The sequence below is a fragment of the Tauraco erythrolophus genome, chromosome 3, assembly GCF_009769465.1.
Source record: "Tauraco erythrolophus isolate bTauEry1 chromosome 3, bTauEry1.pri, whole genome shotgun sequence".
Taxonomy (NCBI): domain Eukaryota; kingdom Metazoa; phylum Chordata; class Aves; order Musophagiformes; family Musophagidae; genus Tauraco; species Tauraco erythrolophus.
In genome coordinates this window covers 95,555,254-95,843,611 of record NC_141467.1, presented here as the reverse complement: position 1 = coordinate 95,843,611, position 288,358 = coordinate 95,555,254, and the positions used below count along the sequence as shown (strand labels likewise).

Genomic DNA, 288,358 nt, shown 5'->3' with positions numbered 1-288,358 from the left:
GCCCGTGGCAGGAAGAACTGCCAACTATATTCAGAGTGGCACTGCGACTTCACTGATCTCAAAGCATCAGGTGCATACAAGCTCCTTGGCATGGTATGAGCTGAGAATCAGCTGTAGAAGACAGTGCTGCCATGAACTTAGTCAGACCAGCTGGTGTCAGCTGCAGTAGACCACTCTCCAGTGACCTATGGTACTTGCAGTGCAACAGAATGAAGCCTTTCTTCCTGTTGAGAAGGACCTCAGCTTGGATGGATGGGCAGAGAGTAGGCATACTGCCAGCTACATGGTGGGCAACCACATGCAAACAAAGCCTGTTTAGACTTTCTGTGTGCTCGCCATCCAGAGAAAGTATAGGCTAAAACTAGTATCTCTGAAATTCTGCAGACAGTCATCATCTCAGAGCCTTTAACTGGCACAACAGAGGGAGTTAGAGGTTACCAGATTTCAAATAATGAAAGCAATTCTCTTTCTATTCTCAGCTATTCTTTCATGTTGGTCATCTAACACATCATGTAACAGGTAAGCCAGCACAGACGTCCATTAATGTTACCTGTATCTTTCTTCACCATCAGACCTTCCTCATTTGTGGCACAAATCCAGCCATGAGATCATGTTCCGATATCTTCAAATCAAGTTTGGATGTCTTTTTGAAATAAATATTTTTGACAGACACAGGTTTCTGGACTTGATGCGGAGGTAGCTAAATGAAACACTATGACCTAAATAAAAAAGGATTACCTTACTCATACCTCTTAACCTTTTACAAAGTACACCTTTGAGTTTTATTGTAGACGATACAATATTTGATGTGTGCCTCTAAAATTGCAAAGAAAAAAATTAGAACCATGATTTGACTGCACTCAATATCGCAACCCTCCTGATGTACTAGTATATCCCAAACGCCAGTATTTTTAAGTAAAGCTCATATTCAGTTTAGTTTTTTTTTAATGACTGGCCTGGCAAAACAGGTCTGCCCAGGAGTGCACCCTGATGGAGCTGAGAAGTGACAAGGTAATGGTGCAGAGAAAACAAAACCGGTGGAAAAAAACCCAACAAGATCTTTTTAACAACCCATCCTATTAAGTTCATCAAGTAGGAAGCTGAACAGAGGAAACCAAGTAATGAGCAGTAGGAGTTTTATTGGAAGTACAAAATTAAGAAGCAACTTTGCACATACTTGAATTGCTCCTGCTGGCATCTCACCTTTTGACCAATACTACCTACACAGACACTTTCCTGGGAAAGGTGTCTGTCCTCTCATCCACATAGTAAACATCATGTTGCAGTGGGTAATGGGCACTGGAATTAGATGTAGTCCTATCTAAACAGTATCCATTTGCTTCAATATGCACACTGAGTACCTGTGGTTTCAGCCTTATATTTGTAATGTCCAACTTTCTTGGAAATCTTTCTGCACTTTCAGAGCCACAGGCATGACCTTGCAGAGCTTGTACTACTGATGAAACCATTAGTCTCGTCATAGCAGCTGATCCTTAACTTACAGACATTTCAGTTTCCTAAGTTCAGAGTCATCCATGCAAATGATAGCATGACACAGAAACGCAGTGGTTATTCATTCAAGAAAGCAAAAACCAGCCTTAATCTCAAAGAGAGGAAGAAAGTTCTCGTTCTGACACTGCTCCAAATACAAAGTCTTTTGATTTCTTCTTTTCTTTATTAAAGCAATAGATCATATCATTTAAATGACTGATGAAAGAATATATTTTACTTTTATTTTTTATTATTGCAGATTAAGGAGTGACAAACTTGGAGACACGTATACCAAACTCTCCTGTTCCTGTGAATAGCAGAGGCTGTCTCTGTGTGAACAAGCAAGGTGTCCTGCGCATTTTCTGAAGCAGATTTTTTTTTTTTTTTGTTATAAATTAACACGATTTGTGGGAAGGGTAAAAAGTTCTGAGAAAAGCAGATGAAACACAGGTACAACAAGGTGGTGGGAGGAAAATTTGGTGAACACTGAACGAGCAACTGATTTGTGCCCTGATCTGACTAGTTGTGGGAGGTGGACATTATCAGAGGGGCTCCTGATCAGATCTGTGTCCATGTTCCCTCACTTTAGAGAATCTGGCTCATCTGGATACACAGGCTCTTTTGATATCTAAAATGATTAGACGTATAAAATATATATTAAAAAGGTTTTATGTAACTGCCCGGCACCTCCTGACTTCTGAAAAAGTAATTCACCAACCTGGCTGTGTGGAAATGAACTTTAAAGTCCCAGCCTCTTCTGCAAAATATACACATTTAGAGACTTACATACAATTGAATTTGCAAATTCACTGTCTGAAGATCAAGGCTTATGCACAGACGAGGCAGCTGGATCCTGCTATCCGCAGAGAATCAGCGGTAAGCCTGGCTGCCTCCAGGATTTGCCGTGCATTTCTGTGGGCCTGTCTTTCTTATTAGGGCTGTGTGGTTATTTATAGAGCAGTGGTTGAGACTGGAGATGAGAAAAGGCAGAGCAAGGAGTGCTGGCTGAAAGTGTTGCATTTCAGCTGTTTGGTCGGAAGAGCTGATGGAAAATTGGATTTTCAACAGTCTTTTTTGAGGGGAGTTAGTATCTATTTCCCAATGAAACTGTAATATTGAAGAACAAAATTTGCCCAAAGATGCAATAATTGAATGTTCTATATTTGAAAATGTTGCCAGAGCACCTCATGATAACTATAATCCAGTTGCATCATTCCACCTTTCTCTGCCAAATCACATCTCCCATGATTCACTGCAGCTGAGAACACCCAGAACTCACAGTCTCTTTTTCTGATAAAGACCATGTGATCCACAAGTCAAGACATAAACTAGCCTGCTAATGTACAGAAGGAGATACGCATACATCAAAGCTATACTACCTGTGAAATACCCTGAAAGTTTTTCCAAACTGAAATATTTCAGAGCTCTCAAATTTTTTTGGTATTTTATTTTTTACAGTCAAAACAAACAAACAAACAAACAAGCAAATTAACTGCTGATGTTGTAACAGGTAAAAGGCCAGAAAGAAACCGAGTTATAGAAGGGTGAAAGGACCTGTCCCAGAGATTGAGTTTATTTTCAGGAACTCTTCATTGCTTAGCGTACTGTTGTGCTTCACAGGCTCTAAGACTGGAAGCAGAGTTGAGGGAGGCACCAAAGCAGCCTGTCGGGATGGAACATTAGTCATATCATCAGCCTATGCTTAAATAATTCCCATGTGTGCTGTTACACCAAGTTAAATACACTGGGTCTTATTTTCAGCTCTGTTATACTCGCATGAAACCGTTGAAATTAAGAAATTGCACTAATGTGCTTTAGAAGAGAATTAAGCCTATTTTCTTCATTAAAAAAAAAAATCCCTTGTGATTGGTAACTCTGAATCTTTAAACACATGGATTAACCTTTGTCTTTTCCTTGGGGAAAATAGAAACCAGTGTTTTCTTCTACGAGTCTGCAGTCATTTGGGAGAGAGGATGGGAGATCAGCTGTCATTGCAGAGAACGTCAGAGGAGTTTATGGCAGCAAGCCATAGTGAGGAGGCTAAAAAAACCCTCCATCATGCAACTATTTTGTTCACATTATTGGAGAGAGATTAATGTTAAAATTAGTGGGTCATTATGATTCTTGGGGGAAAGGTGTAAAGTTTACTTCTAAAAGTACCTCTTGCAGCATCGCATACATAGCCAAGCTGGCACAGAGAAGTACACGGACTGTAGAGGGGAAAGAGGACTCATGGCCCAGTCAGGGTTATTTCCTCCCCTCTCTCCTTTGCTGTACCACCCCTGCTTCCAGGATGAGAACAAGAATTTTGCGAGGAAGAGTATGATCTCCTAATGTCCCAGCCAAGTAAGCTGGGGAACGTAGAGGTCAATGTGATGAGCCAGCAGCAATAAGAGTGAAGGAATCCAGTGTCTCACCAGTGCCACCCTCACCTCATCTGTGGATGTTGCTTTCTGTCTGCCATCTGACTTTCTTCCCACTTAAGAGTAATGTTAAATTGCTTACCCTATGCCCTTTTCCTTCACTCAACCTTTAACATTCACAGTCACTTTTTTTTTTGTCCACTTACTCCTGCTCCAACAAAACCCTACCCTCAAATGTTAAAAATGACAGCCAAATGATAAAATAAAAGGTCACCTGTGATGCAAACAAGGTGTTTTGTCAAACTTCTCTCAGATCATAATGTTTATCTGTTGCATTACCTTTCTCAGTTCTGCTTCCATCTTGACCAGTCAGACAATAAATCCCCTGTAAAACGGACACTCTCTCCTGTTTGTACAGAAATCTAGATTTGGCTTGGAGCCTCAGATGCAGGTCTTTACATGAATAGAGTTGCTAAGCTACAAAGTTTAGCTGGTTCCTTAAATTTCAGTAGTCTTTATGAAAAATAGCGGCTTGGGATAGATACAACATGGAGTCATGCTCCCACTCACCTTTATTCGGGAACAACTACGGGCACAGGACACCCCACATAACAGCAAACCACAGCAATATCTGTTACTTTGTGAGAAAAGGTGACATTTTGGAAGTCAACAGGAGACTCTTGAATGTCTCCTTTTAAAGGTGGCAGGGGCAAAAGCCAAAATAATTATGTCCCTTATGTTCCTCCCTCACAATACACAATTTCAACTTGCAGCATGTTTCCACTGAAAGTGTTCAAGACCAAGATTGTAGCCAGAGATAAGAAAGGATGTATATTCTTATAAATAGTAAGACACAGAACAGCTAAGGTAAAGAAAACAGCTAAGATGAAAAAAGGTAGATGAATCCTCATGATACAAAGCTCAAGACAAGAAGTATCTATTAAGACTGCTTAATAGATAAGAGCATTACTCAGGCAGATTATCATATAGCTGTCTCTTGTGAGAGCTATTTCATCTTATTCTGAAGTATTTGGCACTGGCCCTAGTCCATAAGTGGATAAATGAGTTGACAAATGTTATTTCTGACATTGTGGTAAATCTTATGTTCCACAAGCAGGGCAGCTGGCAGGTTTTGAGACAGTCTGCTAGATTAGACTTTATTCACACAAATCACTGCAAAGAGGCTGTACTACAAAGTATTGCTGTATCACACCTCTACTGTTATGCCAAGCTTCTTGAACTGTTTTTCTTTTTTTTTCCATCAAAGGATAGAATGCTGAACTCCAGTGAATCTTGGTTAAATTGCGTGTGGGCATGGTCCAAGCTATAAGGCAATTTTCTCTACTGAAAACACGGTGGAACATTTCGCTCAAATCTTTAATCTCAGCATCCCATTCCTGCTGAGGCTAACTTTCAAAGACACAGGTGAGATGCATGAGAAAGAATAGTGTCTGCACTGAGCAATCTTGCAGTAAATTATGAGCATTTTTCTGGCCAAGGTAAAGTATCTTTTATTTTAAAATCTTAATTTAATTCAGCTACTTTCTATACCTGAACTTCTGCATGTCATTTTTCATAAATGAAACTCTTTCTCCTCTTTATTTTGTTTTCCAAACTTTTATTTTTTTCTTGTCTCTTTACCATTTTTCTGCTCTTCCCACATTCGATATTCTTCTGAAATCTCCTTTATAGTATGCCAACTTTCTTTACTCTTGCGTATTTTTAGATTTTCCTCATCGTCACAGAGTCCTTTCTAGTTTCCAATTTTCTCCTTGAAAAGACATTTGAGGACTCTTCTCTTCTTTTCCACACTTCATATAAAAGCTAAAAAGCACAGAGTCTGATCAGGAAGAAAGGTCAGTTGCTAATAGGAAAGGTTGCATTACAAATACACTTCTACACAGTGCCATCGCACCAATCGCAACAAAGGACATGCCAGCCGGTTGCGCACCTCTTCTGTTCTGAAGGAATGTGTCTTCCTGCTATGGAATCTTCCTGTGCAAATAAGATTTCTCAGATGGTACAAAATAATTTCAAACACAGCCAAGGGCTGATAAGGATTTAAAAAAATATATAATAAAAAAAACTTTAGAAAATAGCCAGAGGAGAAGTAAAAGTTTAAATGTCTTTTGCTGTGGAGTGCAGACATATGAGGGGAAATTTAAGGTGTGAGATCTTTCTCTAGTGGCTACAGCATGGGATGGGGAGACAAGCTCTAGACTTCTGTTTTGTTTGTTTGTTTTCACCCAGTCCCATGTGGCCTTGGGCTAGTTGGGTAACTTGCTTTGCCTTAGTTTCCCCTTCTTAATTACTGTTTCCAATAAATTACATAGAGCTTTGACTTTTCCAAAGTAAAGCGAAAGAATAGGAACTGACACTTTGAACTCAGCATGTGTTCTTAAAGCTCTATTAGTTACTCATAGCATCTGATTTACAGTTCAGGGTTGAAAGGATTTTAGAACAATTAAAGTAAAACTCAGTTGAACCGAAATATTTTTCGCCAGAAAATTTTTCTCCAACCAAAACTACACCCCTCTTTAACCTAAGTTCAAGCTAGTTGAACTTTCAGTACAGGACAACCTGGCAAAGAAATCTCTGAATTCAATACAAAAACTTTACTATTTACAATATTCCCAGGAGTGGGAATAGGAAGGGGAGGGCTAGAGTGGATGTAGTCCCATCTCACCTTCCATTGCTATAGTGTAATGTGCTCAGAGACATGATTTATGAGCAGTTAAGTTACTGTGCAGCCCTGCTACAATTTCATGCTTCGAAGTTCTCTCTGTTTTCTTCTTAGACTACAAGATGTTCTCATTACTGATATATCAGCAACCTCCTCATAAATTTTGTGGTACTTGATATTTACTGGGTGTTCTTCAAGAATATACAGTGGTAGACAAATGAGGGATGGATGGAAGGGAGGGAGGGACGGAGGGAGGGAGGCAGGGAGGGAAGAGTGGAAAGAAGGAAAGAAAGAAGGAAGGTAGGCAAGAAGGAAGGAAGGCAGGTGAGAAGGCAGTTAACTAAAAAATACTGGCAATCAAAACCAGCTTCCATGCCTAGTTTTGTGAAACACCTGAAGTTTATGTGTAAATTTTCTTTCATTCCAGCAGCACTAGGTACATGCTTAAGTCCCTCATGTACGTGGCCTTTTGCAGGACGACAGGGTAAGAGGTATGCAGAAATTCTCCAGCATTTATCTTCACTGTTTTACAATCTTTCTGACAGATTATATTAAAATGTAGCTGTTAACCCAAGTGCCTGAAATTACACGACAGTAGCGATCACTTCCACATCTGGAGCATTCCTGGCCATCCCCAGATGCACACGTTTAAATTTCAGCACACATGAACTAGCTCTGACAGCGGCAAAAGAGCATCGGTGAGAGCTGATGGCATGCAGAAGCGACTGCTCACGGAGAGGGCACACGGAGAGTTCATGCTGGTTTGGTTAAGTGAAAGGCTGGCTGATGCATATTTACTTCATTTGGCTTTAGATCACTCTCCTCCACTTCTTTGCTTAAATGTTGAAAAATTGCTATGGAAAAGGCATTCAGCAGGGACATTTGCAGCTATAGGAAAACACTAGGAGAAATAAACATCTTTGCTAATTTGTAGGCAATATTAAAACTGTCTTGTCAAATAGTAAGTGAAATATTATCGTTATGGATATTAGGCATTGTTTTTGAACGTATTACTGAAGGGCTGGAGAGAAAACTTGCAACTGTCCTGGATTGCTTAGATGTACAGGGATTTAATGTTTTTTTTATTTTATTATTTTGATTTCTCTTGAAATAATATCTGTACTATTTCTCTTTTAAAATGCATTTTAACCAAGAATGTGAGTTTCCCAAACATTAGATAAATAGGCCATGAAAAAGTAGTCTATTTGAAAATGCAAGTTTTATTTTTTGTTTTGCTTCTTTTCATTTTGAAATAAAACTTAATTCTTACTGCAATCTACACATGATGCTGATTCTATCACCTATCAAAAATACTGGCACAAGTGAAGTACCAGCAAAAGTGGAATACCTTTCACCAAGCAATTTCTTTTTTTTTTTTTTAATTAAACTCAGATTATAAAGACCTTCCTTATGTGCTTTTTAAAATCAGATGGAAATTAAACCTGGTGAAAATGAAATGTTGGAAAGATTAACACACACTTTCAAAAAAATATTTTTTTGTTATTATTATTTTCATAGTACTCATCTCAGGCTCTGGGATTAGCCCTCAACAAAAAACAGCAGGGTCTTGACTCACTCTGAAAGCAGCCCTGGAAGAGACATTTTTCTCATAATCGCAGATCCTAATTATGTTCCTCTTACGGGCACAAAGATATGCTATGGTTCCCTTTCAAAGATGCAACAGCTTCCCATTTTTGAGTCCGGTTGGCTGCGGACAGAGGTGTATGCAGAGCTACATCTTCCTGGTATCTTCCTACCCTCTTCCACACTCCTACTTAGCAAACCACACTGCACTTGCCTGTGATTTCTAAAGAGCAGGCCGTTTTTTTATTCTCAATTATAGGTGTTGGCGACCAGGAGGGCAGGATCTGTGCACTGCAGCAGGTAAAAAGGGTAAGTCTTATTGGATCAGAGACATAGGAAGGTCTCCCTCATTTCGGTTTCCTATCTGTTCTCCTGAGTAAGATAAAGATAAATATAATTTTTAATATAACAAGCAGCAGTTCACAAGGTGTGGGAGTAATAAATTCTGAAAGAATGTATATATATTGTACTCATATGCACAAATGCCTTTTATCTGTTTGTGTATTGAGGCATGGAAATGCTACCAGTCCCTTCTTTGCTCATTTAAAACACCATTCAATGATCTACCCTGAATATCTGCATAGTACAGACCATGGACTTTCACCCAGAGGCTCCTGCATTGAGTCTTAAGGTTCTGGATGAGCAAAGCAGCAGGAATAAAACCTATCCACCTCTCCTCATTGCATCCAACATCCTCACTGTTTTTTGAGGGCCACAACAGGAGCTGCACAAAGTGCACCATGGTGTGCTCACAACTCCATGGGTGGAGACCCCACGTCCTTGAGGCCTCGGAACCACTGTTCAGAGGGGCTGAGCTATCACATACTTGGCTATCTTTGCTACTCTATTTAAAAACATGAGACAAAACCGAACAAAACAACAAGATACCCTTATTTTAGACTTACCTTTAAGCTCTTCCTTGTTCTATCTCCAGTCTCTCCTAGGGTCACTTGTCTATCTACGTGTCAATACCAACATCATCTGTGGTACTGATTAGGAGTCTTGAGAATAGAGGCAGTGCTGAATGGCTACAAAAATCCTAGTAAAATGCCAAGTACATCAATAGCCTGTTATGTGGGTAGATATGAAATTATATGGGAAGGGCAGAGACTGTGAGGAAAGAGATGAGTCTGAAAGTAATGATAAAAAGCCTTTGGGTAATGTTTTAATTATACTTATGCTATGCATAATTTATAATAGCTTTTCTAATATACTGAATATATTCTGTCAGAACTATTGATGCTTCCTCATGGAAAGCATACAATTATAATCACGTTCGTATCTCATTATTAGAATTAGCATGCAATGAAATTGTTTCTGGTTGGGTTTTTTTGACCATCAGAAAAATTGTCATTTAAGACTAAAGAGCTAACGATGTGCGATATAAAAAATAATAACGTTAATGTCACTGAAAACATATTGAATTCACGCATTTCACAATTCCTTCTTCTCATTGTTCTTGTTCAGAAAAAAAATGGATTTTTAAGTATGTTATGAAGTTGTTAAGTTCATTATACATTGCCTGTATGCAGACAAAATATGTGAAACAGAACTGTTGTCTTTATAAAGAAAAAGAATTACTGTTTGCAGTACCTGAAAAATTGCATTTACATTCGGAAATTCTCCACGTAGTCTGTGCAAAAATAATAAGAAACCAAGGACTGAAAATTAATAACTTTTTAGATACATGTTGAGTTTATAGTAATAAAGTTCCATGCATGACTAACTTTTGTCTTCTGTTTTACATACGACATAATCAACTAAGAATATTTTCCACTTATGGTAATGAAACATACCTTTGTAGATAAATGATGTGAGAATGAAAAATAAAATTAAACTGAAAAGGAGGAGTAGATGAGTCAGGAAATTTGTAATAGTGAAATGAACCAATGTTCTGCACACACCGGGCAAAATTCCTGCATAAAGCAAATACACAGTGATGGAGGTGAGACTAGATATGTGCTCCTTCCATGCCTGGGTGGAAGCGGGTTGCTCCATTAGCTTCAGGTTAGCCTCGTCTGCAGCAGTTCACATCAGCTTTCTAAGGGCACAGGCAGATACACAGCTACTACACTCCAAAGCCTTCACCTTGTGTGACACTGGTTCACAACCGATTGACTACCTGTAAGTAATAACAGATAAGTTTGCAGGCAGCCCTCAGCATGGTTCCAAGAAATGTGAACTGTCTATTTATTTCAGCTGTCTAGGGAAATGTGTCAACACTGGGAATAATTTCATTTCCCGGAGAGAAAAGTGGATTTCCAATTTGCACAAATTACTGTAAGCAAATGTGTCATTCTGGATGACCATTAGGAGAATCTGTCACCACATATTTTCCTTTTTCAAAACAGAAGGGGAAAAGACCATTAACTTTTTCAATCCCAAGAAAGAAGAAATGTAGTTCTAAGAATTCAGTTGATGGAAACAGCAATGTCATCATATTTAGATTATCCATAAAGTTGTTGGTGAGCCATGTATTGCTTAAGTGACCCATGAGGTCAGAGCTTATTTTTTTACTTTGTCTTGGGAAATGGTGTCTTCTAGTTTCCACCATACCTAACTGTGGCTTGAAATGGAGAGACAGACTTACTCAGCAAAATGTACAGACTGTGTCAACACATTCTTGGTGTGTATGATGTCCACATTACAGTTACAAACTGTTAGAGCAGCAGGTAGAGAGTCTATTTGAAATGTGGCCTGAAAGAAGGGAATGTGGTACATGGAGACCTGTAAATAACATCCTCACTCTTCTAGGTTTTTGTCTTCGTCTGAGGTAGTATATAGAAAATAATTCAAGAAGTGTCAGTATGAGAGGACTTTGAGAGGACTCCAGTAATCTATTTAAAATGTTATCTCTTACCCACCTGCCTCATCTCTGTAGAACTATAATGCTTAATAAATCATTCCAGTTCGTAGTCCAGTAGCCAAAAGATGTGGCTTAAATCACTGAAGAAGGTGTATTTTTACTGAGACTTCAGACAGTGAACTGCAGTGGCTGGAACTTAGCATTCTCTCAGCTCCTCCAAATTTGGGGTTGGATGGTGTCCTTTCTCAGAAAGTCAGGCCATGTGGTTGAGGGGATTTATTTCGTTATGGGGGACACTGTCTTAGACAGCATGAGTCAGAGTCTTGAGTCTCTAAATTAACTGCCAACACGGTCCAATTCCTTTCCACTCAAGGGCACAGGAAGAGTCCCAAAAGGAGTAATATGGCACAAAACACCACAAGGAAAATTTTTTTAAAATATGGAAGATTAGATAAAATATTCCACAGTTAAAAATAAAGCAACTGGCAAAGTCAGTTATGAAAAAACAATTCTACAAATCAAGTCTGGAATGGAATTAGGAGGCACAAACAAAAGGGGAAAGGAGGAACAGAAGAGAGACCAGAAGTTATCTGACATGATCAGATGGCATCTTCCAAATAGCAAAATGAGTCAAACAAAAATCCTTTATTACCTGACCCTAATGAAGCCAATAAACAGAAGATAAACTAAGTAAACAGCTATCAAGGAAGAAGAAAATTAGGAAGTCCAAGATGGATTTCAAGGAATAAATAGCTAATGGTGTGAAAACAAATGAAAATCAGGAAGTCTGCAGAGAACAATAATTCCACTGAATCATCAGGGGCTAAAGGCATCTATGAAAGAATATAAGAACATTGATGAGAGACTTAGCAGCTTTCTTGTATAAGTTTCATGAAAGAGACTGCTGGGTAAATACTTACCTTGAACTTGTTCTTTCCTGGCATGGAAAAGGAAGTATTTTTGGATATTGAAATGTCATGAGAAAAAATAATGTCTTACAGAGTGATAAAATTCGTCAGACCTAAATGACACACCTGGGAGTTCTAAGGGAGCATAAGCACAGCCAAAAACAACGTCCAAAAATATGCAGTCTGTCTTCAAAATATCCACTCTTCCAAAGCAAGAGAAGGTAGTAAATGTCATATGTACACAACTGCAGACAGAATAACAAATGTCTGGAGGGTATCTCAAGAGAGAGAACAGCCAGCCTGACCCTTGCAGAAGAAAATTACATCACTCTATTCTCTTGGACTTTTCCATATGTTACTAGTGTACTAGATAAAGGAAATATCACTACGGGAGCACATATATGTAAAGACTTTACATTTTGAAAGATCTTTGATAAATAACTTGAGAGCAGGAACAGGCTGGAATACTAGGATCCATCAAGGAAGAAATGGGTTGGATGCTACTCATTGATATGGTTGTGATTGACTAATGTCAAAGTGAATATTTAGGATCCCCTCTTTTCTGTTGGTGAAATCTGCTGTAGAGTTCATGACTGGTGGGTCTGACACACTGAGGACAGGCTAGACCACACACACTCTGCACGAGTGTCACGCCTGCACTAGGACTACTCTAGGGACATTGTCAAGTGTGTCCAGAACACATTGCACTCTCTGGGCTTATTCAACATTTCTCTTCAAGAACCCAAATATCCCTGGGAACTAGCAAAGCCACTGCTCTGACTGGCAGATATTGAGACCTACAGAGTCTAGGTACTTTACTAAATGTTGCTAATGGAAAGGTTACAGCATCTTTAACCATGTCGGTTATATTCATCCTCTTAAGTGATGTTCATCAGATGAAGCATCATTGTTGAGAGTTGTGAGGGATCAAGAAATGGGTGATTGATAAACAGAAATAAAAGGATTAGTGTAAATGGAAAAATTGAAAACTAAACATTCATTTCCTGAAAAGTGGTAGGAGAGGTAATAATATCACATAACTATTTAAGTTTAACAGGTTCAAGAAGAACAAATTTTAAGAATTTTTTAAAATATTTACCTAAACTTGGTGATCAGGTAAAGTAATAACAGATTATTGCAAACACTAGCTCTGAGACTTCAAAAAAAAGTTCATAACCCAATATGCTTAGCACTGCACAGTGATTGAGTATTCTAAATGGGAGCTTGAGTCTTGAAAATCTTGGCTTATATCTTATACAGTTTCTGCGTTATTCACAGATACTTCATCTAAAAAGCATGATAAATATAGGCCTAGTCTTAGACTAAACTGTGTAAGTGGCTGTCTGAGCCATAGGAAACCAACACTTTTCAGTCTTTCAAAGTCTGCAGAAATTATCACAGGATGTGGGACTGAGATCTGCTTGAACAAGCACAAAAAGTGAGGTGCACAAGGAAACGTCATGGTCTCCAGTCGCTAGGCATGAGTTCATCATCTGACTTATTTTGGCAGGTTAATCATTAGTGACTGTAAGTCTGATTGTCAAGTTTGCTCTACTTTCTTCTTCTGCCTTCACACATAGTCCGCAGTCAAGTTTTGAGTTTTTTTGAAGCTAACAGGGTTCTGCTTGGATTTCCAGCTAGTGCACAACAGATTCAATTGCTAGGGAGAAGCACAAGTATTTGGGATGGTTTGTTGAACATTATCCCCTTCCTTCTTTTGAAATTGAATGGAAAAAAACCAAATCAAAACAAAAAAAACCCCACCACATTTGAATTATAGGCAAGGGCTGCAACTGAACTGTACGTCCAAGGAGCTGGTATAGGGACATCAATGGATTTTTATGCAGAAACTTTCACAGGTCCCTGAAACTCATCCAGCAATCTCCTTTAGCAGCAGAATCGTGATACTTCCAGCTAAGTCGTATGGAAGAAACACAGTCAGAGAACACAGAAGACTTTTCAGAATTTTATAATCTGAGTGCAATATCTAGCTCGTATAAGACTTTCTCCAGTTTCACTATGCGTTGAAGGACTTTTGTAGGGGAACACTGACCTGACTGATCTTTAGAAAGTAGAGTTGCTTCTGTACTATTAAATTAAAAGGACCAGGGCTGTTTTTTGGCGCTCATGCATCAGATACATTTTGGTTTGTATCCATACAGCTAAACTTACTGACCCTGAAGAAGGTTTTGCATCCAAACTGCTGACTGGGAATGGTCTCTGGCCTACACAAGCCTCCCAGACATTGTCTGAGAAAATGCAGGTTGGCATAGAACAACACTTTGCTGCAGACAATAGTGATAGTTTATCAATACGGGGGACTAATAACAATGTTGTAAATCTCTTCTGAAATGCAAACAAGGATGTCTGAGTAAGTCCTCTCAGTCCTACAAAGGGAATATTCATCTCATAGCAGCCTCTTTCATGAATAACTGTTTTCCAGAGTAGTACTGCTAAAGAGGCTGCTATAAAAGAGTCAAATTGAAGCTAAAGAAGAGAAATGGGAGTAAAGACACTGTGAAAACTGTGTTTGGCCACAAGAATGGTGAAAGAAAAGGGAGGATCCACTGGGACTGAGGGATGATGTTATCTAGTAACATGATGTACTTTCTGAAGACAAGAACTAGAGAAGGATGAAGAAAGAAGAAGAAACCTGAAGGTGTTGTAAGAAGTCAGGCAGAGAGAGAAGTAGATTGAAGGGAAACGATGAAATATCTGAGTAAACTCAAGAAATTAGGTAGATTTACTTCTATGTTGCCTGAAAATTGGATTACTTACTTTAATGCATGGTGCAAATCTCCATCAGGCATAAATCAAGTGATATGAAAAGTGATCTAAAGCTCCAGTGATATAAAAAGTGGTTACTGATGGATGGCTAACCAATGGTCCAGCTCTTTGTCATCTGTGGTTATTTATAATTCCTGTCACTACCTGACAACTAGTAACCACACAAATGACTACAAAGACAGTGTTTTCTTTGTAATTCCCAAGTCCGAACTATCTCATAATGTGATTGTGTACTGTGAAATTATTATTGCTCTATACTATTGTGATGGCAGAAGCACTATTTCCATATGGAATTTTCCCTTTTGGTAAAATGTCTCAAGATCATCCCTGTGTGGTGAGAGATAACACAAGTAAGTGAGATATTCCCGGTAGCAAAGTGCAGTGCGTTGCTCTACCTGCAGCCTTTTTCACCATTACCTCTAACGAACCGAAGCTGATCTCATTTGCTTGTGATGTGTGCTGTGTTTGTTCACTCTTTAGCCTCTTTATGCATAATTGCAATCCCACAGAGATTGGACGCTTTACTAAAGATATTAAATGTTACCAGCAATCTCCATTAGTATAAAGGACGACACGGAGCTCCAAAGTGCCTTACATTAAGGCATTAAGTGCATTACTCCAATAGCTGAGGTTAAATTTTTCTGACTTGGTTGCTTACAGAATGGCATCTACAGAGGTGGACATGATTTTCAGGTCCTATCTGAAAGTCCTCCTCTGTTCTGTTTTGCCTCCATTCGCTCAGGTCAGTTGCCCATCCTGGGACTCGAGGGATTGGTTTCCAGTGTCCAGCTGGGAGAGCAGGTTTTCTCATGGACTTTGTGGCGTATGAGCTGAGGTTATGCTGATGTCTTGATAGCATGTCTCAAGTAGTGCTACATGTCTGTGTTTTAGGCAGTTGGATCATGTTTCATTCAAATTTGAAAATCTGAGTTTGCTAAGCAGTTCAATAAGTCATTTAGGTATCTGAATATGGATGTTATACCTCCATTTAGGAATCCAAATTTGAAAATTTTACTTTAACAGAATCCGTGGATTCCTTCAGTCATTATTTAGCTTTATGTTTGGGGAGATCAATGAAGCTTTCATACAATTATTTTAGAAATTACCCTGGAATGTTTTCAGACTATATAAATGTATCTAACACAAGGCTAGTATATATTGATCACTGAGTTGTTAACGGATGTGCAATTTCTAAATCTTATTCTCACAGTGGAAGTAGAAAAGGTTAACTCATGTTGTTCAGCAAAGATATTGTTCAATATTGAAAAGATCACAAAAGATAAATACCTGTTTAGGGATCTATGTTTCTGACTAAACTAGAGCCTGTCTATAAACCAGGTAACAAGAGTTTGATAAGATTATGTGGGGATTTTAATGCCAGATATGTAGGATGGGCTTCATCTCATTTAAATTTAGCTGTGCACACCATAAAAAAAATATATCTCTGATTTTAAAATAACTTAATTTCCTGAATTAGTGAGTGGAGAGATAGATGGCTTTTGAAGCAAAATTTCTGTTTACTTTCAGACCTCCTCCTGTTTGGGTGAGGTGTGTGGTACCAAGTTTCTCTCACTGACTGTGTAAGCAGTAGAGATGACCAGGCCATGTGTAGATGTTTCCAGTACGTCAGATGGGCCCCATCCATACAAATAAATGTATTCACAACACCTCATATTAGACATCAAACTCAGTGGTCCACAATAGGAAGCAAATTTCCCTGCTTTCAGTGTGCATACACAAAGAGAGAAAAGTAATCTATTTCAACAAGTGATGCAGAGCTAAAGTCTAACACATATGTACTGACCAGCACCAAAGTTAGTTCATCTCCATAGAGCCATTCAGATCCAAGGAAAGATGTTTTATTTTGGTACCTAGACACAGATGTCTGCAGTCAGAGGGCGTCGACTACTTCCAGAGGTGGAAATTTAAAAGCAGGAATCATGTTTTCCTTGTTTTTCTTCTCGTTCTTCTTTACTTCTCTCCCCTTCGATGCCTCCTCATTTATTTTTTTTAACTACCAGCTGAAGTTTTCCTCAGATACTCGATTCAGATGTTTGCAAAATATTTCAAAATATTTGGTTTTAAGTATTATGAAATATTAAAAGAGGACTTCAAATAGTATATGCATGGAGGTTAATTTTAGTGGTGTTATCTCTGTTGTTGTGGTATTTTTTAAAACTTTTTTCTTTTTCTCTCTCTTTTCTAATGCGTGATCTGAAGGAATACAAAACTAACACTGGAAACACATCAAAATTTAGATTAGGAAAGAAATCTGCAGTACATGCACATTGCACTGATATTTTCTTGCCTGCAGCAGTAATTGTTCTCCAAAGTACATTTCCTGTCTTGGAATTTTCTTACCTGCAGTAGAAAATAAATAGTAATTTAGAAAAAAGTCAAAACCATTACAAATCTCATTTGTTTGGTTCTGACAATCTCATCTGCTTGGGTCCCACACTGCCACTGGCCATTGTTGTTCATGTCCTTGTTAAATCATTGGAACACAAGTCTGTATGCTGTGTAGCATTGCCTCTGCTGGAAAAACTCATTTAAAACATTGAAGCCGTGAGTTCCTCTATGCAGTAAAGGTGCAAGCAGCAGGTATAGATGTGAGAAGGTTCAGGGAACGAATGTGCATGACTTAAGCCCAAGATCTCATTTGATATAAAATAACAAGTTTTGAATGAAGTGAAATAAATGATCTCTGAACGGTTTCATTTTCTAAGGACTCTGCCACAGGTCAATGGTCTACTGAATTTACTTTGTCTCTCCAAAGACAGAGTTTATGAGTGCAATAAGCCACTATGTACATTGATTTACAATTTTTTATTGCTGTGTTTGTCATTGCTTAAATTCTCACTCTGCAAGTAGCATTTTGGTAGGAAAAAAACAGATACAGTTTGGCCACAAAGTTTACAAAGAACGCTGCCAACTTCATGTGCCCTTCACTGGAGAAGCATAACGAAAAGTAGTTAGAGATATTATATGGATTCTAGGTTTGTTGTGTACATATATAATCACATTTTCCTGCTTTTTTTTTCTTTCGTATTCAATTCTATTTTTAATATTTGCTGCCAGGATTAAAATGAGGCTGCTTTGTCCCAAATTGGAAATTTCATCCTTTTTGTACACTGCTATTAGATTTCACAGATTTCATTACAGTTTTCATTAAAGAATATGTAATAATGAAAATGTGAAGGATTCAGATGATCAGGTTGCTGCAGTCTCCAAGGGATGATTGAGACTTCAGAAATTTCACTTTGGGAAGTGCAATTTGTTCCCCTGAAGAGCAAACTTGGATGATCAGCGATGCCAGATAGTTAACCGTGGGAACTAACTGAGGGATGATCACTTCGGTAAAACTGGTAAGGTTTCTACAAACCTCTGGACACAAGTAGTGTTCCTCAGGGTTTGATACTGGAGCCAATATTGGTTTGCATCTCCTAAAAGAACTGAGCCAGGGAGTACGGCAACCAATCATTATTACCCAGCTGGACTGAGTTAAAGATAATGAAACTAATTAATTAACTCAAGGTACAGACCCTGTCTACAAGAGGCAGGCCATTGCCTCCTGGCTGTGGAAGATGTAACAGCGTCCTTGGTGCCGCAGCCCAGGCTGGTGAGCAACAACTGGTGACCCCGACGTGATACATCTGAGACCCTGGGAAGCCCCGACTCCCTCGCCGGAGCCGAGAGCCCGAGCCAAAAGAGCCGGAGCTGGGAGCCCGAGCGAGAGTCCTTCGGAGAAGAAGGTAAAGCCGCAAGCCCTGATGTGGTATTCGCAGGAGGGAAGCGTGCTGGAGTTGGATGAATGGGCCAGGTCTCTGCTCACCTTAAAGCCTTCGTGAAAACAAAAAATGGTAAAACAAAAAGGGGGAATTATGGCACCAATCATTCTTACCCAGCTGGACTGAGTTGAAGATAATGACTAATTAACTACTCAACTCAAGGTACCTATCCTGCCTACAAGAGGCAGGCCATTTCCTCCTGGCTGCGGAAGATGCAACAGCATCCTTGGTGCCACAGCCCAGGCTGGTGAGCAACAGAGGAGAAGCAATGCATTCCCTGCAAGCTGGTGGATGACACTAAATCAGAGGGAGCCTGGTTTGGGGTCCCCAGACATTGACAAAGTGCAGCAAGTTGAGCAGGCCATCAAGATGGTCAGAAGGCTGAAGTACCTGACATGTACCTGACCATCTTAAGAACCTGAAGGTGGACAAGTCCATGGGACCAGATGAGGTGCATCCACGGGTCCTGAGGGAACTGGCTGATGAAGTTGCTAAGCCACTATCCATCATATTTCAGAAGTCATGGCAACCTGGTGAAGTTCCCAATGACTGGAAAAGGGGAAACATAGCCCCCATCTTTAAAAAGGGGAAAAAAGAAGACCCAGGGAACTGACAGGCCAGTCAGTCTCACCTTTGTGCCCCGCAAGATCATGGAGCAGATCCTGCTGGCGACTATGCTAAGGCACATAGAAAACAGGGACATGATTGGTGACAGTCAGCATGGCTTCACTAAGGGCAAATCCTGCCTGACTAATTTGGTGGCCTTCTATGATGAGGTTACAGCATTGATGGATAGGGGAAGAGCAACTGACATCATCTACCTGGACTTATCCAAAGCATTTGACACTGTCCCACATGACATCCTTGTCTCTAAACTGGAAAGACATGGTCTTGATGGATGGACCACTCGGTGGATAAGGAATTGGTTGGATGGTCGCACTCAAAGAGTTGTGGTCAACAGTTCAATGTCCAAGTGGAGGCCTGTGATGAGTGGTGTTCCTCAGGGGTCAGTACTGGGACCAGTGCTATTTAACATCTTTGTTGGAGAGACATAGACAGGGGGATCAAGTGCACCCTCAGCAGGTTTGCAGATGACACCAAGTTGTATGGTGTTGTGGACATGCTGGAGGGAAAGGATGCCATCCAGAGGGACCTTGACAGGCTGGAGAGGTGGGCCTGTGAGAACCTCATGAAGTTCAACAAGGCCAAGTGCGAGCTCCTGCACGTGGGTCGGGGTAATCCCAAGCACAAGTACAGGCTGGGCGAAGAATGGGTTGAGAGCAGCCCTGAGGAAAAGGACTTGGGAGTGCTGGTGGATGAGAAGCTCAACATGAGCCAGCAATGTGCTCTGGCAGCCCAGAAAGCCAACCGTATCCTGGGCTGCATCAAAAGAAGTGTGGCCAGCAGGTTGAGGGAGGTGATTCTGCCCCTCTACTCAGCTCTCGTGAAACCCCACCTGGAATACTGTGTTCAGCTCTGGAGTCCCCAACATAAGAAGGACATGGAGCTGCTGGTGTGAGTCCAGAGGAGGCCACCAAGATGATTTGAGGGCTGGAACACCTCTGTTATGAAGACAGGCTGAGAGAGTTGGGGCTGTTCAGCCTGGAGAAGAGAAGGCTCCGGGGTGATCTTATAGCAGCTTTCCAGTACTTAAAGGGGGCCTACAGGAAAGCTGGAGAGGGACTTTTTACAAGGGCGTGTAGTGATAGGACAAGGGGCAATGGCTTTAAACTGAAAGAGGGGAAATTTCAATTAGATATGAGGAAGAAATTTTTTACATTGAGGGTGGTGAGGCAGTGGAACAGGTTGCCCAGAGAAGTTGTGGCTGCCCCATCCCTAGAAGTGTTCAAGGCCAGGCTTTGGGCAACCTGGTGTAGTGGAGGATTTCTCTGCCCATGGCAGGGGGTTTGGAACTAGATGATCTTTAAGGTGCCTGTCGTGGGTTATGTTGAACCGCCCCACACACAGCCGGTCACTCCCCCTCCCCCACCCCCAGGAATGAGGGAGAGAATTAAAGGATAAACGTGAAACCCGTGGGTTGAGATAAGAGTGATTTAATACAGATGATTTAATACAATGTAGGTGCTCACCACCCCTCGTATGCGAAGCCCGTCTCGTCCCGAAAACTGCAAATCCCGGACGAACGCGAGGCCCCGAAATAGAGAGGGGCAGAGAGGGAGAGAAAGAGAGAGAGAGAGAAAGAAAAAAAAAAAAACAGCAGAGCAACAGCGCAGCAAGCGCAAAAGAGCAAAAGTGCAAAAAGAGCAAAAGCGCAAAAGCCCCTCTTCCCGGCTGACCCTCGCTTTTATACTGGGCATGACGCTGCATGATATGGAATACTAATTGGCCAGTTTGGCCCTCAGTCTTAAGTTCCACACAAATGACAAGGGGAATCGTGTCCCCCTTGTCCCAGCTATACTCCCCCCTTATCCTGCCGTGTTTCTGTACTCCGCACACTGAAAAGTCCTTGGAGTTTCACTTCCAACCACAAACATCAGCTTGCTATCAACATTCTTCTCAGAGTGAGCCTCTGAGTGAAACCAAAACAGGGAGCTCTTCTGACTGTTAAAAAAAACTCTGTCCCAGCTAAAACTGGGACAGTGCCTTCCAACCCTAACCATTCTATGAGTCTATGTGAAGACAGACATACAGTCCTTTCCAACCTAAATTATTCTGTTATTCTACAATTCTAAGTAACTTGCAAATGTATGTCTCTTTCTGTTGCTGTAAATAACTGCTTGAGAAAGATTTGCTTTCATCATTTCTCTTCCTCAATGACGAAAAAGAAGGAAGTAAGTGGGAAAGACTGCATCCCATGTAAGAAGAAGAAACCTAAATCCCATGTAAGGAGATTGTTCTAATGAAGGAGGTATATAGTTCAACATGGTAAATATACCTGCCATGACCTCTTAATTTCTCATTCATGTTGTTGGCCATTAGTGTAGCAGAGCTGTGGGTGTTTGAATTCTTCCTCCTTCAGTATATTCAGGAACCTGGGCATGGACAGTCTCCTAATAGTGACCTGAGAATTTGCACTGTGCTATGGCACTGAAGGGCTGGAGCTGAGTCAGCCTGAGCAATGCTCTTGACATACGGCACAGTGCCTGGCTCTGTTAGCTACTCAGTGTCTTTGGCATCATGTCCATGGGATCAGAAAGACATCACTTACTTGTGTCTATCTTCAACCCAGAATGAAGAGTCACTTTCGTAGAGCTGCTGTATTATTTATTGGCATTTTCTACAGAAAGTAGTGCAGTTAAATGGCCTCTCTTAAACTTCCTGAAATTTAGCCCCACAGAAAGGTGAAACTGTGCTATTTTTAACCTGTCCTGTATTGAGTTGCATCCCTGTGATATTTTTAAGAGATCCATTTTCATACGGTAGCATCCTCTCAGAAGTCCGTAACATCGTGCATTAACAGCATCTCATGATATCGAGACAAGCAGACAGAAAAAGTTAAACTGGAAACCAGGCCCAAAGGCGTTTAGTAATTCATGCTTCTAAATTAAGAACGAAAACATAATAACTTCTTATGCATCTCAATGCAACCTTTTGCACAGCTGATGTTCATTTTGCTTGGGCATTAATGTCTATACACAATGTGTAGCATTGGAGCACTAAGCCCAAAAACTCTACGCCCTGAACTTTTTCCAGGCAGACACAAATTTTCCATGTATAGAGTTTATACTTCTCTGTCCTTAAGTATAACTTACTCCCTTCCTTGTCTGTACAGAAATAACTCCAATGCAGGCTGATGAATGCTTGAAGGTCAAAGTAAAGCACTCAGAAATGAGGAAACATCACAGTCAATATGGCCCTGAGAATGGTGATTTGTGTATAAGCACTATAATACCATATTTAAATATCCAATCATGTATTATTTTGCTTCCTTGTCCTGGGATTGAGACAAACTCATGCAGAAGAGGAATTTATTGGGTTTATTGCAAAAACCTTCTTTTCCTGTTGCAACTGAAAGGCAGTTTTAACAGCATGACAGGTTGAACTGAAGAGCAGGATCTTCCCCTTCCCTCCACTATACATTTCATGTGATGGTGGACAAGACCACCTCAGAAGACATTGTTTTCTAAGCTCCTCTTCTACAGGGAAGTTGCCAAACAGCAGACCACAGGGTCCGATTTATTCAAACGCTGAGTGCTTACAGCTGCTACCAAATTCGCTTCAAATTATGCTTTTAGTAGAGAAATAAACAAAATAACCTAAAAATCTCAGACAAATGAAGTATTAAATGTCTCCTTTAGGCTGATACTCAGAAGGCAGATGAGTCAAGACTGTGCTTCTTGCTTTTCCAGTCCCTTTGAACTATGAGCGTCTGTCCACAGCATAGTAGAGGGGTGTCTGGAATCTGGGCATCTGAGATGAGCTGTGATCTTCAGAAGAGCTTCGACAGAGTCAGCAAGAAGTCTTGTGTGGATCCCTCCTCTTCCCATAACATCTTTCTTTTAGATTATCCGTAATTGAGTCCTACTCATTACCTCTGCTCATATGAATGAACACTTGATATCAGACAGTACTGAGCTGGCCTTCGGATGTGCAGACTGATGCTCTTGCATCAGGATTAGGAAATAAATCTTCATGAGGCACACCAGATTGCTCTGCGGCCATCTGAGCTCCTCGGCACTGTGGTGTAGCCTCCAGAAACAGGAGTTTCTGCAGAGGCTACACCACCAGAGACTGCGGAGAGGTGCTTGAATACTCAGAGCTGCGAACCATTCTCCTGCAGCTGAGACGCTGGTCCTTATTGGGGGTAGATTTAAAAAAGAACGTGACCAAGAGAGTACTCAGGGTTAGAATAAAGGCATGAAAGCAGTAAAATCTTATTACTGTATTTTCTCTTTTCTCCCCACTTCCTGATATTCCATCAGATTGATGCACATTCAGTTTGAAATTTAACAGTCTCATCTGAGCATGTAATTATAAAATAACCATAAAAAGCTCAGCAAGCATTTCTGTATTTGTGTCCTTTCTGATCTGACGGGGGCTGTCAGACAATGGAGTTGTGGAATTTTTATCTTTATCTTCGGTGTTTCATATTTGCTTCTTCTTGGGATGGTTCCACCTCTCCTTCAAATGTAAAAATCAAGTTGATCTCTCCCGAAATTAGTGAGGCCATACTGCTATTAAAGCAACTTGCTTTTAGCTTTGCTATATGCATTGAACATTTGTGACACAATCCACTCTCTTGAGGTGCTCAGTCACATTTGTATAGCTTTGGGAATCCATGAATGCATAGTAGAAGGAATATATAAAGATGGCACTTTGCAGAAGGTTTTGATGATCGCATTCATTTGATGATCAACATAGTGCTATGAGAAAGCTTAAGGATTTGTCATCTAAGTTTTAGGAAGAAGTTTAATATTAAAGTGATCCAACTCTGTTACCTACACTGTGCCACCCCTTTCCCCCTGCGTCCCAGGTGTGAACACCCACAGTTCTTGTTGCTTTCAATCTGTTGATTGTGCCATCTCATTGATTCACAAGAAAAATAGTTAATTATTTTTAAAATTTTTAATTTTCCTTCAGGTCAACAAATCGATCAAGGTCACCCTGGAGACAAATATTAGATTTGATGCAGGAGAGGAGGTGAGAGATCTACTCTTCTGGTAGCAACTTGACTTAGGTCAGAGGAAGTAAAACATGAAATTGCACTTGTAAATTCAGTGCAACAGCCCAAAGAGAGAAATATTTCATCACCAAAGGAAGAGGGGTCGTAAAGGCTCTTTCTGTTTCAGTGAACAAATCCTGTAGCTGTCTATATGTGTGGATGAAGAAATAGCTACCAGAAAACAACAGGCCAGTGTCCCAGTTTTACCTGGGACCGGGTTAGCTCTTCTTTTTAACAGCTAGAAGAGCTCCATGTTTTGGTTTTACTCAGAGGCTCGCTCTGAGAAGAATGCTGATAGCAAGTTGATGTTTGTGGTTGGACATGAAACTCCAAGGACTTTTCAGTGTGCTGGAGTGCAGAAGCACGGCGGGATAAGGGGGGAGCATAGCCGGGACAAGGGGGACACGATTCCCCTTGTGATTTGTGGTGGAATTTAAGATTGAGGGCCAAACTGGCCAATTAGTATTCCATATCATGCAGCGTCATGCCCAGTATAAAAGTGAGGGTCAGCCGGGAAGAAGGGCTTTTGCGCTTTGGCTCTTTTGCCACTTCTGCTCTTTTGCACTTGCTGCGTTGTTGCTCTATTGTTTTTCTTTCTTTTTCCTCTCTCTCCCAGCACTCCCACTCTCGGAGTACTCTCTCTCTCTCTCTCTGCCCCTCTCTATTTCGGGGCCTCGCGTTCGTCCGGGATTTGCAGCTTCGGGACGAGACGGGCTTCGCATACGAGGGGGTGGTGAGCATCTACACTGTGTATTAAATCATCTGTATTAAATTGTTCTTATCTCAACCCACGGGTTTCCCGTTTATCCTTTAATTTTCTCCCTCATTCCTGGGGGTGGGGGAGGGAGAGTGACCGGTTGTGTGTGGGATTCGACCTAACCCACGACAGCCAGAAAGAGGAAAACAATGTACTTAGAAGACTTATATGAAAGTCTGTGATAGACTAATAGGCTCTGGACAGTAGGAGTGTCCTTTTCAATATGCAAGACCTGATGAACTCACAGCACCAAAAGTCTGCTGAATCTGTACAAGGCCATGAGCACACACTAATATACACTACGGGTTGTGTAACTCAGGCTGCATCCAAGAGGAGGGACAGCCATATGCACATGAAGACTACAGGAGTATGTATTTACTTGGTGAAGCAAAGGAGCTTCTGAGGGACTTGAACCCTTACCTAGAAGATAACTGTACTTTTGAGTGAGAAGCTGAGGCTTTTTTCCCAGCCATTGCTTCAATAAGTGTGAATGAGCTGAGTGAATGATTCATTGAATACACTGCATGAATAGCTACCTGCTACCAGTAATAACAGCTTAATGAACAGCAGATATTGTAAAAAATATTAACTGCAGTTCGTGCTTTGCCCATATACACATACAAACACACACTTGATTCCCTATTAGGAAAAAAAGAAGGAATTCACAAGAGACGTAAGCAATTACCTCATTTTGCATTATCTTACCTACCGTGCCAAAACTATCCCGGATCCAGGACCCAAGTATCCATGAATACAGAAATAACGAGCAGTTTGGAAAGGCAGGGTCTATTTCTAGGATAGGTAGGTAAGTCATAGAGGTAGGAACTGAATAACAGTTCATAGATCATGAACTGAATAACAGTTCATAGATCATGAACTGCTTAGGGATATGGTTTAATGGGAGATTAGGGACGGTTGCACTGGATGATCTCTCAGGTCTTTTCCAACCTAGAAATTCTATGAAATTCTATGCACAGAATTCAGAAATTCTGATTCAACATCTCCTGTTTAGCTCATCATAATGAGGAAATATGAAAAGCAAGGGAGTGGGTTAAATTTCATAAGGGAAAAGTATGTCCTGCCAACAGCTACCGTCAAAAAATTCTCATGGGAAAGTTTTGCTGTTTCTAATATCCCTTGCTGCATTCCTGAATTGCTAATGTATCAAACTGTTGTTGCTCACAGGGGGCATAAAAATTCCCATTTCATTTTGCTATCCTCCCTTTCTCCCCGCAAAGTAGAGTTCAAGGGTGGCAATTCTTACAGAAGTTTGACAAAGGATTCAGTGGCTGTGGTTCCCAGCAAGAGCATTCAAAAGTATAGATACATATAGTTAATAGATTTTCTAGGCTATGAGCTACAAATGAAGGAAACTCACGCGGATTTGCAAACCCAGAGAATCCTCTTAGGACAAAACAGGTTTCAGTAATTGGGAAATGCAGCTGAGACCCCAGCAATAAGAATTAATAAAAAGGAGGCAAGGAACCTTAGCACATCACTGTGCAGAGATCCATATCTGCTGCCACACATGGGATCATAGAGTGTGCCTGTGAACCCAACCGTGCAGACTTCTCCTGTGTTATGGACAGGAGACATCCTCTCTTCTACATGGCCCCACTGACAACTTCATCACACCCCAGCCTCCCCACCAAGATGTAGTGAGAAGAGCAGCTGATACTTCCCTGGCACATAGTTAGGACCATTTACAAAGCCTTTGTATGCTCCAATACGAATAACACATTTTCCTTACAGTCGAGGATGATTTTTACCTCCCTTTTTTTTGTATTTACTTTCCCAGGATCTTAAACACAATAGCACTTCCTTCAATTACTCACAGCTGCTTAATCAGCCTTGACATTAAAAGTTCTACTTTTCTCTTCTACCAAAGGAAAATGAGCAACCAGCCTCTCCCTGCATCGTAAGTCAAGCATCAGATTCTACAGCTTTACCTGATTTTTAGATAAGGTTTCTCTACTTCTCAGGTTCCCCACATCTCCCAGACAGCAGCAGAGCTCCCTAGCCCTGAGGATACAAGTATTTACAGCAAAAACAGTCATCATATTTGTTTCTGACTAGTACCTAATTCGTTCTAAAATCAGGTCAGGGAAAAGCCCAACCAAAGTACAGAAGCACAGTGGTCCTGAAAAAACTGTAGCAATGTCTTTTAACCCCCCACTTTTTCTCCACTACTCCCAAAAAGTTTGGCTACTTTAATGTAAAACTGAAATAGAAAATTGGAAATGGGACAAAGCAACATTGTTCTAGTGAGCACTCACAGAAGTTCACTCAGCTTGGTCCTCAGCTGTTTTTTTTATCAATTAACTGAGCTCATTTCAGCTGCACTCAACTGCTTTCTGCCTACTGAGGGCAGGACATAGTGCACATCTGCTCTGTTCTTTGATTCATAAATAAGTGAATAACTGTACAAACAAATGAAACTCATGTCTCTGGATCTGAGGAAGTTCACCCAGGATCAGTGACTGGATGCTAGGGAGGTGGCACCTCAGGATTTAAAAATTAATTAGGTATTGGTATTTAGTGACATTGTTAAAGAACAAACATGGGCGGATTTTATAAGTCCATGGTCAGATACATTTATACGTGAGCAAAGGCCTGCCTACAGGTCCCACTTTCCCATAGTGATACACCATGGTGGCACAAACAGAAGCTGTGAACTCCGTGCTGCACAGAGAGGGGAAAGACTGAAAGGAAAAGATCAAATTCAAACTATTTAAACAGAGGAGAAATAAGGACTAAGAAAATTACTACTATAAAGGGACACACAGCAGTGTTGCTGAGCACTTATGTATTACTTTTTAAAAGCAACTGCAAGTATCAAAGCACAACCTTCATGGTCAGCAGACCTCACTAAACCTTCCCTGTCCTTTAGCTCAGTACTGGGTTAAAGCTGCAATGGAGCTGGAAGGCAAACAGCTGGAGCATGTGGCCAGTAGAAAATGTCTACAAGCTGTCAAAGCTTGTGGCACACACAGCCACATGCCCCCAGCCACTGCAGCCAGGCTGTGATGTTGGCAGCACGGGCAGAGGACAGGCTCCTCGCCATGCTTCCCTTGCACTGCTCTGATCTGCAGTCTGCAGCATGGTGGTTTCCTCATGAAGGAGGAATCTGAAGGTGGGAACCTATGAGAAAGCACAAACCTGTGTGAGTGAGAGAAGTGCAGGTTTCAACTTCTTTCTGCTGTATAAGGACCTGAAACTATCTTGCCCAGATGAAGTGGTCATTCTCCCAACTTCAGAGATTCATAAAAGAAGGCTAAGCTAAAACTGATGGTCCAAATGTTCCCAGGTAAACACTGGTCACTGCTAGGATGTATGTCTGTCTCTCTTGCTGCGCCTTCCATGGTGGTTGCACAGGCTGCATGCGCTCATCCTGGAGGAGATGATGTCTTTCCTTGTGCTTCTGCTCCAAACCTCTGCTTCTGCCTTTGCAAAATGGACTGCTGCTTAGCCTGGTGGGTTGTAATGAAGCTATATTTATCAGAGTCTACCAAAGCACCTTTTGATTCTGAGAAGGCAAGTGTTAGAAAGATGCCCACGACAAAATAAAATCCACAAAGAAACCCAGGAAGACCTGGAGAAACAGTGCTGCATTGGCAGGAGCTGAGTGTTCTCTAAACCAGGAGCTTTCTCTTAAACCATGCCGGCTGAGAGCTCCTGTGTAGGGAGTTTTGGTCTTTGCACAGCATAAGCTTTACCTTTGGTGACAGATAAACAGGTTTCATGGGAGTGGAGGACATCTCAGCATCTGTTGTCTGTAGCCATGAATTAACTTCTCGATGGTGCTATTGATAGGCTTGGCACATTCACATACTAGGAACAAAGCGACGGCTACTGGTAACAGCATGTATGCTCAATTAGGGGAAGGAAGGGCTCTTTACATTAGTGTTGGGTGATAGAACAAGAGGAAATGGGTATAAGCTTAGTCAGGGCAGATTCAGGTTGGATGTTAGGAAGTATTTCCTCTCTGAAAGGGTTGTCAGCCACTGGAATAGGCTGCCCAGGGAGGTGGTTGAGTCCCCATCCCTGGATGTGTTTAAGAATAAGGTGGATGATCTACTTAGCGATATGGTTTAATGGGGATTAGGGACGGTTGGACTCGATGATCTCTAAGGTCTTTTCCAACCTAGAAATCTATGAATCTAGGAATTATCCTGGATTTTCCCAGCTGTAAATGGGCAACTAGTCATTGAGCCTGGGAGACTGATACCCCTGCTACTCTCTGTGTCATTAGATGCAGGAAACGAGCACACTTTCAGTCTTCTTGGACTGCTTGACCACCAAGCCTCAGGATGCTTTTTGCTATGGAGGTATCAAATTTGAGGACTGCTTTTGTGCTAAACCAGTACAAGGACAAGGCAAATGACAGTTTTATCTTCAAATACAAAAGGATGAGACAAATAGCAATTCAGAGAAGGCTGAGACAGTAAAGATGCACTCTATTTTTAGCTGCTGGTGAAGCACATTGCACCTAAGTCCCTGTATGGCTGTAAGCCTGTCAGACAAGATTTACTGTGGTCTCTAGACCTCTAAGATAAAGAGGTGTCAAGGTAGAGCAATTATAGCACTGGAATGAGTTTCCCCTTTACCTTCCATGAGATTTAATGTCTTAGCTGGATGGAGATTTTTTGCAAATCATCCAGACATCTTTAAGGCACTTAAACACTCCATAATCCTGCAGGAAGGTCCTATTTTAAAACCAGATGCAGTGCCCAGGCCCTGCGCACAGCAGCAGAGCACTTTTTTAGGGAGTGCTGATACCCATGGGGCATATTTCTGTGGATCCCTGTATGTAGCTGGCAGCTAACTCAGGGCTCTGAAAGTGCCCCTTGTAGGCACCTGTGTACTGACTATATGTAATATCTCACACTGGTCCCCTGCCTTGTATCTAAAATCATAGAATCATGGAATCATTTTTGCCTTGGTCATGTCTATACACCATAATATCTATACTATGAATTTAGAAAAGATAGATGGCTAAGAGCTGAACAAGAGCTTGTACAGAACAAGTCTCTTGTGTCCAATCACAGCTTCATGTTACAAGAGAGGGGCTACAACTGCCTTGGGTTGACCTTGACCAGCAGCCAGATGTCCACCCAGCTGCTCTGTCACTCCCTCTCCTCAGGAGGAGAAGGGAGAAAATAGTATTAAAAAGCTCATGGGTTGAGGTAAAGACAGGGAGATCTCTTAGCAGTTACCATCATGAGAAAATCAGGCTTGACTTGAGGAAAATTAATTTAATTCATTGCCATTTAAAAAAGATCCAGGTAGTGAGAAAAAAAAAGGCAAACAGTAAAATTACACCTTCCTACCACTCCGCCTTTCCCCATTCCCAATTTAACCCCTTCACTCCCAACTCCTCTCCCACCGAGGGACACAGGGATGGGGACGGGGCTGCGGTCGGTCCATCACAGCCCCTCTCGGCCGCTCCCCCCTCCTCACCCATCTCCCCGCTCCAGCACGGCCCTTCCCCGGGCTGCAGCCCTTCAGGGACACCCCGCTCCCCCCGGGCTCTCCACGGCCGCAGCTCCCGCAGGAAATTCCCCCCCCCCCCCGAGCTGCGGGTGGGTCCGTGCTCCAGCGGGGTCTCTCCGGGGCTCAGGGGCTCCCCGCTGCGGGCTGCAGCACCTCCTGCCCTCCTCCTGCGGCGGCCTCGGGCTCCCTCTGCTGCTGCGCCCTCCTCGGCTCCTCCTCCGCCGCCTCCGGCCCTTCCCCAAACCCGTTTTCCCCCCGGTGCGGCTGGAACCGGCTCTATCCAGCACGGGGCAGCCCCGGGCTCTCCCGATGCCCGTGCGGCAGCACAGCTGTGCTGAGACAGGACCAGGCTTCCACTCCTTGGGGCACCCGCTCAGTGCCCCTGGCCCAGCCACGGGGATACCGTAGGAAAGAGGAACAGCTCACCCACGTGCTGACACCTGGCATTCTGCACAGCCCTTCGCTCCAGCCCAGAGTGCCTCTGTTTGCAGAGGACAAACAATTCAGGCTGTCTCAGTGCCTGGAATGGCATCTCTCTCTGCAGCAGTGTCAGCAGGGATTTTCTTCCTCTGTTGTGTTAGAAACTCAACACAGACATTCCCAAACTTCACAGGAAACGTGGGATATTCCTTCCTCTTTGTACCTTGCACAAGGGCCACAGGCAAACCTAGTGGCACAGGCAGTGTTTAAAAAAAAAAAACAAACCCAGGTTCAAATAGACATTGAAGGCAGTTGTCCACACAGGCACCATGTCACTGAAGGGCCTGTATTACTCATGGACTTGTCAGCTCATGCAGTCACATGAGCCATGGAAGGTCCTTTCCCCCACCACCCCTTCCTCCAGGCTGGCCCTGGCATGACTCCTATTTATTAAGAAAGCAATTTACACGAATGCCTAATATTACTCAGGCTTTCCAGCATACATCCCACCTGAAGTCATTATGCTCTGCCTGAGCCTTCCTAATCACCATTCCACAGCAATCAATTAGGAGGTGACTAACAAGCAATTAGGACTTCAGGAGAGTGGATAAACACTCCAGACACTCGGATGTGGCTTTGTGTAAGTAGGCTTTGCAATCAAGAATAAAATCAAAGAACAAAATGTTCCGAAACCAGAATTAGTCCTCAAATAGAGCAGTGCAGGATAGATGAGCGTGGCCTTTTGCTGCCACATAGGAAGGTGTTGTCTCTGCCCAGAGGCTCTTTCCAGGGATGTCAGTAACATACTGAAACAGAAAAGCTGCTTATGGGCTCGTACTCCAGGTGGTTTTAAAACCAGGAGATTCTTAGCCCTGGAGCAACAGCAAGAGGGAAGCCAGCTTAACCTGGGTCCTGCACAGCTGAGGAGCTGAGCTAATACCATGGTGGCTGGTCAGCCTCCACTGCTATTTTAAAGGTGACCCAGGTGCATCTATGTAAACAAGCTGCATTTGGTACATCCTTGAGGCTGTAAGGTACAACTTTTTAGCTTTCGTGGGCTGTAGCAGGTCAACCCATCCATCTGCCCCTTGGTTGTATGATGGAGCTGAAGGTTATGCTCATCCTTCTGAGAGACAGGCAACAGGGCTTAGCTGGGTACTTTATTTGATAAAAAAAAAAAAAAAAGCGCAAAGTAGGACTGAAGTGAAGGAAAGTATTTGCAAGTTTAACCTAAATTCTGCCAAGTAAAATTAATTGGGGAAACCAGTGAAAAATAAAATTAAATTGTTGATGCTTCTGGGCAAGCTGATTTTTGACAGACAGCATTTGATGTTTTGCATGTGGCAGTGGCGTTTCAAGACACTATGGACCTACCTCTATCTAGGGGATGGTGGGGGAAAGGAAAAAATCATTACAGGCAATCTTTTTAATGATGATTATTATGTTGGTTTGATGAGTGAATCAAAGATGGACTCGCTTGCATATTGTTATAATTTTCATCTTTCCTTCTCTTATTTTCTTTAGGATAATGTGTATCCTTTGGGACTCCAGAAAAGGGACTGTCCTTGGGATAAAGCTCCCAGCTGTCTTAGTCCTTTGTGTGGGGTGCACTTTGGGTGGGACAAGTGGCCTCGGTGGGCATCTGAGTAAACACCAAACAATCTGACCCTTATTTCAGTGCAGTACACAATAAAGGATCAGTCCCAGGAGAAGTGAGGCCCCTAGGAACGAAAAGTTTCAAGTTTCATCAACTCTTTGTGGGAGGTGGCTCACTAAATATCTTTTGGGGATATGTCCTGTAGTGACCTCCTGAGGTTGTCAGGGCTGTAGAAGCATTAGTCTCTACAGGGACCTTTCTTCTCTCAGAGAGCTCGTCTCTTAAATTAACAGATGAGGACACAGAATGAAGCTGGGATAGAAGTTCAGCTATTTGTAAATCGTGAGTTTGTTTTTGTTTTGTTCTCTATTGTTTTCATTTGTTTTGTTTGCTATTTTACTGGGTAGCCCAGAACCCTGGTCCTTCTAGCAACAAATCATCTACCAAGAGCAAATAGCATGGGAAAGCTAGATGCAAAGCAAGTGGCAGAGAGGTTTAATGTAATGTGTCAGCCGGAGGAACGAAGAGTTTGTTTCCAGCATGAGAAAAGGTCTGGCACAGAGAAGGTCCCAGGTGGAAAAAAAGAGAAAGAAAGGCTGTAAGAAGAAGAAATTATTTTTTCCAAACTCTCTAAGGAGATAAAACAGGGACAATACTGGATTTGATAATGAAATTAAATTGAAATTATATCTACAGGCAATGTGTTTGGAAAGTACAGACAGTGCTGGATTCCCTCTAACAACAATTTTTCTTCTAACCAGTGGTAATAGTAATAGACTAAACCTTGTGTTTGTACCAATAATTTCACAGTAAACAGACTTGGTGCTTGGAGTTTTCATCTTGACTTATTATTAGAGGAAGAGATGTGCCAAAACCCCCACAGAAAATTACAAAAGGATACTGCCAATGAAGAATCTCTGTTTGGAGGGTTCAAAAGACCCAGAGACATGTCAGCAGGGCTTTATGGAGGGATATTCTCTTTGATTGCTCACTCAAGAAAGCCGAGGTCTGAAATCCTAGACGACTTTAAATTCAATAGGAGGATTAATTTGTACCAGAGGCTTCATCCCTAGATTTCACTGCAGAAGAACCAGGGTCTTAGCCTCCACAAATCAGGCTAGTGGTGTCTGGGTTTGTGTCTTATTTTTAGATTAAAAATGAATACTTTAAAATTGAGTCTGATAGTAGAAAAGTTGCATGTTGAATACTTGTATCTGTCTTAGTGGATGTGGCTGAACTGCGGATGTTTTTCCTCATACAGGATAAGTAACAAACCTGAAATGTGGGCGCAAGGTTAACAACTGCAGTGATTAAGTGCCAGTCTCACAACATCTTGTATTTCTGAAGCCTTAATTCCTAGAATTATTTTACTCTCATTTCTTTTTGTAATAAGAGACCTTCTGAACATAGAAGGGTGCTGTGTATTTCTAAGATTAAGTAAAATCTCAGTACTAGTATTTTTCCTTCAGTTTCGAAATACATTGCTGTTTAAAGCAGTCTTGTATTTTCCCACTTTCTGTCTCCTGACTCCTGGATGCCAGGCAGGAGGACAAGAAAGGGATGAACCATCATGCAGGGTGTCTACAGAGCACAAAAACAGGAGTAGGCTATTCCAGTGCTTGTCCCACTCGTTTTCCCCACTGCTGTCCTCCAAGGCAAAGTAGTTCTGCTTCTGCCTGATCTTCTCTAAACCAAAGTCTCTTTGAGAGCAGGGGACTGAAGAGATTTAATCTTCTTCACTCCTGGCTGCTAACTGGGGGCTCTGACAGTCCAGACACTTTTATCATTGGAAAAGGCACTTAGCCTTGCCCTGTTTCTCTGCACTCACCTAGAAGATGAAAACTGGACTCCATCTTGACCAGTGATTGTATTAGTATTATTATTATCAATATTTTCCTGTCAGACTATCAGACAGATGTTTCTTCTCTCCATCGCTTTTTGGTCCTAAAACTTATCAGCCATTGAACTAGAAGAACCAAAATGATTACTAAACGAAGGAAAAGTAAACCAAAAGTCAAAAGTTTATTATTAGCTTTGATTCAGCTTTGTGCTATTGGTCATGCTCTTTTTTGTTCATTCAAAGTACAAGACAAAACTTGTTTGCTCACATCAGAACTGTGGCATTAAGATATTCCTGGGTTAGTGAAGTGAAGGTATACAATATTGTGTTGCTGATGACAGGCGAAGAATAGCTAGGTATTTCTAATTGCACTAAACCACTGGGTTATCCACCTTAAAGTGGGTCAGCTGGAGGCTGACTTTGATACAAATCTGGAGACTTACTAGAAATCGTTAGCAAGAGTCATGAAAATGTAAATCTTACTTGGCTTTCAGCTTTTCCTATGTATTTCATGCAATGTTGATAACAAACTCCAGCTAGTAAGTCAGCAGTTTGCATGAACGCTCAATTTTCTTTGCTTGTCTGAAGCTAGATTGATCTTGCTGCCAGTCTGGATGGTGTCTGGGTTTGTGTCTTATTTTTAGATTAAAAATGAATACTTTAAAATTGAGTCTGATAGTAGAAAAGTTGCATGTTGAATACTTCCACTGAGCACACCTGCTTAAATTATTGTTGAACATTTGAAAGTTACTGGACCATGACTTCCTGAGCATCAGACTTCACTGAGTCTCTACATTTCCCAACTCCCACGAGAAAGAAAGGAGACACAGAGACCCAGGTTCATCCTGGCTAACTGCAGGCACCAGCCAGATGTGCTCACATCAGGCAGCTGTCAATCTAAATCTCCCACTTATTCTGGAGAGACAGGTATCTCCAAGAAAGCAGTGTTGCCTATCTACCTTGTATATGATGGACTCTATTTCTCTCCATGAGGGAAAATGAAGGAATCTCAGCTCCTGCCTTACATTAAATCACTCAGTTAAGTGCCTACGAGCTGCAATGAACCTGGACCAAGGAAAGTGGAGTTCGCTGGACACAGCAAGAAACACTCAAAGGCTATAGCTACTTTCCTAATAAATTAAACAGAATGGGTAACAGACCCAGACTGTATGTACTGCTGTATTCTTCAGAACGGCATAGTTTTGGTCCGGGACATCCAGCACCTCCTCTAGAACCTAGCAGAGGGCAGAAACTACTCTCAGTAACCAATCTGTATATAGTCACCCTTTAGAGAGCAAGAAAAGATAACAGTATGAGCATGGGCTGTTCTGAGCCCATGAGCCAGAGTACCAAAGGATGATTTTGGACACAGGTAGTTTACCCGGGTAGATGTAACTGGGACTTAGATCAGTACCAGCTGCCTCCAAACATCCCCTAACCAATGCCAGATGCAGATATTTTCAAGCTTCTCTTTTGTTAGAGTATCACTGCCCATAAATCAATACTATAAGAGCATCTCATTTGAAAAATGCGGGCAGCGCTTTGAGATATTTCCGTTGCCATGTCACCGGGTTATGATCCACTTGTGATTTAAATGTTCTCATTGTTTTTATTCAAACTAAACAATTTACGTCTCTCTCTGTAACCTTGCCAACGTAAACATGTCAGGGATGAGGAAGGGTCACAGCTTGACAGTCCTGCTTGCACAGGCAGAGGAACTGGCTTTCAACCAGACAAACCTGACCTAGAGATTCATTTGCTTTTAAATTGTTTGCTTTTAATCAAATGGAAGCCTGCACTGGAAGAACAGAGTTTGATGCTTAATAAAATGGCTGAAATAGAAAGGAAAATAATAAAGAATGCCCTGGGCTGTTCTTTAGGGAATAGTATCACAAATCCATCATCCCTGATGGAACACCAGGTGTTCCAAGGACCTCTGACGCTATCACAGAACGGAAAATGTAGACTGACTATGAATGACATCAAGTGTATTGGTTTTTTTTTGATATATGAATGTTCATTGTTCACAATGAGCATGTTTAGAGAAAGCAATCTTATTTGCCCAAACATTATAAAAATACAAATGAAATTCTACAATGTCTCTGAACCGTATACAAGTCAGTGTATGAATGTAAGTCAGACTGAGTATTGCCACTGGGGGTATGACTATGAGCATTCTGGATCTTTAAGAACATTAAGATCGTGGGTCAACCATTCAAAATGGTTTCTTTTTTTTTAATTATTTCTGATGCCAGTGTCTGTGTTCTACAGTTTAGACATGCAAGATCAAATTCCAAGACTGTCCAAGGACTCATATCAGGTAGGATCTTTAACTCTGAAAATTGTATTTTAATTAAGAAACACTTGAAACATATGCATCCAAATTTGCAGACAACTTTTTGAAATAACAACTTTACTTTGTCCTATTATCCCATGTAAAATAAGGATGAAAGTTAGAGAATTTCTGCTCTGTTACTCTCGGATATCTAGATCTTATCTCCTTCTCCACATCACATTTAGTTTATCTCTATCTCATACTCAGACCGCTGGATTTGTTTGTGCTTACTCTCAAGATTATTCAGTAATGTTCACTGGAGTCATCTCTTAAAAAACAAACAAACATAGAAAGTCTCCTCTAATTTCTGAAACTGTAAAAGTTTCTCTGACATGTCAAAAGAAAAATTTTTAAAAGTCACAATTGTAATTAGTTTTTTGATACTGAGAAATTCAGCCAGTTTTGTAGCTCATTCATTTATTTTTCCCTAAAATTGTCAGTTGGCCTTTTCAGGCTGTTACAATTAAAACCTCATTATTATTGTTTTATCATGAGTAATGTTCTTGTAGCCATAACTGTGTACAATTCTGCAGAAGGTTTGGTTTGCCTTAGAATGTGTTTATTTTTTCCAAGAGTATCAGTTGAAATAACAGAAGGATACTCCTTTTTTTTTCTGTAAACCTTGCTTTTTTGTTGTTTTTGTAATGAACTATCTCATCAGCAGCTCAAATTCAGAGAATTCCAAGCAGACCTCATTTCATATGTAAATTAATTTGTCCAGTCTTTTTTTTAATAAAAATATTGGGAAGAACTGAAGCAGAATCTTAATGTCTCATCTCTAGACTTCACATAGCTTTTAATTTATGCCTTTCAAGCAGCCTATGGACTAAGCAAAGTGTAGTCATGTAGTTTATTTTCATTCTGAATTGTATAATATTCTTACTACTCTAGTAGACTTTCCTGTATTTTACCTAACAGTTGTTAAAACACAAACATAAGTAATAAAACATAGATGTAGTTTTTGGAAATTAGGAGCAGAACCAAGTTTTTCTGCCCTCCCATTTGTATGCTGTAACCACAATACAATTTTTATGGGTTTTTTTGTCCTCATTTTTTGTGTTTTTTCTAGGCCCAGAGGCCTCTCTTTAGAGAACGCCCTTACTTAGCAAGGTTGTCTGGCTAGTAACTTCCAGACTTTTAAGGTGGAGGAGAAAATGGAAGCTGAACCTCCCTGGTTCTGTGCCAAATCCTCTAATCATTCATTTTCTACATAAAGGGAGCCAAAGAGGACCATGATGGGCACCACTGTTGGTTCACTAGGGAACAAAATCCGAGAAACTACGGAACAAAATCCGAGTCTCAGAATCTCTCTTCTGAGACTCCTAGTTGAGTTGAGGCATTTACTGATTAGAAAGGTGTCCACAGAGTTCAGGAACCTAAGGCTTTGATCCATGGACTTATGGACTTCATGACCTTAATTCCACAACTTTTTTACTATCTTTTAAACATGCTTAGAGATTTCCAAAGATACTAGGGAATATAATGGCTTCTATGCCTGGGCGCCACCACTTTTAGACAGGAAAGTCCCTCTTTTTACCTTGTTGATCAGTTTCATCTGATTCAACTGACTGACTTGCTGTTACCACAAGTGCATGCGTGCAAAACGTGACACAGCACTGCTCTTTGGTGACTCCTGAGGAAAGGAAAAGCTCTTTCCCTTTCCTAGCAGCATACAGTTGAATTTATGCTGTGCTGAGGCAGCATCAGCTCAGCTCATGTCCAAGAGCTGCATACACTTCTTGGTGATAAGGGTTTAAGATATGCCCCTATCTGGTTTGGCAATATTTTCTACCCACTTTATAAAAACTTTGTACATATGTACAGGGATGTAGGCCCTGAAAGATAAGCTCTAAATCTACAGAGGTGTTTGACGCCTGAATTTCTTCTTGGACTCAGTTCAGGACTTCCTAGCTTCCATAGCCAAAACTCTGCAAGGGTTACAATTAAATGACTGAATGACCTTTTCTGCATTTCAGTACTAAATGGAAAAAACACCCTAGGATAAGAACACAATAATAGAAAATCTTAGATTAGAAAGAAATCCTGGAAATGTCTAGTCCCACCGCCCTACTCAAAGCAAGGTTAGCTTCAAATTTGGGTGAGGCGGCTCAGAGTCTGATTTAGAGTTGAATCGAGGTCTGAACATCCCCAAGGATGGGAGTTCCACCATCTCTATGAGCCCTTCTTCTAGTGGTTAACTACTTCCATGGTGATTATTTTTTTCCCTTTATGTTCTTATGTTCCTTATATCCTAGCTGAAGGACATAGTTACCAATGATCAGGAAAACAAGTGAGGTTCATGAGGAGAGGCTGATTAGAGAAATCAGGTAAATGAGTGGCAGAGAGAAGGCTTGAAGTACTGCTTGCCAAGGGAAGCAGCCGTTCGTATCAGCACTCCGGGTCTCTAAAAGGACTGTCAAAAGAAGAATGAGAGCAGCAGAGGACTCAGGGAATAATCCTGCCCATCAGTAGGCCCCGACCCAAGTTTTTGAGATGAAAAGCTTGATCACAAGATGAGCTTTGCAAAGCTTTCATGCTTCTCACTCTTACACTAATGCTCCAACTATCAGAATCTTAATTACCAAAACAAGCTACAGGGAAAAAAAAGTATCCAGCACTCCATTTTTAGCTGCAGCCAGCGGCAGCTGGGCATGAATATAATAGCAATGATTAGTTGTCCATGGAAATTACAGTGATGTTTGTGAATAAACTTCTCCAAGTTTACATTGAGAGATTATTAAAAACAATATGGCCAGTTGCTTAGTAAGACCAAGCATTTAGAGGTTCCCTACAGGTGACTTCCCAGACTCTCAGCCATGTTTTTCAAAAAGCAATGATGTTATTGCTTCTCATCATCTGTCTGCTAATGCTGTGGGCTCACACGAGCTCTTCAGATATAGTAAAACGATCTTCACTTCTCTACTTATTCTCTTTATGGCACATGGATTTCATTTGCTATTTCAGAGAGAGTATTTCCAACAGACATCCAAACACAGCTGAAACGTTATTGAAATCTTTCCCTCCTGCAATACAGAGAATAACTATCAACCCAGCACATCAGTGTCATTTAGATGGCTGGTGAGACACTTCTAGCTGCTAGGTCTGTGGAGAAGCTCACATTAATCTGTAATGCAGAAGACTTCAGGGAGACTATTTTAATGTGGCACAACCAATTAATTAACAACAGAATGACCTTAACAATTCACATTACACCGGGATAATTGAGTGCATGAGATCACGCCTCTGAAGTGATATAAAAGCATAGCTTGGATGTACTGAGTGACAGCAGAAACAGCACCACAAACTGATTTACAGGTGAAAGTTGCATCAGTACCGCTGATAATGTGGAGTCACACCTGAATCATTAAAGTAATCCCAAAGGCTGTGTGAGTATATGTTTCAGCAGCAGAATTGCTTACTTTAGACTATTTTATGACTGGTTCTAAAAGGAATAAGCTGTTCGCCAGACCTATATTTGGAATAATTCTTACACTAAAGCTATCCCAAATTAAAAGTCTCCATCATGATACAAACTGAACTCTGCATCACAACTGTCCAATCCCTTTTAAACACTGTTGTCAGGCAATTAGCACTCTATCTTTTACTTTTGTCAAGGTACAGCTGCTTGGGAATTTGGTCTTGCTCTCTCAGCCACACTTACACCTCCTAGAAACTCCTCTGGGAAGCTTTTGACCAGCTACTGAGGAAAGTGGTGTAAAAGAGCTTTGTCAAAATGAAGGATTGCTTATTTACTCAAACAGCTGCCGGAGGAAAGGGTTAGCCCAAGAGCAAAGCTTCACCGAGTCTAACTAAAGTTCACAGTCTCTACACAAATTTAGGATGCTCCTGTTTAACTCGAATAGTCAGGCTCATTGCCTGGAGCTTCCTGGTCCTCCTCTCGCTCTCTTGGTCTCACTCTTGCAACAGATTTAAACAGCTTTTTTGCTGCCCCACTTACTCCTCTACACCAGCTCCTGCTTCCTGCTAAACTGTCTATAGAAATGGTTTGTAAGAGTTCACTTACTTTTTCATCTTAGACTTCAACATTGGGAAAAAAAACTGCCAGCATATTTGGCTGCAGGCGGATAAATAGACACTTCCCCTAAGCCTCCTCTGTTCTTTTAAGGCCTTCTGATATTTTCTTTGAAGATATTTTATCTCTGCATTTGTTTCATTTCTGACTGCTCTTACCAATAGCCCTTTGTCTGTAGTTCCTTGTAACAATACAAACACTACCAAGGAGGTAAACTGAAGGATGTACACAATAGTTAAAAATGAAACAGACACCTCTGTCATCTATGAACTCTTTTACAAGATACTATTCCAAAAGCTGGCTCTGGGATGAAATAATTATGGTACTTTGAAAACAAAGTAATTATTGCTAATTAAATCACTTTTATTGTGCAATGAGAGTGCCATATGGAAAGAGTTTTTGTCTTCAGAACAGCTAGAAGTCATCTGAAGGGCTATAAAGAGGCTGGTCCATTCCCCTTATGGAGGCAGCATGAAAGTTCCTTGGGAACAAGCCTAACTCACCTGCTCACTGACTTTTGCTGCCTCAGATAGCAGTTCAACTGTGATGAATTAAAATCTGGTTCAAATACACCAGCACTGCCTTTAAGTTCCTCTGGGAGAAGACACAGCTCCTTATTGCAATGTTTCCAACTTCCAGACTGCTTTAAGACATTAATGACAGAAAACAACCTGACATATACTTCTGACTGGTGAAAAGGTAGTAGGAGTCTGACAATTTTTTTCATTCTGCAGGTTAAGAATAGAAATCCTGAAAAGAGAGGAGCTGGCATGTACAAAACAAGTAAGCTCTTCTGTCCGTTTCTAAGAAAAATGGGAAAAAAAAACAGCACCAGTGTTGCCACAAATAGGTAAGAGTGAAGGCAAGAGAAATAATGAAAAAATCACCCCATCTGCACCCCTAGCTTAGCTAATTTCAGTGCTAACTGTTTCCAGGCTTGATGCTTTGCCACGGATGTTGGCTGTGCAGGGAGAGCAGAGCAGCAAGCTCTCATGCAGCAGTTCTGAGGGACTGCTGTGAACATTAGGGGCTGGTTGGTGATGGGACGGAGCTGTCTTGCATCAAAACATCTGTGTCCTGCCATGCAGCTGTTTCAGTCTAATTAGTCTGCTGTTTTTGTGTTTCCTAGGTAAATATCTGAGGTTCTTCTAGACTCATTTTCATCCTGCATGATCTTAGCTGAAGAGACCATTAAAACTAATGACCTAAAATCTGGACTACAGCTGCTTCTATATCTTATTAAATGTGTAGTGGAAGAAATTACAAAGAGTTTTCCCTGCCCTTTGGCAGACATTTGGGTGAAACCTTGTTGGCGCTGCCAGTGTACATCTTACAGATTGTATAGTGCAAATGCCATTTGTTTGTATTTGTCTATGTTAAGTACATGGCACCAGACATGACAAACTGGCAGTATAGCTTTATCAAAAGCAAGCTTCAAAATCTGTGATCAATTTTTATCACTTATCCAGTGCTGTAAACTGTTTATAACTGCTTTTTGACATTTTCTAGCCTTACTCTGCAAAAATCAACAAGCTATATTACATGTTTCCAATTCGTTATTGAAGACATTTTTTTTCATACATGTTCATCTTTCAAGATTTTTCAGGAAGAGATTCTAAAATTCCAGGCTTTGCTAACACAGTTATCTCCTCAACAGAACATCTTCTTGTGGCATGCTTTATAGTTCTTAACAAGACGTTGTTTTTTTCCCTGTGTCTCAAATAGGCTTTAACCAAAACCAGTCATTCTCAATAAAAACACTTATCAAGGAAAGACCAAATAAATCTTTATTTTTTTATAGTGTCTGATTTCTGCAGAACATTCTGGCTTTTTACTGAAAATGGAGCACAAGTCAAAATACTCCCATTGGTTCTAAAAAGCTGCTGTAGTGACTCATGATCATTATAGTTTAAGAGCACTGGTCCTCTTTCTGGACAAGTTTATCTGTCAGCGTCCCAGTTTCCATAGACAAGGACGTGCTGCCAATGTGACACAAGCTGGTTTTGATGATGAGTATTAGGGCTACAGCATGGAGGCAAGCATGGAGCTGGAGTGCATATAACTGAGGAGGAAGGGAGAGGACTAGATCAAAGACTTTGCAGAACAAACATTGTCTTCTTCCCCATCCACTGTCCATGTTCCTATAAAATCCCTGTCCTAGTTCCAGTTCAGTGGATGGTTAGTACGTGTGGTAAAAGGAGAGGGGAAAGGAAGAACATGAATCATCTACGAAAATAATTGTGAGATAAGAACTTCCAGAGCTGAGCACAAAAAGATAAGGCTATTATATTAGCCCGGAAAGTTCTTATCTCCATGTTGAGTTTGTCAGACAAGTCATCCCTAGTGTCTAAAATGAGCTTAGATACTGGCTATAGGCATTTGAGTTGAATGCTATGAAGTGTTCTGCTTAGTATATCTGCAACAGCCATTGACATGACTGCCTGACAGGGTTTCCTGAGGCCAGCTGAGTTGCCCCAGGGATTACCACCTGCCCTCCAGCACTTCAGAGATGCACGAGGTCTCCAGTCAGCTCCTGTAGATGTTTCAGATATGCTTGTGTGTGGACAATGACCTATGGCCTATGTTTAGGCAGATTTATTAAGCCGTAGGTGCATGTCAGCTCTAACAGAGTTTGGACAACTATCACATGTGCATGTGGACAAGAAGATTTAGCCGCCTTAATGTTCAATCATCATCCTCAGTAGATGAGTGTCAGAGCCCCAAGGGCACTGCTAATCCTAAATGTCACTGACCAGTCTTGGTTGGGGTCTCCATCTGTGCCTTCTGCCCATGGGCCCAGGATGCCCATTTCAGCTCAGCCCTGGACCTTCAGTCCCAGCTTGCTTTCTGTCATAGGGCTACCAGTCTCTAGCTTGTCTCTGGCCCTGACTCCTAGGTGGACCAAATCCTTCAGATGTATGCTATACCTTATCCCTAGACCTATTTTTAGTGCTGTCTGCTGAATGGACTCTGGAGCCCAGAATTGTAGCCCAGTCTCCAGTCCTGTCCCATGCTCCATCACCTTCTACTCATGACTGAAACCCCTGCATGGACCCTGGCTCTAGTTCATCATTTGCCATGTCTGGAGCTGTCAGTGGACACTGTCACCTGCACCCAACTCTGTCCACCATGTCAAGACCCTGAGGGACTCTGCCCGGTTAGAAGTGGCACTGTCTGCACAAGGACCACGCTTGGGTCTTGTCTCACTCTCCTTTAGACAACAGTCAGCCCTCACCACTCCCTGACAGCAAACTACATTTGATTGGTGGCTATTCCTCTCATGGACCTATGACAGATGCAGTATCTGGCTAAGTATTTATAAATTAGAGTACCTAGTGGGATCACAGACACCAATGAAGGTATCTTCCTCCCATAAAGTAGCATAAGCAAGATGTAAATAGTGTGTGAGAAGCTTTGTAATTGTTCTCCAAATTCTTGCTTTCTGAAAGGTTTCACTGAAAACATTCAAAACATCAGGCAGAACACACTCAATTTGTCTTAGACTACAGAAAACCAGGAACAATGTATCTGAAGGAAAAAAAGATTTAGCACCTGTGGGCCAGCATATCTTTACAACTACTCAGTGCCAACATGTGCTATTCTGCCGTTCACTTGACATGAGAGAGAAAAAACTTTTCATAACACAATAGCATATCAAGGTCAGCTTAAGTATTCCAATACAGGAAAACCAAAAAGCTTTAGAAGACTACCTGGCAGGAGGAGACATGGAAAGTTGAGCTGTTATTACCATACAACACAACTGTAGGGAGTCATCATGAGTTTTCCTGACATACATGAGCTGAGATTTCCAATATCGAGAAACTACTGCCCACTGGGAAGAAATAAAACCCCATGCTTTGTTCTAGCATCTGTTAAATCCTAAATTAGACAATAACAGAGCACATGTAGGAAAACTTTGGCACAACCACCTCCACACATGGTAGGAGGCTGAAAGAGTACTGAAGAAAGTACTGAGATAGTACTGTGAGAGTACTGAAGTATAGGTAGTAAAACTTTACTTTTTGGAAATACTCATTGCCTTAGCTACAACAGAAGGAGTTAATGGAGTTGTCTTGAAGAAGTGACCTGTCCTGGTCTGTTACTTCTGGACCTACTGTGACTTATTCTAATCAGAAAAACAAAGAAATAGAGCCACAACAATGGCATAAAGATATAGTACATCTTTGATAAAATACTTTCTTGAAGTATTGACTTCTCTTTCTAGATGCTGCCAATGCATCTGAGAGGCAACTTACAGTTCAAAACATCATAGATTCTAATCAGATGTACTCAACTTTCATCCTTATCCTTGGCAGTTATGTTAGAGATATAGTTATCCCAAGAAATCTCTGCTTTGGAAGCAAGAGAATTATAATGTTGTGTACACACAAGCTGTTCTTTTCCCAACCTTGAAGCTCCTTCCACCTGCTCTGCTGCATACTGAGGAGACTGTTGAAAAGGCAAAGAGTGTCTCAACTGGAGAATCTTCTTGGTAGCCCTGTTAGGGAAATAATGAAATATATCCCGTGTGTTTTAATACTCAAGGGATTTGCTCTTTAACACAGTTTTAAGATCTTGAAGAATGTGTGAGTCTTAAAGCCAGGAAATATGCCTACTGAAGCAAGTTAAAGAAACAAAAAGATGGTGATTTGTACTATTTAAAATAAACAAACAAACAATCAAACAAATAACAAAACTGAAGAGGTCGTGTTATTACTTGATCAAAGATATGTAAATACACAGGAGACAAAAATATTTGTTAATTTGTTCCCAAGATGGAAGAACAAGAGTTACTTTACAATGGAGGAAGAGAAATAGAAAGTATAGAATGACTCAGAGCAAAAGGACCTGTAGATTGACCTCTAAGAAATAGACTACTGGTAACATCTGCCAGCTATAGAGAAACATGCCCGTGGTAGGCAGCGCTTCATTTTAGTCATTGAAAATTGGGCAAAACGGAACAAGAAGTCAGTCTTGTATGAGCAGAGAGATGGAGGAGGTTACTGAATAGCAAAACTTTCCTTTCTATTTTGTCTCTGACTTGAAAATATGACAGGCAGTCAGGAATGAAGCTGTAGAACAATACATACTAAGTTTCATTGTCTTCAGGAGGATGCATGTGGGATTGATTTTGTATTTGGCAACTGGAAACAGAAACTCTTTTATTCAAAGAGAGGAAATAAAGAGCATGGATGATTTTTTGATTGCAGCTGAGTCAGAAAAGTCTCCAGATCTCAGTCAAAACAGACCTGTTAAAGGCACTGCAATAGCTGCTGCCAACGTTGGTAAAAGCCTGGAGACATATTCAGCCCATCCCTCTGCCAATCTGAGTTCCATCCTTAGGTATATTTGTAGGGCTGTGTTTCCCAGTTTAGTCGTGGAGACCGATAACGACTTCAGGACTTATTTCTGTGAGCTCACGCTGCACATCATTACTGGCTAAAGAAGAGAAACTTTCAATCTGCTGAGAAATGTTTGGATAGTTTGGGCTGAGGTTAAGTTTCTGCCAGTTGGAATTCAATCGTCATGGTATCCTTAATCCTTTACATTAATGAACTTTGTGATTGCTTAACTGCTCCTTGTTTTTTTCTGGGTTTCTCTGTCCCTACTCACTAGGTGGTCTGATAGGGATAGGTGAGAGAGATTGCTCTGGCCTTTCAAAGGGAGATGGAAGCTGTGCTGAGGGAGGCCCTGACGATGTTTCTGCCATGGTGGATGGCAGGCCAGCATGTCACCACACATCAGCTGCTGTCAGCAAGACACCCAGAAAGAGTGACAAGACACTTCCCACTCTTCTTCTGTGCTCCCAGACCTTTATAAGGTTAGGCAACCTTCCTCCTCTAATTGCTCCTCTTCACATAGAGGGGCCTCTTACCCTGTCGGCAGTCTCGTTCCTCTGAATAGAGAACCATCACCATTTTTTTCCTTAAAAGTATGAGACAGAAATGCAAGAAACTCACTCCATTCTCCTTGGACACTCCATTAATCCTCATAGCCCACTTCCCAGCACTTAAGTGTAGCTTTCACCTCCAGCTCATCAAGCTATGGAGGAGATGTATAAGTTCAGATCTCATTTAGTCAAAAGGTCTCTTGAGTGTGTCCTCTGCCTTGGCAGATGAGATCATAGCCATCAGCCCTCTTCAGATAAACAGGAGAATTTAACTGTGACATAGATAATCATAGAATCATAGAATCATAGAATGACATAGGCTGGAAGGGACCTTAGAGATCATCTAATCCAACCTCCCTGTCATGGGCAGGGACGCCTCTCAACTAGATCAGGCTACTCAGGGCTCTGTCCAACTTGGCCTTGAACACCTCCAGGGCATCCACAACTTCTCTGGGCAATTTATTCCAAAGTCTCACTACCTTTGTACTGAAGAATTTCTTCCTAAGATCTAATCTAAATCTGTTCTCCTTCAACTTAAACCCATTTCCCCTTGTCCTATCAGTGGACACTCTTGTAAAAAGAGTGTCCTTCAGGTATTGGAAGGCAGCTATTAGGTCCCCCCGAAGTCTTCTCTTTTCAAGGCTGAACAATAATGATCTTTTATTTTTCTAATGTGCTGACTTGAAACTCTGCCTGGTGTTTTTAGGATCCCACAGCTTTGTTGAAACCACCTGTTTTCAGCCTAGATCATTCTGCACGTTTACTGCTCATCCAACTAAAGTGATTATTACTCTGTGTTAGAAATATTCATTTGCATTTCACCCTCTTCATTGCAGTGGAATCAAAGGCCTAGTAGAATACAGCTCCAGCCTTCCAAATTGTTGTGGGACAGCAAACACCTCTGATGTGAAAGCATATATTTTAGGGAAGACATTGAAGGTATATATCATCCATGTTGTTTTTACCAATTTTAATGGAATGAACCATACAAATTGTACTATCTGCTGCCCAGGGAGGTGGTTGAGTCCCCATCCCTGGATGTGTTTGAGAATAGGGTGGATGATCTACTTGAGGTTATGGTTTAATGGGGATTAGGGATGGTTGGACTCGATGATCTCTAAGGTCTTTTCCAACCTAGAAATCTATGAATCTATGAATCTATGAATCTCCAGCCCATCCAGCACTCCTCTGGCTGCACTGTACTTTTAGGTGGAAAAAAACATAAAGGTCATTCTGTTTTTCTGAGGTATCTACTATAGTAAAAGTGTTAAATTTGTGAGAGTGCACAGCAGGTTTTCCTACATCCAAAGGATTCAGACTGAAGCAGTTTCAAATAAGACATAGAATCATAGAATTGTAGAATGATTTTGGGTTGGAAGGGACCTTAAAGATCATCTAGTTCCAAGCCCCCTGCCATGGGAGAGACATTTTCCACTAGATCAGGTTGCTTAAAACCTCATCCAACCTGACCTTGAACACTTCCAAGGATGGGGAATCCACAACTTCTCTGGGCAACCTGTTCCAGTGCCTCGCCACCCTCAGAGTGAAGAATTTCTTCCTTAGAACTGATAAAAATCTACCCTTCATTCTACATTACTAAAATCATCTTGGCAATCCTGGCTAAATGTATGACATGAATCAACAGCTTAGGTTAATGAAGCCTGCATGTCAAGGGGCAGTGAATGACATGGTGGTATCCCCCTACAACTCCTAGTGCTAACTGCTTCAACATGAGGCACAGTCACAGGCAGTTGAGAACGAGTGAGGTCACTCTGGGTGGGTCAGTTTCACACTCCTGTTCAAGCAGCTTCTCCTTTATGTAAATGGTTCCACACTCAGTGGTTCAGACAAAGATTATCTCATCACCTGTGTGACTAGGGGCCCACAAGACATCTGAAGATGCAGCTTCAAATCCTGCTCTGCAACAGACAGAACAGGAGTTGGAGGATTGATTTCCCTTATTTCAGATGGAAACCACTAGATCTGTGCTAGGCATATCTTTGAAAGCCTTTCTCGTTTTGACAAGAAATGCCAACAAACCTTTTCTCAGTCAAGTTTTGTGGGGAAAAAAAAATCTTTGGTCAAACATACTTGTTTATACCATGACTAGCACTGAGTAAAATCAGCACCGGTCCTTGCTGCTATCTCAGGCTCCTGCCTTGGACCATACTTGTCATATACTTCTCTGATATTTCTTCACTTAAAATTTACTTCTCCTTTCAGTAGTTCGAATCACACCTTCCTCAAATTCCTTTCCTAGAAAAAGGACAGCAGAGTCTGGAGTTTTAACTTTGGACTCTTTTCTTCTCTTCATGTTACGTAGCACAAGTATGTGCTGCTGACCTCCTTCTCTCAGGAGTCTTTTAACACTGACACTTCTAATGGGACAAAGATTTTCCCAAGCTGTCAGCACCTCCATCTTCCCAACCCTGTCACTGCTATTCTCTTTCTCTTCTTTTATAGACTCATGCTATAATCATTGTACTACTCGAGAGACCATAGCAGTGAGAATTTCCCTGTGTCATTTGGTCTCACCAGATCATCAACTTCTGAAAAGTCATGACAAAAGAAAGTAACATCCATCACATCATCCTGTGATGACCAAAGTTTACTGGGAATCCACCTCCTCAATATACCTTGTCTCTGGGAAACACAGAATTATAGAATCATAGAATAGTTTGGATTGGAAGGGACCATAAAGATCATCTAGTTCCAACCCCCCTGCCATGGGCCCGGACACCTTCCACTAGACCAGGTTGCTCAAAGGCTCATCCAGCCTGGTCTTGAACATTTCCAGGGATGGGATATGTTCTCTGGGCAACCTCTTCCAGTACCTCACCATCCTCAGAGGGAAGAATTCCTTCCTTACATCTCATCGAAATCTCCCCTCTTTCAGTTTAAATTAATTTCCCCTTGTCCTGTCACTACATGCCCTTGTAAAAAGTCACTCTTCAGCTTTCTTAGAAGCCCCCTTCAGATACTGGAAGACTGCTAGAAGATTTCCTCAGAGCCTTCTCTTCTCCAGGCTGAACGACCCCAATTCTCTCAGCCTGTCTTGAGAGGAGAGGTGTTCCAGCCCTCGGATCATGTTTGTGGCCCTCCTCTGAACTCATTCCAGAAGCTCCATGTCCTTCTTATGTTGGAGACTCCAGAGCTGAATGCAATATTCCAGGTGGGGTCTCATGAGAGTGGAGTAGAGGGGCAGAATCACCTCCCTCAACCTGCTGGCCACGCTTCTTTTGATGCAGCCCAAGACATGGTTGGCTTTCTGGACTGCCAGTGCACATTGTCGGCTCATATTGAGCTTCTCATCCACCAGCACTCCCAAGTCCTTTTCCTCAGGGCTGCTCTCAACCCATTCTCTTCCCAGCCTGTACTTGTGCTTGGAATTGCCCCGACCCACGTGCAGGACCTTGCACTTGGCCTTGTTGAACTTCATGAGGTTCTCACAGGCCCACCTCTCCAGCCTGTCAAGGTCCCTCTGGATGGCATCCCTTCCCTCCAGCGTGTCCACAACACCACACAACTTGGTGTCATCTGCAAACTATCCATGTCACTGACAAAGATGTTAAACAGCACTGGCCCCAGTACTGACTGCTGAGGAACACCACTTGTCACAGGATGTGGATCTACACTTGGACATCAAGCCAACAAGTCTTTGAGTGCGACCACCATCCAGTCAATTCCTTATCCACCGAGTGGTCCATCTGTCAAATCCATGTCTTTCCAGTTTAGCGACAAGGATGTCATGTGGGACAGTGTCAAATTCTTTGGACAAGTTCGGGTAGATGATGGCAGTTGTTCTTCCCTTATCCACCAATGCTGTAACTCCATCATAGAAGGCCACCAGATTTGTCAGGCACGATTTTCCCTTACTGAAGCCATGTTGGATGTCACCAATCACCTCCTCTTTTTCCATGGGCCTTAGCATAGTTGCCAGGAGGATCTGCTCCATGATCTTGCCAGGCACAGAGGTGAGACTGACTGGCCTGTAGCTCCCCGGCTCTTCCTTTTTTCCCTTTTTAAAGATGGGAGCTAGTTTGCCTTTTTCCAGTCGGTGGGAACTTCACCATACTGCCATGACTTCTCAAATATGATGGGTAGCGGCTTAGCAACTTCATCTGCCAGTTTCCTCAGAACCCGTGCATGCATCTCTTCAGATCTCATGGACTTGTGCACCTTCAGGTTCTTTAGATGGTCTCGAACCTGATCTTCTCCTTCAGTGGGCGGTTCTTCTCCCAGTCGCTGCCCTTTCCTTCTGCAACTTGGGCAGCACAGCTAGAGCACTTGCCAGTGAAGACTGAGGCAAAAAAAGTCATTGAGTTCCTCAGCCTTCTCCATATCCTGGGTGGCCAGGTCTCCTGTTTCCTTCTAGAGAGGGCCTACGTTTTCCCTAGTCCTCTTTTTGTCACTGACACATCTATAGAAGCTTTTCTTGTCACCCTTGATGTCCCTGGACAGATTTAACTCTATCAAGGCTTTCGCTTTCCTAACCTGATCCCTGGCTGCTTGGAATATTTCTTTGTATTCCTCCCAGGCTACCTGTCCTTGCTTCCACCCTCTCTAAGCCTTCCTTCTTGTACTTGATTTTTTCCAGTAGCTCCTTGTTCATTCATGCAGGCCTCCTGATGTTTTTGCCTGACTTCCTCTTTGTTAGGATGCACTGCTCCTGAACTTGGAGGAGGTGATCCTTGGATATTATCCAGCTTTCTTGGGCCCCTTGTCCCTTCAGGGCTTCATCCCATTGTACTCTAACAAGCAGATCCCTGAAGAGGCCAAAGTCCGCTCTCCTGAAATCCAGGGTAGTGAGCAACAGGTAGGTCCAACATAGCACCTCTCCTTGTTGGTTCCTCTACCACTTGGAGAAGGAAGTTATCATCCATGCATTCCAGGATCCTCCTGGATTGCTTACGCCCTGTTGTGTTGTCCCTCCAACAGTTATCGGGATGGTTGAAGTTCTCTATGAGGACCAGAGCTCATGAACATGAGGCTGCTCCTATCTGTCTGTAGAGGGCCTCATCCACTTGGTCTTTCTGGTCAGGTGGCCTGTAGAAGACCCTCACTATAATGCCTCCTGTCCCTCCCTCCCTCTCTCCCTCCCTTTAGTCCTGACCCATAAACTCTTTTTCAGCTCCTCATCCATCCCCAGATGGAGCTCCGTGCACTCCAGCCAGTCTTTGACATAGAGGGTGACATCTTCTCCTCGTCTACCCTAACTGTCCTTCCTAAAGAGCCTGTACCCCTCCATTCCAACACTCCAGTCATAGGATTTATCCCACCACATCTCCGTGATGCCAATAAGATCATAACCATGCAGGTGTGCACACATCTCTAATTCCTCTTGTTTATTCCCCATGCTACGTGCATTTGCACAGAGGCATTTAAGTTGGGCCTCCAAGGAAGCTGACATCATTCTATATTGAAAAGGAGAAGGCAAAATGAAAGTTCTACCCTCGATTAAGATTTACCCCAATGGGTCATTCCCTAAGTGCCCTCAGCTTGCGTATAACCAGGAGCCAGGCTGAAACAGATGCACAAGTTGCAGGATGCACAAGTTGCAGGATGCACAATTTGCAGGATGCACAGATGCACATTCTCTAATGTCACACTTTAGAATGTGTGGAAAAATTGACATCGCTTGTTACTTTACAATGGGGCAGCAAATGCTCTTCAATGGCCTATCTTTGAAGTGTCCTTTTGTTTGGTTACAGGCACTGCCTGCATGAAAGTCCCATTCCACAATGTCCAGGTAAATGAGAAACCAGGACACAGATTGTCAGTAGTGGCATCAATCATTCAATGATATCAATTTCGGAATTTTATAGCCTCAGGTGTCTGGAGTTCGGCACAGCACTGATAACCCGTGGCTCTATAAAAATAAATTGGGAGACAAGGTGGCAAGGTAGAATGGATTTATTCTTTGGGTGAAAATAGTGCTTCCTAGGAGAGTGCAGCAAAGCAAGATGCTTGTAAGCATTTCTGTACTGAGAAGACTGGGACATGTGTCAGTGGAGTTGCCTTGGGAATGCACGAGTTTGGAACAGCTAAAGGATACAGCTCTGCCATTCAGCAGCCTTTTTGTCTGCTGTTCCTGAGGAACCTTTACAGCAAATGAGAGGTAGTAAAGGGCGATCCAGCTGAATGGTCATTCATTCTGCTACACTGCTGCTGTAAGGTACAGTAAGAAATAAAATTGATACAGACACACACTGCACCCTGAAGGGTGAATATTGCCTTCTGGGGATTAGCCTTCTTCCAGGGATGGGTGACTATTTGGGTCTGGCCTTATGCCAAACACAGAACTGGAGAGAAGTAGTTGGACTTCTGCCAGCCTCTCTCTTTGCTGAGTCAAGAGAGTCTCAATGGAATGAGAATATGGCCTTGTATCTTCAGCTCACAGAAAACACTGAGGTCTGCAAAAATACAAAGCATCTATGACTCTGAGCTATTGAAATAATGAAAGATGAATAGCTACATTTCAACAGTTAATAGCCCATCAAGGATAAAAAAAGAATTCTTCCTTGCTGCAGAAATTGCTAAAATTGAGCTGCTAGAAGCTGAAGTTTCTTTAAAAGGAAAATCTTAACTTGTCCCTTTCCCATACTGCTGTATGTACAACTTAACACATATTAAATGAAGTTTTGAAATGCAAAGGTGAATATGAGTAGAGAATAAATTATATATAAAGTTTACATATGGTGACGACAAATGTCATCACATCCGAGTAACATTCACCACACTCTTCAGAAATTACTAATGTGGTTGGAATGCCTTGTTTCTTTAGTGAAAAGGTACCAGTGAGATACAAATATCTAAATAGCAATATCCTCTACAGTTACAAAACATGAATTTGTGCTGCTTTACTTCTTTAGAATTCTTACAATAGTGTTCTTTAATTTTTTTAGGAGACAACATCTGAAGGCAACACCTGAACGCAGTCAAACAAGTGATCCTTTCTAACTTTCCCACTGGCTTACTTTTCCTACCTCTCAGATCATGCTTTTCTTAACTGTTTCTGGAAGGTCCAGTATTTCTTGATGTGTAGTTCCCAAAACTGGTGTCTGGCCCTCAATGGCACAAACAGCTCTTTACTGGCCCTGATTCACCTCACCCAGAGCCACCCCCACTCCTGCCTATGGCCCAGGACCTCATCACAGCCCATCTCAGGGCCATCAGTCCCTGCTCCTGCCATGCCATAAGATGCCAGTCCCCAGTTCCCAGGCTGATGTCTCAGCCCCAGCCCATCTCTGGCCCCATAGAGGTGCCTGATGATGTGGGCTGGGGTTGCATGGCCCCACCAGGGAAGCGTCTCCTGAATCCATCCCCCAGAGAGTCTTCAGCCCATGCTGTACCCTTACTACTGGACAGGGTCTAGCTACGACCTTACCAGTATTGAACAGAGTGGAAGTATTATTTCACAAGCCTTAAAAGACTACCTTTCTGGTTATACACCACAACGTTTGTTTTTCCTGCAACAGCATGATATTGTTGGCTCAATTTCAATAACCTCCAGATCATTTCTTGCAGAACTGCTATTTAAGCAGCTGTTCCCCATCATGTGCTAATGTAACCGATTATTTCTGCCTATATGCAGTACCTTCCACTTGCCCCTAGTGAATTACATCTTCTGTTCTTTTCTTTCTTTTTCTAGACTATATATTAAATTAGCCAAAATTACTTTTAAATCTGGTTGTGTCCTTCAACTACTGGTGCTCCTGCTTGGCCTGGTACTTAGTAAGAACAGCACTTATTCCATCATCCAGGATTTTACCCCTGGTAGATATTTTAAAGTGTAAATAATGCAATGATACTGAAGTTAAAAACAGTCAGTGATCTATGATCACAGACAAAATGGTCCACCAGGATGTTTGTTAAGAGTTCTTTATTTTAGCTGGCAAAAAATACACAAGCTGAGTGATCAGGAGTATGTTTATTGCTGGAGTGGTTTTGGACAACTCTCAGTTTAAATATAGAAAAAGACTTCAACTTTCTGTCCTTAATTTGTGGCACTAAAGCTTCACCATTTCACCAGCTTTTTGCTAAGACTCTCAGCTTCTGTAAAAATGAGGAAAACTACCATCTTGCCCACTAAATATTGAAATCCTTACCCACTGTAATTCCTGCAGAAATCTCAAAAGAGATCAACTGCTATGTAAAGGCCATTGCTTACTGCTCTGACACGTACTTCTCTTGTTGTCTGTAATTCCATACAGTGCTTCACTATGTCTAAGGGCTGTGTCCCATCCTGGGCTGTAAATCCATTGGAACCAGAAATGTTTTGTTGCAACACATTTGTAGAGAGAGTTATGCAATGGGGTTCTAGTCACAAGTTGAGACCGTAATTCAAAGAAAAAAAAAAATATATGCAAAAGCTTAGAGCAATCAAAAACACACTGGGCTTTCATTTCTGAGGCATCTCTCAGTATATTATGATGTGAATCATATTGGGGTATGTGGTGGGTGGACTCTGGCTGGGCACCAGCTGCCCACCAAAGCCATGCTATCACTCCCCTCCTCAGCTGGACAGGGGAGAGAAAATATAAAATAAAGCTCACATATGTCAAGATAAGGACAGGGAGAGATCACTCACCAATTACCATCACAGGCAAAAGGCTTGACTTGGGGAACATTAATTTAATTTATTACTAATCAAATCACAGCAGGATATTGAAAAATAAAACCTAAATCTTAAAACACCTTCCCCCCTACCCCTCTCATCTTCCTGGGCTCAACGTTACTCCCAAACTCTCTACCTCCTCTCCGAGTGGCACAGAGGGAAGAGGAATGGAGGTTGTGGTCATTTCATCACACATCGTTTCTGCAGCTCCTTCCTCTTCAGAGGGAGGACTCCTCACACTTTCCCCCTATTCCAGTGTGGAGTCTTTCCTGTGAGAGACAGTCCTCCATGAACTTCTCCAACATGAGTCCTTCCCATGGGCTGCAGTTCTTCACGAACTGCTCCAGCGTGGGTCCCTTCCACGGGGTGCAGTCCCTCAGGAACTGACTGCTCCAGCATGGGTCCCTCATTGCTCTACAGGTCCTGCGAGGAGCCTGCTCCATCATGGACTTCCCATAAAGTCACAGACTTCTTGGAGCATTCAGCCGCTTTGGAGTGGAGTCCTCCATGGGCTGCAGGTGGATCTCTTGCTCTGCTGTGGACCTCCATGGGCTGCAGGGGTACAGCCTGCCTCACCATGCTCTTAATTAGGGGAGCCTCTGCTCTGGCACCTGGAGCACCTCCTCCTCCTCCTTCTTCACTGACCTTGGTGTCTGCAGGGTTGTTCCTCTCACATATTCTCCAGCTGCTGTTGCCACAGGTGCGTTTTCTCCCCTTCTTAAACATGTTATCTCAGAGGCCCTACCACCATCGCTGATGGGCTTGGCCTTGGCCAGTCGCTGGTCCATCTTGGAGCAGACTGGCACTGGCTCTATCATGCATAGGGGAAGCTTCTAGGAGCTTCTCACAGAAGACCCCCATGTAGACCCTCCATTACCAAGACCATGACGTACAAAGCCAATATGGAGTGACACTTGGGATCAAGAGGCAGTAGTACCATAGCATTCTTTTGCTGCTAAACCAAAACGTCAGAGCTGCTGCCTGCTGAAAACATCCACAGGAAATGTCTTGATTAGAGACATGCCAAAAAATTTACAGCAGAGTGGAGTGTAATGTGGAGCTTCCTCCTTACAAAGCACTAAAATTCAAGCTATTTTGTCTCCCATTATGATTTCAGAGCAAATAATTTTGTTTAATTCCCTGTACAACTGAGAGCAGCCACAACCATCCTCTGTGTAAATTATATTATTCGTGTTGCCATTATAAATAGTATTAATCAAAATAACAATACCCGTGGTTTGATTCTCATATGAAGCTATTTAACCTAGCTTTAAAGCCCTATAGGTGTCACAGGGATTCTCTATGCCTGTTTCCTGGAAAAAGCTTTTGGATGTTTTGTAGATCCCTGTGTTACCTGGCAATGAGATGATCTTCTCCTTGGCTCTTAGTAACCTTGCAATGTTGAAAACAGAGTAGATGCAGCCTTTAAGGCTGACATTGCCATTTCTAGTCATGTAAGAGAAGATCAAATTAATCTCACGTGTAGGTTAGACCACCTACAGGCCAGTTTTTCGTCTTCATCTGAAGCACCAACAACCTGCCATTGCTATCAAAAGGAGACCAGATTTAATCTGCTACAGCAAATCCTGCAACACTAGAAAATGACAGGTTTTGGTGATTTAGAGAAATGCAATATCAAATAGATTGCTCAAATATGAATCTGTTATCCTCCCCTATGCCAAGGAAGATGTTACTGAATGTAAAAACAAGATAATAGAAAGGAGAAACAAGCACTCTGCAGTTCCCATACACATTAATAGTATCATTTCAGAGAATGACTAAAGATTGCCATGAGTCAACGATTCCTCCTAAACATTTTGTCTAAGAACACCTACCATCCCCAGCTTGACTGGCAATGAGCAGATTAACATGTTTCAGTTATGATGGGAGCACAGTTTGAAATAAATCACTGTTAATATCAGCACAACAGGCATCAGTGCTCTCTCTGCAACACCGCAAGTCACTTAAAGGGTTATTTTAGATACTCTCCATTTTCTAATGCAAGAAACCTTCATATAGAAGATAAGGGAGTAGGGGACGAGTTTTGTTGCTGGGGAAAAGTACTGCCTAGGAACCCAGCTGAATTAAACATTGTGCTCATCTGCAGGCCAGCAAAACACAGAGTCCTACACATTCATATGTGCAAAGTATCTGATGAAGCAATGTTTCAGAAACACAAGTCGGGTTCTTTCAAAAACCTGCCTGGCATCCTGTCAGCTCTGTAAAGAGCTGCTTTAGAACTCAACTCGGGCTGTGCAGCTAAATTGACATAGTGCAAGTCGTTTTCAGCCCAGACTCCCAGCATTTATACAGCTTTTATCATCCTCGCAACCCCAGCATCCCTGGAAGCAGGGAAGTCCAGCCCAAGTTGCAGTCCTAAAGCTTCCAGATTTCCTGATTCGTGAAAGAAACAGGGCTGCAAAGAAAGGAGTTCCCAGCAGCTGAAAAGTTGGCTTCATGTTTTATTTAAAATTTCAACAGAATAATTTTCCCCTAGACAGAAGAAGAAGGAGAAGAAACAAAAAGGAGTTTCCTTTCCCTTGCAAACATGAACGTTTCTAGGTTTTGTTTCTGTTCCAAAGTTTAATACACGTGCATAAGCACATGAATACACAACCCTACCAGACTTTCCCCCCTTTGATCTGGCTGACAGGGGGATTTCCTCTTAGGATATGTCTTATACTGCAGTAACTGCAGGATACTGATCTGGATGGATTTAAAATCTCATACAGTATAACAGCTCCCTATTTGCAGCCTAATTAGATTTATTGTATACATCCACAGGAAACATCTCCATCCTGTAACAAGAAAAACACCTGGAGATCTGCTTGTGAAAACCTCTACATAGAGCTGAGAATTATTATTCCAAGTGAAAAAGTTATACAGAATAGCCTTACGTGTGCTTTTTGGGGTTTTTAGTTCCTTTTGAATGTCTCAAATTCAAGTCTCATTTCTAGTATTAATTTCAATTGTAGCTTCACCTATCAAGCTATCACTCCTACCACTTGCTGCTTCAGATAGCAAATCAAGAATTAAATGCTTGTGAATGGTCTATCTGCTGTAGATGATAAAGATTTCACTTGTAGTGCATTGAGAGATTAATTTAATAGTTCATTTCAACTTCTGTTGTAATTAATATACGAGTCAAAGGTCTTTTGTATTAAAAGGAAAAAAAAAAATCTCTTCTTCAAAAGAATCCCATAAAGCATCAAGAACTGTCTACTGCTTTGTAAAAAATATTATTAATTCAGCAATGCAGGTGACCCAGGGATTAACCAGTCTTAACAGCGTTATAGAAGAGTGGTGGTGTGTGTGGAGGACAGAGATGAGTGAATGATTCTATGATTCTATGAAGAAACAGCTACTCTTTGAATTCTAGTTAGAAAAGGGTGAAAGGGAAACTTCTGGGTGGCCCAGAGAACAATTAAAAGGCCAGCAGTTCTGTTTTGGGAAGGATTTTTTCAAATTACTGAAATTGCACTTGATTTTAAATTAGGATAAAGGCCCTCTTTTCCCAAAGAAGAATGGTCTTTTCTAATCAATCTTGTTTGCTTTAAGGACTCTATCACGTTTCATCTCTGATTATGAGAAAAACCTGTCATCCACAGTGAAAATCTGAAAGAATCATTTGAAAAATAAAAATTTAAATTCTTTTAAAAAACTAAACCATTTTTAAAATGTAGGGTTTTTTTTCCTAAGAGTTGAAAATTTTGATCATGTTTCTGAAGGTTTATTTTCAGGGAAACTGCAAAAATTGCAGGAATAAAAAGATCAATATTTTTCAATACAAAACAGACTGGCTAATATATTCCTGGTCAGCACCAGTGCCCACAAAGTCATAAGTAAAAGACGTGCAATGGTCACAGATGTTAATCCATTTTAAAAACTGGAGTAATAGCTGGGGGATGTGGAAGAAGACCTGGAAGAGAGAGGGGAACACACAGCTCCACCCATTGGTTAAAAGGTGAATTGCTCATTTCCAGTCCCTGGTCTCCCTCCACAAAATCCACGTTTAGACCTCCTTCTGACCCTTGTATGTGGGTATGTGTATCTGTGAAGGGAGTGAGAGAGAAAAGAAATTAATTTGCATATGAGGCAACTGTTGCTTCACAACGTGGAGAAGCTATAGCATGCACAGGAAAAAGAAAAAAAAAGTAAGAAAAAAAAGTAAAAAGAAAAAAGTGAAAACTTTATTTTTAAATATAGACATTAAAACTGACATTTCTTGCTACTTCTTCGTTCTATAACTGACCTAAAAAATATTTTTTCTTTCTTTTTTCTTCTATTTTTTTTTTTCCTTACTGTATGGTATCATTGAGATACGCAATAATTTAGTTTCATTGCCTGCAAATTTTAAAATATTTCATTATTTTCACTATACTGAGAAAAATAATCTGCAAGCCTCTGCAAATGTTGATTGTTTCCATCATTTGTCAAGCTATATGTCCTCGTCCTCTTTCTCTCTGATCTTTTAGTCCATGAAGCCTTGCTTTTCTTTTACCATGGTTTTTGTTAATCAGTTTGAGTGCTTGTACAATGTTACAGTATTTAATCCATTCCCTTATGCCCTTTGCCTGCTTTCATAAAGATGACATATTAAGATATGCATTCATTTTAAAAAAAATGATAGACGGGTTATAAAAAAGGAGACTCAATAGCTGAAGGTTTGGGGTTTTTTTCATTACTATTAGAATGTCTAAATTGTTGTCAAGGAGAAAAGAAAAAAAAAGGAGTTATAGGGAAAAACAAAACAAAACAAAACCAACCAAACAGGTAAGGAGGAACATTAAAGATAATTTACTATATTCTGTCATCATTACTTCCATCATTAAGTTTCACATTCATGTGTGTTTGAAGAGATATTTAGGCTATAGATTGATTGTTCACTTTTCCTTGTTTTAATTTTTCTGTGAAATCTTTCTTTAAATGAAGATGTATAATATAACACAAGTATTCCTTCATACTATGTCAGCTATTGAGGCTGCCTTTACTAGAGAACTCTGGAGTGCTTTGCAAAGCACAGTGCCAGGCTTGCAATCCAGAGAACATAAATAGTCCCACTAAAGTGAATGAGATCATGATTTGCATGATTAAATATCATAACATTAAACTGTACATAGATCTTAATAGATGTTACTGCTGTGGGTAGAGAGGGGGAAGGAGGAGAGGAGTGTGACATAAACTTTCAGGTGACAGAAGAGGAATGAATTCTGCCTGATTTCATCCTTCAAAATCCTTCTAGTGACAATATTATTTTTAAATGGCTTTTAGTGATTTTGTGACACTGCCAAGTCATTTAGCTCTATTTAAAAAAAAAAAAAAATCTACTAGCAACAATGACTGAATAATGCAAGCTGCTAATCTAGTGGCAACTGAGCCCTACAGGACTTACAGGACTCAGGAGGTATGTGTGAAATTACCTTGTTGGACTCCCAGCTCCTACACCCTTCAGTGGCAACTAGGGCTTCGACAGACTCATCCCTCTTTGGCTCCCCAGGATGGTCGGTCTCTCTCCTCGCTCTGCAGAGCCCAGAGCGTTGCTGCAGTGGGTCCCTATGCCCAGAAAGATCTTGTCCCCTCTTGGTAGCCTTGCACAAAGATGTCCAGTACTTCTGAGGCTGAGATTCAGAAATACATGCCAAAAATGTGCACTCTGACTGTTACCTAAATGCACTGCACTACTTTGCCATCACCACTGAAGATAGAGTAGGCTCACCAAACACACAGATGGCATAACGGCTGGGGAGGACTGCTGGCGTGGAGGAGGGCAGGTTTAGTATTCAACATGTTCTAAGCAAATTGGACGTACAGGATGGAAATGCTACAATGCAAGACACCCAATGTAGGCTGTTATGCACATATGGAGAAAATAACACCTGCCCAGACCTTGAGGACAACAAAGAAGTTTCAGTAGGTCATCAGTTGTGGATAAGCCTGTGATGGAAAGAAGGCAGACATCTCACAGGATGTATAAATAGTGCAGATCATAAGACATAGTTCTTAGACAAAAGACATCTTCCCACTGTAGAACCGAGTTGAGTGGTGGGCATCTCGCAGAGGGGAAAAGAAAATACAATCATGAAACAAGTGTACAGTATCCAGAACAAACCAAAAAGAATAATCAGAAACCTAGAAAATGTGATTCATGGGGGAAAAAAAATGACAGAATTAGGTTGTTTAGCCTAAGAAATGAAAAAAGAGGAAGGAACGGATGGAAGAGACATTCATTAAAAATGTATAGATTACTGCCAGGGTAATCTGTTCTCCCTGTCCGTGGTGGACAGGACATGAAGTGATGTGCCTAGTGAATGCTGCAAAGAAAATTCAGATTAGATATGAAAATGATAAGGATGGAGAAGCACAGAAATAAACCACCTGGGGAGGTACAGCGTCTCCATCGCAGGAACAATGGTGAGGCTGGAGCTCACTCTGCCATGGGGCCCAAGGACCCTTCTAGCACTCTGATTCAGTGATTACAGCAACATTAGAGAACTGAGAGCTCCCTATCTTGGCTTCATCTTATCTCTTTTGAATGGTGTTTCCTTCAGCTGCATTACATCTTTGTCTCCTTTTCCTTTCATTTAACATGATTTGTGTTGGGCAATCTGAATGAGCAAGATACTTTCTTTCTGTGCTCTGGAGTAATACCACTGATAATTATAATTTCTTTTATAAAAGAAGAAATATATGTCTTTATATAAGACTTCCCCACTTATAGTAATGTTTTCATCTTCAAGCAATGCTGTGATTTGCATGGGATTTATCTAGGAGTAAGGATATATGTCTCTATTATTACTGTGAAACGAGTATTAACCCTTTCCAGGTTAGCAGGGTCAGGCTGAACCACCGGAAAGACCCATCCCTGTTCACAAAAGCACCACTTGTTCCTTATATGGGCTCTTGAGAACAAGAATTTCCTCTGCTTATATCTGTTCAAAACCTGCCTCACACATGGGACGCAGACTTGGCTGGAGTCCCCGAATCCATTGTGGTGCAAATACAGAAACAACCAGTGAAATCCTTCCTAAATCTCCGTGCCTTCCTTACAATAATAATAAAAGGTGAATTAAAGGTGACAGTCAGGGGGGTGTTCATGGAGGCTCAGGCCCACTGAAAGTCAAGAATCACATGCCACGTTCAAGCACCCAGACTCTCGACAGAGGCCAGAGCTCCGAGCAGGGCAGCACAGCTCCCTTCCAGGCAGTGCCTCTGTCCACACACATCCTCACTGCTGACAGAAGGCAGCTGCACATTTGTCTCAAATAATTCAGCAGGAACTACTCGTGTCTTTTGAAACACAAAGAAAACACCTCTCCCTTAATTTGCAATGGTCTAACGTGTAGACTGTTTCTGTTTAGGCTGCTTCTAGCTGCAGGGTTTCAGCTCCAAAACTGCCTTTCCCCCACAACAGGGTTCAGCCACGAGGTTTAATCTGGGCAGAGGAGGGATGGAAGAGGTACAGACAGATGCCTCCTACCCCTCTTCTCCGGGCTGTGCCACTGTGCACAAAGCATTCGGGTTTGCTGGCACAGACAGAGCCCACAAGCAGACGAGCAGGGACCATTTCATCCGCCGACATGGGGGAGTGAGAAGTGACTCCAGTCTGTGCACGGGACAGTTTCTGTTGTTTATCCAGTGGCTTTAATGTAGATGCAGACAGCACAGAAGCCATCACACATACAAACACACCCACTTAACACATGGTGGTCAGAGGCGCAGTCCTGGCAGTGACACCACCTTTCTCAGAGGATCCGAGCTTGCCCAGGGAGAGGTGGAGTTGGTTCCCGAGGCTCCTCCATCCGGACCAAGATCGCGAACTCCCAAGCAAGGCCCGAGGCTGCTCTGCCTTGTGCCTAGGCAGAGGGAAGCCCGACTCAGCATCCCCTCTCACTTAGCGTAAGGAATTGACGGATCTGCGAGGCACTGCGGGACGGGCCGGGGCACCTACGGAAGTGCAGCTCGCTGAAATAAAAGTGACACACAGAGGAGCCTCCTGGGACCAAGGAACCTGCCCCGGCCCCCCCGCCTCACCCCCACCCCCGAGCCTCCGCTCGCGGTCCCCCCTCCCGGCGCCGCGGCTGCGGCTGCTTTAACCGGGCAGGGGGGGTGCGGGCGGCCCCGCCGACGTCGCGGGCATCAGCTGACCGCGCCGGGCTCTGCCTCCTCCCGGGCCGCCCGCCCGCAGTACCACTTCGGCGGCGGCGGCTGGCGGCTCCGCCGTGCCGGGCCCCGCGGCTCCCGGGGCAGCACCCGCTTCCGGCTCCCCGCAGCCCTGCAGACGCCGGGCTCCCTGCGCGCTTGCCTCTCGCTCCTTCCTCCTCCTCCTCCTCCTCCTCCTCCCTGCTGCCAGGGGAAGCCCCGAAGCCAGAGCCCTCCCTGCCCTGACCCGCGGAGAAGTTGGGATGCTCCCAGCGGTCTTCTCAGAGCTCTGAGTTTAGGGCGGGATTTTCGTTCCCCGCTCTTTCGCTTTTTTTAGGCTTGTTTTTCGGTGGGATTTTTTTTTCCTCCCTTCTTTCTTTCTTTCGCCTCTTTTTTTCTCGTTACCAAGCAAGCCAAGAGCCTGCGATGGATGGCAGTCCCGAGCTCCCCCCGGGCAGAGGCGCCCTGTGAGCCAGGGCGGCGCGCCCGGTGGGGCATGCCCCGCCGCCGGGGGGATGCGGGCGGGCAGCCCCCGGCCGGCGGCTCCGGCGCCGTGACCGAGGATGCCCGCGTCCCGGCCGCCTCTCCCCTCCCGCCGCAGCTCGCAGGGCTCCCGCTGACCGCAGCCGCGGGGATTACAGCAGCTCTTGGGGACCAGACCTCGGAGCGGAGCCCCGGGATCCTCGGAGAGAGGAGCCGCCCGCTGTGAAGGGCTCTCTGCAAGGCGGCCCCCCCACCCCTCCGCGCCCGTAGCCTCCGGATGGGGCCAAGGATCGCCCGCCGGGCAGCGGGGCTGCGCCCTTAGATGCTCCGCTCCTCCCTCGTCCTCTCCGGACCCGCGGCTCGGCTCCCTCCCTGCTCGCCGCCCCGAGGGGGACGCGCACCCAGCCCAGCGGAGCGCCGGGGCCGCGCCGCAGCCGGGCTCCGCGGGATGCGGCTCCGCGGGGCTCCGCGGGAGCGGGCGCGGGCGCGGGGCGAGGGCCGCCTGCGCTGAGCCGGTGCGGCCGCCCCGCCGGACCCCAGCGGCAAACCAGCCCCGCCGCCAGCCAAACCGCCGGACCCCGGGACCTACCTATAAATGTGATCCCCCCACCGCCACCCCGCCGCCGCCACCCGCCCTTCTCCACCCCCTCCCTCCTCTCCCGCGGCTCTATCCCTCCCCCTGCTCCCCTCCACAAAGACAGTGTGTCGTTCCCCCCCACCCCGCCCCGCCGGCGCTCTGCCCCCCGCCAGTCACCGCCATGGAGCTCTCGGAGGTGCGGTGCCTGAGCGACAGCGATGAACTTTACACCATCAACAGGACCCCCCCCGGCAGCGGCAGACCCCAGCGCCTGCTGTGGCAGACGGCCGTGCGCCACATCACCGAGCAGCGCTTCATCCAGGAGCACAGCAGCAGCAGCGGCGGCAGCAGCAGCGGTGGGGGCAAGGGCTTCAGCTCAGAGGAGACCTGCTGCCCCAACCACCACCCGCACCCGCCGCACCACCACCACCACCACCACCACCATCACCTCCGGAGACAGTCGGCCGGCCGGAGCTTAGGCGGCGAGCGCCACAACAACGGAGGCACCAAAGTCTTCCCAGAGGGCACGAGCAGCAGCGGGGACCTGGGCTTTCTGCCCCTGGACTGTGCCCCCAGCAACTCCGACTTCTTCCTCAACTGGGGCTATACTTACCGCGGGGTGATCTTCCCCACTCTCCGCAACTCCTTCAAGTCTCGGGACTTGGAGCGCCTTTACCAGCGCTACTTCTTGGGCCAGCGGCGCAAATCTGAGGTGGTCATGAACATCCTGGACGTACTGACCAAGCTGACCCTGCTGTTCCTCCACTTGACCCTGGCCTCTGCTCCCATGGACCCCATTAAGGGCATCCTCCTGGGCTTCTTCACTGGCATCGAGGTGGTGATCTGTGCCTTAGTGGTGGTCAGGAAGGACACAACCTCGTACACCTACCTGCAGTACAGTGGTGTGGTCACTTGGGTGGCCATGGCCACACAGATCCTGGCAGCTGGCTTGGGCTGTGGCCTCCTTGGGGACGGCATTGGCTATGTGCTCTTCACGCTTTTTGCAACCTACAGCATGCTCCCGCTGCCACTCACCTGGGCCATCCTGGCTGGGCTGGTCACCTCTGTCCTGCAGCTCGTCATGCAGCTGGTTATCCCCAGGTTGGCTGTGACTTCCCTCAACCAGGTACTGTGGTGAGGAAAGGGTGGGAACTCTCCTCTTTCTCCATCACTCTGGGGGAGAGGAGGTGTGGGGTGTCCCAAGAAGTCTTCTCCTTTTTATTCAGGTGCCCAGAGGTTCATTACCTGGAGGGGAGACCATAGGCAAAATGCAACTTTCTTCACTCCCCCTCCTCAGTCTCCCACTGCCTATGCCAAGGCTTTAGCTCAGGCTGAGGATGGGGACATTTTCTGACCGTTCTGTCCCTTCTCCTTGTGCATTCACTTCACTGTTATCCCTTGAAATAGCTTTGGGGAAGGGAGCTCCTGGAGCAAGTGGGGAGGATGGATCATTTATTGTTCCCCTCCCTTACTTCCAGCAGTGGCCCATGGCATAAGACGACTGTCTTGGCCAAACTCTCCTGCTGCTCATCTCTCATTTTACCTACTCCTGTTTTACAGTTGAACTTGATGATCTTAAAGGTCTTTTCCTACTTAAATGATTCCATCATTCTCTAATTCTATACCTTTTAACTCTGGATCTGCTGGGAAGACTGGTACTTTCACATGTGTGCAGCAGTTTGATGTGGGCTATGGGAAAACAGGAGCAAAGCATACCGCTCTTTTGCAAGGAGAGCAAAGTGACACCCCAGTGGAATTAGGGAAAAGATTCCCTTGGAGGCTTGGTGTGAGATCCTAGGCTGTCTTTGGATGGCACAAAGAAACCTTTTCTGCTGGTGGTCATGGGGCAAATGTTGTGCTGCACATCCTTGTAAGCGATGTCTGGGACAGAGAACTGGTTACATGGGGGAGTGGTGGCGCAGTGCAAACCACTGAGAGGCACTGGGCAAGACGTGGGTCTGAGGAGTCAAAACCAGGGCCAACCTGGCTTCACACTCACCTGGCTTCTTCCACACCAAAAACAGTGAGAAGGCACCAAACTGCCGATATCGCTGCAAGGCAAGAAAACACCGCCTTTCTAGGGAAACTTAATCCTGGAGATTCTTGCTGATCCCCCTCTTCCCCCGCCCCTTCCCTGACTGTCACAGCTCTGTGCTACCAATATTTCACAGTAGATTATCATCTCCACTTGGCTAGCTTGGGGGAGTTGGGGTGAAGGGGGTGGAGGTACTAGCAGATAATCCCCAAAGGAGGGAGGGTGCAGAGGAATGTGGTGTTGGTGGCATGTTGTTTAAATGAATTCCGGGGTGCACAGCTGGGAAGTGGCTGATCTTGCACCTACAAGTTTTGATGATGATGGTCATTGGGACATGTCTACATTCCTCAGACTTTGGCCCTCCTGAAACCCTTGCTCACCCTGTCCATCCCCTTCCTCCATGCACTTGTTAGCTGAGGGTTGCCTTGACCTCACTTCCCCGTGGCCAGGCTCATCCTGTTTTCGGGAAAAGCTGCCCAGTGTGTTGTGCCTGTGGACGTCAGACAATTAGGCTGTGCAGAGTTGTTCCCCAGCTCTTGGTAACGTGCTGATGAATGAACTGCAGCCGTGTGCCATGTCCCACTCCCAGACACTGCTGGTGCTGTTAGTGCTGGGTCAAAAGCTGTGTGAGTTATGCTGATTTCTTAATTTACTTCCATGTCCTATCCTGGAGCTATGAGTAATGCGCTGCTGTCTCATTATACGCAGGTATCACGGCTGTTTAGCCAGTACACACACCCACACCCCTCCCACATACACACATTTCCCACAGACATTCCTAACCAACACGTTTCTCGGGAGAGATACTAATATCTTCATTTTGCAGCCAGTACCTTGCCAGTTGTGTGAATGAGCCGCCTTTGAGCGGTGCACGATGAGAGATTACCAGCCCGATGATCGCCTTCGTGAACTATGTGTATAAATCTCCCTAACAGGATCCGCACAGCTTGCCACACGTCGGTGTTGATTTACACCGCCTTCCGCCAGCCCAGAGCCCGCTTAGCGTCGCCTAATTACTCGCTGCTTCGGCTCTTTGCCTCCAATTCCCACCGGGAGAGGCCGGATCCTTCCCCGCCCCGGGGTTTGCTCCCATCCCGACCCTAGGGCGAGCTCGGAGGGGTGCGGGTCCCGCTCCCCCCCTGACTCAAGAGCGGGCTCGGAGGGGTGCGGGTCCCGCTCCCCTCCGGCCCAAGGGCGGGCTCCGTGCGGGTCCCGCTCCCTCCCTACCCAAGGGCGGGCTCGCAGGGGTGCGGGTCCCGCTCCCCCCCGACCCAAGGGCGGGCTCCGTGCGGGTCCCGCTCCCCCCGCCCAGCCCCGGCGAACGCACCGGCCGGACGCGCGGGGCGCGGAGCGCGGCCGCCCGGGCGCTGTCCGCCGGCGCGGTGCTGAAACGGACGCGGCGCGGCGCGGGGGCGCCCTCCAGCGGCCCCGGCGGGACCCGCCCGCCGCCTCCCGCGCCCGACTGCGGCCCCCGCCCGCTGCGCGCCCGCGCACGGCGCCGCGCACCTTCCGCGCCTCCCGGCGCCGGGCGCTGTGTGTGTCGGCAGAGGGGCATTGGGGGAGCCGGATCTGGCGCCCTGTTACTTAGTAGTGTTGCACCAGTTTTTTTGTTTTTTTTTTTCACAGAATAGCAGAGTGCTTTCAAGTACTAGAGAATGAGGGCTTTTAGGGCTGATGAAGGGTATGTAACTGTCACTTTACAGGTGAACACAGATAATTTAAATGACTGCGTCATCAAGGTTATATAGGAAATCTTTCAGACAGCACAGGTTTCTTGATCTTGCAGGCAAAGCACTCTTTTATCACAGGGCTTATTTCCCCAGCTAAAATACTGCATTTTCCCTTCAGAGAAGCCTTACAGGGCTAAATGATATTTGATTATGTACCGTAATCTTGTGACCATCTTGCTGTGCCTCAGGATGCAGGCAGCTGGTCACACCGGACGAAACCCAGGAATTAAAGTATACAATGAAAGAAAAAGCAGAGGATAAAACTCTGATTGTGGTACAGATAGCGTGTTTTCCACTGATTTTTATGAGGCCAAGATTTCATGCAGAGAAAAAAGTGAATTCAATTCCAGACAGAAAGAATTGTCTACCCTGGAGTCAGTTTATTACTATACTCAATAGTATCAATGGGCACAATGGCTCTGATCCTCTCCTCAGTCACACAGGTATAAATCAGTTATAAGTCTATCTAAACTTATAAAGTTGCAACAGTTTATACAAGAGGAAAATCCAGTGTTGTGATGTTTTCCCTTAATCTTATAATTAATCTCGGTTTTTATTGATAAATATGTTCACAAGCAGTTTTTAGTAATGCTGAACACAAGCATGCAGTACTGCTGCCTGATTCAGCTGTTTGTTGAAGATGACAAAGTAGGCATTATCATCAATATAAATGATGCCCTTTTTCACCATTTTTTCTTGCAATAACATTTAAGAAGTTATCTGATTTTTCTTCCCTTGCATCTTAAAATTAATTTGCACTAGCATTCTAGGTAAAGGTGAACAAGAAAGACCTATTTCTGAAATCAGATATCTTTTTTTAAAAAAAAAAAAAACAACAAACAAACAGAGCAAAACGAACATAGACTGACTAGTTTCAATCCTGCCAAATGCTCAGTGCTTCTGGGGAGATATGACCACCCTTAACCCAAACTGACTCCAGCCTGAAATGCTGAGCAATGTGCTGCTGCCCAGTCAGGGGAGAGCCATGAAAAACGGGCCTGATATCATGTTTTTGGTAAAAATGACAGTGGTACTGACTTGACCAAAGCTTCTGTCAGGAAACAAATGAGAAATGCAAGATCTTACTGGTAAACAAGTAAAGTCCATTGATTTGTGAACTTGGTCAGATACTGTGCTGGAGATGATGTTTGCCTCTGACATTCCCAAAATGAAAATTTAATTTGTATTGCATTTGTTCTTACTCTTTTCTTGGTGATAATGTAGTATACAATCCAAAATTTCTAAGACCATTTATGTGTTTCAGGCATGTGGGGAAGAACAAACAACTCAGAGGTCCTTCGTGTTATGTAACAGATATAATATAGATATGAATTTTGAAAGGCTTGGAATTACGTAAGCTACAAATATACTCTGAATTTTAATCCTCTGCCTGTGCACTATTCACTCATGTGGGTAAATTCCACTGGAGTCAGTAAGCCTACTCTTGTGAGTAAGTCACCTGTATAAGGGATACCTTGAAGGACCAAGTCCTAAATTACACATATTTAAAAACACATTTACAAATAACCTTGAAGAGAGCAATACCAAGACTGGGGAAACTCATTCTTTTCCCTCTGTTAACATCTGTCTTTCCAAGTCTAGGCAGTTCTGTGAGTTAATACAGCAATTTTTGCTTGCTTGTTTTTTTCCCCAACCCTCTTTCAGGGTTATTAATAGAGGAAAAGACAGGATTCATGAAGTCACAAGGAGTCCTATAAAGATAAATCTGTATAATTGTACAATGGCAACTGACAGCTTTTATGTGCATATTTCAGCTACATGTTTTCCAAAATCTAATCACAGATATTAGTATATGAGCACGTAGAAAATACACTCATCTCTTCAAAATTTCTGCCAAATGTTTGTGGAGTATCTGTTACATCTATAAGATACAAGAGTATTTCAAATCTGAGGATCAGAATCAAAACACTCCACCTTTATCCCTATGGTTACTTTCATAGCATTATTTACTATTCGTTTTTCTGCCACAGTCTGTGTGGGTGACTTGTAACCTGAGTGTGCGATTTTAGACTGGATTATGATCTGGTTTCCTTTTATATCCTGTAATATCACCTGACCAGTATCAGTGGGTCACAGCATAATTATATTAGAATTGGATACATTTTTCTCTGAAGCAGCTGCATCATTTTTGTGCTAAGTAGGGCAAATGCATTAGTTATATTTACAATTTGATGATTAATTGCCTTCAGAGAGTTCCTTCAAAATGGAGGAATTCAGGCAGAAACATGAATGAAACCTGCTTTTATTAGTGAGTTTCAGCCTACAACAGTTAGTGCACTTGTTCTCAGTGAAAGTTGCTCTGCTAGATTTGATGTGACATTTTTTTCTGCTGTCAGGACAATTCTGAGTTGTTTTTAAGGTTTTGTTTATTGCTTGCTTGTTGTTTCTTATGGCCTAGAAAGAGGCATATGCTCTAAAATAGGAGTATCTAGTGCAAAATAATCACACACCATTCAGCAGATCATGCTGAAATGGTCCTTATTAGCCTGTACAGAAGACTGAAGGAGATAAACATCTCCAGTCCATCTTCTTACTGCACTTCTCAACCCCACCAATGATGTGATTTAAACAGGAAAGAGAAGAGGGCAGAACTAGAACTGTTTAATGGATTCTTCTCTTTCCAGAGGGCAGATAAGATGGGGAGAGGAAGGACTCCTTCTTCCATTTTCCTGATTTCCAGAATATCTGGCTAAGCACAAGAAAAAACAGAGTGTTTCACGTAAAAGGTGCAATTTGGTAAACAGAAAGGAATTAAGCTTTTAAAGTGATGCTTCGGCTGATGGAAGCTTGAAACCTGAAAATCCTTACTCGGCTCCTGCCTGGCACCCCATCCCTGCAGGCACCTTGTTAACATCACATTTCTTTAAGTGCAGTCTTCTTGCACTTTACTGCACTTCTGGTTCTGAGCATCCTGTGAAGTGCCTCAATGGCTCAATGTTAAAGTTACCATGCAGCCTAGCCAGAATCCAAACACTGTTCTGGTGGGAACAGGTTTTGCGGTTGTACTACACACAAAGTGCCTGTCTGATGTCAAAGCCAAACAAGACGTGGATTGTATTCTTCCTCTGTGTAACAAGGGTGGTGACGAACAAGTGTAGGATGTGGCAGACTGAGGTTTAAATCTCTTTTTTTCCCAGAGGGGATTGAAATCCACCTCTCTTACCTCACCAGAAAGTTTCCAAAGCAAACCTTTCCCCATTCCTAGCACAGCTGTTCTTCTGGGAAGATAAAAGGTTAAGATTCAGTGGGCCAAAACAAGAAAGAAAGAACAATCCTGACTCTAACCAACTGATTAAGAAACTCCTCTGTGGTGGTGTCCTTGCTGAACATTTTAGTGCTTTATGTAACGCTATTAGATCATTCCCTCAAGCACATGTCCCAACCAGCAGACTGTACAGTTTGGTCCCCGCTCTCTGACCCGGTGAATCTTGAATCTCTTTTTCAGTGTAGTGCAGCTTCACCAGAGAATTTATCTCCCTCCTTATCTGCTGCCCTTCTAGCTCCTCAAAAGCAAGCCCAACCTTCAAGGAGGGCATTTCATTTCCTAGGGAGGTAGGAGAAACTGAATGACGGGTGAGCCTCTAGTCATTCAGCTGCTGTATGGAAGATACAGCTATTTTAAAAGACAATGGTAGTCCCTGTTCAGCGTTTGAACAAAAAGATATAAACAATGCCCTTGGAAGTGGAGGGGAAGGGGCTTGGGGCTGAGAAGCCCAAATGTAGGGGGAAAACTTCACAGTAAGTCCCTATTTCCTGGGGAAAAATGAGGTTTAAGACATACTCCCTGCCTTTCATAGTTCCCTCCTAGTTAGCTCTCTCCCCATTCATCACACTGATTATTTTATATTCAATCAGGGACATTAGATTCTTTCTGCACATTGTATGAGGACCTGTAAGGGCATGGTGGCATTCAACATAGGTTTCTGGCTTAAACTCTGGTAGTCGTATGCCCGCAAATGAGGTGCACAAGGACCTTGCTTTGTGGCTTCTGAGCCTTTTTTTCTTTATCTAACCCTTCCTTCAGCAACAAACTGTTTCACTTGCTCTGTTCTCGGTGCAGTGCAGCTTGCACCCATCTCCAGTGCAGAAGGGCTTGTGGAGTTGCAATCTGGCCCAAGGAGGGAGATGAATGCAAATTGCTGAGTTAGTGGTGCAGTGAATCTTGAGCATTTTGGTACCAGCCTCACTTGTTTAAACCAGGGATAAAAGAGACCTGGCTGGTCAAAAGGGATCAAGCACAAAAAGTACTGGGTACTTAGAATTACTTGGAACTAAGGATTTGACTAAGGGATCTTACTAGGGCCTGACTGGCTCAGAGAATCTCAAGAGCTTGATTTAGAGACCTGATTTAAAGTCCATAGAGTGTAATACAAAGAATCCCACAGGCATTTTAGGCAAACTGAGAAGATCACTTCTCAGGATCCTCTTTAGGGAAAGCATTGCTCTGAATCCATATTTTTTCTGAAAGAAAACATAAACATGGACATCCAGCTCCTCCAGGGATCTCTCAAAGTAAGCTCTGTCACCCTTATCTTTCCAAACACCCAGCTCTGCAAACAGAGATACCACTGTGGAGCTGCCTAATCTAGAACGAAAAATATCAGGGAATATACACAGGGAGAGCTGCAAAGCCAGGCAGTCATTGGCTGACAGAGTAATATGTCATCATGTGAGTTTTCTTTATTAGCAACTATTTTAAGAATTGCTGCTCTTTCATTTGCCAGCTTCTTCTGCTGCAAGGTTTCACACAGTTAGCCCTAGAGGAGAGACGAAGGCTGCTGAGTTCATTAATTAACCATTGCTGCAGTCTGAGAAACAACTGAAGCATATCGGTGTTAAAAAAAAAAAAAAGCAAAATTAACCCAAGCCATTTTTTTTTTTTCCACAACCCCAACTGTAGTTCTCTCTAACAGTCTGATGTTGGTGTTATGATTTTATATGATGCTTTTAGTTTTAATCTTGAGAACAGTTGCTCCCGTATTTGAACAAGTTTAATGATTTAATTCTTTTACCTACTCAATTTGCTTGTTCAATTTTGATTTAATCATTACTTTATAGTTTTGGATTTGCCTATATCTTCCCTTTCCTTTGTTTTGACAGCACAATCCCTTAAAAATAAAATGCAGAAATTCCTCTTTACTGAAATTAATGGAAGTATTCAACAGTGGCAGAATCCTAATTAGGTAAATAAATTTATTTCTTTGGAGGGATCTGATCTCCAGGCACTTTATTATTTCTCCTTTGTTTAAGCTCTGCTGCTTTGTTTACCTGGGAACTACTCAGGGATGGAGCTATCTATTCTGTGCTGCTTGCTTTAGGTCTACCACTGCAGAAACCTCATCCATCAATCCAGAGGTCACAATGCAAATAAGAAATAATAATAACCAGGAAAATTAAACAGCACAGAAGAACTACATGATATTATACAGTATACCAGGTGTATAATATCATAGTATAACTCTGGAGTATATATCCAGTATAACTCTGGAGTAAGGATCTTAGGTAAAGAAATTACTTAGATCTCATGGCAGTTATTCAAATAACTGTACAAGATCTAGATATACACATTGTTTTATCCTATGATTTTATCATATGTGAAAATACCTCTAATGCTTATTAGTATTAATAGCCTTCATAAGCATACTAGAGTTATAACTGACATAGAAATCATCCCACACATGCTCAGTATGGATCCAATTTAATGTGCCAGATATGCACATTCTTTTAGATGAAGAAGTGATATTCACCACAGACTTCAGCTATGGACTGGGACTGGGAATCATTTCATCACTAAATTTATTGTTGGCCTGTGCTGACCCACACACATCATTTTATGTTTCTGTGCTTCATTTGATTTGAAAATTTGCCTCAGTTGCTGTAATGTGACTAATACATTCAATTGCTTTGAGATTTTTGCACAAAACATGCCCGTCACCTTCTACAATGCATTGAAAGAGAAATATTGCATTGACTTCTGTCAGCCACACTTTTTTTGTTATAAAATGAACACATTGAATGTAGTGGGAATGTTTGCATATAAATTTACTCTTTTTTAAAAGACCTGATTCTACATGATTCTCTTAAGGGCTTGAAGGAATGTCCCATGAGGAGCAACTAAGGACTCTGGGTTTGTCTAGTTTGGAGAAAAGGAGGCTGAGGGACTACCTCATTGCTCTCTATAGCTTCCTGAGGAGGGGATGGAGAGAGGGAGGTGCTCTTCTCCCTGTTGTCCAGCAACAAGATGCATGGGAATGATTTAAATCTGTGCCATGGGAGGTTCAGATGACATTAGGAAGCATTTCTTTACCAAGAGGAGAGACAAACACTGGAACAGGCTTCCTGTGAGTGGTGATTGATGCCCCATACTTGTCAGGGTTTAAGAAGTGTTTAGACAATCTCCTCAACAATATGCTTTAACTTTTGATCAGCTCTGAATTGGTCAGGCAGTTGGACTAGATGATGGTTGTAGGTCCCTTCCAAGTAAACCTATTCTATTCTTTTCTACTCTAGTCTATCCTATTCTATTCTACTTCAGCCTGACAATCAGTGACTCCAAGATCCCTTTACATTAATCCATCTGTGCTGAGGGAACTTTAAAGTAGATACCATACAGTTTATATAAGGCTGTGATCTCATTGCTGGGCTACAGAGCCAGCCTCCTCCTCAGCTAGCCTCTTTGTGATCCCGTGCTTCTTGCTTTCACATCTGTCGAGTGGACCAGTTTTAATGAAAGGAATTGAGAAGATTCTCACCTTGATTAATTTGTTGCTTTAGTAGGTCTATTTCCTGGGATTGTGATCCATAGATTCAAACTGCCTCATTCAGAACTGAGGGAAAACCAGGATCCAAGTCCTGATCCTTGTGTAAATGCTGTAAGCTGTTTGGCAGGAAAAAATTCCCTCCCTCCTTGACTCTGAGTGAAACTGGTTGAAGATTGTGCATCTCAGGTTGAGCTCTGTGCTGCCCAAAGTGTCACGCAAAGTTAGGATACATTTCAGGATTCAGGGATTCAGTCCACCCCTCTCTTCAAAGGCTATATTAATCCCTCTCAAACAGAGTGCCTGCATCTAACACATGAGGTGGGAAAAGCAGGTCTATGGTGACTCCTGAACGACACGTAGGAATTGCAGAGGGAGGAACAGTGCCTGGGACTGTTCTGGCTATTTAACAGCACAGGCGATTGTGTTCCAAAGACGTTCCTCGATGCTGTTTAGTGCACTGCAGGGATGCGACCACCCTGCCTGCCTGCCCTCCTCTGAACTGCTCTCTGCTCCCTCTGAGCGGGAGGTGTATACTTGGTTTGCCTGATAAAGGTGCTAAGCACATGTAGTAGCCTATGCTTGAAGCATTAAGGGATCAGTGTGTCTCAAATGGATGGAGAGATTTATAGCAGATTCCTCCAAGATCTGGAGGTCCTTGAGAATAGCCAGTGAAAATTGTTCTTTGAGACTTAGGCAGAACTTTAAATCGCATGAATCTTGCCCAAGGACGTTACAGTAAAATTTTGTTTGACGTTTCCAGAACACAGCTAAATGCCACTCTGACTGATGCGGTGATAATTCCCATGTTCTCCCCAGTCCCTGGAGTAATAGCAGCTTGTTGACAATAATGGGAAGAGAAGAAGAATTTATTATATGTATTTCATTTGTGCTAATGTAATTGCTTTTGTCTGCTATGCTTCATTAGCCATCTGAGAGGCTACAAGAAATGGTAGAGGAACCAAGAATGGAAGAAGTGCTACAATTTTCTATGTGATGGCACAGGATGATAGGGCCCCCAATAATCTTCTCATAATCTTAACAGCTCTTCATGTTTAGAAATGATTTTTCCAAAGACTTATCACTTCCTTTCCTGTAAAAATGTACTTGTGTCTACTTGTTCTTAAGGGACAGTTATGTACATTATCTGATGACAGCCACTCTTCTTTGCTATTCCTTCATAATAGAATATCTAATGTAAGCATCCAGTTACTCCAAATCCCATCAACAAGCAACATGATGAAATTTAAAAGCTTTAAAAAGGGGCTCTCAGAGGTAATGTGATTTTGGAGAAAAAATGTAAAAGAATCCATCTTAACCTTATGCCAATTATTTTAAAATCAAGAAAAGAACTCTTATGTTTAAAGATGGGTATAAATTTAAGTTATTTGATGGCCTGAGGCCATGAAAGTTAGTACAAAGATTTTTAAGGTACCTGTTCTTTCCTCTTCAAGCAGATAACAAAGCTTTTGCTGGCCAGATTGCTTTTCATCACCATAGAACATGCTAACTTCGTTAGTGGATTTACAAATAGTCTATCCAAGTGTCATTTATTAAAGAACTCTTCTGAGATGTGTAAGAAGGAGAGTATTTGAGACCACCTCTGGTTTTCTTCGGCAACACAATACTTCTGTAATTACATTTGACATAGTTGATTTTTTAAAATCCAAAATTTCTAAAGGTTAAAACCACTTTATATATTTACACTTATTTGTATTAGATATAAATACTCAGCAAAGGCAATGCTGTGGAATTTCATGCTTTATTCTTTTTTTTGTAACTTGCTTTCAAGTTAAGTAATTACATTTGCAATTCAAAATAATATTTACTATGTTTCTAACATTTGTGTGTATCTAAAGACAGTTTATAGGTGCAATTTAAAAATGGGAAATACACACGCCATTAATTAAGAGACATTTTTTCTAATTACTATCATTAAAAACTCAAACTATAATCTAGAAATCAAACTGTCTTCTGGCTAACAGCAATATGGATTCAGCAGTTGCAGCTTTGCAAAGAACATGGAAGGTGTTTAGTCAGACCTTAGTGGCCTTCACCATATAATGACAATTGAAGGAATCTCAGACAAAAATAAAAAAAAAGAAAATTCTGGAGCATCAAACAAATAAAGAACTGATTAAAAATCCGAGTGATAAACATACCAACCTTGTATGAGCCCTGTGGTCTACAAAACGAGGAAGGATAGCTGGTCATAGCAATTATTGCCTGGATAGTCATCTGGCCTTAAGCCCATTTATCAATGTGATCTAGGGACTTAAAAGTACAGAGAGGTAGCAAGTGAGATTTTCAATACTCCACAAGCTAAGAGACTCCTTAAATCAGTTAAGGTTATAAGAGTATCTCATGGGACTCCTAAAGTCTCACTAGCTCCTGCCAAACTCTATTGAGTTACGTAATCTTATACAGTGCAAATGATACAAAACTGGGAGGAGCGGCTGATACACTAGATGAGTGAGCTACCATTCAGAGAGACCTCGGTGGGCTGGAGAAATGGGCTGACAGGAACATCATGGAGTTCAACAGAAGGGAAACATAAAAGTCCTGCACCTGGGGAGGAATAACCCCATGCACCAGTATGGACTGGCAGCTGCCCAGCTGGAAAATAGGTCTGCAGAGAAGGCCTTGGGGATTCTGGTGGACACCAAATTGACCATGAACCAGCAATGTGAAGGCCAATGGCTTCCTGGGCTGAATTAGGCAGTACATTCCCAGCGAGTTGAGGAAGGTGATTCTCCTCCTCTGCTCTGCCGTAGTGAAACACATCTTGACTGCTGTGCCCAGTGCTGGGCTACCCAGTGCAGGAGAGACATGGGCATACTGGAGTGAGTCCAGAGAAGAGCTATGAAGGGCCAACTGACAAATGAGGAAAGGCTGAGAGAGCCAGGATTGTTCAGCCTGGAGATGAGAAGGTTCAGAGCGTGTGTGTATGTGGGTAATCTGATTAATATGTATAAATACGTTACTGGAGGTAGTAAAGCAGATAGAGTCAAACTCTTTTCAGTGATGCCCAGTGACAGGATGAGAGTCACTGGGTGCAAACTGAAACACAGGAGGTTCCACTTAAACATAAAAATACCTCTTTTACCATAAGGGTGATGGAATACTGTGACAGGTTGCCAGAGATTATGTGGAGTCATCACCCTTGGAAATATTCAAAATCTGACTGGACAAGACCCCAAGCAACTTGCTTTAGGTGTTCCTGCTTTGAGGAAGGAGGTTTGACTACACAGTCTCCAAGAAGTCCCTTCCAAACTCATTCTGTGATTCTGTGAGAACAGTACAGGTGTTGTTTCAAGTAGACAGATCTGAAAATCTACTGAGCATCTGGAGGGCAGAACTAACATTTCTGAATCCAGCCTGAAGCAAACACACAGCCAGCGCAGGGCACAGCTCCTGTGATCGTGGTGTGAGACTTGGCTTAATATATGTGCTGTGCTTTCTGCACTCACTTCAGTCCATTCCAGCCTTCAGTCCTGCTGTGGGATTTCACTGCAGGCCTGTATCATAGAATCATAGAATCACTTAGGTTGGAAAACACCCTTAAGATCATCGAATCCGACTGTAAACCTAGCACTACCAAGTCCACCACATGCCATCTCCTGACCTGGCACATCACTTCCTCAGGAGTGTTGTTCTATGGGTTTAACACCATCATACGATCCAAAGCTCAAAGCAACATCCTTGCTTTCCCCATGCCCATCTGGTGACATCAAGAGCACAAGCTTATAGCAAACATCAGGCACATGCACACTCCATGCTTCTTTTGGGGAACGATTCTGTCTTCACCCATTAGATCTCTGTGGTATGTGCAATATTACAGGTAGGAGAGTTTGAAGAATATCAGCAATACATATCCTTTCTTTCCATTAGAAAAGACATCCTCCACCAGTAGCAACCATTCAGTTTCTGATAGTCAGATTGCTACATAAGCGTTAGGAATATATCTGTGTGTGAGCTGTGGTCTCCCTATGGCTTTCTCAGCAGTTTTAGTCGTCAAAGAAAGCTAGAGGCAGGTTTACTCTTAGGCAGTCTACCAATGCTGGGACAATATTTTGAGTAATTGACACTATCCTTCTTTTAAAAGGCCAGAAACTAACCTTCTCTCAGCAAAGCACTGATGATCCTTAAACATGCTGTTTTCAGTTGCAGTGGATCCCACTCATTTTTGCTGCTTCTGTAGGACAGAGGATAGAGAAGAGGAAGCTGAAGGGACACTGTTATAGCCTTCAAATATGGAAGGAGTTGCTGCAGAGAGGAAGAATTCAATTGCACTTCTTTTCATCTATAGCTATCAAGAGGTGATGAACTTAAGTTATTATAAGGAATATTTACATTAGATAGTAGGAGAAACGTTGTAGCAATAATCCAATAACAATAACTTAAATAACCTCATTTTGCTTAGGAGGCTTTACCCTGAGGTATGATTAAGCAGTTTAGAGATGCATTTTTTTAGGAGTGATATAGATAATATTTGAGACCTGTAGCATGGGTTAAACGACTTGTCAAGGTCTTCTCGTGCTCTACTTTCTATAATTAAATGATACTGGCTCCTAATTCTGGCTATGATGCAAAGTGTTCTCAACCCCAGTTTCCAAAGAAGCAACCCATTTTGTACTTCTAATGATTGCTACACTGAGGCTGATGAATTAGTCTGAACTAGCTTCATTTACGTAGCCTGAAATGCCACAGCTTCAAGGATTTATATCTCTGGTTTTTAAGCACATGTTGGATCAATCATTAGCCGATAATGTTGCTGATGGTGTAAGAAAATGACAGAATCTAATCTTCTCTTCCAAGGTTAACAACTGGTGAAAGGACTGTAGTGTCAATAAAGTCCTGTTGAAGGCAAAGAAACAGCAAAGAGTGAATCTGCTGAATACAGAGGTGCCATTTTTACACGGTGAAAAATATTTTTCACGTCATCATCAGCTCATTTTAATTGACCTTTAATCGTCCTTGTCTTATGTCATAAACCTGTTCTAATTTGTTTTATTTTTATATAAATTTAAAAAATAGATAAATATATTCAGAGGATCATCATTACTGTAGCTTCTGTTCATTATATACATTCGTGGCGTATATGTTGGTTAATTACAAAGTATAAGTATTTTCCTGGTTGCTCCTACTCTAAGCAAAGTGTATAAGTATCCATGTACATTAAATATATGAATATTGTCTCCAAAATCTTTGGGACTACTGATGACTTTAGAACTATTCTTAGATATATGGTACACCTGAAAATGATGGAAACAATATAAGCATACACTGCCATAAGTAAATATAGAGATTAGTTTGTACTTGCTGAGTAGCTGGAGCATTGTTAAGAGGTGGAAGAGTCCTTGCTCTTCTTTTTTTTTATATCCATCCTACACACTGGGAAGCCTCACGGGATAGTTCATCTCTTGCAAAGTTTCTCCATGTGTAACGCCCACAATGGGTCCATTAGACCTGAGGCTGCTTTCTGCTGCTGAAGTAGCGTTACACTTTTCCTAGGGCTGAGCATCCCACCCTGCCAGAAAACAGGGAATTGGGCTTTTACTTTTGAACAGACACAAAATGTTCCCTTCCTTCTCCAATAAAGAAAAAGGCCTTAGCAGAACACGATTGTAATTCAGGGAACAGGGTGGCTAATGTTCTCTTCAAGGGCAATAAACTCTGACCTTGCCAGGATATTTTAATCTCGTTTTTCATGTTGTGAAGAGCAATTCAGTCTTTCAGCAAAATGCCTTTATTTCCAGACTACAAAATCAGCATTAGCAGCTCGGAGCAACTATAGAGAAACCTTTCATAAAAGATTTTTAGACAGCCATTTCCGCTCCCGTCGGATACAGGAATCTCTTTGTAATAATGAATATTTTGCAAATTTATGCTGGGGTTTCTATTCAGAGTAGAGGATGATATAAAACACATGTGTGGAATACAGGTGTTCTTGTTCTTCTTAGTGAAAGTAGAGTGGTAGGTAGAGGTGGGTCGTCCTGGGGTTTTTTAATCTTTATCATCAATTTGAAGATAGGCACACTGACAGTTTATGGATTAGGACACATTTTTCCAGAATGCTTGGATGATCGGTCCAAATTCAGTGGTACTGCTGCATTCCTGCAAGCCCTGGACAGGGCTAGCTCCTGAACTACCACCTCTCACAACTGCAAGTCCTGCAGATCAGCAATGTCTACTTTTGGGATTCAGTAAAGAGTTTTTATTGAACACTGAGGTCAGCAGGAGCCATCATCAATCAGAGGAGGGATTTTGCAACTCTGAGTGGCAATGACTCTTCCATTTCAGTTTCCAGTTGAACTCAGTGGAAACCAGGAGCCGAAAGTTACTATATGCTGCCCAAATACTGCAAGTGTCTTCTGAATATTAAATATCTCTAGGTAGCCACATTTTCCCTTCTGGGTGCCACCCGCGTTGTACCAGTCTAAGGCAGGCATTGGCACACTGATAAGGCTGAGCTGCCCAGAGATGCAGTAGTTGTACCTCTTTGCTACTAACTAGAGAAAGAGAAAAAAATATGAGGGTTGTTTTTTTTATATATATAATCTGTCATGAACTGAAAGTTTTAAAACAGACACATACACACACTTTTCGGTTTTCATGACAGAGATTTTTAAAAATAGCCCTTCATAAAACTTTTCTAGTTCTCCAAATTTGTTTTACCTGTCTCCAGACATCGTTCCCAAATTTATTTATTTCTTCATGTCATCTTGTGAGGTATTTAGTCTGACTGGTTCTTCTTTTTTATTAATATTTTTCTCCTTAAAAAAAATAAATTGACGTGACTTAGAAGTTTTCTCTTTTTTATAAACTCTGTGGAAGTAATACATAGGAACATATCAGAAGGCAAGAGAGAAGGCCAGAATGGGCGAAAAAGCCGTCAGAGCCAGTAGGCATATCTCCATCAAACAGAACAGGCTTTGGATCAAGCATTCAACACTAGAAAATGTCTCACTCTCTCATTAACTGTGTCCATTCTCCTTGAGCCCTTTCATAGATTTAACTATTAACGCTGTCTTGTTGCAAAAAATGTCAACCAATCAGGCAGCCCTGTTTCTAAAGCTAATTGTCTTCAGTTTTCTTTTTTGAGGCTCAGAAGTAATGTTCTCTCCACTGCCTGAAATTCCAGTAAGAAATCCACTTTGTCAGCTAATTCTTGACTTAAATTCTGGCATGTTTTTTGTGCCACGAAACACAACATTGTCAGCCTTGGTATTCATCCCCAGCATGTTCAAGGCCACACTCAATTTCTTTTCAAGCACTCATCTGCTGAGTGCTCCTACGAGAGCAATGTTTATGTATCATGACTGCTGCGACATTGATCTAAATAGTAGACACGTGACCTAAATTCTCACTAAGACCAAACACTGCTTTGCCAAAGCAAATTTCCCTTTGAAGCCAATGAGCTTCTGTGTGAGCGGGTTGAGACTGACCATGCTCCTGAGTGGGTGCCTTTAAAAAACCTGAACTGCAAAAATGTAGACAGCATTCATGATTGTGCATTGGATCAAACCCTGTATGAACTTCTACACAGCTATGCTGATGTAGAACATCTGGGGGGCTTCTCTTGTTAGTTTATGTCCATCAAGACTTAATATTCTCCAGCAGCTCTCACTGGTATCAGCAGGATTCATTATTCAACATCAGAGACAGCGGTTGTTTTGTCTTGTATCATTTATTTAATATTCCATGAACAGTCCAGTTTTTATTTCTCATGCTTACACAAGCAGCGAAAACAAAGGCATGGCTTGTATTTTCAGGCAAGGAGAACTCGTCCCATAGTAAACATCAGGGCTTCATGTTAATCCCATCCTTGTTTTACACCAGAATAAGCCAAAGCCTTCAAAGGAATTAGTCCTAGGTCACACCAGTGTCAATACAGGATGCATCCTGTGCTATACGTCTCCTCCGCTAGAGAAGTGGCAGAAGAAACCTAATCCTTCATTATTTGTCTGTGGCGTATGCTGCCAGCCAAAGGACTGAGTCAACTTTTTCTCACAGCACTCTCTGTACTTTTGATGTCAGTCTGACTTCTTCTAGCTCACCACACTGAAGCATTCACCATGACTAATAGCAAAACAACACCCACGGGTTTCACAAAGGAAAATGTTTGTCCTCGCCTAACTCTCTGAGATAAAGTTTTAATCCAGATGGTCTGGAATGCTGTAACCTCTCATGGCTTTTGTCCGGTACATTTCCATTTGTTCCCACGTCCCTTCCCTATTTTCTCTCCAGGATAGTTCCTAACTGAGAGTTGAAAAATTTGAGATAAAGCAGACTTAAAGAGAACAGTGAGCAACGTTAGATAGTTATCAAAGAAATTCGCACTTAACCTCGAGTGATTCATGTTTTCCACTGTGCCTGAGCTGTGTTCACATCAGCTTTGGAGGACAAAGGCTTCCGGGCCCTATTACCCCACCCCCAACCATCCTAAAGATTCCTTGCAGGTTCATCTATATCTTCGCAGACTCTCTATTTCCTGTGGTCTCCCAAGGTCATATCAGCACTGGTTCTCAGTGTGGTTAAGGATGCCTGAAATTCTGTGTACACTGAAGGCAGACCACAATCCACTAGCTTTATGCTATCCAAGATTTCTCCAAAGTAAGAGCAAGCCTCAGGTGCTATGATCTACTATGTTTACAGCCCAACGTTAGCATCACAGGTAGCTGAGAAAGGAAGTGTTTGGGGTTTTTGTTGACTTTTTTTTTAATGTTTTGCTAGGAAAGAACTCTAAAAATGGTATTGCTGAGTTCTGTCTTTTCTTGGTTTTCAGGGGATCATCATAGTCAACAACAACAGGAGATATTGAGGGAAAAAATAAACACAGTGAATATCAAATTTCTTTCATTGGGGTTTTCAGGTCACTTTTCCAAAAATAATGTAAAATGGAAGCAGAGCAGCCATAATGGGAAATTTGGAAATAGGAGATATTTTCCTTATTATTCCTGGGCTTGCAAACTTAGAGCCTGATCTGGGATCTTTAAGTCTACACTTGTCATCTCACACATCAATCAGTTGTAGATTCGGTAGGCGAACTCCGTCTCTAATGACACTTGTGCAAAATGATGTCCACTTGCAGGTGCAACTGTGGGAAAAATTTAGCCTTACCTTTGGCCTTTAGTTAAAAATTCTGATAATAAAGTGTAAAGAGCCTTTTTTCCCAACACTGTTTTATGTTGTTATTTTTTTTTGTTTTTTGGCAAATAGTTTAAAAAAAGAACAGCTGTGAGAGGTGGTTTATTTGCCAGCAGGTATAACTGATTAGCATAAACAGCTGATCAGCACAGCTTCCCATCAGAGTAGAAGCAGGATTTGAAGGACAAAGGTTGTTTGGAAAAGGACACTCAACACTATGATATCCCTCATCTATTTTTCATTACCACTATTTTCAGTCCTATTTCAGTTAAGCCAATTTACTTTTTTATAGGTATTAGTCTCACTCTCACCCAGACTGAAGTGGCTTTCATAAGACTGTCTTTATTTTTTGATAAAGAGTCCAAGAGTAATTTAAGATCATTACATTTTCCTATTACTTCCTTTTTTCCATTGCAATACCGAAGAGGAAAAAATGATTTGCAAATTCTTGCTTCTTTCCTCCACCTATGACCACAGCTTGATAATTCAGAGAAAAACACACGTGACCTGGCCTGACACGGCTAAGAAGGAAAACGGAAAGCTTCTCTTGTGCAGTCTGTTGTTGTAACTCTGCAGAATGCACCAAAGCAGGGTCACCTGTACACAAATCACAATTGCCAGTTCCGTTAGGAAGAGACATGGAGTACGTACTGCAGGTAATTGCTGGGATATGCATACATTTGATCAGATGAAAACAGCAATGAAGTGTGTCAGGAAAGATGAACTGCTGTCAGCCCTACAAACATAATTATTGCTTGCTCAGTTTTGACATCCTACTTCGGATAAGAGCCATTATCTGGAGTAACAAAAAGAGCTGTGCAGAACACCACCCCAAACTCACTTAGCAGAAATGCAGACTATGTAATTCTGTTTTCCTTAAAATGTAGTTAAACTCTTTCCAATGCTGCAAAGCAACTTTGATGATTTTTTTTTTTTTTTACTATTATTACTAATCAGTTGTATAATCTATTAAGGGAAGTACTGGGAGTTCTTCTGCCTTGGCTATCTTGCATCGACTTAGACAGAACTATTGAGGTAATTTGGGGAAAATTTCCAAAAGTGAATTTTGCTTTAGAGGTCCTAGTTTTGTGGTGTTCAGGCTCACTCTAAAACTCAGTGATGCTTTCAGACATTTTCAGACTGAGTGTCAGCTGGAATTTTTTGTCACTGGAAAGTTATGTATGATGTCTGATGCCTGGTCCCCAAATACTGGTACATCTGAACTGGAAGTGAATTATTAACAATTCCGATATCCATGTATGTAATGCAAGGGGAAAAATTAGCATTTGGTAAGGGTTGGTTCAAAAAAATCCAGGAATTATTTTTTATTCTGAATATCAAGGATGTTATAAGTGTGCTTCTCCGTTTCAGATTAACATATTATAAATCTTTGTTTAGATTCTGTGACTTTTATTAGGAGTAATTTATTTCTCTAGTGGCTTTAAATGGAGTGTGGCTTCTATTGAACATTGAACATTACTTTGGTATTTGTTTTGAACAGTAAACGTGCAGCTTGCAGAGGAGATCGACTTTCACATACAAAAAATGTGGGGAAAATTTAAGTGTCAGACTGACCTTCATGAGTTTGAAATATGGAAGTGCAGAAAGAGAAACTCCACAGCTGCTTTACACTCCCTTCTGAGCAGTGAGTAGGGGAATACCATCACTTCAGAAGCTTCCTCATGTACTATGGTTGCCATGGGCTGCATCCAGCGTGCTTTTCTGCTGTGCAGGCATTTGTGCTGTGCCTTGTTTTCTGCTGGTTTTAGTGTGTTGTTACAGGATCTACTCCTGGTTAGACAACACAGGTAATTTAAGGCAATTCTGTAGTACATGTACTATAGTTTCAAGGTTACATATATTTGGAGAAGAAAACAGAGATTCCTGTCTGAGCCTTTTACGTTTGCCTAAACACACCAAATGAGGTGAACTTTTTGGACAATAAAATAGTGACATCTGGAAGGTCTGGCTTTAGATTTCTCCTTGTAATTACCCTGCAATGCAGCTGTCTCAGAGTAGAGGCAGAAGGTGACCAACCAGCACACAGAAAACACTGAATAGAGAAGGTTATTTGTGTCAAAGGATATGATTGTCCATTCTAAATAGGAACATTTCAGGTATCCGCAATAGCATTCTGTGAGAAAAAAGATGACAAAAGAGTGCTGTGCTGCTGAGTAAACAGCAGACGTGATCACCAGATTTCATTGTGTAGTTCAGGGTTGGTTCCTAGATGAGGATCAGAGGTTTCAACAGAGTACCCTGTAGCCATGGAAAACTAAAAATTCAAGATCATTTATCTTCCTCTGTCCATTTGCCTGTATGCATGGGCTATGACCCTACTACTGACATTGTCTCAGACATGCTTAGTCACTAACATCTATAAAAAGAAAAGCATCAAAAAAGGTTATCCAAAGTCCCAGAATAGTTTTTTTTTTTTTTTTTAGTTAAGATTATGCCTTAATACTAAATTTTAGACAAACTCAAGGGGATTTAGAGGGGATGTGCTGAAAATTATTTATCATTTGGAGCTGCTTGTTGTCACTAGCAGGGCTATCATAGAATCACAGAATCGTAGAATGGTTTGGGTTAGAAAGGACTTTCAAGATCATCTAGTTCCAACCTCCCTGTCATGGGCAGGGACACCTTCCACTAGATCAGGTTGCTCAAAGCCTCATCCAACCTGGCCTTGAACACTTCCAGGGATGAGGCATCCACGGCTTCTCTGGGCAACCTGTTCCAGTGCCTCACCACCCTCATAGTATTCGTATACAGTATATATATAATTATGTACTTGCTTGACTGCCTCTGTGTATCACTTAAGTTATGTCAGCCCTTATGTCTCGATATGATATGATATGATATAATATGATATGATATGATATGATCTTCCTGAAAGATTTCTTGTACCACACCGTGTTGCAAACCTCTTGCCTTAGTTGATAGCTGACTTACCAAATTGTATGATTTGAGCTACCTATGAATAACTTAATCAGAAATTCCATTTTCTACATTTCTAATGGATTCAGTAAAAATAAGAGCAAGAAAGAAATAGCTATTTTTCTAACATCAAATTAAACTCTTGTTCTGAATATTTCTTAATTCTGTCCTGAACTAGAACAATTGATTTTATGTAAATATGTCATTGTTCAGAGGGAAAATGGTCTTTGTTTTCTAAATGATTAGCAGTTGCAGGAGCAATAGGCATGTTAGGGTATTCTGCAATAGGACGGAGAAAACAGTATCTGAGACCAGTTTCTCTCATTGAGGTTAAACTAATAATTCCTTGGGATACACCCTGTGTTTGGATAATGCCAACCTGCCTTGCAGGCTACAGATTTTATGTACATTAAAGGCCAGACTGTGTCCCTAAGTACATAGTAAAGTACTCCAATGCCTGCTCTGGAAGCAGCAAGACTAGCCTTCTTAAAAGATCTCAGCTCTCATAGAGGCATGAATAAGATCTGAGTTTTTGAAGGATCAGGCAATGTTCCCATGGGAGCTGTGCACAGCTGAGCCACACAACTGGGTTCTAAACACAAAATCAGGAGGTGACACTGATACAAATGGCTCCTTTCACATTTAGCAAAGCAGGAGTGGGTGAGGTAAAGCATTGCTCTTAACTGTTGTAGTCTGTGCTTGACTAAATTTACCATGAATAAAAAATATACCTTTCTCCATCCATGTCTTCTCAGGTGTATAGTGTATTCCTAACTTTCAGAAAAATATGTATATGTAGATCAAATAAAGGAGTTAGTGCTCACTTCAGCTGTGAGTAGGAGTTAAGCAGCTTTTGTACTTATGCATTGAACAATATAGAGGATGAGGGACAGATGAGCTTTCTGGAAAACCAAGGCAGCAGTTTGGGCACCTTTGTGGAACAGGTTGGTTTCTAATAAATGTTGATGAAGAAGCACCCACAATCGAAAACAAACAAAAAAACCTTCACCATGGCCATTGGCATTTAGCAGTTAGATCCAGAAGAAGTCAGGAGGAGTGAACCTGGGGAATAAAAAAACTCCTTACAAGGTGATTTAACAATAAGGCAGCAATGATTTCAGTTTAATGAGTTGGCAGCAGTGCCAACTATGAATGTTCATGTGCTTCCTCTCCCTATGGAGGCTGTGCTGTGAACTCAATCAGACAACTGCTCTAGCTAGGAAAATCACTGCCAATGCCAAATGCTTGAGGTTTTTTTTAAGTTGGCCAAGTTCCCTAATATAGTTCACAGTATGGTCCCACAAATAATTGATCTGGCACGACAAAGGGGAAGCTGTGCTGAGGGATCAAGGTGGGCAAGAGGCAGTACAGAGATACAGGTACTTACGAGTTTTGCTGCCAGGAGCTTTGATTCATAAAATCATGGTCTCAGCTGGAGATAGAGGCTTGCTGCAGCCCAGCAGGGAGAAAGTGGTAGAGTCTGTGCTGCCAGATGTTCCTAATCTATACTAAGTAAAGCATTTTGGTCTCAAATCCCACGCTTCCCATGAAACCCTCCGTTCATTCCTGGTGATCGGTTCCTACAAGAGCATAAGTTATTTTCCCTCAAAGTAATCTAAGGAAGGGAGTGATAGAGAAGGCAGAGAGGGCAAAGGGGTTTCTGAGGCATTTTAGTTACAAAAAACAACCTCGTGTTGAGCTGCTATTTTTAGTTAAACAACTAATGATGAATCAAAATGCTTCTCCAAACCTAATTAACCAATAATAATTACCATAGCAACCAGTTCTTTGTGCGGCACTTGCTGAAAACACTCTTAAAGAAGCACAACAGCTTTACTTTCCCAGTTTTCCCGAAACAGACAAGAACTACTCTAATCCGTTGTTGAAGCCAATCCAAAATTAGAAAGCAAAATAGGAAAAGAATTAAATAATTCCCCACAGGCTAATTTCAGGAATTAATGAAATTCCTACTCTTTAAGACTGATCTGCCTTGAGGATGTCCAACTGGAGATTAGATTGAAAACCATTTATTTACTTTTCAGATGTGTTTTGGAAAGATCAGCCCCAGCACGGCTTTATTTCTACGCAGCAGAACAAAATTACCTGCTGAAGAGGTTAACAGCAGGTTTATTTCTGCAGAGGACACTAGGGTTTCTTTCTGCAGTTGAGGTAGTAACACAGAAGTTCACTGTCCTCCTGGATTTCAGAATTGTTTCTAAACTTTTTCAGCTTTCTCTCTTCCACCTCCACTGTGCTTTCCATGTGAATGTATGCTAGCATTGGTTCAACTATTCATGATGAAGACTGTCTGTGACAGTTATTATCTTTTAGGGCTAGCTATCAATCAACCTATTTCCAATCTGTTGTGTTTGTTGAATTTCCTAAGGATGCACTATTCCTCAGGTTACTGGCTCTTTGGAAGAGCTGAACTCAATCACTACACACTCCATAAATGTCTATTACTGGCAGACCTTAGAAAGTACTGAATTTGGAGACTCTACAGATGGCCTTATGGCTTTGTATAATTGTCCCTGATGGATAATTGCACCTTTTCCAAGGGGAAACTTGTGGCAAGATTAAAACACACCTCAGTTATGGTTTTTGAAGTTTTAAAATTTCTGGCATTCGCAAACCCTACTCTAACTCCCTCCCAGTTGTTCGTATGCTCACAGGAATCTGTGTAAACTCCAAATCACGGCAAACTCGATTAGGTGCTCTTAATAGCAGAAGTGCCTACAAATCTCTGTTGTTATACTTAGCCCAGCTCTGCTCTCACTAACTCACCTGTATCCTTCTGAATTTCCTGTTTCCTGAGCTACATTCGGTTCTGTCTTCATAAGCTGCCTGCGGCTGTGGTTCACCTACCACTTTGCAGACAGACTTGAGAGCTACTTTGTTGTCTTTTCAATGAATTTTCTTTTTCCTTTTTTCTTACATTATTACACTGTACATATTTTGATCAATACTTCTTCCTGACCAGCTGTGTCCAGTGCCTTTTAATTGTTTCTTTGTCTGAGATCTGGTGGTTCTCAAATCCATGCAAAGTGTTATCTTGGTTTCAGCTGTCTTGGAAAAGCCCTTTTTATACAATGAGTGATAGATAAAAATGAAACTATTTGAATCAGTGTTTACTGATTACACTTAAACTTAGCTGTCTTGTCTGACCTGCATCCTCTCCTTTTCTTGCCTTTGTTTTTGGCATACAAATTTTTCAAAGGGCTCCAAGGTTCCTGTATAAAGGACACTTTATAAATATAAATTTATTTATAAAGTGATTTCTCTGGGAACTAAGCTCTTAATCATGTCCTATGAGAAACATGAGAAACAGAGTTTCAAAGTAAACATTTTAACAGCTGCTTCTAACTACCTGCATGATCTCATCAAGAAACTTTCTTTAGCTCTGTTCATCCTATTATGCAATTATGTGCAACTGCAGATTCAGTAGGGACAGTGCTCATCCCGTTACACAGATATTCCCAAGCAGCATGGTGATGGGTACCTTTTTGTTTGCATTTTTTAAATATTTGAGAAGCAGACCTCCCCAGAACCCTATTTAACATCAAAACATATCACTCATGGCTTTTCAAGTCACTTGCTGTCTCTGCTACAGTTGCTTCTTTGAGTGCTGTACAAGGTACTAATAGACTAAAGAGCTTATAAATGTTGTGAAAGATTTTCTTTTTTTCATGGTATACCTCAGATTTCCTACTGTGTGAGCATTGATCATCTTCAGGTCAGTCAAACAGATATGAAACTGTCTATGTCTTATAAAATCGGAGTCAGTCCTGGCTCGTGGCCCTGATAGGCGGTAGAAAATCCTGCTAAACTTCTGGAAATGGCCACAGTAAGCTGTAGGAAAAAGGAGAGGCAATGAAACACTCAAGTCTTACATGTCTTTTTTATTCTTTTATTAACAAGAGCCACAGATTAATATCCTTGCAAGGCATAGCACTTTACTCTTTAGATTGATTTCAATCAGGCTAATATGCGTAAGAAAAGCAGATTCTGCCTCTGAGTAAGTTGTTGTTTTACCTGTAACATGTTTTCCATAATTCCCTTTGTCCAAATGAAATTATGTGCTCATGAAATCTAATCGAAGGCCAAATTCTACTGCATTCACTCTAAGGAGATCTGCTGAAGTTGAGTGGCACTGGTCCTGAGTATTAGTGGAGACGGGTGACTGAACTGGGCTCATGAGGAGCTTGCAATTGAATTTGCAAGCAAATGAGAGCACCTGGCCACTGCTTTGACTGTTGAAATCCACATTTCAAATATTGTCAAAGGCTTTTCTTTTTTTCATCCTATAGCCTAGCTTTCTCAGTGTGTGAGCATTGATGATCTTCAAGTCAGTCAAAAAGCTATGAAATGTTGACTCCTCCAGCCACCCACAGCCAATTTCAGCTGTCCTGCTGAACATTGTAATTCTGACCTGGTCTTATCTCATGTCAGCTCATCATACGCTTCTTAGTAGCCCGCACCAGAACGGAGTTATCTCATGGGCTGAATTACTGCATTCTCTGTTTTATCTTGGAGCAAAGGTGGAAAGCATCTGGGGGAAGCTGCCTGGTCTGGGGCAACCTGTCTCCAGTGAAAGAGGATAAGGGAGATAACAGGGAAAAAGCAGTAAGCCCAGAGGCTGAATAGTGATAAATGCAGTGAGACGAAATAGTCTCAAATTCCTCCCTTTTAAAAAATAAAAGACTGAGAGGGGTAATGCTATAAGTCAGTAAAATCAGGAATAGTGAGAGCAAGATCAATTGAAAATTATTAGTTGCCATTTCTCATATTATAAGCATGATGCGGTGCTCAAAAAAATGCTAAGGCTGTGAATTAAAGCAAACAAAAGGAAATATTTTTATCGCAAAATGCCTAATTAAATTGTAAAAATCTCTGTCATTGAATGCCATAGGGGCCAAAGGTACTATTAACTTCAGAGAGGTATCAGAAAAAGTTAAGCAGGAGGATAGAGTCTGCCACCTCCAGCTTTGAGGTACTGTAAACCACAGGATCCTGGAAGCCAGGAAAATGCAAAGGTCATGCTAATCATGCCCTATTTCTCACAAGCTTTACCTAGATGTCTGTTACTGACAAAGGTTAAACAAAACTTCAGCTGGAGCCAGGATATGCCTTCTTATTTAATCATGGCATGCAAATTGTAAATGAACTCTCTGTACTATCATAGAACAATACTCCAGATTCAGAAATATGGGAACATACAAAGCTGAAGTTTCTGCCAGATGCATTTGGTTTGATATCAAATCTCACTTTCAAACCCACATGAATGAGAGGAGTGAGAGCTGCAGATCTGAGGCACAACATCACAAGGAGATCAGGGAGTTTTGTTAAATGTCTTATCTCTTCTTTCAGGACAAGCAACACTTTGATTTAAGGGAGACCGATTATCAGATAATACTACAAAAATGCAACCTCTGGCCCACAACATTCTGCAACCATAGATTGCTGGAGTGTTCGAGATTGTTTTATATCTCGTACTTGTATCTACTGTTTTATCCTTGTTCTCCCACTGGGGCACTCTATGTTGTCCGCTATCAGAGACAGGATCCAGAATGATGAACACTTGATCTCTCCTGGCATAGAATCATAGAATTATTTGGGTTGGAAGGGACCTTAAAGATCATCTAGTTCCAACCCCTCTGCCATGGGCAGAGAAATCCTTCCCCTACACCAGGTTGCTCAAAACCTCATCCAACCCGGAACACTTCCAGGAACACTTCCAGGGATGAGGCATCCACAACTTCTCTGGGTAACCTCTTCCAGTGCCTCACCACTCTCATAGTGAAGAATTTTTTCCTTAGATGTAATCTAAATCTGCCCTTTTTCAGTTTAAATCCATTGCCCCTTGTCCTATCACTACATGCCATTGCAAGAAGTCCTTCTATAGCTTTCTCGTAGGCCCGCTTCAGGTACTGGAAGGCTGCTAGAAGGTTTCCCCAGAGCCTTCTCTTCTCCAGGCCAAACAATCTGACTGTTCTGATGTTGTTATGATCCTGTAGGTATCACCCATAGCTTTATGGTCAATAACTGTCAGTTCTGCTGGTCAGGCAATGTGGCCACAGGGTAATGTACCCCTCTCCTGCTCCATGGCTAGTGTGCCACTGGGACAGAGGTGTGATCCCACAAGACAGGATGCACTCAAGTGGGACCTCATCACAACAGTGACTGTAACTGGAACACATTGGTAGGATGGGGAGCTGCAGTTTACAGACTTTCAGCTGGTTCACTGTGCCCTGATGGCTTCTCTAGTTAAGGTAGCAGTCAGAGCAGTTTGGCCCTACATGCTGCATTTCTGGAATTTTAATGACTTCTGGACTTATTTTTCACTCTTGACCCTGTCACAAATCAGAAAAAGGCAGGATGAAGTGGGAACTGGGAGGAGTTCACATGAATTTGACATGACATGACAATTCACATGAATTGAGGCTTTGAGAAACCTGATCTTGAGGCTTTGAGCAACCTGATCTAGTGGAAGATGTCCCTGCCCATGGCAAGGGTGGCAGGGAGGTTGGAACTAGATGATCTTTAAGATCCCTTCCAACTCAAACCGTTCTATGATTCTATGAATTTTCAACCTATAACAGGGATGAAGCGTTGGATAAAGCTGCTAAAAATGCAGGTCTGTGTTCTGTCTCTAGCGCATGCAAATATTATAAGCTGCTTTATTTCCCAAACAGTCCTTGCTTCAATGGCATTGATGTGCTCTGCCTTACAAACACACACAGCACAAAGAAATGTGTGTCGAAAAACAAATAAGCCACTGGAATGTACACTGCCCAGGGATTCACTCCCATTTGGCTCTTTTAAGCTCATATTGCAAAGGAAGAAGCTGTGACACATCTCCTACAAGGAAAAAGAGTGCAGCTCTTACGCAGGCCTCAGCAAAGAAAAGGTGTGTGTACACATCCAAGGGCTATGCAAGAATTTGGTTATCCTTTCAGCTTCCCCTGTGGAATAGTTCAGGATTCAGATTGTGCAAGCTTGTGCTTTGGCATCAGGTGAAAATGAATTTATTTAATTTGGTCAATAACAACAGAATAACTTATCACTGATAGCAATTCTTAGCTAACTGACACTGTTTTCCTTAGTATGGCTTTCCTCTTGAACTAAGCCATGAAACAAAGCACAAAGTTGCTTTTACAGAAGAGGCAGTGCAAAAACAAATTGTTAATTATGTTTGTAATTATTCCTGACTATAGCCCTGTGAGTCAGTTCTTGGAAACATGGTTTGTGGTTCAACTAGAGTTTAATGCCTACAAATACTGCATATTTCTTCCTCAAGGCAGAGAGAATTTACACGTTTGATGCCTCTAATTAAGATCCAAGAGATTCTTTTATGCAAACTTTCCTAACCATTTAGTTTTACAGCCTACCTGACTGCAGAACAGTTGTTTTCTCTCCCTCTGTCTCTCTTTCTCTAAGCATATGTTTTTGCTTCTCCTGTCTGATTCAATCCTATCTGTTGTTCATTGCAGATAGCGGCTCAGGCAGTGTTATTTATGTGTATGAACACTGCAGGAATCTTCATTAGCTACCTATCAGACAGAGCACAACGTCAAGCCTTCTTGGAGACCAGAAGATGTGTAGAAGCCAGACTGAGACTAGAGACAGAAAATCAGCGACAGGTATTGGAGAAACAATCCTATTTTTGTATTAACTGGAATTGATAATTGGACGAGACCAGGCTTTCGTAGCCTCGCTGACTCCAATGTGATGCCACCTGATTTGTCCAGGTTAAGTGAGTTTCATGCTGTTATTTTGCTGCTGTGTATCGATCTGATATGACATCTTAAAGATTTTTGCCAGGAAACAGGATGAATAGAGAATGGCTGTTCATTCTCCTTTCCCATGCAAGAAGAGGCCATCGAATGACACACCAACTGGCAGGTGCTTAAAAATGGTTCTTTACATAAGAGGGGTTAAGATGGGGAACTTCATGTTTCAGAGTGTTGTGAATACTAAAACTTGTATCAGTCAAATTAAAACTAAGCAAGTTCATGGAAGTGAACTCTATCTGAGCAGAGAAAATACCGAAACATTGCCTCTGGCTCTCAGATGAATTTTTGGAGCTTGGAGGCCACTGGAGGGAAGTATCACCATATGCTTTCTCTGTTCTTAAATTCTTCTCTAAAAATCTCCTTTTAGCCATTGTGTGCAATAGGATACTGGTTTAGGTGAACTTTTGATCCAAACAGGTACGGTTGTTCTTAGATACATCATCTTTTCCAATCCAGAATAAGAGGCATTGAATAAGAATGTTTACTGCTTATTATTTTGTACCAAGGGAGCAGAAACGAGATATAGCATGCTATACATATTTTACATTCTCACTGAAGTATCAGAAGGTTCACCTGCAGTTTAAAAACTTGCATTAAGATCAAAATACAACCTATGTGTATATATATATATGCATCTCTCTCTATATAAAAAATAGTGTTATTTCGTTCTCAAATGAACTTAGTAATTAATTTTGTCCTGTTGTATAAATAGGTGTATTGCTTCTCATTTTTATTTCAATGACTTCTAGAAAGCCATGCTCTTATACAGAGATCTAGGAAGATGTCATATTCGAGACTTTTCTGACTAATGACTCTGTATGAATGCGTGACCGTGCTGAGTAATGCAAGTTAACTATGCCAGAACATCTCTCCAGACATTGCTGACTGAAGAAGCTATCTAGAATGCTATCTAGAATGTTTTGTTCTCATTTTAACTGTAGGACCACATTTTTATGGCTTTTGGGGTTTTTTGTGCTTTGGGGGTATTTTTGCACTTCTCTTCTTGTGTAATCTTTTATAAACTAATATTCTGTCAACTTTACTTTGATCATTGTTTTGTAGAGTTCATTGTAAAAGTCTTTATAAAACAGTAGTAACAAAAGATTTCCCTGTTCCAGATGATTCTGAGGATTTTCTATTAGAACTATTTTATTTTCTCAAAGAAAATGAAATTTCTACAAAGACAACATTTTTTTTGAGAAACTCAATTTTGTTGAAATTTTATTTTCTATTAGGAAAATGAAGACAGAATGTTTCCATTTGGTTGGGTTTGAAAAATTCAGATCTTTTTTTCTGGTGAGGGGGGAAGTAGGGGTTGGAGCTGAAGTATTTGTTTTTAATCAATCAGTGTTGAACTGTGCATTTTGCCTTGGCCCAGTGCCTTGCAAGACTTCAGGGCTGTGCTGTCCCCAGAAGGCAGAACTTCCTGGAGAATTACCTCACTGCAATTGAGATTCGCCCATAACCAAACAAAGTAGTGTGTCATAGGCATCATATGGCTGGAAATGCATAATGGAAAATGTATTCAGGCCAAGGATAATGTCCACAAGAGAAAAATACAGATATCAGGACATCAAACGAAAGATCTCTTCTAAAACCAGATTTAAGGATAAGCTAACCCAAAATTTAGGAACAAAACATTTTGAAATAGTTCCAATTAATTCTGTAATAACTTTGAAACTGTGTTACAATGTACACTTACAAATATATACAGATAATACATGTAATATACTTTTCAGCTTTTCACTTTTATTTGGGACAACAACAACAACAAAATATTCCAATACTGGAATATCTTGAGGAATGGAGAACCTGTTTCCTCTCAGTCTTCTATTCTTTCCCTTTTCTTCTGAAGTAGTGGCTTATCTAAGCAATTTCTAAACATACCTTCTTGAAGAAGACTGGCAATGTCACATTTTAGGTGACTGTTTTTCTTCAGTAGCTTGTTCCTGTTCACTTGGTCAGTGTCTACAGGCAGTAATTCAGTGACTGCTAGCATTTTTCTGTCTTGAAGATGTATATTCCGTGATACAGGGGATCTGTAGTTCATATGAATGTAAAAATCTTATTACTTCTTAATGTTAAACTAAGAAATCAAGTTTCTGCACTCTCAAAATGACCCTTCCAATTTCTCAACATTCCTTAGATTTCTCATCTCTAATCATCCATTCTAATAAACATAAATGCTATTGTTATCATTATTCATTATTGCGCAATGCCTAAAAGAGCCAGTCATGGAAAGTCACCTAATTGTGAGCCAAACATTCTATAATCTATGTTTCAGAGACAAGTGAGAGGTACCATCAGACATGTGAGCTGTACAAGGAAATAGTACTAATAAGTAAGGACCTGTTTGGGTTTCAGAGATTTTTAGCAATCCTCTAACGAGAATTTGCAGATTTTCTGGAATAAAAATGTAAAGTTTCTACAGTATCAATTTCTGCCATGTGGTGGAAAGCAAAAGATAATTCTGTATTTCCTCATAAATTTCATATACATGAGCTGAATTTTTTTCAGTGAAAGCAATTTCATTGATTCATGTACCATCATGTTTTTTGTAGAGCGTGATAAAAATAGAAAGTGAACCTACCGAAATCCCACTAGGGGAAAAAAATCTCTTTTCTGTTGTTTTTTTGCTACTCTGAGTTGAAATTTGGATAGTTAGATGTCATAGTTTGTTTTACAGATGCCATTATGTTCCAGCAGTTTATGATCTCTTTCTTTTAAGCAGTTTTCAGGAAAGTTTTTTTTTAAGGAATCCTTGCTCTGTTTCAGCATCGCTGTGGAGTTTTCCAGTTTGACAGTTAAAGCCATTTTATGCTGTAGAAATATCTGTGTGCCATGTATGGTCTCTGTAAATTTGCATTAGTTCCCTCGGTTCGTTGTCCACAGAAAATATCCTCAGGTGCAAGTTCAGCTTCTGCAGTAACTGCAATCCATTACACTTACTGCACAGGAAGGAAGAGGGTGAAGTGCAGACCAGTATGATGGAAAAGACTTTAAGGAGCCTGGCCAAAGTTTTTCAAAGCTTTTAAGTGACTTAATTTTCAGTTTCCATGTTTCTAAAACTTTATACAATTAAGCTCCTACATCTTTTTTCATCCTTCCTCCCCCATCACTATTTACTCTCAACAAGACTTTTGACTAAAATTTTCCTAAGTATTTCAGAAAGTTAGGAGTTTTAGTTGTATTTTCAAAAGTGACTAATTCATTAAGGATCTGATTGTTTTTAAATTATTATTATTTTTTTTTATTTTTAAGCACCTGGAGTTGTTAAGAAGTACATATTAGCATTTTCATTTGCAATGAATTTTCTAACTCTAATCACTCTATTAATAAAGTGAACACATTGTATCAATAAAGTGATACAATGGAGAATCACTCCAGCAGTCACTGCTAATGATGTTTATGCACTTAACTCTAAGGCATTATCTGTGTGACACCATTTGGAAATCCCAGCACTCTGTGACACTGAGGGAACATCTGTGTCTACTTCTTTCCCAATTTTCCTTACAAAATTAGGATTTTGGTGAAGACCTAAAACATTTCAGTACTTGGCTTAGTTAAATAAGACTTGACTGCTGATGAGTAGTAGAAAAAATATAGCATAGAAAGCCAGAAATGTCTGAAGCAAGCTAGAGAAGGTAGCACAGACAAAATAGTGTGTTGCAAAAACAGTCTTAGTTTACCCATTATTGATCAAATAATTAATTTAAATATTTTCTAATGAAATTTGGTTAGCTCTTGTGCCTAAGATATGTAGTTATATTCACCAACCAAAAATGGCAGCCACAAAATGTCCTCTTTTCTTTTTCAACACATTGTAATTATGAATAAATAACAAAAATGAGGTTATCAGTTTCCTTAAGTCTATTTCGTTTCAATAATACCATCACTTTCCACTACCTGAAATTTTAGGTCAATATTTTGATCTGATATCTATGTGTTTCTAAAAGGTTGACACTCAGTGCTGTACTTTGTTAATAACCACTTCAAAAACATTGTCATCCTTTTTACCTTGATTTTATTGTAAGAACATAGCAGGTAATTCTGCTTTCATCATATCTGGGCAATGAAAATAGAAAGTATAACTTACTCTCTTAACTAGCTACTGCAAAACTTTTGAAAACAATGAACATGTTATTTCCCTCATTGTGAAAATGTTGTGAAAGTGCCCTGGTCTCCTCATCTGCTCTTTCATAGATTTCATAGATTTCACAGGTTTTCTAGGTTGGAAAAGACCTTAGAGATCATCCAGTCCAACTGTCCCTAATCCCCCATTAAACCATATCCCCAAGTAGATCATCCACCCTATTCTTAAACACATCCAGGGATGGGGACTCAACCACCTCCCTGGACAGCCTATTCCAGTGGCTGACAACCCTTTCAGAGAAGAAATTCTTTCTAACATCCAATCTGAATCTCCCCTGACTAAGCTTATAGCCATTTCCTCTTGTTCTATCACCCATCACTAATGTAAAGAGCCCTTCCCCCACCTCCCCACCATCCCTTCTCAAGTATTTGTAGGCCGTAATCAGGTCTCCCCTCAGCCTCCTCTTCTCCAGGCTAAACAGCCCCAACTCCCTCAGCCGCTCCCCATAAGTTTTATTTTCCAGCCCCTTGACCAGTTTAGTTGCCCTTCTTTGGACTCGCTCCAGGAGCTCAATATCTCTCTTAAAGCGAGGGGCCCAAAACTGGACACAATATTCCAGGTGCGGCCTCACCAGTGCCGAGTACAGGGGCAGGATCACTTCCCTGCTCCTGCTGGTCACACTATTCTTGATACACGCCAGTATCCCATTGGCCTTTTTGGCCACCTGGGCACACTGCTGGCTCATATCAAGCCGGTAGTCAACCAACACCCCCAGGTCCTTCTCCGCCAGGCAGCTCTCCAGCCACTCCTCCCCAAGCCTATAGCGATGCTTGGGGTTTTTATACCCAAGTGAAGGACTCTGCACTTGGCCTTATTAAAGCTCATGCCATTGGCCTCAGCCCAACGATCCAGTCTGTTCAAATCCCTCTGAAGGGCCTCCCTACCCTCGAGCAGATCGACACAGCCTCCCAGCTTGGTGTCGTCCGCAAATTTACTGAGGGTACATTCAATCCCCTCATCCAGGTCATTGATAAAGATGTTAAACAGAACCGGGCCCAGCTCTGAGCCCTGGGGAACCCCACTGGTGACCAGCAATTCATCTTTACTTGAAATTTGTCTAACATTTTAAACCCTCAAATATTACCATTTAACTATAAAGAGTCTCTCAGATAACTTTGTCACTCTGCCTCTTCCTCCACCACACACACATATGCTGTTATACGTATCTGAAAATAATTATTGTGCAAGGAGGTTAATATTTCTTAAAAAATTTCTTATGACTGAAGCTGGAAAAAGAGGCTTAAAGTAACTGGGAAGAGAACATCACAGAAGCTAAGCAGTTAAATAGCTTTAAAAATCAGTCCAACACTTACCTTTTATCTTGCAATAAGATTGCAACCTTGCAAGACTACTATTCAGAGAAAAGTCGTTTTACTCTTAATTAAGAGATCTCTCCTATGTGATGGCTGCACTTCTACTCTCCATCCAAGACCTCTCTAGACCTATGAGACTAATGAAGCCTTGATAAAACAATAGGGAAACATGGATGGAGGCTGCTTTCAAGCTAAACAAACTTATTAAACTGTATCCTACTATCATGAATAACCTGTGGATTGGACTAGTGTTCAAAAAAATGACATAAAGCCTGTCTGAAACATTTTATTTGCATATTTCTTGTAGATTTAGAGCACCTGATGGTATCTTATGAAACAGGGATCTTCTCTGCCATTGTTTGAGATGACAGATGAAATCAGTCCAGATTTGCGTGATGCTTATATTCACCCTCTGGTGAGATGTTTGTTCTTGTTCTCACTGCAGCAGATTCTGCATCATCCCTACCTGGTGTGCAGAGCTCACAGCAAAGCTGCACTCCCTTTGCTGGGTCCCGATAGACCCAACAGGGAAGGACTAAGGCTCAAACCAGAAAGAAATCCTCCAGTTTTTAAGCCCTGAGAAGCCAAACAGAGAAAATTATTCTACTTTAGTACTACATTTGTGCAGTTTCAGTAGAGTTATCTAGTGCTAGAAGGTACTAAAGCCACAATGAATTAACCTCTTCAGCTGTACTTTTTTACATCCCCTTCCAATATGGTCTTTAGCAAGCAGACCACTTTCTCTGCAGGCATCATCTCAAATTCCACCAAGAGAAGGTTCTCTTATATCGAAGTAAAACTCCTTCTCAACATCTTCCCTAAGCCTTATGAATCTTTTCTTGGGTGTTTAACACAGTGGCAGAGGAGACAGAGGTGATGGCTAGAAGAAGGAGCACCTAAGAGAGTTGGTGGGGAACAACCACTGTCTGCCTCTAGTCTTGCAAGGAGTACTCAGATGAGAAGGTCCAGGCTGGCATCATATCTGATCCACTGGGCTTCTGGGAATGCTTCCAATCAAGGTGGGGTGAAGACAGGCACCTGCAGGTATAATTATGGGTTTGGACATATCAGTGGGGAAAAAAACCCTTTTCTTCATTATACGATCTAATGAGAAGAGTCCTCTATGAGAACACTCCAGGAAACATTTCCTCCCTGCAAGTTCTGCCACTGACTTACTGGACACCTACTTTCCAGCTCATTTTTTTCTCATAGGGGATTCCACAAATTCAATTAAAGCTCATTTTGAAAGTTAAAACAGTTTGGATATTATTAATTTGATTTCCACAAAGAGTCTGAGTTCAACCACTCTAAAGAACCATTTATCCAAGTGAGAAAAGGGTTATTTTGTTTCCTGGGTATGAACACACATTCTATTTTTGCAGTGTGGGTATAAGTGCAGAAGAAGGTACCCCTTAGACGCTACAACAGTCTGCTGTTAATATATTTAGTCTCTCCTGCCTATGTTCTGTGGAAAGACTGTAATCCTGTTTTAATCTCTTTTTCCATTAGAAAACTGTTCTGTTTGACCATTTGTTTCCCTCTACCTCTACTTCCAGAGGATTTTTTCACACTTTCCTATGCAACAATCTCTATTTCCCACCGCTTTAAGAAGCTCTCTGCAGATTGAAGAACTCTGTTGGTTTTTTTTAAAAGAAAGAAGCTTACATGTTGTGTAGGTTTTATCAAGCTCTTACAGATCTAGATTTTAATCAACCATCAGTACTTTGCAACCTCTAAAGCAAGAGCAGATTGGACCGGGATTGGAAAGGGCACTTTAAGAGGGTTAAACACTATAAAGTCTTTTTTTTTTTTTTATATTGGTGCTAAGAATATGAAAATCCCTCTAAATTGTCATGAGGATAAAGTTCAGATTTGGTTTTAAAAAAAGAGTAATCTGAATTTTAGAGATCACATGGCCTTCCTTTTTCATTGTAAATGTATTTTAAAATGCTTCAAAAATAAAAATAATGATCACAATAATTTTCTTTTTAAAGGGCAAACAAAAACCTGCCAATTAAAAATTTTGCGTAAACCTCTGATTAGATACTGGATTTTAGCCAGCTTTCTTATGTATAGGAAACAGGCTGTTGAATGTGAGATTCTCAGAAAGGTTTCACAGTCATCCAGACTTCATTTCGTCTTGGTGTCTTTCTCTAAAGAACCATAATGCCAATAGAAATGTGTTTTTAGCGTTGCTCCTTTAATAATGGATCATACTCAAAGTGTAATATACTGGTTAATCCAACAAGTGAAGGAATATGCAAGCTTTATATTGTTCTTGGCGATCCATATCCATAGTGTGATTCAGTAGGTGACCTGTTTCCTAAGTCCATTGGCAGACTTTTCCTCCTTATTGGGGTGGGGGAAAACAATGTTTACATGCACTTATGCTTCTGTAGGTACCAAGGAACACATCATAGGACCAGTATGTACATTTTCTGTATCTTCTTGTCTCCAAAGACCCCACTTGCAGTAGAAAACACAACATTTTACATGTCAGATTTTAAATGCTGCCCCTTCACATTTGCTGCTGATGTTTGTTTCATATCATCAGAGCAAAACCCCCACATTTTGCTTGAAAGTAGAAATCTAAGTTAAAATCAAGATAAAAATCATTCTCTGACTTCCTTCCAATTCCTTGAAAATGTGAAGTAGTCATGTGGACTCAAACCAATGAGATTTACAGCCAATGATAAAGAAAAGGACCTGAACTGCAATTTATACAGGGGAAAAATAATCCCAAAGAGTGTCAGGACTTCAAGCATGGGGGCTTTCCCTAGAATTAATTGGTGAGAAGGAAACCTTTGCTTCTCCTCCCTAGTAGATGGCTTTTGGATTCACTAGTGATAAAACTACTTTCTGAAAATCTGTGTGGGTTTTCCTTGCATCTCTACACCAGGCTATTCAAATGCTGTGCTGGTCAATAGTGAATGGGACTGTTAGCTCATTGATCAGGTTTTGGTGGCCTGTGCCTCTTGTGTTCTCAGCTCCTTGCTAAAGAGAGATTAAAAAAAAAATTAATTATCAATTAAAAAAAAAAAATATCTAATTAAAAAAAAAAAAAAGCCATTATCACGGTTGCCACTGACTAGTGACTCTTGCTGATTGTCTCAGGGAAGTGGAGAAAGGTGAAATGAGTGAGGGGAATGAAACAGTTTCAGCCCCCTACAGCAATGACACACTTCTGCCACCTGGCCTGCAGTACAGTCATCTTTGTTTAAATAAAGAACGCCAGGTTCCAAATTCATCAGTCTAGTATCTTTCCTGAGCTCTGAATACACTTACCCCTTTTAAAGTAATTTTTATTTCTTGTTCAGGGTTAGAACTTTATACTAACTTTCCTTAGTACCCTGGAATGACTGCAGGAAGACTCTTTAAAAAAAAAGTCCTTACAAGCTTCACATTTAATAAAGACTCTATGGTTCAGAGAATGTTTTTAATGTAAGTCTTACATGTTCTTCATTTGGGAGGTAAAAGATCATGTGTCAGGATACAGAGCTTCAGGAATTATTAATCATTTCTCGTACTCAGTATGGGCACTTATGGGCGCTGAATTTGAGACCTGTAGTTCCTATTGCCCAAGTTGAAAGACAACGCAAATGTCGAAGCAGTGTCAGGTTTCATGATCTAGCCTAGCAGATCTAACAGCTGGCCACTGCTGTCAGGGAACACAGATCAGTCCCTGCAGCTCCTGTCCCCAGACACGTGCTCCTGCCCACTGCCGTGCAAGTTAGCGGTGCTCATGTAGCCCTACGGTGAGCTGATTCACTGTGCCAGTATCATACAGTGTAAGGATCGGCTGCACTTAGTTCCATGATTAATCATGGGTTTTCAAAAATCATTTTATAAATATTTTTGTAAGTATTTTATGGAGGAATTCAATTTTTCACCTAAAAGATACAAGCAGCAGCAACAACAGGTACCAAGCCAAAAAAATCATCATGTAGGGTTGTTCCACCACTTCCCAGCGTGCTACCGGATGAGCTAAGTGTTTGCGAAGCCAAAGTGATACTGAGAAGGCATTAAACTACAAACTGGCAGCCCTGGAATTAGCCTTCTGCTGCTCAGGGAGCACAGGGCAAGCAGGCACTAAGATTGCGACATTCTTACACAGCCAACTGGCTGATGAGAAAGGCACCTCCTCTGACACCTGACAATAGACTGTTAATCATCAAGCCCTGCCAAGATTTTGCAATATGGCTTCGAGTACTTGAATCTTCGAACCATTCATCATCCAAACAAAGCAAAGGACCAGCAGTATCTTGAAATCCTTCCCTTCAGCATGTGCTACATGTATTGTCTCATGCTGTTCTGGATAATAGTATTGAGGAAACTATTGGATAAAATGTCCTTCCTACAAGAAGTGTGTGGAATAAGCTTTTCCCTTCTTTCATTACCACAAACTTTATAACACTTCTCAGTTAACAGTTAACAACTAATTAGACAGCGTTATAAAAAGTCATGACTCTCAGAAACACTGGGTTATCAGTTTGCATGAGACTCTATTTGTGTTTCATAGCCAACAGCTAAACAAAAGGAGACTTCAAAACCTCCCGGGTGATCTGGCCTTGTTTCTCTTTGAGAACAGCAGATGCTTAAATGGAACACGCAGCCAAGGATGCGATGAGTGGGAATGGTAACTGCCTGAATTCAAATAAATGAATGTTGATACGGCTCATATTGCATATTGCAGCAGTAAGTATTAAAACCCAGCAGACAACTTCATAACCCCATAAGTCTGAACATATTAGATATTGCACTTCCTTCTGTATTTTTTAATTACTTGCCATTGTCATGATAACGCACAAGAAAAAACAGCTGCAAATAGACTGTCCATTGTGCACCAAGTAAGAATGAAGGAATTTCTCTTTAGAGCTGTTCATCATAATAACAGGTGCTAATTCCCATTTTCTAGAGTGGCATCTACAATAATCACATTTGTTCTCAACATTGTCAGTTTTTCAGTAGAAAAAAATACCATTTTTATCTACTTCCTTTAAACATAACAGAAGCTCATTTTCTCCTGAAAGGCTAAATCCACCGCTTCAAACGGTGGGCTTCAAAGCCCTTTTAAGTTCAGTGCTTAAGACATTAAATCCTGTATGATATTAACTGTAAATGTTGTTAAAGCTAAGCTTGATGGTTCTGTCAAAATGATTCTTAAAAATCAAGATGAAAAGTGTGGAGCAGTTTCTCTAGTCTCTGTCAAGTTTCTGGCGTATCTCCACTTCAGTTTTACAGAAATGTCTTGAGAAAAGCCATGAACAACTTGTTCCCCAATCCAAAGACTTCCTCCCACAAGATATATGCAGGTTCACTCATTTGAAAGTATGTGTAGAGAAGTAAGAACAAAACCTGAACTGAACTGTCAGTCAAGAGAGGCTTTCATTCCTTGACAAAGCCAACTCCAATAAAGATGTTGAGAAACAAAGGAAAATCCCAGGGCAATTATAGGCAGCATTTCATCATTTGCCCTGTACCATCTAAGGGGAATTGGTGCAGGGAGCTTATACAGACAGCAGACCCTGCAGGGCTGATGCCCTCGCATGACCCGCGGGGAAACCCTGGGGAGTCTGACCTTTCTCTTGGAAACCTCCTGCAGGTCCCAGATTGTTTGTTGATGTTTTGTGCTTGTTGGTACTTTGTTCTCTTTGATCAGCCCCGGTGGAAAGATCTCCAGTTCAGTTTTTATTCACAAGACTGAGACCTTGTGCACTTGTTGATTGACTCCTCAAAAACTCTTCCAAAGGTTGTTATTTACTCACCAGGGACATGTCCCACATTTCCATTAATGTGCCTAGCTACATTTGTGCAGTTGTAAGTGCTGTTGATGCCCCCTGATCTCAGTATGAGGAACACAAGGGATCAGGGTAAGCAGACCACACAGAAGCTGTTCAGCAAAGAATGACTATTACAGATGCATAAAACAAGAAGTGGACATTGAAGAAAGTATCAGTGTTACAGTCTTGGGACTTAAGCAGACATATATGACTCATTAAGTTCATTTGCTTTATCATTGTAGGATTTGTTTCACTGTTCCTAAACTTTCCTGAAGGACTAGATTGGGTAGGAATCAGCTCCATATTTAAACACCTCCCAAACTGCATGACTACATGCTCTTTACTCCTCTGAGCTTCCCCTACAGTCAGCTGAGGTCTAGTCAACACAGACAATGGAGCCCAGAGAGACCTGTAGTAACACCAAAGTAGTCGTTAGCATCTGATCTGTTGAGTATCTCTCCGGAGTCACTGGATAGAATGGAAGCTTAGGAATACCTACATTGCAGTCACCAAAATTCAGGTGTCTGAATCCAGACCTGAATTCTACTATTAGTTTGTTACACTTGGTGATTTCTACTGGTCTTTTTTCTTTTACTAAGTTATTTTTTGGGTTAAAAGTTCTTTTTTTTTATTTATTTACTCTAAACTCTGACGACTCCATCTTAAAGACTAGAGCTGATTCGTATCAGGAGTGGTTAATAGGAGAACAGAGCACCAGCTCTTTCATAACATGCCTTTGTTGCTGTCTTCTTCTGTGTATTTTCTCTTGAAAAAAATATGTCTCTGTTCCTTTTCAAACCACTTACCACTTGTGCTGCTCACCTTTCAATTGTCTGCACTTAGCCAATTGCTCAACTAGCAAGCTTTCAACAAAGCTGGATAATGTAGTTTCCTTCATCCTAGAGTTCATGACACTTCTTTATTAGGCCTTTCTCTGAAAAAAAAAAGATTTTTTTTCTCATGTCTTTCCCTCCCTCTCTGAAAATGCCTTCCGGGAGAGACTGACTAGAAGTGTGAAGACTCTTTAATCATGTAAATATTAAGGTGAAAAGACCGCAATTTTCTTCTCTGAGATTTGCTACTGCTCTTTGGCACATGACCCCCATGCATTTGTGCTGTTGTTCTGTGCCACAGTATCTAAATCTGTGAAATGGGAATAATGATATTATCTAGTGTAAAGGGGAGTTGTGGCAAGGGTCTTTATATGAAGGGGACAGTGACCTGACACTCATTCTTGGATAACTGAATATCTTTTTTAAGTGCTGGATCGAAGCAAAGTGATGGAAAAGACCTGTGAAGAGAGACACATCTTGGTCCATTGAACATTAACATCAGCTGTAGGAAAAGAAAGGATGGATGTGATCCACACTACAGTCCATCTCAGTGCCAAATTTGTGGAAGGGGCCTGGTTCAGCATCCTTACCACCTGTCAGACAGGGTGATGTGGTGTAAGAGCAGCTTGGAACTGCAAAGGACACCTGGTGCCCAGAGAGGGAAGAATTTTCTGTCCGTTGGATGTTTTAGTACCAGAGAATTGACTGGTGGCTGGAATGCCTCATAAAAATATAAACAGACAGGCACACACTCACACGCATACACTCTTATACGTTATTTTTCTTGCAATGTTCCTCCATAGCATGACATACATGATACATAATAGTGACATGAGCTGTATATGCATTTTCAGTTATGATCCTGACAAGAGCCCTTCAGATGCTGCAGTATTGATAGAGGAGGACTGCCACAAAGCCATACTAATTAACTTCTGTTTTTATGGGTCATTGGCACATCTTATGTGCAGCCAAGAACATTTCGCTTACCTTAATGAGTAGCATGAAGGTTAGGATATCAAATGTGCTGGGCACATTTCTTGGCTTAGTGAACATGTACCAAAGGAACCATCTTTTATTTTAAATAAATGTTCTAGAGCCATTGCTTGACACCTTCTTCAGTGAATGCAAACAAGGAATGTAAGATTTTCCTGTTGTGAAAAAAGTACATACTCCATTTTAGCCATATTTCTATGAAGAAATGGCCTTTTCTAATGTTCTTTTATCACAGATTTCATAAGCAGTTCAATAATAACCAGGATTTCTCTTCGCTTTCTTTTATCTTCTTTTCTTTTTGAATTTGTATTCCTATTTGTCTTCCTGTAAGGATAAGATAGGAAATAACATATTTCTTTTTACATTGAAAAGATTTTGTGCTATTGTGAAAATATTTTCACTGGAACTCATCAAACACTTTAATCATATGCCTCCCTGAAAGACTGATCTCATTTATTCAAAGAGTGGATTTATTATATGGTCATATTGAGAAATGTATCTTAACAGTGAAGGAATAAGAGAATATATAGCATAGGTGCCTTCTGTTATAGGAGGCTGAAGGACACAAAATATCAGAAATATTTTTGGTTCCTGGAATATCAATCAGCAGCTCTTCCCAAAGACGCCATCTTGAGATGCCATAGGACATGTGCTTGAGAGTGGAGCTACGTTAGGACTAGACATTCCTGTGAAAATCTGGGTTTGCAGGAGTGTTAAGGACCTCCTGAGGGGCTGATTTTTTTCTTCCTATCACAAGCACCACATCCAGTGTTTACACATCAGAAGAAGAGCAGAGGATAGCAGGCTTTTCAGGTGGAAAAGGTGGAAAAAATACAAGACAATGCAGATACGCTAAAATTAGTACCACCGTTTATGGGGAAACCTAAGGTCTGAGTTGGGCTTTTTCCCAGAATAAAGGATAAACTCACTGCCTGCTCTACATCAGCTATCACTGCCTTGCATCATTTTTTTTTTTTCTCTCCCTCCTGAAGTCAGTCTTTGATTTAGTAAAGTTTTGTAGAAGAGGTGGATTAAAGATTAGTAGAGTCTCTGATTTCTCATCTTCCATGTTTGTTGGCACGTGACGCAGGCAGGAGCCCGGGAGAAATCTGCCGTCTCAGAGTGGAATGTTACACACTTCCACTCCAGCAGAAGCTATTAGCAGCATGTGTTTTGCCTTCTTAAGTAAACATACAGTTCACCGCAGCTGGGGCTGCCATCTAGACAAATTAAGGTGTTTATCCACAATGTGTTTTCATCGTAGCTGAGGATTGTTTACTAACTACTGACTAAGACTGCTCAGAGTGGGAATTCTTCATGATCTTCGCTGTAAGAGTTGTAAGTTAGAAATGATATTGCCTCCTACAAATGCTAGGAAAGGGTTCCTTAATTTTTTTCAGATGTTTCATCTATGGATTCATTTCATCTACAACATCTAATCTTGCTGGCATCAAAACCAGCATTTTCATGATTGTTTTGTCTTTCACTCTCATTCCACCTATCAAGGTTTTTTGCTCTGTATTGTTCTCTCTGAACAACTTTTTCCCCTCAAGAAGAGACATACCTCACAGCCTAGATAATTCTAATTTAAATCATATCTTCCTAATATCAAGTTGCCTTATAAAAACCTCAACATCAATTTCCCTGACAGAAGACAGAAAGTGTATATAACATGTCTAATCTACCACAAGAAAACTGATCATACAATCATAGAATGGTTTGGGTTGGATGGGACCTTCAAGATCATCTAGTTCCAAACTCACTGCAATGGGCAGGGACATCGTTCACTACACCAGGTTGTTCAAAGCCTCATCCAACCTGGCCTTGAACACTTCCAGGGATGGGGCATCCACAGCTTCTCTGGGCAACCTCTTCCAGTGCCTCACCACCCTCAAAGGCAAGAAGGTCTTCCTTACATCTAATCCAAATCTACCCTCTTTCAGTTTAAAGCCATTACCCTTTGTCTATCACTACACGCCCTTGCAAGAAGTCCCTCTCCAGCTTTCTTGTAGGCCCCCTTTAGGTACTGGAAGGCTGCTAGAAGCTCTCCCTAGAGCCTTCTCTTCTCCAGGCTGAACAACCCCAACTCTCTCAGCCTGTCTTCATAGGAGAGGGGCTCCAGCCCTCAGACCATCTTCATGGCCCTCCTCTGAACTTGCTCCAACAGGTCATGTCCTTCTTATGTTAGGGACCTTAGAGCTGAACGCAGTATTATTTTATTCCACATTCACATTTTCAGTAAAGAGATTTTGAAACTTTTTGACATTTTCTTTTCTGAAACTTATTTCTTGATATCTTTTTGCTCCTACTTCATATCTGGGTTCAACACTGATCTCAATTCCCAAACTTTCAAAGGTCCTTTCTTAAAGTGTGATGGGTGAGGTAGGAGTGGGATGGAGACAGGCTTTATGGAAATAGTTGCCTTTCCAAGGTATGAAAGGGAAGAGCTGGTCTGGACACCACCTCTGCCCCCCATATGGCTTGGTAGTATGTAAGTGCTTTCTCCATAGCAGTATCACTAAACTGCTTTGAAAATACAAGAGATTCACGCTGCACTGTATTTCCTCTGTGGGCATTGCCAGGAAGACTTTCTTTCTCAATGTCTTCCACATCTTTACAGTCTTCATAATGTGCTTGATTTGGAAGTTCACATCTGGCTTTCCCTAGACCTATCCTATTCCTCAAAATATCAGCTGAAATTAAGTGATAAGTAGCTTACAGAACAGACATTCTCTTCTTTAATTCCATAAGATTTCACTCTTTTCAATCCTGTAAAGCAAAAGACGGTTAATAATTTGGAGCCAGTTCAGTGAAAAACTGATAGCTTTGCCTCAAAGTGATTTGGAGTGATATACTCCAATACTAGACAAATCTGGTTAATCTAGCAAAGAAAGACTAAGGGCAAGAGGACACAATAACATTATTTCAGTACAGAAAGATTGTTGCATGGAAGAAGGCAATCAATGATTATCCATAGCCACTTCGAAAGGATAAAAAGAAAGCTTAATTTGCAGAGAAGCAGATTTGGGTAGGATACTTGCAGAATCTGCCAGAGCTGTCAAACTGATGAGCTACTGAAACAGGGACATTGTAAAATCTCTCAGGGAATGTTCTAGGGCATTCATGAAAGAATTCAATAATCTTTCAAGGCTTTGCCTGGCCCTACTTAAATGTAATTAATCGTTATATTATGACAGGGACTGAAGAACAGTGCGTTTATATTTATGCTTATATATACTTATACACTAATATTACACAGATATGTGTACTAATATGCACTGATGTACTGTATATGCACACTAGCAACAAACTAATGTACAATGATACTCTACTAATACACATTCATAATATACATTGCTAATAAACATCTGCATACATATAATTATGTCACTTCAACTTGTCTCAAATTCCTGAGTGTCCCTAAGACTGACAAAGCTCAGTAGAAATGAATATGTTCTCCCATCTTCCCAGTAGAGAGGACTAGTTTGAATGGCTTTATTTAAATTCCTTCGCATTATTTAAATTCCTTCGCATTCTTCCTTACCTAAATCAGTCAGTCAAGAGACATGCTAGCTCTGATTCCTGGATGCGCAAACCGCAAATGCCAGCTCAGGGAGCTCGTGCACTTACCTCCAGGAGCAGAGGGTGGGCCTAAGCCGACTTCACGTGACTGGACCATGAGCAGTAGAGTCAGCCCTTCTCAAAAGAACTGTATAACAAATCTATGTGTGTGGAAAGAGCTGAGGAACTCAAATTACAAGTATAACTGAAGAACTGTTTTTCATAATTGTGGTTTAGCACCATAGACACGTATGGGTGCTCACACAGGTGACTCACATCACCAGTACGCTATGTGATCCAGCAGCTTTTTGGATAGACATTTGTATAGGTGAGATAACAGGACTGGCTGGACAAAACGGACTAACCTGAAACCATCCTGAAAGCTAGAGATTGCCTTAGCCTTCACAATTAAATATTGTCCGACTCTTAAAGGAGCTGGGAATTTTGAACAGTTCTAGAAACTCCCAGATGCAATTCCTGCTTTGTCTAGTCCCGTTTATATGTTTAAGTGTGTTAATAAATATTCCGTGTGACGTGTCCCATACAGGACCTTTTCTAGGTAATTCCTGCTGCTGAAATGATTAAATTGTGCATAGACAAGTCGTGCAAATACCCAATAGAAACTGTCCTTGCAGAAATGGTCTATGGAACTAGTCTTTTCTAGGTAGTTTAGATATTTAAGAAATGTTTAGCATGTGGTTAAAATATATCAATAGTAGTTACTTATGTAAGACTGGGGCTGTCACAGAGGATCATGGGCCAGCTAGGTTACAAGAACTGGGCAGAACAGTCATGTGAGGATTTTCTGCTGACCTAGCTGAAGACACTGCAATGAAGACCCTTGAAAGGCAGACTTCCACCACCACCATCAACCAACTGTCTGTTTTGGGAAATTTGAGGCTGTATGTGAGCATCACCCTATGCAAACATCACAATAAGTTAGTAAGCACAAGTAAAGACTGGGCGGAGAATGGATCAAGAGCAGCCCTGAGGAAAAGGTCTTGGGAGTGCTGGTGGATGAGAAGCTCAACATGAGCCGGCAATGTGCGCTGGCAGCCCAGAAAGCCAACCGTATCCTGGGCTGTATCAAAAGCAGCATGGCCAGCAGGTCGAGGGAAGTGATTCTGTCCCTCTACTCAGCTCTCGTGAGACCCCACCTAGAATACTGTGTTCAGCTCTGGAGTCCCCAACATAAGAAGGACATGGAGCTACTGGAACGAGTCCAGAGGAGGGCCCCGAAGATGATCCGAGGGCTGGAGCACCTCTGTTATGAAGACAGGCTGAGAGAGTTGGGGCTGTTCAGCCTGGAGAAGAGAAGGCTCGGGGATGATCTTATAGCAGCTTTCCAGTACTTAAAGGGGGCCTACAGGAAAGCTGGAGAAGGACTTTTTACAAGGGTGGGTAGTGATAGGACAAGGGGCAATGGCTTTAAACTGAAAGAGGGGAGATTTCGATTAGATATAAGGAAGAAATTTTTTACATTGAGGGTGGTGAGGCAGTGGAACAGGTTACCCAGAGAAGTTGTGGATGCCCCATCCCTGGAAGTGTTCAAGGCCAGGTTAGATGAGGCTTTGGGCAACCTGGTGTAGTGGAGGATTTCTCTGCCCATGGCAGGGGGGTTGGAACAGGATCATCTTTAAGGTCCCTTCCAACCTTAACCATTCCATGATTCTATGATTCTATGATTCTTCTTTCTCAACAGACGCTCTGCCATGCATGTCCATACGAGGAATGAGTGAAAGCCTATCTGCTCCCTTAGGGCCTAAAAGATGGCCAGGAGCTGGCTGTCATCTTCAGAACAACCCATTCTCCCCAATCTCATATGCCTTTGAACAAGGGAGAAGGCTATATATGCCATAAACTGTTTTGGTGGCTGCTGTTGTACTGACCTTGCTGTACAATGCGAAAAGATGTGCATCTATTATGGGATAGGGAGGTCGTACAAGGCCTTTCGCAAAACGATCGGTTATCTCTGGGTCAACAGAACAGCTCAGCCCCCAATCTGTCCTGGGGGGATCTTCAAAGAAGAGGTGAAGTGGCCAGAAGCTGAATAAATCATCCTGAAAACCTGCTTCACTGACACATATAAATGCTTATTTCTGAGATTACATATTGAGATTTCTAGGAATTTTGAAACCCAGTCCCATTTGTCAAAACGATGTAAGCACTTCAATGCCATAGACTGTTAAGAAGACTCTGAGATTCCCAAGTCACTTAAAAAATTTCAGAAGTGTACTTAGGATCCCAATTCTTGTTTTCAAAAATAACTGTGACACAAAAGAGTAAAAACCACATTCAAAATCAATGAATCTGAACTGCCGACGTTTATTTTGAAATTATATCTAGATTTCTAAACCACTCAAGGGTTCTTGAAAATTTTGAGTGTTTTTATTTGTAGTATTTGGCTGTCTCCAGTAGAGACTTCTGACTCTTGAAATAAGACAGAGCTTTGTTCGTGTGATAAAAGCTGAAAATGGAAATGTGAAGTTGTTCTCTTCAGAATAAGCCCAAGTTTACACTGGTCCCTCCATGTCCTTTTGTCTTTTCCTTCCAGTCTCATATGCTTTTCATACAGATCATGACATAAACCAGCAGTTCGCTCATGTCATCTTCATTTTGCAAGTGCATTGTCTGGCATGTTTTGAATAGCAAGAGTATAGATGTTCCATACAAATTCATATCTTCCAAACACTTTCTTCCATTTCCTTTTAACTTGAATTCAGACTGCTCTGGCAAAATGAATGGACACTGGAGATAAAGTCTGCTGATAACACTGGATGCTTTTATAGATATTCCAGCTACTAAATTATTTTCAGTCTGACTTGCACTGAATGCTATGTAGTTCAAGTTGAATGTTTAGTTCCTGTTAACTATTGTAACCTTGTTAACATACCACAGTCATAGTCTATAGCTAAATCTTTCCCATAAAACATTTCTTAGGTATTTCTTAAATAGAGCGGAGCTCAATCAGTTTCCTGTGAAGTACTAATTCGAGCTGATGCTGACATTCTCCTCTTTCTTTTAGGAACGGCTGGTACTCTCTGTCTTACCACGGTTTGTAGTCCTGGAAATGATAAATGATATGACCAATGTAGAAGATGAACATTTGCAACACCAGTTTCATAAGATCTACATTCATCGTTATGAGAATGTCAGGTGGGTGGAGGAGCCTCTTTTTAATGTTTAAGGTCTCAGATGCTGCTAAGTGTCTCTTATTTGAGAGTTTCCCCTCTGTTGCTTTATTCATTCATAATTTAAAAAATTAGTTTACCCTTGTTTAATCCCTGAGCAGACAAGCACTTTGGTGCCTTCTTTTACTCATCAAGATGGATGGATGCCTGTACCATGACAAGACTCATCTAAATTGAACACTGGAGGCTGGACCATTTATTATTTTTTTCTCTTTAATTAAGCGGTCAGGGTTGCACAGAAAGGAGAGCCCTGCCTGCATGTGGACACAGGTTATGCCGCAACCTTCTGGTTGACCTCATATGCTGATAAATGAGATGAAGAATTGTAAGATGGTCTCAAAGATCATAGAATCATAGAATGATTTGGGTTGGAAGGAATCTCAAATATTATATAGTTACAACTCCCCTGCCATGCGCAGGGACACCTTCCACTACACCAGGTTTCTCAAAACCTCATCCAACCTGGCCATGAACACTTCCAGGGATGGGGCATCCACAGCTTCTCTGGGCAACCTCTTCCAGTGCCTCACCACCTTCAGAGGCAAGAAGGTCTTCCTTACATCTAATCCAAATCTACCTTCTTTCAGCTTAAAGCCATTACCCCTTGTCCTATCAATACGTGCCTTTGTCAAAAATCTCTCTCCAGCTTTCTTGTAGGCCCCCTTTAGGTACTGGAAGGATGCTAGAAGGTCTCTCTGGAGCCTTCTCTTCTCTAGGCTGAACAGCCCCAACTCCCTCAGCCTGTCTTCAGAGCGGTGCTCCAGCCCTCAGATCATCTTCATGGCCTTCCTCTGGACCCTCTCCAACAAGTCATGTCCTTCTTATGTCGGAGGCCCCAGAGCTGAGTGTAGTATTACAGGCAGGGTCTCACAAGAGCAGAATAGAGGGACAGACTCTGCTGCATGCTGGCCACGCTTCTTTTGATGCCGCCCATGATACAGTTGGGTTTCTGGGTTACAAGTACATATTTCAGGCTCATGTTGAGCTTCTAATCAACCAAGACTCCCAAGACCTTCTCCTCAGGGCTGCTCTCAATTCATTCTCCACCCAGTCTGTATTTGTACTTGAGATTGGTTGCAAGATGTAAATATGTCATGTGACTCCTCTTTTTAGTAGCCATTTTCATTCAATCATTCTTATTATTTTTCTAATTCCATTTCCCTTTTTTATTCCCCTCTCTAAATTTTGTCTATCCCAAAGTTAGTTAGCAGGAAGGTGATACCTATCCCATGAGCTGCTACTCAGGGTAATAAGTCCGAATTGTACATTTACACTAGAATGATCACCTTCTGCTCCATGATGTTACAAAATTTCTGATTTTATTATGATTTCTGACCATCAGAACATTTAGCTAAGCCAGTAACATTTTCCATAAGTTTTCCCAAACCACAAGGGCAGATGATTGAGTGCCTGTCACTGAAAGAAGTGAAAAATAAGCATCCTTGGATATGATAGGAAACAGTTTGCTAGGAAAGCATGTGCTTTGCCTTTTGATGAAGCTCAAATAGAGCTTTGTCTGGACAAGATCAGTAAAAATAATTTGAACTTCTGCAAAAGAGTAAATTGATTATCTGCTTCTTCTGTTGACTTGCAGTATCTCAGACATATTATTTTATTAAATCCAGTGAAAAATATCAAGGTCTCTAAAAAAAGGTTTGAATTACACTAAATTAAAATATCTTCCATTACCCTTTTTCATTATCAGAGTAACTGTTGTTATAGAAGAATTAAAATAACGGAGAAGATGACCCTCTGTTTGAATGGAAAAGAGTTGTAGTCAGGGGTGAAATGTCAAAACATAATTTTAACTTGAAAGAGAGTTAAAATGAAGATTCTGTGTGCTTTAGAGTACAGATATTGTTTGGTTCCTATGCATGCTACCAGGAACTAGGTCTTTTCAAAACTGGTTTTTACCCTATTTTTCCCTAAATATTGAACACTGAACACTATTTAAACCGTTGGACAGAAATCCCTAAAATTAGTATCCAATTAGGGTTTTTTTGTTGTTTTACTAATGAAAACTGTAGAAATTACTCGTGTGAATTTTTTTTTTGTCAATTTTGGTTATTACTAATATTCATTTCTCTTTAGATTGTTTTGTACTTCAACTTTTAATTTCAATTTTCTCTCTGGTGAAAATGTTACCCAGTTTGTGAGCCACTTTCTTAATCCCCACACATACCTTTACCAGCCTGTGCATTTGAAGATCAGTTGAATTATCATTAGTCATATTTTATTGTCCACCTGGTCATTACTATATTTCTTATCGGTTATATTAATGATTCTCAGACTCTGTCAAATTGTGATCTCATTTCACACACACACAAAAGTTCTTCAGCTACTCAAATTGTAATACCAGCCATTAGTTGACTTTGAAGTGCGAATGAGGTTTATTTGGGCTTTTTCCAGTCTGTGCCAGCATGACAGGTGTCTTTTTTGAGTGTTAACTACTTTTAAAAGTAGATGATACTTTCCTTTCTTCAGCTGCTAAGTACTGAGGTGTTACATGCTTTGATTTGGGTGATACCTTACACACCACAGACTTTGTGTGTGTATGTGTATGCTTCTGTATATTCACATATATTCATTGTAGGCATGGTGAATAGCCAAAATTGCATGCCTAGAAAATTCACTGGCTCCTGAAATATAGGTTAGAGCTCTGATTGCAACTAGTTTATTGACCAAGATCCTACCGTAACTTCAGTCACCTAATTTGATGCACCAAAGTTTGAAATATGATCACATCAGGCTCCCTGTGAAGTCAATGGAAAGAACAAGGAATCATCCAAATAAAAATTCATACCTTAAATAGATGATACTGTGCTTCTAATTCAGGTGATTCTGTCAAATCTCTAAAATTAGATGCAATAAAGCTGGCCTGAGCCTGGTACATATCAAGACTGTCATGAATCTATCTGTTGTCTCAGGATTTGAGTCCTGTGTGACACATAGATAAGTAAAGCCTGAAAATCACACTAAAAATTTAAATCAATGAAGTCAAACCCACATTAAAAACCAGCCACAAATAAACCCACTCTCAAAGAACACTGTCAGTTACTAACAGATAGTCTTTCTGTTTATAGAGTCCTCTATGTTATGGTGCACTTTGCCTCAGTCTTCTCACTGATAAGTGGGACAACTGTGCTCATTAAGGCTTAAATATATCTTCCTGAATGACGTGAAAATCCAAAACTGGGTAACACATGGTTTTGGCAAAACGCTTTCTCATACTTGGTGGTATTTCTTTAGTCCATTCAATACTTACATTCATTACTCCAGAATCTCCAAAAGTCTAGAGCAAAAGTAGCATGACTTTAAAATGGTCCTTCACTAGTAAATTACTAGAAGGTAATTTAGCACATTCAGTTATCAAACGAAATAGTCTGCAATAATAATATCTTTTCTTTTTTTAGCATTCTTTTCGCAGATGTTAAAGGATTTACCAACCTCTCCACAACTCTGTCAGCCCAGGAACTGGTCCGAATGCTGAATGAACTCTTTGCCAGATTTGATCGACTAGCACATGTGAGTTAAACATAGTTTATTTGCAAACAATACAAAATCAACGCTGTATTTGAGAGTTTTGGGAAATACTCTATGATTACTTTGAATAATATTCATCCAGATTTTCCCGATGAGATTTTATACAACCATTGAGGTTGGAAGATACTGACAAGTTTTATCAAAAGTGATGGGTTCTGATAGCAAGTGAATGCTCAGGTAGTCATCAGAACTTTGTGCTTGTGTAGTCCTAGACCAAGAATGGTATGAAAGCATATCACCTATGGAAGTTTCTAAGAAAGTTTTATAGTTCTGATCCTTGCTGGAAAACAACATTTTTTTAAGACTCTATCTTTATTTTGACTTTCCTTCTAAGAACTGACGAAGGTTAAAGGACCTATCCGTTTAAAGAACATATAGATGGCCTCTATAGTCATTGTAAAGGTTAGTTACTAGCAGGTTTTACAATGTTTAGATTGGGCTCTATCTAACTCAACAATGAAATTAACTAAACACAGTAGCGGAATTATTACATTAGGCAAATTAGTGGCTATTTAATTAGTACTGATTAGAAACAAAGCAAAGCACAGAAATACAAGCAGAACATACACTCAATTTTGCTAGGCTTGCATTTTCTTTTCTTCTTTTTTTATGTTTCTTTGGTTAAAGTTTCATTTCATGTAATTATCTTTAGGTATCAACATCTGAGCTGGCTGATAAGGCTGCTAGTGTAGGCAGTAAAATACATTTAGTGGAATTTAGCTTGTAATTTATCCAACCAAATATATGCACCTACTATGGGAAAACAGAAATTACATTCTGAATATCATTACCGATGTTCTCTATTTACTATAAACAGAGCCTAGAGTGACTTACTCTGATGTACACATCTACATCCCTCATTGATTTTTACAGATTTCTGGTTCAGGGGCATGGGATATTTGTGCACATATTGCACAGGCATCAGTAAGACCTGTTGTTGCCTCTTAGCTTGCAAATTTAAAGCAAGAAAGTCAAGACTTCCATAATTATTCAAATCTCTTTTGAGTCAGTTATTTTTATCTCAAATAGCAATGTGTTTTCTCATGTACAGAGTGATGCCATAACCCATTGCCTGGACACTGTCAAATTGGTAAATGCAATTCACAATTTTTTTTTACAAACAAAAAATACTTCATCAACTCTGATCTACATTAAAAACCAAGCAGAGTGAAAGAATTTAACTCAGTCTTGTCTTTTAAAAAGCTTATTGGAGTAATGTTTGCTTCTGTATGGCTTGACAAAAATAGCTACCCTAACTGAAGAAACATATTTTAAAACAAATTAAATACATGTATGTCATAATTATTTTAGGAAAAATATGTACACAATATGATTTATTGCCTGTTTGACATTTCAATTTTGCCTAGCCTTCTTGGTAGAACAGACTCTTCTTTTATGATCATTAACCATGTTTTCTAATCATCCCATAAACTGTATTTAGCCAATAGATTTTGCATAAAAGGACTAGATCCAATAATGCAGTTAAGAACAAGGAAAGCATTTAAATCTAAAAGCGTAATACAGAATATCTTCCCTCACTAGCCAGTTAACCCTGAAGACACTTGACTGCTTGGTTTTAATATTTTATAGAAACCGCAAATTTTGCTTCTTTAAATGCCCAGAGGTTTCCCCGCTCTCTGTGATTTGTCATACATCTTGTACTCCAGCCCTCTAGAAATCTTCCTGTCGCAGTCCTAAACTGATAAATATTCATGGAGGACCCTGAATGTGTCCACACAGGAGTAGGTATCCCAAAAATGTAGCTGAGTTTATTTTAAAGAAACAGTAATAAATATACCAGTTTATCTAACATAGTCAATGAATTAATTTCTTACATAAAAATTTGTGGATTTGGAGATGACAAAGCTTCTCTGCCTGCAAAACTTCGTTATCAGGCCAGTCACCTCTCAGGTGAATGTCCCAGTCTCTAAATTCAAGACTTTAGCCTCCTTCATGCATTTTCTTTCCTGGTCTCTGAATTTGCTTTTCTCTTCTATGCATAATTGAATAGAGTAATCCAGTTGTCTAGGTCAATCCTCTGAAAGGCAGAAGATGAACTTGTACAAAACATTTGACACTGTCCCACACGACATCCTTGTCTCTAAACTGGAGAGACATGGATTTGACAGATGGACCACTTGGTGGATAAGAAATTGGCTGGATGGTCGCACTCAAAGAGTTGCGATCAACGACTAGATGTCCAAGAGGAGGCCAGTGACGAGTGGTGTTCCTCTGGGGTCAGTACTGGGGCCAGTGCTGTTTAAGATCTTTGTTGGTGACATGGACAGTGGGATTGAGTGCACCCTCAGCAAGTTTGCAGATGACACCAAGTTGTGTGGTGTTGTGGACACGCTGGAGGGAAGGGATGACATCCAGAGGGACCTTGACAGGCTGGAGAGGTGGGCCTGTGAGAACCTCATGAAGTTCAACAAGGTCAAGTGCAAGGTGCTGCACATGGGTCAAGGCAATCCCAAGCACAAGTACAGGCTGGGCGGAGAAGGGCTTGAGAGCAACCTTGAGGGAAAGGACTTGGGGGTGCTGGTTGATGAGAAGCTCAACATGAGCCGACAATGTGTGCTTGCAGCCCAGAAAGCCAACCATATCCTGGGCTGCATCCAAAGAAGCGTGGCCAGCAGGTCGAGGGAGGTGATTCTGCCCCTCTACTCTGCTCTTGTGAGACCCCACCTGGAATACTGTATTCAGCGCTGGGGTCCCTGTGAATACATTTGTGTGCTTTGATTAAGCCACTTCTCAGGTTTCCTTTAGATAGAAGAAAGAGACCAAGCTCATTGTAAGGCTGTTTTCTCTATGAGATTTATTCCTTCAAATAATTTTTGGGGCTAGTTTTCTAGACCACCTCCATTTTTTCAGAATTTCTTTTAAGGCACAGGTACTAGCACTGAAAGCATAATTCCTGGACTAACCTCCACTAGTGTGATGGAGGCAGATTATCTCCATTCCTCCTATTCTCTCCTTCCTGATCACTGTCCAAGATCATAGATTTCTGAACATACAGTGATGACATTATTGTACTGAAACATAGTATGTTGGTTTTATTATTGTCTTGTTGTCCGATTATGATAACCGTGCCTGCATGGTAATTGATCATTCTACCAGTCTTATTCCTTCTGTACATGTTATTAGCAATTGTTTTGTATTTGTCTGTAAATCCTTGACAGGCCTTTTGGAACGTGGTCCTTTCAAAATTTCCCTAGAAGAATCGTCCACTAATGAAGGTTACACATTCATATCTAGATTTCAGATCTATCACTTATCTAGTTCTTAATCAGCTTAACTACAGTCATCATAACTCTCTAAAATAGACATTGTTGCTCAAACTCTTGGGTTTTGCTAAGAATTATCATCAAAGTAAAGAGGTCAATAGCAGAAAGTTTGACGTAACTTCTTTAGATTTTAATGAAAATCCCTATAAATCTTTATTTATTTGTAAATAAAAGTAATATTTTATAATCACATGTAAAGAGTTGTTTGATCTGCTTTATCGTTTTATATAAATCATATAATACTAAATAAGACACTATTTCACAACATACTGAAAAATAAAATTTATCTTAGTTTCTTGTTTCTTTTATTCAGCCTTCCTGGTTTTGTGCAATGCAGAAACAATGAGAGCTCTGAGATTTTTTTTAATCTTCAGTAGATTACATCAAGCATTACAGTATATGTTGATGCATATAATTAATAACAATGAATTCCATAATATCTGTATCATTATCACAGAATACTTTGAATAAAAATTAGAACTCAGTTCAGTATTTCTTAATAGAAAGAAATGTAATATTATGTTAGATACAGCTACTTCCTCTTTCTAATCACTCTATGATATTTGTGAAAGATTTATGGTTATTAAAGATAGAAGTGACAATTTCAAGGAAAGAAAAAATAACAGCATAAAATAGAGATGAAGAAAAGATTTCCCTATATATCTGTCTATCTACTGAAAGGCCTAAACAGAAATTTAATGAATATTAGTATTTTCCTTAGGCAGAAATTTTGAGGAGAGAAGGGAAATAAGATGGCATTCGGTAAGATATTTAAGCCTAAAAAAGGCCCTGGTTTGATAAAATAATAGTTATTTTTGATGTTTTTTTTCCCTCTGCTTTCTCTGCAGTGCTAGATGTCAGCTGATGCTATGATTTAAATTGTCATGTTTCTAAACATATCTACACTGTGTGTAGATTCGGTTTCAGATACGACAAAGAGGAAAGAGTAAAACCCTAAATAGAGGAGCAAATATCTGTAGGCTTTGTCGCAACAGCAGCTGAGATGTAGTCCAACATCACTGAGACCTGAAGGTAAAATCAAGCCACAACATTTTAATTTAGACACACACACAAAGACAAACACACAGAGGATCTTAGGTTTGAATTTGGACCCATCTTTAATATGAAACTTTGATACTGAAACAGAAATCTTCCCCTGAAAGATTAAAATCCGTGGGTTTCATATAAGAATAAAATGACTGGCTTGTGAGACACTTCATCTCTTTACAGTGTCATCAGCTCTCATACGATAAACCAGAATACCAGTGCTTCTTACTCAGAAGAACTGTAGATGTTGAATGGAAAATTGTCACTTTTATATGAGCCTTTTTTCTCTTTGTGTCACTAGCCGAGTGCCAGTGGGAGAGTTATGCATGTAACGTGAATCACAAGTTGCTTTCACTTATTAAAGAATCGATGAATTTTTTTTTTCTTTTTTCCTAAGAGAGGTGGTCTCTTTCTGCAAGCTTTTAACTTCTGTTTTCGGAGATTGCAAACAAACTGCCAAAAATTCCTCCAAAGGTGTATTACCAGTCTTACTTGTGACTAGCATTGCCAGGGATGGAAACCAGCCTAACTAAGATGGGACAAGATCCCATCATCATATAGGCCCAGTACAATACCTGAACCAGCTGGTATCAAAGAATAAAGAATGGAGGGCATTAAAGGCTCTTGTCTCCTCCATAAAGACACTCCTGTTCCAGTGCTTTATTGTTCCCTGCCCCATTTAACCTCTGAGCTGGCAGTGCTTTGCTCTTTTGTGAAATGCTCTTCAAAAACATAACCCACAGGACTCCAGAGACTCCTTAAGAAAACCTGTCTAATTCAACATATATACCAGTAAATAAAAGTGTGAATTTCTTCATGCATATATGTTTGGGGTACTGTATTAAGAAGCAGAGTTAACTGGATTATGAGTGTACATATGTGATATTTAGTTAATTATAAGGACATTGTATGAATTTATAGTAATCGGATGGAGTGAGTGCTCTTTTTGCAGTGCTTAATTCTAGGGTATTTTCCCTCCTCATCAGAGTGAATAAACAATACTATCAAGCAATGTTCTTACTAAAGTTATAGTATTTCAGAGCCCACTAAATTATCAACAGACCTGAAGAGTCAAATAAAACAGCAGTCCAGAAAACACTTTCAGAAGTGATAGTCTACAGGCGTGTAATGATATATAGATATATAGATTAAATAAAATTTCAATTTCAAAATTTCTTGGTGATATATGAACTAAGTTATGTAAATTCAAACCTAAAAAAAAACCCAGCGCTTTTCTGACTAAATTGGGATTTGAATGAAATTCAAGCTTCACAAATATTTTCTTGAGAAAAGTCCACCTCACCCTTTATGTATCTGCAGTTCGAGAAATTGCTAAGGGGCAGAATTTCCGTGCAGAGTTGCTCCTGCCTTAGCAGGAAAGAAACACACCTTGAATCTTTCTAACAGGGATTTCTGTGCCTAAAAGTACTTATGCCATAATCTACTAATTAACACTAGCTGGCAAGAATCGTTGCATACCAGACACAACAGTCACAGCTGGTTTTGTTCCACAGCATGGCAAGGGACAGAAGCATTGAAAACACACAGGAACGTGCCTCAGTTCATTCTGCATCATGAGAGACACTAAACCCAGCCTGGAGAATTCCTAACCACCCTGCTATAGGCTATTCTAAAAAAAGAAAGCATTCCTTACGTGATCTGTTAAACTATGTAAAAAGAATTTAATATAGGGCTACATTTAACTATTCCCTGGTGAAAGACAGATGATGAAAGATTGCAGCATTTTTCCCTTTATGTGTACAAAAAGTAGAAACACTCCTTGCAGTTGTGACCCAAACCTGGTCCTCCTTTCTACCTACATCACTGGACTTCAGAACTTCCCTCCATCTGGCTCTGTCACGGTCCCAGCTCTATTTTCCAGAGCAACAGAGCTTCAATAGGAGGAATTTGGATGGACCTCTCTCTCCAGCCCACCCCAAAACAGCCTGCTGATTAAGAATTTTGGCCTAGACCCCATTCATGCTGAGAAAGGCCTTTTATCTAGGTTTCCTATACCTTTGGCAAATGTTCGGGAACTGAGCCATTGTACACAAAGGCCAAGTCCTGCCTCCTCCCACTCTGGCCACCTTTTAAAAGGAGATTTCTATGTATGATCTCTTTGTTCTACAGTTCAGCCTCAGTAATTTCTCATCCACTATGTTCTAAAATTTTACCTTGAAATTATAAAAATCACGAATGAGAACTCTTCTGTGGGCTGTTTGCTAGCCTACGGGATTCTCTTCAAAAGTAGCTGAAGTGATTAATTCACCACAGGCAGAATTGAAAAAGCAGCATAACTTATAAAACACATTCACTTTTTTCCCCTCGTCAGAAATTTAGCCCAAGGAAACAAGAAATATTAATGAGGTTTCTGACTGTGTCTTTCAGTAACTTGATATTTGAGCAACTCATTTCTTCAGCTCCACTTTATGCCAATTTGTTTTGCTTCCGTTCCAGTCACTAAGGATGTATTTAATAAGCTTAAACATAAATCATTCACATGAATGAGGTAATTATTTATGAAAAATCTGCATATTTTCTTTTGCTTTGGATTAAGGTGATTGGGAAAAAGATTTCTTATAGATTGCTACTGAATTCACCTAAAATTATTATTATTAACAGTTGAGTGTTTGAGTCTGCTCAATATCCCCAGGCAATATTTCTACTGATTTCAATTGATCTTGGCAGAATCAGGTCCCTCAATCTTTCACTTGTAGCAAATCAGAAGCTGCAAATAAGGGGAAAAGTAGCCCCTATTTGTGACATGCTGAGAAATTAATCGATACCTTCAGTAAATGGCATTAATGAGTGAGTATGGGGAGGGGTATGAGGCTGATAGATACTAATGTGAAAGTCTGTACAATATCAGCTGTCATTTACATGGCCAAGGACAACTTCTGGAATTGGTTATCGAAAGAGGAAGAGGAATAGAGTAAAATAAAGAGAAATTCGTAGCCGCCTGACAACGGTGTAAGGATTTAACACTGTCATGTAATATCTGTTGCATCAAAGCTCCTGTATGGCCATTTTCTTTTATTTAAATAATTTATTCATTTTACATTTTCTTCCTATATATTTATATTTTACATTCATTTTCTTTTAATATCAGCTTGCAACTCTTAGATACCATTGCAGTGAGATGGCGTTAGGAAGTCAGCTTGAGCTGTAGTGTGAGGAAAATCTTGAATGCTGTTAGTATCATTTTGTACTGCTGAAAAGTAGGTAGGCACTTCACTTACAAAACTCAGCCTCCTATCTCACAAAACTCAGTTTCCTATTTACAAATACAGCATGGCTACCCACATGAGCCATGAACCTAACCTTAATGTACTAATACAACCAGCCTGACAAAGCATCTAAACTCAACTGTAGATGTGATTAAACTACAGAGTCATCAGAGGGCATCTCAGGAGATCACGCAGCCCTCCTCTGCCAAAGGCAAATACCATTAGCCCTCCTTCCTGGCAGCTGTTGAATTATCTTCTTGCTGAAACATTTCCGGTGATAAAAAATCCATAATTTACTTTTGAAATAAGTATGATGGGAATAATAAGAGAAGAATAAAAACAGTAAGGGCAATATAGTTAGACTGTAACACAGTTGTTTAACAGTCATAATGATTTGACTAACAGGAAAAATAAGGAAGAGGAGGAGTCATTTAAGTGCTCTTTGTGGCTTCTTGTGCCAATAGAGAGACCCTGCCTGGCCCCTGCACTGCTCCAGTGGGACATAGGTCTTATGTCATGTCTGTTATTCCTGTGTGGGTGCCTCACATACCCAGGGGTCTTACTGATGCACCATAAGCTTATGTGTAGACAATTGAAATGAAGCCCAGCCAACTGCTGTAGCTGTGAGCTGGATCGGTCTCTAGGCTTCCCTGACTGCATTGCCTGGCTCTCCTTTGACTGTAATGACAGTTTTGACTGCTGGCTGACATACGGACACCTATATATAGTCATCTCCATTTGGATATCTCACTCCATAGATGACTTCCTGAGCTTTGGCAAACGAGCGTAGAGATGACGACGTATCATGACAAGAAAAAGCACACATTCATGTGCACCTGAACCGATCTCCTATGACACACACATGCACTCCTATTTGCATACATCAAACCCGCATTAGCAGGTCTTGTTAGGCATTAAGATTCTTGTCACTTATTCTTATAAAAATCATGTCTTTTTGAAGTGGTCTGCCTTGTTCTGATTTTCAGCGAAAGAGGAAACATGCAGCCAGGTGGCAGAGGTCTCATCTGTCTTCAATGGAATCAGCACTTCAGCCAGTTTAAATGAGTCATTAAGAACAGAGCAGCTGAGGTCTTTTTCTGTTGCAGACTGTGTTCTCTAACTGTGCTGAATTAGATGCTCACTTAACAAGGGATTCCCACATCATCAGATGGGCAGGTACCATAGGTGCAAAACTACATGATGAATGTTGCATGTAAAAATGTAATAATACTAAAATATGATACTACTTGAAACATTTCTTTCTTTTCTGGAAATTGTTTGGTTTTCCCTTTTTTTTTTTTTTCCTGTATTATACCATGAGGTTATCACTTGTAATGTAATGTGGGTTTGAATGGTCTTAAAGTGCTGTCTTTTGCTTTACTCCACATTAGCCGAACTCATACGATGTTATAAATGCTCCTTTTACTTTGTGGATATAAAAGCAAATGACAATTAGAATATAATCAACTTAATGGCACTATTACTAAAAGCAAAGTACTTTAGAATCTGTGTTTTATAATATCTTTATCTCTTTGCATTTCTTCTATCCAAGGAATACAGAGAGAAGCTTAAGGAAGCCCACTAACAGTTTAACATGCACTGATTTATTCTGATGAATCCTCACTACTTGTTAATGAGGTTTACTGTTGCCTAGTTTCATGCTATAGAAAAAAATTAGATGGAAAGTGTGGTAAAATCAAATCTCTCATTCTTGCCCTTGAGGAGGAAACGCGGAAAAAAAAATTTGATGGATTTTAAGATGTACGTTTTCAGTTGCAACCACATGAAAAATACCCAGTGCTCACTTGTGTGAGTCTGCAGAGAGACTGAAGAGAAGGGGATGAGGGAAGAGGAGAGTTACACATGAATGTTGACATTTCAGAAGTCTGACTTTAGTCTTGAATTTCCTTGAAAAACTTGGGCAGAGCTGGCACTCTGAGGGCCAGCAATAGTATTAGCTGGAGACTTAACCAAAGCTTCAAACACAGTCAGCTCCTACTGATGTTTAAGGAGATTCCAGGGTGAATCAGCCTACTTTGGCCCTGTGCCCAGAGCAGATTTTACCCTCTCTGGCATGCTTAAAGCTTCAGCTGACTTCTGCAAAAGCTTTGGGTACAAGTGTGTAGATTCTTTTGCCACTCAAAGATTTGTAAAGACTTGTCTGAGGTTGACTACAAAGCCTCATTCTTCCTAGGCAAAATCTTGAATAATAACCTGGAGTCCCATTCATTTGGCCAGTACTCAACTCCTGAGACACAGTCAGCATTCACATTTGCTCCTGTGTCCTACTTAAAGTTCTCTCTTCCCAAGTGGGTTTAGTGTATCCCCGCTCCTTTAATTAGAGCAGCTTCTACCACAGGTTGCCAGAGAGAAAGAGAAAAATGGAAATAAACACCACAGGCAAATTTTTACTGTCATCTAATGAACCGGTTTTGAAAATCATTATCCTGCTCCCCAGTACTGACTGGTCTTTATTTAAATGTCCCATCATCGCGTCTTTTACTGATTGAGTGCCACTACTGCACTTACTGTTTCAATGATTCTCCATCATAAAAATACTTTCCTGACTCAACATTTAATACTGTTCACCCTTAGACACCTGCAGCTCTGTCATCAAATTATCGTAGTCTCGGTTCCTGTGCATTGGTTGTCACCTGTGAGCGCCAAGTCAGCAGAATACATTGGGCAAGTTTGCAGCTAATCTTGAACTCGCTTGTTTTCTTTGCCTAGGAACTGAAAAACCTTTGGCAGCTCAGGTATTTCTGTTCCCTAAAATCATGGTCCGATCACTCAGTAATATGCTGTTTCAGTCTATAAAGATACTGTTAACATGTGTTTAAGTAAAGAAATTCAGTATTTGCTCCTAGGGTGGAGAATATCTCTAGGTGGATGTCAAATAAATAAATGTCCTTTCTCCACAGTACCAGACTAATGCAAAACGCCTTCTTTTTGGTATCTTTGACTTGTATATACTTGAGCAGTTCCTAGAGATGTTGGGAATACTTCAGTGTGACAGTGGAAACTTTAGGTAGGAAGGGATTATCAGTGGGAGGAAACAGGTTTTTCATTTATTTTTAGTGTAAAAAGGGGACAGAAATGATGCCCTGGAGAAATATAATCTAAAATGGGTTATTCATTATCTCAGCTGGCATTTCTGAATCTTTGGCCTAGCTTCCAGCCTAACTGATGAAACCTTTCTCACCATCAGCAAGGACAGCTTTGACTAGCATAACACAAAAATCACTGCATCCTTTTTTAATGAAAATGTAAAATCAAAATTGTACTGATCACAAGCAGGAAACGTGCAGCAACAAGTTTTAATTATTTTTTCAGTGTTTTTTTCATCTACTTTTGCATTCATCTTAAAATTATGGAAACATACCCACAAATCTTTGCTTTCTCTTTGATGCTTTTACACGTAGGAACATCATTGTCTCAGAATAAAGATCCTGGGGGACTGTTACTACTGCGTGTCGGGGCTTCCAGAACCTCGCCAGGACCATGCTCACTGCTGTGTTGAAATGGGGCTCAGCATGATCAAAACTATCAGGTAATGCTTTTTTTTTGCCTCCTTTTTCTTTGTTTCTGACAGTGTCCTGAACTTACCTGAGAATGGTATTACTAGACAGATAATTCCTATGGTGGTTCAGAGACCTCAGGATTATCACTGTGAAAAGAGCAGGAGTTTTTGGACCCAAGTAATGCGTGAGAACAGATACTACATGCGTTTTATTAACCTGTGCTGTTTCAGAGCATGTAGCATGATAGCTGTATGTGCAAGTGATAGATTTCATGGGTCTTAACAGTTCTCATTTTATACTGTTGTCATTTTTAAAAGGAGGTTGATGAGGAGAAGACTGAATAGCTTCCAATAATCCCTTTAATAAAATAAACAAACAGTATAAACACCAGACAGCTGTGGCAATACTTTAGTTTGGAAACTAGCTCATAGACAAACCCATAAGCAGTAAGATTTGCCAGATGAGCAAATTTTACTTGTTAAATTAGGTTGGTGACTAAATCCACAAGGGCTGGAAATGTTTTAATGAAGGGATGTGTTCCCATCACGTAAATATAGTTGTGTTGCTGATAGATTACTGTATTTTGATGCAATCAAGGTTAATAATAACAGCGTTTCAGCAGTGCATGTATAGAGCTTGTCTAGTGATTACTGAGACTGTGGTCAACATCTAATGCTCTAAAAGAGGTTTTCTCCATCTTTTTTATTCTCTATATCAATCTTGCTGAGGACCTCTTCTCCAAATCTTTCTTCTGTTACTGTCTTCCCTAAAATAGTACTGCCTAACCGGAGTACTCTCTTCTTTCCATGGATGTTTTGCTCTACAATTTCTTTGTCTGCTTCTTTTCCAGACTGCTTTTCTCCTTTAATCTGAGTGTATCTTGTTATGTACATTGGACAGTTAATGCGTACTGCAGCTACATTGCCGAGGTCTTAATAGAGAAAGAATTTGACAAAAATTAATTAATGGAAAATGTAACTGAATAATGATTATGAGACAATGATCTCTAAGAAGATTGAATTCAATTATCACAGACTAAATGTTGCACAAAGTAATCAATATTTTGCTTCTCGAATCCCCACAGTGAAAGTGAAATTCAAATTAGAGAACATTCACAGATGAAAAAAGCTACCAGCATTGTTAAAAATTGTTGGAGACACACATACAATCGTTCGCATTTGCTTGGTAATGCCATCTGCAGCAAACCCATTCTAAGCCATTTTTCTTCTAAGACAGCAAATTTCTCTGCATCTCCTTACACATGTGGGAGTTCCTAACACTTCGGTGTCCTTTTATGAACCAGGTCTCAAAGGCAGTAATCCAGAAGAAATGGTACTGTAGTTTTAGCATTTTACACAACAGTTATACTCAGTGGGAGCTAAGAAACCAAAGTCCATTAAGACTCTGGTCATCCCAGGCTAATTCAGTTCAGATTGCCTCCAATTTATCTGATAATCTCAAAATCTGAATTTCTGGCCGTTCAGTGAGCATGACTTTTTCCCCAGGCTTTTCTGTTCTGAGTATAGGAGCCTCATGTTACTTATCTTAATGTGTGCCCATATAGTTCCCAGGCAGGACCAATCCTTCCACGGGATATTTGAAATACCTCAGTCCACATTTCTGAGAGAATTCGGAGTTGTCTACAGTCCATTAGTTAGAACTTAAATTAACAGATACCTCAGTTAAAATGAAAAAAACAACTTCTTTAGAAAACTGAGTTTCTGCTACATTGGTCACTGCAAATTTTGATCAGATCTAAAACTTGCTAGGAACAACATTTTGATGATTATAAAATCTTTTATCTTCATCTGAAGATTTCAGAAAGTACATATTTTGTATGTCCAAAATAACGGGAAATTATCCAAGATATGAGAAACCATCATTCAGACTTAACAAATACATTGAAGTTACATAAAGGGACTCAAAGTCTTCTTGCAAATCAGAGGATGTTTACAGGAAATTTCCAAAAATTTCACTACTCATAAAGCCCATGTGAACAGTGATTTCTTCTGCCTCTTGCAGAGGTACTTCTTAGCTTCTAATCTTACCTGTATTTTAGCTTAAGCACTTGGCCTAGTTCAAGAATTAGACATTAAAATGAAAACCAGTATTTATGCTACAACATCCCTTCTATAATCGAGATTTAGGCACCTAGATTGTGGAGAGAAATCCAGATACTTTTAGAACTCCTGATTCTTGTACCAGTTTAAATTTGTTACACAATTAATGTAGAATGAAGGTTTAAATAAAGCAGATCAGATTTTCCCCTGCAGATCTTCCCAGATGCCTGTTCTCTCCATTGACAACAGGTAGTTGGTAACATTTCAAGGATCAGTACCAACACTTCTGGTGAGGCAGTGCCTCCAAATCTACCATTGCAGGGTACCATCACTGAGTTTCCTTCCAGTCTTCTCGATGATTGCATGATCAGCAGGAATTGAACAAGAATTTCAAACCTATTCATTACACAACTTGTAAAATAAATCTACATGGACAGATTGACTCATGAGGGACTCCTGAGTGTTTTAATACAGCTTGTGTCTATATAGCTAAATTGTTAAATTATTGTTAATTGAGACTCTATAATTGGATTTTAAGCTTATATACCAAGGATCTAGACTTGAGTCTTGCTGCTCTATTTCTGTCTTTGCAGATGTAAGGAACTGCTTAGAGTGCAGCAAAACAATCCGAGATCATTATTTTCTCTCTAATGATTTTTTGCATCACTGTGACTTGTTACAGATTTTATAAAAGAAAAACTATTATTGTTGTTCCGTTCTTGTTGTACTTTGCTCCCTTAACCATTGAGTGCAATCAAAATACAACTTCCAGTCATGGGAATATTCCATGAAATCTGATATTTACTCTAAAGCAAGGAAGCTTTGCCCCGTCACACTTTTCCATGAGCAAGAATCCTGATTCTGGCTGTCTTGCAAAACCCAGCCTCCTGTAAACTCTTTAGCTGCAGCTGGAAATGCAAATTAAAATAAAAAGAACAAGCTCTTCACAGGAGTTCATTTATTTAGCTAGTTCTTATATCTTTTCACATGCAGCGTAACTCTACCTGTATTAAATTTTATTGTATGAACGTCTGTCTGTACTGACAGTTGACAGAAATGAGATACTAGTGGAATGTTTTGTCATCAGATGATAATGTTTCATTTTAACAGTTATCACCGAAGCTAAATGGGTGTCAGAGATAACACTCATGGAAACTAAATCTGCAGCTACTCTTCCTATACAATAGAGCAGCCATCTTGTCTTCATCTTGTCTATATGGGAAGGGAAAGATTTGTAAGGAAAGCAGTCATGGACATTTTCATTGCATGTTAGTGAAATTCCACAGCTGTGTTGGAGTGCCAGGTGGATTAGATTATGGAAGGGATATGTGATAAAGTTCAAGATGGGGATATCTATTTGCTGGCAGTCAAATATGGAACAAGAGCCTAAGACCTAACAATAAAATGAGGTTAGGTTTGGTGAGACAATTGCTTCCTCAAATATATTAAAACAGGTTGCCCAGAGAGGTGGTGGATGCTCCATCCCTGGAGACGTTCAAGGCCAGGTTGGATGAGGCCCTGAGCAACCTGATCTAGTTGGAGATATCATAGAATCATAGAATCATAGAATGGTTAGGGCTGGATGAATGACAATCATAGAATGAATGACCTTCAAAGGTCATCTAGTCCAACCCCCCTGCAAGGAACAGGGATATCTCCAACTAGATCAGGTTGCTCAGGGCCTCATCCAACCTGGCCTTGAACTTCTCCAGGGATGGAGCATCCACCACCTCTCTGGGCAACCTGTTCCAGTGTTCTACAACTCTCATGGTAAAAAATTTTTTCCTAATATCCAATCTGAATCTACCTCCCTCTATTTTAAAACCATTACCCCTTGTCCTATCACAACAGGCCCTCCTGAACAGCCTCTCCCTATCTTTCCTGTAGGCCCCCTTGAGGTACTGGAAGACCGCTATAAGGTCACCCCGGAGCCTCCTCTTCTCCAGGCTGAACAGCCCCAACTCTTTCAGCCTGTCCTCATAGGAAAGGTGCTCCAGCCCTCTTATCATCTTCGTGGCCCTCCTCTGGACCCTCTCCAACTGGTCCATGTCCTTCTTATGTTGGGGGCTCCAGAACTGGACACAGTACTGCAGATGGGGTCTCATGAGAGCAAAGCAGAGGGGCAGAATCACCTCCCTCGACCTGCTGGCCACTATCCTTTGGACGCAGCCCAGGATACGGTTGGTTTTCTGGGCTGCAAGCACACGTTGCTGCTAGCACACGTTGCCAGCTCATGTCAAGCTTCTCAACAACCAACAGCCCCAAGTCTTTCTCCTCAGGACTGCTCTCAATCCGTTCTCTGCCCAGCGTATACTTGTGCTTGGGCTGCTCTTGATGTCCCTATCAGGGACAGAAAAGCTTTAGCTTTTCTAACCTGATCCCTGACTGCTTAGAAAATTTCTCTATATTCTTCCCAGGCTACTTGTCCTTGCGTCCACCCTCCTTAGAGGGTAAACGTTCCCCACCAGCCCCTCTTTGTTGGTGAGAATGAGGTCCAGTATAGTGTCTCTCCTCTTTGGTTGCCCTATCACTTGTAGAAGAAATTTGTCCTTAATGCATTCCGGGAACATCCTGGATTGCCTATGCCCCGTTATGTTGTTATTTGGTAGCAGCACATAAAAATTTTATAGGCAGAAAGCACTAGATTTAAAAACAAGTGATGGTATTGCTAAGAGAAGCAATGGCTTTTCTGGCTCTCATGTTTTTCAAATGAAAACTGAATTTATTTCTAGAGTAAATATTCCCATCAGGCACAAGTTACTGGAATACAAACAAGCGGGTAAAAAGCTCCAGCCCATGTGGTACAGGTTATGAAGGTAGACGATGTAACGGTACCTTCTGCACTTCAGCTTGGGACACAGTGGGAACGTAAGTGACAGGAGCTGTCTCCAGGGGCTAAAGGCTGCTGCTTTTGCTGCCACCATGTCAAATGTCCTTCTTCCTAAAATCTCTGTGACTGGGGACAGAGGGGAGAGGGAGACTGCGTGAAGCCAGCTCCTCAAGGACACACTCACATGGTATAATGGAAGTCTAACAACAATCCACATAACAGTGGAAATTTAAACAAAACTTTATGCTGGTATATCTGTTTGGTACGTCAAGGCATTCTGAGTGATTTCATCTCTTGGATTATTTCCCACTAAAATACCATCTGAAAGAATAATTATTATGACAGAAAAAATTGTCCCAGCATACACTGTAAGCTAAATTCCAGAAATAAGATAACAGCTTGTCCTCATTAAAAGTCTGTAATTAACTACTAATATTACCATCAGTTCATGAGAAATGAAAAATAAAGAAAATCAAACAAAAAAACCTGCACCAAACTAAAACTGAAAAAATCCCCAAACACCACAAATATTTTAGATTATCTCAGTGACTGACCTGACAGGTTTCGTGCCTTTTGCAGGGAAAATTGCTTTTAACTGCATCTGTTAGGTATTAAAAAAAAATCATGAAGCGATCAATGCCTGTTAAAGAAGTTACTTAGACAGTGAAACAGCCAGGAATCGCTTTCATATTCCATGATTAATAAATCATTATTTAATTACATAATTGATCCAGTTCTGGATTCCTTCCACAGATTATTTCTTGCATAATGTACAAGGCTCAGCCTGTCTTGTAATGAAGCATGATTCTCAGAAGACAAAATAATACTTCATAAAACCAAAAACTACTGCTTACCTTCATTTCTGTGCGGTGGTGGTGGAAAGGGGCTTTGCAAGATATTCACAAGTTCAGCCAGTGCTTTTCAGACAGCCCACAGAGTGAACAGTTTTCACACTGGGACTGGATTCTGTTGTCACCTCCACGTCTCCATTTCAGCCACTGACCTGTAAGATGACTATAAGAATTGAACTGGGTAGAGATTAATAGGTTTGTGTACCTCTGAGAACTCTTTTCTTTGAACGTGCCACCAAATACAATCAAAGCTATGTTGGCAAGATGGCATCGGAGTGTAGATATTCGTATAGCTTTTTATAACATAGTTTTCAAGTGAAAAAGAAGACTTCTGATAAAATTGTTTGTAGTCCCTTGTGCTATATTAGTTTCCTGCCTTTCAGAAGAGATAGATGTAAGAAACAGGAATACAGCTGTGGTTTGACATGTCCATGTTGCTACAGTATCCGTCTGAACTCAGAGCAAGTCAGTTATATTAATGATAAGTCTGATGATATGAAACTTCTCCAGATAATAGTTTCTTCTGACATTGGAATACGGCTCTAACTCCAAGGTAAACTCACCCTGGACCTATTTTAAACTGGCCTCCTGGGGTAATATCTACCTTAAATTGTAAATTCAATGCTGTGTGAAATCCATCTACAAAGTGTTATATCCTGTGAGTCATAGTACCTCAGTTGTACTCTTCGAACTGTTCAGTAGTTCAGTGCATCCTGTTACCATGCTTTTTAAAAATAATGAATATCTCCTTCACAAGCATGACGCAGTTCCCAGAATCATGCCACAAAGGGCACTTACCTCAGTTCACCAACTACGCTCTCATGTCAGCACCAAAAAGCATTTGAGTTAATTTAGGAAAATTCCACAAATCTGTTGAGTCCAACAAGGAAGTTTTCTGTGTAATCGAACCTTAGGATCGTATGAGAGTTCAGTTTGGAGGGGTAATCACGAGATCACTAATCCAATCTTCTGCTCAAAGTAGGTTCAGCTATGAACCTTATTTACTTCAAATCATAGAATCATAGAATGGCATAGGCTGGAAGGGACCTTAGAGATCATCTAATCCAACCTCCCTGTCATGGGCAGGGACGCCTCTCAACTAGATCAGTCTACTCAAGGCTCTGTCCAACTTGGCCTTGAACACCTCCAGAGAGGGGGCATCCACAACTTCTCTGGGCAATTTATTCCAAAGTCTTACCACCCTTGTACTGAAGAATTTCTTCCTAAGATCTAATCTAAATCTGTTCTCCTTCAACTTAAACCCATTTCCCCTTGTCCTATCAGGGGGCACTCTTGTAAAAAGTCCCTCCCCAGCCTTTCTGTAGGTTCCCTTCAGGTATTGGAAGGCAGCTATTAGGTCCCCCCAAAGTCTTCTCTTTTCAAGGCTGAACAATCCCAGCTCCTGCAACCTGTCCTCGTAGCAGAGGTGCTTCAGCCCCTGGATCACCTTTGTGGCCCTCCTCTGAACATGCTCCAACAGATCTGTGTCTCTCTTATGGTGGGGACCATAATCAAACACACAGACTTTCCTGTTACATCTGCATGAGGATAATAGTGGCTATGTCTTGATGGGTAAATGAAACGACACCTGAGAATGTCAGCTGTCACCAAGAAAAAGTGGCACAGACTGGCCAACTCTATTCTTCTCTACTTCTTTTGCCTCCAAAACTGGGCAGTTGCAACCAAACTGCCTATTGAAATGGTCTTTGAGACATTTGAACTCCTGAACCTGGGAACAGGTTGTGAGAGAACTAGTTGGCCAGGAAAAACAAAAAAAAAAACAACAACAAACAAAACCATAAAACAATCTGGGGCTGGTTTAAGTATATCAAAGCATAGCCAGAGCCTTGCAGAGTTAAACTGGTTAGCACAAATGTAGTCAGTGTCTCACTGTCTGAACCTGCAAGGCGTGAATTCCAGGGAATTCAGATTTTTGGCAGCTACAGAAAAGTCTGAAAAGCAGGTTTCTGACTTTTGGCTCACCTTCTACGTGCAAATAGGAAAGCCTCTGATTAGCAGCATAAAAAATCAAATGCCCATCAAAGAATGCTGGCCAGAAGGAAACGTCAAGATCTAATCAAAATCAATGAAATTTTTGTCACTGACTTGACTGAAATGGGATATGGCATGAATAGCATCAGGCACGGTTGCCTCATCCTGGATAAAATATCAGACAGCTTGTGAGGTAAAGAGAGCTGCTTTATAAATTATCAATAATGCAGCTTCATGCATGTGCTTTGTCAAAGTATTTGCAGGGAGGCTGTGAAAGAGTTGAAGCAAATACTCTTTTTTAATTAAAAGCTTCATTGATAGTTGAATAAATTTAAGAGGCAGAAGAACTAAAAAATGTGGAACACCTGAGCTTATGCAAAATGCACACTCTTCATTTTTTCTATATCTAGTACATGCTACTATTTACAAGAAGTGTTTTTCTGAATAAATGAGATCTAACCCTATTGATGAGCCAGGGTTTCAAAGTTTTTAGTGGCTTTTTTTCCATAGCAGAATATAAAGAAGAACTCTTAAAATATATGGTACTCTGGCTATTAGAAGGATGGATTTGACCATAGTGAAGCCCCCTACTCTATATAATTCTGAAATCTATTTCACCCCACATCATTCTGAATTTTAAAGAAAAATAATAATTCTGTGGCTTTTTTACATACTAACCAATCACCTCACTTTCCATCTACAACCACCTCTTCTTTATTCAATTTAAAGCATTACAACAAAAGTTTGGTGAAAACTAATGTCTCCACAAGCAGGTTCTCAACAGCTCTGCTCTCAGTCTTGTGTTGCAAATAATAAAGCAATGGGAGCAGAACCAGATCACTGCTGTGCTTTGATTCATGTTCTGGACAGGATCTGTTTAAATATATCTCAGACTGCCTGTGGCTCGATTCAATCAAATTCCCTCATGCAATTAGTTTCCTGCCTACCAACATAAGAGCACATTGCTGTGAAGGGCAAGTAGGAGGAGGATGTGAAGATGGGGGCAAATTTGTTCATTTATTTTGAACAAATCTAGAAGTCCTGTGTGACTGATTGAGGATACTGAAGCCTTTTCAGGCCATCATCACATGAGAAAGGAAATGTTAAAAACTAGTGATCCTTAGTGAACACTCTGAAAACAGAGGGATACATTGCTCAGTTGTACCATCATTTGTACCTGGTCTCTCCAATGAGATCTGTGTGTGTTAGTTCCCATATAGGATCCAAATACAAGACTATAATTTACAATATTTAAAATGAATGGAATGGAATGGAATGGAATGGAATGGAATGGAAGTGTTCAAGGCCAGGTTGGATGAGGCTTTGGGCAAGCTGGTGCAGTGGAGGCTTTCCCTGCCCATGGCAGGGGGGTTGGAACTAGATGATCTTTGAGGTCCCTTCCAACCCTAACCATTCTATGATTCTATGATTCTATGAATGGAATGGAATGGAATGGAATGGAATGGAATGGAATGGAATGGAATGGAATAGAATAATTTCAGCTGGAAGGGACCCACAACCATCATCTAGTCTAATTGCCTGACCACTTCAAGGCTGATCAAAAGTTAAAGCATATCATTAAGGGCATTGTCTAAATGCCTCTTAAACACTGACATGCTTGGGGTATGGATCACCTCTCTAGGAAGCCTGTTCCTGTGTTTGACCACCCTTCCTAATGTCAAGTCTGAACCTCCTCTGATGCAGCTCTGTCCCATGCATCCTGTCACCGGATACCTGGGAGAAGAGATCAGCACCTCTCTCTCTTCTTCCCCTCCCCAGGAAGCTGTAGAGAGCAATCAAGTCACCCCTCACCTTCCTTTTCTCCAAAATGGACAAGCCCAAAGTCCTTAGCTGCTCTCATAGTGCATTCCTTCCAGACTTTTCACCATCTTTGTTGCCCTCCTCTAGATGCATTTAAGGACCTTCACATCCCAGAAATGCACACAGTACTCAAAGTGGCCACACCAATGCTGAATACAGTGGTATAATCACCTCTTTTGAAGAATCATGCTGTTTGATGCACCCCAGGATGGGATTTTCCCCTTTGGCTGCCAGGGCACACTGCTGACCCATGTTGATCCTGCTGCAGACCAACACCCCCAGATCCCTTTCTGCAGAGCTGCTCCCCAGCCACTCCTCTACCAGTCTAAACTTGTGCCTGGCATTATTCCATCTAAGGTGCAGATCCAGCATTTGCACTTGATTGCCCAGTTCTAGTATTTGTCCAATGTTAAATACTAGTATTTATTAGCAATTAAATACTATAGTACTTAAAATCCGAATTGGACTAATAGTGTGTGTGTATACATATGGAGAGAGAGAGATTATATAAATACATATTATTAGACCATTTTATTAAACTTGAAGTTCTCTTATTGTGTGCATTTTTCAATGAAAAGCTTTTTGCTCAATTATTCCTCTGGATCCAATTAGCTTTTTATTTCAAGATTAAGAAATCAGGCATAAAGTGAGAAATAATTATCTTAGTTTGAACAAAAGAAAAAGGCAGACTGCGGAAATGATCGTGTGGGGAGTTGCATGGTAATTCCTGTGACAGTTAGGAGTGTTAGTTTAGATATTTTTGTAGCTTATCTATAAAAATTCTTCAAAATACATTACAAATTACAGTACTCTCACTTCTCTTAGCTGTTCTCATAACATTTAAGACACTAGTTCAGTGTGTAGGAGTTGTTTCCATGTCCCATCTTCCAGAGACAGGTGTGTGTGTTTGCTTAATTTTGATATTTTGAGCTCTCTTGCTTGCAAACCAATAAATAATTTGTAGATTAAAACTATAAACTCAGAGTATCAGAACACAGATAAATCCATTCCCACAGCTTCTTTTTTATTATTTTATGATTAACTTTCTTTAAATCTCTTTCTTTTAGATATCTGAAATATGTTAGCTGCTTGATATGATCAGCAGATCTTCTCTAGCAGTCAAACAACTGCACTGGGATATATCATATGCATGCTTTTCTCCAAGGTTTTGGAATATGCAGGAAATGGAAATAAAGATGAATTGCTTATTTTCAATTTCTCACATTTTTATACAACTAGTTTCTCTCCATATTGAAACTCTTCTTTTTTTTTTTTTACCCCACAATCTGAATTGATGCGCCGTTGCAACAATCAGAGGCCAAGTATTGAATGCAGTGAGCAATTTACCCTCTTCTCCTCCAGAGAGCGTCTATCAAGGTCATGACTGAGGCATGTGAGGCAGCAGTAGTTAGCTTCAGAGTTGTGAAATAGAGCTGTTTATTCTTTGCCTGCTCTGTTGTGTGATCTTGCTGTGCTGCTATTGACTTCAGTGACCATAGAACCGGGACTTTTTACAGAGAAAAAGCAGTCTTGTTTGTAGACCAACAGCTGCAACGTGCTGTTCCTGTCCTGACCATGCTATTCAAATATTAATGAACACTAGCTCTAACAGTATTTCTGGTGCAAGTAATTGTTGTCACACAGGCAGAACTGGAAAAGTGGTCTCTTTGTCATCCCAACAGATACAGCTCAATTATTTTAGTTGTGAGCTTCCCACAGTGATGTACTGGAGTGTCTCAGTGCAGATTTGGAAGAGGCAGGTCTAAGACACTACTAAGGTGCCTGTGGCTGTGAATGATATAGGTTGTCTTGTAACAGAAGAGGAAGATACTATTTTAACACAGTGAAATTCTCTTTATAACCGATAGACATATTAACTGAAAACAGTGCTGAGACAAAGTCCCTTTTTCAGACTGTTAACGAATATGTCTGCATGTGTTTACTTTTGAAGAAGTGAAATGATCTGCCATCACACAGAACGGAAGAAACTGATTTTAGAATCATGCCATTATCATAACAGAGCAAATGATGTTCTGGCCAAATCTACCAGAAATAATTTGCCTTTGGACAAAGAGTAACTCTGGAAAATTTCAGTCAATAAAGTAACATTTTTGAAATATTGAAAATTATTCAGGAAAGTATGATAGAATAGAAAAGAATATGTAGGTTTGATGATGATATTTTTCATAATGTTGCCGAATGTTCTTTTATAATTCCAAGTAAAGAAACTCAATGAATGCAACAAAATCCTTTCACTCAGACATATTTTTCGCTCCCTATCTTTCTCTTTCTGTCTGATAGGAATAATACATTTGCCACTGAACCATGCCTACAATTAAGCTCTTAATGCTAATCTGGCTTTTAGAGTCATTTTATCACTACCTGTACTTTGTTGCCTAGAAAGTTATCTCTTCATTTTACAGACTAAGTTTTTCTTTATAATAAATTCACATTGTGTTTTACGTTGTAACCTTTTCTAAAAGGTACAAAAAAATGTGGCATATACATTCATGAGTCTGGTCTTTTCTTTCCTTTGTTTAACAGATACGTTAGGTCAAGAACGAAGCATGACATTGACATGAGAATAGGGATACATTCAGGATCAGTTCTGTGTGGAGTGCTGGGCCTGCGAAAGTGGCAGTTTGATGTCTGGTCATGGGACGTGGATATTGCAAACAAACTCGAGTCCGGTGGAATTCCTGGGTAAGCCAACATACATTTCTCACAGTCAGAAAACATTGCCAACACAGTACGTTTTTAATCTTGCCAACAGATTAACTGTCTTTTATTGTTGCATCAGCAATGGCTCGTTATTTTTTCTTTCTATTTTGTGGTTGGCAAGAATTTGTGAGGCTATAGTAAAAAAGGTAGAAGTGGTCAGCTTGCAGAGGTGTCAGAAAAGTCAAAAACATTTCTTTTTCTTTGCCAGCTATGATTTCCTGAAAATGGTCAGGATTTTTGTTCAGCCCATATAATACTCAGAGATAGCTCAAATTTCCCAGTTAGATATTGACCATTTCTGAGTTTCTCCAGGCTTCGTTCTCTGATCCTTTGCATTCAAAGTTTCCTGTGAGTCAGAAGCATGTCATTTATTCTATTTCATAATGCACAAAGTGTGGGAAGAACTATGTGTTCATAGGTCGTTACACTGATAACAAAGCATATGGACAACAGACTCTCTAGAAGGTCTTTTAAATGATTTAATGCTTTAGTAGATGTTTTAAGACATTTACCTCAGCCTTTCTATATATGAAAATATATGATTTTCCATTGAGTTGCCTAGTTTTTCTTTGTCTGATATGTCTGATTCACCTGGAAGATAACATATGATTTCTACCTGACATGGCCTATATCTCACAGCAGTTTAGAAGTTGAAAATCCTAAATTTGAAGCAACAGTAGTGGTTGCAGGAATCCTTTATTCACTTTTGGTTCCATCTTCCATTGATGAAAGATGTAGCAAAAGATCCTCTGCAACAATCCTTTCTGGCCATGGAACATAGAAGAAATAGCAATGGACTTCTTTATGCAGAAAAAGTCTAAGTGATGCTGTCATCTTGAGTGAGAGAGGTTTTAAGTCATCAGATCTGAGTCATGTGCTGTAGTCTCTACACACACGTCAGGATCTGTCAATCTTTCACCTTACCAGGAAGTTAGAAGGATATTTGCTTTAAATTATATTTGCAAATGTGAGCCTCTTGCACCATTTCCCATAGTAGATCTTTATACTAATATATATTCTTAGAATCAGCAGAAAATGAAACATTGAATGTTCTGAAAGCAGCTTCTGTACTCTGTGTACGTCACTGCCTATAATACTGCAGAAAAAAATTTACTTTCCCTGCTGCTTATCCCAGATGACTAAGAAAGGTCACATGCTTCTTTGTTAACATGAGCAAATTAATCATCTAACTTCCATCATCCGCACCTGCAAAAAGTCTCGTTTATTGCTGTTAATGCGTGCAAGTAGTACAGATATTAGTGAATAACTCAGAGCAGGCACCACCTTGCAGTTGTCGATAAAATGCCTGGCTAGGTTGCAGTCTGTTGGAGCAGAGTGATTCCCACTCCTGCATGCCATTTGCTCACGGAACAAAGCCTGTACGTGGCAGCAATTCACTAAGTCCCTCAAAACAGTGATTTATGTCAGACTTTCCTAGTGCATCAAGCAGATTTAATAGAGTGGTTAAATTCACTCTAGTCTCTCTTTACTTCTCCTTGCCACCACATTTAAATCCCCCTGCTTGCCACAATACTGAGATCGTTCCCATTCCCAGATCTGCACGGCTTTCCTCATGTTTCATGAGAAAAACTGCCCTGGCGTTACGAATGGTTCTGCTCCCATAGTGTGAAACAAAAGCAAAGATGAAGCACAGCGCGTTCCTGAGAGCAAAAGGATGGGGAGGATGTCTCCACCCAGTCTAGGGGCAGGTGAGAAGAGGCTCAGCTCTTCCCCTCACTGGTTGTGTATCACCCTGAGACCTCCTAAGCACCTGAGCGAGGGAGATGCAGGGACAGATCGCTCCCAAGCGAATGAGCAGAAGCAGGCAGCCTAACAGTCATGGTAGGAGGCACTCAGAAACACTGAGAAAAAGCAATTAATTATGCATTTCTGAGAGGAAAAAAAATGTGTCCGGAACACCTAAGAAGGAAACCGTGTAAGTTCCCACAGTGTTATTTCAGAGACACTCTTCCGCCAGGACCCCATCTTCTAATGGTCTTCACCTGATGTGTCTAGGTATTAATCTATGGTATTGAATTGGCATAAAATCTAGCTAATAATTAATTTTCCAGGATGTATGAATGACAGGTATCATCCAAAGCTTTGGACCTGATATATTTTCAACAGTAAAACAGACTATATCTTTTAACTTCAGTGCTCAGGTTCCTGATTAACTGCATTTGCATAAAATTAGAAAGACATCTCTCCACTATATATTTTAAGTTTTTAAGTAATCTGTACAAAAGGTGAAACCAGAAAATATTTTTAATCTACCAAATATTTATTAATATTTGCTCCATTTAAGCATATTACATCAATAGCCAGCTCCACGCTCTAGTTAAAGCTGTTATCATTTCCATTATAAAATCCATATTTCAAGCCTTTATAATGCAATCTTCCCAAATTATATTAGTTGAAACTCAGCACGAAGATAGTCACCCTGGCAACTAATGTATGATTTTCTTTTTCTTTCTTCTTTTTTCTTTTTTTCTTTTTTTTCTTTTTTTTCTTTTTTTCTTTTTTTTTTTTTTTTTAAATAACTACTTTACTTAAATCAATTTAGTCTGTTCAGATTTCTAAGAGCTAGGAAATGCATTGTTTTTCTGAGACATTGTATGACCTGATTTTAACGTCCAGGCCAAAAGTTGCTTATATTTGAGACATATTTTTGCTGTTTTTTGTCAATTTTACTGACATTTGACAACAAAAGAGTACTAATCTCTATGGACATAATAACAACACGACTTCAGGCAGTGAAAGTTGTACAAAACCTGTATTGACCTCAGAGGGGCACTGAGACAGGTTAAAAAATGGCTGACATGATACAAATTTTTGACCTTTTAATTATATACTGATATTTAATACTCTACATAGACCCAGTTTGTGCCAAATTCTGGTACTCCAGTGTATTTCAGGATACTTCAATACAACCAGCACTTTATTTTCTGGCTATACATGCAGATCATAACATGTGCTTATAGCCATTCTACTTCAGCAGTATTTTATGCAATTTAACTCTAGTGGGATCCTTTAAGTTCCAGAAGAAAGTTTCCGAAAGACATGCTAGGACCATTTCCTTCAGTGAAAACAAACCAATTAATGATGCCTGAGAAAAATGACTCAGCACGTGTCATTAAGTAATGATTGAGAATTTTAGCTGACTGAATTTTAGGAATCTGTCTGCAAGCATGACTTTCAAAAAGTACCATGCATGCAAATTTGAAAACTGAGCTAATTTTAAAGTATCTTTATGAAGTCACCGCATTTATTTGCTTGAGTTAGCTAAGTGCCTAATGAACATCACCTCTTACTGCATTCATTACGCATCATAAAATGTAGCACAGCTAACCATGAGGATGTGTTTTAGAGGTGTTTGCAATTTGCCCTATGTGCAGAAGGTTTCAGATTTCTTAAAAATAGAAAAAAAAAACCCTTACTTTTTATCTTTTTTTTTTTTTTTCAATCGAAATTCCTTCTGTCCTTCTCAAGCAGTTGTAATTACGGTCAAGAAAGTCCGAATATCAAGCACCTCCAGGTTTAGTTGGAAGGCATCCAAAACCTTATCAGTTTTTACAAAATTTGATGTTTTCGTATGTCATTTCTTAGATTCAACTTCATTTTTGCAAAAGCTTTTTAAACTCATAACTTCATTTTACAAGAAATAATCACCTCACCTGCCTTTATATAGTTTCCCTTTTTCTAATTCACTTCAGACGCTATCAGATCACTAATTTCAGCTGTCTAAGCTCCATAAGGTAACAGAATTAAATTAAAGAGCTTTCACACAAACTGCTCTAATGCTTACCATATATTTTTCTCTCACGATATTTCCCTAAAGTGGCAATTTTCATTCACTCTGGATGGTATTTTACTCAGGAAGGTGTACCATTAAACTATTGCTATGAACATAAATATCAGGTGTGAATATCAAAGTGTTTTTCCTGTGACAGGACTTTGTGCACTCATGAGATCCCATTGATGTGAATGAACATGCTATGAGAGTGTTTATCCCCAAATGAAGCTCATATTTGTTGAATATACTATTTCATTTTCTTTACAGAAATCATCATATACAATAGAAAATCTTCTACTTATCCATCATGTTAAAAATTATGCAGAGTTCATAAACTCCTTCTTACCTGTGTATACTAGAGCACAATCAGTATTTCCTACTACTTATTTCACTTATGCAGGAGAATTCACATCTCCAAAGCCACTCTGGACTGTCTGAACGGGGATTATAAAGTTGAAGAAGGGCATGGCAAAGAGCGTAATGAATTCTTGAGGAAACATAACATTGAGACTTATTTAATTAAACAACCTGAGGAGAGTCTGTTGACTTTGCCTGAAGATATTGTGAAAGAGGCTGTCAGCTCCTCTGACAGGAGAAACAGTGGAGCAACGTTTACCGAAGGATCCTGGAGCCCTGAACTTCCATTTGATAACATAGTGGGAAAACAGAACGTAAGTCAAACTTCCTTTAATGTCATCAAGTACGAATGCATGCTTGAGCGAATTTCAATAATGGAAGCCTCAGAGGAGACAAATTCATCTTCAACCTTTATTCTAACACATACTGTAACAGCAGAGGATTAAAAAAATTGTTTCAGGGCAGAAATAAATCATGTATCCAAACTGGGGAAATGCCAGAGGACCAGAGTTTTTTGTGGTTTTTTTTCCAAATGAAATTAAATATCAAAAAGCTTAGTTTTACTTGAATCAGTCCATAAAAAAAAGTAGATTAAAAGTAAAGCTAATATTATTTAACTAACTGGGACATTCTAGTCAGAGTGTGTATCTCATTGCATAGCTTCACAGAATTGCCATCAAAGTAAAGGGATGAGTGAATGGATATTGGGCAAGAGGAAAAAGCATAGTGTAGGTTATTGACATATAAGGGAAAGAAAAAAGATCTACCTTAAAAAGCACCTTCTGAAAACAGTTTGTCCATTCTTCACTTTTCTTTTTTTTCTTTTTAATAGAAAATATTAAAAACTTAGATGATAAGATACAATTAAGGCTCACTAGCAAGTGAGTGAGGTGTTAAAGTAATGCGTAGCTCAATAGAAATACAAGATGATAACAACTGCTCCTGATCAGATTTTTTCCAAAAGCACTGCATGGCTAATTGCTAGCACCCAGGGAACCAACAATTCTTGTACATTTGCAAAAAATCACTTTGTGAAGTCTGCTTGCTTAGAGGAATTAAAGATTGAAAGGCTCAAATGCCCTTAGACATCACTCTTTCCACTGCATTTGAAAGATTGATGAGTCTTTATGAAACAAGGCCAGCTGGAGTTTTCCATTTTTCTGAGGGATCTGTAATGACATGATATATCTGTTCTTCTGCTGCACATCCTTAGTCCTACTTGTCTGCACTGTCTGTTGAACTTCAACTGATGTTGTGTGGAGGTCTTGCTTTGTCAATCGTCTTCTGCTTCTTACAAATCTTCTCGGAAGTGATAAGCCTTCACAATCAATCAGCCCATGGCAGTGTCTTCATTTCTTCCAACTGAACTGGAGCATGGCATAGTTTGCTGTTATATAAAACACTTGTTTTATATATGTTCTGTACATCTGTGTATCTGCATGTACACTGCCTTTTTGTATTCCCTGTATTTTGTTGACCTGTCTCTATATTCTTATTTCATTAGGAATAGAAGTATGGGTGCATGCTGTTGTGAATATCTTCTGATCTCTCTGTTTCTTCTTCTTCTTTCCCTTTAAGACATTCCAATTTCCATTGTCCAAAAAGTCTATGTGGAGTAGGCTATCATTTCGTTGATCATTTTCTCAGCTAAACCTGTTCTTTATACTAAGAAAGATTGAGGAATGAAATAAAGGACTAGTGTTTTTATTCAATTATTGAACTCCCACCCAAAAAAATAGTAAAATGATGAAAATAATTGAAATAGGCATAACTAAACAGTTGTTTTAAAGCAGATTTTTGTCTTATGGCAATAAACAATCAATTTTTTGAATAATTTCTCACTGTTTTTTAAGAACTTGTTTTTTTATGCTGGAAATAACTCTAATTTTATATTACACAGCTTTACAATAAGCTTTTTCGTGGAGACAAGATTTTAAAAATCTGCCATTCCATGTGTGACTCAATTATTATGTATTTTTCAATTTTAAATTTGACACAATGGGCATTACTGCTCATAAATAACGTTTCTCAGCTCAAAGTTCAGATGATAGATTTAAATTATACTAGGATATAGTAGCTTTTTCCAGAGGTATGTCATTATTGGACAGAATAAATATTTAATAACATTAATTATGCAACCTAAAGGTCACTGGCAGCAGCAGACATTGAGAATCCAAGCAGCAGCAACCCAACCATGAATCACTCTGTATATCTGAATATTTGCCAATAACATTTAAATTATTTCTTTACTCAATATAACAAAATTTTAGCAACTCTGATCACATGCGTCTTACTTTTAGCTGCAGTCATGTTAGGAAGACTATGAAATGGCAGTCTCTGGTGAGTTCTCTTGCCAAACTCAAATTCATCACAATCCATATTCTTTAGCTCAAAGTCATTTTCTATGGGCAGCCTCAATCAGTGAATTGAAGATATGTTGATATGAGTAAGGAACAGGATAACCACTCTTTATGTATGCAGTCACAGACATTAACAAAAGCTATATGTGTCTACCGCACAGTTAGCACCATGTGTCTTAGCTCTGATGGTGAGGTAAGCCCAGGACACAAGTGCCTGCTCTGAAATTCAGATCATGCCCCATATGGATGGAGTTTTCTGTTATTGAAACCAGTGTGTGGGTTTCTTTCCTAAAGCAAAGAAAGTTGGATGGAAGCTATTGTATGCTAAAGGAGTGAAGGCCTCCTCCTCTAAAATAAATTAATAGTTGATGAAGTTGGATTTCTTTGCTGGATCTTACAACAGAAGTAGCTGAAAGCATTATATGATCACTGTGTGTGGTGCTGGAGGCACTTGATGGGCCTGTAATGACGTGAATAAGACAAAAAAGCATATTAAAATGTCCATGTCTTGTATAAGAGTATTTTAGTGATGACTGCAATAACTCTTAACAGTTATCAAAAAAAGTATACTTAAAGACTGCCAAGATGATAGACAAATATAAACAACAGGATGGAATTCAGTTCAAAAACAAGGCACTTGCATTTGTGAATCTACTGACTGTCCCAGCTGTCGATCTCCCACACAGCTCAGCTCATAAACATAAGGGTCTAGTGCTACTTGTGATGCTATAGAGTGCCTGAGACATTGGTATGGCAAGGGGCCTATGAAAGACCTGTGATCATCTGGACTATCAGTTAGAAGCCAGGTAAGAGACTTTGATGTCTCAAATAGTGCAAAACACCTATGTTGAAACACGCCGAGTAAGAGCTTGATTTAGCTTCTTGACTGAGGCTGTCTATTGCAGTTTGAGATACTGTAGCCATGTTGGTCTCCACCACTGACCAGAAGTGCATGTGGTTCTTGTAGGTCTTGTGCCATATCTCCTAGCTCCAGACTGTTGTCCAGCATACCCTAGGACATCTCAGCAAACCATAGCTGCATATGATTGTGCAACAGAAAGTATCCAGGATGTATATTGCCAGTAATAGAAACTTAGACACTAAGTACTTGGGCACCTTCATTTAGATGTCTTCCTCTTGAAACAAATCCTATCTGTATCCTGTCTCTTTGAACAAATTACTTTGCATTTTCCTCTTTCCCTCCAAGACCTGATGTTTGCAGTATAAAGAAACAATGATAATTTGAAGCTTTCCAAGAGTTTTCTAAATGGCACTGATTAAAAATTTCCATTCTTATTGAGGTCAGGATGCTTGGACTTGTTGCATGAAAAACTTTGTGGGAAGGAAGTAAAAACTAATTTCAGCTACCTTTTTTAAATCTCTGTGAAATATCTCTAAAGTTGGAGTTTTATTATTTGTTTGTTTTAATTCATCCTATTTTTTAGTCTCAGATGCAAGTTTGGCTGGGCTTTTTTCTAAAAAAATGTTTGTTCCTGAATAATGAACGGTTATTGTCAGCATCAGAAAAGTTCAAAAGCCCATGTAGGATTCACAAATGTATCTTCCATACAGCTGTTCACAAAGTGCAGGTGAGATAATAGGGAGAACCAGTATTTCTTTATGCTGGCATAACACACTCTGAAAAGATGCAGAACAAAGAGGGTGATACAGAGACAGAATGCGGTTTGAACATATTCTTGGGACAATAATTTGCATGATATTTTTCATTATTGTTATTACTAATTACAGGGAAGCGGTTTTCTTGAGTACATGTATGGCTGTGAGGGAGAGAAGACTCCCCTAAACTCAAATATTAATTTTCTTGTTATCCTCTGAAAATAAATGCAACTTCAGAGTTCATTTTTGCACCAATACTACTGGCACTATTGACATAGTGGTGATATTATGTTGTCTACCATGAATTGTAAACCACTTCATACATTCAGTAAGAAGGCAGTTCTTCATATTAATCAAATTTTAAAATATAATTTGAAGTAATATATAGTCACTTACTAGGATGAATTGAGATCATTCTCCTCATGTAAATAAAACAAAATACTCATTTAAAATGTTAGAGACCTTTTCCACCCTCACTTCCAGTGGAGATACAGCAATATGAACTAACTCTGAGGAAGTAATGCACCCAATAGCATCTGATGTGATCTTGTCCTTTAACAGTGACTTCAGACCTTCTTGTGCCATTTTGGCCACCACAAACCGATCGTAACTTTTCTGCATAGCTCAGTTTAAAAGAGACAAGGTTCCCTGAACTACAGCAGTGCCTTAGTTTGTAGCAATACAGTATTTATCCAGTGGTCTCAATGGATTGTTTTCTGGGGTTTTGGCTCTAACCTTAGAGTTACCGCTTTAACTCCAAGGCATATGGATTCAGGCATATCTGAAACAATAGTATGAGAAAAGTTTCCTTGATACTGTTTTTTCTCCGAATGTTGATGATATTGATTTTCTGGAGGGAAGATGGGGAGATTTGAGTAGAGTGGTTTGTCAAACCTTCTCTACTGAAGTCCTTTTTCTACTAAGGCAAACAGGAAGATTGCTTTTCACTTCAATAGACAGAAGATTTCAGTCCTGATATCCTTTTCTGCCTATATATTGCGGCGCTTAAGTCACTCATCAAAAGATGGAATGTGAGAAAATAAGATACTATCTGTGGCTACAGAGTCCTTGGACTTTATTTTAGGATTGTAAAGAAAGTTGTCACTTTGGTTTGACAGTGGGTACCTGAGACCCTTCCTTTGCTTTTATGTACTCTTCAAGATTCATTAGCATGTAATTGCTGACTATACTTTGAATATGAACAGAGGAAATCTCCCTATATCATTTGCAGTCCCATGATCCGAAAGAATTGGCTTTCTGGAGAAATGTAGTGATAAATCCATTCCAAACTCTTGTTCCCAACAATGCCCAGTAAGACATGTGGCACAAGATCTTTCCAGCAAGGACCTATGGGATAACTTTTCTCAAGCAGAAGTGTCTTTCTAGTCTGTAATAATTCTGAAATGTCTTTTGCTGTGATGTATGAAGGTTTATATCTTTTCCATTCATTAACATTTCTTAACCCTTGAGAATGTCACAGGTAGTAGAGTTTATTCACCCATTCAAGTGGGAAAGTGCTGCTTCACTGTGGTTTATATCATGAAATGATACCATGAAAATGCATTGAGTTATTCTCTTTATGAAAGCAAACTCTACTTCGTTCCTGAAGGTGAAGCACCTTTCATACTATCTCTGCTAGCTTTCCTGTGCAAAGCTGTGCAAAAATATTTCCCTTTTTTTTTTTCTTTTGGTTAGTTAATGAAATACTGAAGGAACAATACATTTGAGTTAATATTTAAAACAATAATATGAATTACAGTTAAATTAAATCATATAGCCTAACTGTAATCTAGACTGGCTGAAATATACCAGTAGTGAAGAAGAACACATTATTTGAGAACCCATGCTGAAGAAATCAGAAATGTCACCTTCTTCACTTCTGCCTAACTGATCTGTTCCTTAGCTACACACATCCAGTAACTTTAAGACCAAGAAAAACCTCATTACTCCTGTTTTGTGAATTCTGTTTTCTGTATCTTCCATTCTTAGTCGTTAAAACACACCAATGAGTTAGATACCCAGCTGTCATCTTGGTGTGTGCTCCCCTTATGCATGCTCTAATAATTAATTGGCAGAATCTGGACAGGGGAATATATTCCTAGTGTTCAGTGCAGGAACAAACCTCCTAATCTGCATAAAAGAGGGTGTTAAATTACTCTCCTTAATGTGCTGTATGTGTTTAGTGGAACAGACTTATTATTTTACACTTCTATAGATTTCATTGAACGAATTGCATGGAATGCTGTAATGGTTTGCAATGCAACATGATTTAAAACATTGCATTTTTAACCCAAGGGGACCAGCAGGTTTATTCTGTTTGCATGTGCTTTCCCCTAGACTCTGGCTGCCCTAACAAGAAATTCAATAAATCTGCTTCCAAACCATCTTGCACAAGCTTTGCATGTCCAGTCTGGGCCTGAGGAAATTAACAAGCGAATAGAGCACACCATCGACTTACGGAGTGGCGATAAATTGAGAAGAGAGCATATCAAGCCTTTTTCACTGATGTTTAAAGACTCCAGCCTGGAGCATAAGGTAGCTGGGTCTTGGTAGCTGCATTGTTCGCAACTCAAATTGTAATAAATGTCCACTGAAGTAGAAAAGCTGTAGGTTCTAGCTTGCGTTGTTTGTTTTCTGGTTTCATTTTCCATTTTATTTTTAGTTTTCAGAAGTTGGGGCTGAGCTAGAGGTCATAATAGACAGTGTCATGATGGAGGTGGTGTAATACTGCAATGATTACATCTTGTTGTTGGAAAATGCCTACACTGAGCAAACTCTGCTTCTGAAAACAACAGCCATTTGCCGGGTTTTGTTTGCTGTCTAGTACAAGCAGATTTCTATCAGATGACAGGTTGCTTTGGCATAAACAGTAATTGAGCATATTAATAAACTGACACTTCTATTAAAAAAAAAATCTATATTTATATAGATACGTTTCTTTCATTTAGTCGTAGGATCCATCTGATGTCCTCTAGGCAGCTGCTATTTTTATTTCAAGTCAAAACTAATTTGTCAATTCTTTGTTTTAAACATCCTTTTTTTAACATCTGCTTCTAAGAGGTAAATATTGTTCATGTCTTTGCTGCTTCTCAACATCAGTATGATTCACTAATCTCTCTTTCAGCCTATATTGAGATGTAAGTTATAAGTTAAAAAAGATTAGGTAATGGGAGAATTTTCCTTACAAACTGATGACATGGGGTGGGGTTGCACAGATCTCAAATTATTTCATTGACTTGTATGATATTACAATGCAGCGACAGCAGGTCTGCAATAGGATGTGCACTTAGACTGAAAAGAAAGAAAAATAACAGGGAAGCACAAGCATGGAGGCCTGCTTCTCCATCATCACTTTAACCTCCACTGGAAAACAGACTTTTTTACTCAACTTGTGGGAGACCAGTCCTCAGGTGGTATCAGTGGTGAGATATTAATGAAAACCATTGGAAAAGAAAAATTCTGCTTGAAGTATATTTAAGACCTTATTTCACAAGCAATCCTGCAGAAGGCAAAAGACAAGTTCATTTAAAAAAAAAAAAAAAAGATTCAGTTTCCCCAAGAGGATATTTATGAAACTGAGGCACAAGGTAGAATCGTCAAAGCTGAATTAGCCACTAGTGCTGAAAATGTTCTATTCTACTGAAAGATATTTCTTTCAGTGCAGTCATCATGCAAAACTAGCAGGGACCAAGAGAAAGTGAAATCCAAGATTTCCGATGTCCTGATAGTTATCATCTAAAAGCACAAAAGTCATGAGTAATCTTTAATCTTTTCAAGGCACAAGGTTAAATGATAAGGTGAAAAAGATGGCAGATAGTATATTAGAATTTTTTTATTCAAAAGAGGAAACAGCCTGGTCACAAACAACTTGCTGAATAAGCAAGCCAGTCAATGGTTCATCTAGTCAATACATTCCTATTTAATAAAAATGAGGCCTGAACATGACCTGGAGTAAAAGAACGCTGTCCAGAATCATATCCTATATTCAGAATATAAATTTTGTCATTTTAGAGTTCACAATTAGCAGCCACAAGAAAAATCTATACAGAAAGTGTAGATTTTTGTTTATGACCAATTTAAGCAAGAGGTAGTATAAAAGCCCATGCTCTAATCCATCATGTGACATAGGTCAGATTTTAAATATTAATGATGTTTTGAATTGCATCTGGATGACAAGAAGTTTATTTAAAAGTCAACATTTTGAGGAGTTTTGATACATTTTCTTCTCAATATGATATTTCCAATGCCAGCATCTGCTGCAACGCTTATAAAATGGTGCTTTCATTCAATATTTCCTTAGGTCTTAGTTCCAACCAGTAAGCACAGGCAATACAAACACAAAATCTTTTCCATAAAGTGGACTGAATCTTCTTTCTGTCCTCTAAATCAGACTGGTTTTTAGCATTACACAGAAGTAAAGTTTTAAAAAATATCAGCACTCTTTTACTTGCTCTGGTTCATCCACCTCCAGCAGTTGGATAGTTGCTGGTCAGAAATCTCCTTGTTTGTGTTCAGGATGCAGAGGCACCATAGGTGTGCTCAGAGAAGAATGAGGAATGTGCTAGGATGCAAAGGGATGATGTGGATTTAAGATGAATCACAATGCCCTCTTCGTTATAGGCAGTGGCAACGTTTTGTGGAACAATGTGGGAATATCCCTTCCCTCCTTGCTTGCCTGTGCTGTAATTACAGGTTTATCCCAGCAGCCTTAGTGTTAAATCATAGGCTACAGGCAGTCATGAAAAAAAAAATCTGTGAACTGCTTTTCTACAGAAGGTAGCTATTTCCTCCATCTTATCTTATATTATAGAATCATAGAATGGTTTGGGTTGGAAGGGACCTCAAAGATCATCTAGCTACAACCCACCTGTCATGGATGGGGACATCTTCCACTACACCAGGTTTTTCCCTTCTTCCGGTCCATTTAGGAAACAAAACAAAATAAACTCATAAAGCTCTTTCAGAAGCATTTTCCCTCTGCTCTCCCCACCCCTAACCTTTCAGTCTGGAATTATGCTTTCTTCTAGTCATTAACATTTTGCAACTGTTTACGTGACCTTCTACATCAGCATCTCCAGCTGCTCCCTGCAGTGCTGCTGAGCAAGTAGATGATATATGTCTATGGGTCTCCCATCTCACACTGCTGTTTCCATTTGCTGTCACTCACCTTTTGTTCAGCACAGTGGCAGCTTCAAGACAGAGGTAGATCTGATGTGAAGTCATTTCTACGTAAAATCTTGTGACCTCACATTTAGCCATCACACTTTCAGGCAGTTCTGGTATCTGCTTAATACTTCTTTTTTCTGTAAGTACTTTTCACCCCAGACTTTACAGTTATTCAGTAGGCAGAACAACCAGGACCTGTAGCTGAGATCCCGATCAAGAATTGTTACTTTAACCTTGTTCACTGAGAATTGTGCTAATGCTCTGTACCTCAAGCCATAAAGAAGTGAGAAACCGTATGAACAATAAACTATATTTCTTCTTCCTGCATTAGTAACAGGACTACCATGCTGTGGGATCATAAATCTTTTGGGGTGACTTGAATAGATCTCAAATGTCATGCTGGACTTCTGTTTAAACAGTCTGGGTTTTTTCAGGGTTTTTTTCATCGTAAAGCAATTGCAGACAGCAGATTTACACTAGCAATGAAGGTGCTCTTTGCTTCCTTTAAGGTTTTAAAAGGCAAAAGAAAAATAATTTCTGGAATCAGTGTGCCCAAAACTACCACGGGAGCTAGCACTGCTCTTGGTGTACAATGGTTAAATAACTGCTATATCACAGTATTTTAAGCCATTGGTACATCTTCCCAGTCCTCTTTTATCACATTGCTCTCTGTCCTTGATGATAGAATAAATGTAGATTCCACAGCAAGAAGTAATGGTTGCATTAGCGAATGTATTTTCTCCCTGGGGCAGTATGTATATTTCCTCATGAATTGTGTAATACTTCATTTTTCAGAGGATTTGTACAGGATCCCCACCTGCTATATTTTATAGATTCTTTATCCAAATGGACTAGTCATTACTAAACTGTATTTCATTCATTAGCACTTAATATCTCATTTAGAGACTAATTCACTCTCAATTTTGCTAGAGGTTATTTTCACAAATAGGATATAGGCAGACAGAACAAAAGACTCGTCACAGGAGAGTATTTCTAATGGTAGCATGAAAATACACTAAGGGTTTTCAAATGTGTAATAGCTCACAAGGAAAGTCTGATACTATTTCAAATGATTTCCAATAATTAAAATATATCATTATGATGCTCTACCTTAATAGCTGTGACTCGGAAGTATCACTACCATGTACTTTCATACAGGATAAAACCTAGTAACAGGGCACAGAATTTTACATGCTGGTAGGGTTTTTGTTAAGGAAAGTTTCCAATGTAAGGAATTGTATAAATATATTTTAAGTCTTCCTGCCTATTTGTACTGGGATCATAAATCAGACTGGGCTTAGAGGTGAAGTGTCTATGTATTTTATGTCAGGTGAGCACACTGAAAATACAAAAAGGCTTTGAATTTCACAGTACAGGTTTTCTTAGGTCAAATATTAGACCTAAAAGTCTGAGTTTCTCTGTTTCAGAATTTCTGATGGGTAAGATAAGTAGAAATTAAATGAGCAGGAAAAAAATTTTGTCCTTCCTGCACGCTGTATCCTTGCAGACATGGGCCTCGCCTCTTTCGTTCAACCCAGAAACTTCCGGTAGCAAGAAGATCTGCAAGAAACACTGAGCAAACTCTAGGGCCAGTTCAGCATCTTCCTTTCTGTCACTTGTCAAGAACTGGATCTGTGTCTACCCTTTGGTCTTCTCAGGAGTTCATCCATCTCTTCTCCTGCCTTGGGCTTCCTGATACATCTTCTTCTGTCCTTCTTCTGTACTGCAGAAGCTCTTCCAGTGGCACAAACACCATTGCTCTAATGAAAAAAGCCCATAGTCTCCCTTTTTATCCATAAAGTCCTGTCTGAGGCAAAGAGCAGCGCTGAGGATAAAACCAAAACCCTTTCTCCCCAGTGCACAAACACTTCTGTAGGTGAACATGTAAAGCCTGTTTTATTCTCGGTACACTTCCCTTCCCTCTGGGAAAAGAGGAGAGATGGGGACTAAGCAGCATTACTTGGCAGGGGAAACTTGGCCTTTCTTACACAAGCTCAGTTTCAGTTTGCTGCCTGAGCTAGCCAGCAGATGAACAGTGCCCTCCCCAGCAGGCTAAAGGCTCAAGCTCCACGGGAAGCGGGGTGAGCCTTCGCTACTCCATGAGCAAGTCAACGGCACCGCGAATAGGTCTGTAGGATGCTGCAGCTGAGATTCTCATTGCAGAGTAGGTCACATCACGGTTCTTCCTACCACTCTGCATGACTCTAGTTGGCTGCATGCCTCTCCAAACTTCTCGAAGTGCCTTGAGGCTTAGTCCATCCTTCTATTACTTCTCCAAGTCATTAAAGGGGAGACTGCTACAGAAGTGTTACATTTATCGTGGGTGTTTGCACTGCCTCAGGAATGCTAACAATTTCTCATCACAACATTGTTACTGATTAGAACACAGCATTCATCCTTTTGACACAACCCTCGACACAGCGGGCAATTCCACGTTTGTGTTTCATTCAATTAGTTTGCTATAATTTCCCTAAGGAATACTTGGGATTTCATGTTATATTTTAAGGAACATACCTTTCTTTCTGCCTTTGGTTCTCTTTGTACCACAACCGAAAAAAGCCCTGGTCTATTATTTAAGTGGTCTGATGCAGTTGTGTTTTCCTGCACATGATATTAGGGTCAGTGCCTCTGTGTTTTCAGCAGCAAAATGAAATTGAGTTGCCTGCGAGCACCGCTGAAAATCGTGTCAAAGTGATACTGCTTCTGCCAAAATCAGACACAGGGTATAATCACAGCAGAGGGGGATTCAAAATGAGGGGTGCCAACAAATAAACACCTCTCTTACTCATAATAAATGGGAGCAGTGAAGAGAGAAGCCTTTTTCTCATTTCAGGAGCTTGAATCTGTTTTGGTCAAATGTTTATAACTGAGACAATCCTGCCAAAGGTCCCTGTAGTGAATGTAGTCTAAGTCTAAATAGGGTCTTCCTTCAAGAGCAGATTAGTTATAACACGCAGTTCATAGCTGAACTCTCTCAATGTATGTTCCTGACACATTTCTTAACTGTTTTTAATTGTTCTCAATTATAATGCTCTCTAGGCATTTATGACTGCTGTTTGCCTCATTCCGAAATTGCTGGAGAAAGATTTTGATATCTGATATCTCTTTGACCCTGATTTCCTTTTGTTCTGCACATGTAACTCTTAGCTCTTTCAAAAAAAAAAACACAATAGATTAAATAAAACGGAGTTATTGTTCAGAGGAGGAAAAATGACCGGGGCATGCATCTGTGGGATTTTTTATTAGGTGAAGAAAATTTAGTGCCATCCGCATAGGATAAAGAGATTTACAAAAATATATCTAAGGACCAATCTTCATCTGCTGTAAACAATTGGAGTTTAACTGAATTAGCAGTGATAAATACCAGCTGAGGACTTGGATAAAGTTGCAACTTTTAACTGATCCCCCATGATTCACTGGTGTATCTGTTACTCTTTTTCTTGGTAACTCCCATAAAAGGGAAGCCTGCTAGCCTTTTCAGTGGTTAGGTATGCTGGAGAAAAATACTTTTGCAATAAATCATAATAATAAGGGACCTTAAATGGTCTTTTACATAATAACACCTTAATTTTCTCCTTGGAGAATGCCCATATTGTCAAGTTTCTGCACAGCCTCTGGATACGTTAGGATATAGAGATTGTGACCAATATCCCAAATAGTCACAGAACGTCCCAAACTATGTATTTTGCTTAGAAAAGAAAAGTAAAAAGGAAAACAGGATGGCCTTAATTTGGCAAGCATGGAGACACCTCCGTCATGTCATGCATGCAGGGTTGCAGCTGACTCCAGTGTCTGTCTTCGGATGAGGAGAACCATGGTTCCTGTGGTTAAGCTATAAGTGTTTAGTATTCAACTCAGCAGCAAAATCCCCTAGTATCTACCTGTTTTTTTTTAAAGCAAACAGTTTTGAAAAAAGGGGCAAGCAAGTAAAACAACTTTGTATGGCAAATTACAATGTTTTATTCTCTTGAATAAAGTGTTTTGCCAGCTCATTAACGATTTATTTGTTATGTTTCGTTTTTAAAAAGAAAATCAGGTTTGTTGATTTATTAACTCTTCCTGTTAATTTCCCTGAAGTCTCCTATATGCGTCAGTCTTTATGAAACTACTGCATGGGTTAACAGCTAATTTACTCTTCCGGTTTGTTTTTATTCTAGTATTCTCAAATGCGGGATGAAGTATTCAAATCAAACTTGGTGTGCGCATTTATTGTTCTTGTATTTATCACCGCTATCCAAAGCTTGCTTCCTTCTTCCAGGTAAATACAGAAATATATCTCTATATATCTGAAGGCGCTCTTGGGGAAACAATGGGATAACATTTCGGGGGTTGAAGTGGAATGAACCAATAAAATCTGCTTGTTCCCCGGAAAAGTTTAGAAATGTTTTTTCACTTTTTTTCCCCAGTATTAAATACTTTTGCATCACATTATCTGCAGCTATATGTTTTCATGTGAGACAGCAGCATTTACGGTGTTATGGTTTTAAGCGGAATCCCCACTGAGATAAGCAGGAATTTTGGATTACAAAGTTTGACACAATATGGCCTACTGCTTCCAGCAGTAAAACATGATCCAGACTTATAACAATGCCTCTTTGCTAAGTGACTGGGAATCACCTTGGGAATCAGTGATTGGTTTGGATTGGTTTCTTACACGCTACATAAGAAAATTGTACTGTTGCTGAAAATTGTACGTCTTTGTTGTTGATGATATATATTATCCATCTGAGGAAAGCAATCTTGTGCCATTAAGAAGCAGCAAGGAGGTAATCTGGTAGATCTTTTCTCAGTTCTGCTTTTATCTGGTGCTGACCAAGCAACAACTTCGTATTGAGGTGACAAACATATGACATAGTTGAGACCTTTGTGTCCACATTTCACACAGTCAAACCCATCAGTTGGCATTTTTGTCTACTATTTAATAGTGAGAACACAAGAGTGTGTACAAGGACTAAGGTCAGTTTTCTAACATTGTAGCAGAATCAGCAGAACATGACTGCCACTAAAGCATGCCCCCGGTCTCATTTGGTCTTTGGCAGAGCAAGTGATAAAATGGAAATGCCCAGATGAACATAATTCTCAGGTGGCTTCTAACACTCAGATGAACCTTAATTTATAGCTGCTTGTAGAATAACCTTGAAAATACAGTATTTGTATAAGAAATAAGACATCTATTGTGTTACAGTAATACAGCAATATTTCTTGGATCAGCTCTGGAAGACGTGGTTCACCATGTTTATACCTAAAAATACAAAAATAGTGGTTAGATGCAGGCAGGCAACTGCATTCTGCAGCAGTGATGTCCCATAGTTTTCAGGTGGGAAAGTACCCGGAGTAGTACCTGACCTGCTGTTTCTTATGAGCTATATTGCTCTAATACTAGTAAGTTTGTTAGCTTTTTTAGAGTTCTTCACCCAATACCCATTCAGAATTCTTCACTTCTGTTAACTGTTTGGTTTTTTTTTTCTCTCAATATTTACAAGAAGATTTGTGGATCTTATTAATGGAACCCTTTTTCCAAAAAAGATTTCTGCTGCTATATCAATCACTGCTATACAGGCAAAAAAAAGCATGACAATTTTTCTGTCTGCACAGATTCATCTCTGTTAATTCTCATGAGGGTGTCTAGTGCTATTGGAATTAGGGAAGAAGGAGTCACATAACCACATGGCCTGCAGCTGTCTTACTTCCTGGTTTCCCATCTTGCATAGTAGTCCAGTGTTTTCCCCTGCACTTCAGAAATACTTTGTGGACCTTTTTGACATTGAATGTTAAAAGGAGTGTGAATACAAATAGGTTCAAATAAAGATTATAAAGATTAAATAAATTCCTACAAGATAAGATTAGCAGAGTTTTTTAAACAAAAGTATGGAAACTTGGCGTCAAGAATGCCCTTAAAAGTTGTTTGCTGAAACCTGGAAAGATATTTAGGGAAAGGATATTTACCTCTATCTCTTTTGTGAGAAATGATTTCAAGCAACATGGGTGCTTTATGGCAGTTCTTATATTCATCCAGTAGCTGAAGATCACTGTCAAAGTTTAAGAAGGCAAATTTTGGTCTTCATTTTCAAGTTCTGATATTCTGCTTCAAAAAATGTGTTTCAGTCTTAAAAAAACATGCCTGTTAAATGAGCGGAGGTCAACAGATGAGCAACCCTAAAATAACAGGATGAGAGGTTTTGAGTGAGAAGGTTTCAATATGCTTCAACATATTGAATGAAGAAATAATCTGGAACTTCAAATTTCCTAAATTCTAGTTCTAAAAGCAATTCAAGGTATGAGCACATGAACAAGATACCACAAAGTTAGGCAGTATTTGGATTCAGAGAGTCTTGGAGATAACTGCATGCTCATCTGTTATACCTCTAGTAGATATCAGAGAAATAAACTACTGCAGTAGAAAAGCATGGACATCATTTCCATGGAGCAACTAACAAATTATAATTCACACTCCTCATGGTAACTTGCCCATTTCCCGACAACACATTTAAGTGTCTTTCGATGAATCCTTCAGAGGTCTGTTGAACAAGGATGGAATTTTGTATTTGTTTAAGTACATGTTTGAAGATTTTTCTGAGCTAAGTCTTATGGGGATTTCTGGAAATTCAGTGAAAGAAAACATTATTTAAACCATCGTAAAACATATCTTATTAAGGATCTTTAGGGAGTTTCCCAGACAGGTTGCCTTAGTCTATATGTTAAAGAAGGGAATCATCTTTCTATTATTGCATCTACTGTGTGAGGGAATTTCAGAATTTTGTCTCAGTTTATATCTGTCTCCCACAGGATAAATATTTGATCCATTCATACTTTTCCCTGACAAGCCAGGCACATCACTGAATTTAAAAATCTTTGAAATAGTTTTCATTCTTTGAAATATTGAGTTGGGGAAATTACTGTAAGTGACATAAATTAGTGCCATGTTTCTGCTGTAATTATCCTCTATGAAGCCATTAAGTTACATTGTCAACCTTGCAGTGATTCATTTTCTCCCTCTGAGAGGTCCGGGAGTTTGATTCATTTCCTGCAATGAACTTTCTGTATGCTCACATGGGCAACAGATCATACTAGAGCAGACTGCTGAACAACTCTAATTTTTTCACTGGGTTGTTCTTGTAAGGGGGAAAAACAGATTTCAAACTGTTGTTCATTTAAACATCTACATCTTCTGGTTTATGTAAGTTTTCCTTCTGGCTCAAGTGTTGATTTGTGACTCTACATGAGGAAGAGGGAAGTCAAAATCTCCATTTCAAACTTCACTTGATCTTCATAGTAAGGGAACCCCTAGTAAGAAAAGTGTTTGATCTTGAATGAAAAGGGGATGCAACCCAGGTGTCCTAGTTCTGGGAGAAGTTCATGGACAGAAGAATGTTATGGCTGTTTGTTCCTATTCTTCTAACCTTGGCTATGTCTTCTGTATTTGATCTTATCATGCTGCCAACAAAATCTTAGCACAAATACTGGATTGATCCACTAGGAGGTCATAGGTATTCAGGCTTCAGTTTTGTTTTTATCTCAAGCAGGCATAAACAAGAGACAAACACATCAATGTTCAACCAAACAGCTACAGTGGAAGAATTTTTGTTGCCTGTATATTTATTGTGAACAAATACAAGGTCATGGTTTCTAAGGCACCTAAACGGGTTATGCTGCATTTTGGATTGATATTTCACACTTAAGTTGCTAGATGTTACCTTTATAGTACCTTAATTCAGTAGCGCTGAGTCTTACATGTAGAGTTTGGCAGTTCAAAATGAGAACTCGTGTTTAGTGTCCTCAGGTCTGAGCTTTTGAGACTTGACCCTAATCTTTTTGAAAGTCTTAATTTCATTTCATTTAGAGCTGAGTCAGGCTAGGTCTGCAGAATTGGTAAGCTACGTCTGCATGTATAGACTATATATATCTGAGATATAGATAGAACCTATCAGTTCTGAAGAGGATCTCAGTCATTTGGCTTTGGAAAGCAAGAAGGCTATTGCAGAATACTGCTGTAATGTGGGAAACTGAAGGCATTAATCTCATACAACTATCTGTCAGCGTCTATATCCCAAGTTCAAAGTTTAGCCACTGGAGAACAGGTCAATCAGTGAATCTCAAGATGTCTTCCACCTAAATAAAGGTAAGAGACTGCTGTGCAGTGAGATGAATAAACTACACAGCTTTCTCGTTGAGCCCTCTTGACTCCCTTGACTAGTTCTCCATGAATATATTGTCCATCTTTTCCCTGATTTTATAGACTGTCTCTCCCTTGGCTGTGTATTTTCACAGGCACAAGCTGTTCTCAAGACATCGTTGCACTGTGTCTCTACTCGGTAGCCTTGGGACTTTCAGCAAGTCCTGAGATTCTTCCCATAAAACTTTTAGTCACACGGGATCAAATCTGGGCGTCCCACTCGAATCTTTGTTTCTTCATTATTCACTCTTCCCTTCATAGTATAGTTTGTTTTTACTGGCTACGTTGTTCCTTCTTTCAAAATCAAGCTTTATTTCTGGGTGAGCTTGCTGGAGAGCATAGCACTTTTTGGGGAATCTCCACTGTGTCTTATATTCAAGTCACACACGAAACTCTGACAAAGCTTGTTGGAGTGAAATGCTGACTCAAGTGTAACATAACTTTTTGTACCAATGGTACACCATCAGAACAGTGGCAAAGCTAATATTAGCACATGGAAGCTCTCAAGGGAAGTTAATGTGTAATCCATCTTGTTTCAGTTCATTGGGGAACAGAACTTCTATTTTGATATTTTTCACATTATATTTCAAAATGTTTTGTGATATAATTTGGTACTAAAAAAAAATCATTTATGCATATATATCTTACTTATAGCAGTTCAGACACGTTCCAAAAGAAAAACTCTCTGAGAACTACAACCTTGTTTTCTGTTTGTTATCTTTTTAACCCATTTTCTTTTCTGGGCTCTTACACTGCAAGTCTCATTAATTTTGAGGTTCTGAGAGTAGGAGCTGGAATTATAAGCCATAGCTGCATTACTGGAAACTATTCTGAGGCTTGCATGCTGTTTTCAAAATCCTATACCTTGATCATACTTATGTGTTAGCTTGATTAATATTAGTAGATGATGGACAAGAAAGTTGAAAGTAAATTGCATTTTATTCTATCCTGATACTTTAAAGGACTCATTGTCCCAGTAAGTCTGTTTGGATGATCTAAAAGGAATAATGTTTATGCAAATACCATCTTTAAAACACCATCAGATTTAATGTATATGAATCTCTACCATAACAGATGAATTACAGCATTAAATATTAGAACATTCTTGTAAAAGATAATATTTAAAATTAAACAGGCTAAAGCGTACAGGATTACCATTTTGCACTTAAGTCTCTATCACTTGGACATCTGTAACCTCATATGTTATTTAAGTCTTTTCCCTCAACATGACCATATACCCACATATACTCTGACTTATGCCTTCTTTGCTCCAAAAAATATATTTCCTTTTGAACATAAACATTTTCATTTATCCTGTTTTCTCAATGTATTTTCTACAAACATCAGTACTGTGAGGAAGATCTACTCAGTTTTCACATAAACTACCTGCTGCATATTTGGTGTCTCCTTGGTTCAAGTATTTTGGACTCTATCCATCAGCTTTAAGCATGACTGGAGCTAAGAAATGCCAGTTCCAACACAGTCTGATTCCCAAGATTGTCCTGCTATGTCCATGTGTCCTCTCCTGCCATTATGTCGGTGTGGTTTCCTTTTCTCATTGGTTATAATCTTTTAGCTTATGATGACACCTTCTAAAGTGAAAGCTTTAGATAAGTTAATAGGCTTAAACCATAGATGTGAATTCAGATCTATATGAGTTTGAAATTTTATAGAACATGGTCCATTCAGATTCAAGGAGTCAATCTGACTGAAAAACAAGGAAAGAAAAGCTGTGTTAATGTTTTCACTTCTGTTTCCACCTTATACCCTTAAATATGTCTTGCCTAGGGCACAAGTGTACAAACAGCATTGCACTCTACCCAAAGAGAAGAGGGATAGGTGACATAGCAAAATCTGAAATTTCATGTTTTCAATAAAACATATGTTTACAGAAGGCTTGATGAGCAGAGTACAGCTCACCTACACTCAGCCACTTGAAAGGGCGTAAGTCTCCCTGGACCACCCTGATAGACCACTTTCAAAGATTTTTTTCTATGAGACATTATGATTAAATCACTGTAGGGTACAGGCTCATGTACAACTAGGTTAGAAATTTTAATTACTTAATTTGAAGCCTCAAGTTTAATCATTCTCCTTATAGCACAAGTCAAGGAAAAGTAGAGTGAAGAAGGGAGAGTTTTACAGGAGCAGTGGAGTTACTATTTTGTATGGGTTTGATCTTTGAGAAAAAAAGACACAGAAAGGCGATGACTAGCACAAATAGGGGGAAAAAATTGAAGTGCTGAGTGCTTTCTTCTCAGTAAAGTAAAACAATTTACCACATTTCCCAACCACATAGGTTACTTGATTGACATCAGGTCCCAGATTTAAGCAAGAAAGGAATAAATTTAGAAAAATAAAGTTGGAATAGAAAAACTTATGGGTTTTAATGGTTTATTTAAAGGAGTTGAACTGTCTATCCTGTATATGCACTTAACAATACTTGAAAGGATCATAATTGCAACAGTTTATTTAAACATGTTTGGATCACAGAACACCTTTTGATTTGTTTTATATTTTAAAAGGCTTCCATGAAAACAGTAAATCAGTTCTTTTGCTTTTTTAGAAACCAATGAGATTCTTAGCTGCAGTTGACCCACTATTAATTAAAATGAGGGGAATCTTGCTGCATTGTTGTACTCACTTTAGAGTCTATGACTCTCAGTATAGTATGAGTTTAAGACACCTATGTTGTACTGTAGACAAAATAACTCTCCTGAACTAGCCCCAAACTAACCTACAAGAATGGGAACCAGCTCATGCATAAGTGACATCAAGATCCTACAAGTTGAATAGATTTGCTGTGAAAGAAACTTAAGGAACAACCAAGTCCTGAAAGAAGAGACATTCATGCCACTCAGACCCTATATAGACAGATAGAGGCACTAGCAATGATTTCCCTGGCTTATTTCTTCAGCAGCAGTTTCTCAGTCAGAAACCATGTGAAGCAATAGCAGACCTATGGAACATGAAGAAATCTTTCCTGTCTCTGGGTTAGGTTTTTTTCCTAGACTAATTGTCGTGGGTTTATGACAGCTGATTTTTCATAGTCTTAACTGTTTGTACATTTATTTTTGTAAGCAGAGGTGTTGTGTTTAGATTTAATGCTAGGTTCTCTTTTTTTTTTCCCCTAGGGTGATACCAATGGTCATTCAGTTTTCTATTCTGATTATGCTGCACTCCGCTCTTGTGCTAATCACTACGGCAGAAGATTACAAATGTTTACCCTTAATGCTCCGGAAAACTTGCTGCTGGATTAATGAGACCTACCTGGCCAGGAATGTCATTATATTTGCATCCATTCTGATTAATTTTCTTGGAGCCATCATCAATATTGTAAGCTTATAGTGAACCAGGGAATATTATACAGGAAAAGATGATTTATGAATTATTAAGCTTGCTACAGGACTTGCTAACTAATGTATTTATAAGCTAGCTATGATTTAAATATAAAAGGCGAAGTACCACAACTTCAGGATATTCAATCTGTTGCTTGAACTATGTGTTTCTGAAATATCTAATTATTTCTCTGTCATGAGTATGATCTATTTTTAAAATTGTTTTGCTACTTTCTGTTCAGTATATCCACCCTTTGAGGACCATTTGTAATTTTCTGACATGCTGATATACTTTCTTAAAGACTGTCAATCTAAGCCGTGGCATTTTAGTCTAATTAGGCTCCTAATATACAGGTCTCCACTAAGATCCTGAAACGGGATGAATCTAGAGCAAAGTTTACCAGTATATCTGATCTATACTGATATATCAATATATCTATATCATCAGTATGTATCGTATATCTGATATGGATGAGTGAGGAAATACATATACCAAGCTTTGCTTAACAGCTGTGCTTAGATAAAAATATTGGTAATTGAATACTGTGGGGCTGGCTCTATACAATGTCACATGGTAAAAGAGTGAGGTCTTTGTAAGACGTGTATAAAACAAATGCAAATACAATAGAGCCCTGATTATCTGGATGTCTTCAGAAATACGAGAGAGCTTTGCATGAATTAGGCAGATTATCATGTCACACAACCTGGCAGGTGTTGAAGCCTGAGCCAAGAAGAAGGTAAATATCTCTCTGATAGATTAAAAATAACATTTTCATCACTATTTCCTCTTGTAGGGCACCTTTCAGCTACAGATGTAGCAGTGCTTTTCCATCTAAACTTTATTCTTCGTAAATATTTGTTTCCTACTAGGTGAGACTAAGAAAGCATTTAGTGACAATAATAACAATAGTAACTATAACAACACAACAGCAACAATAATCATCCTGTAATAATAATAATAATAATAATTATTATATCATTGCAGTAAGTATGCTGAAGTCTGATACTTCAAGGTATCAGGTACTCACCTTTTGCTAACAGATATGACATTTTATTACATTCTATTGCTGTCATTATTCTGTGACTGTATTCAGGTTACCAATACGCTAAGACTCAGCAGCTGTCTTCGTTTTTTAGTGATACCATGCAGTCACTGATAGGAGAGTTAGTAGGAGAATGAAGAATGTAGCCATTGCTTGCTATCCTTACAGAGAAAATACAAATGCAGCAAATGATAGGAAGTTAAAGAGGACTGAAAACTCCCCGAAGATAAGAACAGTGGTACATCATAGTATAGATCTATAAGGAGCGTTGCAGAATTTAGGGGTTTTAAATCATATTTGACAAATATCTGTCAGGAAATATTTTAGTAGAGTTAATCTTGGTCTTGAAACAGGAAGAACTCCAAAGGGCTATCTGTACCCTCTTTGCTACGGATATGATAATAACAAGATTTGTTTCTGACTTCTTGTGGATTATTTTTTAAGATTTTGTCTGCTGCAGTCTTGTGGGATGGCTAATCCAAAAACAGTCAAAAGAAATATAATTCTTTTTACACTCATACCAATGGGCTTCTATGAGGCAGTAAACAGTTATATTTATTGTCATATATTTAGAATGGCAGTGACTTGAGTCACCAAGTCCTGACATCTACAGGAGACCACATATAACCTCATTATTTCATATGTAAAAATCCTACCATAATAATAGTTTACTTTTAAGTGCTTCCTGTACCCCTCTAAAAAAAAAAAAAAAAGTTACAAGAAAAGAAGCAGGCACCACAGCAGCCAGTGGGGTTCCATATAGTGGACTGCAGAGCTCGGGAGTGATCTACATGTATTTAAGAACAGCGAATGCAGCTCACCCTTGTGCTATATGCATCCACCGAGTTCAACTGCACCCAGTTGGAGGGAACTAAGGCTCAGATACTTTCTAACAAGAGCCATAAGGCTTTGGTTTCACCAGGAAGGCAAATGAGTCTTGTGGATCTTTACATCAAGTGCGTTCTTACTGTTGTAAAATTAGAATAAAGTTTCTGATTTTGAAAGTCTTTTAAAAAGACATCCAGAGTGGTTCCCATGGCACTCAGCCCTGCAGAGAGGTGCTGTACACCGCATAAACTTGCAGAAGGTACCATTAACTGTCTGTTGTCACGGAGAACTGCAACAACAACCTAGATAATGTTGCTGCATTGCAGAGATGACTGAATTGCTCAAAGAACAAACAAGAGAGTTCCAAGTTCAAAATTCATTAGAATTTAATTATAAGAAATCAGGCCTCATTAAACAAACTCTCTAAATCTGTTGGAAAGAAAGACAGGGGAACTGGCTTGTGCATACCAGCTTGATGAGATGACCTAGTATAAACATCCAGATTGGATTAATATATGTAAGAGGAGACTCCATCTGCTTTAACTGTCAAAATATGAAACCATTAATGATTTTTTTCCTATGTCCTAAGTCTATGATGTATTGCAACTCAACACTGCTGTTTTGTTTATATTTAACGCACTTGGTTTGAAATACTATTTAAATGAACATAGGTCATGAAAGCAAAAGGCAGTATTACATTCTCAAAACCAATATAATATGAATGAATTTTCATGCCCTACCCTTCTAGTCGTCACAGTTACAGTTCTAGGACCACACCATGTTTTGGCACAAGCCAATTCTACATGATGCTATGGGATTTTGTCCCATGTCTAGAAGGATGATACTGTCCATAGCAATGTAGCAGAAAAAAACTACTTGCAAGTGCATACATGCAATCTGATTTTATCCTCCAAATTTAATAATTTTCTCTATGGTTTATAGCAAAATATAAACATTTTGAGAGGGTGATTCTGAAGAGTTCAATATCAGTCCTTTGAAGCTCCTGGAGGAGCTCATTTTTCCCATTTGGCAACAGCAGAGCATAGGAAGGCTACTCAGACGCTGAATGTCTGTAGCATGAATAGCTCAATCCTTTCCCTTTCATCTCCACAGTACGTCTTCTTACTGTTCATTTAGTCCTTGGTGCCAGTTAGGCAGCTGCCATGGAGAGCAGCAGGTCAGCCATTTCCACCCCTGAAGCCAGCCAGCCAGCCACACAAGCACTTAGTCACCAGTGCAGAATATAGCCTTGATTTTTTTTTCTTTCTTCACAGCTATGGTGTGATTTTGACAAACCAGTAGCCCTGAAGAACCAGACGTTCAATTCATCTGCATCTTTTACGGACATCTGTTCCTATCCTGAGGTATTTCTGAGAGTACATTTGAATCTGAGGCATGGATCCACAAAGGTTACACGTCGACCACTGTCTAAAATCAATGACCTGTGTTTTGGTGGTGGAGTCAGGTGCTTCAACAACACTGTGAAGCTGAACCTTTGCATCTATCCATACGCTGATAGAAAAAGCAGAGGCAGGTTACAGACAGAATTAATTTCATGGTCCAATGGGGCATTACAACCAAGTTGCAACCTTTGAACTTCATAAAACCTTTATGCTGGAAACACATCCAGCAGTGATTCAATGAATCTACTGCAATGAAACACACTACTTAATTCATATGAAGCTAATGGAGACTAATACTTCTTACATAACAAAATCAGCCGTCATCCTCCTGTAGTTATTTTAAATTTGCATTTGGAGAAAAAAAAAATCCTTTCTATGATGAGCAAGCAGGCAACAAAATCAATGGGTTGGTTATGTGCAGATAAAAGAAGTATGTTGTTTAGAAAGTCATATGGCAGTGTCATGCTACTGTCAACAGTATGCCACAAATTGCAGGGATGCACATATTCCTAGAGAGGAACCATACTAAAGAAAAACTGAACTTGGAAAAATGAATACTATGTCTCCTAAAGCTGTATGATAGAAGTTAATTTAAGCTACATTTGGGCTGTGAGTGTTGATGTTGCTATTTTAGATCTGAATGGCTCATGGCCATGATTGTCTCTCTATATCCAGTATCAATTGCAGGGATTGCATTTGACAGATAACTAATCATGGAGGAAAACGATACAATGAAGAGATCAGAAAATGAGATATGAATAAAACTTCCAGGAAACACATTTTAAGAGAGTAATGTAACTAAGTTTAACTTACAATATTAAAAATTAAAAAATTAAAAATAAACCCCCTCCCAAACCTGTGGCTTTATCCTCTCTTCAAGTAGCACGGGAAAAGGATTAATGGTTCTCCCATCCTGATGAATGTGGGCCTTGTGGAAGTTTAGAATCCAAAGCAACATAAATTATTTTCTCTCAGTTGACTTTTCATTAGCAAACTACAAGCAGCACCTCTCCCTGTCTTCTTTTCACTACACAGGATGCCCTTTCCCTTATAACAATGAAATGCCATAAAGGCACAGAGGAGGATTTCTGTTAACATAGAGGTGCCATGCAAAATAGAATTTGTAATTTCACATTCTATTTTAGCAAAACCATTATTTCCAAAATGCCCTGTACCCTAAGAAGACTTAGATGAGCACTGAAATCTAGAATAATTTTTTTATAAATCTGATCAATTGATCATTTATGTAGATACTTACGGAGTGAATATGTGGTCACTGATGGCTGAAAGTAACCACTGCTGTTTTCTATTCAGTATTTTGTCTTCACTGGTGTGCTGGCAATGGTGACTTGTGCAGTTTTTCTTCGTCTCAACTCCGTCCTGAAGCTGGCAGTACTTCTCATCATGATTGCGATCTATTCTCTGCTGACTGAGACCATTTATGCTTCCCTTTTTCTGCAATATGACAACTTTAACCACAATGGAGAGTAAGTGTTCACAGCCCCCTTTAGGAACTGCTTTTTAACAAGGTAGTAGGTCAAGTCTTGCCAGAGTATACAAGCACAAAATGGCACTATATATAAGTATGGAGTGATGGTTGCAAGAGACAATGACTAGTCCAAAAAGATTTATAATGTGATTCTTTCTGAGGCCTTTTTATTAAAATGTTCATTTCATGGCGACATTTAAATTTTAAACAGGGTTTGTCTTTTATGTCTCACATAGTCTATCAATGTTGCTAAAAATATGCGTTACAGTACATGTACATTGTTTGCTTCTATTCTTGAAAACTCCAGAGATACCGATTGAAATTCTTACCTCAATTTAAGAAAACAGAAGTGAACAGCTGATATTTTAGAGGCAGAGTTTTAACTGTATAAAATTCAGACTATAGGATGTAGTTGTGAAAGACAGAAGGAATACAGGAATGATCCCATTTTGTAGGAGTGCATTTGAAGGACAGACTCCTTCTCCCAGGCTTCCTTCCCAGCAAGAGGAGTTGAAGAGGAGAACAGAAGAGCCACAGTAATTTGCAGAGTCAGAGGTACATCAAGTGTTGCAATAACTGAATCTAGAGCAGCAGTGATTTAGCTCATTCAGAAAAACACTTCTTCAGTCTTTGATACTTGACCGATTTAATATTGCAGTTGCTTGTGCTTGTAAGCGTATGCCGGATGAAGATTCTCAGAACAACAGAAAAGCATGGATTTGCAGTGCAATTAGTTCTCACAACAGCCACATCTTCTCATTAGCAAGGCTCTGCATGTGTATCTTTCTTGCTAGCTTTCTATGGTAGCAAAGTACTAAAGATTTGGGATACAATTCCTTTTTTCTAGTGCTAGTTATGCTCCTACAGACTAACAACATGTCATTTAGCATATTCACAGCAGAGCCCAGCAAATACGACAAATGACAGCAAGCAATACTTTGGCTAAGTAACTAGAAGTAAAAATCATTCTCGTTGTCTCTAATTTTTGTCACTGATCAAGCATGGCAAAGAAAAATTCTGCCTCGCATGGAAACCTTAGAGAATTCAGAGGAGTTTATATTTCCTGTGTCAGTGAAACTCTCCAGTGACTTTTATCATGGAAGAATAAGAAAGAGCCAGGGATATCCTCTAGAGTAGCCTCTGTTTTCTGTATCCTCTGTTTCTGTAGCCTGGGTCATAGGGAACTCAGCTGAGATGCTCCACACTCAGGACATGGATCTTAACTTCAGCTCTGACATTAGGGAGCATGAAGTTCAAGGCTGTCTGCCCCAGAAACTTATCCGTTTTCTTAGCCATATAGATTAGTTTAAAAAAAAGTTTTTGCAAATCCCTGTGAAATTCATCTAGCTCATATATTTGTGACTATAGTTACATTACCACAATATGCAATAATGGATGAGTTTGTAACTAAGAGTTCTGACTCTGCTGCCTTTAGCCAGTGTACAAGGGGTCCTTCCAGAATGAAATCTTTGAGAGGCTGTATTTCAGACAACTTCAAAATGGGAAATAATTGAATTCCAAAATATTTGCAGATGTCAAAGATCATAGAATCATAGAATCATAGAATGGTTAGGGTTGGAAGGGACCTCAAAGATTGTCTAGTTCCAACCTCCCTGCCATGGGCAGGGACACCCTCCACTACACCAGGTTGCCCAAAGCCTCGTCCAACCTGGCCTTGAAAATGTTGGCCTTGAAAAAGATGTTTCCTACCTGTCTTTTGCTTTATACAGATGACTCATCCCATAGCAGCATATTTCCTCACAGTAAATTCTTCATTAGGCCCACAAAGTCAGTTAGAGTTAGGTCTGTCAAAAGACAGTTTTCTTTTGGTTTAGTTTCCATCAAGCTCTGCTCTTTCTCTCTCTAATTTCTCTGTCATAAGAGTCCTCCTCTGACAAATATCACCTGATCCTTTTTTCAAAATTACTATGGAAAATGGATTCAAGGTTTGGACTTTGATTTATTCTTGGATCTCAAGGTAGACAAAAGAGTATCCCAAAGTCTTTTCCAACTTCCGCTCCTTGTTTACTCCTTTATAAACTTTTTCCACAACTTCAAGCCTTAAACATCTCTTAACTATTTCCTCATCTTTCTTCATCTCCCTTCAACAAAATAATTGCCAAGCATCCATGTTAAATTTGTATCCAAATTTAGTTCTTTTTCTCTATTGTTCTACTATGAGATTGGCTCTATCATTTCCCAACGTCTCCATTTATGTCTTTTCCCCTCGGAAGCATGTCTTTAAAATCCTTTGATATTACAGAGATACTCACTTTCTTCAGTTCTGTCATCTTTCTACAGAACTGTAATTTCTCTTTATATTTGAAACCCTCTTTAACTGCTCTGGACCCCTTTTACCTTATTTTGTCACACTTTCCTCATGTTCCACACACAGCATCTCAGCGATTTCATACAACGAATTTCATATAGCCAGTACTTTCTTGGCTCATCTTCTTTCTTTCACTACTGTTTGTGGTGGTTTCTGTACTTCCCCTGTTATAGGCAGACATTTCTTCTCTTCAATCCTCTTTGTGGCTCAGTAAAACCAGTCCTAGTTACTGCTTGCCATTTTTTTTGATTCCCCTTTGATCCACACCTCCTTCTTCAACTCACCTGTCATCTTCTTCGAATGTTTCTCATAGTATGGGGATGTTCAACTTTCAGCACCTGCCCTGGGGTTCATTTTTTGTCTCTAGGCCCATTCACTGAGCTTTTACTTTCACAATTTAGAAATTTTCCTTTCCCAGCTGCAGCCTCAACCTTGCCCCATCCAGATCCCACCTCTTGTACTCTGCAGGGGCTATGGTGCTCATGGCTCTTTACCAAGCTCCCAGGAAAAGAGACTGACACACAGCTTTGCATATCACATTTGAAAGAGACAGATCATCACCTTCTGTGTACCTACTGTAGGCCGCAGTTTAGTTATTTTATATATTTGTCTCCAAACAGTGAACACTCCAATTACACTCCTGTTGTCTTGAACTAATTATTGCTAAATTGTATTTTCAAATACAGAGGATTTACTTTTTGAAGAACAACAAAAAGTACCAGGGTGCATTATGAAATGAAACTGAACAATTACAACACTGACAAATCAATAACTATGTTTTACTTTGGATCTTTTTTCCAGCACAGACTTCCTGGGTACAAAGGAGGCATCTTTACTACTGATGGCAATGTTCCTTTTAGCCGTGTTTTATCATGGTCAACAGGTAATGCAAACATTTGCTTTAACCATTCTCTATATCATTTGCAATTACAGGATATGACAATTATTACTTTCAAAATACCAACTGTCTTTTTATCACTTAGGCATATGACCTTTGACAATTTAATAAACCATATGCAGAATCTGATTAAAGAAAGCCCACATCTGACACCACCTAGCATCTTTAAAGAACTTGTGAAATATTATCTTCAGCAATACACAAGTTATATTGCATGTTCTAACAGAAATTGAAGGAACAAATGGGACTTCATTTATCTTAGTGACATGTACAATTCCAGTGGTATCTGACTGCTTCAGTGCACTTGAGTAGGCATAAAACAAAAATAAAGAAAGGCAATAACAAATAGTAAATAATAAAACTCCCGTGAAATAGTTTGGTATGTTCATAAAGGAAAAACAACAAATTTGAGGAAATGAGGAAAATCTGTGCTTAAGCACCAACACTAACTCCTCTGGGTCATGTACCACTTGCAAGAATTCTTTCACGTGGACCTGGGTCATAACCAAGATTTAAGAGCCTCAGAGCTTTAGGACTGATATGTTCAAGGAGGAACTGAGAAACTGGGCATTTCAAGAATCCATACACAGTGCACAAAGATAGTGAAGTATGACAAATTAAGATTTAAAACAACAAATGCTTTGAGTAAAAGCCACCTAAAGCAGGGAGTTTTCTCCAACAGTTCTGGATGGCAACCTGTTTGGGCTGCTGCATGTCAAACATGCTGACTTCAGGCAGTTTCTGTTCACATAAAGGCAAATGGGACCACTTCATTAAAGGAAGTAGCAACCACGATTGCCTTTAGACATTGTCCTGCATGTCCAACTCGCTTAAAGATTTTCCCTTCAAGAGCATTAGGCTGATTAATACCAGCATTTCTCGACCCTAATTTGAGAGAGGAACGCTGCTGTGGTGAATAACACATTATACACTTTATAAAAATATTACAATAACTTTGTAAGTTGTGCAGGTATCTAAAGGCTCCATTCCTTCCATTGGAGAGCAAAAAGAAGGCAAGGTCTAAATATTCTAGTAATTTTCTTCCTTTTTATCTTCTTTTTGAGGAAATGAGAAATGACTATAGGGAAAGCAAGGGATTAAATGCACTTTGTGTCCAGATTTAAGTCTGATAGAAAATAAAGTACAATGTACTTTAACATAACTTTATCAAGACACATAGCTCATTTAGGAACAATATGCAACAAATAAGAACAACAGAACATCCCAAATTTGTGATATGCCTTATAACATTCCCAATGATTCTTAACATACGCAAAGATATAAATGTAAGGGTTGGGAATCATCTAAAGTGAGAGTAAGTACTAAGAAAGAAAACACTAAAGGAGTCTAGATAAATTGAGGGTTAGGGAGAACCCACGTAATGTTCTTCAGGATCACAATTCTGAGAGTAAATGTCTGTCTTCTACATAAGCCTGATCTGGGGTGTTTAAGACTATTTTCCAGCCCAGAGATCTATTAGCACAGCACAGCCTTTCTCCATCCTATTAATATTCCTTGTTCCACAAAACCAGGTGACTGCCCTTAAACTACCCTTGGAAATGGTCCCTGAGATGTGCTAACTCCTGCATGTTCTCCCAAGCAATTCATAGGGCCACTCTGTCACAATATCCAACAGCAGTGCCCAGGAACATTTCCTTGTATTGTTTGATTTCCTATTATAGAGTTAATCTAAAGGTCTCTGTACAAACACAAAATATATATAAGAATTTTGTCCAGAGTACATTAAAAACAAATCACTTCAATTGTCTGAATTGATGGGAAGCACGGTAAATCCGATAAAGTCCTCCAGCACAGCTTTGCTTCTCACAAACTGCAAAAGTATTCTGAAGTAGAAAAGCTTAAAACTTGCCTCATTCTTAGTGGATTTACAAAAAAAAAAGATTATTTTTGTAAGATCAACCTTATGGACCTTTAATTTCTGAACAACTAACTACTGTTATTTATCCATTGTGATTTAAAGTTAATCCCCACTTTTGCACCCAGAATTTTAAGTTAGATTCAAGAAAAAGTTATGCGAGACTGAATTTTCTTAAAATATTACCTGTACTTCAGCCAAGAAATCTCGAGGGTCTCTGGTGCTAAACCCATAATTAAAAATAGTTTTATTACTGTTATATGACATCAGGCTAAATAGACTAATTCTCTATTAGAAACTCAATTTCATCTAAAAGCACATCTTTTTAACGCTAGTAATACATATTTTACAGCAGTATTTCTGCAAACTGAACTTGAGAAAAAGCACGACAACAGTGTTGTGGTTAATTTCTAGTTCAGACTTACTCTTGTAATATGTGTTAATTTACTGCTTTATCTTTTTTTGATGAGTTAAGTAGAACATTTTGAGTGAACATAAAATATCCCTTTAAAACATTATCAAAGTACAGTACTATATACAGTCTCTTTACTAGAAATACATCTCTAGGGAAAACACACAATATAAATACCCTGTTAGCCCTGAGTAAAACCTTCTGCTGTGGCTTTAAAAGGGAAGGTTTTAAAAATTGCAAAGAGGGAATAAAACCGCCCACAGCAGACTCAGTCTCTTCTCTCCCTCCATTCCAAATAGACCTTGAAAGAGATCTTGTAAAGCAGAGGGCAAAATCCTCTGATTTTTTTTTTTTAGATTGGAGATGTGAGTGCAGATCTTGCCTACACCAGATGAGTGTTCTGGTGTAGGCAAGTGTTGACTGTCAGAACTGGATGATCTTTGAGGTCCCTTCCAACCCAAACCATTCTATAATTCTATGATTCTATGATTGATTCTATGATTCTATGATTCTGTGATTCTATGACTGACTGGTTTACTCCTCTGCTTCTGAGGCTATTTGGTGCAAAGGAAGACTTGAACTTTGGCAGGGAAGGCACAGTCAGCTGTGTATCTAATAACCTCTGGATGTCATGGCTGTAGCTTAGCTCTACAGAGCCTTGTGAGAAGGAAGGAAGGACCGACATCTCTACATAGCAATTTATCTGCAACAAACTGGACCCCCTCAAACCTTTTTCATGCTTGGGAAAAAGGAGAGGAGTAAGAAAATGTGAAGAGGAGATTGTTCCAATTGAAAGAGAAAAAGAGAGGAAGAGACATACCTAGTTCTGCTACTATGTTTCAGGCCTCTTCATTATCCTTTGCATATTCAGATTTTAGTGTAGTGAACAAATGATATTGCTCATTTTGCCTCGAGATAGAGTGTTTTCAGTGGCTGAAAGTGTTCCTTTGGGATGTAAATCCTCTTGTCATTCTCTAAAGAATATTCTGCCCCTCGGACACATCCTTCCTTCTGCTTTCTTTGCATGTGGTAATTGTCCGCAGAAAGGTTAGGTTGTACAGCATTTAGAGGACATAGGTAGTGTTAGGCTTTTTGTGTAATATATCTTCTCTATTTTCTTCACTCACAATGGGAATTAGGGGTGTTTCATAAAGTTACATATCTGGGCAAGAAAGCCTAGACATGTCAAGATTTGTGTTGCAGATAGACATTTTTTTGGCACCACTGTGCCCAGAAATCTTTCTTTACACAATCAAAAAATAAACTCAAAACTCAACCCTATAATTTTGTTAGTTTTAATGAATATCAGAACTTAGCAAAGCATCTTCTTAAAATTTTCTATTTTCAAGCCTCATATGTAGCATATCTTTTCATCTCTGAATTGGCAGTGTCATCTCAGTTGTCCACTGATGGTGCAAGACAAATATTTCATGTTACAATGTGATTATAAATAACTAGAATGACGTTATTTAAAATGTAAAGATCAGCTGTTGCTATTCTGAGCTAGGTTTAGAGATGTGAAACTTTTCTGTACAGCAGCATAAAAGGTCAGCTGTGAAAAATTGTACTACATTTTTTTGCAAAGCCCTTATTGTAGTGGCATTAAGTATCTGAAGCATCAAAGAACTCAGAATCCATCAGCAGCTCCTGCTCCAAGCCAATCTGTAAAATACCTTTAGAACTCCTTGCAAAATTATAGTCAGTGTTGCCTCCTCAGTCAGCTGGTAGAGATAAAAGTCAGTTATGATCTTATATGGGCTCTGTCTTCTAGCACAAAAGAAAGGGTGAAGGAAACTGAAAAATGTTGAAAAAAAAAAGATTTAAAAATTCTTTTTTTCTTACAGTTTTTTTTGAGAAATTAATTTAAGAAATTAATAGTCACAAGACAGAACATCAAAATATTAGAAGTAGAAAAGAGATTAATTGTTTATAAAAGTGGCAATAGCATCTACAGGGCAAGTAAATCACTGGTGAAATGCATACAAGCTTTGGAAGTTTTTATCAATCCAGGGTCACTTTTTAGCTTTTAGGAAGGAAATCTCTCTGGAGTACAGTCAACCTGTAAACCTCCTTGCAAGGTGCTTTGCATTTTCTTCTGAACAGTTTGCCATTGGTTACTGCTGGAGACAAAAAATGTGGACAAGATGACTCACTAAACAATGCCTGAACCCCCTCTTAGTCACTCCCACCACTGGAAACTTGCTTTTACTTCAGTTTAGTGCATGAATCATATCCCAACCACTTCCCTACTCCCAGTATCTTTTGGCAAGCCATTTGATGTCTCTCCCAGATGTAAAAGTCATTCATTTGCTGGCATAATATGTTTCTCTGCTGGCTATTTGACTGTTATCTCTGGTTAGAGCATCTCAAGCCTCACAAATATATTTTCTCTTTCAGTTTACTGCACACAGGTCTTTCTGTGCCGTAGCTTAATAAATCACCCCTTCTGCAAGCTACAGAACCACCTACCTTAAAATCTGATTAGTACTCTTCATCAGTGTCATGTACCCAAAAGTTCTGGCAGCGCTGGTCTTGTCCATGTGCTGAAACACGTGCCTCTCAGGCAAACAACATGAAGTTTTGACATATTCCCCATTTCAGGTAGCAGACAGTTGCCATTTCTGTATATATGAATATGCATTTGTATGTATATATATAAAATTACACAATGCATATATATATATGTGCATATATAAACTGTGCTGTGCAGGAATCTCCCTTTTTTCCTGTACACATATAGCACTGAAAACCATTGAACTTTTATTTGTATCTGGGAGTATCAGGCACTGCCACTGTGCATGTACTAAATTGTGGCTGTAGGCTCTGGATCCACAATAAGTCAGGGATAGTATTTGAGGGGGTATCAAATTGCAAATTTTCCAATATCTTGTAAAAGACTTAAATTGCAAATAAATCTGTGGCCCAAAAGTAGAAATACCTCATTTTGGTGCCACAGATTCGAAAGTCCTCTTTGGCAGCGTGTTGGACTGTTGTCTTTAGTTTTGCTGAAAGATGCTTATCCTTGAGAAGTAAACTACCCATCTGCAAAGTGTTTAGAATGACCCTTGTACTATTTTCTCATGAAACCCATTTCATTTGAAAACACATAAGAAAAGGGGAACATATTCATTTCATACCAATATCTTCCAATACCTTACATCCTGTCTGACTCCATTATCTGTCTAAGATGTGTTTAAAAGGAAAATACTTTTGTGCAATTTTCTAGCCACCATAACAGTAATATGACAAATATTATTTTGCCCAAGATTCCTCTGAGACACTCACCATACACAAGGCAAAGAAATAATCTCTTTTTATGACAATGAAATCAAATTCTTTCAGAGTCGAAGGCCTTCAGCATCACCGAAGGCAGTTACATGGCAGGAGCAGCCTGCCAGGATGACAATACAATCTCTACTCTTATCTTGCCAGGTTTTATTTTTCCTTTCTTTTTCTTTCTGGAATTACAGCTTGAATACACGGCAAGGCTGGATTTTCTGTGGCGTGTTCAAGCAAAAGAAGAAATCAATGAAATGAAGGAGTTGAGGGAGCATAATGAAAATATGCTACGGAATATTTTACCCAGTCATGTTGCTCGTCACTTCCTGGAGAAGGATCGGGATAACGAAGTATGTATCAGTTTTATCTTTGATACTTTTGTCTAATTAGCAAAAGAAAAGCAGATCTGTTAGGAGCTTAGGTCTTGATAGGATTAATTGCAGAAATATCTGCAGAAGTATCTGATCCACATTTGGATCAGATAAAAAAAAAAAAAAAACACATTTGTATTTTAAAGTAAAGGGTTCTACACTTCTAGGACCACTTTTTCCAGGTTCAGGCTCACCAGTAGGAGACACATGGACCTACTAGACCAAGTCCAGCAGAGGGCCACCGAGATGATTAAGGGGGTTGGGGCACATGATGTATGAGGAGAAACTGAGAGCTGAGTTCATTCAACTTTAAGAGGAAAAGGCTGAAAGATTATCTCATTGTTGTCTTCAAATATCTAATGGGTGTTTACAGAGAAGACAGAGCCAAACTCTTCTCCAATAGGGAAGTGGAAGGACAAGAGGCAATGACACAAGTTGCAGGAAGAAAAATCTCAGTTAGATATATGGGAAAAAAAATCCCTCAGAAAGTGGTCATCTCACTGGGACTCAGAGAGGTTGTGAAATCTCCAGTCTTTGAGATATTCAATCCTTAAAGGAACAAGGCCATGAGACATTTGACCTAATTGGCCCTGCTTTGAGTGGGAACTGTATTAGATGACCTTAAGAGGTCCCTTCCAACCTATGAGTCTAGGAAAATCTAGTATGCCTGAAAAAAGTATGTGAATTTAATAGAATGCCTGTGCAACCTTAGGACAGTTGCCCAGTGTTGCGAAAGTGTTATTACAGCCATGACAGTTATTATGGAAGGAATCTGTGCGACAGGCTGCAACAGACCTGAGCCTCTTGCATCTTCAACCCAAGAGAACATTTTTGCTGTTTCATATTGCACCTGAATTGCCTCTTTGGGGCAGTTGACAAAACACCTATTTCAGAAACATAGCTCCTAAAGAGTGCTTGTAGTACACAAAGAAAGGTTTGATAACAGAGTGTCAGGGTATTCCTAAGAGAGAGTTTGAAGAGAAGTTGTGGAAGGGGTAAAGGAAAGTCTCCAGAATTTGTTTCTGAAAGCAGCAGTAAGTCACTTACTCCTTATATGAAATAAAGCAAACGCATATTATAATATTATCTGTGAATAAATACAATTGTATGATGAAACTGGAATTTTCCCATGTAATGTTGGAATTATCTTTTATAATGAAGAGGTTACAAATGTTACAAGATTCAGGTTGCCATCACTAGCATATCTATTCATTGCGCAGCAAAATGGAATCAAGGCTACCCTTTTCTTATTGTACATTTTGGAAATAGATGTAGCCAGATGAATTAGACTGCACAATGAGGGATCATTGTGTTCTGAAGATGTGATTTGAAATATCACCCAGGGAAGGACCACATAGTGAGACGCTACAAGAAAATGTACTTTAGAAATCAACCTCTTGAGGAATTTTACGCTCTGTGGATATTAAGCTGCCATAAAAACACTGCTCTGCACATGAGAAAATGTGTGTGTGAAAGCAACCACGTTAAAATGCTTCATTGCAAATGGAGCAGACCGCAATATCAACCGTGAGTGTGTTCGGTCTGGATATCTGCATTACGGATTTTCATGGAAAGCATGTCCTCTCTTACACATTCATTCACATACACTAACATGCATAATAATCTACCAAAGCAAACAGATGCCCCATGGATCACTGCTGATGCTTCAATAATTTGCCACTGAATTCAATTCCACCACCCCTGCTTTTTGTAAGGCAATTTCCAGAGTGACTATACTTGGGGATGATTTATGCATGAGCCGGCTGGCTATAACATCTACCAGATTTCAGTACAATCAATCCTACAGTTCATGTCTGGCCATTAAGTTAATTTCTCTGCTCTCAAAAAATGAATTCCCAAATGTGTACTGTAAGCGCTTTCTCATAAATGTATTATTTCTGTCTTGATGCTTCTTACCAAAAATAGAAAAACAGAGCAGCTGAAGGCTCAGCCAGTTGTTTTCTATCTTCATGATCTGAGGAAAGAGTATGCATGAGTGTATATATGCTTCTCCTAGCACATATTGTGTAGTCTTCCATAAGCATCCATAAACTAACGTGTATATTAGTTTTCTCTATACCTATAAAAGGCATTAAGAGTGTCCTTAGAGTATGGCTTCCATGACCCTGCAGATGTTCTTCAGTGAAAGAAAGTGTAAGAACAGGAAGGGAATCAATCATGATTTTTTCTCAATCAAAGCTTTGCAGTGTCTTTGGAAAATAACAGAATTTTCCCACTTTTACTGTAGGATGCATTGTTAAAGAGTCTAGATAAGTAGCAGCATACGCAGCATAGCAAAGTGCAGGGCAGGGATTCAGGATTCTTTTCTACAGAGAAGCAGGATGAAGGAAGAGGAAGAGCCTGAGGTGTTCCTATCAGGTGTATGGCGTCTAGCAGTAAGTCATAGAATCGTAGAAAAGTAGAATGATTGAGATTGGAAGGGACCTTAAAGATCGTCTAGTTCCAAACCCCTTGCCATGGGCAGGGACACCTTCCACTAGATCAGGTTGCTCAAAGCCTCATCCAGCCTGGCCTTGAACACTTCCAGGGATGGGGCATCCACAGCTTCTCTGGGCAACCTGTTCCAGTGCCTGACTACCCTCAGAGGGAAGAAGTTCTTCCTTAGATCTAATTCAAATCTCTTTTCATTCAGTTTAAAACTGTTACCCTTTGTCCTACCACTACATGGAGTTGCAAAAAGTCCCTTTCCAGCTTTCTTGTAGGCCTCCTTTAAGTACTAGAAGGCTGCTAGAAGGTCTCCCTGGAGCCTTCTCTTCTCCAGGCTCAACAACCCCAACCCTCTCCTCTCATCCTCTCTTCATAGCAGAGGTGCTCCAGCCCTCAGATCAACTTCGTGGTACTCCTCTGGACTTGCTCCAAGAGCTCCACATCCTTATTGTGTTGGGGCCCCAGAGCTGAATGCAGTATTCCAGGCAGGTTCTCACAAGAGCAGAGTAGAGGGGCAGAATCACCTCCCTTGATCTACTGGTCATGCTTCTTTGGATGTAGCCGAGGATACAGTTGGCTTTGTGGGCTGCCAGCGCACATTGCCGGCTCATGTTGAGCTTCTCATCAACCAACATTCCCAAGTCCTTCTCCTCAGGGCTGTTCTCAATCCATTCTCCGCCCAGCCTGTACTCGTGCTTGGGATTACCTGATCCAAGTGCAGGAGATTGCACTTGGCCTTGTTGAACTTCATGAAGTTCGCATGGACCCACCTCTCAAACCTGTCGAGGTCCCTCTGGATGGCATCCTTTCTTTCTGTTGTGTTGACCACACCACACAGCTTGGTGTCATCAACAAACTTGCTGAGGGTGCACTCAATCTCACTGTCTCCAAAAAAGATGTTAAACAGCACCAGCCACAATACCAACCCCTGAAGAACATCACTCATCATTGGTGTCCACTTGGACATCAAGCCCAACTCTTTGAGTGCAATCATCCAGCCAATTCCTTATCCACAGAGTGGTCCATCCATCAAATCCATGTCTCTTCAATTCAGAGACAAGGATGTTGTGTGGGACAGTGCCAAATGCTTTGGACAAGTCCAGGTAGATGACATAAGTTGCTCTTCTGTTATCCACCAATACTGTAAATCTGTCGCAGAAGGCCACCAAATTCCTTTTACCTTGAGACCAAAGCACTAAAATTTCCTAAAGGACATTAAAAGGAACAAAAGAAGCAGATACTCCAGGTCAGAATGTCATAACAGAAGTCACAGAATTGAAAGTATGCATCACTGGCTAAAACTACAGAAGTTGAAGCTAGAAAAAAAATAAACAAAGGAGAAGGCATATGGTTGTGGTATATTAACCAGTAGAAAAGCATACCAACAGTCATGGGGGGCTCTGTCCTTGGCATTTTTAAAGTTGAAATTAGTTCTGTTCCTTAAAAATTTTTTGGGTATATAGAAGAAATGGCCACATTTTCACATATATAAGGACAAGAACCCATCCATAAATAAATCTGTCATTCAGCACCAGAGTGAATTGTATGAATAACGTAAGCGGAAGCTTATCCCAGGGCATACCTTACCCTGATAGCCTCCTGTGTCCGATCTCTTATAAGCTGCTTTCTGTCCCCACTTTTGTTTCTCCCTCTTTTCAAACTCGAACAACAGGAACCTCTCCCAGAGGTAACCAAAAAACTCCATTGTCACATTAGGAGAACCACAGTTTACTACAGAGTAAGGGCTCTCTGAAAACTTGTGAATAAACAAACTTGTAAAGAGCTGCAGGGATGTGAAGTATAAATTATCCACCAGAAAATGTGGTAACTGAGAGGACTTTTTACAAAGAGGTCATGTTAGACATTTTAAATGGCCTCATCTGATCCCTATTAATCAACAAATTTAGAAATACATTGTCAACTGCAAACATTTATGAGACAGACTTAAACAATAGTAATCACTAGATTCCTTTCACTTGCCTAACTATGTGTGATTCTCCGGTATTCATACTTGCAAATGAATCCTTCATTTCTTCAAATGCTTCCCCAAAATCAAAATGAAAAGTTCTGTTTCATTTCTGCTCATGTAGCTCCCTGACCTCAGAAGCAGAAAGAGCAGGCTTTCAAAGCAAGGACAAACCCTGCATGTAATCCATGATAAAAATGTGAGAGCTGTGAGCCTCCTCCTGTTGAACTTGGCTAACAATAAACTAATGTCAACTGCCAATATAAGGTGTTAGATATGGAAAAAATAAGAAACCTATTTTAACTGCAACCAATTACATTCTCTTTCCTATATTATCACTTAACTCATTTTTCTTCATTGTTCTTTTAGGAGTTATACTCTCAGTCCTATGATGCTGTTGGTGTGATGTTTGCTTCTATTCCTGGATTTGCTGACTTCTATTCCCAGACCGAGATGAATAACCAAGGAGTAGAATGTCTGCGCCTGCTGAATGAAATCATTGCAGACTTTGATGAGGTAATACCAGCTACTAGAGAAAATCTGATAGTGCTTAAACAATGAATTCCCAAACACCAAATATGTCATCCTAGATTATCAAATTTAGTAACTATTCTGATTCCAACAATTGTCTGATATTTTTACTCCAATGACAATTGTCTATTTTGCTTTTTTGCATTTAGTCTTGCCAAACTTTGGTCTAAATGACATAGTGAGACAGAGAGTGAAATCAATAGTTAAGTAACTATAAGTATACTTAATATACTTTAAGTATAAACATGCATAAATAAAAGCACAATCTGCTCCAGCGTATCTAGAAGTAGAACATGCCTTAATTCTGTAGAAGAAAGAAGGATGAAAATATTTGCAATAGTTCTGGAAAGTAGTCATCTAAATCCAAACAGACAAAGATATTGTTTTGAAGACATTGGTTGAATGAACTCAATGAATGTTAAAGGTAAAACAGTGTCCAGTTAAATGTGAAGCGCACAGCTCAGAATCAAATGTCAGACAGAGAATGAAAGGTGGTGACATTAACTGAGGAGACTTTTGTATGTTATACAGAGGTAAATAGAGTAAAGCTGCTTGCTTTACTGAGGAATTCAGAGGTGAAGTGATTTTTTTTTTAAAAAAAAGGAAAGGACAGAAACGAAAAAGAGTTTATTTAGATATCCTGTCCAGTTGATTTTAGAAAGAGAGCTGAGGAGGGGGTAAGGTAAACAGTAGAAGAAAAGTCAGATCCCTGATGTAGCTATTGAAAGCAAGGAAAAATTGGAAAATGAAGAGGAAATCAGGAGCAAGTTGGATATTTTGTATTGCCAGCTAGTTAGTAAGGAAGCTTAGACAGGTGTTATCATGTCCTGCAATGAGCCCAAGAGGAATTAAGAAAGAGGACAAAGGATAGACCAACAAAGAGCTTTGAAAAACCTGTAAAACTAGGAAGGGTGCAAAAGTAAGGCCAAAATTACCCAGCACGGGGAATTTTAACCTATACACTGTGGTGTTCAGGAGTGCGTAGCCCTCCTGAGATCCCCAAGTGGTAGAAGCAGCATCTAATGCATCTCTACTTAAAAGTGAGATTGGATCTGAGTGCTGGACTGGAATCATGCAGATGGAAAAGGGAAGGCGAAAGGGGGAGGTGGTGGTGGTATCACTGATCTGTGACTTTGTTTTTGGAGAAGTTGTTTAAAGAAAAAGTAGGAAAATTATATCCTTTTCAGAATTCTGCTGAGCAAGGCAAGATTAGCACTAAACTGGGTAGCAAGGGAGAGGGTATATGGATAGCAAGAACTTGTTGAGAAACTGTAAAAAATCCTACCCAAGAAACTCATGTTTCTATTTAATCTCTGTTTATCTCAAGGAATTTTTTAATACATTTCTCTGTTGTAGTAGAGTATCAAGTGGAGAAACGATAGGTATCTTGTCAGCTTAAAATTAAGAACAGAGGAGTGAGTTTGTTCCCTCAAAAGATGCTGGATCTGGATCTCGCATCCCATATGAGCTATGTAACAATGGAGCAATTCTCTAAAACAGAAAAGGGAAAAACTCCACTTAGGTTGTGATTTGAAAAAAGAGATCATCTTTTACTTTGGCTCTCAACTCAAAAAGCGTTAAGAGTGCAGAAGATTGAGTTCTTGAGAGATGACAAGAAGGCATCTTGTCATTGTTGTGAAGATTTGCATCTGGACCAGGAGTCTTTGCATCTGGACCAGGATTTTGCCCATAGATAAAGCATATAGAAATTTTTTTTCCGAAAAAATGAAGCATTAGCAGAGTTCAGACCTCTCCAAGGTTTAGAATACAGTTGAATGAAGACATGAGAAATCAGTGGGTTTTTTTCTTTTTTTTTTTAATTTATTCAGTTCTACCTCAGCTCTGCTTTAAACACTGATCTCTCTTTGAGGATCTAGCCTAGAGTTTTTGTTTTGTTTTTTACTTTGAAGAATAAGTAACTCCCAGGGTTTCAGAGGAAGGTACTGAAGGAAAAGATGAAAGTGGAAGGCACGCTACTGTGAAAAAGAGATTAGGAAAAAAAAAAAAAAGCTTCTTTTTTGTTTTGGGTTATTTTTTAAATTCCATCCGTAGCAGCAAGTACTTAAGGCCTCTCACAGGTTTTGAAGAATTTATTTGCAATTTTGTCCTCTGGTAGAAGTTATGTTATCTTCATTTCATAGGTGGAAAAAAAGGCACCAAGGCAGAGCTGACTTTCCTGAATTTTTTTGAAAATAAAGATACCTGTGCCCACGCCAGAAGCTAGAACCTAAATATGAACCCAGATCATGGTGTTAATTGCACCTTCATCCTTCCTTATCCTGGGCCTCTGCATGGGGAATGATCATAGAGTGGTAGCTCCTAAAAAATGGACCAGGCTTAACGTTACCAGACTCTGAGAGACAATGAAATTGAGAGTTTATCCATATAATTGGTCAGATACTAAATTACTAGTGGGAAATAGAAGAAGTGGATGCATCCCTGTGTATTTTAGTAGAAAGCAAAACCACTTTTCTATTAGAAGAGCTGTCACCTGCTAAGCTCCTGCACTGCTTTCCCTATAGGTATAAATACCTGCTTCTTATCTCTGAGATCTTGCAGAGATGTCAGCATGCTTCTTGATTAATAGTTTTGTTTTTCTTTCCAGATCTGATTAAAATGATTATGGCTCAAACTTAATGCAAAGCCTATTGCTATGAATTAATTTAAGATATTTTGTCATGCACATTCATGCAATCTTCACAACAAAATTCCATTGCTGCCATGGTGATTACTGAAGACAAGTTTTTCATCAAAAGCCCTAACACAATATTATATTCAGGCCCCTAACACCTGCTCTGTAATTAATAAAGGACCTAATTAGGGACTATTTTATGTCCCAGACATGTTTAGTTGAATAATAGATATATTCTTGGTACGGGTAGTGAATGAAATTACGTGATCCCCTGCTGACTGCTAACCTACTTCCAGCATGGTCATGCCACTAGTTTATTCTCTCTAAGCAATCTGAAAGATGATATGCCAGACAGAACAACTGAAGTGAGTAATCCTACTCATGGAAAAGGAACCAGAAGTCATTTCAGGTATGGTGTTTCAGGGCCAGCAATGTTTCCATGTAACTGTTGACTGACACTACATGATGTCACTATTCCTTGTTTTTCATGGTTTTTCTTGCCAAGATTGTCTGCTGTCTCAATACAGCTCTAGAAGCAAAATGCAGGCGAGCACCTTGAGAACAGAGCAGATCTGTTAGCCCTGGGAAAACTTTGCTCCTCAGCATCATGTGAACACCCCTGTAGAGATACTCAAATGTAGAATTCTTAGCACAAGAGCATAAGACATTGGTACCTTGTGCCATTTGAGATATCCTAGGTGATTTGAGACACCCCCATGGGATCGTCAGGTCGCATACTGCACTGTCAGAAAACTCATGCTTTTCCGGAGCAAGCCATTGGAACTTTTTCAGGGAAGCATGCTCTAGGTGACACTAGACATCTATGTTTTGAGAACTGAATTGAGTTCCTAATCTCGAATCAGATTCTACACTAAAAGTTGCCTCCTTTCCTCACATAGATAGCAGTAGGGATGCTGTATCCATAAGTCCAGGAAGATGTTTTTGAATGAAAGCAGTGGTAAAAATTGACTTGGTTTGGAAAATGTGATAGGTGCTCAAGAAGGAGACCTGGGTTATTTCTTTCTTCTTTTTAGAGGAGTTTCCTTGTTACTACAAAATGGAAGGCTTACAATCCAGATCTGTTATTTGGTTTTCCAGGTAATGGATCTTTGTTAGGAATACAAAGCCAGTCAAACAAAAAATAGTGCATGGTGGAACAGAACCTGCCATCAACAACTACACAGGGCAGGAGCCCACAAAGCAGTCAGGTTATGTCTTTCTTAGGGAGCCAGGGCAACCTGGTCCAAAAGTTGGCCTCAGAGAGCAGGTGATTGACTCTTCTCAAAGCACAGCCTTTACTCAGTTGTTTTTTTTTCCCTGATGGCTCACAAATCTGTTGATTTCCAAATTATCTAGGCTTCCTGTTGACTAAGTCAGAATGGGAGGTATTGGTTTCTGGACTGGCAAGAAGAGATTTGGTTTTTTATTTGACATTTTATTTGACATCATTGTAGAATACAGTTATATAAAATTTCTTTTTTTGTACCCAAGCACAGTAGTGCTGACAGGAACAGTTCATACATCAAAAAACCAAACATGAACATTGCAAATCTACTTTTATAATTACCCATTTTTTATATGACTGTAGTCTTAAAACACATACCGAACTAAACTCCCATTCTTAGAGAAGTTGCACCAGAAAAATAATACTGGGGCATTTCTCCTGAAGATTACAAGTCTTGAAGAAATTATTTTTTTTTTATGTAATATTCTTTCTAGTCTTTTTAATCTATTGTTTATGTATCTTAGTCATGTTACAGTTGGGATTTGTGCTTTAATAAGAGCTTTCCAGTTCATGGGCTCTTTTTTCCCCCATTTTCTTTATCCTGCAGTGATTTACACAGCGTTTATGACAACAGACTTTAATATATTATGTTGCCACAAATAGAGGTTTCGTCAGAATGCAGGATCCTGCTTTCAGACTTCACTGATTAGTTTGCAGTTGTGTGCCATGTCCTGGAACATTCTCTTTTGTACTACTTTGTACATGTTTCATTACATGCCTATATCCCAGGGTCTGACCTCCGTATGACCTTGGCTGTACATGAATGCCAGCATCAAGCCATTAGTTGCTTTTCAGATATCAACCACATTCTGGTGTCTGAAAATGTTCCCTGGCCTATCTTGGTAAATGAGCAAGCCTATTTAAAATGTCATAACAAATAGAAGGTGATTTAGGACTGAGTTGGAATATCTTTCCCAATATCAAAATCCATCATCTTGTCATACAATTACACTCTGTGAAGAGTGTAATTGATATATAAACCATTATTTGAAGAAGGAAAGAAGCTATCTAACAGACAAGATAAAGCAGGAAAAAAATAGGGATTTGGAAACAATAATGAATGAGAAGAAAAAATATAACTTGAGATTATATCTTCTTAATTGCCTCACAGCAAATGGATTCTTTCTTTCTTAAAAAGAGTCATTTTAGATATTTATCGTATATTTTAAATTACTGTGCTGTTTGCTTTTGCTTCCAGCAACCAGCTGGAAATGAAAATATAGGCTGTTTTTAACCAAGAGCATTTTCTCCCCTTGCCCACACACCTGGTGCTCTCAAACTGCTCACAAAAGCAGAGCTACAAGAAGTGATCTTTTCCTTTAAGAGAGCAGTTGGAAGAGCTGCCCTTGTAGGAGGGAAATGTAGATAATGGGCTTTTCTGGCAGTTTGAAGAAAAATGAGAAGCAGGTCAAGTTTTTGGACTTTCCTGACTTGGAAGGGAGCCATTAACCATATGGCTTTGTATTCCCTGCACACAATGCTGTGCAGCCTCCCATTAGAGACAGATGGTGCGATATGTGTACACGAACAGCAAAGCTTCCGAGACCCCGGCGCTCCGGCTGACGTACGCTGTGGTTAGTTCAATGGCAGGGGATATTTCGTGTTATGCCTTTGGTATGTTTCTTCCTTTGAATGAAATAATCCCTTTAGTTTTTAATTGACAGGAAACTCAAACCCACAAGATGGAAAAAGAATGCACGACAGTGCATAAAAAAAAGGGGGAAATGCTTCATTAAATTTTTGCCTGACCACAGTAAGAGTTTTTCTCATTTAAATTCCAACTAAATTGAGCCTTTGGAAATGAAAGTTTGAAACTCTTTTTCTCTGTGATCTGGGTTTTTTCTTCCAGCACTGCTTAACTGTATTGATATGTAAATTTATTATATTCCATACTGCTTGTCACAAAGTTTCCCAGGATATTTTGGTATTAACATCAGCAATACACATTTTTAAAGCCTGCGATGAGGTGGTACGTGCTCATATCCCACATAAAGCTCTATTGTCATTGATAGAGTTCACAACCTGAAGTCTGCTTAGGTGTCTCAAGGAGTGTAAGGCTCTGGCTTCCATTTCATGGAAAATCCAAAGTTAAACTGTGAATAGGGACCAAACTGTAACTCTCACTGCACTCTGCTTTAGTCACTAGACTAAATTTATTCTTCCTCTTGCAGATTCTCAATCTGGCAAGTTCTTTATGCCTACTTAGCACCTATAGCTATCCCAAAAATATGCAGGTGTTTACCATTTCCCATTGATTCCTTGTATTTTTTGCAGAAGGGGAAAATACGTAACAAAAGTGCAAACTGAATGGCCCAATGGACATACCAGTGTTAGGTCTGACAGTAAGTAAAGGGAAGCATGGGAAACAGGAGGACTTGATCTCACATAGAAGTTCTTTGCAGCCAGCTACCTCCATCCATTGACTATGTAAGATGGTTAAAATAGTTATTTTAAGAAAACTGAATTCCCTTTAACACTGGTCTAATCACCTGAATTGTTGCTGTGGCAGCACTTAATTTGCAAACTGAGTTCCTCCAAAAGAGATTTAAGAACACTTTCAAGCGATCAATTCTTCTTATACTCACACATACATACACAGAGAGTTTATCTTCACTAATTTTCAGTGATTATACCTCAGGAAATGCAGGACTCATCAGCATTTAAATTAGACTGGAATATGCATGTCTTGTATTATCCATTATGTGATTTACCCAACAACTTTACAGAGCACAGCAGAATTTAGGTTGAATGCACTTTGTGAATAGTTGATGTTGCAAAGAGTCCCAGCTCAGTGTGCCCCAGAACCCAGAATGAACTGTGCACCATGAACAACTGAAAGATACTATGAGTGTCATGATTCATTTTGATATCTGCAGAAGCATTTTGCATTAAGAATTCCAAAAGTAACTGTTTTTTACATATGTATTAGTTACTAGGTGAAGAGAGATTTCAAGACATAGAAAAAATTAAAACGATTGGCAGCACATACATGGCCGTGTCAGGATTATCACCTGAAAAACAGGTAAGTTTCCTTTAAGAAGCAAAGCTTTTGATGTGTCTGACCATTCCTATTAGAGAATATTTGTGTTAGTTTGCAAAAAGAAAATAGACATTTGAGGCTTATGGCAGGCATCAGTTGCACTTCTTGATGAATTGAAATACCATCTTGTGCTCAGAACAAGAACCATATGGATTCTTTCCTACAATTTAGGTTTATAGGAGAGAACAAAAAAAGCTCGTTTCAATCACTCTGATGTGAATCTAGAGCAGGTCTATCTATATCTTCGGACATACCACTATAACTCAGACTGGAGTCTGGCTAACAGCCTCCAATAATCTACAAAAAGAGAGGATCTATTAAGTGACACCACAGTTATGCAAGTGTAAGGTTGCATGTACAGATTTTGTCATGATGTAGCTGTATATCTACAGATAGTGAGGTAAGCTATACATCAGAAAGAAAGTAGATCCTTCCATTCAACTGAAAGACATCACAAAGCCAGAAGCCTGCACGCTGCCTTCACTTGCAGAGGTGCAAACCAAGCTGAGGAGAAAATCAGTCACAGAGGACATATGCACAATCACAGTCATAAACCTCAGATAAGCCAGATGAGAGAAATCCATTCATAATTACACCCAAGAATATGACTGGAAACAAGGTCTCCGAAGGAATAAGACGAGGCTGTAAAATACATCCAACAAGAAGTCAGCTGTTGCTGAAATCTGTCTTGCTTGGCAACCGGTGCCTCTCCCCAAGGAAAAAAAGAGTGAGCTGCCCCAGATCGACCACAGAGTGGGAATCAGATCTGCCTACATTGTTTGCAACTGCCAGAAAAGCAGGAGCCGGATTAGTGTGAGCTTTATAAACTATAAAATTTCCATTGTTTGTTTAGAATACATTATAAAACATGTGGAGTGTAACTAACTGAGCATCTCCCACCTACAGAGTAACAAGTGATGCTGACAGCTAGAAATCCACAAAACTAGGCATTCATGAGATTTTAGTTTGTTCCAACTCAAAATGCTTCTGTGCAGATACGAGCAAAGGACTGAACATCAGGAAAGTAGCTGGTTATAGCTAACCCCTTCTTTTGACTCTTGATGTGGGTAAAAATTCAAAAGGAGAAAACCTTTACTGCATTTCCAAGACTGATTAACTCACCCTTTTTCTTGAACTGTAATATCTTAATGGGCTTTTTATGTATATTTTAAATATACTTATCTTCATACATACACGTCTATCACCTTGTCACCATCTAAGAGGTAAGAGCTGCTGAGGAAGGTTGGCACACTGTGAACAGAAAGAAGCTGAGGACAAGGACTGAGCACGGTGTGAACAGAACAGGGCGATGCCAGGGAGATGCTTATGTTCAGTATTAAACACTGAGGAATATGAAAATTGCAAAGGGCTGGGCTGCATGACCCAGGTGGGGCTTGCAATGCTTCATTCTGGAAATTTGTTTAATGAAAGAATTACCTGGCTCCAGAATAGATGAGATGACATCATACCACTATTGGGCTAAAACCACGGCTGTTCCTTACTCCACTGCCTACTCAGAGAAACAATTAAGGAGTTCTCTGTCCTCCGTTGAGCGTCTCTGACCCATCATCTGTTCTGTTGCTGTTCTGGGAAGACTAAAACCCACTCCTGGTCTCCATCTGTGCATCAACTGCCTTGTAGGAACGGAAACAGAGGAGAAGGAGCAGGGAATGACTTGACTGCTCTAAGCAGAGGCAATTAACAAACTACAGAATAGCCTTTTCTCTCCCACTTAACCAGTCCCAGGTTGCCTGGCTTGCCCTGTTGTTCCCATCACTATTCTATCCCTGCAAATTACATCTTTCACTTCTTTCATTCTACTTCTTGCTTACATGAGTCATCCCTGGTTCTCACTAGTTTTTGTCCCTTGTACCTGAGCTATCTCAATCCTCTCTATAACTTCTTTCTCAGCCTTAGATAGATTTCACATGCCTTATTAATTCCCATGATGGCCTGTCACATTATTGACAGGATATTACTTTCTTTGGTACTCCACCCTAAGCTTCTCTCTATCCAAGTATACGAGTGTTGTAATATAAATGGGAAGCGTTACCATTAATAATATCCTACCTCTCTTGAATCTAGTGTGTTGAGACTGTTCTTATGAATTCCAAATTCAGATACTTGGCACTTGGTAGGGATGGGTAGGTGCTGGGCAAATGCAAAACTTTTCTAATCTATTGGTTTATATCTTAATCCTCAGCAATGTGAAGACAAATGGGGGCATTTGTGTGCCCTGGCTGACTTCTCCATAGCTCTGAATGAAAGCATACAAGAGATCAACAAGCATTCGTTTAACAACTTTGAACTCCGTATTGGTAAGCATAGGTCAAATATGAGAATTAAATGGGGTTTTGTCTGCAAGGATTCGGCTCTGTAAGTGCACCCCAGGAGTGTTGCAAGGACATGTACGGTTTAAGAGACTCAAAATATTATATCCTCTGTTTTCAAATTGACGTAATCCCAGGCAAAGTTAGAAATGAGAAATACTCTGTTTGCAGAATATGAGCCCTGATTTGGGAACTGCAGGAGTTCTAGGGTTTAGTTAATTGTGAATGGGTAGCATAATTAAGCTACTGTCTTTAGGAAGTCTGGCCAAGAGCCCACAGATATAACACAAGAAGTGAACTGGGCATCCTAAACCTAACCCCAGGCTTGATACTGGCTTACACGATCTCTAATTAATCTCCTTGTCTTAGATTCCTCTTCAGTAAAGAGGTACCAGTAGCTTTTCCTAAACGCTGTGTGTAGTACTTTGGTTTTGCACAGAAACTGAATTCCAGTTCTGACCTGACCAGTGGCAGCAGCGCTGAATTACTGTGATGGGGAAATTACTATCCTAAATGGGATATCCTGGATGGCTACTAGGATGGAACATGGGAAAAGATTGCCTGAATATATGGCACATAGCAGGAGTAAATCTGATGGCTTCTCATGTTGACTGGGTCACTGGTCAAAACCAAAAACCACCTGGAGACACATGTCCTTTACAGACAACCCTGCCATAAAAAGCTGAAGTATATTCATCAGTCATAGCATGGATGGTAGCAGCATCACTATCTGTGATCTGCACTTCCTAACACTTTTGAACAGAAAATTCTCAGTTCCCAAGATTTCCTGGTGATCATTTATTCCATTTTGGTATGTGTGGATCACTTGCAAAGATTTCATAGAGCATGATTGAAGCAGTATTTGGAAATCATTTCTATCATCAATTTAAGAAAATATTCTTAAAAAAAACCCTAAAAAAGTAAGAAACTTTTCCTAAAGATATGTTTTTCACTATCACTAAATGCATTCTTAAATCACAGCTATAGAAAAAAATAATCTCTTTTATGTTATTGCTTGTCTTGAATTTATTCAACAATCTTGCAAGATACAGTCTTTCAATAACTTTGCAGAATACTTAAATATTTTCACTTCATACAACATAAGAATGTAATTTCTTGGCTGTGTAGCACTAACAAGATTGCCTTCAACAAGTGTAGACCCAGAAAGATCCTTCCAGAGAGATCTTTCCTACTACATAAGAATCAGTTTGCAGGAGCTTTGGCAATAGTACGCAGAACACAGATGATACGTAAGTACTGTGCTTCCACTGAGACGGACATCCTGTAAAATTACTCTGTGGATTTCACTTTTCATGTTTTCCAGCTTTTCAGGCTTTTCTTTTTTTCTTACTCAAGCTTAGAGATAAGTGTATCTGTACAAAGCTTCATCTGGTTCTTAAGTGCAAATATGGTTTTCAGCTATTCTTGTCAAACTGGCCGTCTGTTCTCAATTTATTTTATTTTTTTTTTAATAGGGATTAGCCATGGCTCTGTTGTAGCGGGAGTTATCGGTGCTAAGAAACCCCAATATGATATCTGGGGCAAAACGGTTAATTTAGCAAGTCGAATGGACAGCACAGGTGTTAGCGACAGAATACAAGTGCCTGAAGAAACGTATCTGATCCTGAAGGACCGGGGATTTGCCTTCGACTACCGAGGAGAGATTTATGTCAAAGGTATCAGTGAACAGGAAGGAAAAATCAAAACATATTTTCTTCTAGGAAGAGTTCAACCAAATCCTTTAATCTTACAACCAAGAAAACTGACTGGACAGTATTCATTAGCGGCTGTTGTATTAGGACTTGTACAGTCTCTTAACCGGCAAAAACAGAAGCAAATCCTTAATGAGAACAATAACTCTGGAATCATTAAAGGACATTATAACCGGAGGACTTTGCTCACTCCCGGTGGATCTGAGGCGGCAGCCCAGGCAGAGGGGGCTGACAAAACTGAATTGCCATAATCAGCATTTTGTTTGTGTTCTTTTTTTTGTATTTCTTTTATATATAAAAATAAATATACAAATAAAAAGGGTTTAATTTTTTTTAGAAGAAGTGTGATTATTTTCTGGTATGATATTGTGATGAGACTCAAATATCTACATTTTAACAAATGGTGTCAACATCTCTCCCCCCAAGCTGTGATTAACCTCTAAACGTCCAGACAAAGTAGCTGCAGGCCACCAGCCAGCTGTGCCAGCTATCTGCAGAAAGGGGCAAGAATAAACCTCTGACTGGAGGAATTTAGAACGTAAGTCTTGTAGGGAATTAATGACGGGGAAAGGAGGGAATACTGTCCACACTTTTTGTGTGAAAGCAAAGGCATAAGGAGATTGAGTAGGTTCTTCTCACCTGTAGTTACCTTCAAGTAGAATCATATACATCTAAGCTAGTTGCCTGGTCTCCATAACAGTCAGAGAAAAGCTAGTCAATACAGCCAAAGGATTTTAAGGTGTGGTATCTGCTCAGAGGTGAGGATCTGTGAGACAGAAGAGATGGCTTTTGCCCTAAACCCACTGATTCCTTTGTGTCCACTGGCTGTGGGCTCTTAAAATAGCCTAGGGTGTCCTTCTCAAAAGCAGGTGACTCCACTGTGGACAGATAAATTGCATGTTGCTATCCACCTAACCTCTTGCACCCAAATCGGAGGTCAAGGCTTTCCTGTAGGCACTGCACTATGTCTATCTTTTGGTCTTGTTTGGAGGGCTCAAATACCCTGCAGTATCTTGATCGGCTCAAGAAACCTATGAACGGTTGACAGAATTACACCTTGAATGACATCTGGAGACTATAGCTGATTCTATTGTCCAGTCAAGGAACAAATCACATTCTCTGGAGTCACTTTCCAGAGCTTAGCTCTTAACCCAATCACCAGTCTGAGTTCTTTCCAAAACAAGGCTTGTCTGAGGCTGTAAAATGAGTACGTGTCGAAGCACAGTAGGAGATAAAGCTCATTGCTAAACTCCTTCTCAGTCGCCTCAAGAGGAGGAGAGGCAGAGATTGAGGATGCCTAAATTATTTGTGTTCCAGCTCAAAGACAGTCCTGCTGGGATGCTACCATGGCACAACTAGGTGTTACAAGCCCTGCATCAAAAGGAGAATAACTTTCTGGGGGATGGCTAATCAACTTTTCCTTGGAAACAGTAAATATATAGCACAGGTTGCTATATGCATCGGTGCCACGATTGATACTGAGCTGTAAAGCACGCAAATGAACCTCTCATCAAGTCCGTATGCTCAAAGGAGCTGGATTTGTCTCAGTAAATATTATCTTTAAAGTGAATCACAGATGGAAGCAGAAGAACATGTAATCACACAGTAATCCCCAGATGAGACCTCACACAACCAGTACAGTGCAACATATAGATTCTTTGTAAATACAGGCCTTGCTTTTTGCAAGCTGTTACCCAGTCCTTAATGAAATCCAGGGTTTCTTGGGAACAGCACTGCTGATACGTTTTTTAAAGATGGCAAATATGGCTAGGAAATCTTGATTCCTACATTTTATAAGACACTATTGTTTACTAACAAAAGGCACCAATATATGAAGGTGTTTAAATTGTAGTAAGACAAAAAGAATACTTTGCATTGTAAAATAACCTGATGAATGGGTTTGTGGGGTAAAATTTAATCAGTTGACTGCTGTCTTCAGAAATAGAAAATAATAAAAATGATCAAATAAATTCCACAGAAAATTGTATCACCAAACGACGGGTCTGAGCACAGAGACCAAAGAGCAGTCTGAAATGTTACACCCAGCGATGATGCTGCCAGTAACTGAGCTCTCATCCCAAATTGATTACTCCTTTGAATCCCCACAAGTATCATTTCTTATGCCACACAGGGAAAGCTGAGCCCCTCAGCTCACCCAGGCCAGCGCTGATGCTGTAGGAGAGGAAGACAAGGAACGGCTGGCATCTGAAGCAGTTAAACTAATTTCACATTTACAGCGGTATTTGAGGCACTAAAGAAGGAAGTTTTGGCTGGTTTAAACAGCTCATTAAGCTGTTCTCTCCTTCGCAGCTTATTTCTGTGCTGAACGGATTCACTTCTCCTGGTTCTCTAAACATTTAATTTGCTAATATCCCAGCTGAACTGGTTTTCTAATTCTCATCGCTGCTGCCAACCTCTGTAATGACAATTAGCAGTAAGCGGAAGGTGTTAACTAGATAACAGGATTGGAGACTGGATCTGTGAGGGCAACTTCTCTGCTCCTTAGCACAGGCCCAAATCTCCTGCTTCTTATCATAGACATGGATGGCTTTCTGTGTTATCCCTCTCAAAATCCCCATTTGCATAACTATATTCCCATGCAAAATTGTCTGCTAATGAAGCCTGAGTCTGTGTTGACCAGATGAAGAATTTGCTAAATCAGCTCATTGTTATGAATAATTCTATAGTGAGGAATTTAACCTGTGACTGCTGCAGGTAAATCTCTGCTTGGGACTATTTGTCTAATCTAGATGGCTATTTGTCACCCCAGCAATTACACCGCTTGTTCCTTTTCCAAGCGTGATGATCTCAAAGGTTCAGCAACGTTATTTCTCATTGTAACTTTATTATTATGATTATTAATATTATCACTGTTACTATTATTTAGTTATTTCTCAATGTAGCAGCAGTTATTATTTATACTCTCAGTCTTCTAGTTTTACTCCATGACTTTATGGTACCATTAGAGTATTCAGCTTTCCCGCACAACTCTATCTTCAGCGTTTCTTGTTCATACAGGACAGAATTGCTCATACAAGAAGGACCTATAAAGCCAAAACACCTGGTTAATATCCTTTGAAACATGCGTGCCTGGGTTAATAAAGGTAAATTGACTTGATATTGAAACTCTTTGGCCAAACCAGCTAGCCCATATTGAGAGCCTTCCTAGATTTTCTTTGATACTCTGTGATATCACCTTATTTATTTCTACAAATGTGCACTACAGATACAAATAGCGACCAGTTGGTTGCTCAGAAATTTGTACCTCGGTCCCTCCAACAAGCTCTGTGCCATAAGCTCAGCTGATTTAAATGTGTTCTAAACAAACAGGCTGAAATCCACAGCTTGCTTCTCTGAAAAGCAACATACAATCAACTACATCAAGGGCAGTTTACGCCAGCTTTGAAGTACTCAGTCTTAATCATTAAAGCAGATGGAATATTGACTATCTGGATGATAGTTCTGTACCAAGATCATTACTCTGTAATGCTCCAAGTGCATATTTGCAACCTTCACTCCTATATTCTAGAAAGATCATATCTGTGGCAAGACTCTTTTCTTCCAGGACAGTGAAAAGGTTTTAGTGTTGATTAATTTATGCCATTCACCAATTTTAGTAATCTATCCAGAAAGTCATAGTTAGGTATCGATACCTGTCAAGGTATCTACTCTCAGTTGACATTAAGACTCAGGACAGAAGAGAGTTTACCTCTACTGAGAGCAGTGTGATAGGTGTGACAACATTTAGAAGTGCGAGCTGAGAAAAAAAGTAATTCAAAAAATAGCCTTTGCACACAGGGGAAAAATATCATTCACTGTCCTCAGCTTTAATTCATTCCCGATTACTTTGCAGTCATTTTCACATTTTCAAAAGTGCAGCAGAAAAAAAAAATCTCATCTAATCCTTTTCTCATTAGCAGGACTTCAGCTGCCTTTCCTAAGTGCAATGGGAGTCAAGGAGTTTATACAAATACACAGCACAGCAAAGGTGGCTAATAGCCACATGGCTTGTTGCTGCACACTGCTAAGCTGCAACGTAAGGAGCAGAGAGCCCAGCTCCGGAGCTGACTTGATGAACACGCAGTAAAACGATCAGAGGAGCAGAAAATAACCACATTAACCATTGTCAGGGGTACCTGGTAAGCGTTATAACTGCACAGTCAACTTATTAACCTCCCCATCAACCTTTTTCTGTTGCTCAGTGGCAGCGACACGATTGAGCGTTGGTGCTTTCCCCAGCCCTGTGCTTGGCTGGAGGAGGGGAAAAACCATGACAGTGGAGCAGTCGGCAGATGGGAAGGGGTAAAAATTCAATATGCATATCTCTAGGCACTTGAAACTTACTGCAGTTCGGTTAGTATTTAGGGAGTGGTCTCATTAGAGAACAAAATATTTCGTTGGTTTATGTAACTTTAGTAGAAAAGACCCAAATTTTTAAAAACAAAATTCTTTTTTTCTGCCCATTTTCCACCAAGCTGTTTTTTAGGTGATGGCTGTCAGAGACACAGAGCTATCCAGAGACTGATTCATTCGGCTCTTTCATGTGAAAATGATAGTGATGTGCAAGGCTGGTTAGACAGCATCTCCTGTAAAATGCCACTCATGCTACTTCTCTTGACCCAGATCTCACTCAGCCCAAGGTGTTTTTTTCCAGATAATAAATATGTTAAATATGTTAATACTGGTATGCTGAAGATCTCTTTGTTTCATAGCGCATGTACCTTTTGAGGGTCTTGAAGTCAGTGCCTTCTTCAGCTTGGCAATATTAAAAAAAAAAAAGCACTGCCATTGCTACACCACATGGAGAAAGAGAAGAAGAAACTTCAACTGGTTGGCTGAAAATCTAAAGTTCTAAGCCAAATGACATACGTGTGAAATTACTTTTGATTGCAGAACCCACTCCCAACAGCAGTGGCATACTATACACCAAGGGATAGGACAGGATATCACAGCAACAGGATATTAATTTTCATTTTAATTAATTCACCAGTTACTTAAAATAATAAAAATGTCAGCTTCTTCCTACTCATCTTTCCTCACAGAGACTATTGAGACAGACTGTCAGTTTTCTAAGTTTCTATAAGTCACCAAGTAATTTTGCTTCAGATGACTGATTACTTCCTCTGGATGTGCCCAGATCGATGCTTTAAAGCTACATCCAGGAGTCAGGAGTCCATCTCTGTCTCTGGGGTCAGCACATTTTGTATGGGTAAGACCAAATCTCCCAGTGGCACCAGCTCTTTCCGCATAGCTCTATTCCTGAGGAAAGTGAGACCAGTGACTTGAACTGTATCCCAACACTATTCCCATCTAGGGTGGGAAGAGGACCCTAGCAGGACTTATCCCACAAGGTAAGTCAAGATGCTGCCTTTACAGCGCTTTCTTCATTAACATCCTGTTACCGGCAAGTTGTTATAATGGCCACTCAGCAGCTTGGCTGGCCTAGACCTGCTCACAGGGTAATGAGGGCACAGGGAATACTTTCCCTCCGTGCCACAGCTGACACTGCAGTATGGAGTCACCTGTCGCCCCATTAAATTCCCTCTTTCCTGGTAATTAACTTGGCAGGACCCATTACCTCTCAGAGACCATTTTATAGATGTCAGCAGGCAAGTTTTCAGGGAACCATCTCCAAAAACTTCTTCTATATCATTACGGTTTTTGGGGGGGTTAGTTGTTGGGTTTTTTTTATTGTTTCCTGCAGAATGAATAGACATCTGTGTTCTCATAAATTGCATTTTTTTATCCATTCAGAATTTATTTGGAAACAAAAACCACACCTGTGTCCAATACTTAAAAACTAACTCAAGCAACAACCTGCTTTCCTCTTACCTTCTCAAACAAGGTTGATCATGTGTCCATTGCAACTTAAGGATCATATCCAATATGATCTGTCCCATACTTCTGTCCCAGATGTATTCCATCCTCAGCTTTATGAACCGAAAGTTTCATATATAGCATGTTTGCAAGGAGATCTCGGCCATCAATTCACCCATCTTTCTACTCCCATCTCTTTTAGAGCTAGAAGACTAGAGCAGATGGGCCTTCATGGGCCTGAGAATGATGTAAAAAAAGAAAAATTATCCATTAAACAAGTTCCAAGCTGTTCTGAGCTTTACAGATAAAAGTCAAGATTTTATTTTCAGCTTTAAACTCACGGTGATCACAAAGAGTGCCAGTATCACCCATTGGCTCTAGAACACAGTTTCACAGGTTTTATATTCACATTTGTTGCTGCCTTCACATTTAATCTGTGTTCCCATGCAAAGCACATTGGCATTAGCCAGTCTTGGCTAAGCATAACAACCCATGCCTTTGTATTCTCTCCTGTGGAGCATCACCTGACATACAAGAAAGAAAAATTTTATAGCAACAACTGCAGCGTGAACCTCCACTTTCAGACACTTAGTCATACTTTAATTTATATTCTTTGAGTAAGAGTCCAGAAAGCTTCCTTACAACTCCAATCTATTACTCCTTTTTTCTTAAACCCATGCTGGAATATGTCTTGTGGATGTCAGAAAATATTTCATCTTGGCATCAACACAGTCAGGAACAAGTTGCTTTTTCTCCATGATCCAATTATTAAGAAATTACCAGTAAAACAAACAAACAAGCAAACAAACAAAACCTCAAAATCAACAAACAAAAAACCCTAACAAAACAAAATCCTTAATTTGTCTTTGGAGGAGAGACTGGTATCCATCCAGAGTTCCTCCTTTGAGGTGGAAGCCACTACATCCAGACAACAGCTATCGTCGCCTTTGCTCAAGTTCATAACTTCAGATTTGGGCACCTTTCTCCTGTGTAAGTCCATTGTAGATGTCAGGCTTCTTCAGCCCTGGTTCACAGTTTTGTAATAGTCTTCATTACACCATTGGCAGCAGGACTAGTGAAATGATCTTGCCCCTGTACTCATCACTGGTGAGGCCGGACACCGAATACTGTGTTCAGTTTTGGGCTCGTCACTACAAGAAGGACATCAAGGTGCTGAAGTGTGTCCAAAGAAGAGCAACAAAGCTGTTGAAGGGTCTAGAGAAGAAAGCAAGCATCAGGAAAGAAATTGAATTACTCTCCCAATTGCATTCCACCATTCCCACCCTACCACTTCTCACTGTACTGTTTTCTCAACAGGAGTCCTCAATGAGAAGATTTAGTGAAATCTCAGGAAATCTTTGTGTCAGTTGAGTTATGTAACCTTGACTACCATGAGAATATTCATACTTTCCCTTATAACAAAAATTGTGGCCTTGAGTTAACAGATGAAGAGTTTGCTACAAGAGTAGTTTTTTATCATGATGTCTTCCTGTCACTTTTATGTAAGCATACGATATTACATATGTAAGATACCCAGCCTGACAAGGCTTCTGGAGGCTTTTGTTCCACAGCCAGAAAAGCCTCTGATGAATAGAAAAAACAGGATGCAGTAAAAGAAGAATGGAAATAAAAGCTTCCTCTGAAGTTGTGTGGAGGGAAGAGGCATGTTAAATCCTCAGAAAGTATCTACCAAATAACCCAATTACCTGTTTGCAGTCTGTAATTCATGATGCATTTCTCAAACTTCCCACAAAGGCTAACAAGAAGAATTTTTCCCTTTCCCTTCCCGAACTGCACTGTTACCTAATTCTGTCACCACGATAAGAACAAGTTAAGCCCTAATATCTCACTTGGATTAGCGGTTCCCACCAAATGACAGAGGCGAGAGATTTGTACTGGAAAGTAACAATGGCAAGGCAGAATAAAAGCCTCTGCTGCTTTGAATTATTAATAGTGTAGCACCGCAGTGCACATACCAATCACACTGTTCTCTTTTCTGGTGCCCCCGGTGAAAGCAGCATAGTTTCCAGAGTACCTCAAGCCTTTTAAAACTGCTGTGAGTCCACCCAGCTACTTCATACCAGGGAGAGTTTCAGGACAGGGTACGCTTCTTAAAGACATGTCATCCTGCTTAGGGATATGAAATGAAGATTTAACATGGGTTATCTTGGGAAGGCATTTTCAACAACATCTAAATTGAGAGAGGACAGTATAGTGCTCCTAAACCATAGATTCATAGAATGTTTTGGATTGGAACAGACCTCAAAAATCATCTAGTTCCAACTCCCCTGCCATGGGCAGGGACACCCTCCACTACACCAGGTTGCTCAAAGCCCCATCCGTCCTGGCCTTGAACACTTCCAGGCACAAGGCTTCCACAACTTCTCTGGGCAACCTGTTCCAGTGCCTCACTACCCTCAATGTAAAAATTTCTTCCTTACTATCTAAACTAAATCTATCCTCTTTCAGTTTAAAGCGATTAAATCCAACCCCCTCATTAAAGCCAAATCCATCAGACTTAGCTAAAAAACCCTAAAATTCATAATTATATAAGCATATAATTGTGTCTGAATTGCCAGGCATCGTGATTCCCTTCTGCTGGTTGTCTTTGTGCAGCTCATCCCGCAGGTTCTTGTGGAGAAACCTTTTGGCTGCTGCAGCATCCTGTGAAAGTTCTTTCCCTATGCAGGCTAACTAAGAAACACCTGTAGCTCGTTACACTGGGAAAGTTACCTTGAAACAGGTGCTGTAGCATTCAGCCAATCACTCTGGGAGATGGATGGTCAAGTGACCAATAGCCTTGACCCATCTAGCAAATCATGTGACTCCTGACTATTTAAGGCAGGGCGTTTACTCCTAAGGGTGAGGCATTTCCTCCTGAGTCTTGGAGGAGTGTGGGCCTTCCTTAGAGTAAGCCTGAAGCCTTTGCATTAGAGCATTGGTCTACTTGGAGTCACCTGAAGCCTTCCAGCTGCTACAGGTTCTGATGCTTAGTTTTCTTTTCCTAATGCATCTAACATGCTTGAATGGCATTTCTGAGGCAGAAGAGCAATGTCTTCAAGACAACCAGAAAGCACTTTGCTGGACACCTATTAATGGTGTCCTGGAATCAGTGTGACTCATAGGAAACACCAGCAAGCACAGGTCAGGGGGTTGTCAGTGGTGTATTTACTGTGTTCAAATACATATTCTGAAGTATGATGACCTTACTTTCTAACCAGTTTGAGGTTTAAGCTGCAGCAGACTAGAGTAAATTGTCTCCATAGTGCCCTTTATAACAGCCCCTGCAGGTTGCTCCTGAACTACGTAAAAAGTTCTTTCTGCAAAGACATCTTTATTTACAGCCTCTTCTCTTTCCTTCTCTGTCTTTGATGGATTAAATATTCAAGGCCTGAGAGCTTGCAGAGGAATCATGACTCTGTCTTATTAGATTCATTTACCTAGAAAACTTAAGATTGCATTTCTACAGCAGAAGTTCACTTTTTACTGTCTGAAAGAAGAAGAAAGCATTTAAAACCTGAGACCTGAATGCAGAGTACAAATGACACAGCAATATCTTTTTGCACCTGCAGGCAGGATGAAACTATTGGCCCAAGAGATGAAAAAGATGAAGCACACACAGCTGACCAAGTTACTGATTTTGACTCCCATAGGAGGGAGTAGCCTTGCTCAGGATAAATCCAGCCTGCTTATCACAAGCCAGACAGAAGCTGCTTTTGTGTAGGTACCCTCTTCACAATGCCACAACAAGGAGATGCAGGGATAAGGTATACAGAGCTGTGGACGCTGCTCATGGACACAGTCTTTCTCCAAGTTATGTCCATGGACCAAGGTTTTTATTACCTTGCACTGAAAGCACCTGGGGCTGGATAATCTAAATAAATTAGTTTTATGGCCTAGTACAAAATTAGCATTTATTTCTGACCTCAGCTGCTTTTACTCTATGACCTGGAGCTTGTCAGTCTACCAAGTCCTGCAATTTCTATCCCAACCCAGGGGACAGCAAATACTTTCTTTGGTGGTACAGACATTGCATTTCTTCAAGCATTCGTGGAAACCTAACTCCTCCCAGCTGTGTCTGAAGATTCTTTAATCAGATCAGGCCTCTACTCTGCTGATGCAAATTTCTGTCACAGAGAGATGGATTGGAGAGCCATAAATGAGCCCAAAGTTTTACTGGAGCACCAAACAGCTCAACTGAGACTCTTCCTCCCAAGCCAAAATGGCATCTCATACACCCCTGTGAATTTTCCTCCTAATCTGATCTTTGCTGTCCACTTCCCCTCATGATCATGATCCTACCAGTATTGAAAAGCCACTCTAGGGGTTAGTCTTGGCACTCTTTATGTTGAACATTGTGCTCTTGCTGGGTTTCAGAACTCAAGAGCTTGATGTTTATTACAGTGGTTGCCAAAGCACATTAGGAACAGTTGAAGTTGAAGAGCTTTTTTTCCAGAGCAATCAGATCATAACAGATATCCTTCCTGACCTTTGCTATAGCACTTGGCTGCACCACATTGTTTGGTGCTGAAACACTTGTATACACACTCTTATAAAATAAATTTAGCAGATGAATCTTCACACGCTTCACGTTACCTGAATCCTTGCAGGATTTCAGTGCAAATTCTTCCATTGGTTTTGGTAAGACAGTTGGTCCTATGATCAAAATGATGGAAGCTATAAAGAGCCCCAGGTACAGATACAGAAAAAAAAAACGCAAAATTGCACACTGAACATGGGCAAACACAGGTTTAGACCTGGATATCTGAAACAAGCTGCCATGAAACCAGGACACTTCTAAGTCTCTCCTCAGTTTAAAGACAATAAAGACCAAAGCACCTAAGATGTTTGGGAAGGGGAGAAGAAAAAAGAGACAATACAAGCCGCTGTTGGAGGCAGGGAGCTTGAAAAAAATCAGAGAATTTCAGTTTGGTTGTCTTAAAAATGGCTCTGGAAAACAATCGCATCTGCTGACTATTGCAGTATAATTCATCTGAAAATCTGTCATGCTGGTTGCAGAGGAAAACCACTAGCATTAGAAACACTTCCAGTATTTTCTGAGAGATCCATTTACTGTAAAATCATTGTTTAGGTAGCTACGAACAACTTTCCCTCTTTCTTGTTTTCCTATGACACCCTTAAATAGCACTCACTTTTTTACCAGCACAGATTGCTAATGTGCAGAAAGATCAGCTGCTTTCAGTCCTCTACAGTGCATCATTTTTTTAAAAGAAGCTCTTAACTCACGTGGGTCTCTAACAAAAAAGCATCAGATGCTTTTCTCATTCTCAACACCCTCTGCCTGAAACAAGGAAGGCAGATATGTCAAAAAAAACAGTGCTACTGTTTTTATATCTGAGCAAAAATTTAGAGTGCAAATTAAAGTGCATGGATATCATCTGACTTTGCTCAAAGATCACATCAGTTTCCCAGAAGGTCACATAACATTTCTGAGGTTGTCAGGTCAGCTCTAGGGCCCAAAACACCCTAGAGAGGTTTGGCATTTCAATGTGGAAATGTGTGGTTTTGATATGAAATCATCATGCTTTGAAAGAGATAGGAATTGAAAGGGGGGGGGGAGGGGGGGCGTGATGGGGAGCACAGATGAACTTTTCTAACCTGGTTTCTTCCTGGCAATCCCCAGCATTTCCTGTGTTTCCCTTCAGCCCCAGACAGGAATTTTTATAGTATCTTTGTCCTTTACAGCAGCCAGATGTGCCATGAAGACATAAAATAACAGTGAGCAACAAGTACCCAGGACATTACCGTTCTCCCTGCTGGATCACAGGAAGCCCTGAACTTTATAGGACTGCAGCTATGCATTGTATACATCTCTGTGTGTCTGATACAAGATACTGCAGTAGTCAACACAGCCATGCTCCAGCTGCACAGGCAAATTGTTTTTCCCCACAAAAGTGCCAATTGGCATGGACTAGGTGCCTGTTGATAGCTTATTTGTTTAAAACAACCTTCATGATATAGTGGCTCATGAAGTTCTGGGACCTCTGTCGTCTATGATCAGGACAACATAGCTTAAGAACCAGCCCAAGTCATGAATGGCATCAGTCATTGGGAAGTCATCTCAATCACCTGGGCGAAATAAAACTTGCTTAGTAATTTTACCTTGTGTGATACATAACCCAGCACTTTCTAACGTTAAAGCGGAAGGTTAATATCAAAGATTCTTTGTGCTAGAATTATTGTACTGGAAAATCCTGAAAACTCTACCCTATGCTTTATATTCTCCAAAACATTATTTTCCATGAACCAAATGCAAGATCCAAGCTGTCTGGCTAATTTATCTTCTTTTGTATTACACCAGACTCTTGTTGATTTGTAACACAGTCTCTAGCCAAGGTTGGAATCTCACTTTACTCCACTCCATATGGTGTAAATGGAGTTAATTATCTCTTCAGAATCACTGGAAAAGTTATCAGACATGGGGCCATATGCAGTTGCAATGTGGATGAGGGGAAGCATTCAGCAGTGCTCTTGCACTGCTACAATCTCATGTGGAGTGCTGGCACCCCAGAAGGCACTGCCAAAAGGAGGAGAGGCTTCCTTGGCACCTCTCATCTCCATCACTGCACAGAGATCCAGCATGGTGGGACTCCATAAGGCTTCCTGAGTGGGTCCCAGTTGTATTAATCACTTCATTAACTACTTCTGAAAGTGTGTCTGTAGTGATAGCCTTGAAGAGTTTGTGCCCAAAGTAGACAAACGGGATGAATAGCAAAGGAAATTAAAAGCCCTAAGCTTTTGTTTGATGGATCTGTTTGAGGGATTTGTTTGATGCTTCATGGCCTGTTCATGTCAGAGTCAAAATTGCATTTTGGGTCCTTGATCCTAACTCAGTCCTAAAGAACCAGTTTGTGTCACTTCTGATAGCGTACAAGGTTTTTACAGGCTGCTTTGTTGAACTGACCGTACACATCTGACAAACTTTTTCTTCTTCCCATAAACAAACCTTTATAGAAGAGCTCCTGCCTGAGAGTCTAATCCTCTTAGAGCTTCAAAAGAGACTCACATGGATTTTTGTCTGTTTTCTGTCACTGTTAGAGGATTTGATTGATTCTTTCATTATTCTTCTAGCTCAAAATCATGGAGAATGGCATTTTGCTTGGAGAGATGTACATTGGCTTAAAAAACATTCCCAGTCCATCCATCTGCTAGAGCTCAGGAGAGCCAAGCAGTACTTACTATTTTAGATGTTCACTGTAATACGGAACAGATCTTGTTTTCCCTTGCTTGAAAGTGTTACACTGAGTGTATGGTTGTATCATGTGTGCTTCTCTTTTGGTTTTAACCAGGGCTTTTCCAGGGCCCGTCCTGCCCTGGAAGAGATTTGGAGTGGATTCTTGCAATCCAAAAGGGACAGGATCGTGCACCCCATCCCAACAAGCCATAGCAGAAGCGTGACACAAAGACCACGTAAAGACATGGTGCCCTAGTGCCAGGCAGATGTACCAAGAAAACTTTTGCACAGCTGTAAGCAGATACCTGGCAGGACCCAGCCAGCTGCTCACAGTGATGCATGAAGCATAAAGTTCTGCCATGAATGTTGCACCATGTCGGTCTACGAGCAGTGGCAGACAGGACACAGTAGTCATCATTGCCAGTTTCAGTTTAAGGAGTGAGGCTTCACTAGAAAATCAGAAATAGGCTAGTTTGCAGAAAACAAGGAGGGCCAGAGGCACGCAGAGGTAACAGCCTTCTTTAGGGCAACCTTCCAGGCAACCAAAGTTGTCCCAGTCCCAGTTAAGACATTGGATCTGTGTGGCCCCATCTATCACAGATGGCAGTGGGGACAGGGTCCACGTCTCCATCCAAGCAGCAGGTTGGAGCATGTTGGTGCTTCCCCTGGGCAGATGCTCAGGTTTCTTTTCTGGCAATCAGGCACGTGGTGGAGGGATGCCCAGGTTTTGCACCCAGATCCAACAGCTCTCAGTCTTCATTTAAAGCAAGAATTTGTTTGCTGCATTCCATGTCTCATTCTACTGCATTCGTTGGAAGCAACCAGCATGGTGTGGGATCCTGCTTTGAATGGAAAAACCTGTCTGTGTGGGGTCCCTCTTACTTGTGTTCGGTGTCACCCAGAGCACGCTTTCAGACAGGTACAACATGGCAACAGCGGTAGAAGAAAACGCCACTGTCCCCAGGCTACAGAATGTCTAAGGTTTGAATCTGCATCCAAGGTCTAATACAGCCCTTGGAAAGATGCCTTCATTTTCCTATTCGAGTTTGTGGGTTTTTTTTTCGCTGCCTTCTGTTTGTCATTTATTTAGAAGCTGAGACATTCAACATGGGGAAAAGTGTCCTGTATATTTTAAAGGTAATTAACATACCGATGCCCTGGTTGCCCACAGGATTGCAGAATGTATGAATGAAAATGCAGGATGCAGCACAGAACCACTTCTTTGACTAAATCTCTGTTTGCATTCAGTCACTGTGGCACACAGACACTCCCCCAGCAACTTGAACCAGCTGTAACACCCTGGCTCCTGCTTGAATAGCTCTATCTAAGGCTGCTGGGCAACAAAATCCCCCAAATAAGGATTCGTTTATTATTTAGGTGGGATCCTAGGATAAAACAGCCAAAAGTGAGATAGTTTTGTTGTCACCAGGTTGTTCTTCAAGCGTAACGCTCCACATTTTTGTCGGTGCTTCCTCAGGCAAAGAGTGGTTTAAAAAGGGAGGGAGGGATTTGGGGAAAAGCACTTAAATTCTGTGAGAATGGAACGATTAGCACTAGAGATGAGGATGCTGAAGCCCAGGAGACCTTGCTTAGCTGCTGTGCTGTTATCACATGACTTGGGAGCATATTTGAAGGTAATAGCAAGCCACTTCATTAAGCTCTCCATAGATTGGGAAGCTTGGAGAGCATTTGAAAAAAAAAAAAAAATCTGTCTTTCTCTCACCAGGTGGCTTTTTACCAGCTCTCTGAGTTCCCACTCAATGGTATTTTCAGGATCTTATTAAACACGGTAGGAAACTTAAATGTTTAAACGTCCTTGAATGTTTTTGGCTCATGTTTCGCAACCGTTTTCCTTTGCTGCCCTCTTGTGGGACAATGGACAAAACGTCCATTCAGAACAAAAATAAAGGCTTCATTCACCAAAACACGTCCTGACCAAAATCGCCTAGACTGGAGATAGATCTCTGTGAAAGAAGCTTGTTTAATTTCATGAAGTTTCTTCGCGAGAGGAGATTTTCTTTGAGTGCCGGTCTCTGTAATGGTAAAACAGCTCAAATGTAAAATATCTGTGTTTTAAAACATCACTCAGGCCAGGTGAAACCAGTGTGAAATGATTTTTCCTTGAATGAGCTGGAGAGAATATATGTGTATGCATGTATACAGTATATACCTATGTATACACAGGTATTATGCAAATGTGTATATATATATACGCACATATATAGAGAAAGTACAATATACATAGGAGTTTACTTAATGCAGCTGAAGCAGAATTCTCATTCTTACTGCCATGATAGACAAATAAAATGTTCTTGGATTAGCTATGAAGCCAATCCTGTTCTTGAGAGACTGGTCTCATAACAGATTCTGAAGACAAAGACTCAGACAAGATTAACAGCCAAATTTTGTGTTCTGTTAAATATGGAAATGCTGACGTGAAAAGCCAACGTATGATGAAGACATTAAATGGTCTCAAGTTCCCAGTGAGGATAAAGAGTGATCTAACAAATCTTCGTTGCATTTGAGAGCCACACGTTTTCCTGGAAACTCAGGTCATAAGACAAGTTTGCAGCCCATTAGTTCTGAGACATTAGTGGCACTTGCACTGGGCAAGCATCTTACATTACAGATGACTTTCACCTCTATAAACACATTGTTATTCAAGATTTTCCAAGAAGAGATCTATTCTTTGGGGTAATGCAACTTTAACGCTAAAAAAGGGCTAAAGAAAGATCATTCTTGGGTTTATCTCTTTATGGAACTGCTTGAGCTGATGAATGCTGAAGATTATGCAAGCCCTTGTTTATTATGAGGAAAATAATACTTTTTTATTTGCACAGGTATGATTATGATAATAAAAATTACACGGTATGACTCTCTGTACAGGCAGTTTTTTTGTGCAAAACAAGGAAAGAATAGAAAATCCTCAAAATAAACTACAATAGTAATCAGTTAGATCTGATAAAGACTGATCAAGTTACTAGGAATAACAAAAGTCACAGGCAATTTAATACTGTCTTCTCCCAGTGACGTCATGAACATACAGTACAACTGTATGGTGGTAAATCATAAGTGACCTGAATGCTGCATTTTATAGCCATAGTAGGTACATATCACAGTACTAGTTTATTAACATCTTTAGTTTCCACTGAATAATGGTGCCACGTGGTCTTTATTTATGAGTAACTAAATGTTATTATCCAATACAGGGTGGCCCAGAGCAGATAATGCAATCATCTCTGGATGGGCTGCAGCCAAGACTGCCTCCAGCTTGCTTCCCTGTCAAGGAAAATATCCACAGACTACATGACATAAACCTTTGAGGCCTGAAGGTCTTGATGTCATCCCAGTAAAACAGTGCTGTAAAAGCCTGCGGGACTGCAGGGCTCTGTAGGTACAGCCTTGCAATAAGACACAGTCTCTCATTAAGTCACTGAAAACAGCATCAGCTGAGACACTTTAAATATGTTACCTCAGAATTATTTCTGCCTCTTTTTTTTCCTCTCTAGTTAAAATTTATCTCTTTAGGAAGATGAAGTTTGAATCCCATAAAAAGCAGGCAGATGTGAAGAAGAGAAGGCTCCGGGGAGATCTTATAGCAGTCTTCCAGTACCTAAAAGGGGCCTACAAGAAAGCTGGAGAGGGGCTTTTTACAAGGGTATGTAGTGATAGGACAAGGGGCAATGGATTTAAACTGAAAGAGGGCAGATTTACATTAGATATGAAGAAGAAATTTTTTACACTGAGGGTGGTGAGGCACTGGAGGAGGTTGCCCAGAGAAGCTGTGGATGCCCCATCCCTGGAAGTGTTCAAGGCCAGGTTAGATGAGGCTTTGAGCAACCTGGTGTAGTGGAGGGTGTCCCTGCCCATGGCAGGGGAGTTGGAACTAGATGATCTTTGAGGTCCATTCCAATCCAAACCATTCTATGATTCTATGTTCACATCTTTCAGAAGTGGCTGATATTTCCAAAACTCAGGCAGTTTATACTACCCTAAACTCTTCACATGAGTTTTCAGCAAGATTCGTCAAGTCTCTCTTTCCCTGGCCATGATCTGTCATTAGCCTGACAACAAAACCAAAAAAAAAAGCTTTAGAGAATTCATTAACACAGGCAGAGGAAGAAGCCCTCTTCAGTAAATGCAACACAGACCCCTTTCAGATCTCTCTTCTTTGGGCAATGGTGGCACATACAAGCAGGCCAGGCCATTTGTTTGGAAGTACCTTGAACACACTAAATGTCAGCTCTAAGGGAGATGGATATGGGGGATTACTCCACCTCCCACTCCACCCCACAAGCAGATTTATTCATTAAACCAGTGCATTGTCTGGTTTTCAGTCGCTGCTGAAACAACCCCAAACTTTAGATTTTTATATAAAATATTGCCATTTTGAAACATAGTGAGTTCACCTCAGGAGATGTTTTCCAAGATCCACATCAGCACCCAGCTATTTTCAGAGGAGAGTAACACTACAGATCTTCCTGTTGAACTGTATTACATCTCAGTTTTTAATATGTGTGGACTCCAAAATCCAGGACAACTACACATGTGTTGTGTTTCTGATTCTATGATCATTCAGAGAAACAAAGAGAACTCTTTATGTAAATTTACTGAATTACTTAAAAAAAGTTTAAAGGAGGAGACCACATATCCTAGAAGAGGACATGTGGCAGATGGAATGGGAAAGTCAGTCACCAAGTAATTTATTCATGATGCTGGTGCAAAGTAGAACAGCTTCTTTCCTGTCACTTTTGCAGGAAACAATAGCAAGTATCTTGTCAAAAGTGGTAAATGTTGTGAGCCAGGACCTCAGTTCAAGAGGGTGAATCACTGCAATGGAATGGATTCATCTACTATGAGCTTGGCACTAAAATTTAAAGCACTCTGGCCAGGGTCTGTTAGAGATAATGAACTAGGCATCACTAGGATGTCCTTTTCAGCAGTTTATCCCAAAATATTTTCCAATGGAGATCAGCAGCACAGCCACAATTCTACAGATGAGAAAACTAAGGCACAGAGAGGAAAACCAATTTATTCAAGGTCACACAGCAGGCAAGAAAACTCCATTCTTTGCATTGAAGACCAGTACTTTGCCCACTTGACCACACTGCATAATGTTTGCATTCTCTGAGGCCAGAAAATGCTCTATTTGTTCATGCAATGCTCAGCATAACTAGCTGTGAGCGCCTTTCTAAGAGTGATGAAGGCTATTCTGTGTGCAAAATAGTCTGGCAATTCACTGATGCTCTCACCCATGTGAACTCCAAGCTCTCTTTACCTCCTTTGACCATGTAACAGCACACAGTAAGAGAAAGCACTACTGTAGATGGAGCCAGGCAAATGTTAGCATCAGTAATTTGCTGCAGTAATTACTGTTTTGTTTAAATCAGTGTAACTTCAATAAACTCGTGTACTGCCTGTCACATGTCTCATTAACAAACAGCCCCAATACGAAGAGCAAAAATACCAATTGCGTTGACATGTGGGGAAGGTGTGCAGAGGGAATTAGGATGCTATCCTAAGCCAATGCAAATTTCTGTAAATCAGCTATTGGTGCAAATTGGAATAGCTCTGTTGCATTCACTGATGCTACATTAATTAACATCTGCAGAAATTCTAGCCCATAAATCATCATTTTCCTCATGTCTAATTTAAGGAACAACCTAACCAATATCATGCGCTGTGCATTAAAAACAAACCAACACTTCCAGGTTCTAATTTTCTGCAATCATTTTTCTTATGTCCTCATACAGAATCTGCCAAAATGAGTGAACTCAATGTCAAATCAGTTCTCCACTCACTGACCCCACAGTAGCATTTAACATCCACAACACACAGAATAAATGACGAGAGAAGGAAGTGATGTCAATTAGTATCTGACCTGTTGTTTTTCAGTAATGAGCAACACATTCAGCTCTCCAGCAGTTCAGGGACACATGGAAGAGTCCTGGTTGCCAAACTGACAACCCTGCTTATTCATAGTTTGTGAATTCACCACATTATTTAGTCTGGAAACACTAACAATACACTTATTCACTGGGGAAATAACGTATCTCACTTCCAGGCCTTTACTTTGCTTTGCTTCTTTCTTTAGTTTTTCTTCCCCTCCCCACACACACCCCCCGAGAGCAGAATCTGTCAAAATCTAATGAACTGCAGAATCACATTGCACTATGTTATAGCTGGAAGAGCCACTATGATTTTCTCCTACTTACTCTCACGTTTCAAAAACTTCTCGTTTGTGTTGCTCATGAGAGAAGGGAAGCATATGCTTTTATTTCATTAAATACACTGATTATTGCCCTACATAAGCACCAACAAAAAGCAAGTCCCTTTTACCTTTATACCTTTGTCAGTTATATGTTTTTTATCTGCTATCCATGGAGTACAACACAGAGTATATGATAATGGCAGTCCCAAAATTCTCAGATTGAAAGGAAAGGAACAGTACAAGCTTGGCATGCGTGTAGGAGGTATGAAAGAAGGCAGCTCTAATGCTTTCTATTCTTATGGTAGTGGTGTTGTGGCATGGGAGGTTTTGTAGGGAAGAAAGAGCCAAAAAGAGAAATTAAACCGAGGACAAAAATCAGGAGCAGAAGGAAGTTTAGAGTGATGGATGAGGCTCAGTCTGAGAGTGCAGCAAAATGTTTATCTTGTTTATGGCCATTGCTTTCAAGAAGGGGCTGTCTATGCTCCTGAAGAAAGGCGTTGGATGCATCCCCAAATTCAGGCTATCTGATCTGTCTGTGCACCTACTTACTCTGAGGCCCCTCCAGAAAGCAGAGTGACACCTATACACGCCACATCAGCTACATGATCATGCCAGCTAGCTTCTCTTAAGAGACCTCCCTAAGCCCACATGGTGGTGAGAAAGAGGTGTATCTGCAAGAAGATGCTGGGTGGGTCATTTCTGCATGGAGCTGCAGGCTCCAGGAGAAAGAAGAAGTCATTAACTCCACCAGCCACCCCTTAGTTTATGCTCTGCTCAGATGCTATTAGTCAGATTTGATGAGATTTGGAATTGTTCAGAGAAAGACAGCTCAGTAGCACCCCAAGGAGAGCCTCATTTTTTTATCTTAGATTGACCTAGGAGGCCTGGGACAGACTTACACTGCCGTCCAAGAGAACACCTGTCACTCCAGCCAGCGAGTCGGCTTTGTCGGAGGCCCATCTCAAGTGTATGTACACCAACGCACGCAGCATGGGAAATAAACAGGATGAGCTAGAGATGCGTGTACATGAGCAGGGCTACGACCTTATTGGCATCACGGAGACGTGGTGGGACGACTCCTATGACTGGAGTGTCAACATGGAGGGGTATAAGCTTTTTAGAAAGGACAGGAAGGGGAGACGAGGAGGGGGTGTCGCTCTCTATGTCAGCAACCGGCTGGAGTGCGTGGAGCTTCGCCTGGGGTCGGAGGACGAGCTGACAGAGAGCTTATGGGTCAAGATTAGAGGACGGGGACGGATAGGGGATGTTACGGTAGGAGTCTGTTACAGGCCACCTGGCCAGGAGGACAGAGCAGATGAGGCGCTTTATAGCCAGATAGGAGCAGCCTCGCGGTCACAAGCCCTGGTCCTCATGGGGGACTTCAACCACCCTGACATCTGTTGGAGAGACAATACGGCAGGGCACAGGCAGTCCAGGAGGTTCCTGGAATGCGTGGATGACAACTTCCTCCTGCAGGTGATAGAGAAGCCGACAAGGAGGGGTGCCATGCTTGACCTTGTGCTCACCAACAGGGAGGGACTGGTGGGCGATGTGAAACTTAAGGATAGCCTTGGCTGCAGTGACCACGACACAGTGGAGTTCAAGATCCATGGGGCAGCAAGGAAACCATTCAGCAAGCTCTGTACCCTAGACTTCAAGAAGGCGGACTTCGGCCTCTTGAAGCACCTGATGGGCAAAGTGCCGTGGGAGGCGGCCCTGGAGGGACAAGGGGCCCAGGAAAGTTGGTCCACATTCAAGGAGCACCTTCTCCAAGCTCAGCAGAGGTGCATCCCGATGAAGAACAAGTCGGGCAAAAAGACCAGGAGGCCGGCGTGGATGAGCAAGGAGCTCCTGGACCAACTGAAAATGAAGAGGTTAGCCTACAGAGGGTGGAAGCGGAGACAGATAGCCTGGGAGGAATACAGAGAAGCTGTAAGAGTGACCAGGGATCAAGTGAGGAAGGCTAAAGCCCTAAAGGAATTGAATTTGGCAAGGGATATAAAAAGCAACAAGAAATGCTTCTATAGGTATGTAGGGGACAAAAGGAAGTCCAAGGAGAACATAGGCCCCCTCCGGAAGGATACTGGTGCTCTGGTTACCCGGGACATAGAGAAGGCTGAGGTACTCAATGAATTTTTTGCCTCAGTCTTCACTGGTAAAGCCTCTTGTCTTACCACCCAAGCTGTGGAAAGAACTAGCAGGGACTGTGAGGATGAACCACCGCCCACTGTACTTGAAGACCAGGTTCGAGAACATCTGAGGAACTTGAAGGTGCACAAGTCCATGGGACCTGATGAGATCCATCCGCGGGTCCTGAAGGAACTGGCGGATGAAGTTGCCAAGCCACTGGCTATTGTATTCGAGAAGTCGTGGCGGTCTGGCGAGGTCCCCGATGACTGGAAGAGAGGGAACATAACCCCCATTTTTAAAAAGGGGAACAAGGAGGACCCGGGCAACTACAGACCGGTCAGCCTCACCTCTGTGCCTGGCAAGGTCATGGAGCAGATTCTCCTGGGAACCATGCTAAGGCACATGGAGAGCAAGGAGGTGGTGGGTGACAGCCAACATGGCTTCACCAAAGGCAGATCGTGCCTGACCAACTTGGTGGCCTTTTACGATGGGGTGACAACATCGGTGGACAAGGGTCGACCAATGGATGTCATCTACTTGGACTTGTGCAAAGCTTTTGACACTGTCCCACACGACATTCTTCTCTCTAAACTAGAGAGTCATGGGTTTGATGGATGGACCACTCGGTGGATAAGGAATTGGCTCAATGGCCGCACTCAGAGAGTAGTGGTCAACGGCTCAATGTCCAAGTGGAGACCGGTCACGAGTGGCGTCCCTCAGGGGTCCGTGTTGGGCCCGGCCCTCTTCAACATCTTTGTCGGTGACGTGGACAGTGGCATGGAGTGCACCCTCAGCAAGTTCGCCGATGACACCAAGCTGTGTGGTGCCGTCGACACGCTGGAAGGGAGGGATGCCATCCAGAGGGACCTCGACAGGCTGGAGAGGTGGGCCCGTACCAACCTCATGAAGTTTAACCAGGCCAAATGCAAGGTCCTACATCTGGGTCGTGGCAATCCCAGGCATAAATACAGACTGGGTGGTGAATGGATCGACAGCAGCCCTGAGGAGAAGGACTTGGGAGTACTGGTGGACGAGAAGCTCAATATGAGCCGGCAATGTGCTCTTGCGGCCCAGAAGGCCAACCGCGTCCTGGGCTGCATCAAGAGGAGCGTGGCCAGCAGGTCGAGGGAGGTGATTCTCCCCCTCTACTCTGCCCTCGTGAGACCTCACTTGGAGTACTGCATCCAGTTCTGGAGTCCCCAACATAAGAAGGACATGGACCAGTTGGAGAGGGTCCAGAGGAGGGCCACGAAGATGATAAGAGGGCTGGAGCACCTTTCCTATGAGGACAGGCTGAAAGAGTTGGGGCTGTTCAGCCTGGAGAAGAGGAGGCTCCGGGGTGACCTTATAGCGGTCTTCCAGTACCTCAAGGGGGCCTACAGGAAAGATGGGGAGAGGCTGTTCAGGAGGGCCAGTTATGATAGGACAAGGGGTAACGGTTTTAAAATAGAGGGAGGTAGGTTCAGGTTGGATATTAGGAAAAAATTTTTTACCATGAGAGTGGTAGAACACTGGAACAGGTTGCCCAGAGAGGTGGTGGATGCTCCATCCCTGGAGACGTTCAAGGCCAGGTTGGACAAGGCCCTGAGCAACCTGATCTAGTTGGAGATATCCCTGTTCCTTGCAGGGGGGTTGGACTAGATGACCTTTGAAGGTCCCTTCCAGCCCTAACCATTCTATGATTCTATGATTCTATGACTTGCTTTTGAGCTGGGTCTCAGCTGATGGCTAGACAGGATTATGGTTGCCTGTGACTGCAGGAGTGCAGCCTGCAGTGTTGTGATCCAAGTGAACATAACGGAGCAATTTTGTTGAAGGGTGCAAACTCTGAATGCCAGTTTTCTCTGCCCTATAGACAAGTGGGGAGTCCCCTGTACAGTGTCCAAAACGAAGGGAGATAAGCCTCTGTCCTGCATCTACAAGTAGAGTTGCTGCTTGGTGTTGGGAAAGATTATCTATCAGGGAAGGCAGCAGCTGATGTCCCATTTTATTCAATCCCTAAATACTCTGGAAGCAGCTCAGGTACCTATACGTAGGCGTATAGTGTCATTTTTTATTTCCCAGGGATCTCATGCAAGCATCAGCTGCTGTTTATGAAAAGTGCAGGGCCCCCACCCACCCCATCTCTCATCTGCTTGCCATGTTTGGGAGATCTGCTTCAGAGTGGACTGACATGTCTGAAACGTCACAGCTGAGCCGCGGTGAGATGGCATGAAGGGTGGAAGAGCACCCTTTGTCTGTCTGCTCTGCAACTTCACCCAGCCCTGGTTAAAGGACCTCATTTAGCTAGAATAATTTAGCATCGAATATTTTCTTTTTTTATTTAATTCCTCTCGTTTCCCAAATGCCTAATTTTTTGTTCTCTGTATCTACACCCTTCTGAATGCATGACCCTATGTTCTATGAAGCTTTGGATACATAGATAAAATTGACACCTCTCAGTTAAATGATCACTTTGCTTGGCTCAGTTTGTTTATGCAGACCAAAAGTTTCAGTAGAAGCTTGTTGAAAACTTACAGAGTCCTAGAAAACAGGACAGAAAGAAAGAAAGCATGTGGGCCATCCTCCTGACCCAAATCCTGACAGTTCTACCTGTAATATTCCCATAGATATATTTCTGTCTCTACATTTTATTCAGCACCATTAATTTCCAATATTCCTCTACCCACTGCCTAAAACAAAAATAATTTTCACAGGATCGTTTTGCTTCTTTTCCTCTAAATTGAACCTCATTTTGTTACTTGCTAGCTGCTTTGTGTCTTTTTATCATTATTAATCTCTATTGTCTGGTGTTCACATTTCCCTTCAATTTAATAGTCTAAGAATCCCATTAACAAGCAGCCTACTCAGCCTTCTTAGACCATTAGCACGGGTGTTAAACAAGAATGACTCTAATGGTAACCCATCATCCATGTCTCCAAAAATGCTTCCAAAATGTTTCAGTGGGTTTTAGCCAACTTGCCTGCACAGACATTTTGAAAGAATGTTTTGGGTAAGATTTATTCACACACCATTCACAATATCTCCTTGAAATCCAAAGCTGATTCTCACATCTTTCATCCATCTAGATGCTGATGTTTGTAGAGAGCTGCAGATGACAAACCTTTGCAGTGTAATTCTGTCAAAAGTCAACTCTTCGAAACATGTCCCACGCTTTATTGCACGCAGTGTCAGTATTTTCTTCATGTCAGGGCCCTCCTATCACTTTATTTGCAGTTTAAGGAACAGCAATTGCCAGAATCATTTTCCCTTCATCTTCTGAGCACTCTTCTGTAGATTTTCAGAGTGATACCAGTTCCCTGATGCTTTTCAAGTTATGGTGCTATTCACCTGAATGAACGTATTTCCTTGTCATTCAGGCTGTCTTTTAGCTGAAGGGAAGCGAGCAGAAGACAGACACTCTTTCATAATACTTGACGGAGCACCTGGACCCTCCACCTGGGCACTGAGCGCATGGCAACTGAAGGCAGTCACAGCTCTGAGAGACACCATTCAGCAAAAGAGCGCAATGGCTCTGTTGTGCTCTTTTTCAACTGCTGAGCTGCTGTAGAAGGTCCGATGACCTTTAGGTGAGTGATTGATGACACAGGGCTCTCAGAAGTGTAGCACATCTGGGAACCTGAGCGTTCATGCCTCAGCAGCAGAGCCACTCAAGGTTCTTGCTTGTCTCACATGCCTCTGGCATTCAGTTCTTCCCAGACCTTCACTCACCATTGCATGAGGCAATGACACCTCAGTGTCAGCTTGTTATTAAAAAAAGAGTGTAGATATAAGACCATTGCTTTCTAGCTGATGTCTGCATTACCTGAGTCACAAAGCTGGACATTAAGGGCTACAAAGACCTGGCAGATATCTCTGCCCTGAGGCGACTCAATAGCTTTGAACAGGAATGTTTAAAAGCTTGACTAAGAAGGGCTAATTAGTTTGGGGAATTTTGCTCTTAATTGATTTTATGCTTAAGGAAATTTAGGCTGTGAGAGATTTAGATTTCCAGATAGCAGAGAAACTATTTATTCGCAGGAATAGAAGGCTGCACAGATCTTTGCCCAGCTCTGTGAGTGGGAAAAAATATTCCAAACCTGTGGTTAGATAGCTTGAAGAACAACTTCACAATTATACATTTACCAGTCTTAGAACAGGAAATGATCTGTGTAATAGACCCCTAATTCAGCCACCTGCTTTAATTAAGAAAGAATGGAATTAACATTGAAATCACTGCCTTGAGACATAGGTTTATGGGAAGAATGAACCAATGATCTTGAAGCCTTAACCCACTGGTCAAATTCAAAAGTTAAGGATATTTAAATGGCTATTTCACATCCAGAATGTGCTTCTGAACTGCTGAGCAGTGACTTCTCATACTCTTGTTCAGTTTAAATTTTGTTCTTTCATTGTTGTTGCATAGGAGACATTGGCAAAAATAGTGCTTTCCTGAAAATATCAGATACATATTGTCATCTGCTCGGAGCTAGCTGTCAAAAGATATTCACAGAGAACTAATCCAGCCTTGCACAAAGGTTATAAGTCTCTCCACCTTAAAGTGAGAGAAGTTTCTACAATAATTTTTATATACTTCTTTAGACATCTTTCTTAGATGTCTCCACACACAACCTCCCATTTGTGCACCTCAGGTCTAAGAAGACATTCTAGTGAGATCTGAACTAACACACTAAGGATGTGCATTTTAGAGAACTGGTAAAACAGACAGACATTTTCTAGAGACATACATTAGTAATTCATAGACCCTGAAGAGGACTCACTTTTATTCCAACAGAAGGCTTCCCACGGCAGGGATATAAACCATGATTTCCATGTCAGCTCATAGCAAAGAGTCTCTGACTTAATGCTTAACTAAAGGCTTCTCTCCTGTCTCATTAAAACTAGCTGGAGCTTTTCCGTACTTTGACTAAGCCCCAACCAGCTACAAAGAGAATGTTTAACGTTGTTAAATTCAATACAAATGGCAGCATTGGTGGTAACCGACTCAGAGTTTTTAATCACACAGACAAGCAGCCGAGATTAATTCTACTTGAAGACTTCTGGGCCTGGTTTATTTTGATGTTAACCTACGCACATAATGATGCCGGTTCACTCTGTCAATGCACTGAACCTCCGGGGCTGTAACCAATGTCATGGGGTAAGTGGGCACAAAAAGCTACGGGAGACTACAGTGAAGTAGGACGGCGTTTAATCCACAACGCATATCTGCTCACTAACGGACTGGCACCTTGCAAGCCAGGCTCCAAGAAGGACCCTTGCAAGGTCCTGCACGTGGATCGGGGCAATCCCATGCACAAGTACAGGCTGCACGGAGAATGGATTGAGAGCAGCCCTGAGGAAAAGGACTTGGGAGTGCTGGTGGATGAGAAGATCAACATGAGCCAGCAATGTGCGCTGGCAGCCCAGAAAGCCAACCGTATCCTGGGCTGTATCAAAAGGAGCGTGGCCAGCAGGTCGAGGGAAGTGATTCTGCCCCTCTACTCAGCTCTCATGAGACCCCACCTGGAATACTGCGTTCAGATCTGGAGTCCCCAACACAAGAAGGACATGGAGCTACTGGAACGAGTCCAGAGGAGGGCCACGAAGATGATCAGAGGGCTGGAGCACCTCTGCTCTGAAGACAGGCTGAGAGAGTTGGGGCTGTTCGGCCTGGAGAAGAGAAGGCTCTGGGGTGATCTTATAGCAGCTTTCCAGTACCTAAAGGGGGCCTACAGGAAAGCTGGAGAGGGACTTTTTACAAGGGTGTGTAGTGATAGGACAAGGGGCAACGGATTGAAACTGAAAGAGGACAGATTTAGGTTAGATATAAGAAAGAAGTTCTTTACATTGAGGGTGGTGAGGCAGTGGAACAGGTTGCCCAGAGAAGTTGTGGATTCCCCATCCCTGGAAGTGTTCAAGGCCAGGTTAGATGAGGCTTTGGGCAACCTGGTGTAGTGGAGGATTTCCCTGCCCATGGCAGGGGGGTTGGAACTAGATGATCTTTGAGGTCCCTTCCAACCCTAACCGTTCTATGATTCTATGAATTAATCCTGACTGTTGAGACCTATCTTGACCAGCTGTCCAAGTGTCATTGTAGTTAATGGCAAGTCAGTGGAGTATGAGTTGTGACCTGTCTGGTCAAATGTAGACACCTACTTTGCAGTGAGATGAATCACATCCCACACTCTGTTGACTCTACTGAGCAGATCTCGACGGATTTTAGAGGGATCCCATAGTTGTATGTGTAATATACTACAAACATCTAAAACTAATTGAGATAAACCCCTCCACAGATACGTCCATCCTGGCATTCGGGGGCAGTGGGTGTCATGTAATGTTGCTGGTAATGTAATTCAAAGCTCAACTAGGATCCTGGAGAGGAGGTGAGCTCTTCTGTGCAAGGAGAACTGCAGGGTCAGAGGTCTGGCTCTATTCTTTGCACAGAGCTGGGTCTGCATTTCAGTACTTAGTGTACACACAAGATCTTCCAAAGTCCTACCTCCTCTCACTCTTTAATGTCCTGAGTAAAAGGTAATGATAAAATCCTACTATGCTGGTTTTTTCCCAAGGCTTGATGATTCCCGTTTTGCTTTTCACCAAGCAAATTGTTTAATTCTCTAGCTAATGTTGGAGCTGATATTAATGTACTTACCTTTAGAAACTCCCTTTTAATCATTGTTATTAATATGACATCTATCATTCAAACAAAATTCAGGTTTTTCATAAGGATACTATATAGAAAATCAAATATAATCGCTCGTGACTGCTGGAAAAAAAGTTCCTCTATTATCCTTCATTATCATAATGAACTGTCACCACTGACAAGAAGCGGTGTAAAATGAGGTCTAAAAATATCCTGCTTCTCAAACTAAAGTTAATCAGGTTGTCCCTAGGGATGGAAAGATTTTAGTTTGTGGTATCTGTTAAACCCTCAGCAAGAGAAATAACGTGTATGGGTACATTAGACAGAGACTTCAGCCAGGGAGATTTCTTCATTAACAGCAGAATATGAAACTCTAAATGACATTAATCTCCTTTAACTTTTGTCCTTTTGAGGCCATGCAACACTTTTACAATAAACAGAAGACTTCTGGAGAAGTGTTATATCCGTATTACTTTAGGAGTGCTATTGTATGAAAAGCCTAATTTGAGAAAGATCAGAGAGAAAGTGGTAAAAGTCATAACTGACCTGAGGCCTGAGATGTTGCCTTACTCACAGGATCAGCCTCTAATACATATTCTATGTCTCTGGCCCATGGAAAGCTTACTCTGACTTTTTGCAATGTCAGTTTTGACCTACACAAAGGGGAAAGATCCAAGGTCCAATCCTTCCAAATCAAATAATGTGATTGCTTCCTCAGCCCACACAGAATGGAATTTACAACTTTGTCTTTTAATAGCATTTCAGTTACCTTGTATAAGCTCCTAGAAGTGCAGCATGACAAAGAACTGAATACCTTGCCTCAATACCATTATTTACTAGACATATATTTATACCTTCTTTAAAATCTTGGAAAAACTGCTTAGCATTAACGTTCGTGTCACCAGGGTGTTTTATCAAGCCCTCACAACTACATAGTCTGCAATCAGTGAAGACATTTCTCTTGAACAGCAATTACACTTCTTACCATCTAATCAAGATACCTATGATTGACATTGCTGCATCTTCAAATGAGACAGATTTAGTTTTCCTCTCACTAATTTATGAAGAAGGTGATGCCTTATACAACATGATATTAGAACCTCTCCTCACACACCACATACAGATGCATATCTGCTGATAGGACACAAATCTTTCCTTACAAGGAAATGTTAGTTTATCCAGAAGATGTACACCATGAAAACCTAATGTAAATTCATGTTTTAGGCAAAGTGAAATTTATGAGATTAAGTTTTGGAAATAATTCACGAGCTCTACTTGGCTAATGATGCCTCAAATGTTAAAAAAAAAAGCATAAAAAAAATATAATTACTGAACTAAATTATTTTACACAAGCTGAGGAACAATGAGAAATACAACATTTTAAGCAAAAGAGAGAAGTTTTACATTTCCATGGAAAATGAACCTGCCAAATGTCCATTGCAAACAACTGAAGGGGGCTAAGTGCTGGAGCTAAGGACTTAACTCTTTTAACAGCTATGAAGATGGTCAGCTGAATTAGCACCGAAGAAGATATATGTGTGATATGTGAAAATTAGAAACTTATTTGAAACTTTCTCACATGACATTCTCATAAACAATTGGAATATAGCCTCTATCGTACCACCTTAAAGCATCTGAACAATTAGTTTATAACTACTTTACAAAGTTTCATATCATTAGTTGGCTACACTGCAGAAACAGCATTTCATGTGGAGGTTTAAAGGGTCTCTTCTGCCCTATCCTGGTCAGTATTCTCATTACCAGCTTGACTGATGTAATGGCACACACTTCTAAAAGGCACAGATGGAGCCAAACTGGGGGACAGACTGCAAACCTGTGATCCTTTCATATGTTAGCGAAGTTCAGGAAACAGAAATGTCACGCTGCATTTCTGAGGGAGAAAGAAAATATGCAAATACATAAAGATCAACAGGTTTAGCAATAATATGAAAAAAAAAAAAAGACTTTGGAAGGCACATCTGGGCAGAGCTTGGTGCTGCTGTCCAAAAAGAAATTTCCTTCCTTTAAGCATGAATAGGTGTGATGTGTGTAAGCTGTGGGACAACATCACTCTTCTAGACTCCACGTTACTGCAGCATCAGTTACAGGGCTGAGCTCAGGGATACCAGTGAGAGTCTCAAGAAGAGGAACAAAAAAGATGAAGAGGAACAAATACGAAGAGGAACAAAACACTGCAAAACACAGCCTCTGAGAATGGCAGAAGGCCATGGATCCTCCTTCCATGGAGTTTTCTAGGCCTGGCTGGACAAAAGATGTCTTTCCCATGAGATGGTCAAAGTTTAACCCCTCACTAGAGCTACAACTTATCTTCTGCCATTAAACCCAGCACAGCTTTGCCCACATTCTCTGTTTGCTCCTACAGTAGTGCCTCTCAGGGACAGTTTGGATACGCTTGCTCCTATTTTAGTACCAAGGTCCTGCCTGCCCAGTATTTTTGTGACTTTTCTCCAGTGATTGAGACAGACAGACAAGTACCTTAAAGAATTTACACTTGTTGGCAATAACAACAGGTTATTGTCATTGTAAATACCTTCAGTGGAAAAAAAGTTAAAATTGGATGACAATTCCATCAAGTGATTGCAGGAATACTACTTTTATTGCTGTAGATGAAACTTATGATGATTTATTGTTAATAACTTGTATAAAACAAATCAAAATAAATGAAGTGGGTTTAAAATGGACAGCAGATCTTACGAGATAGTTACAGAGCCCCAGGAATGAGCTTTCACCAAGGCTGTGACTAAATTAGCTTTAAAATTTACGGTTTTATCATTCCCTTAAGGGTTGAATTGTTCATTGCCTCCCTAATACAATTTTCCACATCTCTAATCAGCAGCCTTAATAGAAGATATTGCAACTAGAAGTTTTCCTAATCTTTGCTGCTAGCTCTGACTGATGTCCTACTTTTGGTCAATAGTCCATTGTATACCAGAGCTGCTTCCTCCCTTGTGTTTGATGGCTTACCTGTCCTGAATGGATATCACATCTGGTTTGCAGCACTCACTATCTTATAAATTAAAATGTGGCTTAAGAGTAATCATACATCTGAATTTCTATTATCTGAATTTCTATTATCCTTCCAGTTTCTGGTGGTTTTATTTCAGAGCACCACCTTGGATAGGTAACACCTTTTCAACTTGTGGAGGAAGTTATCACATTATTCTCAAGGGTGACTGATTGGTTATGTGATTGACCTTGGGTGAAAGTAATAAACGATAATTAATGGAGAAAAAGAACATTTTGGCTACATATCACTACATAAGATCTTTTAAAATTACTTTCAATTCAGACTTCATGAGACCAGAAGGAACCCGACTTTGTTTGGTCATTTTTGGGATCAAAAAGAACACATTTCCACTTGATAGCGATCTTCCATCCCTATGAAATGTTGCAAGCCAGAAAGGAATGTGACAACTTATTTCTTGTGCAGAGCAAAAGAGCAGCAAAGGAAGAATTGCAATGTAATGTGGTAACTTCCTCAGACCACTTTTGAGTAGGTCTAGTAAACCACCCTCAGTGCATATGGCTGAGCCAAAAGACTCAAACCACAAATATTACAATTCGGATAAATAATTCTTTATTGGGCTTAGAAGGGAATTTTGCTCTTCACTTTCACACATGCATTTATTTCAGAGGCAACCTGTGCACGATTTATTTGTTCTTTCACTGCCATAATTTCTCAGCCTTTGATCATTGCAGGGAGGCAACTGCAGAACAATGAAAGTTTGGCAACATCATCCCTAAATGTGTTACAGCTTCAGCTCACTCCTCTCCTCCACAGCAGCACACCCTTTGCTGCCTTCATGCAGGTTCCTGAAAGGTTTCACAGGAGTACTGTTCGATGTGTTGTCTCAAAACAAAGCAGTGCTTTCACACATCTCAAATGTATCTATAAACGCTCACTACAGCTCTAACACAGTAGGGTATATAGGGCCCTATTCTAGTCATACTGCCAGTTGCTAAGGGAGCATATAAGGAAGACCATATGCAAAATGAAATAAAGTGCATTGCACAGTTATGAGCAGTGATCAAAAAATTGCAGCTGCAGAGCTATAATCTGATTCCCATTGCTTTTTATTCATTATTTCGTAGATCCCATATCAAGTCTCTACCATAGCAGCAGACTGCAGCTCATACTCCTCTTGATTCATTGCTGCAAGCATTGCCACTGAGGATAATGACATTATTATATCAAATTCTATACATAAGTGAGTCAGACTACAAGATTAGTGGTATGTCTTAGTGATCCCATGGCTCCACCTAAAGATGAAGAAGACTCTGACCTGACTCGGATGCGTAATCAACCTGTGGAGAGAGTAAGTCGCATGGAGGAAGGAAGCTTTCTCCTAGAACCTGCATGTGGGATCAGCCCTCTTCTTCCCACCTTAAGCTCATGTAGCCACCCTGCACCGAGGAACAAGCCCCACAGACTCTCTTTCATGGGAAAAACTCTCAGTGTCTGGCATTATAATTGTAGTATTTCATAGGCATTGTGGATTGGACACTTCAACAGGAGAATTTACTAATACACTTATGAAAAACTTTTACTTGCATTTAAAATTACTAACTTTTTAGGGACACATAGAAATTGTATGTTAATTTCCTCATATGTCTTGCAAAATTCTAACCATAATGATAAAAAAGTAATTATACTCTGAAATATGCTAGTTAAATACTGCATGGTAAGTAGCCCCACTAAATACCCTCTCTCATTTCCTCACTTGCCTTACAGTTTGTTACTTTTATATTGTTATAAAAGATAGAAGATTCATCGTAATTATAAATTCCATCTCAGATTTTCCATTAATCATCACTTAACAAACCACAGATAACCCTAATCAGATTATGTAAGTTTGTAACTCCTGAAATCTCTTAGTTGATGGATCACCAGCTCAGCTAGTTACTAGATAATAATCCATATACTGTTTTAATTGATGCATCTGTTAATCAGCTGTAGCCCTATAATGATTTCTTCAGGAACCTGCAAATGCTGTCTGATTACTTCTGAGACTGGTCTCAAGAGCACAGGCTGAGAATTATTTGAATCAAGGTAACTCTAATGAATTACTTCCAAGGAGAGAAAAGCTAGACAAGGCTTCATATGGGATCTTTCACAATATAAGGAAAATAAGCTACGCCTGCACTGCTGAATGCAGCTTCAAGACCAGACTCATTAAACAGTCCTTCTATGAGCTTACACCTGAAGTGTGCCCAGGTGTATTCCATCACCATGTAGGTCATTTGATCAGCACTTTGGGGAAGAAAAGCACAGGAAGGGAAGCACGCAGTGCCACAGCCACACTTCTCACACGGTTTATCTGCAAGTTAAAAGAAGTTAAAGTGGGAGAGCCCACAGATTTCATACTGGTACAACAGCAAACCCTCGCTCTACCACCCACTTACACCCTAACTCCGTTGGGGCAATCTTTCATCTTGCTCTGCATCCTCAAACTAATGGTCCATGCCCAACACTGCATCACAGGGTGGAGAGCCATTGTGGAGGGCACCAGGCTTCTTTCTCTCTATCCCAGCAGTCTAGGGGACGGCGATGGACATGGATTTTCCTCCGCCAAGTGAATTGCGCAGTTCAGGAAGTGTTCCCCAGACATGAGTGGGAACTGAGGAGCATGTTGTAAAACTGACTCAAGCGATCTAGCATAGAACAAGTGTGTGCCATTGCCTCTTCAGAGATTTGGTGGAAATCTGAGATCCTCAGTTGCATAGGCACAACTAGCGTAAATAAAGGATAACATAAATAGAAACATGTTTTGCAGCCAAGGTCTAAAAATAAGGGATACTAAATATACAGGCTCTGTTTGGTCTTCTTTTATCTTTTATCTAGTCTTGTTGGATTAGTATATTAAATTATTTAAACTGGACTGATTAACTAAAATCTCTGATTTTCCTTTAAATCTTACAAACCTCTTTCATTGCCTGCAGCTTGGCACAACTGTTTTGCTTCCCCTCCCCATGCACTGCAAGGCAGAAAGTTAATATGCTCTTTGAAAACAGCATGATCAGCTAGGTGATACTGGAATGCCTTCGAAAGCCTTAGCAAGTGCAAGGGGCTCAGATCTCTTCAGCAGCAGCAGAAGTCTTTAGGGATAAATATTAAATGTGGTGTGGTGGGATTTAGCTCCATGCCTCCTATTACCTTTCATGGGAGACGCACAGCTGAAGCTTTCTGCACCATGTTAAAAATTTAGGCCTTGATGTTTAAATATTGAACAAAATGTTTAATGTGAGAAAATCAGTTGCTCTTTCTTTGTTGTTCAGCCACTACCAAAATGGGACGGAAACCATTTATGAGCTTTCATGCTGGCTCCTTTCACTGATGCTGTTACAAATGAGGGCACCATTCAGCCAAAATGTGGCCCCCAGCCAATGGCACGGAAGTGCAAATTTTAATTTCTTTCATAGTTCATAAATGCACATACAGGAAACATTAAAATTCCCACCCCAGCTTTCAACATCGCAAGTGCTACAGGACGACAGACTGCATGGGAAGACAAAGGCACCAAATTACCATCTCAAGAGGGGAGGTTCTGCCTCCCATCAGGTTTAGGAAGTACTGGTTGGTGGGAATATGGGTCATCCTGGGGAAAGTGCAGCTGCCCTATAAACAACAGGAATAAGGATCATCCCTTCACATGGACCCCTCGCGACTTGCTGTGCCCTTTTAACTGGAATATTATTGATATCTGCTCCCATTTTACCATTTCACTGTGTATTTGTCATGCTGTGGAAAAGACAGCAGCTACAGAATTTTCTCCTCTTGTTTCACTGTAAGAGTCAATTTAGGCAATCAGTAGGAGGAATTTTTGATGTGAGTAAGGATTATTGGGGTTGGCTCTTATGTGATAATATAAGCATTTAGCACCTGTAGGTTAATCACAGTCTCCCAGGACCTATGAAGCTACAAAGCTCCCTAGAGCTCCCAAGAGATATAATGGGCATGAGGAGATAAAACTGCACACAAAGGATCTAAGTCTATCATTCAGAATCAGTAAATTGCAGGAGGACAGAAATGGCCAGAGGGTTAAAACAGGTCTATTGCTACCTTGTAACACTGTGATGTACTTATTTTTCACTGCTAATTTCCTTCTCCAGCTCTTCTTGGTGGTTCCTACTTCTATCCTGCTTGCCAGAACCACTGATCTCCAGGAAGTAATTTCATCCTCAGAATAAAGAACATGCTCAAGGCAGTTGCCTAAGGATCATGGGCTGGGAAACCAAGTGGTCCCCTACTTAATGCAACTATCCCACATAAGTAGGCTGAATTGTCATTTAGAAGAAACCTTTCGCTCAGCTGATCTTATAGTGCAATAAAATAGCTGCCATCCCTCAGGACAAAGAGAGCAACCAAAAGAGAGAAAAACAAAGGGAAAGAATAGTGGAGAGAACTGGACAATGACAGAATAAGAAATTAAGGGAGGGGGGAAATATGAAAATCCTAAACCAGAAAGAAGTAGGGTCAGATTAGACATAGAGCTTCTGAAGACACAGAAAAAGAAGTGAGAAAATTGGATGAAAGCAATGAGGTGTGCAATTGGGAGGCTTCAGATATTGCTTAATGCTGCATGTCCCTTTTATACCAACTGCGTCTGAATTCCCAAGAATTCAGGTTGACATGTAGTGAGTATCAGCTTAGGGTAATCTGGAAGTTTGACAGCATGGTCTCACTTCCTTCTTAGAGGTGTAAGAACCTTAAAGTTAGGCAGCAGAAAATAACAAAATATGTAGAGATGAATAATCAGACAGGTTGTCATGGGTTAGGCCGACGCCCCCCCCCCCCCCCCCCCCCAGCCGGTCACTCCCCCTCCACCACCCCCAGGAATGAGGGAGAGAATTAAAGGATAAATGGGATACCCGTGGGTTGAGATAAGAACAATTTAATACAGATGATTTAATACACAGTGTAGGTGCTCACCACCCCCTCGTATGCGAAGCCCGTCTCGTCCCAAAACTGCAAATCCCGGACGAACGCGAGGCCCTGAAATAGAGAGGGAGAGAGAGAGAGAGAGTACTCCGAGAGTGGGAGTACTGGGAGAGAGAGGAAAAAAGGCAATACAGCAAAAGCGCAGCAAACGCAAAGGAGCAAAAGCGGCGAAAGAGCCAAAGCACAAAAGCCCTTCTGTCCGGCTGACCCTCACTTTTATACTGGGCATGATGCTGCGTGATATGGAATACTAATTGGCCAGTTTGGCCCTCAATCTTAAGTTCCACCACAAATCACAAGGGGAATCGTGGCCCCCTTGTCCCAACTATGCTCCCCCCTTATCCCGCTGTGCTTCTGCACTCCGGCACACTGAAAAGTCCTTGGAGTTTCACGTCCAACCACAAACATCAACTTGCTATCAGCATTCTTCTCAGAGCGAGCCTCTGAGTAAAACCAAAACACGGAGCTCTTCTAGCTGTTAAAAAGAACAGCTAACACTGTCCCAGCTAAAACTAGGACACAGGTCTTCTGTGGCAAGTGATCAGGAAAATGTCCTAGAAGCCTGTTTTCCTCCATAACATCATCTTACAAGTGAGTTAAGGTTGTCCTGTGGTTTCTAGCATAAAGATTCATTTTACTATTCATGTGGCTACAAATGGGAGCTGAAATAAATTACTTGCCAGTGTCAGTAACTCTTTGTGTTTCCTGAATAAATGGAGGAGTTATCTATTAAGTAATACCTAGAAATGAATGTCAGGAGTCTGTGTGGGTTTTTGCAATTCACATAATCACGATCTTGTGACATTCCTCAAGTCAGTTTACCTCTGTGCCTTATGCATCTTAGCCTGTAGAAAGGGGACAGTACTGTTTCCTTTGCAGAGGCCTCAGGGCCTCCAAAGGCAGCACAGCTGCTCTTAATGGAATTGAAAATTGAGAGAAATGCCTTCTTTTGCTTTTTCTTCATTTACTTTAATGACATTCTGAACTGCAGACACACTCTGTCATGGTTTAACCCCAGTCGGCAGCTAAGCCCCACACAGCTGCTTGCTCAGTGCCCCGAGGTGGGATGGAGGAGAGGATGGGAAGACTAGAAGCGAGAAAACTAGTGGGTTCAGATAAAGACGGTTTAATGGGGAAAGCAAAAGCCGTGCATGCAAAACAAGGAATTCATTCACTCCTTCCCATGGGCAGGCAGGTGTTCAGCCATCTCCAGGAAAACAGGGCTCCATCACTCATAACAGTTACTTGGCAAAATAAATGCCATCACTCCAAACATCCCCCTCTTCCTTCTTCTTCCTCCAGCTTTATATGCTGAGCATGATGTCATATGGTGTAGAATATCCCTTTGGTGAGTTGGGGTCAACTGTCCCAGCTGTGTCCTCTCCCAACCTCTTGCATCCCCTCTCAGCTTCTTGTGCATCCCCAGCCTACTCACTGGTGGGGTGAGGTGAGAAGCAGAAAAGGCCTTGACTCTGTGAGCATTGCTCAGCAATAACGAAAACGTCCCGGTGTTATCAACACTGTTTTCAGCACAAATCCAAAACACAGCTCCATACTAGCTACTGTGAAGAAAATTAAATCTATCTCAGCCAAAAGCAGCACACACTCCTAAGTGGTTTTGTCTGTTCATTTTCTCCCTGTTTAATAAGAAACAACTCTATCAGAACCAGTTAAGCTTAGCCACATGGATTTCAGCAGGAAACATTAAGATCATCAACTTCAGTTGTATGGCCTAAGGCTGCATTGCCCCTGCACAGTCCTCTGCTGTGATGCCAATATAATCTTCCACAGCAGCAGCTGCTGCTGCTGCTTTTTAACTATCTCCTTTCATGGAAACCCTTGTCTGCTTGGGACACTGGTTTCTGAAATCCAGAAGCCACATCTTAAGGGACCTGCTTGTCTGTCAGCCATCCAAGTGGAGTGCCAGGGGACATCTGTGCTGCTGTTAGGTCACTAAAGGCCTTCAGCTTCAAAAACATGAGCTGGGATCTTGCTGGGGACTGGCACTGAAGGCCACCTCCAAGTGATCTGGTTGTAAGCAGGTGCCTGATGACTTCCACTGAGAATTCAAGATGGGCAGATGAAAATGCTAGTCATACCTTCCCCTACCTTTGTGCACTGCTAGATGTGAAACTGGAATGTCTTGAGTCAGATAGCCACTGAACCTCATCTGGTTAGGACTTTTCTTAGATGTTGTGTGCCTGTGTTCTGTGGGATGGATTAGGTGACCTACTCAAGTCTATTCTAATCTTATAGTCTGACTACCGGTTATTTGCCAGAAGAAATTATAAAACAATAAGCAGTAAAGATGTAGAATGACCCAAAAACTGGTAAGTTTATCTAAGGGAAGATGAATTATACAGTGTGATCTGGAACATACGCAAGATGGACTTGTGCAATATGTCATTTAACACAGGCTACATTAAGGTTCATCATAGTGACTAAAATGCACTTTCATAATAAAGAACTGTGTTTTAAAAAAAGACAGCTCAAACTTCCCTGGTGCTAACCAGATGAACACAAACTCTTTTCGTAATAAATAACCAAAGAAACTAAGACTCATACCCATCTGTGGAAAGTAAATGTTAATCAGGAAAAGGAAGCAGTATTACCTTTGCATGAGGAGCTCTGCTAGGATCTGCTCTGAGCCTAGTGCTAAGGTTTGCATTTAGAGAATGATGGATTCTAACCACTGTAAAGTTTGGAGGATTTTTTGATTATTTTTTTTAGTTACTAAAAAGCAAAGGTTCCAGAACGGTCTGAGGAAACATTGGAGACAGCACAAGGGAGGGAGACTAAAGAAGGTCAACAGAGAAGCTTATCAAAAAAGAAGGTGAGTAGATGATTTAATAACAGAGCATAAAGGTTTCCATGAAGGAAAGATGACCACTACAGAGATTCTTTAATGTAAAAGAAAAGGACAGAATTAAACTCTCTTTTAAAGCTAGGCAAATTCAGACTGGAAATAAAATAGCATGTTTTAATGGATAATTAAGCACTGAAAACATTTCTTCACAAAGTGATTAAATAACCATCACCCTTTAAATGTATACTCTGTGCCATTCTGCCTCTCTAAAGAGATATTTTTTAACTCAGTCATAACACAGCAATAATGATGGGTTAAGACAGTGGGACGCAATTCTTACAACTTCCTGTCCACCGTCTCTATTTACTATTATATTCTGCTTCTCTACATCTCTTGCATAGACCTAATCTTACTGTATTCCCTATACAGCCCCTCCAGCAGGTGAAGCTTCACTGATCTCTATGAACAAAACCTTTGATCACATTGATATTACTAGCGATATTATGCTAAACCATAGTCCTGTCCAACAGATCCACCTCCATATCTCCTTGGACCATTATTGACTTAAAGAGTATTAAAAGGCATTTATCCCTGGAGATATCTTCCAGATCCTTAGACCGCAGTATAAATTCACTATGACTAGCAATTTTTTTGTGCATCTGCCACTAAGAGGTGCTGAAGCAAGGGCAAAGAAAAAAAAAGAAAAAGATTAAGTAGTTTCCCCAACAATTTCAGTGTGCATTTTGTGTTTTGATCTCCTTGACAAGATAATATTTAGAATTTTACTGGTTATCCACTTGGTTGCTAAGTGACAGCAGAACAGAGAATGAGGAAAATTCATTTTGCAGGAGAGCATCCACGGAACACTGTTCTCAAGATAACACTTTTGCTATTACAGTGCAACATATGTCATGGAAAATGATAAGCTAAAGAACAACCAAGACAAGGACTCCTCCAGCAAAGCTGACGGTTTGCAAATTTGAACTGAAACAGACATTGCTAAAGAAAAAGCGGGTTTCAGAGTGAAAGCCATCCTGTCATATTCAATTGATACTTCCAGTTCATACAGCAGCCACCCTAGGGCTTTGATGCAGTGGATTCTTAAGCAAGCTGCCATAACGCAGCCATGCAAGGACATGTGTAGTATCAGTGGGTAAGTTTATTCTCCATAAGATTTGATCACAGTGCAATCAAGGAATGCTCTGTGTCTGTATGGTTGCATCAGGAAGGGCTGAGGACTGCCTCTGCATTCACTATTTGGTTCATGACTGGGCATGTTCTGCATGCACTGTAGAGGATATATCTAAATCTATGTTTACTGGCTTGTGGTGCATGTGGACTGTTATCCTGAGAGGAAATTAACTTCTCAGAGGCTTATCCAGCCCCACACCAGTGGGCAACCTTGTTGTGAATTTGGACCATAGGACATGGCAATGACTCAGCAAAGCAATATCTTAACATTACGCAGTTTATTCTTTCAGAGCAGGAAAAAGGTATGTGTATATCTGAAAAATAACAGAAATCCCATGCCAAAATTTCATCTGGTGAGTCATCTTTGCAAGCATAAATCTTCCAAGCTTTCAGGCTGCGTAGAGTGCCACTTGCCTTCTCCCTTTCTACCAGTTCTTGTTCACATGAAGTCTGTACACGCTCCACCCAAAGAAGCATCTCTAATCTCAATTCTAGCATGTCTGCATGTGTCCAGACCAAAAACCTAAAGGTCTCCCAAATGACCACTAGACAGACAGCATTCTATTCCAGAAGACTGAGAAGACAGTTGAAAGTCAATTAAAGCTCGTGACCGGTCTCCACTTGGACATCGAGCCGTTGACCACTACTCTCTGAGTGCGGCCATTGAGCCAATTCCTTATCCATCGAGTGGTCCATCCATCAAACCCATGCCTCTCTAGTTTAGAGAGAAGAATGTTGTGCGGGACAGTGTCAAAAGCTTTGCACAAGTCCAGGTAGATGATATTCATTGGTCGACCCTTGTCCACCGATGCTGTCACCCCATCATAAAAGGCCACCAAGTTGGTCAGGCACGATCTGCCTTTGGTGAAGCCATGTTGGCTGTCACCCACCACCTCCTTGTTCTCCATGTGCCTTAGCATAGTTCCCAGGAGAATCTGCTCCATGACCTTGCCAGGCACAGAGGTGAGGCTGACCGGCCTGTAGTTGCCCGGGTCCTCCTTATTCCCCTTTTTAAAAATGGGGGTTATGTTCCCTCTCTTCCAGTCATCGGGGACCTCGCCAGACCGCCACGACTTCTCAAATACAATGGCCAGTGGCTTGGCAACTTCATCCGCCAGTTCCTTCAGGACCTGCGGATGGAATAATGTATTAAAGTAAGGAAAAAAAACAAAACGAAACAAAACACTGCACAGTAGCTGTGAGAGAAGAGTAAGAAAAAGTAAGAGAAATAGCCCTGCAGATGCCAAGGTCGGTAGAGAAGAAGGAGGAGGTCCTCCAGGAGCAGGAGCAGAGATTCCCCTGCAGCCTGTGAAGACAATCAGGGTGACACAGGTTGTCCTCCTGCAGCCTTTGGAGGTCCATGGTGTAGCAGATATCCACCTGCAGCCCATGGGGACCCCACACCAGAACAGGTGGATGTGCCCTGAAGGAAGTTGTGACTTCATGGAAAGCCCGTGCTGAAGAAGGCTCCTGGTGAGAACTCTGGCCCATGAAGAGGAGTTCTTCTGACAGGAGCTGCGGCTCATGGGGGACTCATGCTGGAGCAGTTCATTCCTGAAGGACTACACCCTATGGAAAAGACCCATGCTGGAGCAGTTTTCAAAGAACTGCAGCCTGTGGGAAGGACTCATATTGGAGCAGTCTGTGAAGAACTGTATTCTGTGGGAGGGACGCCACACTGGAGCAGGGAAAGAGTGTGAGGATGAAGGAGCAGCAGAGATGAAGCACTATAGACTGACTGCAACCCTCATTCCCCAAACCCTTGTACTGCTCAGGGGGGAGGAAGTAGAGGAGCAGGGAATAAAAGAGTGAAGTTGAGTCTGGGAAGCAGGAGGGCAGGGCAGGTGTTTTTAGTTTTGTGTTTGTTTTTCATGATTCTACTCTATTTATTTAATTGGCAATAAATTAAATTAATCTTTCCCAAATCGAGCCTGTTTTGCCCATGATGGTAGTTGGTAATCAACTTCTCTGTCCTTCAGTCAGCCCACAAGCTTGTCCTTAAATCCACTCATGAGATTTTTCATTTTCTCCCCCTGTTCTGTTAGGAGGGAGAGTGAAAGAGCAACTTGGTGGGTGCCCGGCAGACGTTACCCCACCACACCCTGATGGCATCTCCACGTTGCTCTTCAAAAACACATCGAGCTTACTCTCTCTGAGCAGGCAACTATAATGAATATCTGTATCTTAGGCCAAGGCAGAAACATGATTGATCCGCTGAACAAAATGATGTCATACTTAGATATAGATAAATCTCAGACTCACAAACACGCCTACTTTAGCACACAGGTCCTTCCACTGACTTCAGTGAGACCGTCCTACTTAAAACCGCTCAATATTTGAGTCTCCTGTTTAGATACGGTCCACAGCCAAGCACAGCAATTGATTAACAGTCAGGGTTAAACTTAGCTGCAGTCTAATCTTAAACGTAGTCTGAAGATGTTGAGGGTTTGAAACTGCATATAGGAGGCAACCTCAGCATTGAGTCTACTGTGAAGCCAAATGCCTCAGATAGACCTCTTTAACAATCAGTTCTAATTGAGAGTCATGAACAGTGGTGTTCACTAACCATGGTTATATAGTTATTTAATGGTAAAGATGGACATAACTGGGTTTGTTTGCATTTTCTACCTGTTTCTATACTTTGCTATACTTGGGTCACTTTTCAGCGCAAATATGACTTGTAATTTTTTCCCCTGAAATTACCTTTATAAATATTATAAAAAAATATTGGGAATATATGTTGTCCTAAATTAAAAATACATTTTTATATAAACAAATGACATATCCATTAGTCTTAATTATACAGATTATATTCCAAAATTTTTACTCAAAAAAAACCCAAAAAACAAAGATCTATTATAGGAGTATAGGCTTTATGTTTTACAATCTGGCAGAATAATTTTCATTTAAAACTCCAAAGAGCAATTTGGTTTAGTTTCTGGTTTTGCTTCTGTCTTGAATCTTCCAGTGAGGTGAAAAGATTGTATCCCATCTGTTTCATTTTTCGTTATTTCTCTCCTTGTACCACTTTAGTATTTTTCCGTGTTGTCTTGCCCACTTCTGAGACTGACCAGCTGGCCATGGATCCAATTCAACCAGCTGTTAGATGGTCAGAGAGGGAGTACCTGTGCTAGGGAGAGGTACTAAACTGATTTGCAACCTTCATATAAAGTTGTAAATACCTACTTGTGAAATAATCCTTCTCTTGCTGGTTCTGTCAGTGGATTGATGCAGTACTTCTCACATTTCAAAGTGCTTCACAGCTTGTTGAATATTAGTGATTAATTTGTAATTATGACTTCAGAAGACCTGCTTGGTTCAATCTATTTTTCGACTGAAACTATAAGACCTTAACTAATCAGCTTTAAAAAGATATGTGTTATAAAGTCCTTTGTTCTTGTTCCTACTATAAGCAGCAGATCAAAATGAAGACGAATTTTAAAAACGCTTAGTTATATTTCCAGTCACTGTTTATTAGTTAATTACATGTTTTCAGTAGCCTGACATAACAATCTCTATTTGACCATCGAATAAGCAGCTGCACCAATCTGCTAAAATATTAATCACAAAGACCACCTACAGGCCTTCCTGTTTTCTAGCAGCCATCTGGCTGTCAGAGAAAACCTGGCTCAGAAGAGAAAGTAAGAAAAATGCAGAACTCTGAAATAGCACTTTTTTTTTTTCTTTTTTTGTGGTGCTGGGGGGGTGGAAGTTGGGCAAAGCAAGTTCTGGGTTAGCAGCCTAACAACACCTCAAAACTTCCAGGTGAAATATGAGATCTTGAAAAATTTATCCAGGCCTAAAGCTGCACATCAAAGCACCTTAGAAGTTCATGACACCAGCTTATCATAAGCAATAAAAAAACTTATGCCAATAAGTAACCCAAATAATAGATGATAATAGGTGTAGTTGAGACAATACTTCATGTTTTGAAAGGCAACGGGATTTTCATAATAAACTGTGGCTTAATATATCAAAGTGTCTGTGTCAGACTGTAATTTAGTAGAAGTATGAATCCCAAAAGAGAAACAGAGCCAAAACTATTTTTAATAGGCTGAGGTTTATGAGCAGATCTTCATAATACCTGCTAAAGGCGACCTTATTGTTATTTCTCAGCAGTTTCTAGGTTTGGCTTCTAGTAGCTTCTCACAGGAATCACCCCTTCAGCCCCTCCACTGCCACCAAAACCCTGTCACGTAAACCCAACACAGTCCCAGATGAGTTACTTTAACCAGGATCTGGATTATCACTGGATAAGGCACAGTATGATCACAGCCATGAAGAGGATCATCTTAACACAGTGTGAAGTTTTCACATTCAGTTTGGAGTAAACCTGATGATTTTTCCTGGAATGATGAACTGTCTACTTGGACATGTGTGCCTACGACTAGATGAGGCATATCCATAGCTCTACATAGATACAGCTTTCCTTGTTTTTAAATTGGTGGGAAATGTCTTGCTGCCTGTATTAAAAGAGAAATGAGGCCTGTGTTCAACTGTTTTGTCTCCAAACTACTTAAATTTCACTTCTGAAGATAAATCAAATAGCCTTGCCAGACAGCTTTTTAGAAGACTACGTCAATTAGAAATCCGGAAGAACAGATTTGTTGCTCTATTCCTATAGCTATCTGAGACACTGTCAATAAAAAAAGAAGTTGGCTGAGAACAAGGTGGAAACTCTTAACTTACAGACTTATCAGTTCTGGAAGTTCCTCATGAAAAAACTTGCCTGTTCATGGAATCATAGAATCATAGAATGGTTTGCATGAGAAGGAACCTTAAAGATCACCTACTGCCAACCTCCCTGCCATGGGCAGGGACACTTTCCACTAGATCAAATTGCTCAAATCATACAGTCATAGAATCATAGAATGGTTTGGGTTGAAAAAGACCTCAAAGATCATCCACTAGATCAGGTTGCTCAAAGCCTCATTCAACCTGGCCTTGAACACCTCCAGGGATTTCATTTCATATTTCATAGATTTCATAGATTTCTAAGTTGGAAAAGACCTTAGAGATCATCGAGTCCAACCGTCCCTCCCCATTAAACCATATCGTTAAGTAGATCATCCACCCTATTCTTAAACACATCCAGGGATGGGGACTCAACCACCTCCCTGGGCCGCCTATTCGAGTGGCTGACAACCCTTTCAGAGAAGAAATCCTTCCTAACATCCAACCTGAATCTGCCCTGACTAAGCTTATACCCATTTCCTCTTGTTCTATCACCCATCACTAATGTAAAGAGCCCTTCCCCCACCTCCCCACCATCCCTTCTCAAGTATTTGTAGGCTGTAATCAGGTCTCCCCTCAGCCTCCTCTTCTCCAGGCTAAACAGCCCCAACTCCCTTAGCCGCTCCTCATAAGTTTTATTTTCCAACCCCTTGACCAACACTTCTCTGGGCAATCTTTTTCAGTGCCTCACCACCCTCTGAGTGAAAAATTTCTTCCTTATATCTAATTGAAATCTGCTCTCTTTCAGTTTAAAGCCATTTCCCCTTCTGCTGTCACTAAGGGCTTTGTAAAAAGTCTCTCTCCAGCTTTCTTGTAGGCCCCCTTTAGGTACTGGAAGGCTGCTCAAAGGTTTCCCCAGAGCCTTCTCTTCTCCAGGCTGAACAATCCAACTCTCTCAGCCTGTCTTCATAGCAGAGGTGCTCCAGCCCTTGGTCATCTTCGTGGCCCTCCTCTGGACTCACTCCAGCAGCTCCATGTCCTTCTAGTGTTGGGGACTCCAGAGCTCAATGCAGTACTGCAGGTGGGGTCTCACGAGAGCTGAGTAGAGGGGCAGAATCACCTCCCTCGACCTGCCGGCCATGCGTTTTTTGGATGCAGCCCAGGATACGGTTGGCTTTCTGGACTGCAAGCACACATTGCCGGCTCATGTTGAGCTTCTCATCAACCAACATCCCCAAGTCCTTTTCCTCAGGGCTGTTCTCAGTTCTTTGCCCAGCCTGTACTTGTGCTGGGATTATCCCAACACATGTGCAAGACCTTGGCCTTATTGAACTTTATAAGGTTCATACAGGCCCACCTCTCCAGCCTGTTAAGGTCCCTCTGGATGGTATCCCTTCCCTCCAGCATGTCCACAACACCACACAACTTGGTGTCATCTGCAAACTTGCTGAGGGTGCGTTCAACCTCACTGTCCATGTCGCCAACAAAGATGTTAAATAGCGCTGGCCCCAGTACTGACCCCTGAGGAACACCACTCGTCACTGGCCTCCACTTGGACATTGAACCATTGACCACAACTCATTGATTGCAATCTTCCAGCCAATTCCTTATCCACCGAGTGGTCCATCTGTCAAATCCATGTCTCTCCCATTTAGAGACAAGCATGTTGTGTGGGACAGTGTCAAATGCTTTGGACAAGTCCAGGTAGATGATGTCAGTTGCTCTTCCCTTATCCACCAATGCTGTAATCCCATCACAGAAGGCCACAAAAATTGTCAGGCATGATTTGCCCTTAGTGAAGCCATGTTGGCTGTCACAAATCACCTCCTTATTTTCCTTGTGCCTTAGCATAGTTTCCTGGAGGATCTGCTCCATGATCTTGCCGGGCACAAAGGTGAGACTGACTGACCTGTAGTTCCCTGAGTCTTCCTTTTCAGACCCAGTACTAGCCACATGGAAATTATCTGATTATTTAAAGAATACTAATAGGTTTGTTTTATTGTGTTTAGAGGATCTTTTTTTGCTAAATGTTGGTCTCGCTTATCATGGTATAAATATCGACTTTTTCTGGTTTGTTTTGTTTTGGTATAAATATATATATAGTGGTCAATACTACACAATACTAGAACTTGCCACATCAAGTGCAAATTTCCTTTTTAAATTTACCCATTTCATGTCAACAGCAAAATGAGGAAGATTTAAAATAACTCATGAGAATGAATATAAAAATTAGCAGTGTACATATGTGTATATACATACACATGTACACACACATGATTTCAGACACTTGTCTGAGTCTGGTTTCTGTTCTCCTCCTGCCATATTCATTATAATTTCATCAAATGGGAGATAAAAAGCCTGAATTAAATGTTAGTTATTCGGAAACTCCAGTAGCAATATCTTGACAGCTGTCAGCAATTCCCTTTATGAGATACTGGTGCTGGATTTCAAGAGATATACAAACCATCTTTTGATCTGACCTGTGTGGGACAGAGGCACATTCACTAGGGGCATGCATGGGCCAGATATTGTCCTTAACAATAATTGCAGTTTTCAAACTAAAATGTAATTCTGCTCTAATCCAGAGATGGTAAATCAGGCATTCCCTGAATTCACAAACATGTTACACGTTCTGCTTTCCCCCTCACCATTTGCCTGGGGGATACGGACTTGGGTATGAACCATTGGGTGTTTGGTTTTTCATTGAATTGTAAAATCATAGAATCATTTAGGTAGGAAAAGACCTTTAAGATCATCAAGTCCAATCATTAACCTAACTGCCTAAACTTTGTCCCTAAGAACATATCTACAAGTTGTTTAAATACTTCCAGGGATGGTGACTCAACCACTTCCCTGGGCAGCCTGTTCCAGTGCTTGACAACCCTTTTGGTAAAGAGATTTTTCTTCATGCCCAATCTAAACTCCCCTGGCACAACTTGAGGCCATTTCCTCTCGTCCTATTGCTTGTTACTTGGGAGAAGAGACCGATCCCCACGTCACTACAACCTCCTTTCAGGTAGTCATAGAGAGCAATAAGGTCTCCCCTCAGTCTCCTTTTCTCCAGGTTAAGCCACCCCAGTTCCCTCAGCTGCTCCTCATAACACTTGTTCTCTGGACCCTTCACCAGCTTTGTTGCTCTTCTTTGGACATGCTCCAGCACCTCAATGTGTTTCTTGTAGTGAGGGGCCCAAAACTGAACACAGGAGTTCAGGTGCGGCCTCACCAGAGCCGAGTACAGGGGCATAATCACTTCCCCAGTCCTGCTGATCACACTATTTCTCAGACAAGCCAGGATACTATTGGCCTTCTCAGCTGCCTGGGCACACTGCTGGCTGATATTCAGTCAGCTGTTGACCAACACCCCCAGGTCCTTTTCTGCCAGGCAGCTTTCCAACCTCTCTTCCCCAAGCCCGTGGTGTTGCATGGGGTTGTTGTGACCCAGGTGCAGGACCTGACACTGAGCCTTGTTGAACTTCATACAATTGGCCTCAGCCCACCGATCCAGCCTGTCCAGATCCCTCTGTAGAGCCTTCCTATCCTCACGTAGATCAACACTCCCACCCAACTTGGTGTCATCCACAAACTTAGTGTTGGTGCACTTGTTCTCCTTGTCCAGATCAATGATAACAATATTAACCAGATCTGGCCCCAATACTGAGCTGTGGGGAACACCACTTGTGACCAGTCGCCAACTGAATTTAGCTCCATTCATCACAACTCTTTGGGCCTGACCATCCATCCAGTTTTTTACCCAGCAAACAGTATACTTGCCCAAGCCATGACTAGCTAGTTTCTCCAGGACAATTCTGTGGGAAACAGTGTCAAAGGCTTTACTGAAGTCCAGGTAAACAACATCCACAGACTTTCCCTCATCCACTAAGCAGGTGACCTTGTCATAGAAGGAGATCAGATTAGTCAAGTAGGAGCTGCCTTTAATAAACCTGTGCTGACTGGGCCTGATTGCCTGGTTTTCCTGTATGTGACCTGTGATGGCACTCAAGATGATCTCCTCCATAGCCTTTCCCAGCAACAAAGTCGGGCTGACAGGCCTGTAGTTCCCTAGATTCTCCTTCTGGCACTTCTTGTAGATGGGTGTCACATTTGCTAACTTCCAGTCAACTGGGACCTCCCCAGTTAGCCAGGACTGCTGATAAATGATGGAAAGTGGCTTGGCAAGCACTTCTGTCAGCTCCCTCAGTATCCCTAGGTGGATCCCATCTGGCCCCATAGACTTGCGAAGCAGGTCACTAACAATTTCTTCTTGCATTCTGAGGGCTTCATTCTGCTCCCTATCCCCGTCTTCCAGCTTAGGGGGCTGGGTACCTGTAGAAAACTGGTCTTGCTATGAAAGATGGCAGCAAATAAGGCATTAAGTACCTCAGTCTTTTCCTCATACTTTGTCACTATGTTTCCCCCACATCCGGTAAAGGATGGAGATTCTTCTTAGCCCTCTTTTTGTTGTTAATATATTTATAGAGACATTTTTATTGTTTTTTTACAACAGTAGCCAGGTTAAGTTCTAGTTGGGCTTTGGCTTTTCTCATTTTCTACCTGCATAACCTCACAATGTCCTCGCAGTCCTTCTGAGTGGCCTGCCCCTCCTTCCAAAGGTCATAAATTCCCTTTTTTTTTCTTGAGTTCCAGCCAAAGCTCTCTGTTCTGCCAGACCAAACTTCCCCACCAGCTCATCTTTCAGCACATGGGGACAGGCTGCTTTTGTGTTGCTAAGATTTCCTTCTGGAAGAATGTCCATCCTACCTGGACTCCTTTGCCCTGCATGATAGCCAAGTCCCAAGGGACTCTGTCAACCAGGCTCCTAAACAGGCCAAAATCTGCCCTCCAGAAGTCCAGGGTGGCAGTTCTGCTGATCTCTCTCCTTGCTTCTCTGAGAAATGAAAACTCCAAGATTTCATGATTGCTGTGCCCAAGGTGGTCTCCAACAATCACATCACCCACAAGTCCTTCTCTGTTCACAAACAACTGGTCCAGCAGGATGCCTTCCCCAGTTGGCTCACTCACCAGCTGTGTCAGGAATTTATCTTCCACACACTCCAGGAACCTCCTGTACTGTTTTCTCTCCGCTGTATTATATTTCCAGCAGATATCTGGTAAGTTGAAGACCCCCATGAGAACAAGGGCTAGTGATTGTGAGACTTCTCCCAGCTGCTTATAGAATATTTTATCTGCCTCTTCATCCCGGTTGAGTGGTCTATAACAGACTCCCACCATGACATCTGCCTTGTTAGCCTTCTCCCTGATTCTTACCTATAAACACTCAGCCCTATCATCACCATCAGCAAGCTCCAGACAGTCAAACCCCTCCCTAACATACAGGGCTATCCACTACCTCTCCTTCCTTGCCTATCCCTTCTGAAGAGTTTATAGCCATCCATTGCAGCATGACAGTTGTGCAAGTTGGTCCACCATGTTTCCATGATTGCAACTATATCATAGTTTTCCAGCTGCACAACAGCTTCCAGCTCCTCCTGTTTGTTGCCCACGCCACATGCATTGGTGTAGATGCACTTCAGTTGGGCTGTTGATCCCATCACCTTTCTGGGGGGAGAAGACCTAACTCCTAAATCAAACTTTCCTGTAAAGCAAAACTGCAGTTATAAAAACATTACTTGAGAAAGACGACATCTGGGCTACCTGCATGTGTGTATCAATACTCAGCATCCCAATTTCTAAGGCCTACAGTGAACACAGGATAAAAAGCAAGAGAAAAGTCCGTCGGAATAAACAAAACTCATAAAAGCATCGAGTTTTTTCTACTCTGAGGTCTAGTAGAAAGTCAAGTTTTTGGCTGGAACTGAACTATTGTTCAGGACAATAGTCAGGTGCCCATCTTTGTTCCATACAATCATTCCCCATGGGATGAAAGCATGTGTCCCCCTTAATGGAAGGGGAACTAAATGGCCATGCTACCAGGTCCACAACCTTCTGAATGCAAATGTCACAGAATTTTGGATACAGTAGGAAGAAATATGTATTTTTATTTCAAATAGCTCTGCCTTTCCATTTTAATTTCTGCCTTGGCCCCTTTTTTATTGCTGACTTGGGGGCAAATGCAACACAAGTCTTTCCATTCTGCAGACCTTTGTGGAGGTCAGTGATGTGCGCTGGCATTTTGGTCTTCTCAGGGGAAGAGAGGGAAAAGAGAAGGATGGAAAAATAAACCTATTTAGCATAGGAATGAAACATTTTCCTTTTTTTCCAAGTAAGTCCTCGCTGCTAGAACAGGCTTGCACTTCGGAGACCCTGCCTCTGCAGGCAGGTCCTGCCGTCACTAGGGCTCGCAAGAGAGCTGCTGGAGCCAGCCTTGGCTCACCGCAGGAACCGCTGCTCCTCCAAGCGCAGGCTGTAGGGCAGCCGGCTGTGTCTGCCTGCTGCCAGGGAGAGCTGGAAGTCTCGGGGAGGCGATCTGCACAGCGGGGAGTCTTACAGCCCTCGTTACGAGAAATCAGGGGATGCCCCGGTACCCGAGAGAACCAGGCTCAGGGGATGCTGCCAGCTGTGCCTGGGGAAGTGGATTCGTTAGGGACTCCCTGCCCTGGTCTCCGCGGCTTGCTGACCTCCATCTGCATGTGCTGCCACTGTTCCTGTGCTGTTTGTGAGCTCTTACCAGGCAAACGTTTGTATGACGTCTTTTTCTTAAGTCTCATTCCCATGCAAGCCCTGACAGAGCGAGGAAAGGATTTTTCCGAAACAACCACTCTGTTCCACCCAAACAAACACCTCTGAGCAGTGAAATGGTCCGTGATCATTTCATATTTAATCATATGGCTTCTCCTGGCACGGTGGAGAATACCACTGGTGGTGTCATCTAAGTGTGGATTGTACCTTGACACCAGCACCAGCATTTCACTGTCATCTCCCTCCTGTTCCAGCCTCCCTGGAGAGCTCTGCCAGGAAGGGGAACGCGACCAGCTGCATTTCTAAAGCGCATTCAAAACCATTTCTGTATGCCATGTCTCTACAGGGCTGGGGTAACTTGACATAATTATCGTGCCACACAAACCCTTTCCTAAACAATGCAGCCGCTGTCAAAAAGCTCTGATAGACACTCACTGCCGGCTTTGAAACATAATTGGTTCATGTTTTTATAGCTGCTGAGCTTGTGTAATCCCAGTCATTTCATTGCAGGGTACAGTACTACGAATGAAGAAGGGGAGCTTCCACGACATCACCAAGAAAAAGAGTATCACCCCCTCCTGCCCTCACAAGAAGAGGGGAGAAAGAATCTCATACTTACTCCCACTTAATTAACATCTCATTTGCATTTGGCTATGCAGCTGCGCGGCTGCACTCCCAAAATGTGCAGCTCTGAGATATGGGGGGCCTTGAAAACCACGTTTGGGCAAACATTTGTTTCACATTGCTGATTGTGTGCCACAGGCCCTGCTAAGCCAAACAACTGAGAACACTGAGACCCATGCACTGGGAAGTTTTTGTACTGGCCATGGATGTGGCTTGAGAGGGGCTAAGACATGGTTTATCCCCCTGCCCTGAATCCTAAAGTACCTTTCCATATGTGAGGTGAGTGTCTGAGCACTGTTTGGTGGAAGAGGGACATAGCAGCATCTTGTCCCTGTTTTAAGACTCCTTCTCCTTGAGACTCTGTCATTCAAATGAGGACATTGCCCTTAGGAAATACACAGTTTTTTGTCATTCCTAAAAATTGTTCATCACATTTGATTTAGTTGAAATCGCCCTTTGGGGTCACACAAATGATTCACTAGCAGAAAGTCAGTCTGAGCTCATGACTGCCTTAAAGAAGGGGGCAAAGCAACAGCCCTGCAGCCTTGTTGAAAGCAAGCCTCTTGCTGACGTCAAAGGCCTTTACACCACGGCTTCTCAGAGCCAGAATCTTCTTGGTCTCCATTTTAGTTGTCTTAGACTGCTCTTCTGAGTTAAACATTAAGGAAACTGTAAAAGCACTCGATGTTTTCTGAACCTGTTGGGTATCATCTGTATTGCATCATAACATCATTCTCCAGGGGAGGCAGAGAGCACAGAAGAGTCTGGCAGAGCTCTATCTGATGGCTCCTGTAAAAACAATGGTCTGGGAGGGATGTGGGAAAGCAGAAAACATCCAGCAGTTGCTGCAGCTGTGTGGCTGCAATGTGAGTCACAGAAAGCTGGAGATCATAGAATCATAGAATCATAGAATGGCATAGACTGGAAGGGACCTTAGAGATCATCTAATCCAACCTCCCTGTCATGGGCAGGGACGCCTCTCAACTAGACCAGGCTACTCAAGGCTCTGTCCAACTTGGCCTTGAACACCTCCAGAGAGGGGGCATCCGCAACCTCTCTGGGCAATTTATTCCAAAGTCTTACCACCCTCGTACTGAAGAATTTCTTCCTAAAATCTAATCTAAATCTGTTCTCCTTGAACTTAAACCCATTTCCCCTTGTCCTATCAGTGGACACTCTTGTAAAAAGTCCCTCCCCAGCCTTCCTGTAGGTTCCCTTCAGGTATTGGAAGGCAGCTATTAGGTGCCCCCAAAGTCTTCTCTTTTCAAGGCTGAACAATCCCAGCTCCCGCAACCTGTCCTCGTAGCAGAGGTGCTCCAGCCCCTGGATCATCTTTGTGGCCTTCCTCTGAACATGCTCCAACAGATCTATGTCTTTCTTATGGTGGAGACACCAGAACTGAACGCAGTATTTGAGGTGGGGTCTCACAAGAGCAGAGTAAAGGGGGAGAATCACCTCTCTTGACCTGCTGACCATGCTTCTCTTGGTACATTCCAGGATGCGGTTGGCCGTCTGGGCCGCATGAGCGCACTGCCAGCTCATGTTGAGCTTCTCATCTATAAACACCCCCAAATCCTTCTCTTCAGGACTACTTGCAACCCACTCTGTGCCCAGTTTGTATTTGTGCCTAGGATTGGCCCAACCCAGGTGAAGGACCTTGCATTTTGACTTGTTGAAGCTCATGCAGTTTGCACTGGCCCATTTCTCAAGCCTATCAAGGTCCCTCTGGATGGCATCTCTTCCCTCAAGTGAGTCCATGGCACCACACAACTTGGTGTCATCGGCAAACTTACTGAGGGTACACTCAATGCCGTCATCCATGTCGCTGACAAAGATGTTGAACAGCACTGGACCCAGAACAGACCCCTGAGGGACACCGCTTGACACTGGTCTCCATGTAGACATTGCGCCATTGACCACAACTCTTTGAGTGCGATCATCCAGCCAGTTCTTTATCCACCGAGTGGTCCATTTGTCAAATCCATGTCTCTCCATTTTAGAGACAAGGATGTCGTGTGGGACAGTGTCAAACGCCTTGCATGAGTCCAGGAAAATGATATCCATTGCTTTACCCACGTCAACCAGAGCTGTAACTTTGTCGTAGAAGGCCACTAAATTAGTCAGGCACGACTTGCCCCTAGTGAAGCCATATTGGCTGTCACCAACCACTTGGTTATTTTTTATGTGCCTTAGTACAGCTACCAGGAGAATCTGTTCCATGATTTTACCTGGTTCAGAGGTAAGGCTGACTGGTCTGTAGTTTCCCGGGTTGTCCTTGGTCCCTTTTTTAAAGATGGGGGTTATGTTTGCCCTTTTCCAACATGTAGGAACCTCACTAGACTGCCAGGACCTCTCAAATATGATGGCTAGTGGCCTAGCAACTTCAGCCACCTGTTCCTTCAGAACCCGTGGATGTATCTCATCAGGTCCCATGGACTTGTGCACCTTCAGGTTCTCTAGGTGTTCCCGGACTTGATCTACTCCTACCCTGGGTGGTTCTTCACTCTCCCAGACCCAGCCAACATCCTCTGTGATTTGGGTGGTGTGGTTCGAGTGGTTGCCAGTGAAGACTGAGGCAAAAAAATTGTTGAATGTTTCAGCCTTCTCCATGTCCTCAGCAACCAGGTCACCTGTATCCTTCCGGAGAGGCCCCACATTCTCTCTCGTTTTTCTTTTTTCTCTCACATACCTATAAAATCCTTTTCTGTTATTTCTAATATCGCTGGCCAGATTTGACTCTGTCAGGGCTTTAGCTTATCTAACCTGCTCTCTGAGTACACGAGCAACTTCCTTGTAGTCATCCCAGGTTACCAGTCCCTGCTTCCATGCTTTGTGTAATCCCCTTTTGTATTTGATTTTAGCCAGAGATCTGAGGAAGAAGAAGGATCTTGCAAGAGGAAGATTTTAGAGATCTGAGGAAGATTTTAGAGATCTGAGGAAGAAGAAGGGTCTTCCAAGGGCTGACATCCTGATTTCTGGGGTATCTCTCCAAGTCATTCAAAACCCAAGAAGCTTGCAGGTGATCTGTGCATTTAGGAAACCGATTGATCCAAATAAGAAATACAGGACCTTCATCATCTTTCCATTTGTAGGCTACTGGTAGGAACACCTAAGTTGCTTATGGAAATAAAAAGATAAAACACTAACAGTTCCACCCCAAACATACCACTGTATGACATAAAAATAGGTACACTGAAGTGACTGTCATACCAGGACTGTTTGAGCAAGAGGCAGAGTAGAACAAGGAGTCAAAGGAAGAAATCTAGGGGCATAAAAAAGTGAAAGACACGTTGAATGAGTTCAAGAGCTCATCCTGGAAAGAAAATTAAGAACTTTCATGTTAAAAGCTGGGACAGTTCTTGAACAGAGAATTGAAATGTTATTACTCATTTCATTTCGCCTGTGTTCAGGAAACCAGGATTTTGTGTATTAAAAAAAAAAAAAAAAAATCAAAGATTTGTGTCTATCATGTCTCTTTCCTCTTTAAAGAGAAAAACAGCAGTTTGAATTCTCCTGTCCATGTTGCTATGAAAAGCTGATGCTACTTTTCTGGCTCACAATGATTCTGCCAACTGTTAATTAAAATTCTTGTAGAGTACTTGAAACCTCGTAGTAATGACATAATATCTGGGCATTTTATCACCTGTTTTATTGCAATCCTCAAAGCTAGACAGTAACATTTCTCGTCTCTTCACGTTCTTGTCCTTTTACATTTCTGGAGCACTGCTCTCTGCTTATTTTCTCTCCTGGTTTCTAACCATGATGAAGTTTAACTTGCCATCTTTTTTGTTTACATCCCTGTTCAGCAGCATCCTCATTCGTTACCTGTCAGCACAACACTAGGAACAGCAGAATTTCAGAAACCACTAGTGCAAATGTCTCCCAGTCCTTTATCAGAAGCAATTAGTCACTTTGGGTCAGAACCATTTATCTAGGTGCCCTCCTTCTGAATATATATGCATTGTTATTCCCTTCAACAAACTTCTTGTTTGCCAAGCTGATGCACACTGACAAGTTAGCCATGAGAAAGTAACCTCCGTAAAGCAAAGCAAGCCTGAAACCATGATATAGAATGTGTTGCTTTTTTTGGAGTAATATATGATCTCTGAACTTTGCTTATGCAAACAGTTGAGAGCAGGTGCAGCTGCTTGTGGGAGAGGCAAGGTTCAACACATTGATAAAGTATGTGTCAACTCTGGGGCACTGGGGACTTGCTTTGCCAAGCAGAAGGCTGGGACAGAGGACAGAGACAAAGGTTCTTTCAACCTTAGTGCCAAGGGTGAGATTCAGCTCCCATGACCTTATCCATCTCAAACTCCAGGTTCTCTCCAATAAATGGAAAAGTGGTACCAGGCACTAGATTGAAAACTTTCTTCTATGATTCCTTCCCAGACATGCTCTTCTCCAATGACTCCAGAGGGAGCCTCATGTTTGCCATCTCACTGAATGCTATCAGCTGAATCCGACAGTTCTCACATTTCCAGCCTGGTTAGCAGATGTAAATAACTCACCACCTCAGAACTCCAAAGGAATTCCTTTAGCAGGGCTGAATGTCCCAAATACAAACCTTACTGCCTACCCGTGCAGCAAAACAGTACATGGAGCTTCACCAGGAGACAACATGGGAGTGCAATATCTTCCCCCTGATTGCGCTGTGGCAGTTTGTTCACACAGGGCATGTTCAGAGAAACAGCTCCACTTGCCACTTTTTATCAGACTGCTTATGACCTGATACATCAGCCAAAATGTTTAAATGGGGACCTTCTGCATCACTTATTCCAAAAACGAAAAAAAAAAGAAGACAAAGCAGAAAACAGTTGCTAGACACATATACAGGAACTGATGGTCATTCCTGCTTTTGAATTGTTCTCTTGTCTCCTTCATCACTCCCTCTCCCAGGTTTTATGATCATTTTCAAGTGTTTTTCTTCATGTATAAATCTGTCTTTGTTAAAAATTATAACTGACAATATGGAAAGTAAAATCAAAAACTCTTCTCCCAATAGAGATAGTAATATAGGAAAATGTTGCCTTTACAAAATGGTTTCATGTATAGCAATTAAATCTAGTAATTAGGAAAGTAGATCGATTTACCAGCCAGTATTAATCAATACAAAGATGTAGAGGTCAAGAAGTACAGGTCCAAGCTGGCATTTGAGTTCCTTTAAGGACAAACTTACTCTTTCTATTTATGCAGGGAAAATAAGAGTGAAAAGATCAGGGCAAGAGGAAAAAAGTGCAGAACAAAGCCACAATGACCACAAGTCACTGTTCATTCAAGTGGTCTTTTCAGAAGTTAGACACAAGATCAAAGTTTGCCTAAATGAAAGCAATAGGCTGAGAAATTTGTTAGTTCCTTTCATCTCCTCCCACCTATCTGAAGGACAAGTTACTCCTCCATGGTTTTGATTAGCACGTCCGAATTGCTAGCACACTGCAAGCAATAAAGCAGGCAGCGCTTAGCAGCCCTGACCCGGGATCTGCTGTGATCTGAGTCTGGTTTGTCATCTCCTGCAGAGAGCTCACTGCTTCCCCGGAGCAGCCTGGAGATCTGCCTGGATTTTAGAGCATCTCTGGTAGCAGTCATTCAGTTTTCCTAAGGACTGAAATAAAGAGACAAACAGGCCATCTTTGTAGTTAGAACAGCTGGGGCCAACTGAGGGTCCTCAGAAAGAAATGCTTTTCCCTTCTCCCTGTGATGAAAGGCAAACACGAGTTCTCCTGTTTCTTCCTCTCTTTGTTAGCAAGAATCATTTCAACACCCAGCTGCTCCCCAAGGGCTGCCACAAGGGCCACCACACGTAGATCCCATGCAGATGAACCAGGGACAATAGCAGGGTGCCGGCTCTTAACCAGAGGCAGATATTCCTCTCCATCAGCTTGCTCAAATCAGGCCATTATGACTGCTACTCATCTCTCGTGAGACCCCACCTGCAGTACTGCATTCAGCTCTGGAGTCCCCAACACAAGAAGGACATGGAGCTACTGGAACGAGTCCAGAGGAGGGCCACAAAGATGATCAGAGGGCTGGAGCACCTCTGCTATGAAGACAGGCTGAGAGAGTTGGGGCTGTTCAGCCTGGAGAAGAGAAGGCTCTGGGGTGATCTTATAGCAGCTTTCCAGTACCTAAAGGGGGCCTACAGGAAAGCTGGAGAGGGACTTTTTACAAGGGCGTGTAGTGATAGGACAAGGGGCAATGGATTTAAACTGAAAGAGGGCAGATTTAGGTTAGATATAAGAAAGAAATTCTTTACATTGAGGGTGGTGAGGTACTGGAAGGGGTTTCCCAGAGAAGTTGCGGCTGCCCCATCCCTGGAAGTGTTCAAGGCCAGGTGGATGAGGCTTTGGGCAACCTGGTGTAGTGGAATATTTCCCTGCCCATGGCAGGGGGGTTGGAACTAGATGATCTTTGAGGTCCCTTCCAACCTTAACCATTCTATGATTCTGTGATTTACAGAAGACTTTCTCAGACTAGATCTACTGGCCTAACAGCATTGCCTTCACACATAAACAACACAGAGAACATCTTGCAATAACATTTCTTATTTATAGCAGCAGCCAAGAGCCTTCTGACTTCCTGTTCTGCCTGAGGGCAGCCCATGCCCATCAGATCATGGCCAAGCTACTCCAGAACACATATTTATTAGTTTGCTGAGATTCAGGAACAGGTAAGCTTTAACAAGTCTACTATGACTTAACATAAAAAGGCACCAAATAATCTCATTTAACCAGCTGTTCCCTAGTGCACAGTGCAAGGTAATGTTTCTGTAGAAGTGCCTCGCTCTTCAGCTATTGTAAAACCACATAGCTCTACTGAAAATAATTCCTCTTTCAGGAGTTTTATAGTCTAATGTTGGTTAAGATCCCTCAAATTATAATGCTAGTAAGTTTTATTTCTGGCTCTGCCACTGACTTGCTTACCAAAGAAACTTATTTCACTTTTGCTTCATTCTCCTTGTCTGAAAACAGATTTACTAATATTAAGAACCTTTCTTTTTCAAAGTGCTTTCAAGCTGGTAGACAATTAATTATTTTTATTATAACCCTGGCTTATCTTGAAAGCAAGGATTGTTTTAAGCCAAAGATCTGTTTTGAAGACATTGTTGCCGAGATGGGTCAAAACAGCAATATTTTTGCAAGAAGGCTACCAGGCAGCCTCGCATCTCATCATTTCTGTCTTATATGACTTGAGGAAAGTTTCAACACACCGGAGAGGATGCATACAATGAAACAGGGAATGTGTTTTACTGGGCCTGGTCACATTTGTTCCTTTTGAACTCAGTGGTGCTGCATGCCAGAAAACTTCCATTCATTGCCGCCAATTCAGAGGTTCTTTGGCATTTGAAATAAAGAGCAAAACAAAAGTAAAATAGTGTCTAATAAATGGCACACTGACAAGCTTGTGTCCATTTTTCTTTATATAAAGAAATACTGAGCTATTCTATTGTTTTTTCTAATAGTTTCCTTCCTTTCAGTCCCTTGTTCCCCATTGCTGGTTTACAGCAATAGAGTAATCACTGAGCCAGTTTAAAGCTGATATTTTAAAACCTTTTTAATGTTTAAAGCTAATATTTTAAAACCTTTTTAATGTCTCTATCTTGATCATAAATAGCACCAGCAGAATGATCTTTCTTTGTGTGCTATATCACACATGAAAGAGCTTCCTGGAGACACTACACTTACATCCAAGGAAAATATAAACCAGAATTGTCTATGAGGCTCTTGAACAGTGCAGTACTTAGATTTATAAATAGGAAAGCAGTTGTTTATTTAAGTACATAGTGGGAAGAAAAGTTTGGGGAAGAGGACATGTCTTCTGTCAGACCAGCTGATGAGGTCAGTGAAGACGAGTTTCATCAGCTCACTTAGACCAGGTGGCAATTATTGCAGATGCAATAACACTGCTACTACTAAGACATATACATTTACAACAGATCTGCAGAGCCTCACATACCAAACCTGAGGCTCACAATTGTCTTCTGCATCATGTTACCCTGTAGGTAGGACATACATAGCATTACAGCCAGGACTTCCCAGCCACTGTCTTCATCAGACCTCCCAGGTCCATCTCTTCCTGTGAAGGGGACCATGCAGGATGCACTGCTTAACCATAGTGTGGAAGAGGGGCACAGGCCTCTGTCACAGTTGCTGACATGCCATGAAAATGAAAAACTAGGTTAAAAGAAGCCCTGGCTGTGAACCTGGCAGTGAGCATGAGTCCTGACAATGACCATGAGTCCTGGTAATGAGCAAACTTACTCATTAAGGTAGCTCCTCAAAGAGGGAAGTTGGTTACACAGATCTTGTGTGTGATGCTAAAGTTTGAGAAGTCCAACATGGACTGGACTTAACCCACAATTTAGGGCTTAGCAGAAACAGAATATCTGGAATTTAACTGACCTTGTTATGTGCTTTTTGAAACAGCAGTAAGAACCATTGTATGAGTGGGCATATTTCAGAATTGTGATTTGAATTTTTAAGTGAGGGAAGAAACTATAATGTCAATTAACTAATCTGCAACACAACGTAACAAAATGGTTGATGAGTAAGAGAAGTCAGAGCTGATGGTCCTTGTGCTCTGACATGTTGTCTTGTGGCTGCTTCATGGGTGGTTTCTGACCAGCTGTATGCAAGAACTGTATTACTTCTCAGACAATATAAATAAAAACCAGACAACATATGAACACACAACTTTTAGTGAGAAGGGTCAAAGCTCCTGGCTGAAGAAGACCGTGGAGACTGGCTGAACATATACCACTAGAAGGCAGCCCAGGCCAAGCATCACGTAACTCAGCATATTGTCCAAGTCCCATGACCCAGTGACTAAGGTCTGGTGCACTTAGAGACAAGATACTTGTGAGGTCTGATAAATGAGCTATGTCTGTATATAAAACATTGACTTTTTTTTCAGCTATGTTGTGCATTCAAGATTTTTAGGTTGTTGTTTGGTTTGTTTTTTCTTTTCATCATAGCTGCTCTAATCAGCCTCTCTCTTACTGAGAGGCCAAGGAGATGCTGTTTTCCAACACTGCTCCACAGCCTGGGTAGTCTTTGAAGCTGACTATTGCAAGAGCTGGACGCTACAGCTCTAAAGTAGACTTAGAATATATTACCTATGAAAATTAGCTATGGCTTGGAGAAAGGAACAAGAGTCTCTCTAAGTAAAGACAGGCAGACACTAGAAACATCCCAGGTCCTCCACCATTTTCTCCCTCTAACAGTTCTTAATGAAGGCATCATGGTGGAGTGTCCCTTCTCCTTTGACTCAATAAGCATAACCAAGCAATTCACTTGAATTCCAGTCCTCTGGGACTAATGAAGACATTGTTTGGCCCTTTGTGCAGTGTTTGTGGATAGGAAAAGATTAATATGATAAGGAAACTGTCAGGTGCTCCACAGCACCTCAAAATGGTAGGTGAACATCAACAACTCTACCCCAAACATTACCTGCGTGAAACATTGGCACACATGCAACACTTAGATATGCTGCTCCCTTTCAGACCTTTGTTATGGCTGTGTCAGTCGTGTGTTAATAATGATCAAAGAATGAAAATGTTCAGCAAAACTTCATCTAACCCTTCTGCCCAATAATCTCCAGTATTACTCAGCTGTCCCAGAACACAAGCAAGCTACCCAGTAATTTCAGTGGATTTCCCTCCTGACAGTGATGACTATTGAAATAGACTAGGAAAAAAATTCTGCACGATATTAACATCAGCACTTATATAAGCACCACTAGCCAAAATTTTCAGAGCGCTTCATGAACACGGATTAATTAATCTGCACAGTGGAAATAGAAGTGAAGCAGCTTTGACTGTTGTCCCCTTAGGTTTAAGGCAAGAGTGTACAAGCTAGTTTTGCATAAATTTATTTCTGGGTCAAGCCTGGCGTTCTTTGCGAGCATTAGTATTCATTAGAGAAGGAAAAAAGAATATGCAAGAATGGAACAGAGTGGATTAAAAGTAGCTTTCAAAAATTGCCTTGAAACATAAGTTTTACAATGAAAGCATCAGTACAAGTGCAGTAATACCTCTAGAGTTAATGAAATAGAAATATCATTTTAATACGTTTAGGTCAATAGAGCTCAGTCATGAAGGATTTTCATTGATTGTGCTCTTGCGGCCCAGAAGGCCAACCGCATCCTGGGCTGCATCAAGAGGAGCGTGGCCAGCAGGTCGAGAGAGGTGATTCTCCCCCTCTACTCTGCCCCCGTGAGACCTCACCTGGAGTACTGCGTCCAGTTCTGGAGCCCCCAACATAAGAAGGACATGGACCAGTTGGAGAGGGTCCAGAGGAGGGCCACGAAGATGATAAGAGGGCTGGAGCACCTTTCCTATGAGGACAGGCTGAAAGAGTTGGGGCTGTTCAGCCTGGAGAAGAGGAGGCTCCGGGGTGACCTTATAGCAGTCTTCCAGTACCTCAAGGTGGCCTACAAGAAAGATGGGGAGAGGCTGTTCAGGAGGGCCTGTTGTGATAGGACAAGGGGTAATGGTTTTAAAATAGAGGGAGGTAGATCCAGATTGTATATTAGGAAAAAATTTTTTACCATGAGAGTTGTAGAACACTGGAACAGGTTGCCCAGAGAGGTGTTGGATGCTCCATCCCTGGAGACGTTCAAGGCCAGGTTGGACGAGGCCCTGAGCAACCTGATCTAGTTGGAGATATTGCTGTTCCTTGCAGGGGGGTTGGACTAGATGACCTTTGAAGGTCCCTTCCAGCCCTAACCCTTCTATGATTCTATGATTCTACGATTCTATGATTGATGCTGTGCTAGAATGGGAAGTCATTACAAAAAATCTAGACATGGTCTATTTCATAGCAATTTAAAATGCGAAACGAGACCTAAACCTCAGAGTATGGAGATCTAAATTCTGTTCTAGACTGCTATCATAGAGTCATAGAATCATAGAATGGTTAGGGCTGGAAGGGACCTTCAAAGGTCATCTAGTCCAACCCCCCTGCAAGGAACAGCAATATCTCCAACTAGATCAGGTTGCTCAGGGCCTCGTCCAACCTGGCCTTGAACGTCTCCAGGGATGGAGCATCCAACACCTCTCTGGGCAACCTGTTCCAGTGTTCTACCACTCTCATGGTAAAAAATTTTTTCCTAATATCCAATCTGAATCTACCTCCCGCTATTTTAAAACCATTACCCCTTGTCCTATCACAACTGGCCCTCCTGAATAGCCTCTCCCCATCTTTCCTGTAGGCCCCCTTGAGGTACTGGAAGACCGCTATAAGGTCACCCCGGAGCCTTCTCTTCTCCAGGCTGAACAGCCCCAACTCTTTCAGCCTGTCCTCATAGGAAAGGTGCTCCAGCCCTCTTATCATCTTCGTGGCCCTCCTCTGGACCCTCTCCAACTGGTCCATGTCCTTCTTATGTTGGGGGCTCCAGAACTGGACGTAGTACTCCAGGTGAGGTCTCACGAGGGCAGAGTAGAGGGGGAGAATCACCTCTCTCGACCTGCTGGCCACGCTCCTCTTGATGTGACATATTACTTAAAATCTTCATATCTCTGTATACCTACTTATGACTCCTCCATTCCAAGACCTTAGACACTATCAGTGAGGTTGAATGATGGTGTTTAAAGGGGTCCTTGTCCCTCAGAAGAGCCTGAGCACTGCACACCTTTCCCCTGGAATGTTGAACTCAAGAGATGACTGCAGTATTTGTGTTTTGCTTTTAGCTTAGACACGTATTTGACAAGTATTTCCAAGCTTATTTTGGTTTTTCTCTAAAATGAGGTCTTGATAGTCTCAAATGTTAGATGTGGGTGCTGGGTAAAGCTAGATTTCAAGGAGAACACTGTAGCTCTAAGAAAAATTAGGTGCACTTTATTTCATTATCCAAAGTTTACTAACTTTTGAATCACCACCATGAAGGAACATGAATATCACTTGTGGCTCCTTTTGTACCCTTCCTGATTGCCAGCTCATGGCCACAGGGTCACAGTTTTCACCCTCTCTCCTCTACTGCACAGTTCTATTTCCTTCATTTTTCAAGCCTGACTGTGAATTATCACTTGAATTTTTCTGTACTCTCTATTCTCTCTTTTAAACTTTTTTTTTTTTTTCACTCCCAGCCGAATAGGTTGAACGAGGTGTTTACAGACACAGGACAAGTTGCATTGTGCAAGTCATGTCTAAAAAGTCTGAAGAAATGGGGCTCTGCAGCTCTTATCTCCATGAGCCAGAGAACAGTCAGTTCCTTCCTGATGTTGCACCACAGCCACTCCATCCCCTTTCCTGCTTCAGCACATCCTGACAGGGTTTTACAAGTGTGCAACCGGCACGAATGGATAAATTCATTTCATCATTTGATCAGACATGCATGGAAATATAGGACCAGAAGGAATGACAACAGACTGTTTTACCTTAAGGACGGGTATTTGTATTTAAATCATACCTGAAAAATTTTTGTCCTGCTACTCTTAGAAATTGTCAGTGAAGATGATCCCACAAAATCTGCACACCGTTTGCACTCTGCATCTTTCATATTTTGAAATATTTTCCTAATATGTAATTTAACTTTTCCTAGCTCATTAAATTGATTAAAGTGAGCTGATTTCTTCTTATCCTACCACAAGTGCAAACGATGACATTCTCATTGGCCTCATCACATTATTTGCCGCCAGACTGATCATGACTTAACCTGCTCTTTTCTAGATTAACAAACACACTTTCTCCAGACTTTTCAAACTTAATTTGTTTATGTGGATTTCATTTGGATTTTTTTGGTTTTTCCTTTTTTTTAAAAAAAAATTATTCTGGAACTCATATCTCTTCGGTCTTACATCCAAAACCTTGCTCAATACCTCTAGGAAGAAGCTTTTTCAACCTTGCAACACCATCTCATTTTAACTTAGATTCAGTTTGCGATCCCCTATACTCACCATACTCTTTTTGGCAGTTGTTGTACTAATGCAAGTGACAGCCACTTTGTATATGTCCATTTTTCTTCCCAAAGTACAGCACTTAGCTCCTGACTTTCACTGAACTTCATCTGCCCTGTTTCAGACACATTCTCCAATTCATCACATCTGTTTTCAAAGCTGATCTGTCACCAAGAACTTACAGCTCGCTTCCAGCCAGGGGTTTCTTCAGCTGTCCTCAACGTGTTGCCTCTTCATCATCAAAATCACTCAAACAAATGAAAAAAAAAAGAGACCAGCACAGGATCCCAGACTGAGCCCCACTGAACCAAGTGCCCACCAAAGCTACTCTATCATACCCCTCCTTAACTGGACAGGGGGGAGAAAATACAAAAGGCTCATGGGTCGAGACAAGGACAGGGAGAGATCACTCAGAAATTACCGTCACAGGCAAAATAGATTCGACTTGGGAAAATTAATTTAATTTATTGTCAATCAAATCAGAGTAGGATAATGAGAAATAAAATCTTAAAAAAATGTTTTCCCCCCATGCCTCCCTTCTTCCCAGCCTTAACTTTACTCCCTGTTTTCTCTGTCTCCCCCCACCCAGCAGCGCAGGGGGACGGGGAATGGGGATTGCTGTCAGTTCATCACACATTGTCTCTGCCACTCCTTTCTCCTCAGGAAAAGGACTCCTCACGCTCTTCCTGTGCTCCAGCGTGAGGTCCCTCCCACAGGAGAAAGTTCTCCATGAACTTCTCCAATGTGGGTCCCTTCCATGGAGTGTGGTCTTTCAGGAACAGACTGCTCCAGTGTGGGTCTCTTGTGAGGCCACAAGTCCTGCCAGCAAACCTGCTCCATCATGGGTTTCCCACAGGGTCACAGCCTCCTTCAGGCATCCACCTGCTCTGATGTGGGGTTCCTCCATGGGCTGTAGGTGGATCTCTGCTCCACCGTTAACCTCAATGGGCTGCAGGGGAACAGCCTGCATATCCTGTCTTCTCCACGGGCTGCAGGAGAACCTATCATCTCTGCTATGGCACCTGGAACACCTCCTCCTCCTCCTTCTTCACCGACCTTGGTGTTTGCAGAATTGTTTCTCTCACATATTCTCACTCCTCTCTCTGGCTGAAGTTTTCTGTTGCACAGCGATATTTTCCCCTTCTTGAGTATGTAGTCCTAGAAGCACTACTACCATCACTGATGGCTCAGCCTTGGCCAACGATGGGTCCATCTTGGAGCCGACAGGCATTGGCTCTAGTGGACATAGGGGAAGCTTCTAGCAGCTTCTCACAGAAGCCACTCCTGTAGCCCCTCGCCCGCTACCAAAACATTGCCTGGCAAACCCGATCCAACATACTACTGTCAATTGGGAGATCATTAATAACATCGCTAAAGCTGGATCTATAATTTACTAAAGAGATCTCATCTTCTGTGTCCGCACAATTTTCTAGTTCTCTTTCAAAAAAGGAAATTTAATTAGTTTGGCCCAATTTGTTATTGACACACCTCATTTATTGGTTTTTAAGGATCTTTTTATTATTCTACAAACCTGCAGAAATTGATTATTTAATAATCTCTTCTGGTACCTACCTGAGTAACAAAGTTAAAGTTAAATCTTGAAATCCCTGATGTGATGTATGGTTTCCTCCAGTTCTCTGGGACCACAGTGCCCTTGCTGAGTTTTCAGAGATAATCACCAACAATTCAGAGCTGCCTTGGCTAGTTCCTTAAATCTGCTCAATTTTATCAGGCCCTGCTGAGCTAATACATCTATTTTATATAAATAACCGTTGACTTTTGCTTCACTCCCTGATCTCATTTGCATTTCAATCTTTTTGTTGAAATTAATTTTGTCATGTATCTAGGCATAAGTAATCTATTTTGGGGAGAAAAGTGAAGGAAAAAATGGCAATTATTTTCAGCCTTCTTTGCAATAACCCCTTTTTTTTTTGTTCTTCCCATTAAATGGTGGGCCGCTATGCATTCTCCTTTCCTTCTTTATATTTCTAATATATTCACAGAACACTTTCTTGTTAGCATGGTGATTTTAAACGTTGGATTAGAACTTGGACCGTTTGTGTTCAGTCTTTACTTTCGGAAAATTTAGAGAGGAACAGGGAAGAATCAAAGGAGAAATCGAGTGAGAAACTGAAGCAAAAAGAAAAGACAGAGCAGGAAAGGAACAGAGGAGATGGAACAGAGTGTCAAATAAAATAATATCTCAGTAACCGACAGTCACATTTTATTACATTCAATTTAAAGATTTCTTCTGTGTGTGAAGATAAAAAATGTTAATCTAGGAAAACCATACCAATGTTCCAAAATTATTTCAATTTCTGGGGACACATGAAGGAGGAGAGGTGATCTGTGGCTCTGAGTCACTCTGTCATCTTAAAAATTAGTTGCTGTGCTTTCCCAAAGCCCCACATGAGTCACGCAGGCCATTTTCAGCTCGCTCAGCTGATGCAGTGGTAAAGGTCATTTTTCAAACACGCTTGATGTCAGCAGTGACCCTTTGATACTGGGTACACTTGTTCAAGCCCATCTCTTTCAGAAATGCACCTACAAAAACGCAGCTAATAGAATTGGGTCATTGTTTCACCCAGTCTCAAGGCCTCGCAGGGTATCCTGGCAAAATCCCCACCAGCTTCACAAGTGCCAGGATTTCACCATGTCCTCTTCCAGAGGGAAAAATTAGACAGATTCTTCACTGATGCCTCCGAAGATGGAATAGGATTAGGTCCATCAAGCCCACATGGTGCAGAACAGCCAGCTCAGGGGTAGTATTAATACAAGGACTCTTTGTTATTTGTCCTAGGGACAAATAGGGAGGGAGGGAGGGAAGGGAGGGAAAAAGGGATAGGTTAATGGACTCTGTTTAACCTTAACCTACATATTTGTCCCTAAAAGGTATTAGGATTTTGCCACAGTTTCTTTTTTTTTTTTTTTTAATAATCAGAGTGATGAACAACTGCTGAAATAAGGCAATTTTGAATGCACTGACAGCATTACTAATCATAGAATCATAGAATAGTTCAGATTGGAAGAGATATTAAAGATCATCTAGTTCCAATCCCCCTGCCATGGACAGGGACACCTTCCACTAGATCAGGTTGCTCAAAGCCTTATCCAACCTGGCCTTGAACACCTCCAGGGATGGGGCAGCCACAACTTCTCTGGGCAACCTGTTCCAGTGTTTCACCACCCTCACAGTGAAGAATGGAAGGCTTCTCTAAGGTCTCCACAGAATCTTCTCTTCTCCAGGCTGAACAACCCCAACTTTCTCAGCCTATCACTGACATAACTGATTCAATGCCAGAGCTCCATCACAGCAGATCTTTAAATCAAGAAGAAAATTATGTTTCAGATCTCCGCAGAACCACATATGTGACGCATGATACCATGGGTGGCATCTTATGGCATCTGGTAGAGAGAAGATTGGATTATTTTATCACAGTGTTTCTTTTCAGTCTTAGTATTTTCTCTTTCTGATTTCAGTCATGTTCCAGGAAAGCATCTCTATTTCAGAAAGCACTTACTTAGCCATAGGTTTGCTTTGCAGAATGACTCTTGCTTAAATTCTATGAATTCCACAGTGACATGAGTACATGCAAAAGGGTTCATCTGAATTTGGTTTTCATTAAAGGCAGGATTCACCATGCTAGTGAACTGGATCCTAATTTCTTTCTTTTTACTGCATCGTCATTAAACACTGTGTGATCATTAAGAGCAGCCTGAGTTTGCACTTGCAACTTTGGCTCAGGTCTACTCAGTCCAGATCCTGTGGGTTCTGGAAAGCCAAAGGTATGTTAGGATCCTTACATAACCTCCGCAGCTTTGATGTGGTGTAGTTTATTTATAACGGCTAGTTCTTGTGTATAATGATTCCTGCTTCAAAGAGTTCATAGTTGGCTTCAAGTTCTTGACCCTGTGCTACTCAGCCTGCAGAAAAACAGTCTGTTTATCAGTGCACTTTTCTACCACCCTTGCGGGGAGCGTGCACGATGACAATACCTAGTCCTCCGCTTTGATTCACTGCAGGCTGGTCAATGCTCAGGACTGTACCATCAATCAGAAAATTAATTCGCTGGATTGTCGGCATTTTCAGACACAAGTTTGATGTTCCGCCCGAGCCTTTTGTCCTCTACTGTGTATTTTTAGAGGCTCTTGCCACTGGCATTGGTGAAATATTTACAGATGAATTATTTGACTTTTGTTGGCATCCAAATGCTCTAGGTGGCAATTAAACCTCAAAATAGAGCAGTGACAAATTTTGAATTGTGAAAAAAGTCTTTGCTCGGGACAATATTTTCACTTCAATCTATTCACTGAATTTCTATTGACATATACAGGAAGTTTGCCCAAGGGCCCTTGAACAGAGACGAACCATTTGTGCCGGTATTGCATAAAGATTTTAAAAGCATTGTGTTTCCCCAATACAATCTGAGTTTCTGTCCCAAGAGAAAGCCACTGAGCACTTGGAAAAGAAGAGGCTGAAAGAAGAAATTCAAAGGGATTTTCCAGCTCTTGGGTTTGTGGTTATAAAAACAGTATTTCAGGGTCAGAAGGCATCAGAAATAAACAAAGCTTGTGTTTCTGGATTAAACTGGATTTTTACACCACTACCTAACATATCAGAACTGGCATTCACCTACACTGTGGTCCTTTGAAGCTCTGGGTGGTGGGGAAAACCACATGTGGAGTCCTTTGTGGAGCAATTAGCTCATCATTTCATCTTTTCAAGGATGTGCTTTAATCTACCTCGTCTTTTCTTCCGAGGTCAGTAATTTCAGGCCTCTAATCATTTTTATTGCTCTCCTGAATGCCTTCTAATTTCCAGTAGTTAGAACTTAATGCAATATGCCCAGTGCAGTTACAGCAAAGCCTCTAAGAGCCACAAAGAGTTTCAATTACCTCTTTGGTCTTTAACTGCAATTCTGTTTTGCTTTATTTGCTGATAATATCAAACTGACAAATTATACGTCTCCCATCATCGTAATGCCTGTGCTCAAACTATTTTCCACACACTATATGAGAGCACACAGCATTTTTCTGACACTTACTGTGTTACTTTCTGTTCTGTATTTCTAGCCTGTTCCTCTGTGTCTTATTTTTCTGATTTCGTTAGTATGTACAGAAGCTCTAGTCCATTTAATAGCAGTATTTATCTGCTCCAGTCATGGGAGTGATCACCTCATTACAAAAATCAGTTAATTATTTAAGGCAAAATTCATCTGCCATCAAGGAATAAACCAAATCCGGGTACAGTTGTGCAACAACACACTGTTCATCTGAAGAAAAGGAGGACACCTCCACGCAGGCATCAACATCTGAACTCTCTTTACAGTGAACAGAAAGGAACTTTCATGCAGAGTTCCGTCTGGTCTGCTTTAGACACTCTTTTGGAATGACATGCCCTAAAGATGCTCCATCTCTTCACTGACTGAACAGAGCAGAGGTTGCCTCTCTGGTGGGCAGTGCTCTACAGTGTCAGTCTGTAAAGCAGGGTGAGATTAATCTCATTTTATCTCTCTCCAATTACAGCCCCATTCAGAGTCATGTACAGGTGTGCAATAGATGCCTAATTTCACCTACAGCCACTATTTTGACAACAGAGCAGGGTGACAAATGAGTCGGATCAGGACTCATTTCCTAGGATCTGCACAGACAGTAGGGAATTCTTACAACATCTAAGTGAGGCTCGCAAAAGAGGCTAATTACCAATTTTCAACATCCCTGGCCCACTTTCACGTTTTTATTGCTTTGATCAGGAGAGCCTAAGAGCCGGACTTCAGACTCCTGTATTACATATGTACAGAATCCAGCACAACAAGCCCAGTTTGCCTAAGGATCCCCTGGATGTGATTTAAGAAATAATACTAGAATGAAATACGATTTTTGTTTTTTCTAACTACAACTCAAGTGGTCAGACACATTGCCCCTACTTGTCTGATTGTACGATCAACTGTGAACACCTTCTGTAAACATCCTTTCTGAAATGAATATTAAGGAGTTTAGTTGGCTGTTATTGCTAAAGGCAAATTTCAGCTTCTGGAAGCTGAATAGTCTGAGCTGCAGCTCAGGATGACTGAAGAGAGTGGATAGATACATCCAACAAACAAAGCACCATAACACCTTCACACAGGTACTTTCTTTTTCCTAAAAGAAGGCTCTTGAAGCTACCACTGTGCCTCAGTCTCCTTCTCCTAACTCAGAGATCATAGCAGAGCTGTGCTCGGCAGAGTGAAACGTTGAAATGGAGTATGTTGTTCATTCAGTGCTGTTCTAGTACCGTCCATCTCTCAAGGTCGTTAGCAAATCTGCCTAAAGCATCATTTGACAGGCACCTAAGTTTCACAAGTCTAAGCACTGTAAGTGGAAATGATGAGATTTCATAAGCTATATTCAGCTTGCTAAGTTATAAGCAGCCTTCCTCCCGGCACATACAGGTCTCTTGAGCTGAGCAAGCTAGCCGGAAGCCAGGGTTGACCTGAGCACTCTGTGACATGTTCCCAAAATGACAGAACAAAAAACCACCAGATCAGGATGACAGCCATGAGACTGTTTCAATGCATACAAAGCTTTATATCACCTTGGGCTCCAAATTCGGTATTTCTTATTTCAGGAACAAGCAGTAATAAATAGTGAGAGAAAACATCAAGTTTTTACAAGATAAATAATCCCAAAGAGACATGCAGGACAAACATCTTTTTCACGTCTCTTGGAAAAGAACTGGCTTCATCCTCATTTTTCATTCATTTGTCCTACTTCTTGCAGTAGTATCTTTGCTGAGACTCTAAAAAATTGCAGTGGCCTCTATTTAAATTCCTGAGGTTTCCTCAGTCATCCTCAGGGATGACTGTATCCCAGAAAAATGGGAGATCTCACTGGGCTGGCACACTGGAGTAGGTGGCAGGATTTGTTGTGATACAGGCTCTTGTCGCATTCAAAATGTTGGCAGGAATTAGCCTCTACTGGAAAACTTTGCCTGCTTGAGACAGAGGAGGACAATCCTGTGTTTAAAGAATCCTGAATATCCCCTAGGAACAGGAGAATGGAAGGATCGCCTAAGTCAAGCCTCATTCCCAGCTGCCACATATCATGGAGTTCAGTTTACAAGCTGATCATGTCTCAAAAAAAAACCCCAAAAAACAGGAGGAAGGATTTTTGTCCTAGTTACCACTGCTGGTGAGTCTTACAAAATCTCACTGCAGCAACAATTAGAAGCATTCTTCTAACTTCCAGCCCAGATTTATCCATAAGCTGTTGGCACCTAATTGTTCTTGTATCTGTATCCCTCAAATTAATTCATTCTGATCTTTCCCTGGTGTTCATCCGTTTGTGTATTTATAGCCGACAGCCAGATCCCTTCTCACTCTTCCTTCTGCAAGACCAGACATGCCCCAAGCTCAGTTAGACTCTTTGCAAATGATGAACTCTCCCTTCCCTGGTCACCACCATCATCTCTCTCTGTGACTGCTGCAGTATAAACTCTTCTCTCTTTTCAAATGATTGAAGAGAACTGTGCAATATGAAGCACAACTTAACGCTTTCCTGCTGAAATACTTTCCTTGAGACATTCCAGGACTGCCTTTGCCTTCTTTACAACTGAATCATTTTTGTGGCTCACGCTCAGCTTTTATCTCACTGTTACACACAAGACTTTCTTCTCCTTAGTTATTTCCTGCTGATGAGCTCCCAGCTTATAACAGAAATCCATCTTATTACTCCCTAAGCCCCTGCTATAACAAAGTATTTAGGTTTCTAATTCCTATTTAGACAGCTCCTAACATCCTGCTGAAATCAGTAGGAATCAACTGATGCTACCCTGCTCCCACTGAAATCAGTGGGAATGAGGTTTTGTAGTGTACAATAGACTAAGTCATCAACTTTTCTTTAAGATGTTTACAATAGAAACATTATCAGCAGGAGACCAGATACGATGAACCTTAATAGTTCTAATAATTATTCCTGAAGTAATAAGTCAGAAGTTACCTTTAGAGACCTAGTAATGAATTCAGAAAACAAAATGAGCATGCCCACTGATTTGGCAGCACTCATTCTTTTAAAAAAGCTTTACTAACTGAGCAGCCTGTGCTGTATCTTGTTTGCTAAGGGGAAAAATGTTTAATACAAGGATGAAAAAAAATGCAAAAGATAACATAATATAATGTTATATGACAATATAAGAGTTCTAGCTTTTCTCACTGAGTTAGAAGGGCCGAATAGAACTGCATTGAAAAGAAAATGGTCCCTCCTAGTCTACTGGTCGCCTAAACCAGTATTAGTACCCACAGTATTATATTTCAGTCTAAGGAGTTCCTGTGATGAAATCTTGCAAAACAGTCTTTTCAGAGAGGGTGAATTTTGGTTATTGTATCCTCCACATGACAATTCGTGACATTATCCAAACTTGCCATATGTTTTTCTTAGTGCTACAGTCTAGCCTTGCCTTATTGCTGAATTATTATAGGATGACACAGCTCGGGATATCACTTGAAAAAATAAAGCATAAGAAGAAGATAAAATTATTTGATGCAAAAATAACAATAATTTAGGATTGAGTTATTTCCAAACAAATCAAAACCAGACTGTAGGAAACCAAACTAGACTGTAAGAATATTTCTGATCATTGGGTTCTGCAAGGTAATAAAGTGTGCACTTTACTTCCAATCTGCTTCGTAAACATTAAAAAATTTAGTAAACTATAACTATGAAGGAAGATTGTACTGTAATAATTACATGACTGCTCAAAGCAAAGGTATATTTATTTTCTTCCAAGACACTTAGTTTCCTGGAATTTTACCAAGGATGACTGGCTTTTCTACATATGTCAGAGATAAGCCTTTGTTGCAGAAATGGATACGGGAAATGGGAAACCACTGGGAGTGGTTCTCTGCAGCAGCCCCTTGCAGGGATGGGGAGATGCTACAATGTGCAGAGCAGTAGTTTGGCTGCAGCTCCTCCTCACTGCACAGCACTGAGCTCTAGGTCTGCACCCAAACCACTGGCCTATTCACCCTTTAGTTAAATAAGAAGGATTCAATTCTAGCATCATGTTCTTTATTTTAACAAGTAAAAGGTCCAAAATACTTTAAATCATCTAGCTGTAGCTAGATTTCCATGACACAAGTGTTTTGGAAGAAAATTGTAATGCTACCTTATGTGAAGCTCCAAGCAAAATGTGTCCAAGACATCTGGGGATACACAGAGCAGACCAAAGAGACTGCTGGACACTTTGCCACTCTATCAGGCTTTTTAAATTACCTCAGCCCCTAGAAAATTCCAGATTTATAGTTTCAAAGATAACTTTGTGGAGCTGGTGCTGTATATTGAAGAAGCACCATGAAGAGGCTTAACCTCAGGAGCCTGAATATTATATTAAGAGAAGACAGTGAGATGCTCAGGTACTGCCTAAAAAGTCAATCAGGGACGAAGATGCATGGAGGTGTAAGTACCAAAGATATGCTGTCAGAAACATTCTCATTCTGTAGATTGTCAGGTTGCCAGGCCACCAGCATCCTGCAGGGTAGCACAGGCCATTTCATTCTTGACAAAAAAATGGACAAGCATGTGTTTAATATGGATAGCTAATCTCCTTGTAAAGACTTCAAGCAAGGGTGAGTTCAGCAGCTTTGCTGGTAGCTGCTCCAATGTTTAATTAATCTCACAACTAGGACATTGCCACTTTTTTCTAATTGATAATCCATCATGTCACAATATCATAGAGGATAAGGCTGGAAGGGATCCTGACAGGTGTCTTGGTCCATCTTGCTCCAGGAAGGGCTCAGCTTTACCTAAACGGTTGATGTATTTGACATCTGTCTTAATGACCTCCAGGGACACAGATAGGACCAAACCCCTTCTTCCCACTTTCTCTTGAATAGCATGAATAGATTGTGCTCTTTAATCTTTCTAAAGGAAGGCTTATTTCCCAGATTCTAGTTAATGTTTTAGCCTCTCCTGGACTTTTTCTGTTATCTTCATATCTGTCTGGAAGGATGCTCAGCTCAGTTGGATGCAATATTTTCTTAATGAACCACTCAATATTGTGTCCAAAGAAAGTATTACTCCCCTACAAACATGTTCTCCTTTTTATATATCTCCTGTCGAAACATTTGTTTTCTTTCCTTCCTGTCCTTGTACCTTGATTAGGCCATATGAGACTTAATTTTTTGGATGAAAACTAAAAAAACAGACATTTCCTCTCACAACATGTGTTAACCAGCAAATATTTATTATCAGCTGGGACATCAGTGATGAAAACATCACATGATATCAGACCAAGAGCTATTGTCCAGATAAGTCCTGTATCAATGGCCTTGCTTAGGAACAGCTACATTAACAATTCCATTTCGAGGTTTGTCAGTAAGCCAGTTTTTCATCCATCTATTTTGTGCCCTGTTGATTCCTCTTAATGCAAGATTTTAATCAGTGTGTCAGGCAGTATTAAGTGAAGCACCTTAGAGAAATTCAAAGGTACCACCTCAGCACAGCTGTCTTAATCATCCAAACCCATAATCTTATCAAAAAGAGATAATGGACTTGTTTAACAAGATATACCTTCCATTAAAACCATTTTACCTGGTGTCAACTACGTTCTTAAACTCTACTTCTTCATTGATGGAGTCCTGACTTCATTGCCCTACTGTCTGGCCCATAAGGAACATCAGGCTGACTGATCTTCTCCCGTTTATTCCTTTTCTCTCTGACTATAGGAATGGCAGTCGTGTTCTCTGATATATGGAGTTGCTCTATTTACCAGGATGAATTACTAACCAGACACAGAGGTTTAGGGTAATCCTCATCTCAGCCCTTCTGGACCCTTGAATGTAAATTATTTTCTTGATTTGTTTATTTGAAGAAGTCTGGTATTAAATGCCACTTCATAGGTTCTTTTCATACAGATAGTAAAAATTCTTTTTCATCCACAATATCACTTGAATTGGGGTTTTCTTCTTTGTTTTGTATCCTTTGTAATATAAAAATATCTGCTGAACATTTTAATATTACAATTTATTATTTTACATTTACTTATTACCTGAATTTACATATGTATCCAGTAAATGACTTATACCTGACTTTAGCTTTTTTCCTCTCCTAACATGTTTATTCTTATTGTCTGTAATCCTGTCAATTGTTGCTATTACACTGATTCTTTAGCTTTTTCTACCAACCACTTATATTTTAAACTTGCGACTTAACATTCATGGTTATTAATTACCATTTCTTTCCTGTTCTTTATATTTGGGAAATGCTTATGCTTCACAGGTGCTTTTTCCTACAGGATGCCTTTTTTCCCAAAAAAACGACTTCGTTGTGTTTGGAGGGTCATGATTTTATGAACCTTCAAGAGTATTCAGATAATCAATTTACAGTGTTCATTTCAGATTTACCACTTATGTTCCCACATTGCAAACAAATGTTTAAGGAGAAGACAATTGTGTTGTCCAATGAAAGCTGAGCAGAAGTGGTAACTGCTGAACATCTTACATTTTAGTATTTCAAATCTGTAAGTATTCAAGCATTCTCTCTGACCTGGAATCACATATAGCCCCATAATGGTAACATGAGCTGTGATTAAGTGTGTCTCTTCTTTTTCCTTTCCCTTCCAACATCACAGAACTGAAAGGATCTTCTTTACCTTGCTCACCTATCTTCTCCAGCATCTTTCTTCTCTGTTACTGAGAGACAACTCTCCTCCCATTTGCAATGTCTCCCAGGATCTGTGCAATGAAGCTTCCTGTGAAGTCACCAGTTCCAGTGCAGATCATTGCCAGGGGACTGTCCTTCCATACCTCAGGATGTAATCTGTAGGTAATAAAAGATTCACCTCTTTCTCCTAGAAAGTAGCTGTACTATTCTACTTTTCCCCTTGCAGGAAACCTGCTCAATTTTCCTAAGACTTTTCTCCTCTTTTGAACAATCCTAGCTACTTTCTGTGTTGCCCAGTTTGAGTTGTACAGAAGATATTTTCTTTCCCTTCTTTTTAACCTGCACTCTAGTTAGTTCTTACATATTATTCCCTTCTATCTAACCACATAGGGACATAATTTCCTTCACTTTCTTTTTCCAAGCTGTTTCTTACTCCCTATCCTGATATGACCTCCATTTCTGTGATAGGATGTGCTGTGCTACTGCTTTGATCTGGACGTCAAGGAAGCCATCTCTTCTCCTGACACGTATGAAGATGATTAGCTATTCCTCAAGAACATAATTATTCTATACCTTACAGGCAAAGACTACTCATCTTCAGGCAAGAATATTCAAGACATGTTATGATTATTGATTTACCTACCAACTCTTGATAGTGAATTAAACTTGTGCATAAAAAGCAAGGCCACTAGACTTTCTCCCATTAATTCCCATGTAAAATCCATTAACTAAAGATATCTTATTTCTTTCTGTAGCCCCTTACATCCTTCATCAGGGAGAGACTAGACAGAAATGTTAAATAGTCTCTTTCTCTCAAAGAGAACTGAAGCAAACTACTAACATTTCAGGCCTAAAGGAAAATGTAGCTCTTAGGGAAGGTTAGCTGAGTTTGTTTCACTAGAAAATTCATTATTTCCAGAAATCTAGACAGGCAAATTACCCACTTTTCCTCAGTTCAGCTGAGACATATTTTGTAAATGTTATCAAGTAGAAAACAATCATTATATTAGAGCGTACTGTGACATCTATATAAACAATATACACTGGGGGAGAAGAGATGGAAAAGCACTCTAACTTCCATTGAAGATTCAATCCTACCATTCTTGCATGCACAAAACTTCATACATTTTCAGCGTATGGATACAAGATCAAAAGAGGGAGTGCACAGTAAAACTTCCTACCAAAAAAATGTAATATTGAAAGCTGTCTATCAAGTCTCCCATTCTATTGTGTAAATTGCAGATCATTAAAATGTCACAAACAGAGCTGCTTCTCAAATCTGGACTTCTGAAATCGGAAAAAGGAGATACAGAATCTAGGTCATGTAATTTCAGAGCCTGCAAATGTCAACAAAACTTCATAGTCTGGAGTGATTAACATTCAACTGCAGTAACTGCTACAAGTAAATTTTTTCTTTTGTTCCAAAGCCTTAAGGCTGTCACCATAAAACTGTCTGTTCAGCAGTTATTGATGCAGGTTTGGGTTTATCCTGATTGTTCGGGGGATTCTCCACACAATTTTCAAAATGGTGCAATTCATACATTGATTTTCAGTACCTAGTTTATAAAACATTGGAGGAGGATGAAATGAGTCTGTTTATGTGCATCATCAAGTCTAAGTCTTGGGTGAAAACATCAGGCTACTGCAGTCTTAGGTCTTTGTAAGTGTCTGCATCATCAGGCTTCTGTGCTCCTCTCTGTCAGGATGAGGGCACACAGGAGGGCAGAATGAGTTTTACTGTACCTCAAAACCTTGATCCCTTGAGTTACCCTCCATGATAAGGGAGGGAAAGGGATTAAATCCTCTCCTGCCTGGATTATCTGGGGAGGTCAGTCTACTGCAGTTCTTCAAGAGCCAGTTTCTAGAATAGGAGGTCAGGTCCACAGCCTTGGGCCGCTAAATAGGTTGGGTGGCACTGCAATTATTTCAGTGTACATAGGGAAGGAGAGATGGATCCAAAACTCTTCCAAGGGCACCTTGTGTTTCAATGCCTTTCATTGACCATCGTGGATCACCTTAGTCACTGGTAGATCAATGCACCATGCTGGAAAGACACCAGCATAGGAAAGGGGCTGCAGTGCAAAAACAAGTCTGGCCCTGTTTGTTCAGTTGTCTGTGGAAGTCTTGAGCATGGAGCACCTCCCAGAATAGACCCTAAATCAGCAGGTTATTGCTTGGCCGGCTCTGCCATGTGCAATTTACTCTTCCTTGGAATTCCTCTGCGTCTCTTTTGCCCTGCCTTGAAGAAGTATATACAGTTAATTTATTACCACACCTGCTGTCCCCAAGGTGTGTTTCAGAATAACCTCTCTTTGACTCTGTGTTATTACCATTCGTTCCCATCACCATTTGAATCATATTCCCTTCCTGCATTTTTCCTGTCTGAATTTCAAGAGGCTGGGGAAGTAGAGTTTAATTACAGTTTCACTGGCTTTATTATGTTATGGCACTGAACCCCAAGGCTTTGCTATAAGGGGAGCTTTATACTACGTGGTAATGATTCATCTTTTCTTATGTATCATGAATTTTAAGCCCCTCTCACTGACTATTTACTATTTACACTTGGTGTACGAATTATTTAATTCTCTGAAGCTCTAGCATGTATGAAAAAATGCTATGATGCAATAAAGATCTAGACTTGCTTCCACTGAAGACAAAAACTCGGCCCCAGGCAATTTCAGTAGAAGCTGCACTAACCTGTAAGATTGTTTAAATGACAATTGTTTCATTACCATGGTGACTTAGAATGTTATCTACAGAGTTGGCTGTGTAGACACACAAATAACATCCTGGTGCAACTCCTAAAATTAATTCCTGCAAGTGCAGGGTCTTGTAGCATTACTGGAATCTCACCTTCTTCAGTCCTCTCTGATTTGGTCCCCCAAACTATAGTTTAGTTATAGTCTGGGGTCTGAGAGAGGATATTGGTATGATACTTATGGTCTAAGTATAGAAACTACATGCTGCGAAGATCTATTTTGGTTTTAAGCTTGGAGGAGGTATGAAAGATGATTCGTCAGGACTGGCACAGACATCGCTCTTCCAGGAAGCAGTCGCTGTTTGGGAAAGGTCCAAGCTCTGCCAAAGAAAAGGAATGAGTGCCAGAAGGGACATTTATGCATCTCCTGGAAGGCATCTGAGTCTAAGGGAAGAGATTCCAACCTTCTAGGCAAAGGATCAAAAAAACCCCAAACCTCTGCAAAGCGCATCTCAGAAACTCACTTCCCTTCGGCAGCAGCTGTCTTTGAGGGGGATGGAGATGCTGCCCATGCCATGCTCCTGTCTTCTGTTGCTATGGTAATACTAAAGTTTTTTAGGACAGAGCTTTATAAGTTTCATTATTTACATCAGGTTTCTCTCTTTGTTTATTTCCACTCATCTTGCTTATTTCCCACTCTCCCTGTTCCCATGGACTGCCTGTACACATCATTAAATAATTAACACTCTTTCGTATTATGCACCTGGGAGAGCATTGCAAACATCAGCCATAAAATGCAGTTTGAAAGTACAGAAATTCCTCTCTGATTTGAAATTAAGCAGGGGAAATGTTCAACCCTGAGATCATATTTTTCAGTGCATTTACATTTCTATATCACTCACAGCAAATAATTTTAAAAATTTAATTTGCATTTCAATTTTTGTCATTTCATACTTACTTTCTGTATTTCACTCCACATAAAGAATGAAAATAGACTGTAAAACTTACTGGAAGCTAACAAATCTGGCTCTTCTTTTCTAGCAAAATGATGCAGTGTTTGGCTTACAAACCCAGCAAGGGAATAATTCCAATTAAAATTGTTTTCATTGGAATGCTTAAATATGGAAACATTTCTATTGGTCTGAATCTTCGTTTCACGGAACTTAAATTCAGCTCTAACCTGACTTGTTGCTGTACTTTCTGAAAAGTTCTTCCGCATATATTTTCTTTGCAGCCTGCAGACCCTGCAGCTGACTAACCCTTAAACAAAAGTTTTTAAGTAAAGCTATCGAGGCTTGTTGGAGACAGCAGGATCCCATACTACTGTAGAACCTAGTGATAGGCTTTAACACTTCTGCAAAGAAATATATTCAAGTAAGAAAAATATCCCAAAATATATGAGAAAACAAGAATTTGGGAAATGTATTGGGAACACACTTGAAACATGGTAGCCCTATTTTCTCTTTGTTGGAAGCAGAATACGAATTTTTCAGATTTCTCACCTCTTCTGGGCTGGAGTTAACCTGCCTTTTGAAGTTCTTTAAATCTAAAAAAAGTGTAGGACAAAATCCAAAATTGGCTCTGTAGACTGGTTTCCTTCCATTAGACTTTATTTTTTGTAAAACAGAAAGCTTAACTTCATTATTTTCATGTCCAAAACCAACAGAGAATGCTTCCAAATGTAGACATACGGATTTAGTGTACTTCCACTAAAAACATGTGTAAATCTCCAGCTACCTTTCTTTGCCTGGAGGAAAATTCCTTACTCTTCTTAGCCCTTGAAATCAACTGCAACAACAAAAAAGGATGATTTCTGACAATTAGGAATTGCTTGTGATGGCAGAAGGTAGCTAGGAGGTCATCTCAAAAGCATATCTTTAACTATTTTAGTGGTGCACTCTCTGCTCCAGAATGACTCTCAGTTAGACCACCACAGAAATACTACTTGTCCCTTGTGACATTGAACGTATCTCTGCAACACATTGCTTTGGAGGCTTGGTTTCGTTTGGAGCTTTTTTAGACTCTCCAAGGAGAACTTCCAGTGACAGTCCTTGTGTTGGAGAAATGGGTCAGGGCTGAGCACTGGATCTCTGGACCTCACTGTTGTTACTAATTAGTGTATAACCTTGGAGGATTTGAAACAATAACACCAGGTCTGCCACTGGCATGAAAACAGAGTCTAGCAGAGAAGAAATCTCTTTTTCTGACTATCAGTCAGTAATTAATCACAGGGCCTTTCAGAGGAAGAGAAGGCGGCAAGTGAAACAGTTTCCCCTGTCTTGCTGTTTTGAATGAGCAGGAGATCCTGACTCAACACTTCTTGGTATCTTCTACCATAGATCAAGCCACAGTCTGAGATTTTTATCTCGAAACTTCTGTGCACCATATTAATCATTATTGTGCATGTATACACCCCAGAGGTATGGTAGGGCAGTTTGTCTACTGGACCTGAACCCAGGGAGTTCTAATGGGATGCACAAGGGGATTTGGTCTCTCATGGGACATGAGTGAAATCAATTCCATGTTGCTGGCCACCTGAAGGCAAAGTGAGAAGACTGATACCCTCTCCCGCTTCCCAAAGTGCAGGAAGAAGGTGCCACATGGCTGGGGTTGGCTGACACACACCGGGCTGCTGAGAGGCTTTGGACCCTGCTTGCTTGGCAGTCATCTCCCTCACTGAGTGCCAGTTCAGTGCTCTGTAACGCAGCCCAGAGCAAAGCTCTGAGCCTGAGCTCTGCTGGGAAAGCACTGATTGAGAAACAGAAGCAAAAGATGAGGTCCCCATAGACTTGAAGGAGGTAGCTGTAGAGATGAGAGGGTCATCCAGCGGTGAGACCGCTTGCTTCCAAGGGGAGAATTTGAGCTAAGCTTGACCTCCCACAGACTTCCAATGTGGAATCAAAGGCAAATTATATGGTCTACTTATGGTTTAAGTCCCCATGTACAGCACAGGCACAATTCTATTTCCCTGCATCACAAAAATGTCAGGAGGATGAAATGGGGAGGTGCTTCCAGGGTGCAGCAATGAAAGACACTAAAGCATGGAGGATCTGAAGCCCTGGGTAGGACACAAGACTGGATAGGAGTCTGACAGGTCAACACTTACCACAGGAGAGGAGCTGGGATGCTGAATGATGACTTTTCCCATTCCCACAACAACTTCAGAAAATTATAATATTAATAATAACCATTCACTGCACTGTTACACCCAAATAACCAGATGCAAAGCTCAGCTGAATGTCATATCTCCTCCACTGTCGTGAAAGAGATTGTGCAATGCTGACAGAAACAAAATGTTTAGGGAAACGAGGAAGATTGTAATGAGAAGTGTCAAGGAGACAGAAATAGCTGGTCCCCTCATAATTTCACCCTCAAGAAACACTGTCTTACAGGATGAGACTGGGGATGGAATAAGGTGAAGGAAGGTTAAGAATTGTGCCATAGAAAGTCCTTGTTAGAGGGAGCTCTATATAAATCTTGCAAAGAGGATTTTTTGCTCAGCATCAGCAAAAAGGCGACACTGTTTCATGAAGTGTCACAAGGAATGATGTCGTAACTGAGGAGAAATTCAAAGTTTAATTGTTTGTTTATTTGTACTAGAATGAACAGTATACACATTTTTCATCATGTTCACACTTGCATCTGAGACCCTGTCAAGTGTTAGTGTGTTTAACCTCATGAAATCCTTCAGTAGGCATAGGTACAGTTGGAGGACATAGTTTCTAGGACAGCAGACTGCCAAGAACAACAAACAGCCCCAGTTAAAAGGTAGCCATGGCCTAGCTGCCTTCCTTGCTTATTCCAAGGGATGGGATAGATGAAGGAGGAATATGGTGGCTGCAAGGAGCCATGGGTAATACTTTGCCCTGCTTAAGATACCAGCCTCAAAGCACACAAAGAAGGAGGAGGAGAAGAGGAGAATGGTACATGTTCTTCAAGCATATCTGGGTCCACTCGTCCAACCCAGTTTAGACATTAGATAGACCCACCCAGCTTAGACCTGAGTTTCTTCACCACATATATCCACATTGCTCGTCCTGCCCAGGGTTGCTAGGCAGTTTAGATCAACCTCCATCATGACAGCTTAGACCGTGAGTAGTCACAGATGTTTGCATTCAGCCTTCCATCCTCATTAGACCCTCATTCCATGAGAGTTTAGGGAGATTGTTGAAAACTAGGAGCTTAGAGGGAGAAAAGAAGCCACAACACAGAAGGCCACGAGTTATATTTGCCCTGCAGCTGCCTTTCATCAGCTGGTCTGCAGGAAGGTCCGCTGACTCAAGAGGGAGCGACGGGGGTGGTCGTGCTGAGGGTGTAAAAGGATGCGGTCAAAGCATGGTTGAGCAGCCAGGCCCCATGTGCTGTCATCTCAGGGGCTTCCTGGCACCGTGTGCAACACTAGTGAGGGTTTTCTCAAGGGATTAACAGCTTTCTCATTTTTAAATAATTTACAGAAAAGCATTTTCCTTCCCTAGGTCTGGTTATTTTTAGGCAGAGAAAAATACACAAGCTTATCTATATAAATAATCAGAACCATATGGCCTAAGCATTCCAAACAGATCAGTTAAACCAGCTTTCCGAGAGAGGGACTTTATGCATGTGTGTGTGTGTGTCCGTAAGTATGCTTAGCACAGATGAACAGATTGATCCACCATAGACTTACAGCAGGCTCTACAACCAAAGAAGCTTCCTGCAGCACCATTGCAAAGGTGCCTCAGGCTCTACAAAGGAGGACACAGGTCATTTTCTGCGGCATACTCGTGCATGGCTACTTTTTGTGCCCAACCCAACATGGCTGGCAAGTGCCAAGATGAGTACAGAAATGAAGACAAATGCACTTTGTCTTGGAACCTCTAAAAAATCAGAAACTGTCCAGGCCACCAAGGCAATCAGGCAATCAGGGGTTTGGAAAACTTGACGTATGAAGAAAGGCTGAAGTTTTGTCCAGCCTTGAGAAGGGAAGGCTGGGGGGAGTCTAACCACCACCTTCCAATACCTACAGGTAGTTACAGAGAAGATGAGGGTACTTGCTTCACGAGGATGAACAGTGATAGGACAAGAGGCAATAGGCAAAACTGGCTTTAGAATAAATTGCACCTCAATATAGAAAATATGTTTCACTGTGAGAACAACTAAACATTGGAATAGATTTCCCAAAGAATCAGTGGAGTCTTCCTTGTTGGAAATATTCAAGGCTTGGCTTGGCAAGGCCCTGAATAACCTAATTTAAGGCCTTCTTTCAACAGACGTTTGGATCAGATGATCTCCAGAGGCCCCTTTCAGTCTAGACTTTTTTGTGATTTTGTGATTCAGAGCTCTTCATGTAGGCCAACTCTCCAAGTGCAGTAATTAAAAAAATTAAATCCCCTAAATCCATCATCTGGGCTCAGATGTTGAAGTAGGACTCATAGCCTGTTTCTAACGCTCTGAGCTCTGCAGACCCAAAGGGTTTGGAAGTCTGAGCGAACTGAAAGCACATGCAAAAAGATGACAGGTGCACACAAAGTGACTCGGGTCAGTTTATTTTTCACCAAGTTTTGCCACAGAGCTGGTCCTAAGGCCCCAGCTGTCAAGGGAATCCTGGAATAGAAGTCACTATACCTCACAACAGACTGACCTTTTAGTATGAAATGCAAAACAATAATCAAGATCAGTCCCCATGTTTCTATGAAAGACAGTTCCTTTCTCTGAGAACACCCAGCAACATCCATAATTCATAATTCAATTCCATAATTCATAATTGACTTCACACTCCCATCGTGCCACACGGCAGGTCCGTACAGAGCCTTGGGATATAAATCTCCATACAGCCAGCAGGAATCACGCAGCAACCTGCACATGGGAGCTGAGGAGACAAATATACACCCTAGGAGAGCTTGTTTATTTTTAGGGCTGGAGAACCCACTAAAAATCTGTTGAAGAAAATAAAGACAGGGTCCCGTGGTGACAGCTAATGCTGTAAGTAAGAAGACAGATGCACGTATGTGCGGAGTAGATTAGTTGAGAGAGCACTGCCAAAATCAGTTGGCGTATAATTTTCAGGTCATAAAACTGTTTTAATAGTAGGGCAGAAGCAGGCTAACATTGCTTCTCTGTTTACTTGTTTGTTTTAGTTCCTAATCCCAGGAAGTACTCACTTTGAGCGTTTCACACTGTATATGTGCAGTCAGAGAGTCTAAAAATTAAGAGGCTCCGCAGGGGAGTGAATAAAGGTCTTTGTGCTGCCCAGCCTCTAGCTCTCCTTGGCCAGCTGAGGTTTTCCCTCATGTGGGGAGCATTTTGATGGATGGCATAATGGGGCTCAAAGGGGTACTAATCCCCCAGAGTTTAGGAGGGTCATGCAGAGGGTACGAAAGGCCACGCTGAAGCAGACTCCAGCAACTCTCAGCCAACAGCCACTTTGGCACCATTCCCAGCGAGCGTAGGTTATTGCAGTCTCTGGAGTATTTCTAGCTCCTGATGAGGGTAGGAGCATAAGAGGGGAAGAGAGAGAGTAGGCTGCAGCATCTGTAACTCCCTCTGTAAAAAGTACAGTCCCAGCCTTTCCTTTAGAGACACACAAACATGCACGCACACTCCCATCCTTGGCCTTACATGGCCAGGAGAAACTGAGTCCTGGGGCAGGAGATTGCCAGCAAACACAGCCACCATGAGGCAGAAAAGCAGATTCCCAATGGCTGTCAGGTCCCCAAACTTGATAGAAGATTATTTATTGATGCTTACATTGGGGGTTATAAAGTCAATCAAAGCGGAGTGATCAGCAGAGCTGGGATGCCCGTGGAGTAGTCCTATTAGAGATACGGAGCATTTCAGAGACTTGATCATCACTGTCCGCAAGAGACAGTGGTCTGTTTACAGACACCAAAAGTTCACGGATGGCCAGACATGAGCATTGCTAGTGCAGCTGTACGGAACAGTAAAACAGTGAAACAAGACTACGTGGCTTATCCCTCTGTCTTCCCTCGCCTCACAGTAAATTAGAACAGTTTTCCTTTTCCTTAGCTCTCCTCTGGTCTTTTCATTTCCATCGACATGATTGCAAACTCCAGTCCTTTTGACCTGTACTGAAGCAGAGAGAAAATCAAACACACACATCGCTTAAATTCATGACTTTAAAGTTATTTACCTCTGTTATCTCTATGCAGCCAGAGTACTGTAGGGGCTTTCTGTCACAACAATATTTGTCAGTTCTCTGGCTTCAGCCTCTTGCTTTTTCTTGGTACTTTAAAAGGATTGGTTTTCCTTCTAAACAGGTGCTGAGTTTTAAATCAGTGTTTAGCCTCATTACTCATCTAAGTATTCATTATTTCTCAGTTCACTGATATTTATTCATCCACATTTGATCAAACTGAGTTCTTCTTCATCTGCTCTTCACAGCTTCCACGCTTTGACTCTGGTCCCTGGTGTACCCAGCTGCTTTTCTGCCTATAAAATTTCTCTATAGGCATTTTATTTTTTGCTTCATGCGTAGTTAGGAGCAGGAGATGAATCCTCCCTTTGAGCTATTGCTTTAATATTCATCCCTTTTTGTGCCTTTTCGTGTGCATTAGTTGCTTTTTGTACACGTGGGATTTGTGTCAGGAGGTGCTAATTTCTTCCTCTGACGTGGGTGTTGTAAGTGACAGGTGTTAATAAGGTTTGATCTGTGACTTTTACTTTATTCAGCTCCAGGGTTTTTCTTCTCACTTTATCTGTCTCTTTAACACCTTTGATAGATGGTGTACAACTGCATATCAAGTCATATTAGAGATGTCTCATTGATATTTATGTGTTTAGGATGTACTCCACTCACTCTCGCTGTGAACTAATCCTTCAACTGAAGAGCTTTTCATTTCATGGTCATACTTTCATGTTTCCGCCTTGACTTCCAAGGAAAACGAATCCAGTCCTTCTCAAGGAAGCCTTGGAAAGGGCAGGAAAAATTAGAGCCACAAAGAAAGCAGTGTGACAAAGAAATGTCCACGTGTGTGTTTAACCCTTACTCTCCCCCAGAAATTAGATTTTATTTTTCTGAGACTGAGTTTTTCCAGTACTTACTAACAAGGATATCCTTCCCCAAAACCTTCCCCCAGATGGAGACTTAGTCCTGGCAGCAGTGACTACAAATTCCTAGCTGAAAACAGGACTCCAGCCTTTCCTGCATTTGATATATTATCCACATATCATTGCAGGGAACTACTGTGAGATTTCAGCTGCAAGAGTGGTAGATTTTTCTGCATCAAGTTCTTGTAGCTAAAATTGGTGTTTCCTTTGGAAGGGGCAGCACAGTCTTGTGGAGGAGTTGGTGCTAACAGTGTGAACTTAGATCCTGTTCCTATCTCCCTAAGCTGCTGCTTCTGCTAGCTTACTTGTTATATTAAATGCTACCTTGGCGAGTATCAGGGCTGCAGTGTCGATGTCTGCAGCTGAACTGTTTAGCCTCTCTGTAGTCCGTGGAGAGAAATGGGAATTTTCATGGGGCAGTTCAATGCATCTGGGAATAGATGTCAAAGCTGGAAAGCAAATCTGCCAAGACACAAGGACTAACCCAGTTGTTGACCTCTGTGTGGTGTAAGCCAAGCGCCACACTGAATTCAGGAGGCATGAGCCCCAACCTTGCATCTCTTCAGTGATCTTTTGCAGTGCTTTTTACTTTCCCATGATATTTCCTTGGTACAGAAGAGCACAAGGATCTTCTCAGCCTCACAGCTTTCTGCAGATGTGCTACCTTGGGCTTACTTTGTTGGCTTACTGCTGAATATTGGCCCAAATTTAAACATACTGGCACAGCTTTTACACATATCTTTTAAAATCTTCATCCTACCAACACCCCTAAATCCTGTTACTTTCTGTGATAAAGTTCCTAAATAGCAGTTGAGTCATTCAGTGTTTATCCTATTTGAGCAGAAAAGGCCTATATTATCTACCAGACCTCAACTTCTGTATTTTGGAATGCCTCTGAAAACTTCTAAGAGAATGAGAAACATGTCTGCCATGAAAGTCCACCAGCATGAGGGCTTTCTCAACAGCCAAACCATATCTCTGCAGCCTCCAGGATCTGGAGGATCTGGTGGACTGGACAGTTGCTGTTGGCCAGTATCAACATAAATCTCCTCACATTATTCTCCTCACCTTAACAACATGACACTAACATAATAACAGTAATGAAAACTATAATTATTCCAGCAGCAGTTAGAGAGAGAACAAACTATGGAAGAGCCATTCATTTATTTCTTGCTCGGCGGGATGTCCTAACACTACAGAATATGTCATCCTGAAGAGAAGAGTCCTCCAGTGAATAGGAACCCACATCACAAGAAGTCATATTAACAGCCATAGCAGAGAGGTCAATGAATTTACATTGATCCAGAGTACCAGCTGGAAACGGCAGGGGGTCTTTCCACAGCACCGTGTCCTGCCGCGCCGTTGCTTATCTTCCATATGCTGTGGGAATAAATAGAAAATGTTAGCCTCCAACTGCCCTACAGCAAATAAATGTCACACAGGATTATTTTTTTAAAATAACCATTTGCATTTAATTTGTAGCTGTTGAAATGGGAGAGCGGAGGAAGGAAATTCACCTGTATTTATGTATCTCATGATTCCTTGACGAGTTTGTCAGACCTTCCCTGAGTTAGTTGCACATTTTGCTGTCAATGGGAATGTTTCTCTCCTCAGATTTTCACTGGGTTAAATACACATTTTGATTGACTGCTGGAAATTCCTCGCTGTAGCTGTGCACTGAGGGGAGAAAAATCTACAGTCAAAGAGAATAAAACTCTTGAGGACTCAGTTCTCTGCCACCCTGTGCTAGTTGTGGCTGCTCACGGCTGTGCTAAGCAGATGTAAAGCTCACAACAGGAGTAAAAATCCACTTTGCAGTCACATAAGTGACCCTACAGGGTGCCAGGCATCAAGGAGTAGAGTCTTTGTAGTGGAGAGTGCAGATTATGGAAGAAAATGGACTTTCTGCATGTATGTATTTTAAGTAGCTCTGTGTGTATATGTGTGCACAAACAGAGAGAACACAAGCATTTCAGACTAGCCATGCCTCACACCCTTGAAGCTGTGCCATCTGAGTCGTCAAGAAGCTTGTTAAGAGCTCCATGGCACAAATGTTAGCATGACCGTGAAGAGACGTTATTTTCCGCTTCCAACACTTGGAAGAGATTTCATCTGTAATGGTCAGACAGAAGGTCATCAACAGAATCAATGTTGCTTGGGATGCCTTTCATCTCATCCCAAAATAGACACCTCAGGTAACAGATTAATCATGTCCTGTCATTAGTTATGTAAAGACATTAAATATATAAAATTAGGATGACTCTTACCTTTGAGGTTTACATCTGAGTAAGAAGTCTTCATGATCTCTGAAGAAAACAAGAAAATATCCTCAGGGATTTTCTATTTCTGTCCTACAAAAAGCAAACATAATTTGGTTTGGCTTTTACTGGTAGGCTAGCAAATAGAATAACTTTAGACACCAGAACTCTCAAAGTCAGTAAAAAGGACTCCTGCAGACATTGGTGGGTTTTGAATGAAGCCTACAAGCAGAGGCTGAAAAAGATCTACACATCAAATACCTACTTGAGGTAGGAACCACGTCACACTTTTTATCACTGGTCTTCTGCCCCACAGACTTGCCGGTTGCCTCCAGCTAGGAGGTCCCTGTAAGGCTGCTTTGCCCCTTTTCACACTTGCATTTGTTCCCAACTCGTTGCTGGACTTTCTCAGCTGTGTGGGCAGAACTGTCTGTGAAGCCTTGGTGGACCAAGCCTACCTTCACAGAAAGATATTGGACTTTTTTCTAACACCTGTTTAAATTCCCTAGTACAGTTCATCACAAAGGATTGTGCAGAAACATGTCAAGGGTGTGTGAGAGTGAGAGCAGAAAGGGACAGATATTCCTCGCGTAGGGATTGCTGCCAGAGCTTCCTCATGGGCAACCAAAGCCTGAGGTTTTTGATCATGGAGTGGGAGTCTCACGTGTTTAATGGTCTGATCATCCCTGCTCAGAGCGCTCTTTGGTACTACAAAAGACAGACTCTCAGCAAAAATTCCCCTCTGATATAGCTACCTTTTTACTAAGTATCATATAATGAAAAATGCTATGGTGTTCCATGGTAATGTGAACCACTTGATTAAATATTTAGCAACTTAAACAGGTGCCAAGCAGTAGAGTTATTTGGGCGTTTTCCAGAAACATAGTTTATCATTGGAAAATGCCAGTTTGTTGAAATGGAGACTTTTCTTCGGAATATGCCAGTTTTGATGAAATTTTCATAAGAAAGATTCCCATGTTAGGATAGGATTTCTGGTCAAAATGCCAAAGAGAAAGAGAGATGTTTCTCCCTCCTCTAGGAAAGCCAATATGCTATTGTTAGGGTACCTGCTGAGGTCAGGACATCCAGTCCCAAATCCACACCCAGACCACAGTTTTGGACCTGGCTGCCCAGATACCTGCTTGACTAGCTTCACAGCCCATTTGCTATTCTCAGTTCACTGTGTTTCGGTATCTCCTATAAAAGCTATTCTGCATTCTCTGAATATTTATTGGTGTAGGAATTTGAACCTTAGTCCAAATAAAAAGGCTTGAGACTCAGCCAAGCTCTTTCGCCTTTCCTGGCCAAATGATATTATCCATTAGAAACATAGTCATTGGAATGACTAGCTATTCCTCACTTAACCTTAGTGTGTGCCCCCAAGTCTCGTTAGTGGTGTCTACGCAATACTGAAATGTGGTGTTCGTGCTTATATCCATGTCTGGTTTGCCTTCCATCCACACAGCAATCTTGCAGGTAGCCTGCAGCTTGCATGTTGAGGAAAAGGTGCTGAGCAGCAACACGTGAGCCAAAAAGTTGCCCACATGGTAACACATGCTCTGACGGGCACATCCCAACTACACCTAAATCAGAGGACCTAAGTGAAAGTTCGGCCAGTGAGTCTGGTCAGGGCTGCAGACAAAGGGTCATCTCGACGAAGACAGTAAATGCTGATGTTGACCTCAATGGGAGTTAAGGACATGGAGCACAGTGGAAGACGCCAGTTGGGGTTGTTGGGATCAACATATTTAAATGGATTAGTTGAAATTAGGAGAAGTCTGATTTATCCGAGTTCAACAAGGGGTGCTGGATATCAGCTTTTGGTTTTGGCATGTCTCTGATGTCTCCAGCTGAGTGAACTTCTGACTTTTTTTTTCTGGTAAATTTCCACAGTTTTACATCCTTAATGTCATCTGAGCAGACAAAAACAGATCTTTTTTTTTTTTAACCAACAACTATTTCATTATACCCAGAGCTAGTGAAGTAACCTCATTGTGGATAATAATCAGTGAGAATTTTTTTTTTAAGTTTTCTCCATGGAGTAAACATTATTTGCAAGTACATAATCTGTCAGGGTTCTCTGAGGTACAGTAGTGAACAGCAACATAAACAGCATTTTTTTACCATGATCCCAGCAGGCTCATTTCTCATCTACAGACTCAATGCTTTAGATTATGTGGGAAAGGGTACATAGGAAGCTTGCAGTATCTGAAAGTTTTTTGTTCTATATCCCACTTCCCTGTGTGTTGAATAGAGGCAGAAAAAGTATATTTATATACCCAGTTATGTGGAGGGGCAGGTTCTCACTGTTGCTGAGTCAGAAAGAGTAGATTTAGCGGGGGACGAAAGGGAAGTGCAAAGACTGCAACACTTGTTTCCCCAGTCTAATTTCCAGTTACACCACTTGACGTCCCTCACAGCCACAAGATGATGATGCCAGAAAGAAGCCGCCCAGTGGCTGCCTCAGCCCCGCAGCAGCAGGCACCAGTTTCCAGGGAGCTGAGATGTGGGCAGAGCTTTGGGGTTTGCTTAGTCAAAGTGGAAGTTGTGGGAGCAAAGGGTGCTGGTAAGGGTGAAGGACGGGACAGAAAACAACCGAATGGAAAGTCCTTGTGGGAAAACTTACACTTCCTTTACTAACAGCTGCCCACCACGGCCGTGCAGGTAAAGACAAACTAAGGCACTGGTTACTACCAACGTCATTTCTCACTTTCACAGTGCCACCAGTATGTTGGTCTTTCCTTAAAGGGTGAATTATAGGTTGCATACATGGTGCAACTGACGCTAAACTGGCACTTTGCAGTTTTGAAATCTCAAATGCACACACCCCTCACCCCTTACGTACCCAGGCAGACATACAATTCCTTTTAGTGTACCAAAGGGGTCATCAGGACAGTAATAGATTATTGATTTTTCCCACTGGTAAATT

At 41.0% G+C, this 288,358-nt stretch overlaps 1 protein-coding gene across 1 annotated transcript; it reads left to right on the top strand.

Annotated features, from left to right (window-relative positions):
- The first annotated feature begins 64,395 nt into the window (after positions 1-64,395).
- ADCY8 (adenylate cyclase 8) lies at positions 64,396-196,286 on the top strand. The gene is made up of 18 exons (XM_086609564.1): positions 64,396-65,340; positions 94,336-94,485; positions 114,297-114,427; positions 117,876-117,987; positions 128,986-129,113; positions 141,183-141,341; positions 145,553-145,823; positions 151,824-152,021; positions 158,810-158,910; positions 165,960-166,161; positions 169,309-169,398; positions 170,752-170,924; positions 174,057-174,138; positions 179,912-180,070; positions 184,875-185,021; positions 191,883-191,975; positions 194,197-194,311; positions 195,799-196,286. Exons 1-18 carry the CDS (start codon positions 64,396-64,398, stop codon positions 196,284-196,286), a joined length of 3,744 nt encoding a protein of 1,247 aa, XP_086465690.1.
- The last annotated feature ends 92,072 nt before the right edge of the window (positions 196,287-288,358 follow it).

Excerpts from the sequence above, each read along its gene's own strand:
- ADCY8 (XM_086609564.1), top strand. The coding sequence starts at position 64,396 with ATGGAGCTCTCGGAGGTGCGGTGCCTGAGCGACAGCGATGAACTTTAC. Across the intron at positions 129,114-141,182 it reads AGCATGATCAAAACTATCAG|ATACGTTAGGTCAAGAACGA; the intron begins GTAATGCTTTTT and ends TTTGTTTAACAG. Across the intron at positions 170,925-174,056 it reads AACTTTAACCACAATGGAGA|CACAGACTTCCTGGGTACAA; the intron begins GTAAGTGTTCAC and ends TCTTTTTTCCAG.